General features: G+C 38.5%; 6 protein-coding genes and 4 long non-coding RNA genes across 18 annotated transcripts; 4 read left to right on the forward strand and 6 right to left on the reverse strand.

Annotated features, from left to right (window-relative positions):
• Positions 1-5,322: 5,322 nt before the first annotated feature.
• Positions 5,323-42,050, reverse strand: LOC137171155 (hyaluronan and proteoglycan link protein 1-like). Its single transcript, XM_067574928.1, has 6 exons — positions 41,589-42,050; positions 14,280-14,411; positions 9,957-10,120; positions 9,539-9,737; positions 7,523-7,825; positions 5,323-5,880 (listed from the first exon to the last, which is right to left on the reverse strand). The coding sequence occupies exons 2-6, from the start codon at positions 14,380-14,382 to the stop codon at positions 5,591-5,593; spliced, it is 1,059 nt and encodes a 352-aa protein (XP_067431029.1). The 5' UTR covers positions 14,383-14,411; positions 41,589-42,050; the 3' UTR covers positions 5,323-5,590.
• An 18,541-nt stretch (positions 42,051-60,591) lies between these two features.
• Positions 60,592-64,608, forward strand: cetn3 (centrin 3). 2 transcript variants are annotated; one of them, XM_067574725.1, is made up of 5 exons: positions 60,592-60,738; positions 61,066-61,201; positions 62,132-62,246; positions 62,363-62,554; positions 63,973-64,608. In XM_067574725.1, the coding sequence occupies exons 1-5, from the start codon at positions 60,722-60,724 to the stop codon at positions 64,014-64,016; spliced, it is 504 nt and encodes a 167-aa protein (XP_067430826.1). In that variant the 5' UTR covers positions 60,592-60,721; the 3' UTR covers positions 64,017-64,608. The 2 variants fall into 2 exon arrangements, with proteins under 2 accessions (XP_067430826.1, XP_067430827.1); XM_067574726.1 differs by having other exon boundaries at positions 62,363-62,548.
• A 7,880-nt stretch (positions 64,609-72,488) lies between these two features.
• LOC137170898 (uncharacterized) lies at positions 72,489-75,663 on the reverse strand. Its single transcript, XR_010924684.1, has 2 exons — positions 75,357-75,663; positions 72,489-75,316 (listed from the first exon to the last, which is right to left on the reverse strand). It is a non-coding gene; the product is annotated as an uncharacterized lncRNA (long non-coding RNA).
• Positions 75,664-77,041: 1,378 nt separating this feature from the next.
• Positions 77,042-117,332, forward strand: LOC137170897 (myocyte-specific enhancer factor 2C-like). 4 transcript variants are annotated; one of them, XR_010924683.1, is made up of 12 exons: positions 77,043-77,260; positions 81,214-81,313; positions 92,170-92,348; positions 94,998-95,201; positions 106,802-106,945; positions 107,037-107,229; positions 107,328-107,372; positions 108,802-108,965; positions 110,189-110,318; positions 110,448-110,571; positions 111,271-113,113; positions 113,161-117,332. XR_010924683.1 is itself a non-coding variant. In XM_067574530.1 (11 exons), the coding sequence occupies exons 3-11, from the start codon at positions 92,295-92,297 to the stop codon at positions 111,611-111,613; spliced, it is 1,398 nt and encodes a 465-aa protein (XP_067430631.1). In that variant the 5' UTR covers positions 77,042-77,260; positions 81,214-81,313; positions 92,170-92,294; the 3' UTR covers positions 111,614-117,332. The 4 variants fall into 4 exon arrangements, 3 of the variants coding, with proteins under 3 accessions (XP_067430631.1, XP_067430629.1, XP_067430630.1); XM_067574530.1 differs by having other exon boundaries at positions 77,042-77,260; positions 107,040-107,229; positions 111,271-117,332; XM_067574528.1 differs by having other exon boundaries at positions 111,271-117,332.
• A 12,796-nt stretch (positions 117,333-130,128) lies between these two features.
• Positions 130,129-143,063, reverse strand: LOC137170479 (arrestin domain-containing protein 3-like). Its single transcript, XM_067573903.1, has 8 exons — positions 142,446-143,063; positions 138,025-138,106; positions 137,747-137,894; positions 136,565-136,667; positions 136,189-136,445; positions 134,740-134,893; positions 134,491-134,645; positions 130,129-131,391 (listed from the first exon to the last, which is right to left on the reverse strand). Exons 1-8 carry the CDS (start codon positions 142,723-142,725, stop codon positions 131,320-131,322), a joined length of 1,251 nt encoding a protein of 416 aa, XP_067430004.1. The 5' UTR covers positions 142,726-143,063; the 3' UTR covers positions 130,129-131,319.
• On the reverse strand, positions 139,864-142,439 carry LOC137170480 (uncharacterized). Its single transcript, XR_010924614.1, has 2 exons — positions 140,478-142,439; positions 139,864-140,233 (listed from the first exon to the last, which is right to left on the reverse strand). It is a non-coding gene; the product is annotated as an uncharacterized lncRNA (long non-coding RNA).
• Positions 143,064-150,659: 7,596 nt separating the features above from the next.
• On the reverse strand, positions 150,660-191,969 carry mctp1b (multiple C2 domains, transmembrane 1b). 5 transcript variants are annotated; one of them, XM_067573912.1, is made up of 21 exons: positions 191,158-191,969; positions 173,398-173,521; positions 173,172-173,314; positions 172,921-173,000; positions 171,474-171,597; positions 165,196-165,234; positions 162,397-162,561; positions 162,156-162,286; positions 161,117-161,303; positions 160,933-161,026; positions 159,674-159,776; positions 158,959-159,061; positions 156,872-156,973; positions 156,679-156,753; positions 156,165-156,284; positions 155,974-156,084; positions 155,571-155,624; positions 155,364-155,473; positions 154,994-155,103; positions 154,812-154,909; positions 150,660-152,495 (listed from the first exon to the last, which is right to left on the reverse strand). In XM_067573912.1, exons 1-21 carry the CDS (start codon positions 191,644-191,646, stop codon positions 152,424-152,426), a joined length of 2,634 nt encoding a protein of 877 aa, XP_067430013.1. In that variant the 5' UTR covers positions 191,647-191,969; the 3' UTR covers positions 150,660-152,423. The 5 variants fall into 5 exon arrangements, with proteins under 5 accessions (XP_067430013.1, XP_067430012.1, XP_067430016.1 ...); XM_067573911.1 differs by having other exon boundaries at positions 162,397-162,564; XM_067573915.1 differs by lacking the exon at positions 191,158-191,969 and adding an exon at positions 173,607-173,960 and having other exon boundaries at positions 162,397-162,564.
• LOC137170491 (uncharacterized) lies at positions 175,878-176,625 on the forward strand. The gene is made up of 3 exons (XR_010924616.1): positions 175,878-176,113; positions 176,334-176,419; positions 176,508-176,625. It is a non-coding gene; the product is annotated as an uncharacterized lncRNA (long non-coding RNA).
• LOC137170490 (uncharacterized) lies at positions 176,662-178,973 on the forward strand. Its single transcript, XR_010924615.1, has 3 exons — positions 176,662-176,828; positions 176,937-177,955; positions 178,246-178,973. It is a non-coding gene; the product is annotated as an uncharacterized lncRNA (long non-coding RNA).
• Positions 191,970-197,294: 5,325 nt separating the features above from the next.
• septin5b (septin 5b) lies at positions 197,295-212,681 on the reverse strand. The gene is made up of 10 exons (XM_067574389.1): positions 212,052-212,681; positions 208,753-208,839; positions 208,518-208,641; positions 207,291-207,425; positions 207,087-207,204; positions 206,338-206,439; positions 204,559-204,655; positions 204,315-204,450; positions 200,357-200,459; positions 197,295-200,185 (listed from the first exon to the last, which is right to left on the reverse strand). Exons 1-10 carry the CDS (start codon positions 212,059-212,061, stop codon positions 200,123-200,125), a joined length of 975 nt encoding a protein of 324 aa, XP_067430490.1. The 5' UTR covers positions 212,062-212,681; the 3' UTR covers positions 197,295-200,122.
• Positions 212,682-226,283: the final 13,602 nt, after the last annotated feature.

Genomic DNA, 226,283 nt, shown 5'->3' on the forward strand with positions numbered 1-226,283 from the left:
CACCCGCAACAAATAATTTTTAAAATAGTTGTATGAAACAAATATTCATATAAAACCCACTATTTGTGCTTTGCTGAATAATGTATTTGTATTCTAGCACACCCCTAATATATAGTGTCATGAAAAGTAGTTCATATAAAAAGGACAAACTTGGTGCTTCCTTTTGTTATGATTTGGCACTATATAAATAAAATTGAATTGAAATGGAGATTTTCACTTTTGTAATATTGTAGCAAATATAAACTATACTTATTTGTTGTCATTTTCTTCATTCAGAGTCAATGATTGCTGATAAAAGGTGGTCCGACACGCGTGTCAGCCTGTCTCCCCACATTCAAACAAACACGAGAATATTCAAGAACACGTCACCAACATGTCGTCACTCGTTTCTTAAAACAGTCTCGTGCTTTGGCAACATGACGCCTCACAGTTACAAAATCAACTGAGAGCAGCTCCATGAATGGCCTTGGTGTTTCTGTCAAGAAAACATTTGTATAAGAGGCGCCCCTCCCTTTGGAAACACGGTGAGCACATTACCGCATCTCTCAGGAACTAACCTGGCACTCTCTGCAAACGGCCTCCTAAAGTCAATTACAGCTCGGCTCCGGCTGACGTGAACTTTGCTGACTTCTATTTTCTTTTGCAAACTGCAGTGTGATTGCTCATAAGTTGTCGTGATGTATTTCGGATAGTAGCTGAACTCAGCGACGCCTGTGGAAAGAGAGTCAGAGAGGCAGAGTCATGGCTTGTGTACTGTTTTATTGTCATTTTTGTCTTTGGGTCCCTAAGGTTTCCTTGTATGCTGCAGTTATTAACAAGGCTCCTGATGAAGACAGTTAGTCAGACAATACACAAAAGAAAAGGCAATATATCATTTGTTTTGTTTCTTTTAAAACCTTTACATGAATAGTTTGACATTTTGGGAAATATTGAGAAATACTTATTCACTTCCTTGCTGAGAGTTAGATGAAAAGATTGATACCACTCTCATGCCTGCACACTAAATATGAAGCTACAGCCAGCAGGAGATTAGATTAGATTAGATTAGCAAAGATCAGATCACAGAGAAGGATAATTAACTGGCAAAAAACCCCAAATGTCGTTTAAAAACATTTACCACTTTGTACTCAATTTCCTAGAATGAACAAAAGATTATCTGGATGAAATAAAATTACGCCATTAGTAGGGATGTACAGAGGGCCCAGTATTTGTATTTGTATCTGTATTTGTTGAGGCAGCAAAATTATTTGTATTTGTATTAGAATAAAAGTGGACAGAAGCTTAAAAATCCTGTTTTTGTTTTTATTACGCTTTTAATTTTAGAAAATTAAAGTGTTACGATAAGTGTTCATGAAGCGTGTGTCAGTAGTTCAGCTTTATCTCTGGGGAACACTCCCAACTCTGGGAGTGATGTCCAAATTAAGAAATGTGCGTCATGTAGCAGGTGGATGTGACTCCCCTCACTGAGACCTGCTGATAGACGTCACAGCGGAGCAGAGGAGAGACACTGAGATAGCGATGTAACCGACCTGCACTCTGGTGTTTGACATGTTTTATTTTTCTTTCTGAAAACAAATATTTTTTAAAATATTTGTATGAAACAAATATTCGTAAAAAAACAAAAACAAAACAATATTTGTGCTTTGCCGAATAATGTATTTGTATTCGGGCACACCCCTAGCCACTACCACTATCACTAGATGATAAAAAAGATTTTTATCTGTTTCCAAAGTTGTGCCTCTGTTTCCGAATCAAAACCAAGGAATCGCAACACAGGGAACAAGTTAAAGGTCTTTTTTTTATCGTGCAATGAACAGAATATTTCTTCATCCTGATGGTTAGATGAGCCTTTGAGGATTTTGGAAACACTTTCAGAAAAACGATGAGTGGGGTTTTAAAACATTGCTAGTTAATTATCTGCTAGAGACATTGATGTTACCTCTGTGACCTGAGTGTATGCTAATACATGTCAGGCACAAACTGGGGCTAGGCTTAGCTTAGCATTAAGGCTAGAAGCAAGTGGACACAGATAGCCTGGCTATGTCCAAAGTACAAAAAAAAAAGAAAAAAAAGCCCACTAGCACCTGTTAATTTACTAATCAAGATGACAAGTTGTGGTTTTACGGAGAGTGACATGCCGTAACTATTTCCTGGCCGGGAACAGTAACTTCCAGTTGCACTCCTCCAAAAATGTCAAACTATTACATTAACAAACAGACATTTAACATTGTTTGTAAATTGTTTACAATGACTGAAAATAATACAAGTTTAAGAGGAACAAATCTCTTCGGTACTGTGTTCACTTCACAGCTGTTGTTCTGTCAAACCAGAGTTGAATCTCACTAATTCTTACAGAAAGCTATTTTTACGAGTCCATTCTTCAGCGATAAGTGTAGCAGGACTCAGTGGCTTGTCAAAGGTGGAGCCAAGTAAAGCTAAACCTACCTCAGCACCAGTGGATGACCTAAACCAGTGTCGGGGGCCAGCTGGGACTGTGCTCAGTGAGCTTAGACTTGATCAATGTGCACCGTTTACCGGGTGATACCCTTACATGGAAGAAGCCCTTAGTGCCTCCATGCAGGAATTATTGGTATTTTTGGATGTATTGTATTTCTGTCTCATTCAGCAGGCTGGTGCAGGTTGGCTGATCGCCTGCTGTGTCTGCATTCAGAGACAGGTCAGCCGGTGCAGAGCTGAGTCCTGCAGAACTTAGATAGCGATCAGTTGGCGAGTTGCTGCCAGGAAGACCAGCTTCATCCCAACTGTGACCTCAGCTCTCCGTACGTCACTCACAAAACTTCCTCCATGCAAACCTCAGGGGGAAAAGTTTGAGACGTTAGTTTTTTATCTGTCCACAGTCTGCATAGAATGATCAAACACAGTGATCGTTTTGTTTCAGTCTTGGACATAAAATGTGCTCAAGTGTCACATTTTGATTATTTGATTATTGTTGTTTTCAGACACTAAAAATGACATTTTAGTCTCGTTTTCATCAGTTAAACTTTAGTGTAGTTACAATCATGCCTCTGTAGCATTCTCAAACCAGACCTGTCGCCTTCTTTGATGTGTAGTTGTCATGGTTACAGGTGTTGTTCTTGCATAAAAGGCATTGTTTACTTGTTTAAAGTGCCCATGAGTCACTCCATTGGAATATAGGTGTCATTCTAAAACTTTGGCTATTTGAACCATGGATGTATGAGCTGTATTAGTATTAGGATGTAAGAACTGGATACCAGGCTCCAAAATGGTTCCCATTCACTTGAAGGGTAATTGCTTGCCCAGTGAATAAGCCAATAGATTAAAAATTGGCAGCCAGACTGAATGTCGGCACCGTATCAGCTCTTAAACAATACGCTCACTTGTTTAGCTTCAGACCAGCCGTCAAAACGTCAGATAACGTTAACACAAAACAATTCCTTTAGCAAACATCAGGGGGAAGATTTAGATGGTTGACTGCTGACATTAATCCTGCTTTCATTCACACTGATAGCTTATAAACTAAACAAGAGATAGCTGACGGAAAGTAACATAAACGTTACATCCATAGCTTGATAATGTTATTTAACGTTAGCTTACCTTTTTATTAAAGTCACAGTGCTGACATAACTTCCTCGTCTTGTCTAATTTTCAGTGGGACTGTAGATACATTTAGTCCATAAATCTGTTCCTTCCAATCATTACATTGAAACATTAATTAATTAATGTTCATTCATCTGTCATTAACATTATTGTTAAGGTTTTATTCCTTTTATTCCTTCCATTTTCATACTTTTTGAGGCTTTTTTCCATCAGTAATTTCTAATTTTATTTAGTTGGTCCCAGTATTTTTCACTGTGGTTTTTGTTTGACAAAGTTAACACTGATAAAATTTGCAAAACCAATTTTTAAAGGGCCAGTGTGTAAGATTTAGTGGCATCTAGTGGTGAGGTTACAGATTGCAACCAAATGAATACCCCCCCCCCCCCCCCCCCCCAACCCAAGTGTGTAGGACAACGTACGGTGGTCACGAAATGAAAACTGCGAAAGGCCCTCTCTAGAGGCAGTGTTTGGTTTGTCTGTTCTGGGCTACTGTAGAAACATGGCGGTGCAACATGGCGGGCTCCGTGGAAGAGGAACCGCTCCCTCTGTAGATATAAAGGGCTCATTCTAAGCTAAAACAAAACAATTCTTATTTCCAGGTGTTTATACACTAATTAAAACATACTTATCAATATTATATTCCATTGCTGCCAAGTCTGTTCTGCTAGATGCCACTAAAATCTACACACTGCACCTTTAAATTCCAAATTTCCACACACCGCGTTGGCCACTATCGCTGTTTGTCCCTCATAACCAGCTCTGCGAGCTAGAGAGGAAGAGTAGAACGGAGCAAGAAAGTCTGTAGAGGAAGGCTGAGGTCACAGATGCCGGTTATTCCTGGCTCTAATCATTCACTATAAGAAACTATTTGTATCAAAAATAGCAGTTTATCAAGGCGCTAGATAGATAGCGTGTGTGGAGCTACGCTGTGTGCTTGTAGAAGCTAAGTCATGCTCTGGAGTCTAAGTTAAAGCCAAACAGAGATGCAGCCACAAGGTCTAATTAACTGTAAAACTGCAGAGTGACAACACTCTCCAGCACAGGACTCTATCTATTTATGCCAGGCATTTTCTATTTCTGCACAGGATAAACTACTGTTTGCCTCCTCTTGGCGTCTTCTATATGTTCAGTGCAAAATTTCACATCTTTTTATTTTATCATTTTTAGGATTGTGGCGTTCTTGTTCTATGTTTTATGTAAACCTAAGAGACTTGGATAGACAGTTTGGCCAAAAAGACAAAAAAAATAATAATCATGTAAATATTACTATATCAAAAAATAGTCATTAACAGATTTCTAGATAATCACATTCTACGTATTTAGAAAACATAAACAATGCTAAGAGTTGGATTTTCCTATTTCTTATTCGTTTTGGTGATGAGACTGACACATCTGTATAAAAACATAAAATACTGGACGGTATGATGAAAGTACAAACTACCAGTCGTAGCACCTTGTAAAGTTTTGGACAGCAAAGATCGGTTTAGCATCACAGGTCAGATCTAACCTAATCTTCCTTTCCGTTTGTTTTCAACGGTGTTTCATGGCTTTGTTGTTGTTCCGGGTCCTGAACAAAATCAAAATAAGTGCCCAAAAGTATCAGTCCAACCACGAGATGTTTAGCTGTTAAACTCTCAGTTCCTTGTTTCATGCCGAGTCCGTTCTTGAATGACCGTATCGCTGTGGCTGTGTGATATCTTCCAACCCTCACCCCCCACAATAACCCCCCCTCCCTCCCCCCTCAAAGGCATTGATTAAATAATATGAACCTTAAATATGTGTAAACTATCCCTCGTTGAATATCAGGTCCCAGATTACAAAGCAACATGACTCTGTCTTAATGTTTCCATGAAATAAAGCATCACAGTTTGAATGTGTTTCTTCATACCTCCTCTGTCTCTTTTTCACTCCACTAGTGTGTTCACTAGTGTGTGTGTGTGCATGCTAATTTGTGTGTGTATATGTGTGTGTGTGTGTGTGTTTGCAGGTTGTCAGTATGTGTGTTTGCAGCTCAGTTGTCGCCCTTGAAGCAGTAAACTCCGTACAGCTTGTGCTTTTTGTCGGGGAAGCCGCTGAACCTCACAGCAGCTTCTGTGGGACTGCAGCGCCGGCGAGGGCGGGAGATGGGATAACGGACGCTGCCGTCGGCCAGCCAACCGGCGTCGCAGCGGTCGTAACCCAGCAGCTTCCAGGCGGCGTACATCTGGCCAACCTTGGCGATCTGAGCGCCGTCTTTTTGACACGCTCTGACCGCCTCGTCGTAGGTCAACTTAGACGGGTGGATCAGGTAGTAGAACCGACCTGGGAAGACAGAAAAAGGAAGATGAGCACAAAAAACACATAAAAATAGGGATGCACGATATTATCCACACGTCATCGGCATCAGCCCGAAATGAACATTTTCTGCCGATTATGCGAGGCCCATATGTTGGAGTCTGAATATGCTCAGTGAGTTTTATGGAAATGTGCTCATTTTGTAAAAAAACAAAACAAAAGTTTTTACCAGCCGATAGTGATACATTAAGAGGTTTCAGCCTCAGAGGACCATGAATATACATGGAAAGTTTAACAGATATCTCTTTCCAGTATCTAATGAAGGTCTGAAGGTGGAGCTATGTGAGTGTCCAAAACTGGAAAAGGTTCATCATCTGTAGAACATGAATGTGCTCAATAATTTATTTATTTTTTTGACCATTAGATTTTAATATCTTGGTAAAAAAAGTGGAATTTCTGACTTGATGGTGGTTTCATTCTTTGAAGACCATGAATATCCATAAAAACTGGACTGAAATCTGGTCAACAGACATCTGGACTTGAAGGTGGAGAAACTGTCAGATTTTGGTATTTTTTTGTGAAAAATTTTTGGCACAATGTTGTCAGAGGAAAAGTCCAGCTGCCGCCAATCACATTAAGATTCCTCATCTGTGGAGCATGACTATCTCCTGGAAAAGAGATAGTTGTCCTTGCCCAACATTTAAATGTTTCCTGCTTGCATGACTGCAAATGAAAGAATCATCTTTGTTTTAAAAAATAGAAGTGAAAATATAAAATAGAGGAAGGTCCTATTCTTATGTATTTGTGTTGTGTTGCACCTTTCCAATCACAGCCCAACCTGAAACATGCTGTTAGTAAATTCAAGTGAAAAACCCTCAAAACACACACATCAAAATACTGTTTAACCAAAAAGTTCCAGTAACTCTGGAACCAAAGGAACTTATTTCAGGAATTAAAAGTCATTTTTTTCTCTTACTGTTCTAAATTAGTTGTGAAGCCGACAGCAAAGCTTTACTTCATTTAACGACTTTTTGATGGTCTGACCAATCAGCTGGCTGGTTTTTATTGGACTATTGTCTTAAGGGGCAACCTTAAATAAAGGTTTAAACTATAGACTGTATAAAAATATGGACGTAGTTACCGTGACGTCACCCGTTGCTTTCTGAAGAGCGGTTTTGAAGTTCAAAGTGAGCCACTCCGGCCGACGCCATCTTGGCAGTGCGTGATGCTGCCTAACTCCCAGCCAATCAAAAATGGGCAAAGAGGCGGGCCGAATGGCTGAAACAAGCCACCTAGCAGCTGGCGGACCTGTCACTCAAAGCAGCCATGTCCTTCATTATGCAGAACTTTACGGCTTAATAAAATTTAAACGGGTGAGTTATAAAAAATTCACCCCCCGTACAGTTGTCATGAAAGAGGAAATTAGCTACAGAGACCAAAACCGTTTTTTGTACCAGGCTGTAAACATGTTTATTTCTGCTGTAAAGTTGGGCATTTTAACATGGGGGTATATGGGGATTGACTCGCTTTTGGAGCCTCAAGTGGTCATTCAAGGAACTGCAGTTTTTGGCACTTCCGCATTGGCTTCATTTTAAAGCCCCGGAGGTTGCGACTTGGTTTAAACACACACACACAAACGTACACAAACACACAAGTATAGTATCCTCACCTTTGTAGTGGGAGGTGAAGCAGAACACATCGTACTGGTTCTTATCTTTGTCTCTCACGCCGTAGTTTCGGATGCCCGGCACCGTGTTCTTGCCTCCGCAGGGTTCTCTGGGGGTGGTGATGGGATACTGTACTGAGCCGTCGCTCAGCCAGCCGGCGTTGCACCAGTCCATCCCTCCTCGCCATGCGTCGTACAGCTGGTCGAAAGACGCCACGATGGCGTCCTGGTCACGGCAAGCCCGCTCGGCGTCGTAGAAATTGAGGTTGTAGCGACCCAGGCGTGGGAAGTAGGGGAAAAGAACACCTACATATAGAAGGGGAGAGCAGAAGAAGACTTTATACGTGTCTCCTTAAGTATTTGAGACTGGATGACTTTAGAAATTATCAACTTCTATTTTCACCATAAGTGAAATATTATTAGTCTTAATAATATTAAGTTATTATTAAGTTATACAGGTGCAGGGAAAACACATCCTAATAGAATAAAATTGTTATATAAAACAGTTTGTTGGTTGTATCTGAGGCCATTTGTCATCATTCCGGTCAGCAAGTGAGGGCTAATAGAGTTACAGCAGCTTATGTTAATACTCATCTGTAAAAAAAAATGACTAATAAACAAGAACATATCCTCTGTTTTACATCACTAGAATAGAAACTGATCATTTATCCACACACAATAAACAGAAAGCTGCTTCATCACTTCAAAGGTCTTTAAAGCCCTTTCACTTACATTTTCTTGTACAATATTATTATTAAATGCAATATAGTGCTGATAAGTGTGGCTGGTTGAAGCTCAACGAGGGCTTTGGCCTAACTCGTTTACGTTAGCTTGAGGAGGAAAAACTTCCACTGGACTCCGATGTAAAAATGATAAAACAAGTATTTATTCCACAGTTTGTAGTATCTTCTTACAGGAGTATTCAAAGCCAAGTTCTCCTAATCAGCAAACTGTACTACGGTAAGAAAACCGTGTGGCTCGGTCTTTACTAGAGCCTCAACTCTTCGAAACCACAGGTTCACCCTAGTATATCTCTTAAAGTGACAGTAACCTACTTCACTGTGTTAACAGAAAGCTTAAATAATGTTGCTTTACATCAACATCAATTAAATCAAATAATTATTAGCTGAACTTTAACAAATTACTATTAATTAACTTATTCAATGACATACATAATTTCAATTTACATCAATTGTTTAACAAAATGTAGACTCCACTTATTTACTGAACTAAACATACATAAACATAACTTGGCTCCCACAATAAGTGTCATTAAAGTTAGAGCTGCAATGATTAGTTGCCAACTATTTTGTTTGTTTGTTAATAGTTTTGAGTCATTTTTTTTAGGGAAAAAAGTCCAAATTCTCTTATTCCAGCTTCTTAAATGTGAATATTTTCCGTTTTATTTAGTCCTCTATGACAGTTAACTGAATATTTTGGGTTGTGGACAAATCAAGACATTTGACAGATTGATCATTACTGAAAATAATCATTATGTGTCCCTAATTCAATTACAGGAGAACGGTTTGATCATAAACATAGAAGCAAAAGCAGATAATTACTGCTAACGACTTGGTTTGGTGTGAACATTAACATGTGCTTTGTAAAACTTTGCCCCCTCAAAAAAAAAAAAAACTGACACCCCTGTTGTCATCCTGTGAGGTTTGTATTGAATCCTGGTATTTAACCTGATGAGTGGAAGCCAGGTCTCGCTGTGTAAGCACAGCTGCTTCCCTGTCAGTCTGGTGCCAGTGTGTTTGGCTTCGGGCAGTAATGGCCGATGTCTCTGGCTGCTCTCAAACATAATGAAGGTGCTCTGACACTGATGTACACGATGCTTACAGAACGCACCCGTCCTGACTTTCCCCCGAGCGGTCTCTGCCCACGCTGCTAAATTTAGTCTGACTGCAGCTTGTTACAGTACAGTGATGTTTAACAGCCCTTTTTTATTTTTAGACAACACAGCCACATCCTTATTCTTTGACATTTTTTAAGAGATATCTCACTGAAATATCGCACCTTCCAGGTCAAGTGACACCACCACCGTCCCGTCTTCCAGCCCATCAATAACTTCACATTTATATTTCCCATAATCCTCCAGGGTGATATCTGTGATGACCAGAGACGCGTCCATCGGAGAGGATCCTTCTAGGTGGACGCGTCCGTGAAAACTGCCGTAACTCCTTTTGTGATAATCCATAGCGACAAAAACATCCACCTGAAGCAAGATAAAGAGAGGTCAAGATGCTGTGAAACTGTCCTTCATGTTTATTTGTTAACACATTAAAAAATACAATTTTTTATAAAAGATTTAATGGTTTAATATGTCTTTTGTTTACTGAAAGAATCCTGACTTTACTTTTAGTGCCTAAAACTGATACTTGATGCATCAGTATGTCATCACAGATCCTCCATAATGTGTAATATAGCAAATAACCTCTTTCAGGTAGTCTGAGGTCAGTTTGGTCCACTTGACCCTCATCTTACGATTGGGTGCCAGCGTTTGGTCCCTCTGGATCTTGCACGGTAAGGTGGCGTTTCCTCCTCGCCGAGACACCACCTTCGACTGTTCTGCCATCACCGAGAGTCGAGGACCGTTCTCTGCAACACAGACACAACATTACACACTAAATAATAACACAGTATTATTTTAACAAATCAACTTCTAGGGTCTGTATATCTATTGTTCTCTATCTTATTTGCTGATATACGAGATACAACATGTTAAATAGTGAACTTCAGAGGTGCTGGTAGGTGCATTTTTTACAGTCTTGCTGTTTCCATCTGCCTCCAGTCTTTATGATAAGCTGAGCTAACAATGTCCTGACTCTGGCTCCACACACAAACATAAGCTTAATGATATTCTGATTAATGATATAGTTCAGCATCCTGATGGGTCCTGACAATAAGGTTGCGTTTTTTCATGTAAAGCTTTGGGTTCAGGTTGGATTATTTTCTCTCACTGACTCTCAGCTAATCGTCTGTGTCGATGTGTGTCATATGTTGCAAGTAGATACACATTGATCTCTGGGGAGCGGGAAGAGAAACAGAGTGTAGCCAATGTGCTAGCATTAGCCTGGCGAGCTAACAGTCAGTAAAAATCCCCAATGATTGGAGGAAGGCCGCTGCATTGTGGAGTTGACTGGTTAAACGACATAAAAATAATTGGCAACTATTTTGACAATCGATGAATCTTTCCAGTCCTTTTTCAAGCAAAAATAATGAAAAAAAATGCTTCACAGTTACATGTTCCAGCATCTCAAATGAGTATTGGCAGCTTGTCTTTGTCAAAAATGACAGTAAACTGATCTTATCTTGTCTTATCAAGACAATTGAAGACGTCACCTTGGTCACTGAGAAGTTGTCGTGGGTATTTTTTCACTTTTTTTGACATTTCATAGAACAAATGATAAAAATTATTGTAGTTGCTGCCCTAGGATACATTGTGACCTTGTTGTGAAAACAGATAAAAACCTCCACAACTCTTAAAAAGCATAATTTTGTGCCTTTACAAAGATCTGTTCTGTTCTGGATTATAAATGTTTGGACTTTCAGCTGGGAAAGTTGTTTTGAGTTTTACAGCCATGTTGATCTGGACCATAATCAGAAAAGGTGAAGTTAATCTACTAACCAGCGAGGCAGATAATTTATTATTTTGAGATGCTGCAGTGTTACATTCTGGTTGACTGCAGTGTTTGTATTGCCACTAAACCAACAGCTCATCAGCTAGTAGAAGTTTAACACTTCATGTTTGGCGCTGTGCAATTTTTTTTTTGTGTGAGAAAGCCTTTTATATACAAAATAATCATATAAATTTGTTGTTAAAGAAGAAAAATACAGCCTTGGGTCGGGTCTGAAAGGGTACAGGCCTGGCTCAGGTCTACAATAAGCATCCCTTTAACATCGGGTAGTTCTCAGCTCATCCTCCTGGATCTGTGTGGTCTTTGCTTCTCAAGGTGAACTGAATCGATAACTATTATCTCCACTGGAACTGTTAAATAATGTCCTACTGCCTGGCAGCCTGCCAACAGAACAGCTTAAGTTTAAATGAGAATATAAATACATGAGAGCATTTTTATTTGCACTTGAATGTGTTATTCTACAAGGTAACGCGTCCATATTTCAGTCAAAACCTGCTACATCCTGTTCAATCCTCGGATAACCTCCATCAGTAACAGTGTTTTCAGATTCCCCTGCCTCCTCCCACGCTGTCTGACCACTGCAGCATTTCACTTCATCCGCTGCATAAGCATGTGAGCTTATCAGTTCACCTGACCAAACAGCTGATGGCACATTGATCCCGCTGTATGTACTGAGCTGTTAGAGGGAGAAAGTGTTTCTCCTGTGAACTGCTTCCTCAGTCGACTTCCTGAATCATCACACTGATGTTTGTCACTAATAATCTGCAGCATCAAGCCAATAAATCAAATGTGATGTGATAATGTGTCTTTTACGGTCACTACAGCTCTGACACGCAGTTAGTTAGTTAGTTAGTGTTACTAGTTCTTAGTTAGCAGTTAGTTGACTATTAGTTGGGTAGTTATTAGTGGTCAGTCATTATTTTTAAGTAAATAGTTAGCTATGATTTAGGAAGTTATTTGTGAGTACTAAGTTACTTTTTAGCTTTTATGTAGACAGTTAGTTAGTTAGTTAGTTAGTTAGTTAGTTAGTTAGTTAGTTAGTTTAGTAATTGGTTGGGTATTCGTTTTTGGTTAGTTAGTCATTCGTATTTAGTTAATACTTAGTTGCTATTAGTTCAGTAGTTATACAGTGAGTTAATTAATGGGTTACTACTTTTTAATTAGTTAGTTAGTTAGTTAGTTAGTTAGTTAGTTAGTTAGTATTAGTTATAGGAGTGTGCCTGAATACAAATACGTTATTTGGCAAAGCACAAATAGTGGGTTTTTTTTTTTTACAAATATTTGTTTTATACAAATATTTCAAACTTAAATTTTAAACTATTTGTTTTCAGAAAGAAAAAAAGAGCCATGTCAAATACCAGCGTGCAAGTCGGTTACATCGCTATCTCAGTGTCTCTCCTCTGCTCTGCTGTGACGTCTATCAGCAGGTCTCAATGAGGGGAGTCACATCCACCTGCTACATGACGCACATTTCCTAATTTGGACATCACTCCCAGAGTTGGGGGTGTTTCCCAGAGATAAAGCTGAGCTACTGACACACATGCAAAATGCTCCCAAGGGACTCTCCATAACCTGTTGTTCCCCTTCTCCTTTCCACAAAGTTAGATTGTAAGAAAATAGGCAATAAATGAAAAGTGCAAAGCAGTAATTGCCCTTGAAGTTCCTCCCTACACATTACACGGTGTGCTGTCTCTGTGTTATGGGTGTATAAATAGGTAGAGGTCGGTAGAGGTCTGTCTGCAATGAGTTGATGAGTAAAGTTTTATCTCAGTAGTCAGCGCAGTCGTCTATGATCTGAGAGACTCCAGTTAAAGACCCGGTGTGTGGACCTCCTCCGTAAGGTAGTTTATTCATTAACAGTTATTGTAACACTTTAATTTTCTAAAATTAAAAGTGTAATAAAAACAAAAACAGCCTCTTTCCACTTTTATCTGAATACAAATACAAATACAAATAATTTTGCTGCCTCAACAAATACAGATACAAATACAAATACTGGGCTCTCTGCACATCCCTATTAGTTAGTTAGTTGGCTATTTTGGTTACTGATTAACGTAATGATCGGTCAGGTTGTGAGTTAGTTTGCAACTTTTGGTTAGCAGTTAATCATTAGTTACATTAGTTACTTCTTATTTCTCTTCTTCTTCCAAATTACTAAATACAACATAATTCTCTGTGCCATTTTCAAATTTTAAATGTAGGCAGTCATGGTTTAGTCCATATGTCATTATCATATTGGCAACACTTTACTTTACTGTATGTTCTCTGGACAGCAAAATGGATTATTTCACTCCCCCATCAGTGCCGGTCACTCGCTGCTGTCTACATCCAATTTATGTTTTTTTTTTTGTTGTTGTTTTTTTTAAAGGAAATTTTTAAATATACAACATATCTTTATCCTTTCTGTTGTTGTTGCACTGCTGTAGACTGGGAGGAACAGCATTTTGTTTTCTTGTGTATCCAAATACACTAGAAAATGACAATAAACTAAATTTTGAATCTTGAATCTCCCTATTTAACATTTATAATCAGTATATAAACAGTAAATAAATGGTTAATAACACACTATAATGTAGTTATGATCAGCTATAAGTACATTTTAGGTGTTTATTAATATTCAGTATTAGTCAACAACAGAAACTTCTCCTATGAAAACATATTTTATATTATCACAACAACTGTGTCTTACTATATTGTCATTCATTATCTGTTTATACAGCAGCCTCCACTAATGTGTGTCCACAGGAGGAGTTATAGTTGTTGACTATTGACCATTTATTAACTGCTTATATACTGATTATAAATGTTAAATAGGGAGACTTAAAGTAAATTGCAGAACTCAGCTGTGTTTTTCTTATAATTTTTGAAGACTTGACGGGTACAAACTTTTCATCTGTGAGTACTGATAGCCACATGAGATAAATCTCTTATCTTGCTGAGCAAATTATTCCCCACATAGCAGTCTTATCACCAAGATAAACTGAGGAAACTAATGACACTGCAGAGTGAGTGTTGTGGTACGAAACACAGAAAAAGACACACCAAAAGGCCTCGCTTGATTCTGCACTAAAACAGAAAATAATAACGCGAATGACAGAAAACACACACTGTACACTCACCTACGACATAGATGGTTCTCGAGTGCTCCAGTTCAGGATACAGAGTGTTTAAGTTGTCTGCCACACCGAGCGAGATCAAAGCACAGATCAGCACAGGAATCATCTTCACTCACCAAACTGGGGGTCCGATCACTGCAGAGACAGAGAGAGGAGGTGAGAGGGTTATGTACTGTAAAATGATCCTTTAAGAGTCTTCTTGTAGTTATCAGTCAGCTATGTCTTGCATCAGTGTAAGACATAGAGAAAGGAAAAGTTCATATAAATTACAAGAATGTTCTGTAAATGCAGGCACAGTTCAGTTCGATAGTGTTTCTATCTGCAGTGCTGTTTCTCCCCCTGAGAGCTCTGTTATTACTGTGGGAGTGCAGAATAGTCTGCAATCTTATGACTGAACATCTGCACAAAACACACAGTTTAAAAATCAAACTTGTAACACAAAGACAAGGCATGACTACTCATATTAGAATTAGATTAGCATCATCGTCCTCTGTGCACAAACTGGATGTCCCACAAGAAGCTACATGCTACAGAGGACCACACATGGTACAGCTGAAAAACACACGCATGCAAGCGCACAGCATGAGTGTATACATACATATATATATATACAGTATATATACATACTGTGCAGTAAATAGTCTGTGTCATCCAACAGTGCGAGGAGGCAGCATGTCCCGATGACACTGACAATCCACAACTTGAGGTGGAAGGAATGTGCCACAGTGCAGCGTCACCCCCCCTTCCCCCCCTTCCCCTCCCTCCCTCCCCCCCATCACCACCACCCAACACCACCTCAGGCTTCATTCACACGCACACACACACACACCGACTGCAGCACATCCTCTACACATTCTGATCCCCCCCAAAAAACACAGGGATTCACCATTTTACCTCCACTTGAGGGATGCATTTTATGGAAGTCCAGAGGTGCCGATATTAAAATAAAATCATTATAATCAAATTGAAATCTTAATTTCAAGATGTAAAAATTGAAATTTGAAAAAAGACTTAATAACTCGAAAAAAAACCCCCTCAAAAATCAAACTTTCATTTTCATGCTGGGCTGCTGGAATGTCTGTAACTAACAAGCCCTCAAGGTTGTTCCATATATAACATACTGTGTGGAAGTATGAAGAAATAAATGTAAAACAAATAAAAATCCAATTTTCATAAAAGAATTGTAAACAAAACGATTTCTCAAGAACAAACAAACTCACAGTTTATTAAATTAAGATTAAATCAAGTATGGAGCTAGAAATCAATGATTACTTGAAAGTATCTAAAATGTTTAAAAAACCAAATAGTTAGAACTAATGAAAAACATAATTGTATTTCAATTAAAGGTGTGAATTTATGGAACAGCTATAGTGATGAAATGAAAGTTAAACAATAATTTTAAAATAATTTACTGAACAAATGTAAAATTGTATAATTTGAAAAGAAGATTGGTATTCGTATGATACAAGATATTATAAATTTGTAGCTTGATGTTACCTTTTATTGTCAAATATGATCTGTGTTGTAAAAAGTTTCAGCTTATTGTGCCAATGCCTAAAAGTCTTTTTCACATATACAGTTCACACACATTTCATTACCATTATGGCAATGTTATGCTATATGTAACACTTATACTAAAAAATATTTATTCATGTAGTTTTTATTTTTATTTTCATTTTGGCATTAGCACAATTGTGTTCCTTTAACATTGTCTTAGTCATGATGGACATCTTTTTTATTCCACACATTCTTGTTCCTTGTCAAAACCTGGTGCCTACATTACCCACAATGCAACTCAACCTGATTCACTCAAATGTACAGATTGTATGGGTGATGCTAGTAGTGGCTAATGTAGCCTGGAGCTGCTAGCCTCCAGCAGAGATGAGCAGCTAGCTACAGAGGTCTGGTAACTTCACTTTTTAATTTACAAACTTGTAGTCTTCAGCCCCAACCGACCCTGACTCAAGTGACATCACTTGAGGTAATCTATCACAGCAGCTCCCTCTGTAGACACAAAAGGCTTTAAACTACTTTTTATACAGAGAACACTTGGAAAAATTCTTCATTTCCAAACATAAAAATTTGAATCTACACAAATGTAAAATCAAACTTAAGATTGATTAAATGATTTTATTTTATTATTGGCACACTCAAACTTCCGTAACTTCCTGTGTGTTTCTTTTTAGGCTTGTGTATGAATTTGTGTGTGTGTGTGTGTGTGGGTGTGTGGGTGGATGAGTGGAGGGGTAGTCATTCAGACTGATCCGCTTTTCCCACCCTTATCTTCATTCACTCCATCCCAATTTGCTGATGCCTCGGCCCCCTTCTGCCAGGTGGAGCCCCTGCAGTCAGCAGAACAGCTCTGCAGCGCACACACACACTGTGCCAGTTACACACACATCACTTAGTTCACCCTCCCTGCCTGAAAATAGTCATTACGCATACCAGGACCGAACAGGACAAGGAAGGAGGGGAGTGCAGCGATAAGTAGGTGGAGCGCTGGGAGCTGTGACATGTCCTTTTTAAAAGGAGAAAAACTTTGAGTCAGACTGTTCAAGTCAAATCAGTTTTATTTGTCTAGCTGAATATCACAAATCACAAATTGGCCTCAGGGGGCTTTACAATCTGTACGGATATATAACATCCTCTGTCCTTAGACCATCAATTCAGATGAAGAAAAACTCCCTAAAAAACATCCTTTAACAGGGAAAAAATAGAAGAAACCTCAGCAAGAGCAACAGAGGAAGACAGACATGCAAGAGATGTTATGTTTGCAGAATAGAACACCAATTAAAGAATACAGCATTGACAAGATAACATTACAATGGATTTATAATACTGTGTTCTGCAGGATGCGTGGAGAGCAGGTGATGTGTGAAATGAGAATGGAGTAGAGCGGATGAAGACAGTGAGATACAGCATGAAGAAAAAAAAAAAAAAGGAAACCAAAAGCAGGGAGGGAGGGAGGCTGCAGCAGCAGAAATGATGCAGGAGAGCAGTTTCAGGCTCCATTAGCTCCATTAGCAGGTGTTAAACTCAGACACACTCAGCTGTTTATGACGGAGAAGTGACACATGGTGAAAACATCATCAGTGCGTGTGTGAGATCTGTGGAAAAGGCCTGTTCATGAGTCCTTCACACAGACAACAGAATTCCTCAGCATCCATCTGTGTGGAGGGTAAACATGTCTTTATAGGCCAGGTGTGTGTGAGTCACCTATTTGTCCTCAAACAACATGTTGAAGGTTCCTCTCTTAGCCAGGGATTAAAAGATGTGCAGTGGTGGAAAGTAACTAAGTACATTTACTCAATTACTGTACTTTACTTGAGTATTTCCATGTGATGCTACTTTATACTTCCACTCTGCTACATTTCAGAGGGAAATATTGTACTTTCTACTCCATTACATTTATTTGACAGCTTTAGTTACTTTTCAGATGAAGATTTGACACAATGGATAATATAACAAGCTTTTAAAATACAACACATTGTTAAAGATGAAACCAGTGGTTTCCAACCTTTTTGTCTTTTGACGTCTTACATAAAGCAGTGTGTAGTCGGGGTCACATTTCACATGTCTATGAGTTGTTAACAGCTCCACCAAATAGTGATTTTTCCCTCTAAACTTCTCACATGCTTTCATTTCAATAAATGTTCAAATGATCCAATATTTCAGCAAAAATCAAAGATTAGAGAAAAAGTCCAAAAACTGAAAACAGATTTGTGTATCAGAACTTTGTTTTTTCTTCTTTCTTTTCCCATTAATCATCTCACCACCCCTCAGATTTATCTGCTGACCCTTTGGAGGGGCCCGACCCCTAGGTTGGGAACCACTGGACTAAACTAGCTAACTGTATATAAAGTAGTGTAAACTAGCTCCACCTCCAGCAGCTACAACAGTAACATGCTGCTCTAACACTGATGCTTCACTATTAATAATCTAATGATGTCATATATAATAATATATCAGTCAGAGGGACCAAACCACTACTTTTACTGCAATACTTTAACTACATCAAACTCATAATACTTATGTATTTTTACTGTAGTAGGATTTTTCATGCAGGACTTGTAATGGAGTATATTTAATTTGCTGTATTGATACTTTTACTTAAATAAATGATCTGAAAACTTTTCCACTGAAAGGCAGAATGCGTGAGAGGAGATTTTCCTTGTTGAACTTTAACCAAAGCTTAATTTAAACACAAAGTACAGCTGAGGCTGATCAGACTGTCAGTAGTTTTGCAGATATTTAGTCAAAGTATTGGACAAATTAAATTGTTGACCTGATGACAGAAATAGAATAAAAGTCAGAGGAATACCACAGTCAGTAGGATTCATCATCTGCGAAACATGTAAGTTTGTGCAAAATTTTATCCATCCAACAGTTGTTTAGATATTTCCAGCTGGACAGCGCTGGTGTGGCTAAAATGAACCCTCTGGCACTGGTTTTGGTGGTTTTGATGTAATTTGTGAACTCCCAAATGATTTTGAATAAGAACAACCAACTGTAATAATATGATTTTCCACATAATAATCATAATAGAACTATTTCTTCACTTCACATCTCTATTTACATGTGTCAAAAACATGCACGCCAGCACATATGTGTATACACAAACACACACTGCTGTCCTTTCAAATAAATCTTTCTAAACACAGTCTCAATGAGTGTGTGTGTGTGTGTCTGTTTTGGCCAGTTCACAGCACCAGTTGGGAACTGGGAGGAGTCCTGCTTTTCTCTCCAGGACAATAGATTACTTCAATTCAGGGCAAAAAGTCTACAGCACAGGGAAATAAGATATATCAGGCTTTGGATACACATACAATACTTGTTAGTAGATCAGTTCATTGTTGGTTTGAATCCAAACATGAGATGAGAGGAGAAAACTATAGAAAATCACCTGACTGATCCTTTAAGGAAAAAATGCCAAATATCTGCTAGTTTCAGTTTCTCAAATGTGAAGATTTAAAGGTTTTATGTGTCACACATGACAGTAAACTGAATATCTTTGGATTTTGGACTGTTGATCAGACAAAATTACATTACATTTCATTAAGCAAACGCTTTTATCCAAAGCGACGTACGTATGAGACTGATACAACACAAGCAAGGATCTAGTCACAACAACACCAGTAAAGTGCCATAAAGCTTAAGTTTGGGCCCGATAGGACGTAGATGCCAACAGGCAGTGCAACAAGACAATGACTAGAGTCTCCCTACAGTCCATCAAGTGCAGAGGTGTTCACGAAAGAGCTGGGTCTGTAGTCTTTTCTTAAAGATTGAGAGGGACTCTGCAGATCGAACAGAGTTTGGTAACTCGTTCCACCACCGAGGAACTACAGAGGAGAAGAGTCTGGCTGGTGACTTAGGGCCCTGTTGTGGTACCAGGCGCCTTTCGTTGGCAGAGCGTAGTGGGCAGGAGGGAGTGTAGACCTGAATGAGGGAGTTCAGGTAGGCAGGAGCCGTTTTAGTTGCTATTTTGTAAGTGAGTGTCAGGGTTTTGAATTTGATGCGGGCAGCAACTGGGAGCCAGTGGAGGGATATCAACAGCCGGGTGACATGTGCTGTTTTTAGTCCAGTAGGAAGGGGGGGTTCCCATGCACCCCACTGATATATTTTTCTAACTTAGTTTTTTGTAATCTTCAAGGTGTCTAGTAAACAAATTTTCATGTTCCCAACTCGAAATATTGTCCCATGGGTCCATTTGGCGGCCATCTTTGTGGCCATCTTGGATTTCTGGCGGAAATTGAAAATTGACATAACTTTTTAACAAGACATCATACAGAGACAAATGACCTCATTTTTCTATATAATGTTGGCATGAGGAATTGATTGAGATGGTTATTGTAGTGATTTTTTGTTTGTTTAGATTTTTAGTTTGGTATATTAAAAGAATAAGAAGAAGAAGTCTGTATAATTTACACTCAAAATCTTGCAAAATAACTGACTACATGTATACCAAACTATACGGTCCACGCAAATTCTGGAGTCAACTAAAATTGACAGTGAATAGGGAAAAATTAACAAAATATGAGTTAAATAAGTCAAAATAACAAGGAAAATGTTCCACTACTAGTTTCATCTTTCATGACAGGACAAGCTACAGAGGTGAAAAGCAATACTATGTTTTCATCATGCTGCTGTATATTTGTTCATTATCGAAAAACTAAGTTAGAAAAATATATCAGTGGGGTGCATGGGAACCCCCCCTTCCTACTAGACTCTTTGGGCTGATTGAAGACCAGACGCGCTGCCGCGTTCTGGATCATCTGCAGAGGTTTAAGTGTACATGCAGGGAGGCCTGCCAGTAAGGAGTTGAATGAGACATCATGTGCTCTAAGAGATTAAAGCAGGCATTTTCATTATTTTTGAACATTTTATAGACAAAATGATTAATCTAGAAATTAATTGTCAGATTAATCGATAATGGAAATAAATGTTAGTTATAAAACATTAGGATTAAACTCAGATAAACTGTAGGAGGGTAAATATAGTTCACTATCAACAGTAGTAACTAAGGAGTCTTGTTTGTTATCTGATGATGTTGTGGAGCCTGAGTGAATTCCTTCCTCTTAAAATCATAATAAAAACTGAATGAAATACACCCACACAAACAATAAATGTATTCCTAAGATTACATCAAGATTTTGTACTCACATGTCACAGCCATGCATAACTATTAATATGCTCATATTTATACATGAAGATATGGCCACATTCTTGTCCGCTTTGTCAGATGGTCAAAAGGTCCAACTGAACTCAAACTCAGCGTATCTCATGTCATTTTTGGCAGAAAACAAGCATAATAAAAGTATGAATAAATGTTTTCACAACAAGTACAAGGGGTTTACCGCTTAAACTCCACAAGGAGTTTGGGGGCGCCGGCTGTGGCTCGGCAGTTCGATCCTCCAGTCTGCATGTCGAAGTGTCCTTGGGCAAGATACTGAACCCCAAATTGCTCCTGATGGCTGTGCCAGCAGTGTGTGAGTGTGTGAGTGTGTGATTGTGTATTAGATTAGATCCTGATGGGCTTGCATGGCAGCTTCTGTCATCAGTGTATGAATGTGTGTGTGAACGGGTGAATGTTGACATGTATTGAGTGGTCAGAAGACCAGTAAGGCGTTATATAAGTGCAGTTTAGTCCATTTACCAAGGATGCTGGCGTCCTCAGCCAACATTACTGTCTTTTCAGAGGCTGTAGCAGGCTCAGGTTTAAAGCTAGTGAAGATACTGGTATCATATGAAACTAGAAGACCAAACGCATCCATTGGTACCAACCATGTCACAGGGGTCCCTTGACCTCTCACCTCAAGATATCTGGATGAAAATGTGTTCTATGGGTACCAACAAGTCCCCCCTTTATGGACACGCCCAATCTCATGCAGTTTTGGGCAAAAATCATTCCGTTTTTTGCATGCAGTATAAATGTGTTATTTTCACCTTTTCTAAAAATGGTATTTGAAAAAAAGGTGTTCGCCAAAAATTCTGCAATTCTTACAGAAATTTCCAAACTTCAAAAGTTTTTGAAACCAAATTACAACATGAATTTTTCTATGGTGTTCCTCAAGGTCTTGGTGTCTTAATGTGGTATTTTGGAGGGATTTTTGACCATTTTTATCAATTCTCGAGTGGTTAAAACTAGTTAAATTTTGCACCAAATCTGTGTAACAAATGGTATCAACCCAAAAATTGCTGCAACAACTTATGAGACATAACTGAACATGCATATACTTATATACTATATACTTCCATCATAATGTTCTAAGTCCTTATACACTCTAAACTTTCAAAATTTGAATAGGTGCCTAACGAAAAAACAATGTTTATTACAGATTCATGACTAGAAAAACTAGACACTTAGTGCTGAACTGCATCTCAAATGAATCTTCAGGTTCCAGCTTTCAGATGATGTATCACCACTTCTATGTTGCAGATACTGCTGACCTGCTATCTCCCCCTAAAGATCCTGTGCCCCCCCCCCCTAAAAGAGACAAAAATGTGTCTATGGTAAGAAGCGAGAGAGTGGAGGAGGTTAAACAAACAAAAATGCCTCCACATGGAGATAAAATAAACTTGATAGGCAGCTATTTGCCTCACGGGATTTCCAACCCTTTAAATATTTAGTTTCATACTGCTTGATGTTGTTCAATAAATCATTTCTTTAAGGGTTATTTTGTCTTTTATTCGCTCTCTACTTAACACTCTTTGCCATTCTGTTTATCTCTGTAAAGCATCTTTGAGTGCCTTTGAAAAGCACTGTACTTATTATTATTGTTATTTAGCATGTTATACCGTATATCTTACCAGGAAGATCTTAAAACTATGATGCTGGTGTTATTCTATATTTTTCTACCTGTCAGTAAATCCCATAAAAAGACCAAAACCAACAACGCGTTGGTCCGTCTCTCAATACTTTCTGAAGGTGTAAATCTTCAAAAACACCTCCCAAATATGTTTTAAAGTTTCACTTTTTAAAAAAAAGGTTCCGTAATTTCCTGAAACAGATGTTCACTGTAGTTTTTGGCAAACGTTACTCAAATAGGAGGAAATAGTGCATTTGTTAGGGACTACTTTCAGCGGTGGATGAATCCACATTTAGTGCTCCAGTGAGAACAAAATAAACTACAGCTGAAACAATTAGTCCATTAATCAATGGACAGAAAATAACTTGGCAACAATTTTGATAATCAGTTAATCATTTTAGTCATTTTTCAAGCAAAAATGACTAAAACATTTATTGGTTCAAGCTTCTCAAATGTGAGGAAATGTCACTTTTCTTTGCATTACATGATTAACTGAATATCTTTGGGTTTAGCACTGTTGGTTGGACAAAACAAGCCGTGTGAATAGGTTACCTTCGACTGAGGGGAAAATGTGGTGAACAAAACTATTATTTTAAAAGATAATCAGCAGGCTGATCGATGAAGTTGAAGCCGTACATTCAACTACAGCGTGTGTTTGTGTGTTCATGATGAAGCAACATGTCACTCAGTGCAGCGGAGTGACTCACTGATGTGTTTTTAATAGTCTTTCGACAACAACTGAGGTCTACCACACAGAGGAATAAGATATATCACACACAATACTTGTGAGTAGATGAAGTCATTGTTGGTTTGGCTCTTTTTATGGGATTTGTTGACAATAAGAACATTTAGAGTATCACCAGATTTATCCTTTGAACAATGAGGTAAAATCTTTAAACATATAAATGCTTGAGCCTGGGTGTAACTGTTAAAGCATTGTAGGTAGTGGACCTGCAGGATTTTGGCAAACTTTGAACATCACACATTACAAGGAGAGAACAAACCTGTCAAGTTAAACCGTCATGAAAACGTACAGCTGGCACATGCAGTGAAAAGTTTCCATTCCTTGTTTGGTGATTCTCTTTTATTTCGTCTCTACAGTTTCTGTTAACTAAAGCAAAAAAAAAACATAAAACTGCACAGTAAAGTGCTGCATTAGAGCCTTGTTTAAATGACCTTTAACCTCTCCTCCAAAAAATAAACACTTTTAGCAAGTTCAGGCATCTAATGGCTCAATTACCTTCTGCAAAATAACTTAACCACAATCTCTGATCTGTACACATTTAAACTATTCAAACACAGTGTTTCGCCTTGGTTTACTGCTTCGGGGTGGCGGCGGCGGTAGCCTTTAGGGGGGTGGGGGTGGGGGTGGGATGGATGCGCTGAGCAAAACTCAGGAGAGACCAAGCGGCAACCTCTGGCGCTGTAAAATGAAGCCAATGCAGAAGTGCCAAAAACTGCAGTTCCTTGAACGGCCACTTGAGGCTCCAAAAGCGAGTCAATCCCCATAGACCCCCATGTTAAAATGTCCAATGTTACAGCAGAAATAAACATGTTTACAGCCTGGTACAAAAAACGATTTAGGTCTCTGTAGCTAATTTCTCCTTTCATGACAACTGTACGGGGGGGTGAATTTTTTTATAACTCACCCGTTTAAATTTTATTAAGCCATGAAGTTATGCATAATGAAGGACGTGGCTGCTTTGAGTGACAGGTCCGCCAGCCGCTAGGTGGCTTGTTTCAGCCATTCAGCCCACGTCTTTGCCCATTTTTGATTGGCTGGGAGTTAGGCAGAGTCATGCACTGCCAAGATGGCGACAGCCGGAGCGGCTCGCTTTGAGCTTTAAAACCGCTCTTCAGAAACCAACGAATGGTGTCACGGTAACTACGTCCATATTTTATACAGTCTATGGGAGAGACTCAGCAGCCACACATTTCTCCGATCTCTGTTTTCTCATCGTCAGGTTAGGCTAACCCATTGTTGCTAACTTTGGAGCTAACCCCCTTCACTTTTCCAGCAGTTGGGGAAACAACAGCCGAGACTTTTCTTGGTCTTGAGAAGCTGCAGCATTTATTAACTGACACACTGCAGCTTGTACTGTACATTTACTGCCAGATTGACAACTTACTGCTAACCTTCTCCTCTGCTCTGCTCACCTTCATCATCACATTTCTGCCACTCGCTCAACCACACACACATTACCCTATTCCTTAAAAGAGCTACGTTACCAAGAATTTCCCTGGCAACGACACAGTTTGGGCACTGTTCCACGTTTTGGAACAGCACCCAAATGCTACTGATTTCCTAATGAATGGATATTAGGCATTATTTTTGGCTTTAAAAATTATTGGAGTTAGAGGTGAGATTTTAACTGTTAGTTTTAATATCTGTCAACAGTAGTACGCTAGCTAACGTTAGCCTACAAGGGCTGGAATGTTCACTGTTGCTTGGCAACACCATCAGCTCTCTCTCATTGATTATTGTGGTCCCGCTCAGAAAGTAGTGATGTAATCATCTAGAGTTTAAATCCTAAATATCAAACATGTTTGAAATGATCGGGGTAGCCCTGACGAGTCTGCAAGCAGTTCTGGATGTTTAAGATTGAATCTAAACCCCTCTCATTACCAGATAATCTGGGCCGACCAGTTTTCTCCTCCCATTGTCAGGACGGGTGAATCAGGGATAAATCTGCGCAAAACTCCAGTAGTCTGAGCCCGGCTTAAAACACTACTTCTAATTAAATGACAGAATCTTTTTGACATAAGATATCCATATTCACTTGGCTTTCTGGCACTTCAGTGTTATTTAAGCCCAAATTGGATATGCAACGTGAACGCAATTAACAAGTCAGAAACTCGGGTAACTTTAAGTCCCCCTATTTAGCATTTATGAGCAGTGTTTTAACATTTAATATTGATTTATTTTTAAAGTTCAAAATTGATGCAGAAAGAGATATTTTGACTTTTAGTCTGGGTCAAGCTCTAAAAACACTGGATCCTAAGTTTCCCATAATGCAACTGAGCAGCATCAAGTTGCATCGGAGTTAACTTAATTACGAGTTTCAGTATAAATTTACTGTAAGTTCCCATATTTAGTATTAATAACCACTGTATAAAGAGTTAAATGGTTTATAACACTCTATAATAGTAGAGTGTTATAGTAATAGTAGTTATAAGCAGATATAAGGACATAACTTATATCCTATGAAGACATATTTTATATTATTACAACTGTGTTTTACTATATTGTCATTCATTATGTTTATACAGCAGCCACCAGTTATGTGTGTCCACAGGAAGATTTATAGTTGTTGACAAATGCATTTATAAACACTTATATCTGTTTATAACTATGTAATAGTTTGTTATAAACCATGTATTAACTGTAGATTGATTATAAAAGACTTATAGTAAAATGTTCAAATCAAAACTCTTAACTATGATACAACTTGGATGTAGCATAAGAAAAAGATACTGCTGAGTTTCATTATGGGAACTGCAGGATCCAATCTTTGCTGTATCATTTACATTTTTTACATTTTATTTGTATTTTTTATCTTTTCATGCCTCTTAGTGCCCGTTTTGTTGAGCTAAATGTGATTCTTGTTACCAGGTCATGTATCTCAAGAGACTTACTGGTTAAATAAAATAGGTTAATCGATTAATCATATAATATTGTAGAGCTCATGGTGTCCAAAATCCAAAGAGATTCAGTTTATGATCATTTATGACAAAGAAAAACCTCAAATCCTCACATTTGAGAAGCTGCAAACAGTAAATATTTAACAACAAAATTAATGAAAATTATTATTATTCAATTTCAAAATAGTTGTCGATTATTTTTTCTGTCAATTGACTAATTGTTCAACTAATTGTTGCAGCCCTAAAATAAAGCTTAAATAAATGACAAAAATCAATTTCAACCATTCATTATTTTAATCTGACTCGTCCCAAATTTACTTAAGTGCAACATTTAACTGCTGTACTATTTAAGTGCATTCAGTAACCTTGTGTTTCTTTTCTCTTTATAACAGCCTGATTTCTTTGTGCAGATGCTGCTGATTTGCTCACCACACAGCTGCATCTCTTCTGTTACAGAACATCTGCAAGGTTTTCCATCATTTTAGTCACCTTGGGAATCATCTTGAGATGAGTCTTTGTGGGATGAAGCAGTTTTACTTTGAAAATGTGTCAGTTGCACTAATGAAGTAACACACCTGCTGTATGCCAGCTTCGTGAGCAAAATCATTTTTTTCTAAAGGAAAATATATAAAAAAATATAGTTTAATTCCATAATTGTATCTGATACTTTGCATGCAGAAACAAAACTTTCTTCTACCTCCTGTTGACTGCATGTTAAGTTGCACCACATTGATTTAGTTCAGTGTTTTTATTCTGTCATAAAACCCTTTTCCACAAATTCACAAAGAAAACTAACAATATAACACAAACTCAAACCACAAACATTAAACGTGGACATGAAGAAACACAAAACAAAACAAAAATGACTATAAACTGCACATTAACACAGTGTTTATGCGTAATGTTGAAGCAAGACAGGATACAAACAATAAAAGTTAAAAACACTAATCTGTTACTAAAATACTAGAATCATTATATCTGGCATCAACAATCAAACCACAGTTTCTCACATAAAGTCTCTTCATTGTCCCTCTCTTCAAACCTCAATTTACAGCCAAATGATTCACTCTTTAGAGGAGGTTCCTGTTTGTGTTAATGAATATATGCTTTCATTGAACCGGCTCAAGAAAAATAACAAAGCAAGGATTCAAGTGTGGTGTAGAGAAACCACAAAGAGATTTCACAAACATTTCCCAGTGCTCTCTTAGGTTACAGTTGGGACATTTCTCTGGTTAATTCTCACATTCTTCCATTGGAATAAATCATCCGCTCTGTTCTGGACCGTTTCACCACACACACACACACAAACTTTTCTCTTGTTTACTTCTCACAAAAACACCATTTGTTTCTTCTCTCCATCACTTTCTGACCTCTGATTTACCTGAAGCCAAATCCTAATCTGACACAGGAGGTTCTCATTTATCCTGTTTTATAAAACCCACGGCTCCTGGGGTGCTTGTCACCTCACAAGCAGCAGCTCTAACGTAGGCACAACACAGTGACCCTTGAAACCACCCCAGGGCATCAGATTTATTTTCAAATAAACAGAGTTCAAAGAGCTTCATTGTTTCTTTTAAAGAGGACTTATTTGGCTCATTTGCAGGTTTATATTTATATTCTGGGGTTCTACTGGAGTATTTTTGGAGTTAAAAACTCCTTATTTATCTTCTACTGGTCCTTTATGCAGCCCCTCAGTTCAGCCTCTGTCTGAAACAGGCCGTTTTAGCTCCTGTCTCTTTAAGGCCCCGCCTCCTGATGAGCCCACTCTGTTCTGATTGGTCACTTCAGGAAGCTTCCTCCGGCTCCGGAGACTACGTAAACAAACTATATTAGCAGGATTTCACTTCTTTTTCTTCCTCTTTACTCCAAATATAAACTTCTGAGATCCATATGTACATGTTAGAGCTGAATCAGATCTGAAATATGAGAGTGGACAATGTGAACAACACATGGAAACACCACAGCAACAACCTTAGTGACCAAGGCTACAGAATGGACGGCCATTTATGGGCATGGACAATGAGGTGACGTCAGCTGGTCAACTGTATATAACAGACCGAGATCTTTTGCTAACCTTAACCAAGTGCTACCAGTGTCTAAACATCACCATAAAAAGTTTAACATTGTTGTAGTTTCTACAAGTGAATATTGTACTGCAAGATCAGATATTTTGGTTAAAAGAAACCAAGAGCTTGGTACGTTGTCTGTGAAAATTTCACGCATATGTTCAGTATCAACATTTTTGCAATTTGCCGAATACGTTAATTAAAAATTTCTCATGATGTTGACAGAAACGTAAATTCAACCAGCATTACATTACCGGGTTGCATAGTTGAAACTGGTGATTATAACATAAACCTGTAGGATTGTTATATCATTAAGCAGAATGTTTCTATGTTAACTTGTGTGTCACTTGTGACACTTATCGTAGAAAGAGATTTTGAAATGGGAATACAGAATGAGGAAACTCTTCAAAACTCTGTCTTTCACTAGCTCATTCTTTTTTCCACTAGCCTGCTTACTAGCTGCTAGCTGTCTTGAAAACCTGAAAACACTACAAGCTACACTGAGCATTAGCGCTTTTAGCTAGCTCCATACCTCCAGCTAACTTTTGTCATAAAACTACATCAGTACAGGTATTAGTAATTCTTTTGTGCATACTGTTGTACCAACACTGTATAAACTCTTGTAATTGAAGCAAAGGCATTTTAGCCTGCAAGCTAACAGTAACAAAGTTAGCAAGCTAACATAAGTTACTAAATAGATGTTAGAGTAAATTAACAGTCCGTCCAGGATTTCGCAGAGTTTTTGTGATTATTGTGGCCAAAATGTTTGATTTTACAGCAGCTTTTCTCAAAAATTGTTATACAGTTTCTAATGTTTTATGTGCTCTTTTTGCAGTAAAACTGCAGCTCAGGAAAATAATGCAATTTTTTAAAAAATACTACCAATGAAGAGTCATATGTATTAACTTCCTTCCTACCACAACATGAAATGCAACAACTGAATCAAATCAATAACAGTCTGTTGATTTGGCCATTTCATTCATCATTGCGGTAATTTAGCAAAATTGCAAGTTATTGCAAATACTGTGGAGATGTCTTTAATTTACGTTAATTATTGTGATCGCAAAATCAGAATTTCCTGGAGGAATTGAATGATGTATTGGCTCACAACTGTATAAACAAATGTTTAAGGATCACACTCATCTGTCCCTTGAGACCTCAGTTCTCAGTAACACCGGAGACTTTTGTCGACAGATATTTATGACGGAGGCAGCGAGCAGCCATTTGACCCTCATGAAACCTCCTTCAGTGAGAGAACTAAACGAGCCGTGAAACACCTAAAACATTAAAATCTGAGAGACCCGAGGGGATATTTACAGACAGAAAAGAGACAAGACATAAAAGAGTTGACAACATATCACTGTGGAGAGATGGGTGCGTGTGTGATGTAAGAGGCCACAGCAGCACTGGAGGCGGCGAGATACACGTATGGATTTCATTACACGCATGTTTTACTGACGTTAACACTGATATATGTTGAAAAAGACAGAAAGAACATAATGTCAAGCACTGTATCGTGTTTCTGGGTCATTTTTGTCAGAGAGGGGAGATCTTTTTTAAGAAGAAAACCATAAAACCTATGTATTTACATGAAGCTTTAAGGTTATGTTGTAGAAACCCAAGTTTACACTAAAAATTACACTTAAATGATGTGATCACAAGAAGTAAAGTAGCCCAATCAAAGCCTAGAACCAGCCCAATCATCATAATAGTAGTCTTATTTTAATTTTAAGATTGGGCTATAAACTTACCAAGCATTTTATTAGGAACACCTGTGCAATGTAATGTAATCCAATACAACAACTCTGCCATAAATTCCACTTTTACAAAGCTTCTACATTTTCAGTTTTTGTTGAAATTGTCAGAAAGGTGATAATTCTACTTTATCTTTATTATTGAGGTTGTAGTGGGTGGTGGTGGTGTACTGGAGTGCATTGTATTGAAAAGTGATCCTAATATTTTGCCCTTTCATATATGTTAATGGGGTAGACAAAATAGTAGGAACACTTTTATCTGTTTAATTTCTTATGTAGATTTTAGATAATGTTACATTAATCAGTTTTCACTCATTCATATGAACAGATGGTACGGGGGTACTGTCAGAGAACTTAATAAAAAAAATCTGATTTGCCTGGTTAATTTGCTGCTTGGATGTTGACATGAACACTATTTAGAAGTTGGAAACCTGTAATTATGAAAACTGACATGGATGGGTGGAAGGCATCATTTGGCTTATATTTGAGAAGTTTCCCTTTAGAGTAAAGAAGGAGAAAAATAAGTAAAATCCTGTTACTATAGTTTGTTTACGTAGCCAGGAAGCTTCCTGAAGCTGACCAATCAGAACAGAGTGGGCTCATCAGGAGGCGGGCCTTAAAGAGACAGGAGCTAAAACGGCCTGTTTCAGACAGAGGCTGAACTGAGGGGCTGCATAAAGGACCAGTAGAAGATAAATAAGGAGTTTTTAACTGGAAGTCACACAAAGATATTCCAGTAGAGCCCCAGAATATAGACCTGGAAATATGCAGAATATGTCCTCTTTAACAATTATTAAAATATTTGAAATTACTAAAGAATAAAACAATAACATTGGCAATAAAATAGAACAAAGCATTGCTACGCATCCGTGTGATGCAATGCAGTGTATGACCGGTGGCGGCAGTATCAGAAAGTAAGGTTAACAGCAGACTCTGATGGCAACAACAACACCAGAAAGTTTCCATGCCAGAATAGCTGGAGAGAGTTTGCTAACATTTCTGTTTATGTTGTGCAAAAGTGGAAGTTCAACAAGAAAGATCTTCCAGTGTTGGCCAGAGATGATTCAGCTCCTAAAGCACATTAGGACTGAATCATCCACCTAGTCGAAATACTTTTTAATCCTCCAGTTATACACAAATTTCGAAAACGAGTATGTGCACAATGATGCTGGGTTCTCAGCTGTATTTACGCATAACAAGTATATTTAAGCGCATGTAAACACACTGATTGTGTTGCTGTGTAACGTGGGCGTGATTATTGGATTGTCGTTTCGGAAAGTTACGCAAATTGTCATCACAGCCCCAGATTTAACGTCAGTAAGGTTAGAGGTGAAGGACGCTGTCAGATAATCCAACAAGCACTTTGTCTGTAGGACGGATGTGAATTCTGTGTTTGACAGATAAACACAAACAAGTGTTTGTGTTTAACATATCAGGATGTTTCTCGTTGGGTGGACGGTTTTATGGTGTAGATAGCAGGACAGACTGTGGTGGATCTTTTACTGTGCTGCTATCTACAGTGATGAAGACTACAGCTGTGCAGAGCTCTGGAGAAGATTTCAGGTCACCTGGATGACACCGATGCTCCTGCTGAACAGATAAGACGTCTCTGCAGAGACTCAAATAATCACCACCTTTGTTCTGAGAAAACAAGCCACAAAAAGTAATGTCTGTCTATCTGTTACCTCTTTTCATGACTTTACTTCTTTATTTTATTGTTTTGTTTTATTTATTTCTTTTTTACTCATATTTTCCCCTTTAATTTTATTGGTACAGTCAATATTAGTCCTGCAGTCTTGCAGATGTTGAAGGATAAGGCTGGTGATTTTTATCTTACTGTCAACAAATCTCATGTTTGGATCCAAACCAACAATGAACTGATCTACTAATAAGTATTGTGTGTGTATCCAAAGCCTGATATCTCTTAATCCTCTGTGCCGTAAACCTCTGTTGTTGTCCAAAAACATGTTCCTTGATTATGGAGAGTTTGGTCACATTAGTTTGTTTAGAAACGGCTCCAAAGACTAATAACAGCAATCATGTTTTCAGTCTCTGGAGAGTAGTTCTGTGTAAGGCAGACGCCACTGACGCCACTACATATCACAACCTCTGGACTTTGTACTACATAGTAAATTTCTCAAAGTACTTCAGTATATAGTCAAGAGGTTGTGATATGTAGCACAACAAGCTAGTGTAGTGAAGCAGAGATGTGATGGTTTGGGCATTTTGTGAGAATCCTGTTTGTTTCTGAGTGTGTGTTATGTTTATTATGTACTTATTTGTTAAATTGTTAATTGTCATGTTTTTGTATCCTTGAAAAGGAGATGGTGCATCTCAAGGGGTTTATCCTCAAATTCAAATTTTAAAAGTTAAATAAAACAGACTGAAGCAAAGTTTAAAAATAGCAAAAAACATAAAGGAGAAATTCTGCATCATTCTTCAAATAAATCCGCCCTATAAAAAGCATGGAACCGTCTTCCCTCCAACCGAACACAGGCTTCATTTTTGGGGCTGTGGTTAACTCCTTTGAATTAAGTCAAGTGTTTTTCCAGGTAATTCCTCCCATCACAGAGCTTTTCCGTGATGCTTTGCAGCTCTCAGGCTAATGGGAAATGATTCAGAAAAGCTGCTATATTCAGCATCTCTGTGAGAGCAGGAACAACCTGATGTAACAGGTTTCAGCAGCTGTGAGACAACCTGCTCTAGAAAAAGCACACAGGCTCTGACACTTGTGGGAGCATGTATGTGTTTGTGGGGGTACCAGGTGATGGGCGGGGTATTTACTGTACACACAGCCGGGGGATATTCACAAATAACTCACTCAGTTTCCTCATTGCACAGCACATATATTTTCCTCTGTGGTTAAAGTAGTGGGTTCAAACCAGTCCACTAAATAAAAATACACGTTTTTTTTTTTTTTTACGTCACTGTCACACCACCATGACTGCCACAAAGAGTCCTCAGTATCAAGCACAGTGGGTCTAATGTCCAATCAGGATGCTCCATATCAATTTCCAAGAAACACATAAGATGCAGCAAACTTCCTGTTCGCTCATTACACCGTTCTGGTGTAGAAGTAGACTTTAACATCTTATTTTAGTCTTATTCCTCTGTGCCATAGAGCTCCTTTGTTGTCCAAAAACACTTCAGTGCGTCGCACCGCTGCACTGGGTGACATGTTCCTTCATTACCATGAGCACACACACTGTAGTTTATTTTGACTCAGTCCAACACACACTGTCTCGCTGCCAGAAATACTCACCAGAGTGCCAAATGTGGATTAATCCGCCGCTGAAAATAGTCCCCAAACAAGTGCACTATTTCCTCCCAACAGATCCTCCAAACTAAGCGATGAAAAAGCTCCTTTGTCCATGTGACTCCAGAACGACACATAGGAGCATTTTCTAATCTGGGGACCCTATTGGCAGTAATCGGCAGGACATCATGTGTCTGTGTTTTCCTAAACCTTCACACATCACTGTTAAACAATAATGATGTTTTATGATGTGACGATGCTGTGGTTAAGGTCTGTTCTGGTTTAGGGAAAGATCATGACTTGGGTTAAAATGATCACTTTGTTAAGGTTAGAGAAACATGTGGTGTTGGGTTAAAGTCACTACTTCCTTAAAGTTGGGCCACCTTCGTCGTCATGGCTACAATACACTTTTTAAAAAACTGTCCTGACTCACGGTTGGAAACAGGAAACGAACAGCATCTCCTGTGGTAAAGTCCACTGTTGGGTTAAAGCCATCATCCACCCTCCTTTTCTGAATGAGGAAATCTGTCCACATATATAAGCGTCATCTGAACTGCATCACTGCTCACTACTCATCACTACTCATTACTACGACCACTAGATGGCGTCTGTCAATCAAACGTAACCATTGATCGTTTTTGGGCGATTGACATTATGACCTGTTGTCTTGGACAGTCTCGTTCCTCCTGTTTGTTTGATAAAAACTACAGTAACCAGCTGTTTTGGGAAATTACTGAGCTTTTGCCTGTTTTATTTTTATTATTTTTCTGCCATTTCTTTGTCTCTATTTGATAAATGAAAATGCAGAGAGACAGGAAACATGGGTAGAGAGAAGGCTACAACTTGCCTCTTGACCAGTACACTACTGGGACATTTTAGCACCATTATTTTAGTCAGTCAATCAATCAAACTTTATTTGTATAGCACCTTTCTACAGGTTACTGCAATTCAAAGTGCTTCACAGATGACTGACAAGCTGATAATAAGAACAAATGTAAACAATAAACAGTGAAACTATTTGTAACTACTTCAGTGATTTACAGACATATATTTACTTTGAATGAAAAAGGCACATAAACAAGTTGGGATAAAATCACTTTACATGTAAATAGACTGTATTATAGTTTTATTTCTTACAATTATCTGCTTAATTTGTGTTTATGAACAGTGAAAGAATATACTCTTACAACCTTAAACTGTTCTATTATAATATTTTGACCGATAATCACTAAAGATTCGTACATTTTTCTTATCATTTGGATTCCTGGTAGTTTTATACTTTGCTATACTGCGAAAATGTGAAGTTAGACTTACAGCGGAGTTTGCTGAAAAACGAAAAACAAAACATGCATGCATAATTTAAAGGTTGCTAAAGAAAGACGAATGCTTAGAAAGTTGGTAGAAATTAACCAAATTGAACCTGGGCTACAGAGGGTTAAGAGTCGACCGTCTCAGCCCCTCACCCTGAATTTCACCTCTCTCCTCGTCCCCGATACCCCGCTGTGAGGAGGTAATTTATGACACTTTCCCATCTCTGTTAACTGCCTGCCTTGACCCTGCAGAAAGCCATACAGTTAAAAGTTAATCTGGTTCTTCGTCCCAGCATGTCTCTGTGTTTTCAAGAAGGAGGGCTGTATAGATTAGTGTTATATCTTCTCTTTATATCCTCGTCTCAAAGTGTCAGAGGTGAAAGCCAAAGGGTCAAAGTTCAGCAGTGGTCACGGTCTGGTGTTGCTTTTGATATGAAGCAGGTTAATACTCTGAGCTTTGGGGTTGTATCTCATTTCTTCTGCTTAATGGGTTTCTTGAAGTTTGAAATAAGATAAAACTTAATTATTTATTGACTCATTGTATTTAGTTACTTTTAAATGCAGCAACTAATAAGAGGTGAGATAACATGACTAGAAATTTAAAAAGTGCAGTTGACCTCCTTGGAAAAGCCTTATTAGTTGCAGGTATTATAGATATTATGAATATAAATTCATTGAGTCCAAGCAGTTGTTGAGATGTTGTAGCACATTTCAGCAACAAGGCAATTAAAAGTGCTTTACATAAAACATTAAAAGCAACAAGACAAAGTGCTGAAAAAACAAACCATAAAAGTACATTTAAATACAATTAAAAACAGTCATAAAGGAGCTAAGAGAATAGAAAATAGCTAAAATAGAAGACATGTATAAAATACAAGAATAGAAGTTACAGTGCAGTGTAAGAAATTAATAATTATTTGATTGAAAAGTCTTCAGCTGTGATTTAAAAGAACTGAGAGTTGCAGCAGACCTGCAGTTTTCTGGGAGTTTGTTCATATATGTGGAGCATAAAAACTGAACGCTGCTTCTCCATGTTTAGGTCTTACTTTGGGGACAGAAAGCAGACCTTACCCAGACGACCTGAGAGGTCTGGATGCTTCATAACGTAGCAGCAGATCAGAAATGTATTTCAGCCCTAAACCATTCAGTACTTTATAAATCATTAGCAGTATTTTAAAAATCAATTCTTTTGCAGACAGGAAGTCAGTGTAAAGATCTGAGAACTGGAGTTATATGATTCATTTACTTGGTCTTAGTGAGGACTCAAGCAGCAGCATCTGAATCATCTGCAGCTGTCTGATTGATTTTTAGGGAGACCTGTGAAGACAGCGTTACAGTAGTCAGGTCTACTGAAGATAAATGCTTGGACAAAATTTGCCAAATCCTGCTGAGACATAATTCCTTTAATTCTTGATATATTCTTCAGATGATAGTAGGCTGACTTTGTAATTGTCTTAATTTGACTGTTGAAATTCAGGTCTGAGTCCATGACTACACCAAGATTTCTGGCTTGGTTTGTGGTTTTTAACATTATTGATTGACGCTGAGTGCTGACTTTTAATCGTTCTTCCTTGGCTCCAAAAAACAATTACTTCAGTTTTGTCTTTGTTTAATTGCAGAAAATTCTGGCACATCCAATTGTTGATTTGTTCAATGCGCTTACTCAGTGCTTGTATTGGACCATAGTCCCCTGGTGACATGGTTATATAAATGTGGGTGTCGTCTGCATAACTATGGTAACATATTTTGTTGTTTTCCATAATCTGAGCCAGTGGAAGCATGTAGATGTTAAACAGAAGAGGCCCCAGAACGGAGCCTTGGGGAACACAGGTCATTTTTGTCCACTCAGATGTGTAATTACCTATAGACACAAAGTAGTCCCTGTCCTTTAAATAGGATTCAAACCAGTTTAATACTGTGCCAGAAAGTCCCATTCAGTTTTCCAGTCGGTCTAGTAATATGTTGTGGTCGACTGTGTCAAATGCAGCACCAGAGAGATCCAGTAATACTAATACTTAAATTCTGCCACTGTCTGTGTGGTCGAAATCCTGACTGGAAGACATCAAAACAGTTGTTTAGTGCCAAGAAGCAGGGGAAAACAGCTAACCTGGCTCTGTTCAAAGCTCAAAAATACACCTACCAGCACCTCTAAAGCTCACTGATTAACATGCAGAAATGTAAAAGCGACATTTTGTGGTTTTAGGGGCAGTTGGGATGAACAACAGTCGGTGCAGCCTGCAAGACAACTCGAGTCGCTGGTTCACTCACGTCATACTCCCCTCGCTGCAACAGATATTCAACACAGGCTTTTAATAACAGCAGTGTACTTAAACCGTCAATACTCTGCTCACTCTTTTGCTGCACACCTGCAGCCACAGCCACACATCTTTCCACATCTTTCCCTGTAGTGAGGAGAGGGGGTCATGTGTAAAAAGAGCCCTCATCTGGACTCGACTGAGGACACTGCGATTACAAACAGCCCAAACACCTCTGCTCTTTTGAGCCATGCGAGCAGGGATAGCAACATCAGTCCAGACTGAAATATCTCAACAAATATCAGAAGGATTGTCATGAAATTCTGCACAGATATTCATGCTCCCGAGAGGATGAATCCTGGTAACTTTGGTGATACTCTGACTTTTCCTCTAGCGCCACCATGAGGTTGACATTTCTGGATTTCAGTGAATTGCCGGATGTACTATTGGAAGGACTGCCATGAAGTTTGATTCACACGAATTGTAATAACTTCGGTGACCCCTTTTCATCTAGCGCCATCATCAGGTCAAAGTTTATTTCTGTCCAGTACTTTGGTTTATAAATAAATATCTACAAAACTAATGACATTCCCATCAGCCTCGGCTGTACTTTGTGTGTCTCGCAGATGTAATTTAGGGGTGTGCCCGAATACAAATACATTATTCAGCAAGGCACAAATAGTGGGGTTTTTTTTTACGAATATTTGTTTCATACAAATATTTCAAAAATTATTTGTTTTCAGGAAGAAAAATAAACCACGTCACATACCAGAGTGCAGGTCAGTTACATCGCTATCTCAGTGTCTCTCCTCTGCTCCGCTGTGACGCCGTCGTATCAGCAGGTCTCAGTGAGGGGAGTCACATCCACCTGCTACATGACGCATATTTCCTAATTTGGACATCAGTCCCGGAGTTGAGAGTGTTCCCCAGAGATAAAGCTAAGATACTGACACACGCTTCATGAACACTTATTTTAATTTTCTAAAATTAAAAGCGTAATAAAAAACAAAAACAGGATTTTTAAGCCTCTGTCCACTTTTATTCGAATACAAATACAGATACAAATACAAATACTGGGCTCTCTGCACATCCCTAATGTTAATATGCTAACACCCTGAAATAAAATGGTGAACATGGTAAAGATTATCTGCTAAACATCAATATGTTAGCATGCTGATGTTAGCATTTAGTTCACAGCACAGCCTCATAGAGCTGCTAGCATGGCTGTAGCCCCAAACATGCGCCATTGCATGTTATTGCTCGCAATTCTTGATGCAACACAAGTGTGAACTGTAGTCTGAGTGTCGTAGCAAGGGTTACCATAGTATGAAACATCACAAGAAAGCTGACCTCTTTCATTTGGATTAACTTGTGCACAAAATGCAGATCAGTTCACTGAAGCTCCAACTGAACTTTGTCACCTCTTCATTCAAACAGGAATTCTCCATCCTTCCTCTGTGAGTGATTCAAAGGTTCTTCAGTGTTTTCATCTTTCACTGTACACCTTCCTCCGCAGACACCACCTAATGTGGTCATGTCGCCTCTCGAGGACTGATTGATTCTTCTGAACTATTTGTTTCACTTTTTATGCCAAAAACCTCAAGGAGAGACAGTCTGAAAGTGTGCACTGTTATTCGTGATATGATTGATAATGTTTCTGTCAGCCCTCAGTCATTCAGAAAACACTTTTACCTTCAGACGTGGTCGACTGCACATCGTACAGATTAGTCATGGAACAGGTTCATTTGAGGCTCATCTGAATTGCGTCTGTTTAAGCAGAGAGCACTTAATTCTGTAGACATTTCGGCATGAATAAATATTTTTGCTTCATTTATATTTCGGCTGTACAGGGTCAAATTGGGAAATCGTGTCCTCAAGAAGGTGTTTGCTGCACAAATAGTAGTGAAAACAACACACACATGGACTATTTAGGGGAACATTTCCTTTCAAGCTGCAGCCAGTAGATTGCAAAAACATTACACAACACCACACAAACTTCTTTTCATGCAGCAAATAAAGAAACCTCTTTTTAATTAACATCTGAACCCTCATATTCATGCCGATGTGAACACGCAGGCACAACTTCATTTAACCTGTTGTTTCCTGGTCGCTGGTCATTTACACAAATTGAAGTTGACTGTGCATGAGTGTGTGTGTCACTGCAGAGAATCAACCCCCCTTTTCATTGGGAGGTTGACATGGGCCACTGCAGTGTGTGTGTGTTGGGTGGGTAGGTGCAGGGGTAATGGGTGGGGGTCAGGGTGGAGCCGCCAAGTCTAAGCCAGCACACAGAGAGGGGTTGTTGGGCTGAAAGTCCCTCACAACCCCGACACTCCCGGCTCTAAATCACTCAGCCTCTGCTGCACAACAGGGTCGACCACAACTATGATAACTCTCGCAAATATGATCGACTGCACTGACACGCGACGAGGGTATGAGTAAGACTGAGGAAAGCAAGTAAAACCTCCGTTTATAGAGCCAATTTCACACTCCAGTTATCAGAATGACTGCTGAGAAGTTGGTTTCCTTGAAACAGACCAAAGTCAATCAATCAAATCAAAAAGTATCCAAAAATTCACTGTAGAAGATGCTCTAAGAAGGCACCTAACAACTATAGATGCACTATGATGTTTAGATAAAATGCATATAAATACATGAATATAATACATATAAAACAATGTTCCTAATAACATTCCTTTCCTGTGCTCAAGAAAGATGCATAAGTTTTATTTAAAGCTCCCCTGTCCGGTTTTGTTTGCATTGTGTGTAGAGCTGCAACTATTATTCAATCAACAGAAAATTAATCGGCAACTAATTTGATTAATCATTTTTTAAGAAAAAAAATGCCAAATAGTTACTGGTTGCAGCTTCTCAAATGTGAAAATTTTAAGCTTTTATGTGTCATACATGACAGAAAACAGAATATCTTTGTTTTTTTCACTGTTGATCAGACAAAACAAGACATTTGACATTTATCTCTGAGGTCTAATAAACATGCTGAATATTTCTTCTTCCTCACAAAACATTTTCAGATTTGCAGATTTTTAAGATATTTTAAATTAGAGTCGTCCTTGTTGTATTGAAATTAGCAGATAATGTGGACTTATTTTATTAGAAAAGTATAATATCCTTAAAGGAATAGCTGAGGACTTACTTGGTTTCTTGGTGGTTAGCCTAGCTTAGCATAAAGACTGGACACAGGGGGAAACAGCTAGCCTGGCTATGTTCAAAGTTTTAAAAAATACATCTACCAACACCTTTAAAACTCAAAAATTAACATGTTGCATCTCGTTAAGTTGCTCTACTAGTGGTCGAAAACTCCATGGGGTACTTTTAAAAATATTAACAAGAAAAAGTACTTACAGTATCACAATTAAAAGTACTCGTGATGCAGGATGGCCCATTCCTAAATGTCATATTATAATATATGTTATACTAGTGGAATATTATGCATAAACAAGTAAATTAGGGGTAATTAATTCATTTGTCCATTCGTCCATCTTTCACATTATCATCGTATCATGTAAAAATGTTTGTCATACTTCCTGTTCTTAAAGGTTAGTTTCTATTTACTTTTAGTCTCATTTTCGTAGTGACTAAAGGGTGGTAGACAAATGTTTTTCGTCACGCTTTTCGTTGATGAAAATGAAAACTGGCATTCATTCATGTTCTCAATGAGGGCAAAATGGTGAGAATAACACACAAGGGAGCCCCCACGCCCGAGTCGAAACATGGTGCTGGATATAATCAAGAGGTGCAGATGTTTGACCTGTTGTGAATCAGGATCAACTCTGCATAACAACTGCTTTTCCCCCACTGCAGAAAAAGACTACTATAAAAAAAAGACTAGATATTTCTAGCAGGACATTGAACCTAAACACCTCGACCCTAACAAACATCTACATCACATCACATAAAATCTCTGGATTGCACCAAACAAGAGTGCAATAATGTCAGATTCTACAAAAAACATCAGAATTGATGCCAAACAAGCCATTAAGGCAAATAGTGGGCCAATAAAAGTGAACGATTAAGGATCATTAAGTCCATACTGAGGAAATCCAAAGAAATTCAAGCTACAAACTTGTGTAAGTAAAAATAGTGACTTTCAGCAAATACTGACAACTTATATTAGAGATACGGTGATGATTTAAATAAAGTTTGTGTTTTAGTTTCCCATCTGTAGTTCTGGACTCAAACCAGAATCTAATGACAGCAACATTTATGTTTTTATGTAAACACTTTGTTTGGCATTTTCTGATTAAATATACTTATGTTTAATCTTAGAAGATTACAGTTATTAAAGTAATGAAAGTGTAATTGCTGCTGTTACTTTTCTCCTGTTTTTTCAAATGTATTTCTATATGTTAACTGTTGCTATCTTCTCTTTTCTTTCTTGTTTTGTAAAAACACTTTGAGCTGTGAACAAAAAGTGCGACATCAATAAAGTTTATTGCATTATTTATTGGCGCTCTGACTTTTGTGAGTCATTAAATGTGAGTCATTCTGATAAATACAGCTCTTAATTACATGACACACAAGACGTTTGCTGGTCCATTTCCACTGAACTCCTCTCTTATCTTTCTGATTGTATCTCAGCTGCTATCCAACAAAGGCAAAGTGCCAAAAACAATCAATCACCACAAAGTAAATGTGCGCCCACCTGAAATTCCCCTTAATATGTTTTTTCTCTTTGTTAATATTAAGAATAAAAGTATTTTACCTTGCTCAGTGCGTTGAGTTGCGGTGAACACTCTGGCGGCCAAGATGCGGACTGAAGCGCAAAATGATTACGCACGTCAAGGTAAGACGAAGCAAGCGGCGTGGATGTTTTCTTTCTCCTTTGTCGGGTCCAACCAGCTGCAGTGTGGCAACAAACAGGCACACTCCTCCTACCTCCTTCTATGTGTGTGTGTGTGTGTGTGTGTGTGTGCGTTTAGACACGCAGGGATGCGAGGAGTCTGCGTCAAGAATCAGGTGAAATTTATGCAAAACTGCGGGATTACTTGGAAAGCGGAGACTCATAGGTTCCTGTGAAATCAGGACTGTGTCACCTGGTTTGGCAACTTGCAGCGCATCACTGCGCAAAAAAAGCTGTACTGGAGCTGCAGACTTTGGGGTTCGTTGTTTTGTGACAATGGTTTCAGGCAAAGTCTCAAACAAAGGAGGTATCAGCCCCTGTTGCTCAATATGTGATGACAAGCTTGAGTCACAGTCAACTCCGCCTGTCTCTGCTTCCCCAGGTTCCCCAAGTCTTATAAAATATCATGTTTAAAGTATCAAACGTTGACCATTGCCTGGTAAACATGCATACTCACATACAATACCATTGTATTGTATGTGAGTACCCACACCTGGAAGATTCAGTGTCAGCAGTTTATCCTTTTTTTTTCTTCTTAAAATCGGAAAATAAACATAAGAGAAAAGATAACAGTCACTGGAGTGAAATAATTTGACTAGTTACCTTAGTGATATCCTGAAACCAAACTCAGTTGCTGAAATAAGGTTTATTCAGATTGGAAAAAGTAGCAAACTCATCTGGATAACTTTAAACCTGGCTGTATTTAGAAATACTGAGGTTGTGGGTCCAAAGTGTCCCAAATGGAGTCTAAAAAGTTCTCAAATTAGTCTGTAATGCACCCCTCATGTTTACATTTACTTTTGGAATGTAAACCACCCACCAAATCCTCCAAAATACAGTTGGTCCAACACATAGAAGTGTTTTTCTGTTGAAAAATATGTTTTGTTGAGTAGTAGAGCTCACCCTCCCTGCCGATTTGAGCGCTTAAAGGGGAAATCCAATGATTTTCCACATCAAAGTACAACTGCACATGTGATATGTATCTAATGAACTGCCTCAAGTGATGTCACTTGAGTCAGCATCAGTTTTGGCTGAAGTTATTGGAGTAAGAAGAGACCGTCCTCCCAAGAAAAACGACACAACAGGTCGTAATGTCAGTCGCCCAAAAACAAGATATAGTTACGTTTGAGTGAGAGACGCCATCTAGTGGTCGTAGTAATCGTGAGGTGGTGAAGTTCAGATGACATTTATATATGTGACAGATTTGTTCATTCAGAGGAGGAGAGACTGTTCGTTTCCTGTTTCCAACCGCAAGTCGGGACAGTTTTTAAACAAAGCATAACTACGATCATTCCCTAACCTTAACTATGTGTTTATTATTGTAGCCATGACGATGAAGGCGGCCTAACTTTAGCACAGACAGATGATGATGTCCTGCTGATTACTGCTGATAGAGGCACCAGATTAGAAAACGCTCCTATGTGTCGTTCTGGAGTCTTTTTGAGCCTCTGCTGGAGGCTAGCAGCTCCAGGCTACATTAGCCGCTACTAGCATCACACACCACAATCTCCAACCAAATTGTTGACGCTCGAAATGCATTGTGGGTAATGTAGGCGCCAGGTTTTGACAACAAAGAATAAAAAAGATGATATCTCTGGTTCTGCTGGATCAATTTTGATCCTTTTTTGTCCATCATGATTGGGTGCAATGCTAAATAAGTCGAGTACTCTTTGTCGTCATGGTTACAATAATAACTACATAGTTAAGGTTAGGGAACAATCGTGGTCAATCTGTCGGTTGGAAACCAAAACTCTCGCATTAAAATCTGATGTTTTGTTGATCCAGACGTCCCTCCTACATGGACTTCATGTCATTCTGTAATAACGTTGCCTCATTTTCTCCTTCGCTCCCGTCATAATTACCACGGCCACTAGAGGGCGCTGTCACTGCGACGTAAATATGCGTCTTAGTGAAACAAATGACGTTGTTGTTTTTCTCAGGAGGACAAACTCCCCAAAATACTGAGGACATGTTCTTCCTCACCGATCAGCCAACTATCAGCTGTAATCACTGTGTGACTGGAGAGAAGCCTTTCCTATGTTTACACCAGAGGATCCATTTACCGGGTATTGGGCTGGTCGCCTTTCAGACAAACCACATGTTTCACAACATATTCACCCGAGAATTAATTACACCCATTATCACATACCCCCTCTCTCTCTCTTTCTCCATCTGTCTCTGTCTCACCGTCATCTCTCTTCACGCATCACGATCTCACTACCTTTGTTTCTTTTTCTTTAGTGCCTGTTAAGTCGGCACATCTGTTGTTTTGGGGATAAAAAAGATCCATTGCAGTAACAGTCTATTAAAGACTGAGATCTGAATGTCAAACTGTTAAATCTCAAAAAATAAACACCATCCTCACAGCCTCTGAGGGTAATTAAGGACATAACTAACACTAATCATGAAAGATGTGACATTACAAAGGAAATAAAAGTAATTTGTTAGCTGTAATGTCGTAGTTTTACTCTGGAGACATTTTCAGTATTGCATAACTTGACTTGAAACAAGTCTCAACCATCTCTCCCTCAGTTTTCCTACAGTTAGTGAGTTAATTAGAAAAATAAAGGAGTCCAGTGAAACCTTGTGTGCTATTTTGTTGCAGACTTTGTATTTGTTCTGGGGTGTGTATACTATTTACTTAATCTTCAATTTAGACCTCCAGACTTTATATCTTTATGTACTGTGTGGCTGCTTTGATGTAACTCATCACATGCGGTGGTTTTTACTGCGACTCCACACTGCTGCATTTCAATAGGAAGCTAATAACAACACTCTCTAGAAACTATGACTATATAATTCTAGCAAATATGATGTAATGTAGAAAGTTTGATACTACAAACAAAAATTACTTGATCGGACACGTTTTTGGACATGCACAACAAGCTGACATCATCTTGTTTGTGAAGTTTAAAAACTTTGCAATCGAAGCATCAAGGGCAGGCTGAAACCTGGGTTTTGTCTTACAGGGAACAGAATATGTCACCTTTAAACTAGTTTAAAAATCAGGTTGTTATGAAACACAACCTGACATTAAAGCTGCACTAATCAATCACCAAACGGCAAACAGACAGTTAGCAGTAGACTAGCTGGTGAACATAGTGGAGCATTTAGCAGCTAAAGAGCCAGATATTTCCCTCAGGAGTTGGTAGAGAGTAAAAACAGAGCTAAAAGAGAGTGAATATTGGACTTACATTCACCAGGTGGACAGAAACACGACTCCACATGAATGATAATGTTGCTCCGTAAGTGATGGATGTGGAAATAAGCAACTGTTTGCTAACAAGTTCAACATATCAACTTAAAAGCTGATGATGTGTCAGTTAATGCAGGTTTAAAACTGGTTGTAAAGACTTGATAGAACTTAAGAAATTCAAGATAAAGGTTCTTGAAACAGGATTATTTGTCGATGAAACTATCACCACTCAAGGTCCACTTACGTTTTTTGATTGTTCTGGTGCTGTGACCATTTCACTAAGAGTAATTTTTCTTAATACTACTTCAGTAATCTGAGTAAGTATGATGACATTTTAAAACTGAATGTAAAATTATCCCGCTTAATTAAGTATATGAGGACGGTGCTTTCAAGGAATTCAACAAAATAAAAATGAAAAGAAACTTACGTTGTTGTTTCTGTGTTTCCTAGTTTTATGATTGGTCTGATTCTTAAAATAATTATTGTTTTTGTAAAGATGTATTCTGTGTATCACCTTATTTTTAGTAATGTTTATTGGGATTATTTACATAATTTATTTGGAAGTATACATGTACACTTTATTAGAAACACCTGTGCAATATATTGTAATCCAATACAACAACTCTGACATAAATTCTACTTTTATGAAGTTTATACATTTTCAGTTTTTGTTGATATTGTCAGAAAGGTGATAATTCCATTTTATGTTTATTATTGACGTCGTAGTGGGTGGTGGTGTACTGGAGTGCATTATATTGAAAAGTGTTCCTAATATTTTGACCCCCTCATGTATGTTAATGAAGTGGACAAAATATTAGAAAGACTTTTCAGTACAACACCACCCACTACAACCTCAACAACTGAAATTAAAAAAACTGTATAAACTTGTATAAGTAGAACATATGGTAGAGCTGTTGTATTGGATTGCCTAATAAAGTGCTTGGTGAGTGTGTTTGTATGTTTTATATTTGAAAATGTGTTTATTTTTGTGTAGATTGGTGTCCCTGTGCTCTTTTCACATGACCTGAAAGTAGCTTTAATTCACTAACTAGCAAGTTTATAATTAACTTAAAGAGTAACCAGATAAGTGAAGACTTTATGGGACATGAGTGTGACAAGAACACATTTTCAGACTCATTACTTGTAAATTTGAGGTGAAAATATCTTGATTTCTTGATAAGAAAAAATAAGATTTATTCATCCGAGATTATGTGAATTTCTTGAAATGTCCCTTTTTTTAGCAGCGCAGCACTCAGAGTTCTGGGCTGTAAAGCCAAACGAGCCACATGCATTACTGCCGCTCACTCTGCTAAAACTGCACCATTAACTGCACCATTGTTGCGGTCAGTGAGCTTTATCAGCAGAAGGTTAAAGTAATAAAGGGTTTAAAAGGTCGGCAATCAGGCTGTCACGGCTGAAGAAGACATTTGTTAAGAGAGAGTAAATCTTGTTGTGAACGTAATGAGTTTTAGCAGAAATAGACTGTTGTCATGTGATGGAGGCAGACTGGACGTTCAAAGGCCCAATAACAAACCTGTGATTTCTGCTTTATATATAACAGTCTGTATTTACTAATCAAATCACCTGGATTATTCTACGCTGCATGGCCAAAAGTATGTGGACACCCAAACTTTGCACCTGAATGTGATAGTTGAACATTTGATTCCAAAACCACAAGCATTGATCTGCTGCTAATAGCCTCCACTCATCTGCTTTCAGGCTTTCCTGGCACCTACACTACCCACAATGCAACCTGACCGCCAACATTTCAATTAGAGATTGGGGTGCGTTATGCTAGTAGCGGCTAATGTAGCCTGGAGCTGCTAGCCTCCAACACAGATGAGGAGGTACAGAGGTCTGGTAATCTCACTTCTTTCTAAATACATACCCCCAGATTTCTTTAATTTTGAAACTTGTAGTCTTCGCTGACTCGAGTGACATCACTTCGATGGCCAAAGAGCAAAACCTCCTATCTGAAAAATGCACTTTTTTGAGAAAACTAAAAAAAAACTTGTTGTTTTCTTGCAGAATGCTATTTGTTAAGGATACCCAATACATAATACATAACTGTTTTTGGACTATATTACTATATTATGTGGTATTGTTTATGGTATGTTTGTATGATTTTTACAGTATTGTTAACACATAATATAAACAAATAGCATTCTGCAAGAAAACAAGTTTTTTTTTAGTTTTCTCAAAAAAAGTGCATTTCTCAGATAGACTTGAGGCAATTTATCAGATTTCACAGCAGCTTCCTCTGGAGACATAAAAGGCTTTGTACTATTTTCTACACAGAGAACACCTGGAAACACATGGTGAGGTGGAAAATCGGTGTAATTGCCCTTAAAGACCTGGTGACACCGTCATTTAAAATGGCAAAATTTTGCTGTAAAATCAATCATTTCAAAGGGAGCAGTAGGTGGATATGCTAGCAGGTGCAACGTCAGACTGTGCAAATTTTTCACATCAAGTTCAACTTTGGTGAACTTTGACAGTTGAGTTTGTGGTGTTGGCCAATCGCCGTCTTGACAGCACAGACCTTTGAAGGACCAGAGAGAAAGAGAGGCCAAAATGGAGGACGTTAACGTAGCTTAATATCTTGAATTAAACCTCCTCTGGCAGAGTATAAACGGCACCAGAGAGACATGGTTTACTGACAGCTATGAAAGAGAAAAGTTGATGGTACAATGAGTTTTTTAGATGAATTACATGAAATTTCTGCACTATTAGCTTAGAGAGCTTTTCTTTCTTTCAATAACTCTTTGTTGAATAAATGATGTACAATATTTAGAACAAAATGTCAGTGTGGGATAATTAGCAAGCATGTTAGCAGTCACCAAACCTCTATAACACCACATATTTTAATTATGTTTATTATTTTTGTACAGATGAATTTCACTGTGCCACTTCCTGGTGTGACCGGGCCTTTGTCGGGGTCAAACACTGATGTCGGACGATAAGGTTTGGCTCACAGGTGGCGTTCCAGTTCGGCCCAAAGGTGTTGGATGAGGTTGAGGCCAGGGCTCTGAGCAGGCCAATAAAGTTCTTCAAACTGGGAAAACCATTTCTTTATGGAGCACAAGGGGCACTGACAGTTATCAATACGGAGTAAAATGTGCCGAAAGTTGGGTGAGTTGAAACAAAGCTGGAAGAACACTGTTGTCTAAAATATCATTATGTGCTGTTGCATTAACATTTCCCTTTATTAAAACTACAAGAGGTTTAGTTCAAACCAGGAAAAAGACCAATCCCAGACCAAAAAGGACACAAAAGTATGTGGACAGGAGTGTACTCACACATACTTTCAGCCATAAAGTGTATTTTAATTTCATCCAAAATCTTTTTTTTTTGTTTCTTGTGAACCATTTCATACAAGTAGTAAAATCTGCCAGACTTACCACAAAATTCAGCAAATGTAAGTGCATACACACACAGACACACACAGACACACACGTGTGCAGAGAGTGTAGACAGGGGGTCTTTGTACTGGTTCAGGGTGGGGTTCAGGAGTTTAATGACATGAACACACACATGCCAAACACTGAGACTTTAACATGCTGGAGCCCCACCCCAACAACTTTAATGACCTGTAGTAAGAACCATTCACAATTCATGTTGTGTAAGAACAGCGTTTTAGTCATTTCCATTATTCACATCTTGTATCTTTAAAGGATTGTTGATTGATTTCCTTTGCAAACCCTGACCCTTGTTATAGATCTCTGTAAATACACATCAAGACCTTCAATAAGCCTCCTTCAGTGGTTCAAGTACTGACACTTTTAGTATAAGTAGCGATATCACACTATAAAAATACTGCTTTACAATTAAAAGTCTTGCATTCAAATTCTCACTTGAGTAAAAGTTGCAAAATAGTTGTATTTCAAAAATCAAAAGTAAAAGTACTCATGCAAAATAACCCAACTGAGTGTTTTATCTATTGTGTACTGTATATACAGATATATGGTGTGTGTAAAAGTTTTTACCCATCTTGGAATTTTTCATGTTTTTTTGCTCTACAACATTGAATCAAAGATAGATCAAAGATATAATCAACAGAAAAAGACCTTTTGGTTTGAAAGTGAAAACAGATCTCTACAAAGTGATCTAAATGAACTACAAATATAAAATAAATAATCAGTTTTACTTGTAAAATCTAGATCTGAACAATAACTTGTAAAGTTATAGCTGTGAAATAAATGTAATGCAGTGATTCCCATCCAGGGTTACAAGGAAAGATTGTTCATCTGATTGGGAAATATATATATATATATCCACATGTAAGCTGTAACATCTGAACTGAAGTAAGCACAGTGTTCCAGAAGAAAAGAAATGGATAAATGGTTGAAATAGTTAGATAAAAATAAGTAAGTAAAGTTTATTTAATATAACACCTTTCACAGAGCAGGTCACTAAGTGCTTCACAAGAGTAAAATTGTCAAAGAAATAAGACCATAAAATAGTACAATAGAAGATACAATAAAAGAAACAAACAATAAAACATAAGCAACAAAATATCTTAAAAACACACAAAATACAAACACTAGACAGTATGAGAGGAGACAAAGGTTAGTTTGAATAAATGAGTATTCAGCTATTTTTTAAAGGCATCAACAGAGACCACAGATCGTATGTTTATAGGAAGAGCGTTCCACAGTGTCGGGGCCACAATTTCAAAGGCATGACCTTTTATTTTTAGTCGAGTGCCAGTAAACCCTGGTCAGAAACCTCAGTGATCTACTGCTGATATAAAGGATGGAGCAGGTCACTAAGTGCTTATCCTGTATGTGAAAACAAGAACCTTAAAATGATTCCTAAACTTGATGGGAAGCCCATGTAAAGACAACCTGGTCAACAGCCTTGCAGCAGCGCTCTGGACCATTTGTAGACGGTCCAGGGGCGACTTGCTGAGGCAGGTGAAAAGGGAATTACAGTAGTCTAGCCAGGATGATATCCAAGCTTGGATGATTATCTTTAGCTCAGGTTGTGATACAACAGACCTGAGTTTTTTCTCAAATGGACGAAAGATGTACGGGTCAACAATTTGATATGTTGATTGAAGTGCATAACCTGATCAAAAATAACACAGAGATTTCTAAGATTAGACCATTCAGCTGAAGAAAGGGACTCAATACAATGAGCAACCTTGGAAGCAGACAATTGTGCAAAAAGATAGTTTATCAGTCTCATCAGGTTTAAGAGACATAGAGCTGAATGTCATCAACATAACAATGATAAGAGATACATTTAAATTTGCTAATAATATGACCTAAGGGAAGCATATACAGAGCAAATAGCATAGGACCCAAGACAGAACCCTGGGGCACGCACCACAGGAAAAAGCAGCAGTTTCATGTAGGGACCAAAAGATACAAAAAAGGTTCTGTGGACCTTTTCCTGGACTGGCTCTCCTCCTATCTGGGAGAGATAGGAGGAGAACCAGTCCAGGGCGCTCCCAGAGACACCCACCCACTGCCTAAACCTTTCAGTCAGCATGCTGCGATCTACAGTATCAATCCTTTAAAGATCCAGCAGCACCCACATCAGAGGACATCAGTAAGTCATTGTAGACTCTGAGAAGAGCAATTTCAGTGGAATGCCTCTGACGGAAACCAGATTGGAATTTATCTAAAATGCTGTGTGCAGTCAAGAAAATGGTGAGCTGTTTGGCAACAACTTTCTCTAAGACATAAATAAAAGGCAGCTTAGATATAAGCCTGTAGTTTTTGGGAAGGGATGGTTCAAGATTAGTTTTTTTTCTCAGAAGAGGCTTAACAACCTCTGCTTAAAATAGGCTTGGACACAACCACAGTGGACACAACTATTTATAATTGAGACCAGGCATGGACCAAGAGACCCAAGTACATTTTTAAGCATGGATGATGGTAAAGGGCTGGAGGAAGGTTTTATACTACACAACAGATCAGTGAGGTCTCGCAGGGAGAGAAGTAGTCCAAAATTGACGGCCGAGTTGGATGAGCATAAACAGGGGTAGAGGAGGGGATGATGACATCTCTAATCTTATCCACAAAGAAAGAGAGAAAGTTGTCAATGGTGTCAAACAGGACTTTAGGTTTGCATCTTTCAACGTATTGTTAAGCTCAGTTAAAAGGTCTTAGTAATGGATATGGTGCACATGGAGCTTGGTGGATTTCCACAGTCGCTCTACCCTCCAACATTTACACCGGAAACAACGAATATCATCATTTAACCACGGTGATGAATTGACGGAGGGAACAAGTCTTGTTTTGCTATGAGCCACTTTATCCAAAATGATGGAGTAATGTGTGTTCAATGAGTGGACCGGACAAATAACGTCATCGTGAGAAGACAACACTGCACTCGGGTCAAAAGCTGCAGAAAACTGCTCAGCTGAGAGGCGATTTAAGATGCAAGAGCATCGTTTACTGGGCAGAGAATGCAGCTCATCAGAGCGAATAGATTCAATATTTAACCAAACGTAAAAACCAGGTCCAGGGTATGACCCCTAATATGTGTAGGACAATGGATAATGGATATATAAAAGTAATAGAAAAATGTTACAATAGCTAAAAGTAATGGATAAACACCTTAAATAGGTATCTAAAAGTTCAAATAGATAGCTCAAGGTAATGGATAAATGGCTGAAATGTCCAATAATTTCAAATGATTTCATGGTTTTGTTCATCTGAAGGGCTGTTGGGGTTTGTCCACAAAGTACAATATTTCCCTCTGAAATGTAGTGGAGCGGAAGTATAAATTAGCATAAAATGGAAATACTCAATTAAAGTACAAGTACCCGAAAATTGTACTTTAGTGCAGTATTTGAGTAAATGTACTTAGTTACATTCCACCACTGACCTCCTCTGAGCGGAGTTCAGCTTCTGAAAAGACTTAAGCAAACTCTGTCAGAGCAAAAACAGAAGCTGCTTTCTGACGTCTGCACGTTACCCCCCCTCCCACCCAACCCCCCAATCTCCATCAGCCCACCTTGAACAGAGCCGGACATGCACACACACACACACACACACACACACACAAACACACACACACACACACACTGTTTACACCACATGTGCTCTGGGCGGCATGCTCACATGTGGCTTCGTCAGAAAGCTGCCTGTGTGCAGCCGGCTGATTCTGGATAAGGTAAATACTCGCTCTGGTCATTATGCCCCCTCCTCATGTTCAGATCAGCAACAAGACCTGGGTTCAAGGCCAGAGACTGGCAGGAGAGATATGAGGAGACATGAAACGCTCCCTCTGTCTGAGAGCCTGACGTCTGACAGACAGGAGAGCGAGCTGGAGTTCAAACACGGGACAGCAGCAGTCAGTCTCTACGGGTTAATTCACTGACCTCACGTCTCTAATGTCCAAGAGCTCAAGTTTAACCAGACACTCAAAATGATGGACGACAGTAAATTTGAGATTTTTTGCCTATCTTTTAACATGTCACAGTAAAGGTTCAGACCTTTGGGGTCCCCAAAGAGTGACACCTACTTGATACAGATATAACCTCTGTTTAGCCTCTGTCTGTCTATATTAGGGGTGTGCCCGAATACAAATACACTATTCGGCAAAGCACATTTAGTGGGTTTTATACAAATATTTGTTTCATACAAATATTTTAAAAAATATTTGTTGCGGGTGTTCCCCAGAGATAAAGCTGAGCTACTCCCAAGGGACTCTCCATAAGCTGTTGTTCCCCTTCTCCTTTCCACAAAGTTAGATTGTAAAAAATAGGCAATCAATGAAAAATGCAAAGCAATAATCGCCTTTGAAGTTCCTCCCTACATGTTACACGGTGTGCTGTCTCTGTGTTATGGGTGTATAAATAGGTAGAAGTCTGTCTGCAAAGAAGCGATGAGTAAAGTTTTAGCTCAGTAGTCAGCGCAGTCGTCTATGATCTGGGAGACTCCAGTTCAAAACTTGGTGTGGGGACCTCCTTCGTAAGGTAGTTTATTCATGAATTCTTATTATAACACTTTAATTTTCTAAAATTAAAAGCATAATAAAAACAAAAACAGGATTTTTAAGCCTCTTTCTACTTTTATTCAAATACAAATAGAGATACAAATAGTTTTGCAAATACAAATACTGGGATATCTGCACATTTCTAGTCTATATTACACTGTCCCTCATGAATCCTTTGCACACAAAGTTTTATTGTATAGTTTGTCTTAAAATTGTGACATGATGTGTACATTTTACATTTTACAATTTAATCACTGATTTTATGATCTATGACCGTTTTATAGTATAATTACCTTGTTTTGTCTCACCGGTCATGTGCTTTATCTTCTGTAAAATCAAAATGTGGTCTCATCAGAGACTGACAAGGAGTGAAACTGGTGTCATACAGGAGTCATGCAGCAAGCAAGGTCACACAAATATGGTATTTAAGTTACTGATCACACATTAATTCTTTGAAGCTTGCATTGATGTTCTGCATGTGCATGTATTAAGAAGTCACCTTCAACATTTCATCCCGGTACAACCAAACATAAAACGAAACTCTCTCACATAACTAATCAGGCCGACAAATTAATTGGTTCACCCCAAACTCCTCTCTCTGAACTGTACACCTGGTCAGTGATCAGGAAGGCCACTCTGGTCAAGCAGGACCCCTCACACCCCCTTCACCAGTCCTTCCAGTTACTGCCATCAGGCTGACGCTACAAAGTCCAACTGCCCTGGAAAAACATCTGTGATCATCATTCTGAACAAACTTAAATAAACACTGTACTCTGTCCTGTTTAATAGTGTTCTTGTCAGTTGTAGTTTTAACTATATGTGTGTTTTTAAATGTGTATTATTGAGCCTTGTCAAAGGAAAATTTCTGTTACTTTGTGACAGACAGTAAATTTATCTTATCTTGTCTGTCTGAATCCTAGATTGAGACTTTTGTTTAATTGAGGATTTTCCACTACAATTGGAGAATTTGTGCCTTGTTTTTTAAATGTTAAATGGTTTGTTCCCTCCTCCACGATGTGACTTTGTGTTTCACTCGCTCAGTAAATTCTATTTGATCCTCCAGAATATCCTCTATACGAGATTGTACCAAACCGTTTCATCACACTGCATTTGGACAGTCCGCTTTCTCTGTAACTCAGTTGAACATCCTACCGGATGATATGAAGAGCTGCAGCTCCATCAGTACGTTTAAAAACCAAATTAAAAAGTGCTAAAAGCTACTCAGCTCTATAATCACTGACTCTACATTTAATGTCATGGTCGTCTCATAAACGCAAATAATCTTGCTTTTAATTTGACAAGCTTACATTAGTCATTTCTAGTTGACATTGTGGGTGTATGTGATGTGTTATTATGTGTAGCTTTGTGTTTTGTATAATGTGTCCTGTGTGTTTTTTGCTTTGAACTGTTTGTTTTTGTTCTGTTATATGTTTAAATTGTGACCTGCTGAAGAGACTGCAGATGAAAATTAGCTATACGCTAACTCTGGTACATCAAACGGTAACATTTATGTTTAAGACTGTACATGATCCCAATAAATAAATAAGAAGAATATCTGGAAATGAAAAGGTTTGACACTGTGATATGTGGATTATAAAGAGTTATGAAGACACTGGTTCTGGATCTGAAAGATGTTTTTTCAAAGATGCTAAAATCTAATAACCTCCACTGTATTGGTTAGAAATCTCATAGCGATATCTCAAAATCTGGAAACTATCAGAGGCCACATGACGTAAGAAAAGCACTACTTTTTAGTACTACTACTTTTTAAAGATAGAACAATGAAGCCTATTTGGACAGAAACAGTCACACCCAGCTCTTTTGCTACAGTATACTTTAATGCACTTGAGAGAAATCCTCTTCTACAGCTGGGTGTGGTTGAATACCGCGCTGCATTTTTAACAAATATGGAATGATTGCAGACAAGCATTTTGTATGAGCTACAGGGAAGCAGAAAATATCACGGTTACATGTTACTGTAAGTTCCTGCTGGGCCGCCAGGTCACCACGTAATCAAGTCGATCTTGTTCTTGTGTCTCGACTCAACGGAGGAAGAGGAAGTGTAGATGGAGAAGAGACTTTGAGGAGTCTTGGAGTCTTTCCTGGGACAAGATAGACGTTTTCTCCCAGCTTCTATCTCAGCACACACATGTGAGACAGGAGACGCACTCTCAGATAAAGCAGAGACCCAGCGGCACCTACTTCACACAGGACTGTCGCTGCTGCTGAGAACTCTCTGTGGGAAATACATGATAGTGGCGAAAAGGACGTCATGGGTCAACAAGGGAGGAAAACCATTGAGGTGGACAAGGTGGATTAGCAAACAGTTCCGGAAGATGTTGGTTTCCAGAAAATCTGCAAAACAAAATGCAAATTAATGCTTGTTTACATCTGCTAATGTGTGAATATTAGGAGTTAATTCACCAAGATAACAGTTGTGCTCATTCTCCAGTTGGTTCCATTAAACCAATGCAGAAGAAGAGATAGCTACTTTAGCTAACTTGTGATTTAACAGCAGTCAGGTGTCCATATGAACAGTGAAAGAGGTTTTCCTTGCTGTAATCATTCCTCCTGTTCATACTGGATATTAAAAGATCCTTCAAATGTGCTTTCAATGGAAGTGATGGAGGCCAAAATCCACAGTGTGTCCACACAGTCATTTAAAAGTCTCTGTGAAGCTTATATGATGCTTCAGCAGTCTGAGTTAGTCATATCAAGTGGATATCTGACACATTTACAGTCTTTATAGCATCAAATTCCCTCTTTGTGTTTCCTCGGACAGTGTTTCCTTGTTGAGCTGCGGTGGAAGTATAGTTGGGATGTGCAGAGGGCCCAGTATTTGTATTTGTATCTGTATTTGTTGAGGCAGCAAAATTATTTGTATTTGTATTTGTATTTGTATTTGAATAAAAGTGGAAAGAGGCTTAAAAATCTGGTTTTTGTTTTAATTACGCTTTTAATTTTAGAAAATTAAAGTGTTACAATAAGTGTTCATGAAGCGTGTGTCAGTAGTTCAGCTTTATCTCTTAGGAAATGTGCGTCATGTAGTGGGTGGATGTGACTCCCCTCACTGAGACTTGCTGATAGACGTCACAGCGGAGCAGAGGAGAGACATTGAGAAGCGATGTAACCGACCTGCGTGCTGGTATTTGACATGGTTTATTTTTCTTCCTGAAAACAAATAATTTTTGACATATTTGTATGAAACAAATATTCATAAAAAACCCAGTATTTGTGCTTTGCCAAATAATGTATCTGTATTCGGGCACACCCCTAAAGTATAGTAACAAAAAGAGGGACTTTGGCACTAAAAAGACTGTAACGTTGAAAGATATCTACTTGATTTGACTCATTTGGACGCTGAAGCTTCATATTAGCTTCAGATAAACTTTTGAATACATTTTTTACACAGAAGGAGGACTGTGGATTTTGTCCCCCATCACTTCCATTGTAAGTGCATTATGAAGGGATCTTCTAATGGTCAGTATGAACAGGAGGAATGATTACAGCAAGAAAAACAGGTTTCACTGTTCATTTAGGCTCCTGATATTTTAAGACATACATGAAAAAATATGAACCCGTCCTTTAAGGTACTTCTGTCTCAAACTGTGCTGATGTTAGCATTTAACTAACTTAATCATGGCTGTTGACTCAAAGTTTTGTTAAATGTTTGAAAGGTTTCAGCAGCCTCCTCTCTCTCTCTCTCTCTCTCTCTCTCTCTCTCTCTCCAGCCCGACCAGAAGCAGCACAAGAGGCCTCTGTGTGTTGTTCCACAGGAGACTGTCGACGGTGGAGGTGAACTCAGTCCTACCAGAAACACTCTGTGTTCTGTGTGCCGCTGGTTTTAACCTTTTGTGACACACTAAGTGAATGTATGTGTGTGTGAGGTTTGGTAGATGTATTCGTGTGTGTGTGTGTCCGACTGTATTCAGCTCAGTCAGTCTGGACTGGAAATGTGTGGCTGTTAGAGTGAAGTGTCATTTCCTCAGTGGGGAAAAACAAGGTGGGCCAGTCACTCCTCAAAACCCTTTTATTCACAACATCTTTAAACATGAACACGTTGCTGAGGAGCATGTGTACGCCTGCCTGTGTTTATGGTTATTTTACGCCACAACCCTCCTCTGTCTGTGTCTCAGCCCCAAGCCCATTGGTTCCTACTGAGGACGGAAATCTTTAAAAAAAAAAAAAAAAACAGCTCACAAAGGGTGTGAGCGGCAACAATTAATCAATTAGTCGATCAACAGAAAATTAACCACCAACTATTTCGATGAGCGATTCATCTTTTGAGAGATTTTTTAAGAGAAAATGTCCAAATTCTCTGGTTCCAGCTTCTCAAATGTGAATATTTACTGGTTTCTTTAGTCCTTTAATGACAGTAAACTGAATATCTTGTGGATTGTGGAGAAAACAAGACATTTAAGGACGTCATCTTGTGCTTTGGGAAACATTAATCGCCATCTTTCAGCATTTTCTGACATTTTATAGATCAAACAACTAATCGATTAATAGAGATGAAAATTAGTCATGTAGTGTGAGGAAGTGAACATTTTGAAAGAAAAAAAAACTAATATTAGTTTGATTCGATTTTGTTTTTCATCTGTTTAAAGAAAAATGGGTTAATGAGATTTGGAATAAACCAAAACTCGTTTAGTGCTGAAAATCATGTGAAATTTAATCTTCCTAAAAGAAAAACATCCCTGACTGACATGTGATGTCTTAGTCTTACATTTGGGAACAGGATGTTATGTTGGCATTGAAGAAGTAGAAGTAGAAATGAAAAACATTTTGTTTTGTATTGTTCTGTGTATAATGACACAAAAAAAAAACGAACGGGGAAATTATGATTTTTTTTCTCCAAACTACATACAGGTTGCAGCAATTTGTTTTTCTTTGGAACATGAAAGTCAATCACCGGAACTTGTTATTTTATATGTCCTATTATTATGTACCATTCTAAGAGTAAGGCAGGAATTAAAAATTAATTAATTCATAAAAGTCTCAATAATTTCCTGAAACAGCTGGCTGCTGTTGTTTTTAACAAACAAAGACACAAACAATCAGGAGGAAATAGTGCATCTGTTGGGGACTATTTTCAGCGGCGGATGAATCTACATTTGGTGTTCTTCTGAGTATTTCTGGCAGCAGGACAGTTTGTGTGTGTGTGTGTGTGTGTGTGTGTGTGTGTGTGTGTGTGTGTGACTGAGTCAGAACAAACTACAATGTGTGTGTTCATGGTGATGAAGGAACAGTTCACCCAGTGCAACAGTGTGACTCACTGATGAGTTTTTAATAGTGTTTGGACAACAGCACAGTTGAATATAGAATAAAGATAAATCAGGCTTTAGATACATACACAATACTTGTCAGTAGATCAGTTCATTGTTGGTTCAACATGGGATTTGTTGACAATAAGAAAAATACAGAATATACAACATTAGCTTCAGCACAGACTCACAGTAAACAAGGAGGCAAATGGAGGAGAAACATCACATGATGCTTAGTGAAGGAAAATAGTTTGACTTAAACCCTCAAGGACACGCTATAAACACATGAAAATATGTACAGCAAGTCTTTACTGTTGCTAAATGCAGTTAGGATGCTGAATGTGTAGCCTGCTGTGAATGTCACAGAAACTTTATTTAGTACATTGTTTTTATTTTTAATGTACTTCGCTGTTTGTCCTCATCTTTGTCCTGCATCGTCAATCATCCTGTATTGTTTTTAACACAGTATGTGTTGAAGCCAAAGATGATTTCCCAAAATGTTAACAATAAAGCTCCTAAATAAATAACTAATAAAACAAAAACTGTGACTTTGCTTATTCCAAGGTAGACATGCAGGTTTTAAACGAGGAGCATCATGGAGGAAAGTCTTTGGAAACGACTGGATTTGTTTTCCGTTCAGTCCAGACTGAATCATCCATGATGTGTGTGAAATGTGTCTGCAGACGGACGAGATGCTGCCCTGCCTGGAAAACAAGAGCTGGATCATGAGGTTGATTTGACCTTTTCAACAGTCAGTTTTTCAGTTGTGTCATAGTAACTGTTGCAATAATAAGAAGTAGCCAGCAGATGTCAGCGACGCTACAGTCTTAACAGTTAGGTGTAATTTTTCTAAAGCAGTGCTGGTAAATGACACTAAATTCTTCCTGGAATCCACACAAAAGACAAGACATTCAAACATTATGGACAATCCACAATATCAACAAACTAAATTAAATAAATATGAGAGAAAATAAATAGTTCTCTCACATTCATAATGTCACCTCAACAGTAGATGGTTAAAGTAAATAATAGTTAGTAAGCTAGATATATGTAAATGTATATAACTGTAATTTAGCACCACAAATATAATCAACCTTCACATAAATACATACACATACAAATTAGGATTTCATTCTAAAATTATATTTTAAAAAAAATACATCAATTAAATGAATAAAGAGGAAAGTAATAGTAAACTTGAAGGCAGTTGTTCATCATAAAACTCTTTTTATTCATCATTACTTTTAAGGAATCAATGTACAGATTAAATTATATCAAGAAATTATTTAAATTTGGAGAATTCTGCTTTACAAACATAAAATTTAACAGTTACAATCAAAAGCAGGGCTGCAACTAATGATCATGTTAGTTGTTGATTAACCTGTCGATTGTTTTCACAATTAGTCAATAAGTCATTTGGTCTCTAAAACCTCCAAAGAAACGTCCTCACACATCTCCATTTTTCTCTAAACAGATGAAAAACAAAGTATTTAATCAGACCAATATTTGCTTTTTTCTTTCAAAATGTATATTTCCTGACACTAGGGCTGCAACTAACAATTACTTTCATTATCGATTCATCTATTGATTATTTTCTTGATTAATAAATTAGTTTTTTAGTGCATAAAATGTCAGATAATGGTGAAAAATGTTGATCAGTGCTTCCCAAAACCCAAGATGACGTCTTCAAATGTCTTATTTTGTCCACAACCCAAATATATTCAGTTTACTGTCATAGAAGACTAAAGAAACCAGAATATACTCACATTTGAGAAGCTGGAATCAAAGAATTAGGTTAAAAAAAATTACTTGAAATGATTAGTTTATAATAATGGATTAATATAATAGCAACTAATCAATTAATCAACTAATGGTTGCAGCTCTGGATTTGAAATTGCGTTCAAAATATCTTATATAGTTCTTTATGTCAATCCAAAACTTAAACTATCACTTTTTTCCCTCAACTTTATTGGCAAAACTTTGAAACACATAACACACACAAATAATACACGACTACAGGAAAACCATCACATTAAACAAACAGTTGAACAAATCCATAAAGGACGTAGAACAACATAAAAGAGTACAAGAACAGAATCATATTTTTAAAAAACAAAACAAAACAAAAACCCCAAAAGAAATAATAGAACTGAAGACAATAAATACGTAAATAAATAAAAATAAATAAATAAAGATTACATGTTTAAGGAACTTTTGTGGTTCTTCACATGGCTTAAAGGATGCAACAGACTTCATTTTTTTGCGAGGAAATGCATAAATCATATAAATTATAAAATAAAAATGTAGCCATCAAAATGTACTAAAAGTTGTGTCGTAAAATACAACTACGTCATTTAAACAAACTATCACTGTAAATTCATAATGAGGACTGTTTGACGTAATGTGACGTAAACCAATCAGAGGACACTTTACTGCTGCCTGGTTACCAGCGACCAATAGGAAGCTTCAGTGCGAGCGCGGATAAACGGATTTGTTGTTGTTGTTGTGCAGTGATATCTGTGTGTTTTTAGCGACAATAACCAATAACGTTTTGTTTACAGGGGCTTTAAAATCCTCCCAGCATGAGTTTGTCTTTAAGGTAAATCGATCTGTAATCGATCAGTTTTCTGACACAGTTTGTTTGAACAGTGAATGCAGGAAACGTTTAGCAGGAGCTAACGTTAGCTCCGGTGTTAGCATGTTTGGCTCTTATCATCAGTGTTACAACAGAATAATCCGTTAAAATGTCATTAATGTGTAAATTACTGTTTATCAGTGACGCTTTGAAATATTATGTTACAAACAAGCTAGCTGCTTATTTATCCAGCATGTTTCATAGCACCGTGCTGTTGTGTTTAAAGCGAATTTGACGGTTGTGGTTATAAAGTGAATGAAAGTTAACGGTTAATGGCGTCTCTCTCCCCAGAACTGAATTATCAGCCGACAAAGCAAAGCGTAAGAAGAGGAGAGAGCTCACCGAGGACCAGAAACACGAAATCAAAGAAGCTTTCGAGCTGTTTGACACCGACAAAGACAAAGAAATAGATTATCATGAGCTGAAGGTGAGCAGAGAAACACAGCGCTGTGTTCAAGGAAGACAGACAACCAACCGGCCATGTTATTTTATTTACAGTTTGATATATTCTTAGCATGCTTATGAATCCTATCAATCCTTGTCTGTGGTGGAAAGCAACTAAGTACTGTACTTAAGTACAATTTTGAGGTACTTGTACTTTACTTGAGTATTTCCATGTGATGCTACTTTCTACATTTCAGAGGGAAATATTGTACTTTCTACTCCACTACATTTATTTGACAGCTTTAGTTACTTTTCAGATGAAGATTTGACACAATGGATAATATAACAAGCTTTTAAAATACAACACATTGTTAAAGATGAAACCAGTGGTTTCCAACCTTTTTGTCTTTGGACGTCTTACAAAAAGCAGTGTGTAGTCGGGGTCACATTTCACATGTCTATGAGTTGTTAACAGCTCCACCAAATAGTGATTTTTCCCTCTAAACTTCTCACATGCTTTCATTTCAATAAATGTTCAAATGATCCAATATGTCACCAAAAATCAAAGATTAGAGAAAAAGAATGAAAACTGAAAACAGATTTGTGTATCAGAACTTTGTTTTTTCTTCTTTCCTCTCCCATTAATCATCTCACGACCCCTCAGATTTATCTGCTGACCCTTTGGAGGGGCCCCGACCCCTAGGTTGGGAACCACTGGACTAAACTAGCTAACTGTATATAAAGTAGTGTAAACTAGCTCCACCTCCAGCAGCTACAACAGTAACATGCTGCTCTAACACTGATGCTTCACTATTAATAATCTAATGATGTCATATATAATAATATATCAGTCAGAGGGACCAAACAACTACTTTTTGATAGAATAATAGGATAATATATGGTTAGTTGCAGCCTTAGATGTCTTTAAGTGATGCCATTTAAACGTATAGCTCTTTTTAAAATTTCCCAACAGGTGGCGATGCGAGCGCTCGGCTTTGAAGTGAAGAAAGTTGATGTTCTGAAGATTCTTAAGGACTACGACAGAGAGGGAAACGGCAAAATAACATTTGAAGATTTCAATGAAGTTGGTAAGTTTACCTTCACTTCATTAGACGTTTACTGAAATACACGTGACAGTCAAACTGTCAGTGACACTGACTGAAGAGCTTCAGTAAATCCTGAATGCGGTCGTATCTTTCTGCAGTGACCGACCGCATACTGGAGCGAGACCCAAAGGAGGAGATCATGAAGGCCTTTAAGCTGTTTGACGACGACGAATCGGGAAGGATCAGTCTGAGGAACCTGAGACGAGTGGCTCGAGAGCTCGGGGAGAACGTCAGCGACGAGGAGCTGCGCAGCATGATCGACGAGTTCGACACCGACGGAGACGGTGAGAGTAAGTGATCGCTGCTGTGTTCAAACATCAGTTATGAGTGTCGTGTTGAATATTACAGAAATGTTTCAGATCCGACTTCATCAGATTGTTGATGTGGCTTTAAAATAAACTGTAAGCCTCATTCGGACAGGATGAACATCACAGGAGGAGGTGAGGAATGAAATAATGGAGGTGAAAGAGCCAAAAATCGTCGTCCTTCTCGGAGTCATAACTCAAATCTGAACACACAGACATGAAATTTAATGTCATTCAGTGTGATTTACGCTCCCCAGGTTATCATTATTATCTAGACCTCCATAAATCCACTTCTGAGCAAAAACAAGCTGCAGAACCTGCCTGAGAATCATCATGTTTTTAAGTTTTCTTCAGTATCACAGTAACCCAGTGATAGTTGTCTGTACATACATGTTACACTGCAAACAGGAGCTGATTCAGCAAACTTTTAACGGAGACTATTTGACAAAATGTTAACAAATATCAGATAAAAACGTGTCTGAAAGAGAACAGCAGCTTCTACCTGTAGCTGAGATTAAAGCAGCACATCTGATGAGCTTTTATGTCTTGAACTCTTGATGCTTTTATTTTTTTTCTGTTGTCTTATTGGTTCACAAACAGACTCAAATACTCACTACTGACAAGTTCCGATAATAATTTAGTAATTATTGTTTTATACTGCTGGGATCATTCCTATTTGTTTTCTATCATACTTTCATACTTTGGCGATATGGAAACAGGTATTAAATTACATTCTATGTGATATTAAAGTCTTAAATTGAAACTCTGTCAGCAGCATGTTGTTAGTAGTTGGATAAATCTGTGACTTTCACTCTTTGCATAAATACTCTGTGAACTAAGTAAATGCACACATCTTATTTATTAGTCTTAATCATGAAGCTGAGAGGAGACACTGATATGTAATAAGTGATGTGCTGTTCTCACTAACAGCCACTAGAGGGCAGACAGACAATAATGAATGAATGGACAAATAAATGATGATATGATCGTGTTACTTTCAAGAATCATGAGATGTGTTGAATGTCAGAACAAACACTTCCTGCTAGAAACATCAAAACATGGTTGAATTTTGTACAATTTGAATATAATCTTTAGTTTTCATTCTTTGTTCAGAGGAATTTATTTGTTTGTATTTAACCTTTGTTTGTACAGGGAAGGTGACCTGAACACATGCGTTACTTTACAACTGTTAAAGACAGACCAACACATTAATAAAACAGAAACTAGACAGTATTCAGTGTTCTTGAAGTTAGAATCAGTTCTTAATCGATAATAAAAAATAGATATTTGGAGCCTTAATATGACTGATACGGCTGTTTTGTGGCACTTTGTTGAAATATGTTTAAAACAAGTATTAATGTCAGACTGAACTTCATTCCTTTAACTTTATTTCTCTCTTCCAGTAAACCAGGAGGAGTTCCTCGCCATCATGACCGGAGACTCCTGATGAGCAGCAAGACGTCTGACGGAGTTTTACTGTCGCTGAGGACAAACTGTCGGTTTGTACATGAAGACGACGAACAACACGGATGCACAGCTTCCTCTCGAGGGTTCGAGGCGGACTTGAATTTATACTTAAATTAATTACAGAAGAGGATCGGACTGTCTGAAAAGGCCACATTGTGTTTTTAGGAGGAAGAGGATGTGACTCAAACGCTGTAAATATCATTCTGGTCTTTTAGTCAATTGTGCTCTAAGTGTCTTTCTGTCTCAGTAAAACTGTAAATTCACCTCAAAGTGCTGAAGTGTAACAAAGACCATGGATGTTGTTAGTCTAGTCGATTAGATTCAAGATCTGATGTTCACTTTCTTATCAATCGATCTGTCGCATCTAAATAACTGTTGTGGAAATTAGGGGCCAATTAATCATTCATTCATTCCTGCAGTGATTCTGTCTGTCTGGATATTTCTAAGGAGAACTTGATAAAGCACATTTCATTGACTGTTTTTCACTGGTTGTGTTTGGGGTTTATACAACACATGAATGTTTGAATGTGATATTTATTTTGTACAAAATAAATTGGTTTGCCAGAACGTTACGTCTGATTTTGATTTTTTTAACACTTTTTGATTTGGAGTCTATGATGATGATTTGAGACGACATCATCAGCAAATCCCCCAAAACTATGTTCCAGTGACAGATCCCTCAGGCCCCAGAGTCATTATGACTTATCAATGGCTACCACTAATGATTGTTTTCATTATCAGTTAATCTGCAGATTATTTTCTCTGTTAATTGTGAAACTAAACATTTTTGCTATCGTAAGTTATGTCTTCAAATGACGTATTTTGTCCAACAGTCCAAAACCAAAAGATATTCAGTTTACTGTCATGTGTGACAAAGAAAAGCTTCACATTTGCTGGAACCAGCGAATGTTTGGTATTTTTACTGGAAAGATCACAAGAACGATTATTAGATTACGTAAAAAAAAAAGACTATTTTCTGAGGAACAACTGAACGCTGAATCGTTGCAGCTCTGCCTCTTGGATGAATTAAAGGACAAGTTCACAGTTTTTCCAGTGTGTGTTAAACCAGCAGTCAGGTGTCCATATGAGCAGTGAAAGAGGTTTTCCTCGCTGTAATCATTCCTCCTGTTCATACTGGATATTAAAAGATCCTTCAAATGTGCTTTCAATGGAAGTGATGGAGGATAAAATCCACAGTGTTTCCACACAGTCATTTAAAAGTTGATGTGAAGCTTATATGAGGCTTCATCAGTCTGAGTTAGTCACATCAAGTGGATATCTGACACATTTACAGTCTTTTTAAGCATCAAATTCCCTCTTTGTGTTTCCCTGTTGAGCTGCAGGTGGAAGTATAGTAACAAAAAGAGGAACTTTGGCACTAAAAAGACTGTAACGTTGAGAGATATCTACTTGATTTGACTCATTTGGACGCTGAAGCTTCATATTAGCTTCAGATAAACTTTTAAATACATTTTTTGCACAGAAGGAGGACTGTGGATTTTGTCCTCCATCATCTTCTAATGGTCAGTATGAACAAGAGGAATGATTACAGCAAGAAAAACAGGTCTAATGTTCATGTGGCCTCTTGACTTGTTTTAAGACACACTAGGAAAACTTGTGAATCGTCCTTTAAATATAATTTGGTTCTAATACTTCTGTATTTTTACTTAAGTAAAATTTTGAATTGAAAAATTGCTGCTTTTACTTAAAGTAAAACATCTGAGTACTTCTTCCACCACTGCAGGAGACTCACATTAGACTTTAACAACACTGACACGTCCAATAAGATGATGTATGTGTCAAAATAATAAAAGCTTGTAGCCCCGGCTACAGTCAGACACTGTACTCGCTACAGAGATACATAATACCGACCACAAAACCTCCTCTTAAGGCGGATCCTCATCAGCTCCCTGTTATTTGGCTCCCGCAGACCTTTACATATTGGTTTAGATGAAGGACTCCAGTCATGAATTGCCTGCTTTCCCTTTTCATCTGTCTCAAGCCCTGCGTCTTAATCATCTGCTGCTCGGATGATTAAGACGACTGCGGTTTGCTAACCGAGGTTTTCTTTGGTAATAACTTGAACCAATCACACAATGACAGAGTAGAGGACTCGGTGGTTTTTTCTCCCGTGTAATAAAGGTTTGAAACTTCTGAGGAAGACAAATGAAAGTGACGCAGTAATAAAAGGCTGAGAAACAACGTATGCAGTAGTGGAAGAAGTACTCAGATCCTTCAATGCAGTAAAATTACCAATACAGCAATGTAAAAATACTCCATTACAAGTAAAATCCTGCATGAATAATCCTACTACCGTAAAAGTACATAAGTATTATGAGCTTGATGTAGTTAAAGTATTGCAGTAAAAGTACATAAGTATTATGAGCTTGACGTAGTTAAAGTATTGCAGTAAAAGTACATAAGTATTATGAGCTTGATGTAGTTAAAGTATTGCAGTAAAAGTACATAAGTATTATGAGCTTGATGTAGTTAAAGTATTGCAGTAAAAGTACATAAGTATTATGAGCTTGATGTAGTTAAAGTATTGCAGTAAAAGTACATAAGTATTATGAGCTTGACGTAGTTAAAGTATTGCAGTAAAAGTACATAAGTATTATGAGCTTGATGTAGTTAAAGTATTGCAGTAAAAGTACATAAGTATTATGAGCTTGATGTAGTCAAAGTATTGCAGTAAAAGTACATAAGTATTATGAGCTTGATGTAGTTAAAGTATTGCAGTAAAAGTACATAAGTATTATGAGCTTGATGTAGTTAAAGTATTGCAGTAAAAGTAGTGGTTTGGTCCCTCTGACTGATATATTATTATATATGACATCATTAGATTATTAATAGTGAAGCATCAGTGTTAGAGCAGCATGTTACTGTTGTAGCTGCTGGAGGTGGAGCTAGTTTACACTACTTTATATACAGTTAGCTAGTTTAGTCCAGTGGTTCCCAATCTAGGGGTCGGGCCCCTCCAAAGGGTCAGCAGATAAATCTGAGGGGTGGTGAGATGATTAATGGGAGAGGAAAGAAGAAAAAACAAAGTTCTGATACACAAATCTGTTTTCAGTTTTTGGACTTTTTCTCTAATCTTTGATTTTTGCTGAAATATTGGATCATTTGAACATTTATTGAAATGAAAGCATGTGAGAAGTTTAGAGGGAAAAATCACTATTTGGTGGAGCTGTTAACAACTCATAGACATGTGAAATGTGACCCCGACTACACACTGCTTTTTGTAAGACGTCAAAAGCCAAAAAGGTTGGAAACCACTGGTTTCATCTTTAACACTGTGTTGTATTTTAAAAGCTTGTTATATTATCCATTGTGTCAAATCTTCATCTGAAAAGTAACTAAAGCTGTCAAATAAATGTAGTGGAGTAGAAAGTACAATATTTCCCTCTGAAATGTAGAAAGTAGCATCACATGGAAATACTCAAGTAAAGTACCTCATTTACTCACTTCCTGAGTAAACGTACTTAGTTACTTTCCACCACTGTTTGTATGTATGTAGGTATGCAGACACTACTGGGACTGTGTGTTCTCTGTGCTGAAGGTCAGCGTCGATGTTGATTATCAGAACCTGCATCTGGTCATTACAGGGACAGACATCATGACTTGCCCTTGCACTGGCACATGCTCAGCTGTTGGTCCCTGGACCGGAGCAACACATGCTCCAGAAATAAACCAACTCAGTTCCTCCCCAGTTACAACCTCAAAGTCGCCCCCCTGTGGTTTCCACTGTATGACTCGGCATACACTATCACACACACACACACACACACACTAACACAAACACACACACACACACTCTTTTGTATTGCTAGTAATCATCTGTGTTGATGAGATTTCTATAAATACATCAGTCTGGCGGACCTCGCCAGGGTCTGATTGCTCTATGGTTTGGGGTAATAGCATAGGTTAGCTTGGGCTCCCGATTTAGACGCACTAATGGGATGAGGGACATTTACTGATGTTTCTACGCTGCAGTAGTATTGAGTCGGAGGATTCTGTTTACTATTTCTCAGAGCTGTAACTGCTACACGCAACGCATGACTGAATGAATAATGAATATCCAGCGTGAACCAACCAAGATCATCAACAACGCCAAAACACACTAACTACATATTATCATTAAAACTGAGTTACTGACAGAATCTGACTTTTATTAAATAAATATGGAGCGCCTGATATCCTGAAAGACGATATTATTTTAATCATGTGCTCAGATATGAATGATATTAATAAGAAAAGATATTAATTTATGCTCACAAGGAAATAACTTGAGCACAAAATCCATAAATCCATAAAACCAACAAATCGTGATACATGGTTTGACCATGTGACTCCAGAACGACACATAGGAGCGTTTTCTAATAATCGGCGCCCCCGACGACAGTAATTTGCAGGATGACATCATCATGTGACTGTCAGACATCACTGTTAAACAATAATGATGTTTTATGATGTGACGGTTTAGGGAAAGATGATGATTTGCGTTGAAATGATCAGTTTGTTAAGGTTACAGAAACATGTGTTAATGGGTTAAAGTTACTACTTCCTTAAAGTTAAGCCGCCTTTGTCGTCATGGCTACGATAATAACCACAGGGGTTTGAGGTTAGGGGACGAATCATGGTTAGAAACAGGAAATGAATGCCTCCATCTATCCCTCTTTCACACATATATATACGTCATCTGAACTGCATCACTGGTCCGCTAGATACCAGCTGTCACTCAAACTGTAACTATGCGTTGTTTTTGGGCGACTGGCGTTACGATCTGTTGTGTTGTTTTTCTTGGGAGGACTGTCTTCAATATTACCCGATTGAAGTCAAGCAGACTGAAACTTGGTAAATGAATAAACATTCCTAGTAGTAATCTACATTTATCAACATTTCTACTTATCTACATTGATTTTGGGGAATAAAACAATCAATCACAGTTTGCCAGCTTCACTGTTTCTATGGTTACTGCTCTCTCTGCCTTTGTAGGATAAACAACAGTCATCTACAGTAGTGAAGATAAAGGATGAGTAATGTGTGCAGGAGTAAAAGTAGGGCGACATTCTCACAGTATGAACCTTTGAAGTGCTCATTTTTGGCTTGTTCGTGTACGTCTGTGTGAACAAAAATCACAGGTTTAACGTGTCCGTGTGTTTGTGTAGTGGGAGCCTCCGAACGGTCTCGTTGGTAACCAGAGTCAGAGTTCAGCTCTTGTGTCCACCTGTCAGTCATTAGGCGAACTATGCCGACCATGTGACAACACTTACCCTCTGACCCCGAGTCAGACAAGGGAACACGGGGGGTGGGGTGGGGGATCGCTGGGCTGTTTACTGCCAGGTTTGGTTAGATCAGTGGCGGCACGCCGTCATTAAAGCTCCTTTTATTTAGAAACAAAAACACGTCAGTCATTCAGATGATCGGCTGACTTTTCTTCTCTGTAGGGAAAACTGTAAATTTGATTTTAAAAGATTTCTCACACAGTCGCAGCAGAGGACGATGCTGAGTGTTTATGACGTGTGTCAGCTGGAAGTGTGACACCGGTGCCCAGGTGGGGGCCGTGACCTTTGACCCTTCCCGTAAGAATGACCTCAACCTGTACGGCCACCGTGTGTGTGGAACTACGTTGTGAAATGATCGGCATCTAAAGCAGCTCATCAGTGTTTTGAATTGAATATTTTCAACCTATATTGGCTTTTTCTTTATTCAGTCTTCAGTTTTTAGAATTACATTGTAATATTGTTTACATTTTTAATAACTGATCAATCATTTAAGTCGTTTTTTTTTTATCAAAAATGCCCAAAAAGTAATTGGTTCCATCTTCTTTAATGTGAACATTTGTTGGTTTTCTTACTCGTCTCTGATAATAAACTGAATAACGTTACATTTTAGACTGTTGGTCAGACAAAATAAGCAAATTGAAGACGTCACCTTCGACTTTTTGCCATTTTCTGATATTTTATTTAAAAAAAAAAAACAATTATTGAGAAAATAATCAACAGATTTAATCTGTCATGGAAAAAATCATTGGTAGCTGCCCTATATTGTAATGCACATTACAACCGAAACAATTCATCAATCAGTCAATTAATCACAGACAGGAGATTTATTAACAATGTAAGGACAAAAAAATTGATCTTTGGGTTTTAGACTGTTGGTTGGACAAAAGAAGACATTTGCTTCTTATGATGCAGATTTTTCACAGTTCTGGAACATTTTATAGAATAAAGGGTTAATCGATAACCACAAAAAAGATTGACCAATTAATCAATGATGAAAATAATTATTGCAGTCCTTGATTTAAGATTCAAATCTTCATTTTTTTTGTCTGGTGGAGTATGAATAATAATTAGAATAAGAGCAAAAATAAGAATTACAGAAAAAACATATAAAGTAAAAAGCTGTAAAGATAAATAGCTATAAATATATGTAATATATGTAATATCTAAGTATTAAAATGCTGAAGTATATATTGATCCTGTGTCATTTTCCCAATATATAAAAAGTAAAATGTACATACAGTATGTCACAGTGTAAACCAAAGTACAATATACAATAAATGTACAATAATGTGAAAAAATATACACTGTAAAATCTGACACATTAATCAACATGAAGTGAAATGTAAACTTAACTTGTTTTTTATGAGTGTACAATAACATTATAATGCAAATTTAAAGTAAATCATCATTATTATCATTATGTCTGTTCAGATCAGTATAATTTTCAATAAAAAAAATATCAATTACAGAAAATTGTAAAATTGAATAAAATTTTCTAAAATTGCATTTTTCATTTGTCTGGTTGATGAATAATTCAGATTTCAGGGCTAAATATTATTTACCGTAGCAGAAATGTTGAAGGTAAACTCGGGGAGTAGACACAGACATGAGGAGGGAATGCCTCCAGACATGCTGTGGATTGTGGATTATGCCTGGCAGTTGGGTGAGGATGGATTAGTTTACACTCGCTCATGGCTTTCACAGTAACTTTATCTCTGGGACAGCACAACTTCACCCAGCACACAGCACACTGTGGATCCTCTCTGACACTCTGTAAACTCAACAAATCAACAAAACCCTTCCTCAAGTCCTTCATATGAAAATACAAACATCAGATTTTGGTCAAGTGTAAGATTTGCAGTGATGGAAAGTAACAAAGTACATTTACTCAAATACTGTACTTGAAAAAAATGGAAAAACTCAAGTAAAGTACAAATACATCAGATTGTACTTGTACTTTACTTGAGTATTTCCATGTGATGCTACTTTCTACATTTCAGAGGGAAATATTGTACTTTCTACTTCACTACATTTATTTGACAGCTTTAGTTACTTTTCAGATGAAGATTTGACACAATGGATAATATAACAAGCTTTTAAAATACAACACATTGTTAAAGGTGAAACCAGTGGTTTCCAACCTTTTTGGCTTTTGACGTCTTACAAAAAGCAGTGTGTAGTCGGGGTCACATTTCACATGTCTATGAGTTGTTAACAGCTCCACCAAATAGTGATTTTTCCCTCTAAACTTCTCACATGCTTTCATTTCAATAAATGTTCAAATGATCCAATATTTCAGCAAAAATCAAAGATTAGAGAAAAAGTCCAGAAACTGAAAACAGATTTGTGTATCAGAACTTTGTTTTTTCTTCTTTCCTCTCCCATTAATCATCTCACGACCCCTCAGATTTATCTGCTGACCCTTTGGAGGGGCCCCGACCTCTAGGTTGGGAACCACTGGACTAAACTAGCTAACTGTATATAAAGTAGTGTAAACTAGCTCCACCTCCAGCAGCTACAACAGTAACATGCTGCTCTAACACTGATGCTTCACTATTAATAATCTAATGATGTCATATATAATAATATATCAGTCAGAGGGACCAAACCACTACTTTTACTGCAATACTTTAACTACATCAAGCTCATAATACTTATGTACTTTTACTGCAATACTTTAACTACATCAAGCTCATAATACTTATGTACTTTTACTATAGTAGGATCTTTCATGCAGGTCTTTTACTTGTAATGGAGTATTTTTATATTGTTGTATTAGTACTTTTACCTAACTAAAGGATTCGAGTACTTTTTCCACCGCTGCCGTCAGGTGAAGAAAAGTAAAACTGGAGTTAAGAGGAGTTGCACAGAGAAGAATGTTTGAAGGATTCCTGCTTCCAGTAATAATAATATTTTCAGGATCTTTCTCTACACACATCTGGTTCTCTTCACAGCGAGCTTATTGCTTCTGTCATTGCTTGTTTATGTTTCTCCAACACCTCATCCAGTTCCTACACCGTCTGCCTACACATACAGTAAGCATGGATGCACACAGTTATACATTATATACAGACCCACACACACTGCAAATACACTCAGTCATCAGTTCATTAGGTACCACTAAGTACAATGAATGCAGTAATACAAATGGCACCTGCAGTAAATCACACCTTGATTATGGATTTAATACTCGGTTTTTGTTGAAACTGTTTAGAGATGTGTTAATTCAACTTTATGGCCATTTTTGGAGGCTGTGGTGTTTCTAATATTTAGTCTAATCATTAGTGACATGAACGGGGTGGACAATTTATTAGAAACACCTTCCAGTACAATGCAATACAATTAAACAGAACTGAAAAAAACCCACTGTAATTTTCATGAAATTACAGTAGAATTTATTGTAGCGCAGTTGAGTTAGACTATTATTTTTAAATAAATGTACCTAATAAACTGGCACCTGAATGTAGATCTACATACTACATATAAAGACAGAACATTTCACCCTGAAGCAACCGTCTACTTCACTCTTTACCATAATTGTCCATCCACACGAGACAATTCAGTTAAATATTTGTTTAACAGTCAGAAGACACACTGAGGAATAATGACCTTCTTTACATACAACCAATACAAACAAAAGAAATGGAAACAATCTGTACGATTACTTGAAGTTAAACATTCACATTTTGCCTTTATAATTATTTAAGTGGATGAATTATTAAAATAGTATGCATGTATCCATTTTTTTCCTCCATGACACATGTATTAGTTTTGTTGTTTTGTAAGTGAAAAGACACTTAGTTGTCTAAAACCGGACTAAGTTTCTAAAGTTTTTTCTAAATCTAACCTTTTGGATGACTATACTGTATTATGTTGCAGACAAACATAATCGCTGCCTGAATTATGTATTAAGTGGTAGAGTGCCTCAACATAACCATAAAACATTTAATCATGCTGTAGTTACTACCAGTAGATATTGGATTTTCTGACAGAAAGCAACTGAACCACGGTGACTATACGTATAAATAAGGTCTTTCCAGAAAGGAAACCTCCCTCAGTTTCTCGTGAAAGTGTCAGAAACACTCAAGGTGATATTTTCAGTCTAAATAACTGAATGTGTATCTGTAAAGGTTGAGAACAGTTTGGGGCTGTAAACTAAATACCTGCTTCACATCTGAAGAAGACAGCACACAGTATGACACTTCTATGATGTTTTTTTTTATGCAGATTTCCATTTGGAGACTCCATATTTTTGTAAACATGAGCAAAAAAACACATAAGACAGAAAGAGAGACGACTTATGGACAAGATGTTCTAGTGGAGTTAATGAGGTTACAACATTTTGTCATTATGTTGAGAGAAAATATAATCCAGCCGGCATTACGTTTCTGGCAAAACACATTTGCTGTTGCTGTTTAGTTGCTTATAAACATAATTCTTAGGAGACAGGGTCAGTAACTGGCTCTACAAAATCCATTTTTTGGCAAAAGTGGGCAAAAAGTTAAATATTAACAAACCTTCCCATTTGCTTGAATGAGAAAGTATGTCCAACATTACAGTGTTAACCAGTGGGATGCTGCTGCAGCGATGGCATCCACTCATTAGTCTATACACGGGCTGATAACACGGGTTGAACCCTGGCCCAAAGCAAAACTGCTGACTGGAGCTGATTTTCAACAGAATTTGGAGTCCACAGCACCAAAATCATGGGTCAGAGCTCGCTCGAATGTGGTTCTCTCATGCTAGAACACACAATCTGCCCAATCTGGCATAAAATCCAGGTCAGTAACTCTTTGTAACAGCAGGTCAGTTGTCCTAAAAGTCTTGGGATGGTCTGCAAAAATAGGAGAATAGTGGTCATTGCTTCCTAATTTTTATACCAGCACACCAACATGGAACTTTTTTTCCCAACATTTTCTGCTTGTTAAAGGTTTTAAACAGATAATTATAAGTAATAAATCCATGATAATTCATGATGATTAATACAATCTCTCTTTTTATTGGAAGTCCTGTACTTCCTGAATTACTTCCTACTCAAATGGGCAACATGTTAAAGTAAACATGGATCTACTGTAATGGATCATGGAAAGACACTGAGGCTTCAGTCAGATGCTGGTTGAAGGTTTGTTTCCGCCTCTAAACGGTCCAGAACTGGAATGATTTTCCTGTCAGTTTAAATCTGCCATAATTCAATTTCCGCCTGTGTTTTTCTTGCCAGTTTCCTGAAGACATGGTGAAGTACAAACAATCACTGTTAGCCTTGTCTCCTCCTTTCCACCTCTTTTCATTTCCTCCCTTTCCTCAAGTCTAAATGGTGCGGACAGGAGTCTAAACAGCTCGTTTCTTCGGGAGAGGGAGGTAGATGAGCGGCATATTTCCTTTTCAGGTGGAGGTAAAGGATGGATGCAAACCAGCGGTGGGGAAATTCAAACACGTAAATTTAACACACCAGAACATTTTACACATTCCTTCGAGCCTAACAAGCTGCCCCAGTCCCAGTCTCTGTGTGTTGTAAGAAGGAAATCATGCGCAAAATTTATTTTCAGGTGGAATTATCCTTTACGCTTCAGCTGTTTCCTCTCCATCATCAGGTCCTCGCTGTCTGAAACCGACTGACCTGCAGTATGAAGCATGGAGGTTCCTGGTAAGCTGCTTTTAGTGGAAGGAGAAAATCAAAAGTGTATAAATATAATACCATTCATATCTTTGATTAGGACATGATGACACCCAGTTCTGAGTCCATTAAATACAGTGTATGAAGTTTAAAGCAGCTATGAATTATTGTTTTTATAATAAAGTCTGATCTGTCAGTGTGTAATGTGTTGGTCGTGGCTCGTAGTGATGAACCTGCAGAGAATTATCAACGACTCTGCAGCTTCTCTCAGCTTTACGGAGCTTTATAGTGAGTTTCAGCTCATTGTTTAACTGTCCGCCTGCAACTTTACTGTTTTGGTTCACTCTCAGTGCTCTCATAGCGTTGTTTACAGAGAAAAAACTCTAAAAAGCCACTGCACACTACCTGCTCAGCACCAAACGGCAAACAGACACAGTTAGCTGTAGACTAGCTGGTGAACATAGTGGAGCATTTAGCAGCTAAAGAGCCAGATATTTCCCTCAGGAGTTGGTAGAGAGCAAAAACAGAAGCTAAAAGAGCTAGCAGTAGCTTCGGTCCAAGGTAGCGGGGGCATGTTTCCAGAGCGTGAAAGCCAACACCCCGCACTCCTTACTTGGATGTCCCATGGATGCATTAAGGAGAACCGGACACCGCGTTCAAAGATGGCACCCCGTCCATTCCCATGAAAGTCAGGGCTGCCAAGTTTTGACATCAGCGTGGCGTGAGATTTGGTCCTGGAGAGGGTTGGGTGGGGGGCCGCTGACTGAGATTACTCTGAGCAGAATGCTTTGGTATAAATTACAATATATTTGTGTATATTTCTCACTTTCCCCTCCTGATGGTCTGATTAGCTCGCTGCTACACGGTGCTGCTGTTGCGCTGTGCTGCTCTGTCTTGTCTGTCTGTGCGCTCTTTTCGCTGCGTTATCAGTTATGAATTTGCTCACACTTCCTGATTGTTGAGCCCTTTGAGCATGCTCAGTAGACACTTCCATTGGCCAAGCCAGATTTGCTTTCCGCTCACTTGAATGGGGATAAAATAATTTAATCATGCGGCTCTTCTAGACTTTCCAAATGTTATCTGACCAAATGGAAAACGAGTCATTGCACTCAGAGTTATTTCTTCACCGTTTTACAGCTGCTCCTTTTCCAATGATTGTGTGTAAGGGGAAAAAATGCTTTTTGGGGCCAGTGTGCATCACGTGACGGATCTGGAAGTTGTAATTACACGTTTTGGCCACTATATCAAATTGTCTTCACAGCCCGTTGCTTATCCTGAGGGTTTGGAAGGTCCTGGCTCCAAACGGAAAAGATGACACTGAACATAAGCTGCGACTCTGGGCTTCAAACCGGCTCCGATGCAAACCAACCGGGTGACGTCACACCTCGCTACGTCCATCTTTATATACAGTTTCAATGAAGCAGGAGGAATGATTACAGCAAGCAAACTTTGTTTCAATATTCATTTGGGCAACTGACTGTTGTTTAAGACATTGTGGACCTGTCCTATAAAGTTAAATCTGGCGAGAATCAGAGTTTAGACGTTTTCTGTGACCGATAACTTATCTAGAAACCTGTGTTGTTTTGGGTCTTTTTCAATGACTCAGCCGTGTTTCTGCGCCGATATTCGATGGCTTCATAGATCATCAAAGTCCTCTCTTCCCTCTGCTGAAGAACTGACAGGAGCGGACAGCTGAGCGTAATCCTCCGCCGAGCAGATGCTCAGTGCGCTGATATGTAGGACATGCTCACAGGTTTGATCTCTCTCTCTCTCTCTCTCTCTTTCTGTGTGTAATGTGTAGAGCCGACGGTCTTTGGAGCAGTAATCCTGGGCTCTTACACCCAGGCCCTCGGAGGCCCTGAGTGTCAGCAACACATTTTTCTCTCCCGCACACACACACACACACACACATTCAAACACACACACACAGGCAGCAGCATCAGTGACACCTCAGAGCTAAATTTACCACGAGTGACAGCGACAGGTGACCAGACTCCTCCACAGGCCTCGGACACAGGAGGTCACAGGGTATGAGACTGTGAGTGTGTTGATGGGACGGAGGGGGCGGTGTTTGAGCGTCAGGGTCTGATGAGTGTAACCTACCTCGGCTCAGTGCGGAGTGATCTCAGATCCAAACGCAGCCCAGTTCTGGGTTTCCCTCTTCTAAGCCAGCTGGTCTGGCTTAATATCACTTCTTTTACCCTTTTTGTTTTTTTAAAAAAAACACATCCTTTCTTGTTTGATACAAGGGATTGACTGACTGACAAAACCCACAGCTGGAGCTGCAGGGGAAACTTCCAGGTGAAGGCAGAACAAAAAGTACTGGTGAGTGACCTGTAACTGAAGCAATGTGTGTGTGTGTGGTGATGGATTATCTGTGTTAATATAAAAAATCTTTAACAGATCTCAGCGTCTTGAAGATCAAAAAGTCTTAATAAATAGGACTACAGCTTTGTCACTTAATTGTTTTAATAATTATTAGGAGAATTCACACTTATACAAGATATGAGACAGAAAAGTCTTAAGTAGGACTATAGTGTTGTCAGTTATTTAGCATTTATTTGGCTTATAAATGCTAAATAGGGGAATTCTACTCACTTGGCTTCAGGAAACTTGAGCAAAATTTGAGTTTTAATCAGTTCTAGAAAACATCTAGTAGGTTTAGCAGATGTTTTGTAGACGTTGCAGTTGAAATCTAGAGTGTTGCATTGGATTACAGCAGCAATAATTGATCTTTTCAGTCTTTCCACTTGGTGGCAGTAAATACAAAATGGATCTTAAAAAAAAAGTTGTCAGCAAATTACCTATTTACAGCAACATTATCGTTCATTTGGAGTCGTGTTTCCGTCCACCTGAAGTCTGTTTTTGCTCTCTACCAACTCCTGAGGGGAATTACAGACTGGGCTGCATTTATAGAGCGTTGTTCCAGTCCAACAACCACTCAACACACGCCAACTTTCACCCATTTACACGCATTCATACACTGATGGCAGAAGCTGCCATGCGAGGTGCCAACCTGCTCATCGGAAGAGTTTTTAATCATTCACGCACACACACACACACACACACACACACACACACACACACAGGAGCAATTTAGGGTTCAGTATCTCACCCAAGGACACTTCGACATGCGGACCGGAGGAGCCGGGGATCGAACCACCGACCTCCTGATTGGTGGACGACCCGCTCCTGAGCCACAGCCGCCCTTAAATAATAAAATATCTGGCTCTTCAGCTGCTGAATGCTGCACTATGTTCACCAGCTGGTCCTTAACTTTGTTTGTCTGCCATTTTGTGCTGGACAGACAAACAACGTTTGAGTCTGAACAAAGATTTTTGAGACCAATATCAATATTTGAGAGTTTAAAAAGTCAGCCAATCAGCCAATAATATTTTTTCAAAACATAAACATTTTTACTCAGGATTGCTATAGTTTTTGGATATTGGATACTATATTGAAAATTTGAAATTGACTGTTGAGGAAGATTCAGCAGTATTTAAAGTATTAAGAATTTCACCATTAGTTGCTTATAAGATTCAAATCTTTATGGCATTTAAGGGCTTCCGTACATTTAAGGATCGCTTCAGTTCCCTTGAAAGAAAAGAGAGTTGTGACATGTATAAATATGGCGATGTAGCTGCAAATTTCCAGCTGATTTATCAGTTTAGATCTATTTATCAGAGCTTGTTGCTGAAAACAGCTGATGAGACTGAACTGAAACAAAAGAAGCTAAAAGATCTTTGAATCTGAGGGGAACTGAAGAGTAGTTGATTATCCTCTGTGGCTTTGTCATTATGAACAACTCCTTCCACATTATACAGTCATTTGATCCATTATTAATGCAAAAATATTGATAAGTGCAGCTTTAAATATTGTTTTTGTCAGGTGTTAACCAGACAAAAAGCAGCTGTAGCTTGTTTTATTGTGATGACTGAATATGAATATGTTGATAACGTGGTTTTAAAAGTTGACTTGAATGATGTTTTCTGGGTTTTGAATCAGTGTATCAGTGTATTAGTGAAACTGAACGTTGTGATTTGTTTCTGGATTTTGGGAAAATTGGCTAAATTGAATTTCATCTTTTGTTTTTTATAAACTTTTAAATGTATAAGTTTTAAATTCTGAGTGACTGAGTGACATCTTCAGATTCAGTTTTTAGTGGCAACATCAAGGCACTCACCCGTCAACTACAGATGATATAATTTATGATATGATATTTATGTGTGTGTGTGACGGATCTGTGAGTTTTGTTTGATTTATTAAACGTGTATACATTTTGTAGTTTTGCTGTTGATGTATGAAACATGTCATAATTTAAGTTCTTGTGTACCTGAAATAAAATCACATCGACTAACAAGTAATTTGATTGTTTTAATATGGAATTAACCTCCTTTGAATTTTGATGATGCTCAACAAATAAAAATAAACAGATTTTAACTGAAATTTTAAATTTCATTTTGCAAAACATGAACAAATACACGTTTCAGTGAGATGAGAAAGATTAAAAAATCTCTTTTTGGTGCAATAACACACAGACACGAAAACAAAACAGTCACATGAATACACGTGTGTGACGTGACGTAATCTGTTTAACAGGAGTTATGAGGTGGAACAGAAGACGTTCTTTATTATTCTCTGTCATTTATAGACCAAATGATTAATCTATTAATCAAGAAGATCATTTATTGCTGCCTCTTAATTAATGACTTACCAGACCTCATAACGCAGAAAGGAAAGCATGATTAGGAGCTTTGTGTGTTGTTACAATAAATCATGAGACTGCTGTCTGGTCCAGATGTAGACGGAACAAAACATCTGTCTGTCCACACGTGTTTTCTTCATGTTTTTCTATTCAGACTCTTTACAGACTTTCCTGAAGTATTTTTTTTTATTATTTAATTTTATTTGTAAGGTACAATATTACACATAAATGTTGCAGCTTAAAAGTGATTCTCACCTGCGGTCCCTCTCGGTGGGTCACAGTTTCAACATGCACGTGTACGGTGACGTCAGCGCTGCACAAACAAGATGAGACACATAATACAAAATAACTTTATGCAACTGTGTGATGTGGAAACATGAAGCCTGCTGGTGCAGATACACTGAGAAATGACTTTACAGTGTCCAGCGGTTCAACTTTATTCAGAGGTCTGGACGTTTTTTTTAGGGGTAGAATTTTTAAGTAGTTTTGTGAACGATTAGTCAGTTAATCAATTAATCGGCAACTATTTTTTATAATCGATTAATCATTCTGAGTCATTTTTCAAGCAAAAATGCCCAAAATGTGTTAGTTCAAGCTTCTCATTTGTGAGGATTTACTGGGTTTTTTTCTGCTTTCTATAATTGTAAATTGAAACATTTTTGATTGTAAATTGATTTACGTGTATAATCTTTCCCAGAAGATACTGATGACGTCACAGGTGTAAAATATATGTTCTTGAGATTCAACGTCTTTGAAACTGAACTGAAACTCTGAAACTCAAACATCCAACTAAAGAATTAAAGAAAAATACATTTTTGAGTGGACGGAAACTTTAAGGATCCCCTCCAGAAGTGTTTAAGATGTATTTAAACGACTGTGCTTGAATAATAATTAGTGTCTAATATGTTTATCTTATCTAATTAAATTACTTAAAATGGCATCCTCTCCTTCTCCCTTATTGTTTTCCTGCTGGAAACCAGATGTCTCCTCCTTCACTGGAAAGTTCATTCTCAGTGTTTGTGCTCTGGAGGCTTCGAGTTTCCACATCACACTTGTACAAATTAAATACTGGACCATGATTGGCTCCAAACTGGTTGTGATGTCACAAATCCTGCTAGATTCACATATTAAACTGAAATTTAAGGTGAACTCAGAGAAACCTTCTACCTTCAGCAGATGAGTGTGAAACAAACACGGAGAAGAGAACAAACATCCAACTGAAAGAACAAGAAGACAAACATGATTTTGAGTGGATGAGGACTTTATTGATCAGCTGGTGCACTTTCAATAGTCTCCACTGAACGGCAGCAGTGCACCTGAGCAAAGACGTGACACCTCTACAATAAATATTAAACCTTTATAGTTTGGGCACCATGGACCTGTTGAAAATAGGAATTAAATACATATATTTTAACACACACATCTTTTAATTTCATCATTTTAATTGGACTAACACACGATATTTTGTGGTCATTATCTGATCTCTTCTATTTATTTCCTCTGTGTGTGTGCACGCGCGCCTGTGTGTGTGTGTGTGTGTGTGTGTGTGATGATGCCGCCTCCTGACGTCCAGGTGCGCGCTGACAGAAGCGCGTGCGGCAGGAGAGCCACCGCTGGACGGAGAGACGCAGGAGATAAAAACAGACATGCGGAACTGAGAGAGAGAGAGAGAGGTAAGCTGAAATCCCTCCCGGCTGCTGCTGCTGCTGCTGGGACAGTGTGGGTGTACTTCACTGCGTGTGTGTGTGTGCGTGTGTGTGTGCGTGCGTGCGTGATGCGGGCCGTGCGGGGCTCCCACGCCATATGACTGATAAACAACAGGAAACAAACACAGGCGGGATTATCCTCCTCTCCTCACATCAGTCTGAAGTAACTTGAACACATCTCGTGTTGTGTTGAAGTGTTTCTTCTCTGCTCGGGTTTGTTTTTTTGGCGGGTTGGTTGGTAGTTTGGAGTCCGGAGCTGCAGCTCGGGTTAACGGGCTTCTTTTTGCGCGGAGCTGCTACCGGGACCGGTGGACTTCATACGGCAAAGACTGGTGGAAACAGTCGGTAACTTTTCTGTGACAGACCTCACTGCCACATGAGGAATGAAAGCACGAGTGTGTTACTTTTCTACAGCAGCAACTGGTAAGAAAATTGATCTAAAACTGGTGTTATTAGTTGGAGAAAGTTATTAATCAAAGATGTTTCTCTGGAGGACACTTTGGTATTATTCTGTTCATGATTTTCGGGAAAATATCACCTCTATACACCAATAATTACCAACTTTATTTGCTTTATGGACCCTTAAGATGAAACAGAGTCTGTTGACCATCAGTAGACATTTATAGAGCGTCTTTCTAGTCTTCCGACCACTCAAAGCGCTCTACAATACAAGCCAACATTCACCCATTCACACACTGATGGCAGAGGCTGCCATGCAAACTGCCAACCTGCTCATCAGGTTTACAGTGTTTCTAATGCTCACTCATCCATTCACACACAACATACACAACATACGCATTTGGAGTTCAGTATCTTGTCCAAGGAGCCACAGTGGTAACGAAGTACATTTACAAGTTACTTGATTGTTTCCATTTGTTTCTACTTTATACTTCCTCTCTGAGGGAGGGCATTTCAGAGGGAAATATTGTACTTTGTACTCCACTTTTCAGATGAAGATTTGACACAATGGATAATATAACAAGCTTTTAAAATACAACACATTGTTAAAGATGAAACCAGTGGTTTCCAACCTTTTTGTCTTTTGACGTCTTACAAAAAGCAGTGTGTAGTCGGGGTCACATTTCACATGTCTATGAGTTGTTAACAGCTCCACCAAATAGTGATTTTTCCCTCTAAACTTCTCACATGCTTTCATTTCAATAAATGTTCAAATGATCCAATATTTCAGCAAAAATCAAAGATTAGAGAAAAAACTGAAAACAGATTTGTGTATCAGAACTTTGTTTTTTCTTCTTTCCTCTCCCATTAATCATCTCACGACCCCTCAGATTTATCTGCTGACCCTTTGGAGGGGTCCCGACCCCTAGGTTGGGAACCACTGGACTAAACTAGCTAACTGTATATAAAGTAGTGTAAACTAGCTCCACCTCCAGCAGCTACAACAGTAACATGCTGCTCTAACACTGATGCTTCACTATTAATAATCTAATGATGTCATATATAATAATATATCAGTCAGAGGGACCAAACCACTACTTTTACTGCAATACTTTAACTACATCAAGCTCATAAATACTTATGCTGTAGTAGGATTTTTTCATGCTTGACTTATTGGAGTATTTTTACTTAAGTAAAGCATCTGAAATCTTCCACTGCTGTTGACACTGATACTCGCACAGTTGATCACACAGGAGGCATAAGGCGAGTGTCTGTATCTTATAAAGATGTTGCACATGTCGGTGTGATATCATACACTTATGCTGAGCATGTGGTGTGGCACTCTCTGGGCCACAAAGTGACTCATTCACTGCTTATAGAGGGCTGTCCCGAACCAAACCACATGCATCAGATCAGGTTTCCGACGTCTACATCTGAGACCTCAAAAGGAACTTTGACCAGTAATTTAGTCTGCATTGTTTTAAGTTGATGATACACTTTGGATTTTGTTGTCACGTTGCTCTGCGTCACATACATCCCGTTGTGACTTTGCTGACAGGTATTTGAAAGTCAGCTGTTTGCCAATATATTTGGTTACTCATGTTACACTGGAGAAGATTTTGGGGGAATTCTGTGTTTAAGATAGAAGGTTCGAACTTAACCTCCTGTTTTCTCTGCAGTAATGAAAGAAGTTCATGACATATTGTACTTTAGCTTCCAGTCAGACAGATTCAGACAGACGGGTGTTTGTGTGTGAGACGATACAGTGAACAAAATACCCGCTGGCGATCAGTTTGTACTGTATGTTACTGAGGTATTCATGCAGTAATACAGCTTTAAAGGGTTATGAAAGGGTTCATCTTTGCACCCACTCGTTAGGATTATCGGTATTGCTTTGCTGAAAGATAAATTGGGTTATTGGCCGCTGATGTCTTTCACAAATGCTTTCAGAGTTCATTGAGCGGATAAAGTACCGGAGGAAAGGTCAGTTAAACAATCTGTAATACTTTAAAGGATCAGTGTGTAGGATTTAGTGGCACTGAGGTTGCAGATTACATCCAACTGAATGTCCTTCCCCTTTCCAAGTGGGTAAAAGAACCTACAGTGGCCACGCAAAAACACGAAAGGTCCGCTCTAGAGCCGGTGTTTTGGTTTGTCCGTTCTGGGCTACAGTAGAACATGGTGGCCTCCTTATTATATTCCATTTCTGCCGAGTCCGTTCTATTAGAGGCCACTAAATTCTACACACTGGACCTTTAATTTAATGAATTTATTGAAATGAGCTGTTTTCAAACCTGCTTCGTTCAGTCTGGTTAAACGGGACTCTGGTTGGTTTTCCTGCTTGCTGCACTTCGTTTGTTCAGATCTGAACTTGGTTCAGTTCTGGAGCAGTTTGTTTGTAGTGGGAACGTGATCCGACCTCCATCAGACCGACTACAAGACGTACTCAGCTAGTTTGCATGTTTGCATGCTGGGACGCTGACGAGAGCAATCAACAATTGCTAGCCGCTAGCAGCTAGCCTGACCTGGCCTAACAACCAATCACGTTGTCTTCTTGATATCTGATAGGAGCTTCTTCAGGTTCTGTGTTTACGTTCTCACTCCCGCCCCAGATGCATCTGACCAACGAGAGGAGAGAACGCTCTCACCTGGCTTTTCTTGATGCATTTCGGTTCGCTTGATTTGACTTGATTGTGTGTAAAGAGAAACTGAACCAACAAGTTTCCCAACTCATCCACTGATTCAGACCAGAACAAACACTTTAGGTTTGAATACACTCTAACTGTAGTACAAAATGCATCTTTATGTCCATTTAAGCATTAGGTTGAACCATTATCCACCATTTTTGAAACATTAGTCATCGTAATGTAGCGCACATTCTAACTGCACATCTACCGAGCCGCCCAGAGGTCATGTGGTAGAAAAAAATATTGAAATCTGTGCGATCAATAAACAGAAGGAATAGATCGGCAAACCATGAACGATTGACGACCACTCTGTGATCACCTGCTCTGTGTATTAATGATGTAGTTGTTCTCATTTGCATGTTTCTGTTGAAGTGAATTGATTGATCATGTTCATAAATACTCTTGACTAGAGCTGCAACGATTAGCCGATTAATCGATTAGTTGCCAACTATTAAATTAATCATCAGCTATTTTGACAATCGATTCATTGTTTTGATTCTTTTTTTTTTAATTCTTTGATTTCAGCTTCTCAGAGGTGAATATTTTCTGGTTTCTTTAGTCCTCTGTGACTGTCGGTCGGGACAAAATAAGACATTTGAGGATGTCATCTTGGGCTTTGGGAAACAACGATCAATATTTTTCACCATTTTTTAACATTTTATGGACCAAACAACTTATCGATCAATCAAGGCAATAATTGATAATGAAAATAATCGTTAGTTGCAGCCTTGCTGGAGACCAGAAGTCATACCAAGCTGCTGTGCTGTCAGAACAGCTATAGCTGACTTTTAAAATGAGTAGTACAATTGAAGTACAGTCACAAAATATCTGTAAACGCAACAGAGAAAGAAGCATAAATACACGTTTGTGGTCCATTTATACAGATGTAGCTGTATTTAAACTGTATAGAACAACCTTTTGTTGCTTCTAACTTTCTCTGTAATCACTCTTTTTAAAAGTCAGTTTAGCCGATCTCACAGTACAGCTGCTGTCATTAAACTGTGTTGTGATCATAATGAATGATTTAATCTGTAGCAGCAGCAGCTTGGTAATGAAAGCTGGTCAACATAGTTCACTATCTGACAAGACACAGAAGAAAATGCAAATGAGAACGACTGAACCGTGAATTCGGCTGCATTGAAAGTTCACAGAGAGCAAGACGGGCCAGAACGGAGGTTTAACCGACTGTGTTGACGCACGGCACGGTTTGCCAATCCGTGTTTAAGTTTAAACAAAGAAGATAGAAGATGTTAATCAGTGAGTTGTAGAGGTGTTAGTAGGCGTCCAGCTAACTGAGCTAAGCTAGCCGGAGCTACTGAAGGTCGTTTCATATTTAGCGTACAGACATGATTGTGGCATCAATCTTCTCATCTTCTCATGTTGAACTATTCCTCTAATTATTCAGCCCTTTTACAGTTTAAAGATCCTCTCCAGACATGTTTAAGATGTATATAATACTCTACTTTGAGTAATAATTCATCTCTGATATGGTTTTTCCCATGAAAAAAGTTCAGTTATCTTGTTAAAATCCTCCTTCTCCTCAGTGTTCGTGCACCGGAGGCTTCAAGTTTCCACATCACACTTGTGTAAGTTGAATATTAGATTAGAATTGGCCTCCGAACTATTTGTGATGTCACAAATCACGCTCGTAGGCTCCGCCCCTTAAAAATCGGATTATCAACGAGCTCAGAGAAACTCTCTAATTTCAATAGATGAACGTGAAAACAAACTCTGCACATTCATCATCGTTCTGCACAGAGAAGCTCAAACATCCAGAACGAGAAGAAAAAGATTTTTTGAGTGGAGGGAAACTTTAATAACTTTAATTACATTCAGTCAGAAATAAGCTGGTTTTTCCTCCTTCCTGGCTTTTCTTTTCTTTTTTCTTTTTTTTTAAATCGATCTAGAGTTCATTTCCAGGTAGGTCTAAAAAAGACATTAGGTTTCCTGAAAGTCCTCAGTACAGCAGGAGGCAAAGAGGATCACATGGGACCATTCACAGCTGTCCATCCACCTCCAGTCTGTCACCCCCCTCCCCTCTCACCCATCACCCCCACCACCCTCCACCTTCCACCCTCCACCCACCCCCACCTTCGCTGGCTCTCAGACTCAGAAACATGCAGAGTGTCCTGCCAAGGAATACAAGGGCACTGCCACATGTCGCCTGTTAGCTGCCGCTCTCTGCTCTCTCACAAAAAAAAAAAAAACGTACAGCACACATGCAAACAGTCAGACTCTCTCTCTCTCTGAGGTTCAACGTGTTGGAAAATAATCAGAGGGGAGCAGCTGAGGAGAGCGTGAGATGGCTGATTTCCATCTCTTCCTCTGTTCAACAGTCGGCTCTTTTTCTGTCTGTGAACCAGAAACAGGTCGTATTGTTGTTTGGGGTAAAAAGTTCAGCCTTTTTTATTTTTGGAGCATTTTACACGGAGTCTATAAATAGCAGGGAGGGTTCGTGAGTTGGGTGGAGTTTTTTTTTTTTTTTTTTGCTGTCATCCTGGAGAAGATCAAGCTCGGCATTAAATCACACACACATGCAGAGTTTTCATTGTTTTATGCAACGACTTCAGGCGGGCCCCTAAAATTCCCAGTTACTACAACATGCTGAGTGTGCTCGTCTGTGAGAGCTCTAAATTTAAACCGTGTTGATCCTTGTCCTGTTTTCCTGAAGCGAGGAAGGCAGCATGACTCAGGCACTAGATATTCATGTAATGCTCTCCGGCTGGCATGTCGCTGCTTGTGTGCAGACAATTTTTTTTTTTTGATAGTATCACGTCGCTGCGCTTAATCAAAGTGTTTGGTTTGTTGTGACAAAACACATCAATTATGGCAAAAAAAAAATTCTGTCAGCTCGCACATTCCTACTGTATAAAACAAGAAGCAGAGAATAACAGGAGGAGGAGGAGGAGCAGACTTCAAGTTTATCAGGGCTGCAGCTAATCGTTATTTTCATGATTATTTTTTGATTAATTGATTAATTCAGTCTATATAAGTATATAAAATGTATATAATGCATTTATAAGCAACACATTTTTTCAGTTTCAGTTCTGAGCAGTGACGACAGTCTTCCTTTTCAGGCTGCGTACGACCCTAACCAGTAGTGGAAGACGTATTCACATCCTTTACTGCAGTAAAAAAACCAATAGAGTGATGTAAAAATACTCCATTATAAGTAAAAGTCTTGCAGGAAGGATCCTACTATAGTAAAAGTACATAAGTATTATGAGCTTGATGTAGTTAAAGTATTGCAGTAAAAGTACATAAGTATTATGAGCTTGATGTAGTTAAAGTATTGCAGTAAAAGTACATAAGTATTATGAGCTTGATGTAGTTAAAGTATTGCAGTAAAAGTAGTGGTTTGGTCCCTCTGACTGATATATTATTATATATGACATCATTAGATTATTAATAGTGAAGCATCAGTGTTAGAGCAGCATGTTACTGTTGTAGCTGCTGGAGGTGGAGCTAGTTTACACTACTTTATATACAGTTAGCTAGTTTAGTCCAGTGGTTCCCAACCTAGGGGTCGGGGCCCCTCCAAAGGGTCAGCAGATAAATCTGAGGGGTCGTGAGATGATTAATGGGAGAGGAAAGACGAAAAAACAAAGTTCTGATACACAAATCTGTTTTCAGTTTTTTCTCTAATCTTTGATTTTTGCTGAAATATTGGATCATTTGAACATTTATTGAAATGAAAGCATGTGAGAAGTTTAGAGGGAAAAGTCACTATTTGGTGGAGCTGTTAACAACTCATAGACATGTGAAATGTGACCCCGACTACACACTGCTTTTTGTAAGACGTCAAAAGCCAAAAAGGTTGGAAACCACTGGTTTCATCTTTAACAATGTGTTGTATTTTAAAAGCTTGTTATATTATCCATTGTGTCAAATCTTCATCTGAAAAGTAACTAAAGCTGTCAAATACATCATCACATCACAGACATCACTTTATAAACTGGGACATTTTTAGTTATTTTACGATTTAACAGATCAAACACGATCATGAAAATAATTGAAAGATTCCTCAATAAGTTAAGTTGCGGCCATAGTTTAATATAATGTAAGTCTTAAAGTCATTTTAATGATGATGAAGAGATGAAACAAAAGGATCATTTGAACATTTGAGGAGCTGTGTTGACTTAAAGGGAGCACCACAGTCATTTTCTTCTTTCTTTTTTTTTTTTTTTTTTTATTCGGAGAACAACACCTCCGTCATCTTCTTACATCTTCTCAAATCCCAAATTTATTCTCCATTTCATCCTCGGTGCCTGAGTGCTGGCACCTCCTGAAAGAAAGCACGCTGTGATGACGGCACAGAGCTGCCAAGAAAACCTGCCGTGTGTGTTTGTGTTTGTGTGCGTCTGTCTCAGCGTGTGTGAACATCCAGTTAACTCTGCGACCCAAGCTTTTAAGCTCCACTTTAGGAGCAAGACACAGGTCACATGGCACACACACACACACACACACACACACACTGACGTACGCTGCATGCACCGACAGTCCTGCACAGGTCGATCTTTAATCTACCTTTACAGTACAACACAGACAGTGTTTCCCCACTTGTCCTGTGTTTCCTGCCCTCTGGCACACAAGAGATTAACAAGATAATCGGAGATAATGATATCCACGGGAAGTGTAAGTCACACTGAATGATATCAATATGTGTTTCATGTCTGTGTGTTAAGATTTGACTGAGTTATGACTCCGAGAAGGATTTAAGACTCTTAATTCACCTCACTTCATGTCCGTCTCCTATTACAGACCAGATCCTGTCGTTTCTCCACTGTGTCGAAGCAAGAGTTCAATAACGAGGAGCATATTTGGAGCATGTTTAGTTATTTATTGTGTCATGTACATACATGTACTGAGCCCACATGGACTTACAAAGACACCAAAACACAGCTGCAGTGGTGAAACGTTAGTCAGACATATTTTAAATTACAAACAAACCACCTTGTTTTCTGTACCGAGCTCTAAAATTAGTCACAAAAAAGATTTCCTTCCTGAAACACAGCTCTTTTTTTAATAATCATTTATCCAGAAGAAATCATCAGAAATTAAGGACATTAGACGCTAAACAGTGCGACCAGTAAATCATCCCAACCTCCCCCTCAGATGTTCATCCTGTCAGAATAAAGCTACAGACGACAGGAGATCTTCTCTTCGCAGTAGTAAAAGGATGATGGGAGAGGCTGCAGAAATAGACAACTTTTTTACTTTAACTCATCATTATGAAGTAAATATTGATTGCACAGTGTAATGGCTATAAAATAAAGACACCATCTGTGTTTAGGTTGGTTCCCCAGGCTCGATTTATGGCACGAAGGAAGTGTGTCAACCATTGCGCAACCAAAACAGGAAGAGGCTAGCACTTTTGTTTTCCCCGCTAGCTATTGGCAGCTATATCTCATAATAATTTATTAGGTGGTTAACCTCCTTCTGTTGTCTTATTGCTTAATCATAAATGTGGAATATTGCACAGGTTTTAGTTGCATTGAGTATGCTACCTGTATATATTATACTCTTTCTTCCTGTTAGCTACAGTAGCTAACAGGAAGTTCAGTTAGCTAAGCTACCAGCACTACAGCTTCTTATTGCTTTATGATAAATGTGGAATATTGCACAGGCAAATCTGATGACACTACTTATACCTGCATATGCTATGTTTTAGTTGCATTTTAAACTTGTCTTCTCATTTATAGAGGACTTCCTTCCTGTTAGCTACAGTAGCTAACAGGAAGTTCAGTTAGCTAAGCTACCAGCACTACAGCCACTTAATACTGGATCAGTATCCAGTCGGGCTGATCTACTTGTTTATATGAAAATCACATGAAACAGACAGAAAATATGTTCTCACCGTCTCCGTCGTGCAGTTTCTTTCATTTTGTAAAAACATAAACATGCTACTAACCTGGTTTTCTTTTCTCAACACATACAAAAGAATTTATAGACTAAATGAATGAACAAAGTCACTTTTTCTTCTCATGTTTTCTTCTAATGTTACCCACAATTTCAATTTATCTCTTCAGTGAACAAGCTTCATTCTTCTTTCTGTGCTGTTGATCAAAGTGGTGTTGAAAGCGATGCGCAACAATCAATAACACCATTTGGAAATGCTCCGGGGGGGAGTTAATGGAAGTGTTTATAGTTTTGGGTGAAGGGTCAACTGTGATGGGGTTTTTTTTGGTTTTTTCTTTTTCTAAAAAGAGTGTTTGTGTTAACTGGTGTTTCCACATGGTCACAAATTCATCATGCACTCTAGTCATACACACATGATATCTGAGCTGCCAACACCATGACTGAAACCTGGAGCCAACGTGGAAGTTCCTTTTAAAGAAAGATTCTGGTTCATTGCAACTTATTTTTTTATAGTTTTGACCATCATTTCTACCAGTTATGATGATATTATACTTAACAAAGTAACTGCTGAGATTGGGGAACCCAGTGACATCACTACAGGGTTAGGGTTAATAGCTAATGATTATTTTTTATCATCAATTAATCTGCCAGTTATTTCCTCTTATTTTTAACCAATTAATCAATCGGTCTGTGAAATGCCAAAAAGTGGTAACACACGCCCAACACAGTTTCCCCGAGTCCCAAGTAACTTCTTCAAATGTCTTGTTTTCTCCGACAAACAGTCCAAAATCTAAAAGGTATTCAATTAACAGTTAAATAAAACAGAGATAAGCAGCAAATCCTCACATCTGAGAATCTGGAACCAACATATTTTTAACAGTTTTTACTTGAAAAATGACTTCAACCATGAGTCGATTATCAAAATAGTTGCCAATTAATTTTCTTTCCCTCAAGTTTTTAGTTTTTTCACAACTTCTTGACTTTGTACTGCAGTTCAGAAATGAGAAATTTACAGTGTAGTACAAAATCCAGAGGTTGTGATATGTAGCGCTACAAGCTAGCGAAGCTGTAAACAGTAACACATTCCTGCACAGGCTCAGTGGCGCCTGCCTTACACAGAACTACTCTCCGGAGACTGACAACGTGATTGCTGTTTGTGTTTATGGTTAACACATTTTACTCTACAAGACATTATTATTAGGTCTATTATTGCTTGAGTCTCAGCCTCCTGCATTCAGTCGAGGTGTTTTCCGCTCCGTCTCGGCTCCACCTGGAGAGGAAGTTTCCTGGTTAGATACCGCCGAGCGGTTAAGACAAAAATCTGTGCTTCAGATGTGGTTTCTTAAAACTACAGATGTTTTTATGCAGTGTGTGATAGAGCCAAACATACAAACTCATCAGTCTTTATTATTTGCATTCTGACATCCCTGGTTGTTTTACTTCCTCCTGAGGTTAAAGAACAACCCCCCCTCCGCCCCCTCCACCCCCCCGAGGAAGCTCATGGGTGTGTCAGGAGGATGCAGCGGTGAATGGAAGCACATGCAAACAGACAATATGTTGCCTGTCTGTGCGTGCATGGCGGTTAAACGCTGTAATATACCATGACATGATACCCACACGCAAATCCATTTCCAGTAATTAGATGTGGTGTTCATACTTGTTTCTGTTTGAGGTTTTGATTTGCTACCTTTTGTTGTTTTTCATTGCCGTGAAAATGATTAGATGTTGACAGCTTTTCAGTTTGACACAGAATCTTAAAACCAGTTTATGCTCTTTCTGTTATCCGTGTGAGGGCATGTGTGTGTGTGCTGGAGTTTGTGACCCGGGAATAATTAATTTTCTGATGATTATGTCTTCTTCTTTTTTTTTTTTTTGTAGGAGCCAGCAGTTTGGGATTGAAAAGTGAAAAACCGTGAGGAGTTGAAAGTCAATCAAAAGGAGCCAGAAGAGAAGACGTTTGTGAGGAAAAAAAAGAGGGAAAAAACAACGAAAAAATAGCGAAGATGGGGAGAAAAAAGATTCAGATAGCGCGGATTATGGATGAGCGCAACAGACATGTAAGCATACAGAACACTTGAAGGAATAGTTCAACGGTTTTGGGAAATACGCTTGTTCACTTTCTTGCTGAGAGTTAGATAAGAAGTTGATGTGACTCCGTTTATTTATTATGAAAAGTTTGATACAAAGTACAAAGTCCAGAGGTTGTGATATGTAGCACAACAAGCCGGTGAAGCTAGCTAACCACATTCCTGCACATGCTCAGTGACGTCTGCCTTACACAGAACTACTCTCCGGAGACTGAAAACATGATGCTGTTATTAGTCTTTGGAGCCGTTTCTAAACAAGCTAACATGACCAAACTCTTCATGATGAAGGAACATGTCACCCAGTGCAGCGGTGTGGCGTTAGCTAAGACGCCAGAATAAGAGGAATAAGATATATCAGGCTCTGGATACACACACACAATACTTGTTAGTAGATCAGTTCATTGTTGGTTTGGATCCAAACATGAGATTTGTTGACAATAAGAAAAATATAGAAAATCACAGCCTTATCCTTTAAATATAAGGTTACAGCCAGCAGGTGGTTAGCTTAGCATAAAGGTTCAAGTTTCAATTTATTCATCCATAAGAGTATGGAAATTACAGTGCTCCTGTTTTAATCCACCAACACTGATTACACAAAACAATATAAAAATAGTTCTGGTTATGCTGTCATGTCTCCTGTGGGAAAAAAGAGCCAGAATACCATTTAAAGACTGGAAAAAGGGGAAAAGAAAATTTGCCCATCAGCACCTCTGAAGCTCAGGATAACATGATATGTCTTGGTTTTTTTTAAAATTTGTTCAAAAATGAAAGTGAAATTATGTCAATCAGTGTTTTCATAGGTGTTTATGTGAGCTTTAGAGATGCTGGTAGGCCTTTGGAGAGCATTGCTAGCTGTTTCCCCCTGTTTCCAGTCTTTGTGCTAAGCTAAGCTAAAAGGCTAGTGGCTGTAGCTTTATATTTACCGTCCAGACATAAGAGTGGAATCAACCTTTTGTCTCTAATTCTCAGCAAGAACATGAATAAGCATCTTTCCCAAAAATGTTGAACTGTTCCTCAAAACACACACATTCATTCACTCTATCTCTCTGCCTCACGCCCAAACACAATACCAGACACACACAGACACACTATAGTTCCTCAAACTGCTGATATTGTGTCATATGATCCCCACAAGTCATGACTCTGATTGTGTGTTGAGTCTGTTTTCAAAAAAAAAAAAAAAAAGACGCCTTATTAACCTGCCGGACTCAATGCGAAAAACATGACAACTGAGAAATGAGAGTTTTTTTGTCAATGGGAGTTTTGCATGTGTGCACTGTCACACACAAGTGCACACACACACACACACACACACACACACACATCAGCTCCTGGCTGGGGGAGCGGTTTGTCTTTTCCTGTTATGACAGGAAATGCAGGCACATATGCTTCCTGACCCCGGCAGCAGGGCAGGACTGACCCTGGACTGTGTGATGGCATACTGATATGTGTGTGTAAACTAGAGACATAGAGAGGGGCTTTATCTTTAAAGTTTTAGCTCCTTAGCTAACGGTCCAATGCTAAAAGGAAAAACTGCAGATTACTACAACTTGGGTTTTATTTTTTTAATAGATAACAATGGTGAACGGCAAAATTATGACTCGAAGTGTCTGTTGTAAACATCCTTCACAGCCTACTCTACTTAATATAGTGTAGAGTTTTCCTGTGCAGTGACAGTTTTAGAGCTGCAACTACTGATTATTTTCATTATTGATTAATGTGTTGATTATTTTCTTGATTAATTGATTAGTTGTTTGATCCATAAAAGCACAAGGTGACATCTTAATGTCTTGTTTTGTCCACAACTCAAAGATATTCAGTTTACTGTCATAGAGGACTAAAGAAACCAGAAAATATTCACATTTGAGAAGCTGGAATCAGATAATTTGGACATTTTGTTCTTAAAAAATGACTCCAAACAATTGATTATCAAAATAGTTGGCCGTTAATTTAATAGTTGGCAACTAATCGATTAATCGTTGCAGCTCTCGACAGATTATTAGCGATATTTCAGGTGTTCACTTTAAGTTTGACCACAGAAAAAAAGCAGTTTAGATCATTATAATGAATATTTGGAGTCTACAGTACAACACGCTAGCAGCTCTGCAGGAATAATATACTTTGGTATATGCTTAGATTAATATGCTTTGAGCTAAATGCTAATGTCACCTTGCTAACATGCTCACAGCGACAAAGCTAACATGCTAACGTTTAGCAAGTATGTTTTAGAGCTGCAATGATTAGTTGATTAATCGATTAGTCGATTGGCAGAAAGTTATTTGACAACTATTTAGTTACAGTACATTCAGTAGTACAGCTGAGGCTGATGCTAATGTCATTAGTTTTGCAGATATTTGGTCACAAACCAAAGAGTTTAAGACAGATTCGAACTGACCTGATGATGGCGCTTGTCAAGACATTTTACTCAAAACCTTTAAACTGATATTGTCTGAGACAGTTAGTGGGCTAAAATATACAATATCAGCCATAAACAATCAATAATGCTCTAAAATATTCTGAAAATCAAATGAGGGTGTACAGCTCAAGCAGCTCTAAATCCACCATTAAAGACGTTTTTTTGTTTCTTTTCTCCCTCTTTACCTTCTTCTTTTTGTCCAGGTGACATTCACCAAGCGTAAGTTCGGTCTGATGAAGAAAGCGTATGAGCTGAGCGTGCTGTGCGACTGCGAGATCGCCCTCATCATCTTCAACAGCACCAACAAGCTGTTTCAGTACGCCAGCACCGACATGGACAAAGTTCTGCTCAAATACACAGAATACAACGAGCCACATGAGAGCAGGACCAACTCCGACATCGTGGATGTAAGTAACATATACTTTACACAGATATACAACAACTGGCAAGGAACATTTTTTATTTTTATTATTCTGAGTTTTATCCGGATGGTAACTGTAAACCACCTCGTAACTTTATCGTTTCAACCTGATGAACACAACCTGTGCGTGAGCAGATGCACGTTCGTGAAGTTTTGATCATTTAATCAAAATAAATGCTTTAGTAAAAACAGCAATACTGTAAAGAAAAGTCCTTCACTCACCATCTTACTTTGGTAAAATTGTATTTCCTGTAAAAGTAAAAGTACTCATTATGCAAAAAAGAAAAGTGTTTCTTCTATTTGAGAAGCTAAAACCAGCTAACGTTTAGCATTTTAGCTAAAAAAAAAAAAAAGACTCAAAATAGTCGGGATACAACTAACGATCAATCATTGATTAATCTGACGATTTTTTTCGATTACTATTCACTAATGGTTTACAATTACATTTATAATAATCCTCATAATATCTTTATATTAAACTAATTATCTAAAATATCTTTAGGTTTTTTGGACTGTTGGTCGCACAAAACAGTTTGAATATGTCAATTTGGGCTTTTGGGAGGATTAATCTATAAACAGAAAAACAATTAACATAACAATAATTTACAATTATTGCAACTGAAGGTTATTTTCATTATCGATTAATCTGCAAATGGTAAAAAATGGCCATCGCTGTTTCCCAAGACGACGTCCTCAAATGTCTTGTTTTGTCCACCAACCCAAAGATATTCAGTCACAGAGGATTAACTAAACCAGAAAATATTTACCTTTAAGAAGCTGGAAAAAATTTAAAAATTACTCAAAATGATTAATCGATTATCAGAATAGTTTTCTGCTGATCGACTAATCGTTGCAGCTCCAGTAAGAATGTGTGTAAGTCGGATTCAGAGCCACACCTCTGTGTTTGTTTGTGTTTGTGACTGCATTGTACCAGCACAGAGCAATACAGTATGTACTAGGCGGCAGCTTGTTCTGCCTTGACTTATGTAATAGTGTTAGGAGAACACAATAGCAAGTGTGTGTGTGTGCATGTGAGGCACACACACACACACACACACACACACTGTGGACATTCGCTAAGCACACCATGTCACCAAGGTCAAACTTAAGCTGTCAAAAGTCAAACTCCAGGCAGTCAGGTGCTGTAACACTGGCAGTGAATACAATCAGCAGTAGGTGTTTTCTTTCCTGCTGTTCCTCCTGCTCCTGTCTTCATTTAAAAAACTGGTTTCAGTTGTTTAATATATGTTTGTATTTGGATAATCTAATAATTTTTTTGTTGTTGTTGTTTTTTAAGAGGAAAATTGTCCAAATTCTCTGATTCCAGCGTCTCAGATGTGAATATTTTCTGGTTTCTTTAGTCGTCTTTGGATTGTGGACAAAACAAGACATTTGATATCAACATTTCAACATTTTCTGACATTTTATAGACCAAACAACTAATTGATTATTCTAGAAAATAACCGATAATGAAAATAACTGTTAGTTGCAGCCTTAGCTTTAAGCTAACTCTGGTACAATACATCATACTGTGACATTCATGTTTAATATTGTACAATATATAAATAAAATAAGTATGAATAGTAGAGTAAACTAGGGTTGCAACTCATTATTATTTTCTTGATGAATTTGGTTTATGAACGCGCCAGAATAATCAGGGGTTGCATAGCCGTCGTCTTCATGGACTTCAGCGTCCACGTCGACAACAGACTGAACTGGAAGACCAACATGGAGGCTGCGTATAAGAACGGGATGAGCAGACTCTGTTTCATGAGGAAGCAGAGGCCAGTGCACTTTACTCTACTGTAGTCTGTAGCCGACAACACCAACAGACTAATAAACTGATTAGGAAGGTCGACCTCCGTAATCGGCTGCAAACCAGACACCTTTGAAGTTGTGCTGGAGACGAGGACACCTAACTGTCCTCCGTTATGGATAATCCTGACCACCGTCAGACACTTTTCCCTCGCTCCAACACACCTGATTCAAATGAGCGAGTCGTTAATCAGGCCTCTGCACAGCTTGATGACGAGCTGATCATTTGAATCAGGTGTGTTGCAGCAGGGAAACATCTGAATCATGCAGGGACCAGGACTGAAAACCACTGATTCTCTGTCACAAGGACCAACACAGGAAATCTTTCCTGCCCAAAGCAATAACTCTCTACAACACCTCATCTCAGTCTTAACAGAGAACTCTCACAACTCTCAGCTTTATAGTTTCTGTCTCAACCAAACTCTGCTGCGGTCCGGCTGCACCTCGTTGCATTTTTTAAAACCTCAACAACTTCTCTAAAATGGTAAAAAATGTTGATCACTGTTTCCCAAAACCTACCATGACGTCCTCAAATGCCCCAAACAACAGTCCAATCCTAAAAATATTCAGTTCACCATCATAATAAACTAAAAAAACAGGTAATATTCACATTTGAGAAGCTGTAACCAGAGAAAAACTATTAATCAGTTATGAAAAATGAACTATTAATAACATTATCACACATAGTACACCAGTTATTTGCTTGTTGACACCCACAAACTAAAATAAAAGCATAAAGTTTGCTCTCGTCAGCAGGAGCGTCATGTTATAAGGAGGAGATGATGTGTGCTCTTGTTCCCTCGTGTGCACATGTACATACTGTACGTGTGTGTGTGCGCTCGGGCTTTTCCCTCCCCGCGGCCCACCACATGGCCTCTTGGCTGACCCCTTCAGAACCAGGCTTACTTGCTCTGTAATCCTCTGTAATCTACCGCAATCCTGTTTAGCTCGTTACTATAATCTGTGCAGGCAACCTCTCATCTCTGCAGTGGATCCACACAATCCTGAACTAGCCGGGTTATTTACTGCTGCTGTCGCTTGTGTCTGACTCCACTTTAACCTCTGTACGACATTTCCTCCCTCGCCGCTCTCCTGCTTCCTTTTTCCTGCCTGTTCAGATAATTTTTTTTTCTTTTTTTTTTGTCTCGTTCAGCAGCGAACTGAGGAGGGAAAAGTCTGGAAACCGTTGATAGTTTTTTTGTATTGAAACTGCAGTTTTGAACAAACTGCAGTTTTAATTGCAAGAGTCGTGATTCTAATTATCATTTACTTATAATTAAGATTGTCTTGACAAGCTGTCCCGAGCAGATCCTAATTAAAATATTCCAGTATGCACATATCTTAACCCCTGTATGCTAACCCTTCCCCTGTTTACTGCCTTAATGCTAAACTAGGCTAACTGCTAAGCTAGGCTAACTGCGTCCTGACCCTGAGTCCACACTGAATACAAACACACACACGAGACTCATATCAATCAGTTTCATCTCACAGTCAGAGAGAAAGAGAATATGTCCTAAAATGTTAAACTATTCCTTTAATATTAACAGCACCAAGGAAAGTTTGGGATTCATGCTAGCTACGGTGCTAATATGTAGCCGCTGCTAGCAGGCTTCAACTACTCATCAAGTTGTTGTTATGTCTGACTAAAAGTCCAAAACCCAAATATATTCAGTTTACTTTCACATAAAACTACAGCTGCACCTAACAGTTATTTATATTATCGATTAATTTGCAGATTATTTTCTCGATTAATCATTTTTGTCTATAAAATATCAAAAAATACTGAAAAAAAATTGGGCGTTACAGTTTCCCAGAGTCATAGGTCACACCTTCACATGTTTTGTTTTGTCCAACCAACAGTCAAAAACCCAAAAAATACTCAGTTTACTGTCACGTACGACAAAGAAAAACATTAAATTAGCAACTAATCAATGAATCGATAAAGAATATAATCATTAGTTGCAGCCTTATTGCTGATTAATCTTCTGTCAATCGAACAAAGACAAAAAGCAATTTCCTGTTTCTGAGAAGCTAAAACAAAGGGACGTTTTTTTTTCTTGTAAAACAACTTCACAATGAATCAATTATTCTGTTGATCGATTAATCAGTTATTTAGCTCTTAATTTCTTCTGTTTTTATGCACTCGTGGAGGAGAAAACGGGAGGCTGGAGAGTGTGATAGTAGCTGTGAAAAGACTGTGCAGCAATGAAATATCAGCCAGACAGGAATTTAGTAGAAGAGAGGCTCCTTTGTTTTGGTCATCTTTTTTTTTTCTCTCATGTGGCGGGTTGGCATGTGCCTGTGTATATGTATGTGTGTGTGTGTGTGTGTGTGTGTGTGTGTGTGTGTGTGTGTCTATACAGGCTACAGGCCAGATAAGTATCAGCTTATTGTATTGCGTTCATTTAGCCTGGGAACCTTGTTTCTAAATATAAATCTGAGGAGTTCTGCATTCCTCACTTTTACTCTGCTAACCTTGTTTTGCTTCGGCCTGCTCTCTCTCTCTCTCTCTCTCTCTCTCTCTCCGTATGTGTGTGTGTGTGTGTTTAACTGTGGCTCTGTGCTGTTTCAGATTAGAAACAGATGAAGTTTTCAATAAAGCACAAGCACGCACGCACACACACACACACAGTGACGCTCACATGCTCACAGAGTAAATCCAGTTCCTTTGTGTTGGCTGCGATCCCTCCCTGCTAAATGGCTGGAAACCGGTAGTGGTCTAAAAATAGTCCAGGACACAGCTAAGAATAGCAATGATGGGCTGTGAGTATGTGTGTGTGTGTGTATAACTGTGAGCCACTGAAGGAAAATAAAGAAAAGGAAGAGAAGCAACTTGAGGCTGAGTAACTGAGACTTCGTTCCCCACAACCTCCCCCTCTTCCCTATTTCATTTTTCCCCTCTGACTCGTCATTTTTTTTTTTTTTTGAGCAATAGAGATGTTTTTAAAGTGACACAGTCCTTAAACTCTTTCACAGTTCCTTTTTGACTTTATTGTGTCCAGTGTTTTTCGGGAAGTTGCTGTTAAAACAAACAAAGATATAAGGTGTTAATTTGTGAGTTTAAGAGGTGCTGGGAAACTGGATTTTTATGACCTTCAGACGGAGCCAGACAGAGCTGTTTTCCCAGTGTTTCCAGTCTTTGTGCTAAGCTAAGTTAGCTGACAGCTGGCAGTGGCTCCGTATTATATCACATCTAACTCTTGGCAAGAAAGCGAATGAGTGTACTTCCCAGAATGTTTTTAGAAGAGGACATATTCTGCACATTTCCAGCTCTATATTTATATTCTGGGGCTGTACTTGAATATATTTGCATGATTTACATTTAAAATCTCCTTATTAATCTTCTACTGATCCTTTTATGCAGCCCCTCAGTTCAGCCTCTGTCTGAAACAGGCCATTTTAGCTCCTGTCTCTTTAAGACCCCGCCCTCATGATGAGCCGACTCTGTTCTGATTGGTCAGCTTCCGGAAGCTTCCTCCGGCTCCGGAGGCTATGTAAACAAACTATAGTAGCAGGATTTCACTTTTTTTTGTCTCCTTCTTTACTCCAAATGTCAACTTCTCAAATCCATCTGTAAATGTTTGAGCTGAATCAGATCTGAAATATGAGAGTGAACAACACATGGGAGAAAGCTTAGCATTAACATTAGCGACCAAGGCTACTGAACAGACGGCCATTTATGGGCATGTGTGATGGGCTGATGTCAGCTTGTAAAAAAAAATCTTGTGAACAGTGCGGAGAGCAGGTTGAAGCCCTGACTTTTGACTTGCAGGCAGCATTTCTACATACATTCACCTCAAGTTTCCAACATCATAACAGGATATAAATAACAGAAAACCACAAAAAGCTGAATATGCTTTTAAGTTGATATGTTATTTCCACATCCAGCAGTTAAAGAGAAACATTATCATTCATGTGGAGTCGTGTTTCTGTCCACCTGGTGAATGTAAGTCCAATATTCACTCTCTTTTAGCTTCTGTTTTTGCTCTCTACCAACTCCTGAGGGAAATATCTGGCTCTTTAGCTGCTAAATGCTCCACTATGTTCACCAGCTAGTCTACAGCTAACTGTGTCTGTTTGGTGCTGAGCAGGTAGTGTACAGTGGCTTTTTAGAGCTTTTATGCTGGAAACAACATTGATGAAAGCCGTGGGACTGAACCAAAACAGTTAAAGGGTAAATCTGATAAATTGCCTCAAGTGATGTCACTTGAGTCAGTGTCGGTTGGGGCTGAAGACTACAAGTTTGAAAAGTAATAAAAGTTAGAGAGAAGTGAGGTTAGCTCCTCATCTCTGCTGGAGGCTAGCAGCTCCAGGCTACATTAGCCGCTACTAGCATAACACACCCAAACCTTCAACTGAACTGTTGGCAGTAGAGTTGCATTGTGGGTAATGTAGGTGCCAGATTTTGATAAGGCAGAAGAATGTGTGGAGAAAAAAGACTGCTAAATGCTCCACTATGTTCACCAGCTAGTCTACAGCTAACTGTGTGTGTTTGCTGTTTGGTGCTGAGCAGGTAGTGTACAGCGGCTTTTTAGAGATTCTTCTCTGAAAACGACACTAAGAGAGCTGCTGAGAGTGAACCAGAACAGTAAAAGTTGCAGCCGGACAGATAAACAACGAGCTGAAACTCACTATAAAGCTCCATAAAGCCGCAAGGAGCTGCAGAGTCACTGATAATCCTCTGTAGTTTCATCACTACGAGCTACATGTCGTAGACGCTGAGTTGATCTGTACAATGTGAGTTAACACAACGTACAAGATAAACAAAAGCACTCAGTGTCTTGAGATGTGAATGGAGATGTAATCGGCAGATGAATCGATAATGAAAATAATTGTTAGTTGCAGCCCTTAAAGCAAAATCTGTTTTCAGTGTTCACAAGGACACGTGATTATGTTCTCACATGAAGCCCATTGTCTCTAATCTCTGTTATTAGTACACAGCTCTGAAATTATTAGGAAATGACAGGAAGCGTTTAAAATGTTATTTCGTACATCATGTAGGTTTAGTTCCTTCTCTAAGTTTGGATAAAAGATCCATCTGCTGCCTTAGCGGTAGTAGTGGGATGGTGTAAAAAGCTGCATGTCATGTTCCTTGGCACACACACACACACACACACACACACACACACATACACACTAACTGGAGAACACATGTACTCGTAGCATCATCTGAAGTGGAAGTGGTGGAGGAGGAGGAGAAGGAGACCACCCACGAAAAACAGAGCAGTGGAAGAAACCGAAACTGAGGGAAAAAATCGATGGAAAGAAAAGCAGTGAGGGCAGCAGAGGTGTGGATGGATTTAGGAGCAGGGGAGGAGGAAGGAGGGGAAGGGGAGAAGGAGAAGGGGGGGTGGGGGGGGCTGGTATGATATTACAGCATCCATCGCTCCACCTGTCCTCCAGGAAGCTGTTCAAGCCACCTGTCACACACACACACCCTGACATTCCTGAACAGTGGTGGAAAGTAACAGGACTAAGATTAAGATTTCTTTTATTGTCATTTCTCAGCGCTCACATATGTCGAAACGTCGTCCTCTGCATTCGACCCGTCCTGGACACTAGGAGCAGACCGACCCCAGTTGTTTTTGCTGGTGCCAGTGGTCAGGAGGGGCACTGACAGGAGTATTAATCCTAGCATACATGTGTTTGATGGTGGGAGGAAACCGGAGCGCCCGGTGGAAACCCACACAAACACGGAGAGAGCATGCAAAACTCACACAGAGAGGAACCCGGGACCTTCATGCTTCATGCATATTTTTACTGGAGTATTTCCATTTTATGCTGCTCACTCCACAACATTTCACAAGAAAATATTCTACTTTGGTGCTGAGCAGGTAGTGTACAGCGGGGTTTTTACAGCTTTTTCTCTGGAACCAGCTGCCCGCTGCGGCCCAAAACGACTCTATGAGAGCGCTGAGAGTGAACCAGAACAGTAAAGTTGCAGCCGGACAGATAAACAACGAGCTGAAACTCACTATAAAGTTACACGTTACACACTGACAGATCAGACATTAGTATAATAAAAATAATCTTTAGATTACAGATGCTTTAAGTATCATTAAATCTGTGCATCAAGAATCCAGGTCACATGACATTTAAATATTTGGTTTTGCTTGTTTTACTATAATGAAAGCATAATATCTGATTTTTTTTCTCTTTTAGGTGCATTTTTTTGTCTAATTCTTCTCTACTTAAGTAAAAATGTTTCAATGCAGGACTTTAACTTGTAATGAAGTACTTTTATAGTGTGGTTTTGCTATTTTTACTGAAGTTAATTAACTGAATTCTTCTCCCACCTCCGTTCCTGGCTGCATCAAGGTTACCCAGTCGAGCTTTTTTTTTTTTTTTTTTATTGAAAAAGGAAGCAGTGAGTGGGTGTACAGTAGTAATGCCGTGCACAGTGTGTGTGTGTGTGTGTGTGTGTGCGTGCATGTGACGATGGGAGTGACGAGAACCGCTGCGAGCAAAAAATAGCCTTCTACGGCCATCCATCCCGCAGCCAGGCTAGCATTGGTGGTAGCTGCCTCACCCTAATACCCCCCCTCCTCCTCCTCCTCTTCCTCTCACCACACACCCTCCCCAACCCTCCTCTGAAGCAAAACAGGTGGACATGACTGGGATGAGTGGGATAGCTGAGCCCTGTGTATGTGTGTGTGTATGTGATACTGCTGCAGTGACAGACTGGACTAATGGGCTGTGAAGTGCTGAAACAGACCACCGAGAGCCAAACCACATACTGTACAAGACACACACACACCATCATCATCATCTGATACCTACATGAGAGGAGAGACAGATTGCACAACACTACGGATGAATATCGGCACGATTATGATTCAGATAAATTTATTTGCATAAATCTAATATTTCTTCTACACTCAACAAGTTAGCATCACTGTTGTTTCTTCATTAGCTTATTAGCATTATTAGCTGCATTGTAAACACATTTACTGGCTATAAAACTATGGACCGATGGGCAAAAAGACAGAACACAAAGTCACGTAAAAAGTCAACGGAAAGATTCAAGTAAACACAAATCTTCCCCGTGATGGAGCACAAAGCTGCGTCCGCTGAGTTAAAAACGCTTCAACTTGAGCAGCAAATTTGCGTGTGTTGTTGAGCTTTATAGAGATCGATAAACGTACAGAGACGTGAGGAGAAAAAGGAGGGAAATAACACAAGCTCATCTGAACACAAACACACAGAAACACTCCCACAGACATGGTGAGAGTGTTAGCTTCTGCTAGCTAGACTGCTAGCTTCTGACTCGCGTACAGTTGACATTTCGCCTGTTTGGAGGGCGAATAAACACCAAACGGTCCAGCGGGCAAACTTACGCGAATGACGCAAGGTGAAAATTGGCTTAACTCTCCCTCTCACTGATCCGCTACGAGATAGTCTGAGTCACGTCACGGTTTAGAGGACTGGCGTGACTCAAGGCTGCTAATATAGCGGCTAGCATCTATGCTACTTTTTTGTGCGGGTTGTATTTTCTACTCGATTTCCACAAAGTAGACATTTTACACATCATGCAGCTTTAATTGTTTTTATTCTATTTGTTTACTGAGAAAAGGCGGGAATGCAAAGATCGATCATGGGATTTTAATAAAAATTGTGATTAATCGGAAAAACTTTTTTTATTTGTTAATCAAGCTCTACACAACACTGAGATGTTAAAGTGTAAGTTTGGTTTCAGAAGAGGAAGGAGACACAGTCCACCTCTATTTTAGAGCAAAAACACCAAAAATGACGTACCCGAATGTGAAATGTGACCATGCATATAAATGTCTTTCCAGAAAGGAAACCTCCCAAAGCTTCTCGTGAAAGTGTCAGAAACACTCGAAGTGATACGGAAACAGAGCAGAAGGTCTTTGAAGTCAGTAAACTGATGATGATGATTTTTGACGTGGTGTGTTGAGACGTCTCTGCGTCATAAATACATTTAAAAGGATCGTACTTTTGTGAGGTCTTCCTGATTATTACATGTCCGTGTTGACGAAAGAGGTGTGATATAGCGAGGCAAAAAAAAGGTAGAGAGGGCATTTTAGTAAAAAATATAGATTAAAAAATATGTTTTACCCCCCAAAAAACATCCAGAGAAGACCTGAGTTGTGTTTGCAGGCTTCCTTTTCAGGCAGCCCAAACAACCTCCAGTATTAACATCCTGTTTGTAGCCTGAGAGGCCAAACTCAGGGCAAAAAAAGACCTGTGTGTCTACTCATTACTGCTTGAATTTATTGCTGCGAGTCCTCAGTATTGACTGAAAGAGACTCCGATGAGAATATGAACCTTTTTATCAACACAGATCTTCTTTCATTTGGATTTTTTCTGTCTGGACAATCAAGAGAGATAAAACCTGAAACTGTAAAAGACATGACCTCGCTTAACTTTATGTATTTTTAAACACATAAAAATTCTGACTTTTTGTAATCCTTCTTCTCAGACTCTGTTGACACACGTGTGATGGTGCTTGTTGTGTTCAGTTTTCACCGCCGTCTGACTCATTAAATCAGGGTAATGCTAGATGAGACGGGTCGGTTAAGGTTAAGGAGTAAAAATCTTGCGAGAGTTTCACAAATCATCCCTCCAGCCCATCAGATCTAACACCAACCCTCAGTCAGTGGGAGATGATACTGGGAAGTGTGTCTGTGGGATATCTGCTGAGATGGCGCCCCTCTGTGGCTGAAATAGACGTTGCTTCCTTTTAGTTTAAAGGACCATTCTGGTGTCTTTATTTTATTTTATTTTACTTTATCAGAGATACCGTAATGCTGTAATTATTCCTCCTGTTCAAACTGGACGCTGAAATATTCATTTCTAAGTGATGAGGAACAAAATCCACATTTTTCATTCTGTTTATTTAAAGTTAAATGAGGCTTCAGCTGAGTTACACAAATCAAGTTTATATCTTCCAAAGTTAATTTTTTTAGCACAAAATTCCCTCTTTATAAAACTAAACGTGTCTCCACCCCTGATGTTGTGATTACTTTGTGATCCAGTAGATTAACGAGTCGATTAATCAATTAGTTGATTTACAAACAATTAACTGATTATTAAAATAGTTGACGATTAATTTTCAGTCATTTTTTCACTATATCCAGCTTCTTAATTGTGGAAATCTGCTGTTTTTTCTCATATGTGAAAGTAAATAAAAGTAGAAATTAACATCTTTGAGTTTTCGACTGCTGGTTGGACAAAACAAGAAACTTGAAGACGTCACTTTGGGCTTTAGGAAGTTGTGATGAGTGTTTTTTTTACTGTTTTCTGACTTTTTATAGAACAAACGATTGATTGATTGATTGATTAATCGATAAAATGGGTCAACAGCTGAAAATAATCATTAGTTGCAGCCTTACTTATCTTTATACTGAGTGTTGTAGTTTATTATGAATGTTGTATTCAGGCACATTTATATAAGTGTGTCACCATTAAAAGCCCAAACAGTATTCATATTTATTAATTAATTGAAAGGTTTTAAGAGTTCAGTTCAGATCTTTTTGTCCCACAAGAGGAAATTCAACCAGATAATAAAAGACTTTTAAAGTGCTGGTACTGTACACGAATAATAAAGTTTTATTCAATAATAAAGTTTATTTATATGAGACTTTACAAAGTGTTTTATAAGAACAAAATGAGAAAGTAACGGAGGGGAAAAAGAATTCAGACAATAAAACAGGAGCAACAAGAAAAATAAGTTCAGTTTTGGATGAAAGTTCTTCAGACGTGTTTCATGTTTTCTTCTGTTTTTTTTTCTGTTTTTTTTTAAACCAGACGCTGCGTAAAAAAGGTTTAAACGGATGCGACAGCCCTGACATCGAGGCCGACGACTCTGCTGGCCAGAGCCCAGAGTGCGACGACAAATACCGGAAGATCAACGAAGACATTGACCTGATGATCAACAGACAGAGAATCTGTGTAAGTTCACATCGGCTCTGTGTGTGTTTTAAGTCATTCATGGGTTTCATGTTGACGGCTGACTGAGTTCTCCTGGTTCATGCTGGTCCAGCAGGGTCTGCCCCCCTCCAACTACGACATGGGGGTGTCCATCCCCGGCGGTAACCCCACCGGTATGCTGTACTCCCACCCAGGCATAGGGGGCGCTCTAGGTAACCACAACCTGCTGCCCCTCACACACACACACCCCTCCCTGCAGAGGAACAGCATGTCCCCTCAGCGGCCCCCCAGCACAGGAAACGCAGGTATGTTTTGTATGAATGACGCCATCGTTCCAGCTTTTATAACATTTATAACACCAACATGTGACCTCTGGATGACTGACTGGTTCATCTGTCTGCAGGACTGATGGGTTCAGAGCTGCCGAGCACCGTTGTCTCCAGTGTGGGTGAGACTGCACTTTATTCATCTTTATTAACGTAAAACTGCAATTAATGATCAGTTTCATTATCAATTAGTTTGCCTATGATTCTCTCAATTAATCAGTTAGTCAGAAAGAGCTGTGAAAACATTTGTAGAGCTCAAGGTGAAGTCATCACATGTCAAGAAAAAACAGACAATTCTTCATCAAAGCGATTAAGTTATAATCCTTGTAATATAATAATATTATTATAGTAATCTAGGAACGGTCACCATACGTGTTGCTTTTCAATTTTTCAATTCAATTCAATCGGCTTTATTGGCATGACTGCATATTATACAACACTGCTGAAGCATATTTACACAAACCATACAATCATAGCAGACAGATAAACAAACAAACAAACAAAAAAAAACAATACAAGAGAGCATGGAGAACAATGTGGGCTATGGAAGGCAGGTAACAACAAATGAATTATTGATGAATAAGCATTAATAATTATTAGCTTTAGAGCTCATGGAGGCTGCCAGTCTACAGCAGTCCTCCCAGCACGACTGGAAGTCACCTATTCTGGGAATATTTTTGTTATTTTTTTCAAAATATTGGTCTCTAATATTTTGATATTGTTTGCAGTGAATTAAGAAGTGGAAACACGCTCCGCTACCTCAGACTGAACTACCTTAGCTACACTGTGCTAACAGGGCAGCTACAGGAAGCAAGTAACATTAAACTCAGTGAAATGTTGTGACAATAACGTGACTCAGTGTGAGTCCTGGAGCCAACTGTCAATCACAGCAGACAGCAAAGCTACTATAAGTCTTCAAATATTAATTAACAGAGCAATAATTTCTAAAATGACCAGCAGCACACTTATTAGAGGGCCTGAATTTAGAGACTGAGACCAGAATGACTCATTTAAAACAACAGTTGACTCAGTGTTTCTAGAGAGAAGTTGAGGCTTTTTAAATGAGAGTCAGTCGGAGCAGCTAGCAGCCGTCTTTGGCACTTTAAGGTGCTTCTTCCTCAAGTGGGAGCTGCTGATTGATCTGAGCTTTATCGACTTCAGATGAACCATCACCTCATCGAGCCAGAGGCCAAGTGCAGGAGGAGGGCGAGTTCTCCACTTATATATAGAGTTAGACGAGAAGGAAACAGCTTGAGCCTGGACTGCAGAGAGATTCAAACCATGTTTCATAGTTTTATTTTCTTTGAGCATCAGAGATGATTCATGTATCACAGTGAAACATGTTTGACCTGCTGTGGTTTTAATGTTCATCTGACAGAATTTAAGTTCAGACTTTACATAGCTGTGACATCATCAGATCGCCGCTGTGGCTTAAAAGTGAATCAAACGCTGATTCAGACATCAGACCAACATGTCAAACTGACATCACATTAACTAAAAGGTTTTAACAAGTCTGAAAGGGTTTTTAAAAAAAAGTGTGTTTGTCACCAGGAAACGGCAGCTACAACAACCACTGCACCTCCCCCGGACTGATGTCTCCAGGAGGAGTCTCCAAAAACCTGCAGGATAAGAGTCCTCCGATGGGCATGAGCCGCAAGCCTGACCTCCGGACACTGATGCCCCCCTCCAACAAGTGCAACAACATGCCAACTATTGTGAGTATTTTCATCTCTAGTCCGCCGTCATTGATGTTGTTTTATTTCATGTTTTTTTTTTTGTGTTGTATTGATTTGCCTGCAACGGACTCATTGTACTGTGTGCTTTAATGCTGCTGCAGTGTGAGGAGTTTGACCTCATGTTGGTAAGTAGCTCTTAAATACACGCAGTGCAACACATTCGAGTAGGATTCCATTAATCTGCAGATTATTTTCTTGATTAATCATTTTGTCTATAAAATGTTAGAAAAGAGTAAAAAAAATGGGCGTTATAGTTTCCCAGAGTCAAAGGTGACGTCTTCAGATGTTTTGTTTTGTCCGACCAACAGTCAAAAACCCAAAAATACGTTTACTGTCACGTACGACAAAGAAAAACAATTAATCAACTAATCGTTGCAGCTCCCAGCCGGGATTATAGAAACAGAAATCCACCTGCTGTGCATGTTTTTAGTGTAAAAAAATAATTGAATCTACGTTTTTATTTACAGTAATTATAGATAAGTTAAGCACAGTCATCTTTGTACGGAAGACATTAAGTGCCAAACCTCTTTCAATTAAAAACTTAATGTTTGCATTAATAATGCAGTTTATATGGCATTTTATGTATTTATTTACTTTTGTTATATGAAAGTTATTTAAAAAAGCACAATAACTAATAAAAAATGTCATTTATTTTGTGCTAGATTGATATAAATGTAAATAAATGCAGGAAATACTTTTACTCTGAAGGTTGTGTTTGAAACCACTTCCTGGTTTACTCATTGACTACTAATAAATCAATAGTTCAGTCTGTCGTGAGCAGTAGATTTTGGACGCTGTCTTACTAATTATCATTATTTTGTTGTTGTATTGTATTTATTGGAACAATGTACAGTTTTAAACATAAATGTTAACATTTGATGACCAAAGTTAGCTTGAATCTTATTTTCATCTGCAGTCCCTTTACAGTTAAAACATATAACAGCACAATAACAAACAGAACAAAGCAAAAAACACACAGGACACATTATACAATATACAAAACTACACATTGTGTCATCGCCTGAGGAAAAGATAAACAGACTTTCCACATCGTCACGGTTGTAGCTGCACAGAGATCCTGCAGCTGTTCTGAACAGTGTTTTTGTCGAGTGTCTCCAGTTAGTTTCTGTGTTGTAGTGATGCAGTATCAGTGTGTGTTAGTGTATAAAGTCTGATGATGTCTCTTCTCTCTGTGTGTGCAGAACCAGAGAATAAATCACTCTCAGACCGCTCAGACGCTGACGACTCCTGCCGTGTCCATCTCGGCTCAGACTCTACCCGGACAGGGAATGGGCGGATATCCGTCATCTCTCTCCTCTTCTTACGGCACGGGTGATTACTGAACGAAGCTTCTGCTCGACTGCAGCGGCCAGAGACACTAGACTAGCTGCTTCAATTCAGGATCTGATTAATAAGATTAATGTCTGATTAACTTCTCGTGTGTGTGTGTGTTTTCTGCAGAGTTCTCCCTCGGCGGCGACTTGTCCTCTCTGTCTGGATTTGGAGGTTCTGGTCTTGGATCGGTGACGAACTGGCAGCAACAGCAGATACAGAATCTGCAGCACTCAGCGCTCGGACACATGGGGTGAGCATCTGTTTCTGTTGACGTAAAACTCACACTGACAGTCTTAATAACATTTCTTTAACAGTTTCAATGCAGCACACATCTGATAACTGAGTCTGAAGCAGCTGCAAATGTCTCTAATGTGCTTACAACCACATTATAAACATTTATTAATTGTTTGTATATGTCTCATAAATGCCAAATACTTATATGCTGATTATTTTCTCTTGCACCCAGTAACTCATTTTGTTTATAAAATGTCAGAAAATGTGAAAACTGTAGATTATAATTTCCCAGAGCCCAAGTTCACGCCTTTAAATGATTTATTTTGTCCGATCCAAACTATAAATGTCCAGTTAATTGTAAATATAACAACTGGAATAACATTTTATTTAATTCCCTAAAGCGTCTTTTATTATCTTGAAAAGCCTTCTATAAATAAATACATTATTATCAGGGTTGTTTTGTTTGTTTTCTCTATAAAATGTCAAAAAACAGAGAAAAATGTCTGTTATAACTTCTGAAAGCTAAAGGTAAATGATTAAAAACTCAGAAATATTCAGTTTACTATAATTGGCAACAAAGAAAAGCAGGAAATTCTCACATTTGAGCGACTGGAAAAAGTGAATATTTGGCATTTTTTGCTTATTCAATTATTAAAATAATATTCTACATCTGAACAGGGGATTCATTCTGTCCCATCTCTCTCTCCTCTTACAGAAACATGTGCCAGAACTCGAACCTGAACCTCCCCTCGGGTCACCAGAACCTGCACATCAAGTCCGAGCCCGCCTCCCCTCCGAGAGACCGGAGCGTCGGCATGATGGGCACGGGACTCGGAGGCGGCATACCGGGATACTCCAACGCCGGCCGGGGCCCCAACGAAACGGGCCGCTCCCCCGGCGACAGCGCGTCCAGCTGCGGGAGCTCGTACGAGGGCAGCGAGGAGCGCGAGGATCACCACGGGAACGACAGCTTCCTCCTGCGGCCTCTGACCAGTCAGGACGAGCGTCACAGCCCGTCAGTAAAACGGATGAGGCTATCGGAGGGCTGGGCCACATGATGGGAGCCGGTCTGCAGCCAAGAGCGGACGGGGTTGTTAGAAAAGTTACCTTATAGTGTTATTATTATTATTATCATATTCTCTTGTACTGAGTGGGTGTGCTATATGTGTAACTTGTACGTGAGGGGAGCCGAGTCAGACGGTGTCAGTCAGGTTTATATGGATACAGTGATGTTCTGCTGTATTTACAACATGTACTGTAGCTAGACTTGTACACTAGAGGAATGACTCCACGGAGATCTGGCTGATGGTCAAAACTTGTAAGAAACGGTTTTAAGATGCTCCAAAACTTTGACGTACGAGTTGGAAAACCTTTTGAGTAGAAGTAGGATTTAGGAGATTTGTCAATCAATCGTTATTTTACCCAAAGAGGAAGCAGCCAAGTGACATTTGTCAGTGAAAAACAGAAACAACAACTCATCACCAAACCATCCGAAAGCAAAATAGAAAGATAAAAGAAGAATCCCCCACAGATCAGACTGAGACAGAGTCATCCAAAGCCTGAACCATTTCTACACTTAAGGGAATAGTTCATTTTGGGAATTTTTGATGAGAAAATTGATATGACTCTCATATCTGTCTGTTAAATATGAAGCTACAGCCAACATCTGGTTAGCTTAGCTTAGCATAAAGACTGGAAACAGGGAAAAAGGCAGCCCCTCTAAGGCTCACTGATTAACATGTTATATTTAATTTGTTTAATCTGACAAAAACAAAAGTGTAAAAACGACAGTTTGCCATTTTATTCTGATTTATGTGGCTATTTCTTGGCCAGCACTGCCGGGCAACAGAGATATTTGTAATTATCTACTTGTGTGATTTCAGAGCCCTAAAACACACTAAAAGTACGTCAAAATTATTAATACAATTTAAGAATAAGTGTTAAAAGAAGACTCTATGTTGCATTACAACCATGCAGGTAGCTCCCAGTCTGAAAAGTGAATCCAGGACCTGCATTCTCTCTAACGGCCAGCAGGGGGCGACGCCACTGGCTCCAAAAAGAGGTCTGATTGTATAGAAGTCTATGAGAGGATGACCGTACTGCTCACTTGATTTATTACCTCAGTAAACAATTTCCCGATGAGTTTATGGTCTCAGTCGCTAGTTTCAAGTCTTTGTCAATACAGCATGATGTTCATTCAGTAAATTATGGTCCCATTTAGAGTAAAATGGCTGATAAAGCAGCTTATGCTTTAGGGGCGGGGCTACCTTGAGACTGACAGGTTGCTACCACGGCAGTGCGTGAGGTGCTGTAGTTGGACCGTGGGGAGCTCCTCCCCAGCTCCACACCTTCATCCAAATATGACGAAAGCGTCGTACAATCACTTCTGGCTCCAAAAACACAAGATGGCGACGGTCAAAATGCCAAAGTCAAGGCTTCAAAACGAGACAGATGACGTCACGGTGGCTACGTCCATCTGTGATTACAACACATTACAAAGAACATTTAAATAGGACAAGTATGAAAGAAAAAACATTAAATGTTTGGTATGTGGTGATGTGTTTTCAGGCCCATCAATCAGCTTTGAAAGAGCAACAATAGACAGAGTGTAGAAAGTTGTATTTACTTGTTTTCCAACATTTATTTCACTGCAGTCAGCGCTGAAGAATCAAGATTTTTTTAGACTCATAAGTCAAAGTTTTGGACCGTCCATAAGATCATTTTTTACAAGTTTGATACGTATCGGCCCCGGATGTGATTTAAGATGAACCGATGCGGGCTGAAGAGTTTGTTGGTGCACATGTATCGCTTCTTTTGTGTGTGTGTTCAGGGGGGGGGGTTTAAGTAAATATGTTAAATGCACATTCACGTATGTGCACATACATGTATGCAAACTAACAAAAGGTAAAAGTGAAGAAGTCTGGTACTCTGAACAGTTAAATAACATGTTGATCATAGGGGAGCTATGAGAGTAGGCGTGGTGAGGTGAAACCACCACACATGCCGTGTTGCAGGTTCAACATATTTGCGCACATAAAGAACATATAGCACATTTAATTATCAAAAGTATGGAAGGTAATATGTGGCAAATACAGAAAGAGAAAGAGAATGAGTAAGTAAGAAGAAACAGGAGGAGAGGTGGTGACAGATGAAAGAGGGAAATGATGTGGAAGTTTTAGTTTAGAGTGATAAGAAGGTTATTTGCAACAGGTTGCATAGAGAAGAAGAAGCTTTTGGACAAATTTCACTTGATGTGAAGACGCTTTATTAAAGTTAGTGGATAATTTTCAGAGCCGTGTTAGCAAAAAACAAGATTTTCAGCGAATGCAATCCATAAACAGGACCCTGTGGAAGCAAAGAAAGGATCTGAATCTTATAAGTTAGCAACTGAATACCTTAAAAATTAACCACTGCTGAACACTTAAAAATGTAAATGTTTTTTGTTTTTTTTAGCACTCTAAAAAATACAATCATTATAAAATATATAATATGTACACAGATACAAAACAAACAAAAGCCTGTACAGGAGAGGTAGTAAAGTTTATAGAAAGACCTCTCATAAAAACTGAAGGCAAGATGACGGGATTGTATTAATTATAAATGATGAGGGATGATATGAAACTACACAACAAAGAAACAGAAATAAGGAGGGAATGAGGAAAAAGGGAGGATACAAATGTTTGTATAATGTTTTTTTTTTTAAGTAAATAAAGATGATGAATGATGGTTAATATGCAAGTTTGACTTCCACAAAACAGCAGCTTTGTATCTAAATTTAAATTTAAATACTGCTTAATTTATAAAAAAAAATGAAATATTTTACCCCAAAAACCATCAAAGGGAATTCATGTGGTTTGGATTTTTTTCCCCTCTTTTTTTTCTTCTTCTAAAAACATGATTTTAGATTGTTTTAGTTTGTTTTATTTTGTTTTTAAGGATTCCAAAATTCAGTCACAAAATTGGAGTATTTAAAGTTCAAAACACAAAAATGTAAGATTAAAAATGATAACTTTAACATGCGGCCTGCTTAGGATCAATCAGATCTTTGATTTATTACGTTATGTTGTGTGAGTCACATGATCCAAGAAAGAGAAATTCAGATGAGCGACTGAAAACCTTAAAACACTTTAATTTTAGTAAATCTGTGAATCTGAAGAAAAAGATAATATAGTTTCCACATTTACAAAGCTTGAAATAACCTTCTGGAAAGATACAAACCATATAAATTAATACAAATTGCTAAATTTCAACATTAAGTATTCAGTTGTGATTAAATTTCACAATTTTGGTATCCAGTTCCTTTAAAATTAAATCATTATATTGGCCTCTCTTTGCTTCCATACAACACAACCTGCATTATTTCCCTATGAAACAAACGAAACATCTGTGGTTTTATGTATCAAAACAACAGAGATAAATAACTCACATCCAATCTGAGAAGGACTTGAGTGATCAATAAACTTCACTCGTGGCGTCGTGATGCAGAGACAGCTAGCATGTGCTGATAGCTCTGCGGGATATTTAGCGGCCGGTCAGAGTGAGGATTGCACTCCTAAAAGCCATATCCGACGGGACAGTGATGCTTTGCTGCACAAAGTTTATAGTGTTATGTTTTACAAATTTCTTCCTTATTGTATCAAATTGATATTTTTGGATGTCTGCAGCTCTATTTAATATAACAGTAATATAAAAAAAACAAAGAAAGGAAGCACAGTCATTTTCTATTAAACATTCAGGGAGATTTTAAAGTATTTAAAGTCTGCTGTTCAGCTGGTGTCAGGCCCTCGATTATCTCAGATTATTTAACTTAAGTTAAATTCAGATTATTAAATGTATATTTGCAGTGGTTGAAGAAGTACTTAGATCATTTACTTAAGTAAAAGCACCAATACAACAATGTAAAAATACTCCGTTACAAGTACGTCATTCAAAACTATATATTTACAGTATGGAAGTAAAAGTACAGAAATATTATCAGCTATGTTTACTTAAAGTATCAAAAATAAAAATGCTAATAAAGCAGTAAGTTTCTGTTGTAGCTGCTGGAGGTGGAGCTAGTTTCAACTACTTTATATACAGTTTAGTCCAGTGGTTCCCAACCTAGGGGTCGGGTCCCTCCAGGGTCACTAGATAAATCTGAGGGGTCGTGAGATGATTAATGGGAGGGGAAAGATAAAAAAAAGATAATTTTACCTCTTTTGGTCTCAAACATTTATTGAAATGAAACCATGTGAGAAGTTTAGAAGGGGAAAAATCTTTTTATCATCCAAAAAAAGTTGAGAACCACTGGTCTAATATTTAACAATTCACTGTATGTTATAATCTCATCATATGATTTTAATGCAAAATCTCAACCTGAGGAGTAACGATAGCTGTCAGATGAATGTAGAGAAGAAAAAAGTAAAATTAGTCGATTAATCAATTAGCCAGTCGAAAGAAAGTAAAAATTCTGGTCTTTTTATTTCTCTATGACAGTAAACTGAAAATCTTTTGTACGTAGATTGTCAGTCGGGACAAAACAAGACATTAGAGGACGTCACTGTAGGCTTTGGAAAATAGAAATCAACATTTTTCACCATTTTCTGATATTTTACAGACCAAACAACTAATCTCTTAATTGAGAAAATAATCAACAGATTAATCAATAATAAAAAAATAAATGCAAGTCGCAGCCCTACAATATTTCCCTCTGAAATGTAGTGGAGTAGAAGTATAAAGTGGCATAAAATACTTTCTACTTGAGTAAATGCACTTAGTTACTTCACACCGCTGTATATTTGTGCTGTAACTCTATAATCATGGACATTGTGTGTGCACAGATCATCATGAATAATTTGTGCCTTGAACATCAGCTGGGTCTGACACAATCAGAGGAGAGGGACTGCTCAGTGATATCCACTTTTTATTTTTATTTTTTTTTATTATTATTATTATTTTAAAAGACAGCGAGGTGGCTGAGGGTTGTTCACATTTGAATATTTTGGTTTAAAAACTGTATATTTGGAGCTCGAACCCTCAGCCACTGTTTGCCCCTTTTAACTGTAAATCCAGCAACTAAATTCACTTATTAAAGCCCCAAACTGTAGCTGTTTTTGTTTTTAGTTAGAAAGGTGCTGCTGCATAGTTACAAAAAATTACAAAACTGATGTCTGTTGAAAAGGGCAGAGCCCCAGATATGTTTTCTTCTGCACTCCTTTTTTCTTAAATAAGCGTGTAGTCTCCAGGTTGGTCAGGTTTACCGCGCTGCACCGAGCTGCAGGACAGGTGAGCCAGGAGCTCGTCCTCAGGCTGCAGGTGGAGGAAGGAAGGAAGCTCACACAAAGAAAGGTGGAGTGTAAACTAACCAAAGGTGTGTTGTAGTTCTGCTCACCGCTGTGTGGAAAAAAAAAAAAAAAAACCCTGTTTGTTTGTGTTTTTTGGTTTGATTTTATAATTAGTAACTGCCTGGACCTCAAATGTCCCGACGATCATGACCCCCCCTCTTTTAAATCATTTTATTTGTATTTGGCGACATCCGGTGAATGTCCGACACTTTTTTTGGGCTGCGTTTTCCCCTCTTTACATGCACTCGTGCTTCTAATAAGTCAAATATTATAAGATATTGTTAGCGGCATAAGCTGGCCTTTGTCGCCACTTGGAGACAATGTTTCCCAGAGAAGAAAAAAAAAAAAGTGCGCCTCTGTTGTCGCAGTCAGAGATCATGTACAGCAATGCCCTCACTCAGAAATGTGGTAGTATTTGTATTTTGCAGAAAAATATACAGGCTCTGTTACAAAAGTCTCTGTGTGGTTTGTCGTCATTGCTTCTAGTTTTTTGTTCTTGCACGAGGGAAATGAAAACTACTTCTGCAGGATAATAGTAATGGACTTAAAATGTTAATTTACCTATTAAAAATGTTATGTTACTACACTGGAATTTACTGGAGTTGTGGCAGAAATTGGGACGTGTATGTGTCCCTGTTTTCATCTCTTCTTCTCTGTTCACCATCTCTCATATTCTCCATCTTCTTCTTCACACTCATCCGTCTCTTTGCCGTCTTCTCTGCTGCTCAGTCTTCTCTCCTTTCAGCTGAAATCTGCTCCAAAAAGCATCTGCTGCACAAAATTAAAATATACTGAGTAGTCAGTGAACACACCCTTTATTGACCACCAGTTAGATGACTATAACACATATAATTCCTGTGTAGTGATGCTGTTTAAAAAGCATCCTGTGTGTGTGATCAGATTTATAAATGTGAATCTCTACATGTGTACTGAGATTTGTGAGGAATCTGCAAATTTAGACTTGTGAATGTGTGGATGAAATCTGTAAATGCGTATATTGTCTACATGTGCACATCTGCAGACTCCTGTGCACATTCACAACAACTGTACGGATTTAGAGATTCTGTTAAACTTTTATAAATTACACACACACACACGGATTGAGACACGGTTTCACAACACATTTGCAAATAATATTGTCACAATAATATCCCCACAAATGACCAAAAGAAATCTGAGATAACATTAGCATACATTTTGACCAAATTTCTAGAAAATCTGCCAAAGAAAAAGTTCTGAATGCTTTGTTTATTAGGAGATGAACAGCTGGTGGCGCTAATTCTCCAGTCGGTGCCATTAAACCGTTGCAGAAGAATAATGGAAAACATGATGGAAATATGACATTTCTGTAAGTGAATTTGTATTAAATTTATTTACACACCAACTTTTCCGCTTTAGCCAAGCTTTAAAACTTTTTTTGCAATATTTTGACTTTATTTTTTGCGTTTCCGGTGTTCATTTGCAGGTTTTTTCTGATGTGCAAATTGAAAATGTGCATAAAAACACACTTATTTTATGTTCATTCACATTAATGGGGATTCAGCAAGTAGACACAAGGATGCAGATGTAAGATTTTAAAAAATGTGTTTTTATTTATCCAAAAAATGTGAAAAGACAAAGTAAAAATTAATATGAACTTAACTGAGTGCTAAAAGAGGTCAAAACATAACAGAACTAAAGTGAACCTACTAACTAAATGACAGTAGGATATACAGTTTATACTGTATATAGTACTATAAAAGTTAGCAGTACTTTTTTCAGGCATGAGTTGTGACCTGAATCACTGAAGACACCTCAGACGAGCAAATCAACATTTTCTTTTCTTAAGATGATGATGTTCAGAGAGATTTTAATAAGAAATCACCCTGGATTCTGAAAAAGTGGAAAATACACTCGTGGTATTAGCTGTAGTACATGTGAGAGTACTTATATATATATACATATACTTCATCGTCTTCATCCATGACTTGATGATTCAGCCAGGGGGCGCCACAGACTGTGTTAACCCTGTTCCACTTTCCTCTGGTCCCATAATGCTGCTGAACTGGGACACTTTATGACACATAGAGCTGCAACTAACAACTATATTCATTATGGATCAATCTGCTGATTATTAACCAATTAATCATTCAGTCAAGTGTCAGAAAACAATGAAAAAGGCACCTGAAATGACTTGTTCTGTCTGACATTGCTTGAAAAACGACTTTAACTTTTTTTTTTTCCTGTCAATCAACCAATCAGTCAACTAATCTGTTCGGCTCCAAAACATTTTCAATGATTTATGATAAAGTAACGTGTTAATATTGTATTTGTTATCATTAAAAGTAGGTTTTATATTCAGACTGACTCATTGATATCTTCAACTGATATCAATGAGTTTTGTCTCAGCTGACAGAACTGGTAATTAATAGACTAATTATTATTAGTGAACTGTCTCAAAATGCCAATCAGCTGTTCACAAAGTAAGAGAGAAAAGTTTTTACTCAGTGTTACGTATCTGCCACCTGGTGGACAAACAGCAGCTGCACAAACAAACATGTTAAAGGACGAGTTCACAATTCTTCAAAGTCTGAAAACAACAGTCAGGAACACAAATGAACATTGAAACATGTTTTTCTTGCTGTAATCATTCCTCCTGTTCATACTGACCATTAGAAGATCCCTTCATAATGACCTTACAAGGTATTTAAAAGTTTATCTGAAGCTAATATGAAGCTTCAGGATCCAAATGAGTCAAATCAAGTAGATATCTTTCAACGTTACAGTCTTTTTAGTGCCAAAGTTCCTCTTTTTGTTACTATACTTCCACCTGCAGCTCAACAGGGAAACACTGTCCGAAGAAACACAAATGTAAATGTAAATGTTGCAGATATCCATCCCTGTTTCCATCCACCTGTTTTCAGGCCTATTTTCAATATACACATGAAAAAATCTGAATGGAAACGATGGAAATTTGTGAATGCAACAAAGCGTTCCTCAAATGAATACATGAAACAAACAGAAATGTCATATTTCACGTTTTCCATCCTGCTGCTCTTTTAATGATGTCATCTTGTTGAGTCCTCTTAATCTGCAACGGTTTAGTGGCGCCGACTGGAGAATTAGCGCCACCGGCTGTTTATCTCCTAATATTAACACACTGGGAGTAGCTGGAAACAACCATGAATTTGTATTTTCTTGTGCAGATTTTCTGGAAATTCAAGATAAAATTTTCGGGCCACATTTGGAAGGAAACCGGCTCCTGCTTTGGTCCTGGGTTGTATTTTTGATCAATGTGTATAAGACTTGTTTTTTAGGTTTTAAAGTGCAAACCTCTCATTAATTCTGCCTCACAGCTTAAATATGAATGCAGACTGCTTGTGTTTCTTTCTGGCAGTCTGGGTAACGTTCACAGATTGTTGGCGAGCCATCTGCACATGAACAGGATGCCAAAAGAAAGGGCGAAGGTTTCTGCAGTTTTCACACTCCTGGATGACATCTGAGGCAGTGGTGGCCTAAAGGTTAGAGAAGCGAATCCTCGGACCAGCAGGATAAAACTGGTTTAGGAAAGTGAAAAAGCAGCGCTTGCCCCTCCCTCGTTACCACCGCTGAGGCGCCTTTGAGCAAGGCTCTTAACACCAACTGCTGCAGTGGAGCTGCTCAATGGCCGGCAGATCAGACTGGTTATACTGGGCAGCTTCCAGGTGTGAATGTGATCAGGGAAAAAGAGAAGCTTCCTCTCAGTGAAACTTCCCTGAATATAAATAAAGGTTTAAAAAAAATTGAGTGATTGTGCTCAATAAAGATGGATTTGATTGAAATAAAGCTTTTCTCGGTTTGGACAACACACAGCGACCAAACCTGAGCTGTGTTTAGAAGTCGTCAAGGACACACTGTGTTTTGGCCGTCAGCCCAGATGCCTGCAGAGTACCTTGCATGTGTGTGTTGGTGCTGTGTGTGTGTGTGCGTGGGTTTGTCTGATTTCATATGCAGCTTTAACAAGCATGCAAACACTTCAACTATTCCCAGGCTAACACTTGACTTCGGTAAACACAACATGTACTGTACATGCGTTGAGCTTGTGAGGTCTTTTTGTTCCTGAGGATCGTGTGTCAGTGTGATACGGCCTCCCATACCAGCAATTCAGTAATCCAAGACAAAAGAAACGACACTTTTCTCAGTCAGCAGTGAAAAAACAAAGATTTATCTTTCATGGCAACATGACCAAGTCTTTTCAAAAAAATGTGATGCCTATCAGTCTGTGTGTTTGTCTGTGCTGCTCGCACACTCTGTGTTTCTGCATCCAGTTCAAATCGGTTTCTGTTTATCAGACGGACAGAAGCAGCCTGTAGTAGAAGCCAAAACATCATTCATGTGACCTCTCAATGTGTGTGTGTGTGTGTGTCTTGGTATGTGAGAGCGTTGCGTAATTATGAGTCAAGGTAAAAGTCTTGAGCTAACAGACAGAGGCACAAAACTCCTGTAAGCATTGATATATTTCCAATGTTCGAAGAAGTGCTGCAGTTGCTTCAATTGGTCAACAAGCAGACTCCAGACAGAAGATCGTTTCCCAAAATATGAACAGAAATTAGTCATAAGTTCCAACTGTGGAGTGATAATAATGGATTTGAATCACTGTGGTTGCAACACATGTTTGGTTGGGTTTTTGTGGTTTTATGAGCTGCTTTTTGTTGCTGTGCTTGTGTTTTTACAAGCACAAACTTTGTAATCTTTCTTTTTTATTTAATGTTTATTTATATAGGGGACAAATATACAGGATGAACTCATGCCACATAGCCTACGACAGCATAATTAGCCTAAGCTAACTGGCAAGGCCTGTCACTAGATGGGACTTTAAAATACATAAAACTCAACTGTAACTTCAACTTCAGTTCATTTAAAGTGCACATCACCCAGAGAGTCTCTGCACACTTTACAAGTCAATAAAAACAGCAGACATACACAAGTAGAAATGTTAATATTACAACAAGGTTTAGGTTAGTAATTTTAAAACAGAGATCATATAACCTTAACAAGGTTGGAATAGCTACATGTCAAGGAGGAAAACAATCAGTGACTTGGGTTTCCAGGCCGGTGGAATTAGGAAAGGTCATAGTAAACAGAAACAGAGCTTCCCAAATGTGCAGTGGTAGATTATTCCAGAGAAATGGGGCTCAGTGGCAAAAGTGTTCTCATTGAATCGAGGAACAGTTAAGTAACCGGCACCAAGGGAACATAAAGGGCATGATGGAGTATATGGAGCAATAAGGCTGCAGATATATGAAGGAGCCAGTTCATTTAAAGCCTTATAGGTAAGAGGGAGGATTTTAAGATCAGCTCTTGCATGAACCGTGATCCAACTTTTAGACCATGTAGGGACTCTATGAGCTGCATTTTGTATCAGTTGAAGACCTTTTGTTGCTGTCTTAGGTAGGCCAGAGAAAATTGCAATACAGTACTCTATTCTTGAAGGTATGTATGAGGATTTCAGCATCTGTATTTGATAAAATGGGGCATATTTGGGCTATTTTACGAAGGCGGAAGAAGGAAGTTTGTGTTATATACTCGATATGTGGCTCAAATGTAAGGGATGGATTGAATACCATTCCCAGATTCTTAACTGTATAGGTCTGAGAAATTGTGTAGCCATCAAGATTAATGGAAAAGTCTGTAAAAGTCGATGTGAATCTATCTGGACCAACAAGCAGCATTTCAGTCTTGTGTGCATTCAAATGCAGGAAATTATTGCACAACACATTGTGATGAACTTCTGACAAACACGTCTCTAATTTAACCAACTGGGAGGAGTCACTGACTGTTACAGGTAGATCAGCGTTAGCAGTGATACATTATGTTGTGTTTTTTTGAAAATGTGACCCAAGGGCAGCAAATAAACACAAAACAGAAGTAGACCGAGTACTGATCCCTGCGGGACACCGTATTTGACCTTAGAACAGGAAGACATAGTATTATTGTATGTAACGTTTTGTGTTTTATTACTCAGGTATGAACAAAACCAAGAAAGTGCCAGCCCCTTGAGAATAAGGTTCTCAAGACGCTGTAGGAGGGTGTTGTGGTCCACAGTGTCAAAGTCGGCACTTAAATCAAGTAACAGCAAAACAGATGACAGATCAGAGTCCACTGCAATTAATAGATCGTTAGTTGCTTCGGTCAGTGCAGTTTCAGTGGAGTGTTTGGGTCTGAAACCGGACTGAAACTCATCAAAGAGGTTGTTACATGGATAGATTGGACTGAGTTGACAAGCAACAACCTTTTCTAGCTGTCTGGACATGACTGGGAGATTTGAGATTGGTCTATAATTGTTTTGACTTTGTGGGTCAAGGTTGGGTCTTTTTAATGATGTAACCATGGCTGTTTTGAAAGCAGTGGGAACGATACCAGAACTGAGGGATTTATTGATGATGTCAAGAAGAAGGCTTCCTATCATAGTGAACATGTCTTTAATGAGGTTGCCAGGGATGGGATCCAGAACACGTAGTTCGTTTGGAGCTTAGTGACAATATGAGAGAGAGTGTTTGAAATCAACTGGATCAAACTGGTTCGGTAATCAGTATGAAGAAGAAGTAGAGGGTGGGAGGGATCAGAGGAGAGGAACACAGCCTTACCAGTAATATCACTCCTGATTAGCTCAATCTTTTCAATGCAAAAGTTGTTAAAACCTGGGCTGTAAAGCAGGAGAGGTTGTTTTAGTGAGCTTATCCATGGTGCTGAATAGGAATCGGGGGTTGTGTATGTTGTTGGAGATCAAATCCGACTAATAATCAGATTTACCTTGCTGAAGGGCATATTTGTGTTTAAGCAGTGAGTCATTCCATCCCTCGCAAAATACTTCTAATGTTGTATTGCACCATTTTTTCTCCAAACCTCTGCATGAATGCTTGAATGCCTGAGTAGAATCATTGAACCATGGGGTAAAGTGGGGTGAGGAGCATTTTCTAACCTGAAGGGGGGCTACTGAGTCAAGCTTTAGTTCATTTAAGCTATGAGGAGAGCCAGTGTAATTACTCCGTTTTGTGAGAGCATTGGGAAGAGATGATTCTAGAGCTACTCTGGCTGATTTATTAATAACGTGGCTCCTTTTGAGAGGGCAGTGATGTTGAGAATATGAACATTAAATTGAATAAAACTGCACAAGACTCAACAATGAGCATACATATTCATACATAAAGCACAAAACCCAACAACAAAGTACATACAAAGCAACACAAAATGTAAACAACTCACAAACAAACATACCATAAAAGTTTCATAAAACAACAAGCAGCAGATCACTCTACATGACTGAACCCTCTTTAAAAAACGTTTCAGTTTAAAATGTTCCCAGTCAGGAACCATTTTGAGTACTACATGTTGATCCCAGAAAAAGCAGAAGAAGAAAAAGCCGTCTGTCCAAGTGAGGATTTACAAAAGCACTCCTTACATGCTAATGTAACTAATATAGCTTCATCTTTTCTTCTTCTCTTCATATTCTTGGCTTGTGTTTTGAGCAAAGTGCTAATGTTAGCACAACAGCGGTGGAAGAGGTATTGAGACCTTTTACTTAAATCTGCCGTACACAACTTTTGTCTCCCCCCTCTGTCAGTGAGAGTAGATAGTAGTTACCTGGATGTAACTACGGGTCTATGAGTACTTGCATGAGCCGGTCCCTGTCGCTACCATAGCGGCTGTAAAACAGAGGAGAAATTGTTTTGAGCATCACAACCTCTGTATCAGAATTTGATCCATTTGGTCCAATGACATTTGTAAAGTCTAGAAGAACCACATGATTAAATTATTTTATTCCTCTAGCTCTATGGGCGCCCTTCAGCCCCGGCAAACCAGTCATTGCTGGTTGATGTAAAATGCATCACTACTGGTGTGCCAGCACAGGAATGTCGCCACAGTCACCAGATAAAAAACTCTGGTATGTGTTATTGTTTTCCCTAGGATGGCAACAGATTTTCTGTGAAGACCTGCCCCTAAACTGCCTCTGATTGGTTCTGACCCTGATATTCTTACCCTAACCATCTCACTGCCTAAACCTGACCAACCTAACTAAACCTAACGAAGGAAGGCAACAAGTACTAGCCAGTCAGAGGTAGAGTGAGGCAGGGTGGGGCGGGTCATTCTGTCGCCATCCTAGGAAAAAATGTTTTCTTCTGGTATACTTTGAAATACAGAGAGATTTATCTGGCGGTGATAAACTTAATCAGCATTGTGTGGACTTGTTTGGCAAGGGTTTGAATGTGAAGTTCATTTATATGTAAAAGTCCCAAACTCCAGCTTTAAGGCAGCTATAATCAATATTTTTAACAACACAGTCTGATCTGTGAGTGTGTAATGTGTTGGTTGTGGCTCGTAGTGATGAAACTACAGAGAATCATCAGTGACTCTGCAGCTCCTCTCGGCTTTACGGAGCTTTATAGTGAGTTTCAGCTCATTGTTTATCTGTCCGGCTGCAACTTTACTGTTTTGGTTCACTCTCAGCAGCTCTCATAGCGTCCTTTTGGGCCGCAGCAGGCAGCTGTTTTCAGAGAAAAAGCCCTAAAAAGCCACCGTTCACTACCTGCTCAGCACCAAACAGCAAACAGACACAGTTAGCTGTAGACTAGCTGGTGAACATAGTGGAGCATTTAGCAGCTAAAGAGCCAGATATTTCCCTCAGGAGTTGGTAGAGAGCAAAAACAGAAGCTAAAAGAGAGTGAATATTGGACTTACATTCACCAGGTGGACAGAAACACGACTCCAAATGAATGATAATGTTGCTCCGTAACTGCTGGATGTGGAAATAAGCAACTGTTTGCTAACAAGTTCAACATATCAACCTGAAAGATAATGATATGTCAGAGTTGTGTTCACTACTTGTTTCTGCTGAAAACTAGTGGATAAAACATCTGTTAATACAGGTTCTACCACACGGTTATAATTGTAACTGACAAAGTTTTTGTGTGTCTAAACATAACTAGACCTTAACCTTCGCATCATTACATCATAAAACATTTTTTTTCCAATATGATCTGTGACACACAGACAAATGATGTCCTCCCACTGACAGATCTTGTTCATGGATCAACGACGTGTTTTGTCGTTTAATTTGGACGACTTGCTGGATTTCCATCATTAAGCTCCACTTATCTGCAGCAAGAACTGTCAACGATTTCAACTAAAGATTCACTCCAGTAAAAAACTACATGATGTTTATATCTCCAATGCGTGAAAGTGCTGATGCCGTTTGTTCTCTGAGGATTTCTTTGACCCGTCCCGTGTACAGTACGTCCCTGTTTATCCTGTAAACACACACAAACACAAACATCACTGGTGTCTAATTCTTTCATCCAGTAACGTGCACAACTGAGTGTGTGAGAACATGTTCATATGATCTGTGAATTCTGACTTAGAGCTGCAGTCGATTAATCGATTGACAGAAGATTAATATGCAACTATTTTAATTATCAAATAATCAGCTGTTGTATTATTTATTTATTTTTTAAGTATTTTTTCAAGCAAAAATGCCAAACATTTGCTGGTTCAAGGTTCTCAGATTTGAAGATTTGTTGCTTTTCTTCATCTTACATTATTGTAAATTTAATATTTTGGGGTTTGGGTCATTTGAGGACGTCACCTTGGACTCCAGGATGTTGTGATCAGGATTTGTCACCATTTTCTGATGTTTTATTGACCGAACAATTAATCATAAGGAATGAAGAGGTGTAATTACACAAACATCTCATAGATGCAGGGTTATTAATGACAACAACAACAAAAAGAGCCCACACACTTACTCCAAAGCTACAGTTCAAATTTAAATCCAAACAGATGAATGATCCAAATCAGATCTTCGTCATCATCGATTACCTCATCAGAATCAGAATCTGTTTTAATCTGCAGATTAACAAAAGCAATTGTTAGCTGCAGCTCTGTTCTGAATGAACACAACACATTTCAGCCTAAAATACTTGCCAACATTTCTACCGGACGCTGTGTTCACCGCGTACTGTAAGTTATGAAATATCTTGAGTAAAAAAGAGGATTATCGCTGAAAAAGCTTGTTTCTATTTTCTCCCCGCATCCAGTTTGGCAGTCTGCAGTGGAGAATTAGGTCAGCAGCTCACGTGCGCTCTGTCTGGCCTACATCTGTTTTTTTGTCTCTGCAGCAGTCTGGAGAGCAGAAATCAGTCGGCTGCAGACAGCAGAGGACTCACACTCACAGATACTGTCACATACCTTCATTTATCCCCTTAAAACCTGGATTTTCTATTAAAAATTTCTCTTGAAGCAAACCTGTAACTCCTGCTGACTAGCGTCCGCCTCGGCCACAAGCGGCAAATTACAGGATTATAGTTAATCAGGTAACACTTTACTTTAAGTCCCTCTAGTTATCTTTTATAATCCATATATTAACAGTTAATACATTCAATTAAATGCAATTTAAATCACTGTATTTGTCCCAGAGGGGCATGTAGAGTAGTATACAGGAAAAATTTAAAAAATACATAAAAAAACACATACGGTGCAACAGTGCTGATTTCGTCATGTATTATATGGCATAAAGTGCAAAAATAAGCTATACACATTATGATACTAACATAATATTAATAATAGTGCAATAATAGTATAGTGCCGTATGCACAGTATGTGTATTGATGGGCAGTTATATAATATTGTAATATATAATATATATTATTTTAATATGATGAACATAGTTAAGTCATGTTGGCAGTAAAAAGCAGATGGATGAGGCAGAAGTCCAGAGCCGAAGCCATGTGCAAGTCACTGTGTGGGGGGGGGGGTTTAATGCATGAACCATGTCTGAATGAGTGTTGGGGGGTGGAAGGTCATTGAGAACGCCATGACGCTCTCAAAGATGTCCTTGCTGACCCTAAAGTGAGTTGAGCTTCCTCAGGAGATGCTGCTGCTGCCGCTGACGTTTCCTGTGGATCTCCTCTGTGTTGGAGCAGCTTATCGAAGATCTTTCTCAGGTACTTAAACTCCTCAACGATCTCTACAGACTTCCTGTGGATCGTGGTGATGACCTGCAGTCATCAGTGTAGAGGATGAAGAGCGGGGGTGGGAGGATACAGCCCTGCAGGGAACCAGTTTTGAAGTGTGTAAGAGGTCAGAGAAGGTTGTTGTTGACCAGCACATTCTGTGACCTGTTGGTGAGAAAGTCCTTTATCCGCAGGGTTAGTAGGTCATCAAGGTTCTGAGTCTCTCGGCAGGAATGTGCGGCTGCAGGGTGTTGAATGCTGAGGAGAAGTCTGGCTGTAGTGTCGGGGGGGATTCCAGATGCTTATGGATGGAGTCTTTTGCGTCATCGGCCCCTCTGTCTGCACGGTATGCAAACTGGAGCGGGTCCAGCTGTGAGTCTGTTGCTTTGATGATATGGTTTTTTGAGGACGCTCCTCATAGCCTTCATCACAGGCGAGGTGAGAGGTGCAGGCCTGAGGTCATTCAGGACCTTGATAGTTCCCTTCTTCAGTATGGAAATAACTGTGGAGTGTTTCCACAGCTGAAGGGATTATGGTTTATGACACACTATAAGTGTTTACTAATGTGTTAGTCAACAACTAGAACTCCTCCTGAGGGATATAAACACTTAAAAATGTCCTTTTATCTGCTGATAAGAACATTATAGTGAGTTTATTCAGTGTTTATATAATGATAATAAATGCTAAGTAGAGGAAAGGTGTTTCTGTGAATTCTTCATGCTAGCAATGCTAAAATGCAAAACAAACAAAAGGAAAAACTAATGTTGTATCAGTAGCACATTGACAGGAAGTCACTTCATGCATGTCGGGTGAATCAGACTAGCTGACAGCAAAAAAGCCAAAAAGCATTTGAGATGGATCCATTAATCAGGTGTCATGACCTCAAATTGGGTGTCAAACGACAACCGATCTGACAGAAATCTGATTTTAAAACTAGTTTGGGGCTTAAAATCAGGTTTAATCTTCCAGCGTCTGCTGTTTAACAGACACACAAACGAAGTCACTATGAAATCAGTCGTCATTCGATCCCGTCACATATACAGCGTCTGGATCCAGTGGCTCACAGGGCCGCTGACTGTGATTGTGATTCAAGCGTGTCGGCACAACTTAATTACAACAAACTCAACAGTGAGCAGCGTCCAACTGCTGTATGAACATCAATGAAGACCTTTAAAGACAAAGAACAGCGAAAAAACAGAATAATTGAGAATATTAATGTCGTTATTAATGATACTTTTTGTAGAAAACAAAATGAATCACTCAACATTTTTTAAAACTTTATATTAAAGATGTTAAACTACGAATGATTTTATTGTAAATGTAATGATTATAATAGTAAAAAATTTTATTTGCAAATGTTTTTGGAAAAGGTTACCATTTAATTTCACAATTTTGCATATTTTACAAAACAAAAAAAAGAGTTTATGCACAAACAATTATTATAATGACATTTTTGAAAACATCTAGAACTTAATCAGCTTGTACTTTTTACTATTTACTGTGTTTTTTTTTTCCTTTTAGTATTGTTGTCATTGTCCTTTCTGTTTCTTTTTCACAAGACTTGATTGTAATCTTAACTTATAATATCTAACTTTCACATCTGATCCTTCCTGGTTTGTAAATTACAACAGAAAAGAAACAGAAACAGACACCTCGACCCTTTCAGTTCAGGTTTAGTGTTATAGAATAGTTTGGAATTATAAGAAAGATTTATACTGTGGAAAAAATGACCTCAGCTTAGAGTGAGAGAAAATGTTTTTGTTAATAAATGGAAGAAAAGGATGATTTATGACACAGTGGAAAATGCTTATGGACTAACTGATATATCAGTTTCAGGATACTGGTTTTGTAAACAACCTTTTTCAACGAGGGACATTTGTAACTATGGCTGATTTGTTTTAGTTTCATGTTTATTTTGTTTTCTTTCTCTTGCTTTTTGGTTGTAAAAAAAAGTAATAAGTTAACAGAGATAATACTTTTGGTTATATAAACAAACAAAAACTCAATAAATATTCAAGTTTAAAAAAAAAAAACTTGAATATTTTATGTTCCCACAGTGGAAAAGCAGCTTCAGTGTCTGTTTTGATACCATTAGGAGGACAAAAAAAAGTCTAAAACTGTGAAATTTCACATATTGCGGCTTTAAATAAAGTTATGCTACTTTGGGTAAAAGTTGTCTACTCAACCGATGAATGCCCTGCTGGGGTTTAAAAACAACAAATATGAGGAAATATAAAGAAAGTTCACGTATAAAAAAAAACAAAAAACACTGTGAGAGTCTCATTATTTCATAAAATAAACCTTTTATTTTTATCAAAAGTTGATCATGACAGCAATAAGATCATGACAATAATATAATGCACAGAAATGGAATAAACAGCAACAGAGTATATGAAAAAACTAGTGCAAAAAAATCACAAATACAAAAATATATTGCACTTTGAAGTTTTAGGTGGAAGAAGTCATGTTTGAACAACATTCTCAATTTGATATATTCATCTGTAAACATTTTTATCTTTTATGCTTTTATGCCGTTCTTGTCGTAAGCTTCTTAATAACATCCATATTCTGGAAAAAAAAAAAAAAAAATCTACAGCAAGAGAAGCTTTAGTTCAGAGCAGAAACCAACAGGCTACTTGTGGTATTTTATCTTGGTCAGAGTTGTGCTTTTTCGCTAGACCCTGTCTGGGTATAAACCTGGTCATTTAAACCAAAACACACACACACACACACACACACACACACTCGATCTCTCTCACACACACACACACACATTCACACACGATTTGAGCTTTACTTTAAGTGCATGAGGTGGTCATTTATGTGACACATTTCTGTGATTTATCATCAGAAACATCTGTCTTATGTTTTTTTTTGTTGTTGTTATTGTTGTTTTTGTCTCTCAGTGAATTTCAGCTTTGTTCAGACAAAGAGACAAAAGTTCCACCTGATGACACTTTCAGGCCTCGGTCACAAGCTCAAACTATCATTTAGCTGAAGATAGCTTTTCGTCCTGTCACAAATGTGCCACTTAGAGCGATTTAAAGAGTACAATATTGTTTACATCTGTGGACAGAATCTACTTTAGCACGTAGGCCTGCTGCTTAAAAACCACCCATAGAGAAACAGTAATTACGGTATGTGCAAAATTCACTGTGAGGCAGGAGGTGGCTCCTTCTGACCGCTCGGCGTGACCTTTCTGTCACGCTGCCGCATCAGAGAGATTTTTTTTTTTTTGCCTCGTCTTGAGCAAAGGACACGGAAGATCCAGCATGCCTTGAAATCCCTGGTCCATATGTCAATCGATGGTCACCAAATACTCTTCTCAGCTGACTTTCCCCACCCCCCCGAGTCAGGGAACCTTATTTATCGTGATATATAATCTGGTGAGAAGCTGGCGATGCAGGTCTGTAGCCGAGAGTGACGGTGTCTTGTTTTATGGAGGAGCCCCCTGAGCTCCAGAGCTAGTATAACTCAGCGGGACGGACACGTGTCGGGTCTCCTGACGTCAGCGGACACCTCCACAGGGTCAGGGTAAGGGTCAACCTGAGGGAGGGGGGGAAGACAGACAGAGCTGCACGTTTACAGGCTGCTGATTTAAATAGAAACAAAGTAAATATAAATAACAACAGTAAGCAGAAAGTATGAACACAAGGTGAAATAAAAAGGTGGAAAAAAGTTTTAATAATTTATTAGTTTACGACATTTCAGTCTGTCCGACTTTCATTATAAATCACTGCTGGAATATTTATTAGTCTGCGATGTTTTCCGGACAAAATCGAAAAGCTGTAAACTAATAAATATTCCAGCAGTTGGCGAGACAGCGTGCAAGAGTTTTTATCATTTTTATCGACTGTGAAGGGTCAGAAAGCAGGACTACAATAAACAACATTAAACAGGAGCGATATTAATAGAAAGTGAGTGTCTTAAAGCTCTACGGAGATACAACAGTGTCAAGAGGAATGACTTTTTCCTCATTAAAATGCAAATATGTGTGAGATCAACGAGGTATCTCTCATTTATCGCATTTAGTCAGTCAAAAAAGAAAAAACATGGAATGAATAATGATGCAGGACATGCAAAACATTTCTCTCTTGATAAATCTTGTGTATACGCAACTGTTTGTCTATGGAAGCCAATTCATGTCCGAAAAAAAACACAGACAACAGATGAAAAGTTTAAAAAAAAATACTTGTTAGTTCAAAGTCTTGAGATCTTAATAACATAAAAATTCACAATTTTGGATCATTATTATAAATTTTGACTTATTTTCTAATAATTGTGATAATAATTAATGATAAAATCTTATTTTTAAAGCACATTTGGGGTCAATGACACACTTTATCTTCCACATCACACTGACCTGCTTTCAAATTCATCTGCTCAAGCAGGTTCATACAAAAAAATGCAAAACATGTCTAATTTATTTGTTTAAATGTTTTAATTATTTTTTTTAAAACAATTTTATGTAAAGCATTTTGAGGTACATTATATGAAAGAAAGGTATTATACAAATAAATTGTATTCTTATTATTATTAGTATCTAAATTTTGACTTAGAAAGTCAAAATGTTAACTTATAAATGTTTTAAACTTTTGATTAATATATAGTAATTATGATTTTCTCATAATCTCATCATTTTGATGTAGAAAGTCAAGTTACTGTGGCTTCATTTATGATCATCAGGACCTTCTAATGTTTGTGTTTACATGTCAAACAAGAACACTTTGTGCTTCCTCGACAAACTGAAGAGACAGAAACAGAAACCGGAGGCAAAGATGACGGTGAAAGATGTGGGTAAAACTGGCTGAACGAGTCATATAAGTATTTTTTTTCTGTATGTTTGTTAGCCTGAAGGTATGATAGCTGTACTTTATCTCATAGAGAAGTTATTAACATGAAGCTCAGCTGATTGTTGTCAGCCTGTATCTGTTAACGCAGGTAACCAAACAGGTGAGTCCACACCTGACTGACCTGCTTTTAAATACATCGGCTCATTTTAGATTTGACCTTCTTAACCTTTGCGGAGGCGGCGAGCAGATCCGTAACTTTACAATACTCACTTTCTCGGTGAGAGTCGGATGAAACATTGATACCACTCGTTATTTTTCCATCTCTGTTTGTTTAGTGATTAAACAAACAAGATATGACATGTTAATTAGTCAAATTTAGAGGTGTTGGCAGGTGTATTTTTGAACTTTGGACAGAGCCAGTCTCGCTGTTTCCAGTCTTTATGCTAAGCTAAACAAATGTAACTGGCTCAAGCTGATGTGTGCTGAGTGTTCTGGCGCCAAATGGCTGCCGTAGGTGCCACACATCGGTGGCGGTTAAGGTGAGTTTCCCTCCTTCACTGAGAAGCGCTCTGGGTATAACGATAAAGTGCTATATTAGTATAATCCATTATTATTATTATTATTATTATTAAGCTAATCACCTCCTGGTTGTAGCTTTATGTTTAGCACACAGACTTCAGTGGTATCAATCTTCTCATCTAACTCTCGGCAAGAAAGCGAAATTTTCCCAAAATGTTAAACTATTTCTGTGATTTCTGGTTAATTTTGATGGTAATATTGAATTTATGATTTGATGAAGTATCTTGATTTATGTATTTCATTAACTGGACGAGCTGTTGCCCATCAGTTAACTTTATCTATAAACTTCTTGTGTGAATTTCCAGATAATTTACCAAATCAGAATATATATATCAATATTGCAGTGTAAAATATAATTTACATTATTATGTATATTTGAATTGGAGCGAGTTTTGATTAGTTAGACATTTTGCATGAATAATATTTTTTACTTTTATTATAATATTTTTCATTTTTAAAACACATATTTATGTGTATTTCCTTTTTCAGATATGTTTACTGTGTAATAATTAAATGTATGTTAAAAGGACAATTATTCTGCATTTTGTCTTTAATAACTGAATGAATTATTTTTCATTGTAACATGAATATTCCATGCCACATGAAAATCACAATATATTTATCATGTTATTATAACACACAGGAAATATATATAACAACATGAATTGTATTTCACTTAATTTCTTTGTCCGGTTTGTTTTTAATTTTGGCATTTTAAACTTTCCATAGAATGAGCTAAACATTCACTGCAGCCAGATTTATAGTACTTATATACAATGTATGTCTATGTTTATGATCTATAGGTGACACTTTAAGTCCTATTAAGCATTTATAAGCAGCATATAAACAGTTAATAAATGCTTTATAACAGAATATAATGTAGCTGTTGGCAGATATACAGATAATTAATGACAATATCTAGTAAAACACAGTTGTAATAATATAAAATATGAATATGAAATATGAAAAAGTTATAATTGTTGACAAATACTGTACATTAACAAACACTTAAAAATATCCTCATATCTGCTTAAAACTTATTTTAAACCATGTATTAACTGCTTATATTCTGCTTATAAATGCTACAAACAGTTACTGATAAATGTTATTGTTGTTGAGAAGTGCAAGTAAAAAAAGCAGATGAACTGACATGCCCGGAGTACTTTCCTCACAGAAGGGGAGTTAATTACCTCGTCACTATGTGACCTGGCACAACCTGTGAGGTTATGCCAGTGTAAATGTTTGTGTGCGTGCGTGTGGGCACTAACTGTACCTCTGAGTAGAGTGGCGGGGGCCGATATCTGAACTCTGTGATGTATGTCAGCAGAGATCCCTGGTCCTCTCCCTCCCCGTCAGACCTATCACAGCCCTGCAGGCAATCCCGCCTGTGAGACTCTGATATTGCCAGATCGCTGTAGCTCGGCGGCGCTGCAGACGTAATAGAGACATGAGTGTAAGAGATCTCGCTGTACTGTACGCACATGAAAGAGAGAACATGCATGCATGTGTTTACTGATTGTACCCTCAGGTCTTTCTGGCAGGCCCAGCCAGCTTAACGTGCTGCAGTTGCTGCTGATGCTGGATGTGCGGGTGGCACAGGCGTGTAGAGGTATGGTCCCTATCACCAACGGCAACGAGAGAGACAAGTTCAACCCACCTGGAACGTCCACATACACCTGCAATCACAGAGAGGGAGGGTTTAGAAAAAAAACATGGAAACATGACAGAAAATATTGCCAAACATTTTGTTTCCCAATGGGAGCCAGTTCTACCTGTTCATATCAACAAGATTCAAACTATTTTTCACATACACATGACTTATTGTACATAATACAACCTGTCATAGTCTTTAGGCATCGTGTGTAAAAGACATCAGAACATTTTGTGCTCTACGCAGCTTGTGCAACCACAACTTCCTGCATTCCAGTCCGAGCAAGCACACTCCTGAAGCATCAGTTCAAAAGTTTATCTCCCTGCTTTCTGATAATAATATCACGCTCTGGGACTAGAAAAAAACAACCTCCTCAACTATAATGTATTTTTAATGTCTGTTTGTTTGCAACTGAGGCAAAAAACACAAAGAAAACTGTGTTTTTAGGAGACTTTCACATTAGGCAACTTTCCTGTTAAGACATGTGACCAAAGTCTTTATATGTTCCCAGTAGATCATGATTCTCTGTGTTCTGTGCTGTTCTATATAATTCTATTCATTATTCTATTCTATACAAAGTTATTTGTGTGTTAGGTTTTTAGTAGTTTTTAGCACATTAGCTGGTTATTAGCAAGTTTTTAGTAGTTTTTGGGGTGTTGTTAGCTGTTGTTAGCAATTTTTTAGTCTGTTATTAGCAGGTTTTTAGTAGTTTACTGTGTTGTTAGCTGTTGTTAGCATTTTTTTAGTGTGTTATTAGTAGATTATTAGTAGTTTGTAGTGTTATTAGCAAGTTTTTAGTAGTTTTTGTGTGTTTTCTAGAGTGTTGTTAGCATTGTTTAGAGCTTGTTATTACTAGCATGTTATCAGTAGTTTTTAGTGTGTTTTTAGGGTTTTTTCTGGTCCTCATTATTAGCAAGTTAGTCATTTTTAGCAGGTTTTTAGTGCAGTATTAGCTGGCTATCAGCATGTTATTAGCATGTTTTTGGCAGTTTTTAGTGTGTTATTAGCAGAAGCTCATTTTGATTGTCATGTTTTTCATTTGAGCCTGTAGGTTAATGGATTTTAATGAATAAACTAGTAACTCATGTTCTAAGAAATGTGTGTATGTGTAGATTTTTTATAATTTTTTACTGGACTAAAGCATCATTCCAGTTATTCTGATGGGATACGTGTTTATTTTGTATAGAAATGAGACAATCTTGGTTAAAAAAAGTCATTTTGTTTTCAGCCTGGTCATATCGGTGTCTCTGGGTCACATCAGTGGGGGGAGGGGAGGTAATAGAGTGGCTTTAAGTCTCTGCAGAAACATTGTAGACTCACCACGAGAGCATACTCCACTCGGATGATGGGACAGTCCAAGATGGAGGGCGACACCGGAGGGATCTTAAGCAGTTTGCCCTCCCAGCTCTGACTCTTTCCCTGCGGCAGAGGGTCTCCTCTCAGATTGGACACCAGCTGCTGGATCTGCTTGCCTTTGCCCTTGGCGAAGAAGGTCTGGGTCTGGTACAGCGCAGCCTTGGGCACCACGACACGCGACGAACAGTTCTCCACCTCGGCGAAGATTTGGATAGACTCGCCTTGGAGAGAGGGGATAAGAGATCAGCCTGACAGACTGAGAGAGAAGCGAAATATGTGAAATCTCAGAAGTAGAGCATAAGAAGAAGAGTTAGAGGAATGAGAGGGAGGCTTGGCTCACCTGGTGTGTAGCCCTTTCGTTCTATCTTGGCACTGAGGGAGATCGGGCCTGAAGCACAGAACCAGCAGCACAAGGTTTTCTCCTTTGTACCGGCCTGAGGGGCCTGTTGATACACAATCATCTGTTTTAACTCCCGGCAAAACATAATTACATTCCTGCTGAGAGTTAGATGAGAGGACTGATACCACATACCATCTCTGTAGGGCAAATATAAAGCTGCAGCCAACAGCTGGTTAGCATAGCTTAGCATAAAGACTGGAAACAGCTAGCCTGGCCCTGTCCAAAGTTCAAAAATACACCTACCAACACCTCCAAAACTCACGGATTAACTCTTTGTATCTTGTTTGTTTAATCTCTACACAAACAGAAGTATGAAAATGTTTGGTTACTGTGTGTGCTGGGACTATTTCTTGATATACAAAAAGCAAAAGTCATCTGATCAGTACTCCTGTTCACCAAGAAATATTAAGAATACCATAAATGATCATTTTTCCTTTCTGTTTGTATGTGTATAAAAAATAAAAAATGAGAAACATCACGTTAATGCGTGTGTGAACTTGTGATGCTTATATCAGTATTTGAAAGTTTAAAAGATACAATAACAATATAGTTTGGTTTGTTTGTGTTTTTCCATAAAAACACAATAAAAACAGACACAAAGGATCTTGATATATGTCCCTTATTTATGTTGTTATTCTTTATTGTGACCAAGATACATAAATACATGTTTCTAAATGACCTCAAACCTAGTTTTGGCATTTCTGTTCTGCAGTTAGTTTGTCCTACCAGCAACTCTACAGCTCATTAATTAACATGATACATCTTTTTAAGTGTAAAAACGAGGCCGAGACCAATAATTCGACGCTGTCTATGCAGACTGCCGACACATCCAATACAAAAGAGAAATTGACATTTTTACACTTTTTGTACAGATGTGTTGCTTTTAGGCAGATTTTGCTGTTTATCCATTTCCAGTCTTTATGCTGAGCTAAGCTAAGCTAACCTGCTGCCTGCTCCAGCTACGTATTTATTCAACTTCACTCAATACAACTTTATTTATCCATGTAAGAACAAAAGTATGCAGCAGCTCGCCACCCAGACCCACAGATACACACACACAGTTGACTCGAAAAATGTCAAACTATCCCTTTAAAACGACAGAAGCGTGTGCAGCGTGCCTACCAGCAGCAGCGGCGTGTTGATGTCGATGTGTTCAAACACAATGAACTCTTTCTTCACTTTCACGGGGAGCAGCCACGGACGGTGCAGTTCAGCTTTCACCCAGTACCTCACACTGCCGTGCTTCCCTTCGAAGGAAGTCGCCAGAGCCCTGACAGACAGAAGGAAGGGCAGCAGGAAACGGACAATTAGGAAGTGTGGGTGGTCTGCGGTCGTGTCCTGTGAATGTCTCAGGCTATGCACTCAAGCTGCGTACATACATATATATATACATTACTCACATCTGAGGCAGGTTGAAGCTGAAGGCGAACTCGTGTAAGCCGGCGTGCAGAACAGTCAGGCCTTCCTCTGGACAGTCCTCATCTGAAAGACAAAGAACAGGTTTCCAGTCACACCACTCCGTACCGAGTCTGTTTACACATACTGTACTCATAACGGCACCTTGATTCATTACACAATGGACTCTACTTATCTCCTCACCTCAGAGGACTCATTTCCAACTTTTAGAGGCACGTAAGAAGCGGAAAAACTCATTCAGAACATTGTGTTAGCGCTGAGTATCGACCCCTTTTTTTTTTACTTTTCTGGTTCAGTTTTTAAATATTTACCAAAATGTACAATTATTCTGATAATCGATTAATAGTTTTGAGGGAAAATACTCAAATTTTCTGATTCCAGCTTCTTAAATGTGAATATTTTCTGTTTTCTTTGACCTTTATGATGATACACTGAATATCTTTGGGTTGTGGACTGTTGCATTAGGTTGTATTTTGGGCTTTGGGACGTTTTAAAGACCAAATGACTAATCGGTTAATTGAGAAAATATTCAACAGATTAATCGATGATGAAAATAATCTTTAGTTGCAGCCCTAAAGTGTTAACAGCAGATATTTGTACCAAATTTCAAACTACACCTGACTAATTATTATTATTTTTATTACTGGTTAATCTGTCAATTATTTTCTTGATTAACTGATTAGTTGTTTGATCTATAAAAAGTCAGAAAAGGGTGAAAAAAGTTGATCAAGCTCAAGATGAAACCTACAACCCAAAGATATTCAGTTTCCTGTCATAAAGGACTAAAGAAACCAGAAAATATTCACATTTAAGAAACTGGAATCAAAGAATTTGGACTTTTTTTCTTAAAAACCAACTCAAAACAATTACCTAAGAAGTTGGCGATTAATTTAATAGTTGACAACTAATCGATTAATCGACTAATCATTGCAGCTCTACCTCGTATATACACACACATAAAAACAAAGAATTTCTATCAAACATAATCATAGTAAAAGTCGGTTTATTAACAGTCTTTTTTGTGCTTTAGTTGAGTGTGAACAGGCGAAGCAAAGAGCTGCTGGAGTAACACGCCCTGTGAGAAAAGAACATGACCTCTATCCACTTCCTCATTTCTGCTGTTATTGTTTGTTTTTAAAATGATCTGTAAATGTCTCCATCGCTCCGCTTCACCCTGCTGCATCTCGCCTGTTTGTGTCTGTCTACGTACATACGTGTGTGTCTGTGTGTGTGTCTGTGTGTGTGTGTGTGTGTGTGTGTGTGTGTGTGTTTGAGCTCATATGCATTTAGCGTGAGAGCTGTCATGAACAGCTTGTGTACGTGTGTGTGTGTGTGTGTGTGTGTGTGTGCGTGAGTGTGTGTGTGTGTGTGTGTGTGTGTGTTCGTGCATGTATGAGCGTGCGCCCAGTCAAGTCACCGGCAACACAGAGCAAAGCAGGAGTAGACCGGTATGAACCAGACTGAGCAGCTTCCTTCAGCTGGAAACTCCAACGCATGCATTACAACTCGGCTTCTCATTGGACGAGAGCGTGACATGAAAAACAGCTCTGGCTCTGATTGGTGCTTCTCCGACAAGCCCCTGCCCACATTAGTACAGCCATGTGGTGTGTGGCATGAGAGGAGGAGGAGGAGGAGGAGAGGAAGGGTGTTGTACACTAACAGTGAACTCCAGGTGGACCTGCAACTCTCACGCAAAGACTTGAATGAAATAAATAACGACAGTAAAAAAAAAACATCTGCTGCTTTTATGGTTTTATTCATAAACCGTCGTCAGAATTATACACAGAAGCATTTACAGGCAAATTCACATCACAACCAGCGTCATATTTTCATTTGTTTTTCTTTTTTTTTTTGGATGGAAACATTTAAAGTCAGTGTTGAAGGTTCACTCTCACACAGCGGTTCATAAAAACACCTCAAGGTTCGTTTAGTAGCTGCTCTGGAGAAGTTTTCAGTTGAAGTTTGTTGAATTTTACTGTAGATTTGATATTTCTGACCTCGTCCGTGTTAGCTTGAAGGTTAAAAAACACTGAGTTTAAGAATCAACTTTAAATGACAACTTTCTTTAGAGCAGAAACGATTAATCGAGAAACTGTTTGGAAAGTCGATTAATCGTTTGAGTCGTTTTTTTTAAGCAAAAAAGTCAAACGTTCATCAGTTTCAGCTTCTCAGTTGTGTTGATTTGTTACTTTTCTTTGTCTTATGTGACAGTAAACTGAATATTTCTGGGTTTTGGACTGTTGGCAAGACATTTGAAGACGTCAGTTTGGGCTTTTAAAGATTATATTTGATATGTTTTTACTGTTTTCTGACATTTTATAAACCAAAAGATTCATCGTGAGAATAATCGACGATGAATCAGTAACAGAGATGCAACGATTGGTTGATACACTTCACACAACAAGGCCAAAAAATTGTTGCTTCCAGCATCTCAAACTTTTGTTTTATATCATTGTAAACTGAATATTTTTGGGTTTTTGGACTCTTTGTCACACAAAACAAGAAGTTTGAAGACATTATCTTTGATCTCAGAGAATCAGGGAGGGTGTTTATTGCTATATTTTGACATTTTATAGACTAAATGATTAATCAAGAGAAGAATTGGCAGATTGGTTAATAACATGGCTGAAACTAACCATTATTTTCATTATTTGATTAATTGTTTAGTCGATGAAAAGTCAAAAAGAAGGAAAAAAATGTTTGTAACAACTTCTCAGAGCTCAAAGTGATCACCTTAAACTGCTTGTTTTATCCGACCAACAGTCCAAAAAACAAAAAACATTTCATTTGTTATCACATATGATCAAAACAAGCAACAAATCCACATATTTCAGAATCTAGAACCAGCAAATATTTGGCTTTTTTGCTTGAAAAATGACTGAAACGATTAAACAATTAATAAAATTCACCACTCAGCTGATCAACTAATCATTGCAGCTCTAACATGATCACCTTAAAGTATTAATAGAAAAAAAAAAACCCAAAAGTTTATTGAAGTTTGAACATTTACAATCCCAACTCTGTCTGCTGAGGAAGATCATGTGATACGAATGAAAGCTCCAGAAACAGCAACCAAAAATCGGTGACGTTGTTTCCGTCCAGATTTAACAAAATCATCCCTGAAAGTGAAGCGACATCGTTTCATTTGATCTTGACCTTTGACCCCCCCCCCCCCCCAAAACACCGTCCTCCATCCACCCTGAATAAACAAAACAAAAAGGTCCTGCTGTCGTCAGTAAATCCTCCATGGTCTTCATGATGACGATGATGATGATGATGTTGGTGACATCTTGCTTTAAAATAACTCTCATCTTGTTCAGTCCAAACGTGTCTTTCAGTCATTAATCATACAAATAATTCACTATATGGACACTTTATACTGTAGTAAAGTCCGGTGAGGAGGAGAAAAGACACAAATATAAAACCTAAAACAAATGTAGGAGATATTCTGACCAACATCCTGTCGAATAACAAGAAACTAACAAGAGCTTCAGTGTTAAACATCCCTGCAGGAGGCTTATTTACATCCAGCAAACTGTCCTTTCACTCATTTGCATCATATTTTACAAGTATAACAGACAACAACACAGGTAGGAAGTGGTAACCAGCAGCTGATACTAAACACACACACACACACACACACACAGAGTCAGTCTGGTCCTCCCTCCTCCTCCTCCTCCTCCTCCTCCTCCCCTCCTCTCTCTGGCAGTTTCTGAACAGGTTTGAACCGCTTCTAACAAAGGGAGTTGCCTGAGCTATATAGGCTACTTCTTCAGGATGTTTTTGAGTAAAAATGTTTATTCCGCAGCAGTTTGCGTAAAATGTTGCACGTCTAACATGAAACTCCTTCGACTGCTTTCGACCGTACATCGATTTCCTCTTTTACTCCGAAGTGTTTCATACATGGATTGCAACTTTTTCTCCCCCCCGAAGCAAACTGATGCAGACCGTTCATGACAACATGATAGGCTCTCTCTCCCCTCCACCACCAACCTTTTAAACCCTCTCTTACCGCAGGCTGTCACTGCTGGAAATGTCGTTTAAAAAGCATTTACATAGTACACACGAGACGCTTTAATAATTTATGTGAAGTGAGGAAAAAGAGAAGAGCAGTGTAGACTATCGCATCAACGATCAGCTGTTGCATCAGCACCACAGTCACTGATGGACTGCGTGTTTTTTGGGGGGCTCTGCGGTTTGTTTTGACTCATGACTGCAAATACTTTGTGTTCATAAAGTTGAATATCACAATCAGCCTCACTTCGATCGGCTTGTGTGAAAAGTTTGCGGTGATCAGCTGACCCGCATCACTTCATACACTGCGACAACAGCACCAGCAGCAGCAGCAGCAGCAACAGCAGCTATGTGACAATAAGATGTACCGACTGGTTTTATGAGTCCTTACCTCTCTCCTCTCCTATCAACGTGTCGTAATGGTGCAAGTATTCCACCTCCTCCGTGTAGTTTTGAGTGTAAGCCGTGTTGGCTCCGGCGTTCCGGGACTCTGTCCACCGGACCTTGGCGACTCCTTTCGCGGTTATGTCCAGGCTCTTCACCCGCACATCCCCGGTAACTTCCACCACCACCCTCCCTGACACCAGGTCCCCACCGGAGAACACCGGCAGGTTGTTCTCATTCAAACTGTCAAAGTAGATAGCCAAGGCCCTCACTTTGCCCAGTACCATGACGGCAATGAAATGAAACAAGAGTTTAAAAAAAAAAGAGAGAGAGTCTATGGAGGAGAAGTTGTGAATAGAGCCGTTTGGCACAAATGCATGCGCCTAGCTCCAGGTGCCCAGCACAGAGCTGGGTCTGTGTCGGTGATGGATCATCTGGCTCAGACTGCACAGCTGATGGTCCGCTCAGCTCGGCTCGGCTCAGCTCGGCTCGGCTCTCCTCCGGCTCCGGGTCTGCCTGTGTCTCTCTCTCTCTCTGCTGCTGCTTTCAGCCTCCAGCCGCTCCGCTCTTAAAGCCTCTGTGCGCAAAAATAACCTCACTGAGCATGTGCGCACAGACCGGCCGGCCTGCTCACACATACATGAGCCGAAGCTCAGCCTATAGCACCAACTAATAATCTGACTAATACACACAGAGAGGCAGAGGATATGTCTCCACTTGTCCTCACAGTTAGTATCCATTATGAAAGGTGTGAGATTATGAAAAAGGTGATTATTTCATAGTTTTCAAAAATTTCCTGATAAGAACTTGATGGGTAATTTTATTTGGGGTGCTTACAGATTTCATAATTAATGTATAATGAACTATAAGGTATCTTTTTTTAATTTTATTTTACAGGTTCTTTAATTTTATACTAATTTCCGTGAAATTCAAGTACGTAGTTTACAGGTATTTAACGGTTAACTTTAGGATATTTTACAGAGATGGTGGTGCAATTTTGGTACAAATTATAAGAAAAAACTGAAAAAAAGTGTTAAGTTGGTTGAGTTGGTAAGTACCCCTCATTTTCTGCAGTTTGACACACAAAACTAAATACTGAAAACTTACAAACTAAACCAATGTAACTTTCTGTTTCATTTTGTCAGCACCATCTCTGTTAAAATGTCCTAAAAAATTACTGTAAAGCAAATTCTCACCAACTATAACTACTATTTCATCAACTGCATTTGTTTTTTTTTTATTAATTCCTCCTTTACACTGTGTAAAATAGCACATTTTTAAAAGTCCAGCTTAATTAAAATAGACTACTTTAAACCTGTATTAACTGATTTTTGTTCACTAGTTTTCAGCAGAAACAAGTATTGACAGCCCAGTCTCTCAGTTCATGAAATAGTCACGAAACTTAATCTATAGATTTGTGTACATAGACACAAATTTTTCCATTTTTTCCATGCACTCGGCATGACTTTCAAAGAGCCTGTCAAGTGGTGCAGTTCAGATGACATCTATACCCGGATAGCAAAACTGCTGTGGCCCAGATCCGGCCCACACCCGACACTTTTGGCACTTTCATCCGGCCCACATACCGCGCAGAATGATGGCATTTGGACTCCTGTTTCCCAGATCTGGACCACAAGCAAGACGTCTGTCAACCAAGGCCCACATCCAGAATACACATCCCTGAGAGTACCACATCTTTACCAAAAAAGGCCCGCATTTGATTTGGGATATTTGGGCTATATTTGCTATTCTACATGTGGTGCCATTTCAGGCTCATATCCATTTTGTCCAGGCCAGAAAAAGGCCAGTAGTGCCGCATCATTGCCTGAAGTGGCCCACTTCTGTATGCGATCTGGGTGTAAGGTGACAAATTTTCATATTCGGAGGTGGTGGGTTGGATCGATCGATAGATCCTAACTTGCAAAAAGTGGACTTTGCTGCAGGAGACCACTGTTTGTTTGGTGCCGTGTCATTGGTCCAATGGCCCGTTGTTCCGAAGGCACCGGCTATGGCTAAGGAACCAGTGCAATAATTTACCGACTACTCAGACAGAACGAGATTCCGTGCCAGAAGTCCACAGGCAGTTGATCCGGACTGGTTTTCCATGCCAATGGTAGTTGATTCTATTGGTATGGAATGGGTTTGCGGAATTTATTGATGGACCTCTTGTAGACCACTAACTGGACAATTTTTTATCATCATGTCGGGCATTTTAGTGACGTTAAACAGGACGTTTTACTGTTTTAAACCAAACCATGATCTTACCCTAAAGCTAACCAAGTGGTTTTTGTGCCTAAACCTAACTATTTTAACCCAAACAATGGGAAAGATTGGCGTATCACCTGCAAGCATAAACGTTCCTCCATTTTGAAACAATTTGAATTTGATCACATGATCTTGCGCAATCATTACCAGGGTGCATACGTAATAATTCTGTACCAACAATAAATGGACTATTAACACGGAGGAATCCGTACCAGTAGCCACTTCCTATTCTGAAATGCCAGTAGTTCAAAAAAATCCAGAAAACATAAATTATGTTTTAGAAGGAAAAGATGTTTACCGGTAAGCTCAGCCTCGTTAAATTTATCAATATGTTAACAGGGTCCGTCTGACAGTAGCAAAAAAAAAAGTTATTTCACAACATCACAAAAATAATTAAAATACTTTTTCCAATCAATCGTTAGTACACGGGACTGTAGGTCAAACTACATAATAAAAACTGTCATGTTTGTGTAGCTGCCCCATCATCAGTCCTTTAAAATATAAATTAACTTATCAAACAGACTTTTCACAATTCACTCAGTTCTTCTGATAAATTTGCCGTCATGTTTCTCAAAGCAGAACTCTGATTTAATGAAATCACGTTATGAAAATTACGTGGACGTGCCGACTGGCGGTGTTTCGGAATGTCGAACAGTAACATTACACATCTTACGTTAATTTATTTAACTTAGTTTGCAGTTCTTTAGGAGTCATACAAAGTCATAGACTAAGATTTAGGAGGAGTATCTGTTTAATTCAATTTAACAGAACTGTCGAGCAATATGTTAATGGCGTCTGGCTTTTGGTCTAATGGGATATTTTAGAAACTACTGGGGTAGTACTACTTGGGGGGGGGGCAGTCCCTGTTTGCTTTTCGTTTCCAACCACGCATCAGGACAGTTTTCTGAAAACCGTAACTATGATTGTCAAGGTGTTTACTGTTGCCATGACAATGAGGGGGTTGCCTAACTTAAAGGAAGTAGCTACGTTAACCCACGTCATGTTTCAAGTGATCATTTCAACCCAAACTGTGATCCTTCCCTAAACCTAATCAGACTTCAACAGCACTGTCACACCGTAAAACATAATTATTTTTTAACAGTGACTTGTGCAGACACTACTCTCAGATACTTCCAACTGAAATACACGAGTTTAAAGGTCATGCTGAATGTCACGAAAAAAATTGAAAATTTGTGTCCATCTACACAAATCTACAGATTAAATTTTGTGACTATTTCATGAACTGCTGTGATACGGGGTTGGTAGTGAACACAACTCTGACATATCATCACCTTTTAAGTTGAAATGTCGAACTTGTTAGCAAACAGTTGCTTATTTCCACATCCAGCAGTTATGGAGTAACATTATCATTCATGTGGAGTCGTGTTTCTGTCCACCTGGTGAATGTAAGTCCAATATTCACTCTCTTTTAGCTCTGTTTTTACTCTCTACCAACTCCTGAGGGAAATATCTGGCTCTTGAGCTGCTAAATGCTCCACTATGTTCACTACAGGTGGCCTTTATTTACTGTTCATCATGCGTTACATTTTTGTACCTAACCCAAATCAAAGCTTCATAGGAACCGATGTGTTTTAAACAGAACTGTCGGTCAAAAAGCTGATGAACAGAATCAAAAGAACAGAATGAAAAGTGTAGACGTTTCCCACAGCAGACGTTTTGACTTGTCATAGCAGGAAAAGCATTTCTGTGTCCCCAGAAGTACAGCCTGCGAGGCAGCGTGCCCAGTGGGAGGGCCTTGAAACCTGCACACGTGAATGTAATTAAACCATGATTCATGTTATTAATTACACCTGTGCTTTTCTTAGTAAAAGGTTCTAGAGTTCCCAGTATGGTTGTCAGTGACCAGCTTCAAGTCAGGGCATGAAAGCTAAAATGAAACAAGCAGGGCTTCAGCTAACTATTACTTTCACTATTGATTCATCTGCTGATTATTTTCTCAATTAATCGATCATTCTGTCTATGAAATGTCAGAAAGTAGTTATAATTTCGCAGAGCTCATGGTGTTTATTTGACAAACAGTCTAAAGATATTCAATTTACTATCATGTGTGACACAGAAAAGCTTCAAACCATCACATTTGAAAAAATGCAACCAGGACATTTTTAGCATTTTTTCTTAAAAGAATGACTAAAAGGATTATTCAATTATCAAAATAGTTAATGATTGATTTTCTGTCGATCAACTATCAATTAATGGACTAATTTGTTGCAACTCTAGAGTAAAGTGAACACAAGTCAGGACAGCCACGTTCACTCAGAGCTATGTTGTAAAGCTTTAATAAGATTGTGTTTCATATATGTTAAAGGACGCAAAAGCTAAAGACAGTTAACGGTGTGTTAATAATAATAATAATAATAATAATAGTTTATTTATGAGACACTTATTGAATTTGCAATATTTATTGATCAAAGCTAATCCCTGGATATCCAGTGACCCTCAAAACTGTACTTAAGTGCATGAATTTGAGTAAATATACTTTCCACCATTGGTGATATACATACAGTACTGTGCTGTTGTATGGATGCTTTCAATAATAAAATAATGTCATAAATATTTTTTATTTCACAGTTAACTTTATACAAAGTATAAGGTATAAGGTAAACAGCAGGAATCTAAAGTAAATCAGTATTTGCTGTGAGCAGCTTTGCCTTTAAACCAGCAGCAGTTCTCAGTGTTTTTCAGGTACTCAGCAAGTCGGTTGCTCCTGACTGACTCCATGATGTTGAGATGAGGGCTCTGTTGGGGCCAAACCATCCTTGTTCTTCTTGTTGCTGAAGATACAGACGGGTGACAAATCAAAGGAAAAACCAATATAAAGTGTCTCAGTATGGTGTCGGGTCACCACATGCCACCTTGGTATTGATCCTACAGTCTCTGGACTCTTCTGGAGGGATGAACATCCTCCAAAAGATATTCCCTCATTTGGTGTTTTAATGATGGTGGTGGAGAGCGCTGTCGGTCAGTCAGTGCAAAATCTCCCATAGGTGTTCATCTTTATGATTCTGGCTGTATGTTTGAGGTCGTTGTCATGGTGCAGAACACATTTGGAACCAATCAGACGTCTCCCTGATGGTACTGCAATATGGATAAGAATCTAAACATCTTTAAGTTCTAAAAATGTTGGCTTTTCACCAGTGAAACATAGCCAAACTCCTGTCTGTGGTATCAAGAAATGAAATGGAGATGTTAATATATGCTTTTATTTCATCAGGATTGGACTATTGTAACTCTCTTTTTACCTTAATCTTAATAATTCTTCCATACACCGCTTACAAAGTGTCCAAAATGCTGCTGCTAGGCTTTTAACACGATCCAACAGATGATCACACATTACATTATTTTGGTGCTTATAGAGCCTTGCATGGCCGAGCGCCACAGTACATTACGGACCTTCTCCACCCCTACACCACGAGCTGAGCTCTTAGGTCCTCCACCCAGGGCTTTCTAAGTGTACCTCGTGCACATTTTAAGACCTGGGGTGATCATGCTTTCCAGTCAGCAGCCCCTAAGCTTTGGAACAGTCGTCCAACTAGCTTAAGGGCCTTGGAAACTGTTGACTCTTTTAAAAAGCAGCTAAAAACCCATGTGTTCAGGCAGGCATTTGGATAGTTTGTGCTATTCTATCTCTTAATTTGTCTATTTTGTCTGCTCTCTCCTTGTATATTTCTATCTGGTGTCTTTGTTTTATTTATTTTGATGCATTTGATTTTATCTCTTCGACTGTGAAGCACTTTGTCACTGGTGTTTGTGAAAGGTGCTATATAAATAAACTTTATACTGCAGCACATAATCTATTTATACTGCAACAGTTGTATTAATTAACTTAAGGTCTAGAAAATCACCTCTAGTTGCTCTTCATGACACATGGGGTGTTCACACTATGAGCGACAAAGCTACAGAGCGGCCACGTGTGGTCAGCTACATTGTCGCCGAGTTGCCTTTGAAGTGTTGCTCGTTGACGTGGTTATGTCGTCATGGGCTTGTTTACCATATTAAATTACAATTATATTTAACTGCTAGTAAACAAGATTTAGTATTATTAAATGACATAATACCAGAAATAGCTATTTGTGTTTAAAAATGTACGTTACCCGATACTCTCACACTAGCTGCCAAGCTCCATTTTTTTTGTTAGTGTCGCTGTAAATGAAATGTTTAGAGTTAAATAGCAAAGGGAAACGGCTAACTGCAAGAATCAGCTTTTCTTCCATTTTTTTTTAGATGGAACAGAACAGGAATTGTGGGGAGAGAGAAGGGGAGTGGAACAAAAACATGATTGGTTGATGCTTCACTGCGTCATTGGAGTGCTGAAAAAAGTTGAGGTCAGCTCAACTTTGATTTGTAACAAGTGTCGGGCGTCAGTTTGTAGCTTCATGTCACGGTTTCCACTGAAGATGACTTGTAGCCTGTTGCTTTGTCGCCAGTAGTCTGAACACACAGACAGACTCCACTGTGCTGCTGCAGCTCTGGGAATCATCAAAACCTTTGAGTCCATCTGCTGGCCAAAACTGTGCTGCACAATGTGCAAAAAAAGTTTTTTTTCAATTCAACAAATAAAAGCCAAATAAAAGTTTTTACAAGGAAAATGTTGTATAATATTCATGTAGTGGAGAGAATTATTTACAGCTTGAAAACTCAGAGGCAAACATTTGTTTATATTTCATCCTTCAGACCAGACTTAGTTCAAATATTTATTATAATCACTTCCCAGGGTCATTTTTATCCTCCTTTTCTGTCTGTCTGTAAGTTAGTTTATGCAGGTTAGTTAGTTTATTTATCTATGTATAGTAAGGTCGGGCCCCTCCAAAGGGTCAGCAGATAAATCTGAGGGGTCGTGAGATGATTAATGGGAGAGGAAAGAAGAAAAAACAAAGTTCTGATACACAAATCTGTTTTCAGTTTTTGGACTTTTTCTCTAATCTTTGATTTTTTCTGAAATATTGGATCATTTGAACATTTATTGAAATGAAAGCATGTGAGAAGTTTAGAGGGAAAAATCACTATTTGGTGGAGCTGTTAACAACTCATAGACATGTGAAATGTGACCCCGACTACACACTGCTTTTTGTAAGACGTCAAAAGACAAAAAGGTTGGAAACCACTGGTTTCATCTTTAACAATGTGTTGTATTTTAAAAGCTTGTTATATTATCCATTGTGTCAAATCTTCATCTGAAAAGTAACCAAAGCTGTCAAATAAATGTAGTGGAGTGGAAGTATAAAGTAGCATCACATGGAAATACTCAAGTAAAGTAAAAGTACCTTAAAGTTGTACTTAAGTATGGTACTTAGTTACTTTCCACCATTGAGTATTATTATATTTTTTATACATGAAGCAAAGAAAGCAACAAGGAACTGTGTAGAAATAGATTTTTTATAAGTTTTCTCACATAAATGCTACTCAGTCTGTCCTGCTTTTGAATTCATCACAATTGCAGGCAAATACCCATGGTGCAACAGGGAACGTAAATGTGCAAAATGACAGAAGTGATGATTTAATTGAGAGAGTAAACTTTACACAAAATCTACAAGAGAGTTTTTCTCTTTAGTTTCCTCCGTAAGAAGCTAAAAGTTGAAGAGATGAGGAGGATCTGGATGTGACTCACAAGCAACAGACGTAACAAAACATTCAGTATCTGTAAATGCACTTGCATATAATTTATGTTCAGTCGTGCAAAAACACCTCGATACATATAAATGACAGCTCACAGAGACATGCAGGAAATTCCATCCAAAACCATCCACGTATGGACGACTCCGGAGATTATAAAACTGATAAGACATTGCAGAACAGTGACATCAGTGCACACCAACTCTGACTGTACACGTCACATGAACACTGCAGGATCCTTATTCCATCATTGTCCGTCCAAATACAGAAAAATGACAGGTTACAAGTCGTTAAACCTGCTATGACTGATTTTTTGGCCACTTGGGGGACATATCATCACTTTTTAAGTTGATATGTTGAACTTGTTAGCAAACAGTTGCTTATTTTCACATCCAGCAGTTACGGAGCAACATTATGATTCATTTGGAGTCGTGTTTCTGTTCACCTGGTGAATGTAAGTCCAATATTCACTCTCTTTTAGCTCTGTTTTTACAAATATCTGGCTCTTTAGCTGCTAAATGCTCCACTATTTTGCTGATTTTTATTCGCATTTTCATTTTGTGCATAGAAAATCGTGAATGGAAATTCAGAAAAATTTGAAAAAATCTTGAAATATTGCAAAAAAGTTTTTTTTTTTCATGCTTTGCTGACGTGTAAAAGTTGGCATATTAATAAAAACAAAATGCGACAAAGTGCAATGTAAACAGACTTAGTGAATAAATGATGACAGACATGAATAATGTGACTTAAACATCAGGGAAGAGGAGACTGAAACCTTCCTCAAATGAATACATGAAACAAACTGAAATGTTTTCCACATGGTTTTCCATCGTTTGAGCTTTGACTGATGCTCATTTAATTGTGTCCTCTTCTTCTGCAACGGTTTAATGACATAGCGCCACCAGCTGTTCATTTTCTCTAACTCCTAATATTTGCATAACAGCAGTGGATGGAAATGTGCATTATAATTCATATTTTCTTTTGCTGATTTTCTGGAAATTCAGATAAAAGTTGTGCTACATTTGGATGATAACCTGGCTTATGAGAGCGCTGAGAGTGAACTAAAACAGTAAAGTTGCAGCCAGACAGATAAACAACGAGCTGAAACTCACTATAAAGCTCCGTAAAGCCGAGAGGAGCTGCACATTATTACCATGACAATATCCATTATAGACACTTTAAGTGTCTGTAATGGATAAGTGTGCCTTTTAACTGGTAAATATCTTTGTCTCAATCTCTACACCATCAGTTTGTAATGCAGGCTTTCTATTATGTAACATCGCGGTGACATCATCAGGGTTATTTCCTTAGACTTCACAAACCTCCGTCAGAGCTACAGAAGACATTAAAAATCTGCTTACAGACTGAATATGACTCATCATGGTGAGTAAACTGAATTTGACATATAAAATTGGTGGACTTCCCCTGTAACTGCCAAATAATTTGATTGATTTGAATCGCCATGGCAACACTTCCAGTTTGTATTTCCACAATGAATTCCAGATGATGTTATTTTCCATTTAAACAGTTCATTAAGTCAACATGCAAAGTTGTAGTGTGGATTTGATCTAATCTGACGTGTGTTTCACATGTTTACCGGGCGTGTGCGTGTGTGTACGGTCATACGTGGAACAACAGTGACGGTAATAACATGCATCTCTATCTTTAAAATAACATCAGACTCTAACAACACATTAAAAAATAGCACAATAATGTTTAAAGAAATTTAAAAAAAAAACATAAATCAGAGATGCAAATATCCCATGCAACAGCAGCACACCTTCATACACGCATGCTCATTGTAACATACACATGTACATTCATGACATACATTATTACCACATATATCACTTTAGCTTCATCTTGTGAAGTGTTGTTACAAGAAATAAAAGAGATTTTAAAAAACATCACCAGAAGAAGTGTTTCTTTACAAGATTTAGAAAATAAATCTTTCCACAGTAACAAAAACTCAAAACTCAAAACATTCACATCTTCTCATAATAATCCAAATATACAAGAAATATATAAATAACTTAGTTTACATTGTTGTACAGTTCAGAGAGGAGTGATTGTTAATGTCAGCGTGCTGCTAGCTCAGGTTCGTCCTCCTCCGTTTGCTGGGGCTTTGTCCTGGATCGACCTTCAGCTCCCGATACTGCATCTGTCGGGTACAAACACACAGATAGCAATATGACGACAGATTCAGAGTCTCTATGAGCACTTGAGGCATACGTGTATATTCGAGGGGGAGACACAAACGCACGACTCAAACAGTAGTTCCAAAAAACAAGTCTTTAATAGCAGGTTCGGTACACGGGCAGGCAGTCAGAGAAGGCAACAGGACCAAAATGGGTTAAGCAGAGGCAGAGTCAAAAAAAGGCAGATCCGGGGTCAAAAACACGAGAGACTATAACAAAGAGGATAATGCTGGAACGCTTGCGACTAAGGGCTAAGACGAACTGGCACAGGAAGCAGGGGTCACACAGACTAAATACACAAGGGGAGTAAGAGTAATGAGACACAGGTGGAGGACATTAGGGGACGATGACGAGGACAGGAGCGGGAAACACACAAGGGCAGGAAGTGGATCTAAAGGCAGGATGATTCATGACATATAAACTCGTCTTTCCGACTCAAAAAACAAAGACTGACGTGTGTTTACATTGTTATGACTTCAGACAGGTGACCCAGTTTCTTTCGGGAAAAGTTTCTTTGCTCAGACAGACAAACTGTTTGCTGAAGAACACTAATATTGTAATCTGAAGACCCTCTGGCTGTGTACCTGCAAAAACACACATGCAACAGCAGAGTTGGCAGCTTGAAAGCTTACAGCAGCTTTGCTCTCAGATCTCACAGTAATTTGACCAATCATGTCTAGTTTAAAGATCTCCATCAAGCTCCTCAGAGTAGGAGATCTCTCCTCTTGGTCAGGACTAGAAGTAAAAGCTTTTTACCAACTTTCCTAACTCACTCCTGTCTGTGCTCATATTTAGGAGCTGCAGCGGAGTCCTGACATGTTAGGACTTGTCAGGAGACGGCGTTCAGGCAGAGATATGCTTATTGAAAGATCGTTTTGACTAGGAAAAAAAGAAAAAAGAAGGAGGAGAACACCTGCTGTCCCTGCAGAAACACGTCCTGGCAATGTTACACTTCACTGTAACGAGGGAACATGCAGTTTTGCAACAGTAATTAATCAAACTTTGATTGTGGTTAGGCAGATAATGTGTGACGTCCTCAGTGGGAGCAGATTATATGAACACAATCATGAACAAAATCTTCAAAACTTCATTACAACAGGTTAAATATTTCTCTAAGGTCTTATATCTTATTATTTTTTTTTATTTAGGCTGTTTCAAATAATAGCAGAGTCTATAATCTTTGAGGGGTATGTTCACACGGTGTGTTTCCCAACGCTGTATGACATCACAGAAATAACTGCTCATGTCGGGAACAGAAGTTAACAGGAAGTGCAGTTAAAGGTGGTGACCGCAGTACACATAATACAACATGTGTACAACATGTGTTGCAAGATGCAACGATATGACAGGAACTGTGAAACGATGTGGTTGATTTCACAACTGACTCAAATTACCTTCTATTTTAATTTACTTGATAGGCTACATTTATTTTTTTAACCCATGTGAGTGGTTAACCCATATTTATAGTCTATGAAGGCATGATTGAATGTTTACACATAACCTTAAAAAGTTATTTATGTTTACACATAAAACCTTCACTGTATAAATGGAGCTATTTTCCAAAAAATAAAAGTCTGTAAAGTTCCTCTCGCTTCACTAGCTTGTTGTGCTACATATCACAACGCCTTGACTTTGTACTAAAGTTATTTACAATGAACAATGTAGTAAAAAGTCCAGAGGTTGTGATATGTAGCACAACAAGCTAGTGAAGCTGTAAACATAATCGTGTTCCTGCACATGCTCAGTGGCGTCTGCTTTACACAGAACTACTCTCCAGAGACTGAAAATGTGATGCTGTTATTAGTCTTTGGAGACGTTTCTAAACGAACTAACATGACTAAATTCTTAGTAATGAAGGAACATGTCACCCAGGTCAGCGATGTGACTCACTGACCTGTTTTTAATAGTTTTTGGAACAACAACAGAGGAATAAGATAACAAAACTTGTTAGTTGATCAGTTCATGAGATTTGCTGACAATAAGAAAAATATGGAAAATCACCAGACTGATTCTTTAATAAACTTATTGGATCATTTGGGCATAAATGTCAGAAATAAGTGAAGAATGCCAAAGGTGACATTTTTAGATGTGTTTTTTTTTGTCCGACCAACAGTCCAAAACCAAAATATGTTCAGTTTACAATCATGTAAGAAAAATAATAGCAAATCTTTAAATTCAGGAAGCTGCAACCAGGAGATTTTCTGCAGTTTTGCTTGGAAGACAATTAAACGAATATCAAAATCACTGCTAATTAATTTTGTCAGTAATAATTTACCCACCACTTGAACATCAGAGGGCACTCTGGAGAGAAAGTCAAGAAGCTCATTGTTGTCGATCATGTACGGATCACGAAGCTTCTTCGTGAACTTGTTCACACCTACAGAGAAGAGAGTTTAGAGTATATACGTGCATATTCTGTGTGTCGGTGTGATCAGCTGTCGGTGTGTAAATCAGGACTCACCCCATGCGAGCACGAGGTATCGAAGAGGAATGAGGTAGAGAAGAACTGTGGCCAGACATAAGGCAGTGATCGCCAACCAGCTTAGAAAAGGCACTGTCCAGTTAACGGTGCTGCAGGGGAGGGAGAGCAGAACATATAAACATATAAAAACTGCTGCTTCACATAAAAGAAGAAGGCTTCTCATATCTTTATATCTTATCAGCTGTGGTCAATCAATATTCATCTTGTGAGTTAGCCAAATTAAAAAAATGGGTTGTTCTTCTAAAACTATGAGAAGAACCCATCTGTTTGCTGTCTGTGACAAAAACACTATTTTGAAAAGTGAGGTGTAACGTGTCCCCCGTCTCCCTGGTGGAAACTACGTCCTCACTTCTTTATCCTCTCTCCGTACGATGCCACCTCGTCCAGCGCGTTCTGCACACTGATGAACACGTCCTGGATGGCGTACAGTTTATCCATGAAGCCCTTGTGCTCCGAGTCCTGACAAGAACGAGGGAAAGGTCAGAGTTTAGTCATTTAGTTCACTATACTGTCCAACATTACAGACGGATGTGCAGCTGCTTTACGATGACAACACCTTGTCGTCTTTATCCTCCTCTTCATCTTCCCATTCAAACATGGCCTCCATGGACTGCAGCAGAAACAGAAGCAATAAACTGTTAACTGATTGAAATACAGATGTTAAAGGATGTTAAAACATCAGTCAGGAGCCCAAACGAACAGTGAAACATGTTTTTCTTGCTGTAATCATTCCTCCTGTTCATACTGACCATTAGAAGATCCCTTCAGCGTCCAAATGAGTCAAATCAAGTAGATATCTTTCACCGTTACAGTCTTTTTAGTGCTAAAGTTCCTCTTTTTGTTACTATACTTCCTCTTTCACTGTTCATACGGACACCTGACTGTTGCTTTAAGACGCACTTGTAAAATTGTGAACCTGTCCTTTAATAAAGAAAAACCTGTTTTGATTGTTTTCTCACCACGTCTGTTGTGTCCCTGCTTGAGGAGAAGAAGTAGTTCCAGACCAGCAGCAGCAGTAAGGCCAGCGGCAGCATGTAGAGCTCGAAGTTCCAAACCACGACCACAAACAGCTGGGAGACAAACACGTGATCACACTCGAGACACAACATGACAATACCTGCGAGAGTGTGTGTGTGTGTGTGTTTCATACCACAAAGGAGATGATGCTCCTCTGTGCAGACTCCCATTCAAAGCAGCTGTTGATATACGTCCCGTAGCTAATCAAGACCATGATGCATCGCTTCACACGGTTAAAGTTCTGCTGCAGCAACTGAAAGACACAAAGTCAACATTTTTTTTTAATCATTTTTAACTGATATTATATATTTTTTACTGTCATCAAATCCCCTGAACTGTAGTTTATTTAGAATTATTTAGACAGTTGTACAGCATGAATCTGCTAAATCATGTTACATTTCCTGATATAACAATTTTAAAAAATCTATTGATAAAAATTTATTGTTTTATTTCACTACTATCATTTCTAATAAATTACAATATAATAATAGAATAAATACATTTTATTTATTATTATTATTATTATCATTTTTATGTGAAGATGTGGCCTGTGATATAATTGTTATTTAGAGTCACTGTGGTTTAATTAATGGTCTCTTCTTATTATGTTGAACATGTTAGTAAATAATAAATACACGTCAACATACGTGTTTGGAGACTTTTGGTTCTTCTTCGATGTATTTCTGCTCTGCAGGGACGACCGTCTTCAAAGCAGCTTTGACCTGAAGACAAAAACACTCTTAGAGCCGGTCATGTGACCGAGGCCGGGCGTCACGTACGCTATAAATAAAATATAAATAAAATCACACCCTCACTGCAGCGGCTCAGACTGACACTCACTGTGTTGTAGATGACGTCAACCTCCAGGTAGATGAGTCCTTTACTCGGACCTGTCAGCTCTTTATTCTTCAACACGTATCCTTTCTGCTCTCCGTTACGGATCTGACAGATAAAGATAGTCAGCGTTACAGTTTATACTGACGTCAAACACACTTACTAAGACTTTTGAGGAGCTTTTTAATGCTACCTGGAAATGCAGGTAGGACCAATTTAAACATGCAACATAAAAAAACTATAGAGACACTAATACAGGAGACATGTTTACTGTCTGCTCCAAAGCTTCGTCTGTCACTGCATGTGTGTGGATATTAATGCAATCCATTGTATTTGTAGAAAAACAACCTCCCACACGGAAAAATGCAATGGAACAGTCATTCAAGTCGGAAACTTGGGTGAGATCCATTTAGTTCCGACAGAAACACACCTGATGTCACAGCAACATGGCGGCGACACAGTGAACAGTAAGCAGGACGACCTTTTCATCAACTTTAACTTTATGTAGTGTTTGTGCTGTGAAATGTGTTGTAACAACTTCATAGTTGCCATTTCCATTCAGTTGATTTGTGCTTGATAGAAGTCTTAGTGTCTACTCCTCCCGTCTCTTTTTAAGTGTGTTAATCTGTTAAATCAGCTGCTGTCGTGTTGTGTTGGAATGAAAACCTGCGTGTACATCCAAACATCAGTCTGCTGCAGGCGTCCATGTTTTCCTGAGCAGACGCACCGGGATGCATTTAGATTGGAAGTCGGGAAAACCGACTCTGAACTATCGACTTCCGACTTACAGTGGATTGCAGCATTTGAATGTGAGATGTATATAGATACTGTTTAGAGGCAGCCATACGATACATATATTTATTATTTAGAGAGCGATTTTCAAGATACTCAAAGATGCTTTTTACTCAACAAGTTAAAAAAAGATGTTAGATAACTAAACAGTAACCAGTTGGAGGTTCTCAGGTTGTTTTCATCCTGAAGTGATGTGAGCAGCAGAGTTATAAGGACTTTGGATGATGAACCATAAAGAGTGTTATATTTTCTAACTACTCTCCAGAGACTGAAAACATGATGCTGTTATGAGTCTTTGGAGCCGTTTGTAAACAAACTAACATGACCAAACTCTTCATGATGATGGAACATGTCACCCAGTGCAGCGATGTGGCTCACTGATGTGTTTTTAATAGTTTCTGGAACAACAACGGAGGTCTATGGCACAGAGGAATAAGATATATCAGACTTTGATACACACACAATACTTGTTAGTAGATCAGTTCATTGTTGGTTTGGATCCAAACATGAGATTTGTTGACAAGAAGAAAAATATAGAAAATCACAGCTTTATCCTTTAGAGAAAGTATTTTCTGTGTTGTGATTTTATTTTCTGTCCCTTCCTTCTCCTCTTATACGTGCACATATGCAATTAAGTGATGCATTATGTTTCAATCGAAAATTGTTCACAAAAGAAGAAAAACTGCAGTATTTAAGTCTCCGATTGAATCTTTACAATCATTCTTTACAACTTGACCTTCACTATATACAGACGTGGTTCATCACTGGTTTAAGAGGCTGCAGATGCTCATGTTTACATGACAAATAGCCTTACATCCTCAGCTGGAGCCTTCTGGCCGTTCCAAAGTCCAGGTTTAAATCTAAAGGTGATCCTGCTTTTGCCATCAGGACCCCTCGACTTTAGAACGACCTGCCTGAGGAGATAAGGCTGCAGAATCAGTGACTTCTTTTAAATCACCTCTTAAAACCCATTTCTACCAACTTGCTTTTATGTAATGTTTGTCTTTTGGTCATCTTTCTATTGTCTTTTAATCTTTTTATCATCTCTTTATTGTTTTTCTTTGTCAGACCTGTTATTGTTTTCTGTCTCATGTCTTTGCTTTATATTGTTCTGCTTTTGCTTTGTCTGTCAAAGCTCTTTGTAAACTCTGTTTTTAAGGGTAATATATATATATATATATATATATATATATATATATATATATACATATATATAACCCTGAAACCTGTATCAGGATATTTTTTATACACTGTAGATTTATGGGATGTATAGATAACAACACACAGTTTCATGTACTCACGTGTAATAAGGGGATGGCCACTTTTCCCAGGAAGTCGGCGCTTCTGTCTCTGTCCTCGTCAAACACCGTCACCTCCAACACTGAGTGAATGTCCTTCAGATTACTGACAGAAAGAGAGGAGATCAGTTCAGACTGATGTAGAGAGCTATTAAATATCAGGTTTCAGCCAGTGATCGATCAGCACTACAGCCGCTGAAAAACTGTTAATTATTTAATGAATCTGTTGTGCTTTTTAAACATCTATCTTACATTTAAAATCAATGTAGCCTTAAAGAGCCATTAAAATAGAGCTGCAATGATGAATCGATCAATCCATGATAGAAAATTAATCTAGTTTTTCTGTCGTACATCATAATAAACTGAATTTATTTGGGTTTTGAACTGTTAGTCGGACAAAGAAATGATAACAGGCATTTTTCACTTTATTCTGATATTTTATAGACTATAATACTAATTGATTAATCTATAAAATGATCAGCAGATTGATTGATAATAAAAATAATTGATTGCAGCCATAAAATAAAACAGAATTTCTTTTTAGACATTAAATAAAAAGCAAAAATATAAGATTTAAGGTAGTTAGAAGCAGCTCCATTAAAGATATACATTACAAAATACATTAACAGTAGGAAATATAGACATAAAGAAATAAAGACTTTCTGTATTATGGAGATAAATGAATGAAACAGCTTCATGTAGACTGATGTTCACTCACAAGGTGAAGACTTTGTTCCACTCTGGATTGAGGTTCTTGTAAACCGTGTGTGTCAACAGTCTGTCGTTATTCAGCTCCAACACGCAGAAAGGATCGCTCTTACCTAAGAAACCAACATAGGTGAGTCACATTATATTAACAGCTACTGTAACATTAATCATAGATAATATAAATAACAATAATAATAAAATATATTTCATTCCAAAAGATGCAATACAATGAGCTGCACAAAGATGAAGAATAGACAGAGAAAGAAATAGGAACATTAAAAACTAAAGAAAAACTGTCTTTGTTTTACTTCTTGTCAACAAATCTCATGTTTGGATCCAAACCAACAATAAACTGCTCTACTAACAAGTATTGTGTGTGTATCAAAGTCTGATTATTCCTCCGTTGTTGCTCCAGAAACTATTAAAAACACGTCAGTGAGCCAAGTTCCTTCATCATGAAGAGTTTGGTCACATTAGTTTGTTTAGAAACATCTCCAAAGACTAATAACAGCATCATGTTTTCAGTCTCCGGAGAGTAGTTCTGTGTAAGACAGACGCTTGCTCCACTAGCTTGTTGTGCTACATATCACAACGTCTTGACTTTGTACTAAAGTTATTTACTATGAACAATGTAGTAGAAAGTCCAGAGGTTGTGATATGTAGCACAACAAGCTAGTGAAGCTGTAAATATAATCATGTTCCTGCACATGCTCAGTAGCGTCTGTCTTACACAGAACTACTCTCCAGAGACTGAAAACATGATGCTGTTATTAGTCTTTGGAGCCGTTTCTAAACAAAGTAACATGACTAAACTCGTCATAATGAAGGAACATGGCTCACTGATGTGTTTTTAATAGTTTTATTATTCAGTGCTCTCATCTTGGTTGTTGTTTCATGTATGTGGTGAAAACTTTAAGTTCTGATGGTGTTTTTAATTCTGTTCCATGACTGCGAATGTTTTACTGAAAAAGATGACTGACCCAAAGTTGTTCTGCACCTTTGAACTCTACAGTTACCACAGTTGCCCAACTTGTCGTGACTTCTCTACTGCTATAATTTTTTGGTCAATTGACAGATTATATCCGGGGTGACACTATTTATGCACTTAAATATTGCTTTAATGAATGAGAACCTTATAAAATTCTCAATTCATGCCGAGATCTTTAAGAACTGTTCAGGACATCCCTAATAAAAACATTCAGAACAACAGAGAACACATGATGAGGAAGAGGAGGAGGACTTTTGATGGTTTATTTTTATTAAAATTACCAGTCACGTCTGCAGCCATGAGTCCTTCAGCTCTCATCACCTTCACCTGCACGATGCCCACATCCTTCAAGTTAGAGAACGACCTCAACACACCCTACAGAAGGACAAAGAGAGACGTTGTTTACGCTGCAGTGATATAAATACCATCATCATCATCATCATTAGCAGTGAGAGAGCTGCTCACGTAGCGTTTGAGTATCTCCCTGCGCTCCTGCGGGTCGTCCAGCGGCGTGACGGACAGGTCAGCGATGGAGACGTGAGCCGAGGCGGTCAGCGTGAGCAGCAGCACCACATAGCCCCGGGACTCCTCCAGCGGCAGCTCCATGTGGTGCGTCTGCTCTTTAGCCAGAGTGGAGAGGTCCAACTGACAGCTGAGCGACAAACACACAACACACCGCGAGCTCATAAACTACACAACTGAGTCACAACCACAATAAAACTGAGATAAAGACCAAACAAACAGCACATACATGGTGAGGAAGGTTTTCAAATGATGGGGGACAAAATCCACAGTCCTCCTTCTGTGCAAAAAATGTATTTAAAAGTTTATCTGAAGCTAATATGAAGCTTCAGCGTCCAAATGAGTCAAATCAAGTAGATATCTTTCAACGTTACAGTCTTTTTAGTGCCAAAGTTCCTCTTTTTGTTACTATACTTCCACCTGCAGCTCAACAGGGAAACACAAAGAGGGAATTTGATGCTAAAAAGACTGTAAATGTGTCAGATATCCACTTGATATGACTAGAAAAAGGTCAGGTGTTCCATGAGATCTGTTTGACTCCCTGACGAAGGCTTTGTTTTTAAAAGTCTATATGACCATGCCATGACAATAAAGGCATTTTAATTGTTCTAAAAAAAGAGTGCTTTGGAGTTTTCTTGTATTTTTGAAGCTTCACATCAACTTTTAAATGACTGTGTGGACACACTGTGGATTTTGGCCTCCATCACTTCCACTGAAAGCACATTTGAAGGATCTTTTAATATCCAGTATGAACAGGAGGAATGATTACAGCGAGGAAAACCTCTTTCACTGCTCATAAGGACACCTGACTGTTGTTTTAAGACACACTTGAAAAACTGTGAACCTGTCCTTTAACAAAAAGAAAACTCATAATTACAGGATCATCTTCTTGTAATTATGACATAAGGCCTCAGATTTTTGGGGGCTTTAAATGAGCTTACAAATGAAACAAATGCATGCAGACATTCAAACGCTGACTGACCGTCCGATGAAGTCATCTCTCCTCCCGGTGTCTTTGTCCCACACTGTGATCTCCAACACGCCTCCCGACTCCTCGTACAGATGCAGGTCAAACTGTTCCCGCCACTGTGGGCTCAGCGTCTTTGGCACAGTCTGCACACACACACAACAGCACAGGTTTCATCCCCGAATGTAAACATCTCACCTCAGTAAACCACCGAACAGAGACTGACTGATCTGGGGTCAGGGGGGGTCGGCGTTACCTTGCTCCTGTACTTCTGGTGTCCCAGCCTGAACTTGGCGTACGGGTCGCTCAGACCGTTGGGGTCCATGGGGATGAGGTTCCGACCTTCGATGAGCGCGATGCTGACGATGCCTCTCCACAGCTGCCACTTCCGATGCATCTCTGAGAGACGTTGTGACTGCTGCTGCTGGTCCACACACACACACACACACACACACACACACACGTGCTGAGTTTTATTCATCACATTAGGAAACATGAGAGCGTCAGTTAGACTGATCATGATTTGTGACAATTTGACCCAAGTTTGGATGTGTCAGTTCTTCAAAGGTGGCTTAAGTCCTTAAAGGGGCCATGTTCATGTTCTGCTTTTTGTGGTTTTTTATCATTTATATCCTGTTCTGATGTCGGATGTTAAACATGATCGTAACGTTTTTTTTTCTACCTTGCTGATGAGCTGACATCGGTCTGTACTTTTGGTTGCTAAGGTGGTTGCTAAGGTGTTTCCATGTGTTGTTCACTCTCATATTTCAGATGTGATTCAGCTCCAACATTTACAAATGTATTTGAGATGTTGACATTTGGAGTAAAGAAGGAGAAAAAGAAGTGAAATCCTGCTACTATAGTTTGTTTACGTAAATAGTTCCTGAAGCTGACCAATCAGAACAGAGTGGGCTCATCAGGAGGCGGGCCTTAAAGAGACAGGAACTAAAACGGCCTGTTTCAGACAGAGGCTGAACTGAGGGGCTGCATAAAGGACCAGTAGAAGATCAATAAGGAGTTTTTAACTGGAAATCATGCAAATATATTCCAGTCAAGCCCCAGAATATAAATATAGAGCTGGAAATGTGTAGAATATGTGTCCTTTAATTTCAAACTCAGATACAAAAATCACTTTTGGATGGATGAGAATTAACAGGATCATTTTAGCCCCGGTGAGTTACAATAAGCCACGTTTGAAGACGAGCCAGCTGCAGCAGCTGTTCATAAGTTCAAAGTTAGCTTCATCATGACGTCAGCGTTTTAGAAGTGGAGATTTACACATCACTAAATTAAAACTAGTTGTTACATAGAGATTAGTTGCAGGATACAAAGGAGTGTCAAAGTCTGGATGCTGTTAAGCTCCCAATAAATAATTTTATTCTCTTTTTTGAGGCAAAGTTTCAATCTGTATGATCTTCCTCAGGCTTACAGATTGAAACGTTGCTTCAATAAAGAGAATATAATTATTTATTGGGAGCTTAACAGTGAGCAGACGTCACTGCTTTCTATCCTGCAATGACATTTTTCTTGTCTTGTCTGAATAATTTGCCTGGATGTGTGAACGCTTGGTTCCCCTTATTAGTATTAATAATTAGTTGTCACTAATTATTCATACCCACTAACTAACATGCATAACTGTTGCGTTAGCTAGCTGAATCAACCAATTGACACTTTACATTTCACAGCACAAACACACAAAACCTCAAATTATATGCCAGTAACGTTAGCATAATTAGCTTAGCATGATTGAACATTTCACTCTCACTGTAAACTGCATGAATACACTAATTCTTAAACACACACAAAAGATTGGCAGCTCACTTGATTTTATTTCCGGGCTTCTAAAACTTTTTGGAAGTTTTGTTACAGCTCGTGATGCATTATGAACGAGGGTGTCACGATTCTCTAAATCTATGATTCAATTTGACTTTCGATTTTAGGTCTCGATTTGACCTAAACTATTGATCTAAACTATTGAGTCTTGATTTGTAAAGATCAACAGATCGTTGGTTTATGTCGTTTACATTTTCAGATTCTTCTTTAAAAAGATGAGCTACACGGTAACAAGTGTGATATAACCGCCATATTATTTTGGAATGTACCACACTGAGGCTGTATGGTCAAATTTAAATAATTATTTAAAATGTAATAACAATAACTTAGTTCACCAGTCAACTGGGAACAAACGGTTCATCACGTAAACAAAAAGAAGAGCCACCAGATGGCAGAAGATACTTTACAACAACAGCTTGTCTACGTGTGTTGCACTTTGTCGACTATCAGCTGGCTGCACACAGAGAACAATGTTATCAGCTCATCGTCTGTCTAACTATGGTAGGAAAGAGACATCGTTTGTGTTTTAACAACATTTCACTTATGAGTTATTGATCCGGAAAGTTTGAATCTGTCAATATTCCAACTTTACCGACAAACTGGAGTTTTTCTGTCGACGATGCAGAAGATACATCAAAGATTTTCCACACGACTCCGGCAGCGGCCATGTTGTCCCAAAGTAATGTAGCTAGGGACTATAGGTAAGCTACACTGTGTCGTCTTTGAAATGTTGTTTTTTTGTTGTTTTTTTTATTCCAGACGCGCACAAGTATGAGGAGGTGGAGAGAAAAAAATACTGGGAGAATCGCTGATCCTCCTTTTGATTTCAATGGTCGAAACTGAACACTCACTACGATTGATTACCAATTTAGAATGGAAATCGTGACACCCTTTATTATGAAGGGATCTTCTAATGGTCAGTATGAACAGGACGAATAATTACAGCCAGAAAAAACATGTTTGTGAATCTTTCCTTTAAGGATCTCAACACACAGCATGTCAACTTGAACTAAAAGCCATTAAAACACGTGATGAAAATGGTCAAATGAGGCTCTAATAACACAGACAACGAAGACACGAGGCAACACGACCAACAACAACAGCGATCAGCACTGACAGAAACATGATCAGCATGAAGGCGTCAGGACAGCAGATGGGAAGCTGTGACGGCAAACAGACAGTTCAGACGGAGCAGTGATGATGACGATGATGATGATTTTACCTTAGTGGATCGTTTCCAGGACCTCCTGAGCAGCATGGTCTGAATATACATTAAAATACATTATTTCAACTGATTCCTGCAGTGGAGGGAAAGACTACTGGTTTAACTGGAGCTACAGGAAATCTTCCTTTAATACAAAATAAAATGCAAACCTGGGCCTGTATTTATCACACTGATAAAAGTAAAAATCTTTCACTTTTACTCACAAACTTATGAACAAAAACTATTTAGCAAACTGTGCTGTTAAATGATAATCATCAATAATATGTTATTGCAGCAAAATCATTGATAGAGTCGTTTTAGTCTTATATATTATTTGTATTTGAACCTTTGTTTGGACGTTACACCACTTTTTTTTACTTATTTTGGGATTTACCAGGGGTGCAAACAAACAATAAGAATAAATCTGACAGTGATTCATTATTATTATATGAATAAATTTTATATTTAGTTTCCATTTCTGACAGTTTCCTGTTATTTCATCCACATTTATATATTTATACATTATAGATATATTAGATTGTTGTTCATTTCACATATTCATTATTCCTGCAGAGTTAAAGATTTCACACTAGTACAAAAAAAGATAATTATAGACAGGACTGTGCAAAAGTTTCAGGCAGTTTAGATTCTTAATCATAATTCAACACCATCATGGAGGCGTCTGATCGTCCCAAACTTATTCTGCAGCAGGACAACGAACCCAATCACCCAACCAGAGTCATAAAGAACTACCTTCATCAACAAGAACAGATGGTCTCTGATCTCAACATCACAGAGTCAGTCTGGGATTAACATGAAGACACAGAAACAGAAAACCACAGAAGAAGAACTGCAGCAACTTCTACAAGATGCAGTAACAACCGACCTGCCAAGTACCTGAAACACTGAGGAAACTGCTGCTGATTTAAAGACAAAGCTGCTCACAGCAAATATTAATTAACTTTAGATTTACTCAACTTTATATCAAGTTAACTGATGAAACATATGCATGAAAAATCTGTTTTGTTTCCTTTCATGTGATCACTTCTTTGTAAATAGAAGTCACTTTACAAATATGTGTTACTGTTATTGTTTATTCTTGGAGCATTATTAAGTTTTATTCTTAAAAGTCGGATAAACACGAGCCCAGGAGCACTGCAGACCTTTTAAGCCACTAGGGGACGCTACAGGACAGGAACACGTTTCTAACTACAAGGAGATAAAACAAGTGATGTGCATAAAGCATCTGATAATAAATCTCTCTACCGGTGCTGAATATTAATTACGCTCATTAACTTTAATGACACTTTGATGTATCTGAGCTCTCCCGATTCTGCTGTTTGTGTTTTACTGTTGTTGTTTGTTGATATTCCAACATCTTCATCTCTGTCTCTCATTACCATAAATCTCTATATCCTCAGCCTCCTCTTCCTCCTCTCAGAGCAGAGCTGCAGCACAGACTGACAAGTTGGGCTATAATTCATTTATAAACTGAATAAAACATGAAGGAGACTTCCTCTGTTTAATATCTTAGTGGGAGGAAACCATCTTCTGACACTCTAATCTGATAAAGGATAAATTACCAGAAACTACGATTAACACTTCTTACCGTATCTGTAACATGTATGGAAGCAAAGAGAGGCCAACAGATGTGAAACTGTTCAGTAACAGAATACCTAATTATTAAATCAAAACACTACTTGCTACATAATTTAAATATTTCACTTTTTAAAAAACATCTATCTGAATTTCATTTTAAAGCTGCATTAATTGTTTTTTGGGTTTTTTGGGGGGGGATTTTTTGGCCACTTGGGGGCAGCACAACAAGCTGTAAGCACAAAACTGATGTATTATCACCAAACAGTTGCTTATTTCCACATCAAGCAGTTACGGAGCAACATTATCATTCATGTGGAGTCGTGTTTCTGTCCACCTGGTGAATGTAAGTCCAATATTCACTCTCTTTTAGCTCTGTTTTTACTCTCTACCAACTCCTGAGGGAAATATCTGGCTCTTTAGCTGCTAAATGCTCCACTATGTTCACCAGCTAGCCTACAGCTAACTGTGTCTGTTTGCCGTTTGGTGCTGAGCAGGTAGTGTACAGTGGCTTTTTAGAGGTTTTTCTCTGAAAACGACGCTATGAGAGCGCTGAGAGTGAACCAGAACAGTAAAGTTGCAGCCGGACAGATAAACAATGAGCTGAAACTCACTATAAAGCTCCGTAAAGCCGAGAGGAGCTGCAGAGTCACTGATAATTCTCTGTAGGTTCATCACTACGAGTCAAACACATTAAACACTGACAGATCATCCATATCACAAATATTGATTAGTGTAGCTTTCATTTTTCCCCCCACAAATTCACATAATGTCATGACGTTATTCCAACAGCCTTTAATTTTTTTATATTAGCACCTCTTTGTGGTGTGTTTAAGGTAAAAGCTAAATCTAGTGATCGGTTGAGAAAATGAGTGGAAAGTGCTAAAAATATTCTATCAGCAAAGTAAACTCATGTATCCTTTATGTGTTTTGTAATCAGAGGTTGTAACTTTGTGTTTATTATGGTTTTACAACAATGAGAGACGTGGAAATGAAGCCTCAGTAAAAATACTTTTACTGTATTCATGCGTCTGACTTTCACTAAACAGTGTTAATTATCTGTTGATTAAATGTACAAGCAACACACATTAACAGCAGAATAGACAGAAAACTGACCAATATTCAAACAACTGTATTCAAGTTGTTAAATTTCAGTTAGTTAGTTGGTCATTTTTGGATCAAGTCAAACAATCAAGTTGAATTAGTGAAATTCAAACACCAAAATTCAAGATAAAAAACTGAACTTCCAGGCAACCAGTCGATCAATCTGTTTACATTCTGTAAAAAAAACCCCCAGGATGTGTAGATTTTAACCAACTGGAAGTTTCAGAGACGATAATTTAAACCACATGAATTCAGAGGAATGTTTCACCCTGATCCACACTGAGTTCAACTGAGTACGTCTGCGGAAAATAGTTGTATAATGTCTTCTGTGGTTCTGGAGAAGCGTCAAGAGAAAATAACCATGTGATGATGTCAGAGTGATGTCATCATAGTTATCTCAGCACAGGATCGGAGACTACAAATTTATAAACAGAAACAGACTGGAGGTGTTGAGCAGCAGAAATCTAAGAAAATTATGCTGTTGAGTTGAATTATGGGAAATGTAGGCTGAGTGTGACCCTAAAAGTCAGGATATCTCAGTCTATGCTGCTTCGATTTGGATGAAACTTGTGAGTCTCCCATCTTTATTGAAGTCCATTTACTGTAAATAATTTTTAATTAATTTTTAATTGGCAATGTGGGTGTATGTGCTGTGCTGTTGTGTGTAGCTTTGTATTTTGTATGGTGTGTTCTTTGTGGGGTTTTTTGCTTTGTACTGTTTGTTGTTGTGCTGTTGTATGTTCTGATTATAATGGACTACAGATGCAAATTAGCTTCAAGCTAACTCTGGTGCAGTGCATCATTTATGCTTAATACTGCTTCTTCATATATAGTAGTGATCACATTTCATAATTTCAAAAACATTTATTATTATTATTATTCAATTAAATTAAATGCAGAGTGTATTAAGGACATAGCTCACAGGGGGTCAAGAGAACAAGAAAACAACGAAAAATAAGTACATATTTTTTTTAAGTAAGTAATAAAAAAGTATTGTTTTATTTTTTTTTTTTTTAAATATTCATTATATATAGTATTTATATATATAAATACATAAATGTTTCTTGTATTTTATATATTTATTGATATTTATTAATTTGTTTATTATTTTGACATTTCTTTGCTTCCATACTACAATCTGTTGAAATAACATTTAATAAAAAGCTAACTAAAATGACAAAACAAGCATGAATTTCCTTTGGTTTTTTAGCCGTCTCATTGGTGCCACATTGAGCTCAGCAGTGAGAGGAAACGTTGCAACAGTCTGTATAATTCATGTTGATCTTTATTTTATTCATAAGGACTGCTGAGAGAAGACATGAAGCCCAAAAAGAAAAAAATCAGGAACTAAAACCTTAAAGCTAACAAAACCAAAAAACTAGAAACAGCTAGAAAACTACCAGAAACTAAACATTAAAGGCTTTTAAGATAAACTAGAAGCACAACAATCACATCACTGGTGCCGGAGCTCGAGTGCAGGCTCCGTCCATTACATGGCAATAAGCTAATTTGCGCAGCTGATAAGGGGAAAAAGCTCCTCACTAGATCAGGAGATAAAGCAGGAAAGGGTCAATCAGGGCTCTAAAGGAAAGTCACTAAGCGTCTAATCACCGCTACACTCACTTTATTCACATAGGGCTTCCACCGATACATCTTAACCTGCCTCTGCTGCAGGAAACACAAACGCAGCACAGAGACAAAATCCTCACTGTGACATGTGAGAGTTGGTGTTACAAGTTACAACAGAAGACAGAGACACTACTGAGCCAATTTTACACTCTAGTAATTTCTTAATCCAATAATGCTGAAACGGTGCCAACCTTTTTATCTTTTTAAAACAAAGCAATTATCTACTTGTGTTTTTACCAGTTCCAAACCAGTTTTTACTTGATTTGTTTGAATTGTTTCTTGAACGGTTGAAACATCTCAAATATCCTGCATTTCACAAAGAAAAGAGCAAAGATTAAAGGCGAGTAAAATCTTTTTTTTTGTAGCATTTGTTCCATTACGACTCCCAGGTTGGGAACCAGCTGATTAGTAGATCAACTGAATAACGGATCGACAGTAAATTACCATGTTGGCCTGAATGTAAAACAAGGAAATTACAAGGAAAAATGATGTATTCTTTCTGAATGCAGCGAGTACCAGTGTTGAATTATGGGTCGTTTGTAGCTTTAACGATGCTCTGCTAACGAGTTTCTTCAATTCTGTTTATAGAGACGAAATGAAACCAGAACTTCTTCTGTTCCAGAAATAAGAAAAGAGAAGACATATGTTATAATTAAAATGATTAAACATCTCGACTCAGAACAAAAACTTTCTCAACAGTTTGTTGTGTTTTTTACTCCGTATCTTAAGACAAGGATGAGAGTTTTTGCAAAAAAAGATCTAATATTGTTGTTATTCAGTATCTCTGTTGTTTCGCGGCCTCTCTGTCCCATCAAGGTCACTCAGGTCTGCTGACCAGTTGTTCCAGTTGTTCCAGTTGCACAGGGGAGATCATCCCTTTGCAGCTGTAGCCTCAAGTCTTAAAACATATTTCAGTTCCTTGGCGTTTAACTCCGTATGTGAGTGTTTTGTCTTTTTGTCTGTTAAACTTTTTATTGTGTGGTTTATGGTTTTTGTTATTTTGATTGTGCACAACTTTGGTCAACTGTTGTGTTTTTTTTTTTAAATTTGCTTTATAAATAAATTTGAGTTGAGTTATTGAACCACATTTCCCATAATCCTGCTGACCACAAGACGAGTCAACAGGCTGCAAAGGAGAGGCCTGAACGGTGTCGTTTATAGACAGCGAGGATTAAAACTAAAAAGTTGAAAAAGAAAAGACATCAGAGAAGAGCATCGTTGTATATAAATAATATATATATATATATAAATAAACTGCAGGAACATGTTTCACTTTTACAGAAAGACAAATGCAAGAAACGCTGAATGAGAGATTGTGTAAATAAGCTGCTGTGACAGAGGAAGTGATGTCATAACTTCCATCTGTTAAAAGTCAGTCGGTAGTAAAAAAAGTGTTTCGTTATCTCGGTTTATCCGGCTGTTGACCTGGAAGAAAAAAAGTCCAAAGTGTCTTTACAGCAGAGACACAGCGAGGAACTGAATCACCTGTCAAACAGCTGAGAAATAATACTGATGCTTCAAAGAGGCTGACAGGAGAAAGTAGTAGACGTATTTCACTTTTACGAGAGAAAACGCTTCAAGAACGAGGACTCTCTTCTCTTCAGATTAACAGTATCTCAGGGAAACGTTCCCGACAGTACGAGTGGAAAAGTGGAGGTTATCTCATAATGAGGGTCGTCTTATATTCAGGCCAATACGGCGAATAGTAATTTAAAAACTGATTTGAAGAAACTGCTGAACATTTGCAGGTTGAGGCTCTAAACAGAGAGGATTTACTGCATCTTTAATCTTGCTCTCTTGGAATTTGTGACATTGGACATTTCTTATTATTTTATAGGTTGTGCAATTGATTGAATAATCCCCCCAAAAAATGATAGTTCTCAATACAATAACTCACTTTTTCTTTACTCTAGTATGACAGTTGTGAGAAGAGAGAGGATGATGATGTTATTTCTTATCATACGTACCGTGGAGTCTCGTCGTTCCTCTACGGGACTGTCTTTAGGCGTCAGGGTGACGGCGAGCTCCAGGGAGCCCAGGTCCTGATCCGGGTACTGAGGGTCCTTCAGCACCAGAGTTACAGGTATCGTCCTGTAACACACACACACACACAGATATGACAGGTTAAAGGAATAGTTTGTCATTTTTGAAGATACACTTATTCACTGTCTTGCAGCATAAAGACTGCATCACTGATCCCAGTCTGTCTGTTTAACTCCAACTGGAATTAAACTGCATTTTTTCATCTACGACAGCAACTACTGCTCTATAAATCTCTTGCTCTGTGTTCTCCTGGTTTTCAGTTCAGCCTTGTTGGATCCTGCTACTCTCTGACATAAAGAAGACTGATATATTATTATATATGACATCATTAGATTATTAATAGTGAAGCATCAGTGTTAGAGCAGCATGTTACTGTTGTAGCTGCTGGAGGTGGAGCTAGTTTACACTACTTTATATACAGTTAGCTAGTTTAGTCCACTGGTTCCCAACCTAGGGGTCGGGCCCCTCCAAAGGGTCAGCAGATAAATCTGAGGGGTGGTGAGATGATTAATGGGAGAGGAAAGAAGAAAAAACAAAGTTCTGATACACAAATCTGTTTTCAGTTTTTGGACTTTTTCTCTAATCTTTGATTTTTGCTGAAATATTGGATCATTTGAACATTTATTGAAATGAAAGCATGTGAGAAGTTTAGAGGGAAAAATCACTATTTGGTGGAGCTGTTAACAACTCATAGACATGTGAAACGGTGTGTAAAGTCATGATGATACTGTGAAATTGGAATTTCGGCCATGAAATGTGATGCTAGTACCGAACTAGCGAGAGATAAGAGAAAACATTATGCAGGTCAGCTGCTCAGCATCGGCTTATTATTAAGATTTATTCTCAACATTTACTCATCTTTTATTGTTGCCTTATTCAATTAATTCTTTTAAAGTAGGTTTTATTAAAGCTATAATAATGTCTAAAAACAACTAGACCTATATTATATATTTTACTGAGTTATGTACTTACATTATCTCAAATGTTTCCAACAATTTTCAAGCCCAGAGAAATCAGTCATTTTAATCAGGAGTGTACACACAGAAGATGCATGCATCGGTGTTGTGGTTGTAAACACCTACAAGATAACACATCTGAGTTGCAGTTGTCTACCGGATACTCATATTGTAACATATTCATAAATCGACTTATATTTTTAGAGCTTTAAGCCACATTTTTATGATAACTTTTTAGATCTTAGTTGGTCGTTTTTAACTGCGACTGGTTTGAACTGGTGCTGTGAATCCTGTGTGTTTGTCAATTACCTGTAAAGTACTTGAATTGCATTCAACTTGCATGAAAGGTGCTTTATAGAGTTTGATTGTTACAACTGGACTAAATTTCATTGAAAAGTTGAAGTTTCGTACATACCTCTGCTGCTCCAGAGACTCCACGTACAGGTAAGCAGAACCCATGAAGTCATCTAGAAGGCCAAAGTCGTAGTCAAAAACCTGCAGACGAGCAACAAGCAACAGTTCATTAAGAATTCATATTTAGGAGGCTTTCTCTTCTCTTGTTTCCCGTCTGCTTATCTACTATCAGCTGTCCATTAAAGGAAAAAAAATACAGAGAAGAATGAATTTTTAAAAGCTGTGTGTGTGTGTGTGTGTCCAAGTCTTTACCTTTACATACAAAGGTTCACTCAGACAATCCAGTATTAAAGTCGTCTTTTCATCCCACACCGGGTTGAGGTTTTTGTGGATGGTTTTGCTTCTGAACACCTCCTTACCAGCCAGCTTGAACTTGACGTACGGATCACTGCTACCTAAAAGAAACAAAAAAGTTGTTTGCATAAAAACAAGAACAGAAAAGGAAAAAAAAAAAAAGAAAGTGTAAACATGACTCTACCTCCTCTGTCTCGGATGGCCAGGTTGTGTCCTCTCTTCAGCTCGATGTCCAGCTTGTACATCCCTGAGCTGGGGAGGGCTGCTTGCTCAACGGGGGGCCCTGAGGAGCACGGTGCACCCACACCCTGTTAGAGGAAACAAATGCATTCATTACAAACTGACATCTGTCACTCTCTCACCGTACAGTCCAAACTCTCACAGAAACCTCACCAGCATTTTTTAAAGAAAGAACTAAAAAGGTGTTTCAAGCCGTTGCTAAAACGTTGCTTTAACTACTTCTGTCTGCATCCACCGACACTGACTGAAGTGTCTCACTCAGCTGCGTCCCATGGGGTGAACACTGACAGGAAATTACAAGAAAGCAGCTTCCTCCCCGACTGATCACAGTGATTCTGAGCTGAAGGGTTTTTCCATTCTTGTATAATCCTCACTTCCATTGCAGCACCATCATCTGTGTAGCACCTGTAACAAAGCAGAAACTGAAGATACATCGCAGACGTTCACAGCCTGGATACTGCTGCACTACGTGATGCAGATGCACGAGAGGATGAATGTTTCTATGAACACTTTTCTGGACATTTAGGAAGCAGTTTTGTTGTCTTGTAACAGGCTGCAGAAACTCTGTAAAATCAATAACCTCAATTGTAACCACAAACTATACACAAAAACCAGAAACCTCAGCCTGTGAAAGTGAGAAACTAACCTGTGTCAGCAGTCATTAGCACAGAAGCAGCCAGAGCGAAGCAAAGTGGAAATAACATTTTATCTTTTAGATTACATCTGAAAACAGCTGCATGCACCAAAACGACACTGTGAGAAAGTTGCAGCCGGACAGATAAACAACGAGCTGAAACTCACTATAAAGCTCCGCAAAGCCGAGAGGAGCTGCAGAGTCACTGATAATTCTCTGTAGGTTCATCACTACCAGCCAAACACATTACACACTGACATCTGATCCCAGTGTTTATGTAAAATTATTGATTATGGCAGCTTTAAAAGGTAGAGTCAGCGATTCTAATCCAATAAACTTTGCGAACATCTCCTCATGGTCTGATAACTGTCTGTTCTGTGTGTCCATATACAGCGCTGGCTCTGTAAACGGGCATGTAAACAGCAGGTCGGACCGAGCTACAAAACACTACTCCGGCCGATCAGCAACAGCTCATACTCGTGCTAAGGACAGGGGGAGGGGAGATGGGGTGGTAGGAGGAGCATTAGGAGCAAGAGGGACAGTAAATCTGGTGTTGTCCAGAAGAAGAGAGGAGAAAAGAGGAGAAGAAGAACACAAATTAAGGAAAAAGTTGAAAGGCCTGAAGACGGATGTGGAGGTTGCTATGTTCGGACAGATGGGTAACGTTAGTTTTACTATATTTCACATAACCAACACCTGCCCACAGACGTCCAGCTTACTGTCTAGTTTACCAAGATGTGCTGTTGTTGTGACGTTAGCTTTAGTAGCAGGAGAGTCTCTGCATGTTCACTTCACAGCAGCAACTGTAGCAACAGTTTGTTAACCCACAACCTTGCTAACGTTAGTTACATTACGTGCTGTGTAGTTGTTCGCTCTATATTGTGGTGTTTTATAGCCATGAAGACCTAAAAACACAGGTTTACTAGCACATTGGGATAATTTGGATTGATGCGTAAGTTGAAATGCTATGCTAAGTAACGTTAACTTCCTTGTTAGCTTAGCTGCAAACCTACTGTGCTCTTCAGTCACTGTAGCTTTAGCTAACTCTTGCTAGTTTTTACTCCGTTGTGTTTTGGGTGCTGTGTTGGATGGACAGATTGATGTACTTTAATGATCCTAAATTGAGAAATTCTTGTGTTACAGCAGCAGTTATCCAGTAAATATACAGTAAATATACATATCAACACTAGAAAATAAACAACAAATAACAATAAAATAGCTCAACACAAGAATATAAGAAAAAAACAAATATAAAATATAAACATAGGATAACATACTATATACATAAGACAAGTGTGCAGTTATTGAAGTTTTTAAAGATGCAATGTGGTAGAGTAGAAGTATAATATAGTATTATATAATATGTGCTTACATGTCATTCATTTGATGATGTTTGATGCGAAAGAGACAAATATTTCTGCACCGTATAAGGCTGGAACGTCTAGAGAATCTCCACTGCCGTTTGTCTGAAAGGTGAGATAAACTGTTCTAATTGCATATTTGGCCTTTGATTTCTCTGTTTGACTGTTTTAACCTCATAATCTGTTCAAATTAACAGGTCTGTAGTTTTATTTAGAGAGCAGAACATGAAATCTTTATACATGGAAGCAGTGGAGGAGCTTGAGAAGAGCATCTTGTCTAGTCTCCCCTCCGTCTCTCAACCCATTATTTTTCCTGAATCTACCTTATTTGCATTTTGATGGTTGGCTGATGTCTCATGGATCAAAGATGTTTTGTATACAGAAGTTGATTTCACACATTGAGGGCCGCAGACAGGAGCCAACCCACACCCTGTGTATTTCCTATCACCATTTAGACAGGAAACAGAGTGATTATTAGAAATGAAGAACATTATTTTCCAGCAGACAGTTTCTCTGTGGCTTCTCACACATAGACGTGACTGTACTTGATTAATTTAGCAACATAAAATAACACCCTACTATTCTCACTATATTTTCAGTCATCAGTTATTTTGAATGGAGGACACAGTCAGTGCAGATGCATTCAATGACATTACAAATGCCACGTAAGTCGCTGTGTGTTTTTATGAAGAATACACATTTGAATGACTTCAGACTTGCTAGTTGAGTCTGGGAGCTCCTCCTACGCCCTTCTTCCTGGCTCCTTCAGGTCTGAATGTAAATGCCCCCCCCCAAAAAAAAACTTCCTGCCTTTTGTTTCCATTTGTGATTGCATTTGAATTAAGTTTTTTTTGGTCTTATCTGCATTGACTGGGAGGATATAAGGTGGTATCCGGATGAGGACACAGAGGATTTGGAAGCTTTCACTGAGGAACTGATGATCCAGACCACAAACCATGCATTTGTGTTCAGTAGGTTTTCTATCCTTTGCTTTGCACTCAGTCCAGTAATGGTGTGTTAGCTGTGGGGTTTTTTTTTCATGACTATTTATGTCAGCAGGACTGGTGGGGCTCTGAAAACAAACATCTCTCTGGATGCTCTTCCTGAAATTAGCGTTGAAGATAGAGTGCATGATAGTGAAGATGATGCAGCAGCAGACATGCCATCATTTTCAGGCACCATAAAAAGTTATTTGTGAATATAATCGGCCATCCTGCATGGATCACAGATCACAGCTGCTTGAGACAGCTAGTAGAAAACCTCCACCTACCTGTCAACACTTTCAAGACTCTGGACCTCAAGACCAGACAATACTGTGGTGCATCAAAACCATTTGAAGTTGTGATACAGTCAAGGGGCACTGCTGTAACTACTGAATGGGTCATTTTCCTGTCTCAGTATAGATCTCATATGACTTTTCATTTGTAGGAAAACATAGTTGAAAATTACAATTTTACATAAATGTACTGATGATAAACTGTATTCCAGATGTGTCCTCGAGGTCACATTGTGTGGAGGTGGACTTCCCAAACCACTCTGAAGTATGGTATGCATATTGGAGACTTCCTTCTGTCTACCAATATCCTTTTGTCATGAAACAACTATGCCGAAATAGCATAACAGGACCGTGTTCTACAGGATCCAGGACCACTACTGTGTGGACGCAATCAATGAATTCTGGGAAATAAAGCAAAGAGACATTATTGCTCAGCTACAGTCCAAACAGAGTGTAGTGGCACTGGATGAGTTTGCATTTTAAACATTTGCTACCACTTCTTATTTTGGTCAAGAAGAATTCAATGTGCACACCTGCAGTGAGGTTTGTCACACAGCTCTGATGGTTGACTCTGTTACAGTTTGTGATAATGCCCTTTTAATTCTGCATTGGCTGGATGGACAGTCCTGGATTATTGCATGTATTCTGCCACAGAGAATGACACAAAGAAGATATTCTACATAACCAACACTGACAAGAGGGAGACTGAGAGAAACTCTGCTATCATGGAGAAGGAAGAAACATTTGAGACTCTTCATCGACAAGTCAAGCTGACTGAAATATACACTGATGCTCATTCCCAGATTTCAGAAGTGTTTGTGTAGATATGGTTGATCTAACAGCGATATATCTGCCTACTGGACTGTAATTACTGTGTCTTTATGTACTGGGTTTGTGTTTCTTGTATTTGTTCTCTCCATACAGATCCAGCCAGGAGGAAATTCAAAGATAAGGGGGTTCAGAACTCCCTTTATGTGTGGCACAGCTCAAAAAACCTTTCAAGAAGACTATTAGCAGTAAGTTCATAAATTCTCTTTTTCAGGTTTAATACATTTTTGTTGTATGTGCTTTTATAATCTTTTGAGATGTCCCTCCTTTGTGATGTTTAATTTTCCATTTACGGGCAAGCCAACAGAAGTGAAGCTTCATCCTCTGGCAGTGGAGTAAAGACATTTGCAACCATTTCTGGTACTAATGGAAGGTGGCTACAGATGGCTATGACAGCTTCTTTGTAAGTATTAGTGAAAGCATATTTGGCTTGTGGATTGCAACTAATCCAAAAGAGAGTTTTATTTGATTGATCACATACTGTAGACATGGTGCACATGGCCCTGTGTGTGTTTTAATTATCTGAATGAGTATTTCCACCAATAGCTAATTGGCATGTATCACAAATGGTTAGATTTTCCCTCACAAGTCTGTGCACTTCTCTATATTCTATGCAGGCCAGCATGACATATGCTCACACGCCACAGAAGTTGACATTACTCTTCCAATGACTTGCATTTTTTCATGCCACAGGAGAGCATTCATGGGCACTAGGTAGCTGCTACCATGGTCCTCTAGTTGAGACCAGGGACAAGGAGTGGATTGAAGTGGATTGAAGTGGATTCTGTGGCCCATCAGAAACTTGCAGAAATAATTATGGATGCACAATGTCTCAAGGTCATCCCAAAGTATCGGCATTTCAGTAGTGTATGACTGAGCTTTTGTGTTTGTGTATATATATATATATATATATAAAATATGGTCTGTTGACCATATATTGATTACTTGGACCTCTTTCATCCACTGAAGAGCTTTTGAGGACACAGGTCAGCAGAGGAATAGGTGAGGCTTGGCTTGAGTCTTTCAATAAAATCAGCACAAACTGTACTTGCTCAACACTATTGGTACATTCTAACTTTCTATGAATGTTTTTCATTGTACAAATTTGGATCCAGTGTCACACCAAGATATTTAAAATCAGTGACTATGTCAATCCTTTCACCTTTGGGAATATCAGCGATAGGAGGTTGCACCATGCCTTTTGTCTTGTTTACATTTAGACTCATATGATTGATCAAGCCAATGTGTGATCCTTCCCAACGCAACTGTTAGCTTAGCAGCTGCTAATTCAGCTGTTTTTGCGTGTGTGTATAAACACCAGTGTCATCTGCATACATTTGCAGTTCTACATCGTGACGCTGTTGAGGGAGATCATTAATATATAGGCTAAATAATAGTGGACCTAACACTGACCCTTGTGGAACACCTACTGTTAACTACATGTTACTGGACAGTGCATCACAAACTTTAACACATTGTATCTTATTAGATAAATATGAAGACATCCATGCCAGTGCTCTAGATGAAAAATCAAATTTAGAGAGTTTTGATATTAAAACATCATGATTGACTGTGTCGAACACTTAACGCAGATCATACTGCGTTGTGGTTAAATGGTTAGTCTGAATAAACATGTGTATGTATAACATTTGGCATCATGCTGTCACCTAAGCTAAAAGGTAAGTGGAGCAAATATAATTAACTACAGCAAAGTAATGGTACAAAAAAGAGCAGCATATTTCTTCACTTTAAATAGTCCAAAAACAATCCAAAGGCGTCCAGCAGTGATAGTGAGTCTCAGGCTGTTCGCTGTCTGCCCGCCACCTTTTTCTCCTTTAAATCTGGGTTTGTTTATCTTGTTAAAATGAAATGTTCTTAATGAGCTCTAACCCTTTAAAAACTTAGCAAGGTTTGCAAGGAGATAAAAGCAAACGCTCTGCACAGTGAAAGCTCTGATGGCTCTGATTCTGAGGCCAGACTGTTAAATGGAGCACAGGAGACCGAAGGCAGAGCAAAGCTGAAGAATCACGTCTTTATTCTGGCTCGAGTGCAGGCAAAGTAAAACTGAACTGAACACCAGGACTTAATTACAAACCAAACTGATGAGAGAATGTGGTGCAGTTGGAACAGGCTGGGAGCTAATTGGCTGAGGAAAGACACAGTGAGTAGGGCAGGGCTAACAAGACTGATGCAGGGCAGCTGTGGAGCACAGAAACACAGAAGGTAAACACAGAGCAAACAGAAAACCAAAAAAAACCCCAGAAAATACAATATAACCATGCACAAACCGTCCCAGAACTCACATGAACACAACTCAAATAAGTGCACAAGTCACAACGAGCACACACAGCCGAATAAACTTGACGTCAACATGAATAAATCAGTCTGTCAAGCACAACACAACAACACAAAGCAAACTGCAGCTCAGAATAACATAACTAGTGTTTCAGTTCACTTTAGCACTTAGTTCCAACGACAGTCAATGTAGAAAGCAAAAGTAGCTCAAGTGGTCCTTAAATATAATCTGTAACCTCTCTTATCTGTGCTTTTTCCCACTCAGTCCAGTCTAAAACAGGCAGAGAAGCCTGAGGGCAACTGGTGGACTGGTGGAGGGACACAGAGCCAGACTGGGATGGAAGCATGACACAGAGAGGGTGTAACAGTGTCTGAAACATGACACATCAATAATAACACAAACACAAAGTGCTTAACGTAAAAGTTTCAACAAAAATCAGGTTTGAAGGCTGACAAATACTCTTTTTTTTTACAATTAACCCAAAAGTTCTGCTCAAAACTAAATAATTACCAAGTACATGAACTCGAGTAGATAACTGAGGTGTAACCTTATATCACCTATTTCAAAAGCATTATGTCAGCTAACTGAGATAACAAGAAATCAGCTACAAACATTATGAAACACAGACGTATCTCCTGAGGCTGAAAACGTGAACGGTGTGCCAACATGTGCACTGGCAACACTGTGAAAATTCCAGTGGGCTGAAAACACGGTAATAAAATAATTGAGACCATTCTGTGTTGTAACATGAGGAAGCAGGATGGCGTGGCTGGCTGCGTGGAGGAGGGCTGTTGAAACGTTATGTAGTCTCTGTCCTCAGCTCTGAGTGTGACAAGTGGGGCAAATCCAGTTCAGACATGATGATGTTAAATAAGGAGATAAAGTCAACCAACGGGGAGAGGATGAGGTGTTCCAGGTCAACTTAATGTTACTTCAGGGCAGCAGTAAAAGATGAAAACACTGACGTATTATCACCCTGTAAAGCTGTTTTTATGAGGTAAACACACAGCAACATTATCTTTCATTTGTGTTTGTGTCCATTTGGTGAGTTTAAAGGGATCATATTCTGCACATTTCAAGATTCAAGATTTAGTTTTTATTGTCATGTTTCTTGTGTATTTGTATACACACAAAAAAACGAAATGCTGTTCCTCCAACAGAAAGGATAACGTAAGTACATGTCTCAGTTGGATGTAGACCGTGCTTGCATCTCAACAAATGACCAGCACTGATGGAAGAGTGAGATAATCCATTTTGCTGTCCAGAGAACATTAGGCAGCATGATTGTTGCCGGTTTGTATGGGTTAGCAGTTAGCCTAGCTTGCACTCCTCCACGCTTGCCCAGCTTCCACGTCCTGTCACATGTCTATATTTATATTCTGGAATGTCTTTGCATGATTTCCAGTTAAAAAAAAACTCCTTATTTATCTTCTACTGGTCCTTTATGCAGCCCCTCAGTTCAGCCTCTGTCTGAAACAGGCTGTTTTAGCTCCTGTCTCTTTAAGGCCCGCCTCCTGATGAGCCCACTCTGTTCTGATTGGTCAGCTTCAGGAAGCTGGAGGCTACGTAAACAAACTATAGTAGCAGGATTTCACTTCTTTTTGTCCTTCTTTACTCCAAATGTCAACTTGTCAAATCCATCCGTACAATATGATATGAAATATGAGAGCGGGCAACATGAACAACACATGGAAACCCCTTAGCAACAACCTTAGCAACGACCTTAGCAACAAAGACTACAGAACAGTCAGCCGATAATCTGACGTCATGATGAAGAGGAAGTAGTCGTAACTTTGCAAACAAAGCGTTCAGAGCAGGTTGACGCCCTGGGTTTTGTCTTACAGGGAGCATTTTTAAGTTTACCTCAAGTTTTGGAAGTTTGACCATGTTTAACATCCGACATTATAACAGTTTTAAAGATAATTGAAAATCACAAAAAGCATGTCCCCTTTAAACCTTGCTTGGCATTTCTGCACTGCAATTTATTACCACTTACACAGATACCCAAGTATCTGCAATAAACTATGTTGATCAATATATCAGCTACCTCTTCTTGGCAGGTGTATTTTTGAACTTTGGACAGAGCTAGGCTAAATGATTCCCCTGCTTTAAGTCTTTATGCTAAGCTAACATAGCCTTCTAGCTGTAGCTTTTCACTTAATGCACAAACTAGGTTAATATCAAAAATGATTGAGCATATTCCCCAAAATGCTTTAAATGTGAGGACTTGTGGAGGTTTCAGACATGAGCTCAGTCGCCTCAACTTGTTGTCTTCTCTGTTTCTTCTTCTCTTAAAACTCTGCCAGTCACAGTTTTTATGTGCGTGTTTGGTAGCTCTCGTGTAACGAGCCGACTTGTGGCTGGGGAGTTTAAACAATGCACCAGATTTTTCCTTTGGTAGCTGCTGGCAACCTCAAAGAGAAAGACAGCTGACAGAAGCAGAATGTGTCTGCATAAACATCCAGTCTGAGGCGGCTCCTGAGGTGTTACTTTGCCTCTTGTGATGATAACGGCTGCGGTAGGTTTTACTGCTTCATCGTGGCACAGCTCCAAAATGCCTTAACTCACAATACAGTTCGTCTAATCCCCTCGGTGGGCACGAACAGGGAAACAGATGAGGGCTGCAGCCAAAACTGCCAAAAAGGCCGGTATAGGGCTGAGTCACACAGTTTAACAGAGAAACCAGGCTGTTCATAGTTAACAAGCTGCTTACAGAGGATTAACTGTCTTGTGGCACTAAATCAGGAAGCAAAGTGACCAAACTGAGAATAGCATCAGAACACATACAATCCCATCAGCTACACGCTTATTTTAGGACTGTGTGTTTATGTTTACACATCTGTGCGTGCGGCCAAGGCTTCAGGATACAAGCCAACATACCTCAGTTATTCTGTGAAAGAAGGCAATTATCCAAAGAAAATAGACATTTTACAACTCAGAGAGCACAAGTACTTCAACTAGACAGCGACTGTGTGATATTCTCTTCCTGTGACTGCTCAATGATTCAACGCTGTCAGTACTTAATCTTTTCTGTCACACTGCCACAAGATCCTGAGCCAGAGACTCTCACTGCTGTCTCACAGGGTTATTCTCCGACTCCTTCATCTCTAAATCATTTTAATATTGTTTCCTCGCAATTTAGATTCGTGCAGCCATGCTAGCAGCTCTGTGAGGCTGCACATGAGCACAGAGGTGCTTTGAGTTAATGAGCACTAAACACCAAGCACAGCTGAGGCTGATGGGAAAGTCATTAGTTTTGATATTTGATCATAAATCAAAGTATCGGACAGCTGAAAATATTGACCAGATAGACCAGATGTACTTCCATATCTGTGGTGCACCGTGATTTTATGATGATGAAAGCTGTATATTTTAACCCTCCTGTTGTCCTCGGGTCAATTTTGACCCAGGAGGACAACAGGTGTCATTATGTGCTGTCATCAAAAAAAACTGAAATGGTTTCAAAACAGTATCCTGACTAAGAAACTGTGAATTATTTTAACTGTAGTTGAGATCAGAGAAATATATGTTGATGGATTATGGCAGACTGGTATATGTAAAAGTTTAGTCAGGGTCAATTTTGACCCGGGAAGACAACAGGAGGGTTAATTACACTGTATATGTAAAAAGACCAACTGGGAACAAGAGCTGAAAATTAGCAATAGCTATAAAGTCTCTGTGCAGCACGTCAGTTTCATGCTCTGTACTGGAACTATGTTAAATTGCATCGTCCCTACCAAATAAAATCAATGAAAATAATAATAATGCTGTTAGATGAAAACTTAATGGATCAGCAAAGTTATTATAATTCCTCCTCTGGGCAACATGAATGTTTGAACCACATTTCATAGCAATACATCTAATTAGTGTTGAGATATTTCAGTCTGAACCAAACCGATGGACCAACTGACTGACTTTACCATCATTAAGCCACATCACTAGTGGATCGAAAATAAATAGAACAGATAAAATGTTATATTCAAATTAATCAAAAAGGTCAAAAACAATCGAACAAAGCCAACTTCATGAGTCGTCCAGCAAAAAACAGTGACCCTAACCCTAACAGTGGTGGTTAAAACTGAAGCAGCAGAGGCTGAAATATCCAGACTTTTATTCACTAGTATGAAATAAATTAAATTCTCAATCCTTCATATCTCATTATGTAACTCCACAGTGTCTTTCATTTGATCCTCCCTGCCTGGTAACACCCACGTCTCTCAAACGCAACGATAAGTCAGTTATTCAATTAACTGCTTCATTTTTCAAGCAAACATGCAAACATCTTCTGGTTCCAGCTTCTTAAATGTGAGAATTTGCTGTTCTTCCTTCCAACATGTTGAATATCTTCAGGTTCTGGTGTGTTGGTTCGACAAAACCAGCAGACTGAAGGCATCACTGTTGGCTCTGAAGTCAAAATAATAATGAAAATAATCATTAGCTCTGAGCCTGTTTGCTCCTCCAGAGCCACAGAAGATGCTTTAAACCTGTTTTTACAGTTTCAGCAGACTAGTAAACTGACCTTTATGTGTAAAACTGGTCAAGTGACACTTGAACTTGAAATTCTTTGAACTACAAACCTCAAAAGTCTGTCAAGAAGCACACAGCAAGTGATCATTTCAGACACTGGAGAGGGAGGCTAAAAGAAAGTCAATAAAAGCACTGAGGAGAGTAACAGATCTTCATGTCAACAGCAGACCGCCTCACCGTGATGGTCAAACCTCAAGGGTCCATTAAAATCAATCCTGTTGCCAATACGGATCTGTGGTGATCGATACAGTAACAGAGAGGCAGAAGGAGCTAACAGAGGAAAGGAGTAATGTGTTTTAGAGAAATACAATCTCACACGTTCTCCTCATGAGGGAACTGTACTGAAACTCAACGAGGCTGTAATTTGTGAAAAATTGCAGAAGTGTGACAGCGTGAGCTCGAGTTAATGTCTGAAAAGGCGTCGCTGCAAAGGACAAAAACAGCGAAATAAGCACCTCATGTGTCTGTGATCTTTTGGGTAAATTTATTCATAATCTGCATGAAGTCTTCATCACAGCCTGTATGACTCACCTGCAGGAAAATCCTCCAACCCCCACAAAAAAAGAAATAAAAAAAGAATAAAATTAAATAAAATCACTGGTTGTGTCGTCTTTTGAGTGTTTTATATCTGGAAACGTCTTCAGCAAGTATCACTGCAGCTCAAACAAGGACTCCTGTATACAAATATAAATCTATGAACAAACTTTTACTCCAACGACCTATTGCACTTAAACATTAAACAGTAAATTATTAGTATTATTGACAGTCAAAAGACAGAACAAAGAAAGGTCTGGTCTGTACTCTTCTGTAATATGACAACATTCAATACAAATATTGGACAAAAATAAATTAATAAATCAAATTCTACTAGAGCTGATATATTAAATATTGAATTTAAAGATATCAAATGTGAATATTTCCTGGTTTCTTTAGTCTTCTATGACAGTAAACTGAATATCTTTGGTTTGTGGATAAAACAAGACATTTAAAGACGTCATCTTGGGCTTTGGGAGAAAGTGATCAACGTTTTTCATTATTTTCTGACATTTTATGGACCCGACGTCTGATGGATTCATCTAGAAAACAATAGACTGTAGTTACTGGTTGGTTTTTTTTGTGGTTGTATAATTGAGGAAGTGGCAGCACACATGTGAGTCTCTCTGCAGAGCTGAAACGACCAACAACATAAAGACTTCTTCACATGCACGAATAGCGTGACAGTGCAAACCGTGCACCGCTCTCACTACTTCCTGTTTGTAAAGCAAAAGGAAGTTATACTTTATTAGTGGTTGTTTCAAGTGGGCGATACTAATGAAAGTAATGCTCCACTTCACAATTTCAGTTTTTCTACTGTGTGTTTTTAAAGGATATTTTTGTTCACTAATTTTATAATAATGTCACCTGATTTCCTCCTTTGCTACCATCATAATCACTACGACCACTAGAGGGCGCTGTCACTGCAACGTAAACATGTTTTAGATTTGCTAACACAATTTTGTTGTCATGCTGTTGTTGTTTTTCTTGGGAAGGACGGTCTCGTGTTGAGGCAGAAGCACCCCTCCTTGTGTTTCCGTCTGCTCAGACCAGCTCGCTGGCAGAGAATCAGACTCTCCAAAATCCGGCTTACTTTACGCTCAGCTGGAACGGCGCGGATGCCTTCATTATTCATTCATTCAAATCTTATGACACAACGCCAGGGTTTCCCCTTTCTGAGCTTTTCCACACACTAGAGAGCCGTTCCAAAAGTGATTTACGTTGCATAAATGAGGACTGATTACTTTTAGATTAACTTAAATTACATAAATGCAGCTTTTTACTACGTACGAGAGCTCAAACTTACTAATTAGTCTATATTTACAGCTGGAGCTGATATCAATGCAGCTGCAGCACCAGCAAAATACATTAAAGGACAGTCAGGAGCCCAGATGAACACTAAAAGAGGTTTTTCTTGCTGTAATCATTCCTCCTGTTCATACGGACCATTAGATCCCTTCATATTGCACTGACAATATAAATGATGGGGGCTAAAATCCACAGTCCTCCTTCTGTGCAAAAATGTATTCATAAGTTTAAATGCAAATAACACGAGATAAAAACAGAGCTGCACATTATCTAAGCAGAAATGAAAGAGTGATGGTGCTCACCGACAGCAGCCGTCCACACGTGGAGGCCAGCGAGAAGGCGTCATCGCAAGAGGAACAGCGAAATAACCCTCGAATCGCTAGACGGGTGTCAGCCACCGGGGCCTCGCTGATCAAGAGATCCAGGGTCGAGGAGGACGAGGTGGTGGAAGGTGGAAAGAGGGGAGTCGGGATGTTTTTTTTAAAATAGAGCAACTATGAGGGAGACATCATAGAGACGATGAGGATACATCCGCTTCAAGGTAAAAAGAAACTTCTGTCAGCTCAGAAAGTATCTCCCAGGAACAGAGCGGCAGCATAGAAGGAGTGAGTGTGGCAGAGTGAGTGTTAAAGCTGAATGAAAGAAGGAGCAACAGGTCAGGAGGAGGGGAGGAAGATGAAGGAATCAGGTGCTGGTTGGCCTGATTATAATCCTCCTCCAGAGGAGTGAGCCTGACTGACAGGAGACAAGTCTCTTAAGGTCACAGACAGATTTAAGGCCAGTCTAGTGTCCTAAAATACAGACCTTTAAAAAAAACTGTCAAAGAAAACTTTATGTGTAAGGAAAGATAAATCAGTGATGCTGCAGCTGGTAAAGGATGAAGGGACGTAGATACTTCCTGGTTCTGTAATTTAAATAACTACAGATCCACTCTTACTCAACAGTATGTCCTGTTGTTCACCGCCTATGTTTAGATGAGGATGGTGATTTCTTTAAAAAACAATATATCATCATTGTTTATTCAGTATTTCCCATAAGCCCACTGCAGGTTAAACATCAAGGCTCGACAGACGCACCGAAATCATGAGAGGTCTTTAGTTAGTTCAGACATTTCTGTAACAACAGCAGCACAGAGAAGACTGAACAGAGTAGAGAGCAGAGATTACAGCTAAAGAGATTTACAAATTATATGAGAAGATTGTGTTGGAGGGTCGTTGTGATTTTTCTGTTATTTATGTCGGATGTTAAACATGGTTCCAAAAACTTGAGGTTAACGTCTGTAGAAATGCTGCCTGAAGGTGAAAAGCTCTTCATTTCCTCCTCGAACTGACATCAGATTGTTTGCACATGCCCACAAACGGCCGTCCGTTCAGTCGCCTTCGTTGCTGAGGTTGATCTACAGGTCGTTCACGTCGTCCACTTGTGAATTACAGATCGGATTTAGACTCGAACATGTACAGATGTGTTTTAGAAGTGAAATCCTGCCATTATAATTTGTTTCTGTAGCCTCCTGAACGTCTGAAGCCGACCAATCAGAACAGAGTGGGCTCATCAGGAGGCGGGGCCTTGAAGAGACAGGAGCTAAAACGGCCTGTTTCAGACAGAGGCTGAACTGAGGGGCTGCATAAAGGACCAGTAGAAGATAAATAAGGAGTTTTTAACTGGAAATCATGCAAAGATATTCCAGTAGAGCCCCAGAATATAAATATATACCTGGAAATATGCAGAATATGTCCTATTAAAGGTTTTGGACTGTTAGGCAAGCAAACTGTAGACATCACCATGGCCTCTGAGAAATTGTGATTGCTATTTTTTTCAGTATTTTTAAACCATTTCACTGACTAAAGGCAAGAACACACTTGATGAATGTTGAGCCAGTTATGAATCTGATTTAGGCTGATGGGAACGAGTCGGAGCTGGACTGTTCCAGTCTGGGTCAGCTGGTGTTTACAGTCAGCAGATAAAATCATACAGTGTGGGATACGTACCACCTTAGTCATGCGGTTTATGCTCCTTCCTCACTGTCAAAGACTTTAAAAGCTGGTGCAAGTTGATGGAAACAATCTTAATATGTGGTCTGTTCAGTCTCTGTAGGTTTCAGCCACTTTCAGGAGAAAAAAAATCGGAAGATTAACTGATAATGACGAAGTGTTGTGAAGTGTTGCAGCCGTTCCACCAATTAACAAGGTATCGATTGTAAAGAGCAGCAGTGTAATCATAATGTCCTCAGAACAAATGTAAAGTCAACAAAACTAATTCCAAAAAATGTTTATATGCTTCAAACACTAATAATTACCATTGAAAGTCCAATTTTCATCTCCTGCACCGACAACAAAACTTTACATTCGCCTGGATGATGATACATAACAAAAAGCCACTCAGCATGTATCACTAAGACGCTGCAATAACCGCACAAACACCCTGAAGTCATAATGCTAACCTTCTCTGACAAGGATGAACAACACATGAGCTGATAGAAAGAGACAGTCGAGTGCGATTCAGTTGCATGAACGCTCAAACACACAATAACACACAGATACAAATAGTTGTTGACAGTATTATCTAACCTCACGACTATTTGTCTTGTGAAAAGAAAAAAAAAAACAGCCTTAAAGCACATGAGCTGTTTGTTTCCACACAGAGGAAACTCAATAAGAGACACATCTTCAATAACCAATCAGCCGTTACGCAGCATCCTCATAAATACGGCTCAGACGGGGACTTACAACAAATCACACTGTTCAATAACCTCCAAATAATGACTCTTTTTCTTCTGTTGCTGTGTTTGTTTAATGTGTTTTACAGGGACGCGGGTGTTTACAGGGACCTGTATACATGAGCCATGAAGTAGACAAACACTGCAGCTTCCGCCTCCGTAACACCTGACATGTGACCCGTACAGGTCTGTACAGGTAGACGACAGCGCCGGACGTCCCAGAGGAAAACAAAACGGCAATATGATCTTCAGAAATGTGAAGGAAAAATCACTTAGTCTTAATGCTTATGATGATCTTATAGTAGTAAACATCATCATATCTGTGACCTTTTTACATATAATAATAATACATGGCATGTTGCCCTAAAATTAAGGACACAACATGGATGAACAAGAGAAATATAAACAAAAAAATATTTAAGTTATACATGTGTCTACAGATACTTGCCTGCAAAGAAAATCAAGTATCACAATATATTTTATGAAATATCTCAATATCGTAGGGATTAGGGATTATTTTTCATAAATAATCATCAGTAATGTGGATATAATGACTAAGTGGCATTAAGGCAAATAATGAAACAGCTACAACAGTCTGATAAGTTCAGAAAATGACATCATTTTACTGTGACGCAGCCTTTAAAACCAGGAAAAGACAACATTTCTGCCATATCAGGATATTACTGAATCCAGAATATATGACGATATCTACTACTCAACAGTAATGTATATTTGACATTTGTAGTGATTTAACTTTGCAATATTTAAATCACAACTATCAGGCAGTTGTCAAAGTCAGTTTCTCTAATTTCCTCCCTCGTTTCCTGGTCGGTTTCTCCCGCTACACCACACGCTACAGTAAATACCAGATCTCTCTCCAGTCAATCACTTTTTGGCAAAGCGTCGTATCAGTTAGATCCCCGAAACTTGGCTTAAACGACTTTGCACCACTTGAGCCTCCCTTCCTAATTACGGATGCTTGCCAGTTGTCCTTCCAAAAAAAGTGGTGGTGTCATGGGGATTATTTTTAACACATTTAAACCCCCTGAAATGCACTTTTCCTCTTCCTCCACACCACTAGTCCTGCAGAGCTACACCACAGTCTCAGACATTAGTCCAGCATCCTGGTCATCACTACAGTTCTGTCATTAGTTTTCTGCCTTTGTGGGCCTTTTTTTTACTGCTGTTCTACATGTCAGAGTAGGAGAAGTACATATGTAAATGATATAACTGATGACATTTCAATTCCACTTCGCTGCTTCAGTTTCAGGGTCCTGGTGCTGTTTCTGTATATGTAACACTTGTGCTTTTCCTACTATGACAAATCAAACTGTCAGCTGTGAAAAAGGCCTATTGCAGACCTTCCAAACCGCTGTGATAATGCTGATTACGTAATAATATAAAGACTTTGGGAGATATGCTCATTCACTTTCTTTCCAAGCATTAGATGAGAAATCTGATACCGTGGTCATGTGGGTCGGAGATATAGCTGGGAGGCGATATTCACATAAAAACTGGGAGCAGGAGAAACAGCTAACATGGCTGTTCAAAGATCAAAACAACAGCCACAAACACCTCAAAGCATGATGATTAATGCATTGTAACCATTTGATTTCAATTTAATGTTTGATCTGTACACAAAGAAAACGTTTTAGAGGGTCATCAGATAAATCTGAGGGGTGGTGAGATGATTAATGGGAGAGGAAAGAAGAAAAAACAAAGTTCTGATACACACATCTGTTTTCAGTTTTCATTCTTTTTCTCTAATCTTTGATTTTTGCTGAAATATTGGATCATTTGAACATTTATTGAAATGAAAGCATGTGAGAAGTTTAGAGGGAAAAATCACTATTTGGTGGAGCTGTTAACAACTCATAGACATGTGAAATGTGACCCCGACTACACACTGCTTTTTGTAAGACGTCAAAAGACAAAAAGGTTGGAAACCACTGGTTTCATCTTTAACAATGTGTTGTGTGTTGGAGAAGAAAGTACAAATTGCCCTCTGAAATGTAGTGGAGTGGAAGTATAAAGTAGCATCACATAGAAATACTCAAGTAAAGTACCTCAATTTGTACTTAAATACAGTACTTGAGTAAATGTACTTAGTTACTTTCCACCAGTGGCCCAAACATCCATTAACATGTGATGATATTTTCAATCAAGACTGTTGCTTGGAGATAAATTTTAACTAATAGAAGCCAAACCACCATACTGAGCTCACCGGCTGCTCATCCTCCGTCTCCAGCTGTGTCGCCGCTGCAGCTGCAGCTGTTGCCGCCTCGCCTCCGCCGCTGCTGCCCGGCGGCTCGGCCAGCTTCTCCAGGCACGCAGACCCGAGAGAGGAGCTCTTATGGTGGGACTGCACCAAATGAGCCACCGTGGGTTTGTTCGGGCTGGCTGAGCTTTGCTTGGAGGTTGACTGCAGCTTCTCCCGGCCGACCGCTTTGCCGCAGAGCTGAGCCTCCTTCGTCTCTACATCCACCCGAGAGGAGAAGATGAGGTCGGGCTGCGAGGAGGAGATCACCCGGTCCATAACGTTTCCCTTCCTCTTCTTCTTGAACATCCACATGCTTCGCTCCTTCTTGTCGTCGGGCTCTCTGGCGCCCAGCTTGGGGCTGAGCAGCGGTTTTGCTTTGGCTTGAAACTGTTTCCACAGAGTGTTTTGTTGGGACGAGCTGCTCTCATTCTCGTCCCCGTCGCCCCGCTCCATCCTCACACAGGCTTCTGATCTGCCGTCAAACTTCCGCAGGCTGTGTGTACTCTGTATCTGCAGCTTTACACAGAGGAAAACAATGAGACACCAGCGGAAAACACTGTGGGCATGTTTTCTGTCTCCACTGCAGGCAGCGAGGGTCGTCCAGCCCCCCTTCTACGGAAATATTTACAAGATCGGGCAGTGCCAGCAGGGCAGGGCCGGCTTCAGCTTTTTGGGAGCCCTAACCAGCCCACCAGCCCCCCACCCCCCTGACTTTAAAGCAGGTCACTCCCAGTCTGAAAAGTGAAGCCAATGCGTAAGTGCCTTAAACCTGCATTCTTTGTAACGGCCAGCAGGGGACGACACCACCATTGGCTGCAAAAAGAAGTCCGACTGTATGAAAGTCTATGAGAAAATGACACTACTTACCTCAGTAAACAGTTTCCTAATGAGTTTATGGTCTCAATCGCTAGTATCAAGTCTTCTTCAATGCATCATGATGTTCATTTTGTAAAATATGGCCCTGTTTAGAGTAAAATAGACAATAAAGAAGCGTATGCTTTAGGGCGTGGCTACAATGTGATTGACAAGTTGCTACCACGGCGACAGCATTGATTACGTAACATAACAATGGCGTATAGGTGTAGCTGCTGCTATTTCACAGTGTGTTTTCAGTTCATTAAAGTCAATTATAACATTTTGGTCTCCTAAAAAAGTCTTGTTCAGCGTTTTAGTGAGTACGTTTTAATGGTTTTAGGCCTGTTTTTTGCTAGTGGAAATTAGTATTAGCATTAGCATTATCACTGTTAACCATAGATTGTAAATTCACCGTGCTAACCAAGCTAACCAAGCTATTATTATTAACCAAGTGCTAACCAAAGCTGGTCACTTCTGGCTCCAAAAATCTAACATGGCGACGGTGAAATCCAAGATGGCGATGGTGAAATCGCTAAACCCGAGGCTTCAAAACTGCAGTCCACAAACCAATGAGTGACATCGTGGTGACTACCTCCATATATTTTACAGTCTGTGGTGCTGCAGCAATGGCGAACTCAAAACCTTTGGTAGTCGTTGTTAGCCAAACTAGCAGGGTCTGAAATGTCAGTTGTCATTTTGGTGTAATGGATTTCCAAGTTATAATGAATCGAATTTTATTTTCAATTATGAATTTGGCTTCCAACGATTGAAAACAAGATAATTGAGATAAAACAATTATTGTGTCGTATTCTGTTTCACAATGACGCTCTCGTTTTGTCTGGGGTCTGTGGCGTGTTTAGTTCAGCTCACTGTGGTCAAGCCAGCCGCCGCTTGGATTTTGATGCGCATCTATCTGTGCTGTTGCTTCATCTGTTGGTTTAAAGGCCTTCTCCCTATCTTCTCATTCCCTGTGAGGAAGAGCAGCGCCGGACGTCTTCCTCATTCATTGCAGCACATTATCACAGTGATGGAGGACCTGCAACTTTCACCTGTAGTTTCCCAACATGAAGATCATGTTTCCTGTCCAGACCCAGACATGCAGATGGAAGGCTGGTTTATAAGATGTGCTTCTTATGTCTTTTTCTACTGACAAATATTAAATATTAAATCCTGAATGTCAGTGGAAACAATAACTAATTTCTATGATACAGCTAAAAACTATTAAGCATCAGTGTTTACGTCTTCCACCAGGGGATAGAAGGTCAGGTTTCTAATGGAAGATACTGCGTTTTCCCTAAAAAATAATTGTCCAGACAAAACCAGTTGAGGAGAACGGGGTAACATGAGCCACTTTTTATATTTGATGATTTTACTGTAAAATAAAAGTGTATTTCTTTCAAATAATAGTAACTATATATACCTCAGGTTGTTGTGTACCCATGGAAATTAAAACAAGTTATTATGGTTTTAGAACAATGACCCATCAAAAAAAGTTAGTCCTATGGCACAACTTACCCCAAGGTAGGGGTAAAATGAGCATGGGGATGGGGTAAATAGTGTTACCATTAATACTGATATAAAAATTACACAAAATCAAACAAATATGAGATAATTTTGAACTTTATTAATGCCATCAATTTAACAAAGGTGGCTCTGTTATGCTGTGGGGGGAATTTTGCTGGCATGGTTTGGGTCCACTTGTCCCCTAAGAGGGAAGGGTCACTGCTAATCAATACAAAGTTGTTCTGAGTGATCACCTTTATCCTATGATCAAACATTTCTATCCTGATGGGAGTTGTTTCTTCCAGGATGACTTTAGTGGAAATTTAAGATGAATTCACAGAGAGCAAGTTGTCTTTCAGAGTTTTATTGCAATATCCAGAATACATATTTGCAAGTCCAGATCTCCCAGTTTGCTAAGCTGAAGAGATATTGAATGAAGTTCAGTGTTGGTACTTGCATATTCATCACCCTTACAGTTATTTTTAATTCATTCACCGTATCTCTATGGAGTTTCTTTCGGTCTCTGCTGAGAATTAAGAGTTGAAGGCCAAAATCCTTATCTGCCTTTCCTCCCTGGACATTCCCTCTATAGTTACAGTGACCGAGTCCCACACCTCACCTTTGATTGTACCTGTTAGGAACATTTTCACACGGGAAGCAGAGATCATAAAGTCTTACGATGAGCTTTTGACTATAAGGCAGTGTAACATAATCTTAAGACAATAACATAAGTGTATATGTTTCCATTTCAATGACAATGCCCCAATTCACAGGGCACGAGGGGTCACGGAATGGTTTGATGAGTATGAAAATGATGTGAATCATATTCTATGGCCTTCACAGTCACCAGATCTCAACCTACATGAACACCTATGGGAGATTTTGAAGCGATGTGTTGGACAGCGTTCTCCACCACCATCATCAAAACACCAAATGAGGGAATATCTTTTGGATGAATGATGTTCATCTCTCTAGAAGAGTTCAGAAACTTGTAGAATCAATGGCAAGGTGTATTGATGCTGTTCTGGTGGTCCAACATCTTACTAAGACACTTTATGTTGGCTTTTCCTTTAATTTGCCACCCGACTGTATGTACAGCATGTTTGTGTGTTGCTTAAACTTAACATCAATCAACAATTAGGTTTTTATTCATCAACATTGTAGCACTTGTAACAGGAATCAAACATAAACAGTGTCTCTAGCCTCTAGAATATCAGAAAATAATTTTTGGGGGTAAATTGAGCCATTGACTCAACTTGCCCCAACATCACTGGCACGTTTTACCCCACAACCTCCATTTACACAAAACTGTTTCACATAGTGGCTCAGATCCAGTTATGCTAAGTTTATGACCTTGTTTAGTAGCTTACACTGACTTAAATTAACATATAATAATGTCCAAAACTTATCTGTTTTAATTAAGATACAAGACTGACTATACTTTCTTAATTTGTGATCACATGATTACTTTTGCTTATGGTTACCTAGATAAAGGAGGTGGCTCTATTTACCCCGTTCTCGCCTACATAGATAACATTTGTATTTCACTTTAGATCTGTGCCACATTAGTCCTTCTACATATGAACATTCTCAGTATGTTAGAAATGATGGAGGGCAAGTTTATAAAAGATGTATCTGATCCATGTTATTTTACCGCTGCAGAGAAAACAGTTAAATTCTAAGTCTAAACCCTGTATTCAAGAAAACATCTGTATTAGAAGTTACTGACTTACGAGTGCTTCAGAATGAATATTTACTCTTTTTAAATATAATTGCTACTACATGTTGTCTCTTCTGCATGACAACGATACACATGCACTACAACACCTAGTGATGCCTTCAAACTGTTATTTACTGCACAGTGAACAACCTGTTCCAGCCTGTCTGGATCACCTAGAGCGAAGCTGTAAATAGACAATTAAGTGAACAAATATAACTGTTAGGTTACTTCACATACTCCTTTATATGCAAATAAGAAAACTGGTTAGTGTCAAGATATATTTGTAGAAAAAATGATTAGAACAAAACAGCTGTACCAATCTTTATGTAATTAATTCTTTTCTTCAATACGATTACTTAACTTTTTTCACATTTTTCTTAACAGTCAAATGCTTAAACTTAACATCATATCAGCTTCTGTAAGAGGACTGCTCTTTTATTATTATTATTATTATTATTATTATTATTATTATTATTATTATACAAGCTAGCTCAGAGCTCTGATTCATTGCTCAGTTAGCTTGAGTGCTAAGCTAGCCAGTCAGAGGAACCTGACCCACCTGTTAACATAGACTGTAAAAAATATGGACGTAGCCACCGTGACGTCACCCGCTCCGGCTGTCGCCATCTTTAGTCTGTCACTGTGTTTAGCTAAATGTCTTAAAGCGTTACAGTTACGGCTGGAAACGACAACAGAAATAAAGAAGTTTGCAGATTTCATGTCTGGAAATCAACGACCAGTTGTCTACCCGGAAGTGACTGTTGTTGTTAGCGCGACGTCACAGTGATTCAGTCTATACAGCCTCAAGTAGCCGCTAGCATGGCAGCAGATTCTCAGTTAAGGGTCTTTGCCCTAAAAGACTAAACAAAGGCTTTAGATTCATTAAGTAATTAAGTCTTATTATGGAAGATTTAAAATGCCTGAATACAAACCAATGAAATACACTACTGTTATTTCTATTTACTTAAAAAACATGATAAATGACAATTATTTAGCTTTTAGTAAACTGAGGAGGTGTTTAGCATTACCGTGTTGTCCAGCAGAGAGCAGCTTAGTCCCACCAATAAACACCAAATCATCTTTAAAAGAGACACGTGCACCATTTGAAAGACGGAATAACACCTTATTCTTTTACAAATGAAAAGTTGAACTCATCTTGCTGCTACAGCCTTACTCGGTCTGGTATGACCATGTAGCTTCTGATGGCTAATGTTGTTAGCAAAGTTTACTGTAGATCAATATTGCTGTGTCACTGTCATTACTGGATCAGTTTGGTGATTTTATGACTCTTCTCTACTTGTGCTGCTGCTCCTTTAATTACCACTTGTGGCTCCAGCGGTCACATTTCAACAAATGGTTCAATAAATAAATGGATCGAAACACTTTAAAGCTGCACTAATCAATATTTTTATATTAACAGTGACTCAAATGACAATGAGTAATGTGAAAGAGGTTCCTATAACAAACCTACAGAGATTTAGTGGAGCAACTAAAGAGCCAGATATTTCCCTCATGAGCTGGTGGAAACCAAAAACAGAGCTAAAAGAGAATGAATATTGGACGTTCTTTATAAAATACTTATAAGGTGATAAAATGTCAATATTGTGTTTTCAGTTTGTTCTGCTGCTCCCAAGTGGCCAAAAATAATAATTAATGCAACTATAAGTTGGTAATTTATTAACAGAATTCATTTTAAATTGTATGGAAGAATACTGCCACTTCCTTCCTTCTTCTTCTTCATCTGTATTTGTCTCCAATAATTGTTCGAAATTAACAAAACCGTCCAGATGTTGGGACAGAGTGGACTTCAGGACAACCTTCCAGTGCTTTTGACAAGTTTGTATTAAAGGATTGTATTGTATGGACTTGTATGTTAGTTAAAATCAATTAATGACAAAAAGTCACTTAGACTATTTTTAAATTAAACATTCAAATTAAGCAGAATTATCCCCAACATCGGTTAAAGGTCTTTGTACATGTTTGTTTTGAGACCAGAGTTGAATGAAAAGACTTCAGAAAACACTTTAAGAGGAAAAGGAAAGTTTTATTTTTTACCTTTGTTTCAAAAAGTGCCATATAAACAAAAAATATTATTATTATTATTATTATTACTATTATTATCATCGTCATCATCATCATCATCAAGCACAAACTGTTCAGATATTACTTGAGTCATGGCAGTGTGTGGGGCTGGACAGTGATAAATATCTGCACCAGGATATGGATACAGTGACTGAAATCAATACAATATCATCTATAATAGCGATGGGATAGTCAGAAATACAGATTGTAATACAGTATATATTATGCACACAAACTTTAATACATGTGCTCTGAAATTTGGTGTTCTGTATGTCTGTATTTAGGATAACTGTCCATCAGATTGTATTCATTTTCACAGTTATGATTGTACACTGCAATACATTGTTTCAGCAAATACATGGTTAAAGGTTTCATATAATGTAATACAGTAAAGCCGTAGTATACAGCACCACGGCTTTACTGATGGCCATGCTAAATAGAAACCATAAAAATCTACTCACCCATATATCAGTGCTGAGATTGAAAAGAGTGTGCCAGTGTTGTTTTTCTTGTGGTGCTGATTCTGAGTGGTTGGTTTATAGCTGTGGGTCGTATCAGCAGTCATGTTGCGGGGTTTTGGTCCTAAATTTATGACACTGTCCAAATTTGAACACAATCTCTTTGGTCACTGAAGCTCTAAATCAGCTGTTAGTGTGTGTGTCTTGACTGGCACAACAACAAATTTCATCATGTTTCTCTCACAATTACCAACTTTCATCAGGAACAACCCAAAATCACTCAGCGTATAAGTACAGCTTATCACTACAGTTCCATTATATATACTACTCTTTAAATTAAAGGGGTTATAATCGATATTTTTATAATAGTAATGTCTGAGCTGTCAGTGTGTAATGTGTTGGTTGTGGCTCGTACTGATGAAACTACAGAGAATTATCAGTGACTCTGCAGCTCCTCTCGGCTTTACGGAGCTTTATAGTGAGTTTCAGCTCGTTGTTTATCTGTCCGGCTGCAACTTTACTGTTCGCTCTCAGCGTCTCATAGCGTCGTTTTCAGAGAAAAAGCTGTAAAAAACCGCTGTACACTACCTGCTCAGCACCAAACGGCAAACAGACACAGTTAGCTGTAGACTAGCTGGTGAACATAGTGGAGCATTTAGCTGCTAAAGAGCCAGATATTTCCCTCAGGAGTTGGTAGAGAGCAAAAACAGAGCTAAAAGAGAGTGAATATTGGACTTACATTCACCAGGTGGACAGAAACACGACTCCACATGAATGATAATGTTGCTCCGTAACTGCTGGATGTGGAAATAAGCAACTGTTTGCTAACAAGTTCAACATATCAACTTGTGTTCAAAACTTGACACCAAGTGGACTAAAAGTCAGTTATCACAGGTTTAAATAAATACATTTTTTAAAATGACATTTTGACACAATGTCTATTGGAATACAGCTAACGTCAATGGTCAAACTTTGTCCAAAGCTACGGTTGCTATTGCTATTAGCCACAGTTGCTATGGCTACACAGTGACATATCAAGTCAATAATAATTCTCACATGGTGGCGTGAAGTGGTTTAGGACAGTAGAACAGGAGCAACATACTGTTTATATGTGCCATAAGTCATTATAAGGAAAGCCAACAATGATTTACTGCACCACTCAGAATCACTAGAACAAGAATGATGAACCACCAACCACCTTTCAACCTCAGCGTCACTCTACACGTAGGTGCCCACGCAATCAGTGCATTAACTACTAAGGGACTGTGTGAAAATTATTAGGGAATAAGGGAGGGTTATGTTATGTTTTGTTTTGTTTTTGCTGAGGGAAACGTAGCCTAATTATTCTACATCTTAACAGAAAGCAGAACTACAGTAAAGAAAAAAATGTGTCCAAAAAAGTAAACATGTTATACAAAATGACAGTGACATCTCTTCTGAAAGTTAAAGGACACATCTGGTCAACAAAATATATATCAGGGATCCTTTATAACAAACAGCAATAGAATATCTGTTTGACTTTGTGTGTGTCTTCAATGTTTTTATTGGGGTTTTTTTTAAATTGTTTTGTTTTTAATGGTGAGACAAAAATATATTTCCTGCCGTAGTGGGACAATAAAGTTTTATTCAATTCTATCCTAAATAAAGAATTTAAAGTTTAAACTACAATTTTAAATTCATTGTGCACGTTTAGTTTTTTTAATGGCAAAATTGTACCAACACAATAGTGTTATATTACTTATATTATTATTGATTTATATTTAATAATTATATATGTTTAATAATTTTGATTTATATTACTATTATATTAAGATATTACAGAGAGGGTGTTATAGTTTTTCTCTTGGTGGGTGGGTTAAAATTTTCTAATGATGCTGGGGAGGGCCTTGCTTTTTAAAAAAGTTAAAAATAATGTCCAGCCCCCCCCCACCCTAATAATTTGTGTACAGTCTCTAAATGAATCAGGGTTTATGGTGCATTAGTCTTTAGTATTTTGACTTGGAAATCTTCGGAGATCTAAAGGTGACAAAGTGCAATCTACTCTCTATTGCCTAACTAGACTCACTTGGCTAATGACTGCATTAAAAAAAGTTTAATGAAAGTTTTAATAATGCTAAAAAAAAACCCATTTAAACTAATAAAATACGTCTCCCAGCATGCTGTCATTCATCCATGCATTTAATGTGTCACATCTGAACTGTTCTGATCTCATCCCATGTAGAGATGTCGTTAGTGAAGCTTTAAATCTGTGTTATGTGATTGATTTTCTTGTGTGTCCCCCCCCCAAAATGAAAGGTATAAAGGTCAGAGGTCACAGATCCTGCTCATGCATCTGCTGCTGCATCTTCTGGAGCATCTGCTGCATCCTCCTCAGCTGCAGACGAGAAGACAAAGAGAAAATGGAACAAGAGGAAGGATGAGAGACAGTTACATAATAACACATACGGGTCATCAATCCACATCCAGCATCTTGGTTACGTAATAGCTGCTGCAATGAATTATTCACTACTTGAGGTTTATTTGGGAGTCTTGTTTCTTCACTCACTTCCTCATCCTTCATTTTGATGAGTTTCTCCGTCTCCACGTCGGGTGTGGCCAGTGGCAGGATCGGGATGGGGCTCTCCACCCGCTTATCCGCGTTCATCTTACTGAAACAGAACAAACAAGAAGGATGAACACAGCGAGACACTTGAGTTTCACTGCAGAATGGAAATCAACCTGCAGGGACAGGTAACGGTGCTAAACAGAAACTCCTTTAAAGTGATTATAGCATTTTTTTAAATTATTCTGACGGCATTTGTAGAGAAAAAAAACAAGACAATCCAGGCAATTATTGCAGATTATATGTTGAATATAAGTATTCATGTGTCTTTTCTGATACTAACACTGGAGGGCACCCAAGTCAGATATTTTCTACACATAGTGGCAAAACAACAGGCCTCATGCAGATTTGTTCTGAGGAGGCACATATGAGGTTTTAAGAAAATTTGTGGCGTTCATCAGTTTTCTCTTGAGGAAATTACGAGTTCAGAGCTGTTGTACGAGTCATGAGTCTGACTTTCTTCACAAGGGGAGAAACACTTGATTTAGAATCATAACGTCTTAATCTGAATGAATTTGGAGTTTAAATATGATACCGAAATCAACTAAATTAAAATATTTAACTAAAAAAAAAACATGGCTGCCAGTTTACTGAGAGGGTTTTTAGATTTTAGTTGTTAACAGCCCACTTGACCACCTCTAATCAGGAGCACTTTGCTTCAGAAAGACATTTTTTTAGTGTCTAACTAACTAACATGTCAAAGCTCTCTATTTCTGTCACAGTGCAGCTGCTGCTCTGATGGATTCATATTTTTCTGATAGTTTCAGCTCCTTTAATACGACTACTGACACTGATAAATGTGTCTGCTGGTTTCTGACAGCAGCAAAGGTTTAGCTCGCCCACAAACAGAGTGGAACAGGTCGCCTTATGTGGACATTTTAACCCTTTCATGCATGAATTATGATAACCTTAGTCAGGATTTTTTTATACCCCTTTAGACATGAAAAAAAAAATTTGAACTTCCATTTTTTTAAACATGGGATGACACACTAGAGTCCACTGTGGTGGCTGATGTGCAACTACACCATCAAAACCCCATGCATATCTAAGAAAACGGCTTTTGAATAGCTGTCCACTGTAGTCACTATGCACAAAAGGGTTAAGGGCATCAAGGATGCTATCGATGAAATCTCAGGAACGTTCAGCTACTCATGAACAGGCTGAAACCAGAGATTTACTACAAGTTTGTGCAGTTAAGAGAGTTTGTTAAATCTGACTTGTAACACTCGTACAAGTAAAACTGAGAGAAAAATGTTCTGAGATGAGGTCCAATGTTTTGCCTGTTGTTGTTTGTGTCCGTTGGTTTGAATATCAGAAAAACTGGCCTTTCAACGCAAAGTCTGCTGGTGTCTCCACAGACAGAAAGTATTTAAATCCCTGCTTATAAATGCTTCTCAGTTGAACTGTAACGAACAATCAACAACAAAGTAAAGGCAGCAAAATGTCCACTGTGATGTTTTACATTACGTTAAGTTAAACGGGCACTTCCTGATTTGATTTCCTTCTCTAAAATCTCTCCGAACATCGACCTCTCACCGTCCAGCCGTTAAAATCCGGATGAGAGAAAAGAGAAGCCGATAAAAACTTTGGATCTGCTTTTTTACTACTGTGGGCAGTAAAGCAGTAAAGTTTATGAGCAGCAGCAGGTGATTTGTGGCCTTTTTTATGTTGGTGTCGTGTCTCAAGTTACAAAGCAGCTGCACTTATCCTTGGTAAAGTTATATAAATGCAGTAAGTAGCATTCACATAGTGTCAGGGCTTTTTGTTTTACTTCATTGTGCCCCTGGGTAGCTGTTTTTATTTATTCATTATTTAAATGAAATGTATTGTATTATTTATTAGTGTTATTCATCAGGTAATTTAATTAGACTTCATTCTCGGCTCACAATAGTACAGACTGGTGCAGGAGCTGCATCTAATTAGTTATTTCAGGAGTTAAATAAGAAGCTGTTAATGTTATTTACTTATAATAAATATACGACAGGTGTCAGATGTGATTGGTTACTGTTCCATTATTTTCCATCTCCTCTAAGTCACAGTTTTCATCCTTTCAAATCAAACTCTCCATAATCAACAGCCGTCTGGTCTGAACTTGAGATTGATTCTTCTCTGTCTAATGTCCAAACTGAACTTCCTGTTTCCAAAGGAAATGCATCACATCAGTCAAGTTTTTCCATCTCTGTTTTCGTACTGAAATGAATGGAAACCACCGACTGACAGGAAGGTGTGCGATCCATCTAAATATTATGCATTGTAAAATGGTTGGCAACAACAAGTATGTTTCCATCCACTTGTTTTTATTCGCATTTTCAATTTGTGCATAAAAAAAAAAAAACCCTGAGAGGAGACGCCAAAAATTCAAAAAACGTCTAAGTATTGCCAAAAAGTTTTGAGGTGTTAAAGTAGTTGTTTGGATAAAACGCAAATGTAAACAGAGTGAGTGAATAAATGATGACGGACATGAATCATGTGACTTAATCGTGACTGAAGAGCTGAAAGAAGCAGCAGATCCTCTTCTTCTGCAACGGTTTAATGGCACCGACTGGAGGGTTAGCACCACCAACTGCTTAACTCAGATATGGGATGTCATCCTGGTATGGCAACCTCACGGCAAAACTAAACTTGCCCGTCTGGTACACATGGCCATGAAGGTTAATTGGAAAAAGTGACTATCAGACCCTGCAGTCCATTTACCAACAAACTGTTTTTAGGCAAGCTCTCACATCCTTTCATTCAGAGTATGACCTCCTCCCCTTGGGCAGACGATACAGAGTCCCTCACTGCAAACTCAACCGTTTTAAGAATTCATTTGTTCCAACCTCCATTACATTTCTTAACAATGCTGCTTGAGGCCAAAACTTGTGCAATAATTTTTAAATAATTTTTACAGTGCAGCATGAATTTTTTATGATATTTCTTATGATATTTTTTATGTTACGGGTTATGTGCAATATTGTGAGGATTGTTGGTGTCGGTATGGCTGAGGTTGTATTGTTTGTGTCATTGTGGCCGTCAAGGCATTCATGGTGCAGCTACAGAGTCCAAGACAAATTTCCCTGAGGGGGACAATAAAGTTTATCGTATCGTATTGTAACTGCTAATATTCACACAACAGCATTAAAATTAGCATTACAGTACATCTGGATGAAAGCTTGACTAACGTAAAGTACATGTGTTTTGGAGGGTACGGGCTAAAATGTGCAAAATCACACCTAAGCTGTGTCTCAAATCACATTCTTCTGTTAGTACACTTTCATGTAGTACACTGTGTACACTATATATTACTGGTGTAGTGCGCGAATTTTGACAGGGTAGTGTCGTCTCAAATCAAACACAGCCGCTGTGCACTTACCGGAAATGACGATCAAAAATTAGCATTAGCTAGCGTTAGCATTCGCGTTATCGTTTGCGCTACCAAATCATTACAGACTGCTAAATTAACCCAAAAAACATACTGATGGCTTATATCCGACAACAGTATAGTGGTGCTTAGTGCTAAAAAACACATGTATAACTTAAATTTGTATAACGTGGCGATGTTCACCGTAGTTACAACGTACCCGGCTACCATTTCCAGTTTGAAAAGTGGTCCCTCCCCTTCCGCTATGTAGCCAAGATGGCGACCATTGAGGGCGAGAAGCGTCCATAGTTCCACACTCAACTTTTTGACCGTTTTGAGTGCACCATCCGGGTTCTCACAGTGCACTGCATTTTTCCATACTTCTCAGTGTGAACGCACTTGTGCACTCAAAATGTTAAGTGTAAGTACAGAAGTATGTGATTTGAGACACAGCACAGCACAGCAGAGATGATATCAGACACTTAACAAAAGGTCAATATGAGCCCAAAATAACGACAAAACAACATATAGTCGCACACTTTCCTTTTCACACACACACACCTGGTCATGGTCTGGATGCACTGAGCTCTGTAGTTCTCATAGTGACAGTCGCTGGTGATGTCCTTCAGGTCGTGCATGTGGGTTCTTATCAGCATGGTCCTCAGCTTCACAAAGTCGCAGTGGGACGGGTTCTCCACTGCACACAGGAAAAAGGACTAACATCAGGGCTGTATTGTCATGGTAACTGAAGATTGCAGAGAGTTCGGATAGACAGATACAGAGTTTAGAGTTTAGAGTTTCTTACCCTCCACAATCCCCCAGGGGTAGAGCCTCCCTCTCACTCTCTGACCTCGGGCTTCTACCACAGTGTTGCTGCCGATCACCGCAAACGGAGAGCTCTCCTACATCACAAGACGCCAGAGATACAGGAAGTATTCAGATCATTTAAAGAGGATGAATCATGCACATTTTCAGGTCTATATTTATATTCTGGGGTTCTACTGGAAAAAATCTCTATAAACAGATATGTGCATATGAATGCATCACGTTTGAGCGGGCTTTGGTTGCATGCAGGTAAAAGTTGCATGCAATCTCGGAACCCATCAGCTATCGTGTGATGATGGTTTAGCTTTTTATGAGCTTTTTTTTTTTTTTTTTTTAAATGTATCCGCATTCATAGGCACATATCTGTTTATAGAGATTAGCCGAAATGTCATCTGGACTGTCTCAAGTTGCTGATCAGACTGTAAACAACGCAGCGCACGGAAGAGGAAGTCTTGGCCCAGATATCTATTATCTGGATATCCGCTGGCTACACCGTAAGCCCTGAAATATTGGTCTTTGCTCCCTGAGGCTAAATTGTCATCAGACTGATAGCCGAGGGGCTCCGAGGTTGCTGCTGGAATATCTTTGCATGATTTACAGTTAAAAACTTATTTATCTTGTACTGGTCCTTCATGCAGCCCCTCAGTTCAGCCTCTGTCTGAAACAGGCCGTTTTAGCTCCTGTCCTGTTTAATATCCGACATCATAACATGTAAACAAACATGTGTCAAACATGTATGTTTATGTGCTTTTACTAAATAGTTTGACATTTAATTGCTGTCCTGACGAGAGTGAGATGAGAAGATTGATACCACTCTCATGTCTGTACGCTAAATATGGAGCTAGCACCCAGAGGTGATCACGTTAGCTTAGCATAGACTGAAAGCAGCAGGAAACAGCTAGCCTCGATCTGTCCAAAGCTGTAAAGTAAGTCTAACAACACACGTAAAGCTCACTAATAAATAGAGTTACCTAAAAATACCTAAAGAAAGGAAAAAGTTAGCTTGTACAAATTAATACAATATGTTAATGAGATTTAGAGGTTCTGGTAATTTCTTTAATGAGGCAGAGGTTAATTTAACGTCTTTACATAGAACTGGACACGACTGCTCATGTCCTGAGTATTGTGGAAATGGGAATTGGGGGGTTTTAACGTCCTGATGAGGAATTTACATTCTACAATTACACACAAATTACACAAGGTGAGTTTTGGTGGGTAAAAATCTATAAATTGTATTGTTTTTAGATTACAACTGTAAAGTTAAATTTAGATATAATATAAGGGATTTAGTGAGTATATAAGTATTTAACAGCATTTAGGGAGACAAAATTTACAGAAAACATAACTAAACATTTACATAAATTACTTATTAATAATGATTTAAATCACAAAATATCAAATTTTGTCCAAGATGACGTCAAACTACTCAGATGTCTTGTTTTGTCCACAACCAAAAGATATTTTGTTTACTGTCATAGAGGACTAAAGAAACCAGAAAATATTTGTATTTGATCTTTTTTTCTTAAAAATATGACTCAAATGATTAATCAACTATGAAAATATTTTGTTTTTTCCTGTTAATGGACTAATCGCTTGCAGCTCTAATCTTAATCTGCAAAGTAACTACTAACTATAGCTGTCAGATAAATGCAGTGGAGTAGAAATATAAAGCAGCAGAAAATTATAACACACAAGAACAGTACAAGTACCTTTTAACATAAGACTCATAATAATAACAGACTGCATGAATCAGACTTACCTTCAGCTCTTTATCTTGCTGCTTGAAGTCCTCGTCCTCATCAGAGTCGCAGTCAAGGAACTGGTAGATCTTTATCCCGTACTTATCTATCTCTTCTCTCAGCTGCGAAGACAACACACACACACACGCATACAAGAGAGATGTTATAGATAACAGTAGAAACACACACTCACACCCTCCCACTGAGTGCTAAAATTTGGCAGGAAGTCACTGCCCCATATGAAAGCTTTAAAACGTACATGTCTGAGTCATCCACCAGTGAACTGAAATGAACCCAAATCTGATGCAATATTCAGTTTTACCGCCATACTCTTTCACTCAACTGCAACCACTGTTTAATCTTCATTTTACTAATTAACCCAGAATGTCAGTATATATTTTTTTCCAGTATATTTGTTAGTTTAAGCTCAGTTTATGTCTTGAACTGATCATTTTTCCTTTTTTTAAACACTCTCTATTTATTTTCATATACAGGGTTTGGTATAAAAAGCAAAATCAGTCAATCATTTATTATTGCCACCAGAGGGGAAATCTGGTCTGTTTTCATGTCTACTGAAAATGTTTCTGAAGCAGAGCGTCTGATAAAGAGATAAAGGTCATTGCATAAATTCAGTTTATATTTTGTACATGAAACTGTCAAAATAATCTACAAAAAATCATAAAAATGTCCCATAATTTGAGTATAGCAGTCAAAATCGGTAGTTATGGATTATTTATGAGATCAGCATGTCAGATATTTAAGGTCTTACTCGCTCTTTGAGTTTCTTTATCTCACTGGGTGTGAGGCAGTCAGCTTTAGCGATAAGAGGAACCACATTGACCTTATCCTGAAGCGCCTTCATGAACTCGATATCAACCGGACGAAGCCTACAGGAGGACATGAACTTTACTGAGTATTTTAATACATGCATGTACATAAATACCACGTGTGTATACGGCAGTGTGTTTATTACCCATGTCCGAACGGAGGTATGAAGTAGAGGCAGCAGTGCACTCTGTTGTCCTGGATGTTCTTCCTGTTGAGTCCGCTCTCGTCTCTGAAGTACTGCTCAAACTGGAGATCAATGTAGTCTGTGACTGGCCTCCAGCTACAAAACACAAACATATATTTTTATGTGCTTTTACTATAATCCTGCCTAACTTTTAAAGTAATAGTTTGACATTTAATTGCTGTCCTGATGAGTGAGTGAGATGAGAAGATTGATACCACTCTCATGTCTGTACGCTAAATATGGAGCTAGCACCCAGAGGTGATCACGTTAGCTTAGCATAGACTGAAAGCAGCAGGAAACAGCTAGCCTCGATCTGTCCAAAGCTGTAAAGTAAGTCTAACAACACACGTAAAACTCACTAATAAATAGAGTTACCTAAAAATACCTGAAGAAAGGAAAAAGTTAGCTACAGGATATAACCCCTGTAAAATCACAATTTGTTTTTACATTTCTGTTTATGTACAAATTAAACAAACAAGATACAACATGTTAATTAATGAGATTTAGAGGTTCTGGTAGATGTATCTCTGAGGCTTGGACAGAGGACAGAGCTACAGTCTTTATGCTAAGCTAGGTTAACCACCAGCTAGCACCAGCTTCATTGTTAAGATAGCCTCAACACCTCAACACTGCTCACTCTTAAGCCGCAAAATTTCAAAATTTCAAATAATTTAAAAAGACAGAGAAGATAGAATTGAGTAATTTTACAGAACAAGAGGCCCCACCGTCACTCTGATCCACCCAAAAGCTGATTTTTCTTGTTTGCCACAATACCAGAACTTTAAAGATGTATATGTTCAGTAGGGTAGGAGTAGTGAAGTCAGAAAATACTGAGAGGCGCACTAACACATTGTCGATTTTGGTCTTTTCATGGGATTTGTTGACAATGAGAAAAATATAGAAAAACACCAGCCTAAACCTTTAAGAATTATAGTTACTAATACTGTAGTCAAAGAAGCTTGCCATTATGTGCCGTTAAGAACATGGTGGGCTGGTGTTGAGCTGCAAAGAAACAGTTTCTTTTATTTATATGTGGATGAAAATACAGAAAGTGAGACAGAGCTGAAAAGGCAGGGTGAGATAAGTGTATGTAGGAGGAGTTACGAAGAGCTCCCTCAATGTAATATTATTTACCATGAAAGCTTCCAAAGCTGCTTTTATTGACACAGTCACAAAGTGAAGACTTACCACTCTGTGTTGTTGACAGCATCTCCGAAACCCGGGGTGTCCACAATAGTGAGTTTCAGCTTCACCCCCTTCTCCTCGATGTCCACCGTGTGCTTTGTGATCTCCACCGTCTGACTGATACGCTCTTCATGGCAGAGACAACAAACATGTAATTAAGTCAGTTCTTTGAAATCTGAGCTGCGATCAGAGATATAAGAAGGCAGGTACGGTGACGTCTGATTGACAGATGACTCACCCTCGGCATTCAGCAGTTTTCTGTCTTTATGCAGATCAGTGAGGAACAAGCTGTTTACCAGGGTGGATTTACCCAGACCAGACTCACCTGAAACACAAAGGAACAGATAGTTTTCAATATTGTCTGGATGCTTTTGGTAGGTATTCTCACAAGCTCAAAGTCAGGTGACCACAAACATGTCCACAAACTTGTGGGTGCGCTTGAGGTCTACTTTGCTGCTACCATTGTTTGCTAGCTAGTATCTCTAGCTGGCCAATTCTCCTTAATACATCCATGTCTAGAAACTCTGATATGACAGACCCATTGGTAAGCTCAGAGTAACGAGCTGATACAAGAAGGCAAAGAGAAAAAGAAGAAAAACAAACATTAAATCTAGATTATATTTGCACCATATTAACTAGGAGAGAGATAACAGAGGATAAATTGTAAGACAGACACCAAACTGGCTTTATGTCTGCATGGTTGGTAGGTTTTCGTGAAATTAAAATAACGTAATTGACCATTTTTCGAACCCATCCCAAGTAGTGATTGTCCGACGATAGCTTAGCAACCGTAAGTAGACACGACAACGTTGAAGGAACGTAAATGGAGCTAGTCACAGAGACTCTGTATACAACGAGTTTGAAGTGTGGCGTCTTTTTCTAACCTTTCGAAACCCAAAAAGAGCAAAAATGTAAGGAATGGGTTGAACAGTAGTGTGTTTGTGCGCTCAAACGTTAGCCATTAATGTTAGCATGCCTCGCTAACTAGCTTACTGCTAACAGTTTATGCTAAAGGATAAAGTTAGCATCTCTGTCCTGCTGCTTATTGGATTTGGGGAATTTTACACTCCAACAACTCTTCTTCTTACCCTCAAAACCTTTTCTCTTGTTTAAAAACACAATAAATCTTAAATCTAACCTCTATGTTAATTGTCCAAGCATGTTCTGCTATAGTAAGCATCCAAACAGGGTTATTTAGAATAGAATAACATTTTAATTTCATGTGTATGTACAAAATTGTACTGCAATACAAGAACAATATTCTGTGTCTTCTACATGGATCATTAGCTAACTTTTTTGCCTGGGAGGTTAGCTTTAGCCTCAGTCTTTCAGCATGATACCAGGTAGGGTCAAAATCATGTGCATAAGATGCTTTACAGTGTTTTTCTTTTAAACCAAATCAGGTAACAAGTTTTTAATTCATGGGGTTAGCATTAATTAGCTAGCTAGCAACAGCTGATAAAATCGGCTAACAACATTTTAGTCGACAAAATCAGCACTTGTGGCCAGAAATTAAGTTGCTTTCCTCTACATCTGTGTGAAATAAGAGACCCATTGTTTCAACAATGTCCGCTAATTTTGATGGCAAATCTGCCACCATTATCTAAATTAACTAAAACTTTACACTGTTTACTTTTTCATGTTGTTGAGTAAAAACTAACTTGTCCAGTTTAAACACCTCACAGACCCAGTGCTGCTCCACCAACACCCAGACACACCCAGGACTGTTGGAAATCTAATTTCAACAGCCAGACTGAGACACACTTTCAGAAATTTAATTTGACTCAAATATCACATTGATGTTTTTTTGTTTTCCGGACGTAACAAAAACATGATATCCCACAAATGAGACTCTGGACACAAGTCTGAACATAAACCTTTGATTCTTCCACTGAACGATGTGTGTGCTCATTTAGATGATAAGAAATGAGGTCATGAAATCAATCAAGCTCCCATCATAATAGGTACTTAATGGAGTCAAAATTGTTTAAAACACACTTGTGCACAGGAGAATAGTTTTGTCTCTGAGGATGTTTAATGGATTTAAAGTGTAATTAAACATTTTTGGGGGGAGCTTTTGTGACTTATTCAGCATTCAGATTTTAACAGAGTCGGACATTTTCACAGGAAACATGAAATTTGTGAAAACTGAAATAGTGAGAAGGTGTGATGGTGAGTAAGCTGCCTCACAACAAGCAGGTTTGAGTTTTTATGTGTGAAGATGGAACATAAACTTATTATTACAAGAGTTTATTTTCTTTTTGAATGCTGCAGGGGATTTGCATTACAAGAATAAAGCTTCTCCTTTAATTTCCACGTGGATCAGCTGGTGAGGATGAATGTATGTATAGTTGAACCTTTTACATGGTTCTTATTGTAAAAGAGTCAGCTAGAAACATTCAAAAATTTTCAACCAACTCACATTTTAGCGATATCATCACCTTACGCTAGTAATAAAATCTACTAGCTGCAGTCGACATTTTACAGACAAAATCCACAGTCATCAGCTAGAAATGAGAAGCTGCTTTTGTCTACTTCTGTGTGATTTAAACCTATTTATTTCCACAAATTACTAATTATTTTGATGGTAAATCTCCTACTATTAACATTGTAAAATGCATATGAGCTGATGCTTGAACGGAAAGCTTCACAGACATAGCAACAGTAATTAAGGGGGGTTTACGCAGAGGGTCAATTATGCACTCAAGTATGGAGGCAAAAAAGTGACACAGGAAATAAACAAATAAATAAATAAATGACTGTGATTATTTAAAAATAAATATAACAATTTAAATTTTGCCAAAACAAATAAATAAATAAATCTAAAATTTGCCCCTAAATGAATCAACATTTTGCCAAGAAATAAAAACAAATAAATGAATCAAAATTTTGCCAAAAAAAAGGAAAAAATAAGTAAATACCAGTAAGCATGCAATAAATAAATAATAATAATATTATATAAAAAATGAATACAACAATCTAAATTTTGCCAAAACAAATAAATAAATCTAAAATTTCCCCCCAAAAGAAAAAATAAATGAATCAAAATTTTGCCAAAAAATAAAAACAAATAAATGAACCAAAATTTCGCCAAAAAATAAATAAATAAGCATGCAATAAATAAATAATAATAATATGTGTTTCTGTATTTCTACATTTATTTATATATCCATTTATTTCCACTTTTTAATTTCATTTATTTATGTAAGTATTAATTCTACAGAACAGATTTATACATTTTATAATAAATGTATATAATAATTTGTATAATAAATGTGGAAATAAATTAATATGAAAATTTAAAAAATAATTAATGCATTTATTAATTTAGTTAATTTCTTTAGTCTTTTTGTGTAAATTAAAATGTGTTTATTTACTTTTAATAAATCACAATAATGTATTTATTTAGTTATTTATTCATTTTCAGTGTCACATTTGGGCCCCCATACACAAGCTCATGCACACATTTGACACACATTCCAGTTCATTAAAAACCCAGAGGAGGTGACAGCATTTCAGCAGACGACCACGTCTCACCTGCCACCATGAGAGTGAAGTCAAATCCTTTTTTCACCGACTTCCTGTGCACCTGGTTGGGCAGCGTCGCAAAACCAACGTACTCTTTCTCCTGGAAAAACAATCACACAGACAAATAAAAGAATTTAAAAAAGAAATACAGAGTGAGTTGTGAGTGCTCAGCAACAGTCAGAGTTGGGTCAGATCTTCCGTCTGTGCTCCTTCGTGGTACAGTAGCTGTGTTAGTAGGACATTCCCATGATTCCTTTTCATGTTTTATTGAAACGGTGGAAAGAAGGAGGCGGTGGGGAGACTGAGAGCACGGCCTGAGGTTCCCTGAGTATTCATAATCCAGTATGGCAGGCAGCCATGGACACAAGAGGAGGGGGTGGGGGGAGCGTGTGCAGTGACCGTGACAATGCAGAAGCATAAATGTGAGGCTGAAAACATGTCCAGAGAAGGAAAGAAGAAGAAGAAGAAAAGCTGTAATAAAAAGAGCAGAATAGAACAAAATGGAGGCAGAAGCAGAGGCTGCAACTAACCGTTATTTTCATTATTGATTAATCTGCTGAATATTAATCTATTAGTCGTATTGTCAATAAAATGTCTGAAAAATGCTCCTTTATAATGTCCCACAGCCCAAGTTGACATCTTCAAATATCTCGTTTTGTCAGTTTAGAGCTGCAATGATGAGTCTTTTAATCAATCAAACTATTTGGATAATCGATTAATCATTTTTAGCCATTTTTAAAATTCTTTGGTTCTGGTTTCTTAAAGATGAATATTTTCCTTTTTTTTTTAGTCCTCTATGACAGTAAACTGAATATCTTTGTGTTGTGGACAAAACAAGACATTTGAGGACGTCATCTTGGACTTTGGGAAACACTGATGGAGATTTTTCTCCATTTTATGGACCAAACAACTAATCAATCAATTGAGAAAATAATTGTTAGTTGCAGCTCAGTTTACCATCATAGAAGACAAAGAAAAACATGAATCCTCACATCTGAAAGGTTGGAACCAGCAAATATTTAGTATTTTTGCTTTAAAAATGACTAAAGAGATTATTTGATTTTGAGCTGAAACGATTAAATTACAAGTTTATCAAAAGAAAAATTATTGGCAGCGATTTTAATAATTGATTAATTGTGTCAGTGACTTCTTTCAAGCAAAAAAAACCCCAAAAATCCTCCTTCTAGCTTCTAGCTTGACAAAAATGAGGATTTTCTCCTTTTCTGTGTTTTATATCTTTGATAAACTGAATATTTTGGAGTTTATGAAGACGTTATCTTTGGTCTCTAGGAAATTAATGGACAGTTATTCATTAGTTTTTGACATTTTATAGATTAAAAGATTAAAATGAAATGAAAGAATAATCATCAGCTGCAACCATAATTTGATTATAAAACCAGTTGCAGATTCATTTCCTGCTCATTAATGAATGGGCTGATGGTTGCAGCTCCAGTACAGACTGGTTTAATAAAAGTACATCTCCTCCCATCATGCATTAGACTCTTCTGAACATTTCCACTTGAGGACACAGCAGGCAGCGTTAGCTCCACTACTTAGACAGCCGTGTATGTAAAGAGGAGGCTGCGGGGGTGTGTGTGTGCTTCTCTCTCTTTGGTTTGCAGTATTGCTTCCATATTGACATTTTGTCTGTGGATGCGTTTGCAAGTCACTCCCACACCACAACAACCCACAGATCCAGACTGCTGCTGCTGCTGCTGGTGAACACCCCGCTGCGTCTGCGTCCACCGCTCTGACTCAGCCTCAATGCTGCCGTCCAACACGACGTGACAAGACAACAACATGATGATGAAACTGCCTCTGGGCTTTTAGGGATATATATGTAAAAATAAAGATGCTCACAGTGAAGATGCTGTATGTACGACATGTGAGGATGTCTGTTTTTGAAATGACAGTTTGTTCTATCTCTGCTTTTTCACGCCTGAACCTCCGCAGATGAAAATGAATGATTTTAAGACGTCTGTTGCCAAGATGTCGTCAGGCAGAAGGTTCACGGTGACATATTTGTGCTTAAAGGATAAAGCTGCTGATTTTCTGTTTTCTTTTATTGCCAACAAATCTCATGTTTGGATCCAAACCAACAATGAACTGATCTACAAAGCCTGTTATATTTTATTCCTCCGTTGTTGCACCAAAACTATTAAAAACATGTCAGTGAGCCACACCGCTGCACTGGGTGACATGTTCCTTCATCATGAAGAGTTTGGTCACGTTAGTTTGTGTAGAAACGGCTCAAAAGACTAATAACAGCATCACATTTTCAGTCTCTGGAGAGTAGTTCTGTGTACGGCAGACGCTACTGAGCATGTGCAGGAACACGATTATGTTTACAGCTTCACTAGCTTGTTGTGCTGCATATCACAACGTCACATTACTGCACTGGGTGACATGTTCCTTCATCATCACAGTAGTGATGTAAGTAGTGAGTCAATATCCTTTAACTTTTTTAACTTTTCTACTCTGAGTGTGTTCATTTTCCAGCTACCCCCCCTAACGAACAGTTCTCCCTTTTTTTCCGAACTTAAACTATGATGAGCCACAATGTTGATAATTGCTTAATTGTTTTAGTCTTTTTTTAGCTAAAATACCAAATATTCTGTTTCCAGTTTCTCCAAATGTGAGTATTTGTTAGTTTTATATCATTGCAAACGCGTCACTTTGGGGTTTAGGAACATTTAACGGTCGTTTTTTCACTATTATCTGACGCTGTGTAGATGAATAATCTGCAGTCGATCTATTATAATATTCTGCATCATCTTGTTTCACCTTTTTATTTCAACTATATGATGTTTTTATTGAACCCGACACACAAATGGAAATATTCTCTCATTTTAGACACTTTTTTACAGATACGTGTTCTACAGGCAGCAGCTTTATTATCAGACAGTTTAATAGATGTTGATGAATCATGAAAAGATGCAACTAAAGTTTATTTTCATTATTGATTCATCATTTTGTTTATAAAAATGTCCAAAACTCAAAATATTAGCTTCAATATAATGTAGAGTTGAACTGATTATTTTCCTAGTTTATTGAGAAAATTGATCCTAACGAATATGTTGATGGTTCATTAATAGTTTAAGTCATTTTACAAGTAAAAATGTCCAACGTGAACATTTGCTGTTTCGTATCTTTTTTTATATCATTAAACTATAAACTGAAGATCTTTATGTTTTAGACTTCTGAAGACGTCACCTTGAACTCTGATAAACTACATTTTTCACCACATTTAATTGACCAAACGATTAATCAGTTAATCGAGAAAACAACCATCAGACGAATCAACAGTTAAACTTGGTTCTGACTCAACTAATCTGCAGAATCTGTAGGATCATGTTTACAGATGTTTACAGATGTTACAAACTACAGGAAATGGAGACGAGCAGGTGAGTGAGAGGATGAGTTTCCTGCATATTTACAGGCATCAGTTAACGAGACCTTGTGACGTGACAGACACCTGCAGTGATGTCATAACATCTGTACACAAACAAAGGGAATAATGTGGGCTCGTGCAGGTGTGATGCAGCATCGCGTGTCGCAGATTGTCTCACCTCTCCGTCATCTGTGGCGTGAATTCCGGGAGACATCAGTCCGGTTTTTTAGGGGGGGTGAGGGGGGGTGAAGAGATGTCAGCAGCATGAAGCCGTTTCCAGAAGCAGAGCAAGAAACAGAAAAATCATCTCATTAATCGATGCTTAATTAAGCAGCCAGCTGTGAAGCGCGCGCGCGGCAGGTTGTTGATCACCTGCAGGGTTGGAGGCTCAGCTTACCTGACCGGGCTGCGCGGCTCCTGTACCTGCTGTTGGCCGCCGTCATCTTGGACACAGTTGGTGGAAAATGCGTCCAAACAGCCGGAGGAAGAGGAGGGTCTGGAGCCGCGACGGGTCCCTTTAATAAAGAGAATCTGCAGAATCACACCGCAGCAGCAGCAGGAAGATGCGTGATGATATGCGTGATGATATGTGCAGAAATTAATCTAAATTACGCAAATAAATCTCCATATGTGACATGTTTGAGCTCCGGATGCAGACTGGTCTGATGGTTGTCAGATTATTTATTGTGTGAAATGTGTTTGCAGTTCATGTGAATGACCAGCTGGAGGCGCTGTTGCTCTTCAGGAGCTGATGGTTTAATCACCTGCTTGGTTTTTATTCTCAGAGTAAGAAGACTTGAATACTTTTATTTTATTTTATGGCTGTTATTAATTTTTGTTGATTGTATTCATGTTTGAAAATGTTTTATTCCGTTTAATCTATCTAATCGAAGTAGTTACATCTGATTATTGTGGATACTGGATATTTAGGTTATTATGTTTTTAATTGTTTTCTTGTATGTTGTTTTGCTGCTCTGTTGCTCAGGACTCACCTGGTTAAATAAACGTTTAATAAATCATTTTAATAACATAATAACATTGGGGTATTTGTTTGTGAGTTGTATATATGATAAATATTGAGTTAATTATTTGAGTTATAGAGGGTTTAGACCATATAAATGTTTACTTCTTCCTTTTCAGACATGTAATTTTTATTAATGTTGTTTATGAGACTTTGTTTATTGAGAGTTTGTTGTAAATGTTTACTGTTCATTTTATTTGTTATTCCTGTTTTATTATTTATTTGTCACATGTTCGAAATAAACATACATACATTGTTATTGTTGTTTTGTTGTTTATTTGTTTGTTTAATCAGTTGTTTTGGTTTTAGTGTTACATTTTCATCATCTTTATTTCTCATGTGCTCTCAGCTCATATAGTTTGTTGTGTCTTGTTACCTGCACAATGGATCAATACAAATAAAGTCTGATTGATAATGAACTGATGTAACTGTGTATTTATTGGAAGTTTCTTGGAAGAATTTATATAATTTGATACATTCTCAGTCACTTTATTACTAGATGAACTTGTTGTCTCCTATATATCAGTTCAGGTAAACATGCAAAAATGTTTATCAACAGTTTGTTTACACTTCAACATATATGGACACTATAATTAATAATGAACGAACGGTGAATAAATATTGTAGAAACAGTATTTGAGTAATTCGTCTGTAAATCAGCAGCTGCTCATAAACTCAACACAACTAACCTGTCAGTCAAGAAGGCAGAAACTTGATTGAACACAACTTTATTCATAAACGTCTGTGAACACAATGTGGACTGACATAATAAACTTGAACTTTATTGGTACAAATTTGCAATGAATCAAATGACTAAAAACCAGCTGATCATCTGTGTGACACACTGTTTAACTTGCTCTGTAATTAAAGATTAATATTATTATTATCATATTAAAATGTTCAAAATGCATCTTCATTAAAACTGTAAAAATTATACATTATATATTATATATTAGAAAATTAGCTTGTTTAATGTTACTTTAGAGGCACTAAGTTGCGGAAATTTCTATTTCTGAGCAAAAACCATTGAAATAAATGACTATACTGATTGATCTGATTAGAGGATATTGATAGATTATGGTTTAAGAAAAGGTTTCCTCCCTGTGAGAGTTAAGATGAAAGCTTTATTTATTTATAAAAACATCACTCACACACTCGGCATCATGCCCTCACACATCTGCATTTAGACATCCTGGTAGGAACTCAGTGTTTTAAGGAAAATATCCAACAACAATGCAGCATTGTGTGACTGTTATTTCGGGGGGGGGGGGGTAGATGCCACCCACTAACACAACGGGGCAACATACTTGTGTGAAAATAAAATAAAAGGAAGTGAATCTGACCGTGCAGGTGTCAAATGTGACTCTATTTTAATTAATTCACCTCCGTTTAAAATCTAAACTCGTCTTTGCTGGAAACGACAAACTGCTGGAGATGTTTTCCTGCGTCCTCTTTGTCAATAACTAATCAATCACAGGCAGGATTTGATCACATTCAAAACAAAACGAGCCAAAGAAGGATCTCATGAGGTTTTGGTGATGTGACAGCTACCTGAGGGAGGAGGAGACAGCCGGCAAACAATGATGAGAGCGTGGGAGTGGAGGCAGGAGCGGGGTGCTATAACTGACCCTGTTTCCTGTGCATGGGTGGCGGGGTGGTGGTGGTGGTGTGGGGTGGTGGGGGTCAGACAATGAGCGACCTTCCCTCCCACCAGCACCGAAAGCTTCTGATCTCAGGGGGGCCGCAGGAGCACAGTGACCTCTGCGCACAGAGCTACAATATCTCTGTTTATCTATAACCTCCACACGGTGCGTCAGACCAGCCGCTTATAGCAGCTCGTGCAGACGCGGCCTGAACGTAATAAACTGGGATTAACACGAGCTGCTCGGCCTCGAGGTCAAAGATGCAACATATTTAGTGGTTTAATCCCTGCTGGCTGGAAATGTCATCATTACAGAGTCCTCAAATGAACACATTTAATATCATTAAAGTGGAACTGCATCAATTTTACACGTTAAAGTGTGTTTACAAGTGTTGGACAGTCTAACCCACTTTACATTATTAAATATCATAAAAAATAGTCTTAAAGAAAAATAAAGGCCTTGAATATTTAGAAAAAGTCTTAAAGTTTTTGTTTATGATGAAAAAACGATGAGATTTTTGCTTCAGTGAACAAAAAAGGTGTAAAAAGGTGTATAAAATAAGTCTTTAGTGTCTCAGAGGGAGCCGCTGTGTGAAATCCATACACCACCGTGACGTCACTCATTGGTTTGTGGACTCCAGTTTTGAAGCCTTGAGCTTTTTGACCGTCGCCATCTTGGAATTTTTGGAGCCAGAAGTGACCATATTTAGACGAGACGTGTGTTTAGCTGAGAATTTTGACAAGTTTTTATGCGTCCGTTACGTGTTAAATAAACCTTTGTTTCATAGACGTCCAGTAATTATTTTGCTACATCGCCTGAACCTGAGTCACGATATCTTAATAAATTAAGGTTGATCGTTCGGCCGTCATAACCCTTCAGCCTCCCGCCGTACAAGTGGATCAATGACCCGACACAGTGGCTGAACATCACTTACCCATTCAGTACCAAGTCTCAACCAGTAAAGACTAGTTATGTTACTTTTTAAGTTATAAAAGAGTCACTTTACTACTTGTGTTTCCCACACACACACATACACGTTAAGACATTGAGTCCCATAATGTCGTCTCCTCATCTTTTAGCTTGAAGCCATAAATCTCTCCTTTTTGGATCCCTTTCTTCTCCAGGAAGGATGGATAGGTGTGTTTATCTGTTTTACAACCTGTTACACAACAGCTTTTCAGCATTTTCCTGTTTCTCTTCTAAAGTGAAAATGTGATTATTTCCCCCAAAAGGGTGGGGGGGGGGGCGCGGCCTTGACGCTTGATGACTATACACGACTGTGATGTACTATTTAGGACGGTCCATTTGTGTGGATAACGTGATATTATATACAAGCTACAAAAAATGCAGATGTCAATAGTCTCAGTGTAAACCAATATTATTTCTTAACCTCAATTCATACGAGGTCGGCTGAGTGGGGAATTCATTCTTGCAATGATTGTATGTGCATGTTAAAGGGGTACTTCCTGTCATCTTAAGACATACAGATTTGACGTATTCGACGCCAAACAAGACGTTTCCATTGCCAACTTTTGTCTCAGTCGGCCCAAAATCAGTGAAAAGGAGTTTAATGGCTCTCCTGAAGGTCTCCATCATAAATCATAGTCTTCATCAGCAGATTTTTCGCCCGGCAGGAGGGAGCGCGTGTGTGTGTGAGAAACATATATGTATACGCTGTGAGAACGTGAGTGTATATGAGCGTTTCCTCCCAACAGACAGCGACGTAGCCCAAGGTCACACAATGACTTCAGCCAGGGAAACAGGCTAACGCAGGAAGAACAGGACCGCAGCGCCGTACAATAGCACAACACATGTGCTCTGTGTTGATTCCTCAGCCGCTGTCGAACACGCCACTTCGCAGAAGGAAGTGCTTATTGTTCTGAGTGAGCCTTTTCTCTTTTTCCCTGGTAGAGGGACAATAGAGGGAGAGGAGGGAAGGGACAGATAGCAGCAGGAAAACAGTGTTTTTATTTATTCTTTGGACGAGACGCAGGATTACCAAGAAAGAGAAGAAACTACCGTAAAATGCATCAGTGTCGATACGTTCTGTTTATTCCTGGCAGAGTACGTGAATTTGTTACCTGTGAAGGAAACATTTGGGTCAAGATGCCAGGAATAAACAAGAAGTTGATAACACGGCGCTCATTTTTCATTTGTCAGACAAACGTTTGACCAAAGTGGTTAAAAATCTTGTTAGACGTGAACAAGAGAAAAAAGGAGGGGAGAAGGATGCTGGGAGAAAACAGTGGTAGTAGTGGTGGTGCTGGTGGTCAGAGTGGGAGAGAGACATGCAGGGCCAAGAAATAAAAAAGAGAAACAAGGACATTTTGTGTGGCGGTTGTGTTATCTCTCTGATTGTGCTCCATGGAGACAGGAAATGGCGCTGTTACACGTGGGAAATGAGCTGATGGCAGCGATAAGGCGGGAAAATGGCTCCGGAAATCAAAACAAGTTCATGCCGACGCAGCAGAGAGGAGAACCGCTGAGGAGACTGGATGGGAATTTTAAAGGAATACTTCACTGAAAATCTGTATTTTTGAGAATCAACGGTTCCCAGACTGGTTTTTTGTGCAAACTACATCCCTTCATCGCAGCGTTAATCTTGGATTTAAGGGTTGTTTTAGTCTTTTGATGAATACTGAATGTTTATTAGTTTTATTTGTTGGGTTTAATCAAGTTTTAATGTGTGGAAAACCCACTAATGTTGGAAAAGATAAGTTGACTATTTGTTATATATTTCCATTATTTGACAGCCTCAAACCCGCCCAGCTGTAATAAACGTAGCCTTATTTTTCCTTTCATTTGTCAGATGGAGGTTTAGTCATCCACCTGGAATCTGAAGACTGGTTTAGTCATTTCAGAAAAACTTTATACAGTCACGTTGCAATAACAGTGTCCTCAGGCAGCCGCGGTAATTAAGACAGGAGCAACGGAGGAAATCAGGTCATTATGTAGTGAGAAAACATCAGACTTTGACATGTGACATCGCTGTTTGTTTCCTGTTTTGTTTTGTTTTGTTTTGAAACCGCAACGATTAAAATAATCTCCTCTGAGCCCTTTATAAACCATTAGATTCAACATAAAAAAGGTTTGCTGATATGATATCTACAATCTACAATCACAGAGTTGACGAGATAAATAATTTGAAAAGGATAAAAATAAAATCTCAGCCTCATTGTAATAAATTTAAATGTAGACATACCAGTTGCTGTGTATGACGGGGGCTGATTCACTGGAATAAAGCCTGACTTTTCATTAAGGGAATCAAATTTGTATTCAAATGGTACAAAAAATGTCACAAGTCATGCTAAAATTTTCCCTGCTTTGCACTAAATTGGGGAAAAGGTTTACTATAAATAACAGTAACATCTTCACGTTGATTTAAAATGACTGTTAACAGGTTTAATACTATTATTTCTATGAAGCACAGAGCATTACGGAGCGGTCGCACTACAAAGTGACATTTGCTTTTCGCCAGGTGTGTCCAGAAGCATCGTGATGTTAGCTGGTTAGCTGCTGTAGCTGGTGAGCTAACTGCTAGTCCATCAAAAGAAGCTTCTCTCTATTTGCTCTTTACTGTTCTGTTTACGTATCGTAGATTTAATTACCACCATTGCACACTGTTTCATTCAATAAAAAGTTACTGAAAAGGGTAAATAAAGCTCTCCGAGCTAGCCGGGTTTGCTACATGACCGTTTGCAAGCTAGCTTAGCTTAGCTCAGTCACGAACAGGACAATAACGTCACACAGTTTATTCTAAAAAGACGTATTTGTACCATCTGTTTCTGTCTCATAACTGTCTGTAAATCATGTGTCTGTTGTTTTTTCTCCGACAGATGAGATTTAATATAACCAGATGGTGACACACATCTAATATACAATGATAGCTTCCTTTATTTTGGACTCTCCAGCTCTCCGTCCACTCAAAGTTCAGCTCCGTCAAGACGGCTTGATATTCTCCAAAGTTGAACTCAATGTGATGTGCGATTATACTTTGTCCTTTTCCATTTAAATAAACCGATTAACCACAAACTCTCTGTGTTTTAAATCCTGGTGTGTCGGCCTTTAGCCTGACGACTGTTTCAGTATTTAGAGGTCACTTGTCAACAGGATGGTCGAGGCCTCAGGGCAGCTTCTACTGGACCGTCGTCTCCACATGTCATATTGAAAAGCCCGTTGACCTCCATGTTCAGTGACATGTTCGGACATCTATTATCACCATATTGAGTCTTTCCCAAAGGCGGCACATGTAATGGAAACACAGAGACGTCACCCCCCCCGGCAGCAGCAGTTCAGAATGAATAGAAACTTACTCTTCATCCAATAGGAAAGCTCTGTGTACATCAGCATGGGGTCTATTGACCTGCTGAACCACAACAGATCCAGAAGCAGCTGAAACACCAAACAGGGACTCTAGATGGAAAACTGAGATGATTAGTTGATTAACTAAGTTGTCGCTCAGGAGAAAATGAATCCCCAACAATTAACTCATTTACATTATTTATCAAGCAAAAAAAAAAAAAAAACACTAAACAAACACTCTTTTCTCTGCTTTATATCATTGTAAACTATCTGATTATACAGAGATATTCATTTAACACTCTATTTTGTAGGTATTTCCTCTTAATTTGAAGTATTTGGTGCTAATTTTTGTTAAAATAGAGACAACGTTTGGAGACTAGTTTAATTTATTTAGGTCTGTAAAGATTCTCAGTCATCTACATCATGATTTAAGCACAGAGTCAAGAACAACTGAACTTGGTTGTCTAAACGGTTTCTTCATGTGGTCCGTTAGTCCTCCGGGATGTCAGGTGACATTCGTTAGAGTCACATGAGTCCAGCTGTGATTGGGTGTTAAACTGAGAGATGAAAGAACAGCATTGTAAGTGGCTAATAAGTGGTATCATTCACCACCTCCTCTGTTGAGCGATAATTTTTCCACTTTAGATGCAGATTACGGGTTTCTGGCAACACGTCACCTACTTCCAAGGTGCACATAGAAAAGGAATGAAGTCAAAGAGGTCAAAACTCCAGCAACACGTAGTATATGGAACAACTTTATTGTTTGACCAACGTTTTGGCTTATAGCCTTCAGCAGTGGCATCATGAAACACATTACAAACAACATTTGAATAGAGTAAGTTAGGTATGAAGTAAAAAGGTAAAAAAAAAAAAAAGAAAACCAATCATGTACATCTAGACACATATCAGCCAATGGGGCGTCTACAAAGATGGGTTTGATATGTGGTCATGTGGTTTTTACACTTTGACATAGATTTAGTTTAGTGAGTTGTGTTAAAAGCAGTTTATTTCCAGAGGATCTCCTTTGAAAGAAAAGATTTATTCAACAGTCACTGCTTATTTTATTTTATGAAATGTTTTTGTTTTTTGTGATGATGTTGTGTTTTGCACCTTTGGGCCACCGTACATACTTGCCTGTAGACAAATAGTACATTTTGGAGCATGGAGCTGCTGAGTCTAGGTGACACAAGCATTTCATTGGGATTGATTATTTGGTAGATTGACTGTCTGTATTTTACCTATAATTAATGCCAAATTACTTCTTTTTTTTTTCCAGGAACATTCATAGAAAATTATTAAAGAATGATTATGGACCCGTAAAATAAAACATTATCTGAAATATGATTGACAGATGGCTCTATAATGATTGAATGCAGCAGTGGTCCCATTATGGAACCGAAACTGAATTCTCATAGAGTGACTGTAGTGCGATGGCACTCGGGGCTGAATGAATGTGTCACGTCCGCTGTTTGTTATAACAGGTGGAATTAGTCACCAGAGGAAGAGGAGGCACAGAGGCCTTTTATCTCTTATCAGTGAGGCTTAATGACTTTCTAGTGTTGGGATTTCCTCCAGTCTGCGTCAACAGCTTGTTAAGGTAATAATGCCTTGTGACTAATTACGCCGAAGGCTCTTTCTTATGATACATGCTGCAGGCATTTTCATATTTATTCGACCAATGCTACACTTGTTATTATGAAGATATTTACTTTATGTGAACATTTTAAAGTCAAGTATATTTACTTAAACCTGCATCAACTGATGTTTTGTCCTCTGGTTTTCATCAGAAACAAGTAGTAAACAACTCTGACATATCATCATCTTTTAAGTTGATATGTTGAACTTGTTAGCAAACAGTTGTTTATTTCCACATCCAGCAGTTACGGAGCAACATTATCATTCATGTGGAGTCGTGTTTCTGTCCACCTGGTGAATGTAAGTCCAATATTCACTCTCTTTTAGCTCTGTTTTTACTCTCTACCAACTCCTGAGGGAAATATCTGGCTCTTTAGCTGCTAAGTGCTCCACTATGTTCACCAGCTAGTCTACAGCTAACTGTGTCTGTTTGGTGCTGAGCAGGTAGTGTACAGTGGCTTTTTACAGCTTTTTCTCTGAAAACGACGCTATGAGAGCGCTGAGAGTGAATCAACACAGTAACGTTGCAGATAAACAATGAGCTGAAACTCACTATAAATATATATATATATTTTTTTTTTTTACAATTTTTAGAATGCAGGATAATTTACACACAACTTTGAAATAAAACTGTGGATTTGACGGTACTGTTTTATATAAGATGTACTATTTTACTGAGGTGTAAAGCTGGAAACGTCCTTCTGAGGTGTTAGTGCCTCTACTTACTGGAAACCAGTCTGTCCCAAGAGCTTGTTAGCCTGTTCTGTGATTGGTCGTCATGGTTGTTCACTTTAAACTCGACTAAGAGAAAAAGTTTAGTCGAACTGTTTAATTATAAGAATTTAGCCACAGATGTTGAATTTGAATGCAGGATCATTTACACACAACTTTGAAATAAAACTGTGGATTTGACGGTACTGTTTTATATAAGATGTACTATTTTACTGAGGTGTAAAGCTGGAAACGTTTGGTGAATAAAACATGGTGTACTAGAGAAATACAGGAGTTGTGTGATGCCTTTCTCCGTAAAATTCTCTGTAGGTTCATCACTACGAGCCACAACCAACACATTACACACTGTCAGCTCAGACATTACTATTATAAAAATATTGATTATAGCCCCTTTTCTTTAAAAAGTGGTATATATATAATGGAACTGTAGTGATAAGTAACTATTAAATTAATCACCCACTATTGCTAATGCTAATTGATGGCATTTTTTACAAAGAAAATGTCCAAATTCTCTAATTCCAGCTTCTAAAATGTGAATATTTTCTGGTTTCTTTAGTCCTCTATGACAATAAACTGAATATATTTGGTTTGTGGACTGTTTTAATGAAATAATCAGTTAATTGATGATGTAAATAATTGTTAGTTGCAGCCCTACAACAGCTGTTGAGACATTTCACTCAAAACAACAAATGTCAACTTCATGGTGGCGCTAAAATTCATCATCTGGGGAACACAAATGTCAAATTTTGTGCCAATCCATCCAGTAGTTGTTGAGTTATTTCAGTTTGAAGAAAGATGGCGGACCAACTGTCGGGACAGATCAATGTCGCCGTCCCTTCAGCTAACGTGGATAAAAGCAGTAAAACCAAAACATGTTGCTAATGGATACTGATGATGCAGCTTCCTTCATACGAGTCCTGTGTTACTGCTGTGCATGATCCTGGATGCTCTAAAGCCAAAACAGGACAACAGAGATCAGACGGGTCCCAAACACACACGTTGGATCACAATCCATCTGAAAAACGTGCCAAATATTGGTACCGGACAAACGCACAAAAACGACAAAAAACCAAGGCCTCACGCCTCTACATGTGCCAAACAGCGACGGCAGGTGACAATTCAATGTGGATAATAAAAAGAGTTGATGTGGAAAAGGAGGAGGAGAATATTCCCGGTGGCTCGGAGAACAATGGAGTCCAGAGGAAGTGATAAGAGACAGGACATCCTAACACTGCTGCATCTCAGCCCTCCCACCGCCTGCCATCACGTCAACATCTGTCAGTCAGCTTCACACACACACACACACACACACACACACACCAAAAAACCAGGAAAACACAATCAAACACAACCGAGTCAGAAGACAAAAGAGTTCAAAAATTCTGCACAAACGGATTTACTTTCACTTATCTCAAGTACACTCAGTGCACATATTGAATCATTTCCTGTAAATACTAATTACATAATGAGTATTACTAATATGTTGCATGGGACAGAAGTCTGGAATCACTTTGAAA

Source organism: Thunnus thynnus, chromosome 19 (genome assembly GCF_963924715.1).
Source record: "Thunnus thynnus chromosome 19, fThuThy2.1, whole genome shotgun sequence".
NCBI lineage: Eukaryota > Metazoa > Chordata > Actinopteri > Scombriformes > Scombridae > Thunnus > Thunnus thynnus.

Coding starts and splice junctions, on each gene's coding strand:
- LOC137171155 (XM_067574928.1), bottom strand. CDS start 14,382: ATGATTCCTGTGCTGATCTGTGCTTTGATCTCGCTCGGTGTGGCAGAC. Junction 10,121..14,279: donor GAGAACCATCTATGTCGTAG/GTGAGTGTACAG, acceptor TCTGTGTTGCAG/AGAACGGTCCTCGACTCTCG. Junction 5,881..7,522: donor CTTCACCTCCCACTACAAAG/GTGAGGATACTA, acceptor CTGTCTTCCCAG/GTCGGTTCTACTACCTGATC.
- cetn3 (XM_067574725.1), top strand. Junction 61,202..62,131: donor TAGATTATCATGAGCTGAAG/GTGAGCAGAGAA, acceptor ATTTCCCAACAG/GTGGCGATGCGAGCGCTCGG. Junction 62,247..62,362: donor TGAAGATTTCAATGAAGTTG/GTAAGTTTACCT, acceptor ATCTTTCTGCAG/TGACCGACCGCATACTGGAG.
- LOC137170897 (XM_067574528.1), top strand. CDS start 92,295: ATGGGGAGAAAAAAGATTCAGATAGCGCGGATTATGGATGAGCGCAAC. Junction 107,230..107,327: donor CCCCAGCACAGGAAACGCAG/GTATGTTTTGTA, acceptor ATCTGTCTGCAG/GACTGATGGGTTCAGAGCTG. Junction 108,966..110,188: donor GCAACAACATGCCAACTATT/GTGAGTATTTTC, acceptor CTGTGTGTGCAG/AACCAGAGAATAAATCACTC.
- LOC137170479 (XM_067573903.1), bottom strand. CDS start 142,725: ATGGTACTGGGCAAAGTGAGGGCCTTGGCTATCTACTTTGACAGTTTG. Junction 134,894..136,188: donor GAGTGGAGTATGCTCTCGTG/GTGAGTCTACAA, acceptor CTGTGATTGCAG/GTGTATGTGGACGTTCCAGG. Junction 131,392..134,490: donor CCCCGCCACTCTACTCAGAG/GTACAGTTAGTG, acceptor CCCCTCCCTCAG/GTTGACCCTTACCCTGACCC.
- mctp1b (XM_067573911.1), bottom strand. CDS start 191,646: ATGGAGCGGGGCGACGGGGACGAGAATGAGAGCAGCTCGTCCCAACAA. Junction 156,754..156,871: donor TTGACGTCATCTACAACACA/GTGAGTGTCAGT, acceptor TTTTGTCTTCAG/GTCAAAGCTGCTTTGAAGAC. Junction 154,910..154,993: donor ATACCTCGTGCTCGCATGGG/GTGAGTCCTGAT, acceptor TCTTCTCTGTAG/GTGTGAACAAGTTCACGAAG.
- septin5b (XM_067574389.1), bottom strand. Junction 207,205..207,290: donor ATACCTCCGTTCGGACATGG/GTAATAAACACA, acceptor GTCCTCCTGTAG/GCTTCGTCCGGTTGATATCG. Junction 200,186..200,356: donor TCAAAATGAAGGATGAGGAA/GTGAGTGAAGAA, acceptor TCTCGTCTGCAG/CTGAGGAGGATGCAGCAGAT.